The sequence below is a fragment of the Aquila chrysaetos genome, chromosome 15 (genome assembly GCF_900496995.4).
Source record: "Aquila chrysaetos chrysaetos chromosome 15, bAquChr1.4, whole genome shotgun sequence".
NCBI classification, from domain to species: Eukaryota; Metazoa; Chordata; class Aves; order Accipitriformes; family Accipitridae; genus Aquila; species Aquila chrysaetos.
This window is the reverse complement of record NC_044018.1, coordinates 13,653,890-13,942,247: the sequence shown is the minus strand read 5'-3', so window position 1 is coordinate 13,942,247 and position 288,358 is coordinate 13,653,890. Positions and strand designations below refer to the sequence as shown.

General features: G+C 37.4%; 2 protein-coding genes across 3 annotated transcripts; one reads left to right on the top strand and one right to left on the bottom strand.

Moving 5' to 3' along the window:
- Positions 1-68,018: 68,018 nt before the first annotated feature.
- On the bottom strand, positions 68,019-259,694 carry NBAS (NBAS subunit of NRZ tethering complex). 2 transcript variants are annotated; one of them, XM_030037298.2, is made up of 52 exons: positions 259,511-259,694; positions 254,976-255,030; positions 254,311-254,347; positions 252,483-252,560; positions 251,376-251,423; positions 250,210-250,253; positions 249,670-249,803; positions 248,812-248,945; positions 248,596-248,694; positions 240,673-240,811; positions 239,759-239,824; positions 236,073-236,201; positions 231,252-231,315; positions 229,614-229,807; positions 228,244-228,501; positions 227,338-227,463; positions 226,043-226,194; positions 225,060-225,194; positions 224,717-224,795; positions 223,832-223,936; positions 223,399-223,535; positions 210,172-210,255; positions 209,371-209,524; positions 207,183-207,368; positions 205,397-205,570; positions 204,259-204,392; positions 203,451-203,513; positions 202,767-202,889; positions 201,157-201,259; positions 198,592-198,815; positions 193,219-193,331; positions 189,683-189,796; positions 181,778-181,891; positions 180,726-180,883; positions 178,483-178,581; positions 171,201-171,368; positions 170,495-170,608; positions 170,125-170,248; positions 165,152-165,228; positions 164,474-164,611; positions 146,411-146,640; positions 139,919-140,029; positions 136,305-136,555; positions 134,167-134,501; positions 125,097-125,315; positions 124,643-124,845; positions 115,631-115,720; positions 113,152-113,347; positions 94,233-94,372; positions 85,719-85,863; positions 78,984-79,112; positions 68,019-68,797 (listed from the first exon to the last, which is right to left on the bottom strand). In XM_030037298.2, exons 1-52 carry the CDS (start codon positions 259,652-259,654, stop codon positions 68,522-68,524), a joined length of 7,146 nt encoding a protein of 2,381 aa, XP_029893158.1. In that variant the 5' UTR covers positions 259,655-259,694; the 3' UTR covers positions 68,019-68,521. The 2 variants fall into 2 exon arrangements, with proteins under 2 accessions (XP_029893158.1, XP_029893159.1); XM_030037299.2 differs by lacking the exon at positions 171,201-171,368.
- Positions 259,695-262,158: 2,464 nt separating this feature from the next.
- Positions 262,159-282,564, top strand: DDX1 (DEAD-box helicase 1). The gene is made up of 26 exons (XM_030037540.2): positions 262,159-262,280; positions 264,283-264,334; positions 265,317-265,380; positions 266,080-266,109; positions 266,382-266,478; positions 268,044-268,091; positions 268,239-268,322; positions 269,218-269,301; positions 269,738-269,814; positions 271,049-271,121; positions 271,237-271,313; positions 272,195-272,309; positions 272,826-272,964; positions 273,994-274,054; positions 275,220-275,318; positions 276,012-276,101; positions 276,679-276,867; positions 277,964-278,015; positions 278,430-278,576; positions 279,304-279,395; positions 279,963-280,035; positions 280,484-280,556; positions 280,675-280,717; positions 280,937-281,032; positions 281,802-281,922; positions 282,239-282,564. Exons 1-26 carry the CDS (start codon positions 262,265-262,267, stop codon positions 282,367-282,369), a joined length of 2,223 nt encoding a protein of 740 aa, XP_029893400.1. The 5' UTR covers positions 262,159-262,264; the 3' UTR covers positions 282,370-282,564.
- Positions 282,565-288,358: the final 5,794 nt, after the last annotated feature.

Sequence of the window (288,358 nt, the reverse complement as noted above, 5' to 3'; positions counted from 1 at the left end):
GCAAGTGTCTAGCCTGTGTAAAACATACTGTACACAGTAAACTTGGATGTGACGTGCACTTGTGTTAGAGCAGGGAGGCATTAGAATTGGTTGGTTGAGGTTTGGTGGAAAAATGAGTATGTAGGAGAGAAGAGAGAGACCTGAGGACACACTGGAGGGACTGTGGCGGAACAGGTAGACTTTGTGTGAATGGAAACAGAAAGGACTGTAGCTGCTAGAAATATTTCCCACTGAAATCTGCAAAGTAAATGAAGATATCTGGACAGTTTTATGCAGCTTAACATAAGCTTTTTCTGTCCATATGTTATGTCACAGTCTTTAATTTACTGTGCTCAAGCAATAGTGATAACAGCGTCTTTGGTGCCACGCATGAAGAAAATTGATCGTTTTGATTTCTACCCTGAACATAGGTGAATGCAGTCTATAAAAAACAAAGCACATCATAATCTGATCAGAGAGCACAATTCCTAAATGAATGTTGGTATTACTCTCTCATATACTATAAAATCAAGAAGTAATTCAGATATGCAACCAAATTTAAGAACATGCCCACATCTTTAAGTATCTTCATCACTAATGCAATGAAAATAAATGTTCAAATATTTAAGTAAAATAAAAACTTACTTTTAAAGGAAATGGGTACCTAACGGACATTTATAGTTTGTACAAACTCTCCCTGAACAGTTTATAGGCTGAATATGTTCTTCTGCCTACCTACTGTATCCAGTATAATGCAAGTAGCAGATGGACACATTTTTATTTGTATATGCTAAAATGGATGCCTTAGTATTACTGATTTTCATTCCTGGAAAAAATGGTTACAATATTTTACCTAACCATGAAGTTCAATTAATGGTATGTGTCATCTTGTTTTACATGGAAGGTAAATACAGCAGAAATACATAGTGCACTGAAGGGAGGGGTAAAATGGATTTTGGATGCCAGTATGATCTCCATTGAACTGCAGTAACTGACAGTCTCTAGCCTCTAGCCTACACCTATTCTGTTTTGAAAGTACAAAATATATCTGTTATCTGATATAAATTTTGGGTTTTGAAATGGGATCACTATCCACAGCCCCAGTACTTTGAACGTTAACTGACAACAATTATTGGAAAGTACTAATACATTTTCCTTTCAGCAGAAAATATTAAAAAACTACACAGAACAAAATCATTTTTAACATAAGTGCTAAGCAGAATTCACTTCTGAAATATTTCACTGCAAGCAAACCTAGTGGCAGAAAAAGTCAAGGTAAGATGAATAAATAAAGATGTTTTTCTCTTACCTTCTAATTTTCTCCCAGGCCAATTTGCTCTTATGGGATTTTTTGATGGTGCTGTTCTTAGCAAAATCTATCATACCTGAAGGACAAAAACATAGCCAGATGTTTGTCTGTAAACTTTGGAAATGCCTGCAACCAGTTTTTATCTTAAGCTTGTTCTACTAGTTCAACTGCGTAATTTAACTCAGTGCCTGGAATTGAATTTTTCCTCTTCATGTAACAGCCCCAAAACTGCTCTCTTTTCTCTGTTTAAAAGAGAGGAGATGTTGACTCCTCTCAGATAAAATATTAAAGCAGAATTCAGTTTATATTCGCTAAACACAGTGCTGTTACAACTGAATGGTATGCCCAATTGTACTTATAAAACAAAAAACATCAATTATAATAATTATAATAACTGCTGCTACTTTGAATTTAGAGATACACATTAGCTAATGTAAGACAGAAGCTGTTATGACTAGCTACTCAGACAGTCATTATTGTGCACACAGTAATTTTTCCACAGTATAATCTCTAGATTTTTAAATAATTTTTTTTTTCATGCAGCATCTAGAGACTTAGGAAAGTAAGTGAAGATATCTGAACTGAGAAGCTTCTACTTAAATGGGATCTATCTATCTGTCTATCTATATGTATAGATATATATACGCACACAAATATGAATAAAGCATTTCACAGATGTATTAGGATGTGGAATATTTTGGAAGCATTTCCTAGGAATCAGGCACTTTCACATGTCATACTAAGATATGAGCCAAAACAAGATTACAGCCATAAGCAGAGTGCCGCATGGTGAACTACCCTGTGCAATCAGATGAATGCCCATTGTGATACACATGAACACATGCACGAATGACAGAGATTTATACACGTGACACCTGTGCATGAAGTCTAAGTGTCAAAACAAAAAAATTAAGGCAGCGTTTGCAGTGAGTTTTCACACCAGCCTTTTTGTGAGCCATGAGGTAGTTCATCAGATACAGTTTGACCTTTTCTTTAAATATATTATAAGGCTTACTTATATTTAGAAAGTTCATCTGTAAGTGTCCTCATAAATTTTAAAATGGAAGGATTTTTAAGTGACCATGGTAAAATGAGCATTTGTGGTTAAAATTTAGGATATTGTCCAGCTTTATTGTACAGTCCCAATCTGTACCACGTGGTGCCCATGTGGCTGGCTGAGCCTGTGGAGGATGCTGTGGTGGGAAAGAAGAGGCTAACCTATGGAGTTTGTCTCATCTCCTGGAGGGTCTTTAGGGAAACCTCTCTGCAGACTCCTTGTGACACCCTCACATTCTCCCCACCTTTTCTCCTATCACTTCTGTAGCCATCAATAATACTTCTACCTTGATCACCTTTCTCAACAGTCCTTCCCACTCGTATTTACATAGTGTTGGAAATAGCATCCAGCCTAGTTATATCGTTTAGCTACTAAAATAATATAAAAACTATAATCTAAATAAATAAATAAAAAGAACTCATCCTCAAAAAAAAAAAAAAAAAAACCAGAATAAAAAAGCAGAAGAAAAATATAGAAAGTATACAGTTTCTACCACTGAAGTACCAAGTCCTGTGCCACAGTAGTTGCAATAAAAGTATCTGAAGGCTCAGTTCTTTTGTAAAACCATTTTTGTTGTTATTTGGATTTACCAAAATCGCTCCTCCACTGAAAAAATTTGTCAGCATTATCCAGACTTTTCATAAAGGTCTCCATGAAAGCATTATTTGAATTTCTACTTTTGGTTCACTCTCTCTTAATTTTTGCTCTTCCTTCTCCTCAAAACGTCATTTTGATCCATTTAATTATTATTTTAAAAAAAAAATCCTAAAGTGTTCCATAAAAAAGCACAGAGTACTCTCATTTAAATATAAACTATTTTTTCTAAAACTTCAAAGAAGCTTGTCTAACTGGAACTATTTAATTTATAAATTTGCTCACCTTTTGCTACTCTTTATCTTTTGTGGACTTCTTTTTCATGATGTATTGGCATGCTCAAATGTACTGTTTTCATTCTTGCATGTTTCCAATCTCAGACATGCTGATGGCACTTAACTACTAGCTAATAAGATTGACTCCCGAAGTAGCTGGTATTCAGCCCAACAGTGAAGCCAGGCCATCATTCTGTCCCATCAATAACAGACTTTTAATCAAACAGAAATAGTACAGAGTTGGGTCAATCGCTACCTCCTATAATCAGCACTTTTCTGTGCCAGAGCCCTTTTGTTTGACAGGAGTTGCAAAACACGTCGTACACCTGGTATTGACACAAGTTCTCTTAAGAAAGAGCTCTTGTTTTCGTATCGAGTCCGTCACTGGCTCTAGCGGATTGCCTTATTTGTGTATTTCAGAATCACTATTCATTTTGCTACCTGTCTTAAAGGCTCCACTGCGCTTACATCTTATAAGAAAAATACTTTAATGTTAACACTCATCATGCTGACTTGGCACTATACTATAATAAACCTACCCCAAAGCCAGTCCAGAGACTTAAATATGTCTCCAAGCCAATTGTATGAGTGTAGAATAGCGATTTCCTCTTGCTGCCATAGTATCCATTATATCCCCTAGGTACAGCTAGTTTGGGAACAAAGGAAGAGTCATTCTGTCCTATAGCTTTCTTTGATAAATAGGATCTAATGATAACAAGAACCCTAATGGAAAATACAGACCATTGGTCAAAAACAATAACAAAAAAAAGAATAAGCTAATGCACTATTAGTCAGTGACAATAGATGTGTTAGGGTGCTAGAATATTTATACAATACTTGTAAAAAACTGATTTGTAATAGCCATAATGTTTCCTGTTCAGCAGCCAACACACCCAGAGCATTTTATGTGCAATTATCATGAAATAATGCACCAAAATTGACCAACTGTTTGAAATATTCTTAGACACAGATTTACAACTGAAGTTAATTCATTAAAGATTTTTTTAATAAGTTGATTTCTAAACCATAGCTCTGTGATTAGTTTATAATTATTAATAGAGAATGTATTAGGAAAAAATGTGTTTCTTAATTAATTTTTTTAAATTTACATTTCCACTTTCTGGAAATATTTATGTCCAATTTCCACTTCTGGAACCAATCCTGCTGTGAAATTGCAGCCTTCTGAAGCATTTGGCAACTCAGAAACCTAGCTATGAAATTTTGCTCATCATTACATTTTTCTCTTTTCCAATTTTACACTTAATTATAGACCATTAAATCAGTCCCCAGTAAATGTATAAGATTGCCAGTCTTATGCAAGGTGGTTCTTTATTTACCATCATTGACAGAATGTTGGAACACTCAGAATGAATTCCTTTATACATTTATTTGTCATATCACTTACTGTAGAAAATGCAGAAATCCCTAAAATAGCTTTACAGTCACAATGTTTGGCAGTAATACTTAATCTAAATTTGCCAAGTCACCTGTATTTGATGCAGGTTTTCTTCAGTCCCATATAAAGCACTTTTCTTCCCCCATTCTTCAACCCTCTACTCCCCATCTTTTCAACATAAAAAGTGCTCTGGATTCACTTTAATAAGTTTCCTTTTTCTTTTTTTTTTTTCAGAAATCTCTCAGATGACTGAGCTTGGGAGCTATGGTTCATGGCTAGAACTACAACCCTTACTGTGCTTTCAGTCAAGATGAAAAAGAAATGGATGAGAAACAGAAACATAAGAACAAGATAGGAAAAAAAATCCCATTTGCTGTGCCTATTAAAATATAGGAGAGAGACTTTAAAATTGCTATTCTCTCTAATGTTCTAATAATTCTCAGGCAAACATTTTACACACATCCCTCTCTTCTAAACTTCATTGTAACCCAATGTTACGGATCCAAAGACAATGCAGAGAGCCTTAGCCTGGAAAGCATACTGGGAGCATACTAAATCACACAAACAGCACTAAATCCATCAAGAAGCACAGCACCTTGCCATTACTATTTAGAAACAATATAGAGAGGTACCTATTTTTGTGGTTAATCCATTCATCAGCATGAGGGAATTCAAATCTATGTCCCCTATTTCCCAGGGGAAAGTGGGTCTATACCAGTGAGCTAGAGAGTACTCTGAAGAGAAGTGCCTTTCCTCATCCTATTTAAGTGGTACCAGGATGCCAATAACACGTGAACTATCGCATCAGCGTAATCTTTTAAATTTAGTGATTAGGTAATTCAACAACAGACCAGGGCAAGATATTTGGACTGGAGTTCAAGCTACCACATCTTTTTATGCTTTTGAAATGAGACATTGATTGGGTAAAACGCAGAAATAATGGCTAAGGGACAGAAATCTAGTTCTGCAATAATGAACCGTGTCTTTTTTTTTTTTTTTTTTTCTTTGAGAGAGACAAGCTTATCCTATTTCAGTATCTCAGTCAAAATCCATTTATCTCTACAGGAATATATTAGCAAGATCAAAGATTTGAACCCAAGTTCAAGAATGTTTCTGAACACATGTTTAATTTTGAGCAGAGTAGTACCCCTAAAGATTATGGTGGTTAAAGTTAATACATACTAAAATGTGGCCAACACAACATATACCTTATTTACTTTGGGAGTCCGGTTCCCTGATTTTAAGAGAGAAAAGCAAATCTTTATCTGATCTTATTTCTATTAACCCGGCCACTGTAGTACCCAACAGGCGCAGTAAAGTGGACTTCCTTCCAACTTGACTATCATCAGTGAGACAGGCGCTGTGCCTGGACCACCACTGTAGACCCAGTATGTGCGACACCGCTTACAACACAGGAGGTAGACAGTGACGAAATACATGAAGATGATGGGATGGTATATGATTCACCAGAAGCATCACTGTAGTTACAGAGGTTTGTTATGTGCTAATAAGCAAAGACAAAAGACCAGCTTAAACTTCCAGCTCCAACTCCGAATCATATTAAACACATCAGGGCCAAGGGAAAAGGGAATTAATTCTTTTGATGAATTGAGCATAGCGGAGGCTGTTGAGAGAACGTACATCTAAACCTCACAGAAGACCTATTCCAAAGACTTTTACAGAACAGTGCTTCAGTTAATGATGCAGAATATACGAAGAAAAAAACGACACATTGTAATGGGACAGTTAATGGCCTTGCTGCGTAATACCCCTATGGTACAGGATAGGTAGAATCAGTCACCTGAATCACAGTCTCACCTCCACGGTGCTGAGAAAACACAATAACAGTAAGCTCCTCATGGCTGAGAAGCAGGACCGGTAGGGTAAATAGGGAAGAAAAAAAAAAGAAACAGGAAATACAGTGGCTGAGGTTTTTTGTATTTCACAGTTATCAGACCACTGAACTAGAAAGCCGATCCTACAACAGTGATGGTCACGCCTCAGTTTAGGAAATGGTGCTGCTTGTAGTAACTCAAAGCCAGAATTCCGACAAAGCACATCCCAACCGAGACTGCTAGTGTTTCAATAACTCAGAGAATGGCAGTACTGGATGGTACTGGACAGTGTCGGATCACCATTTTCACTAAGTGCTGGGTGGTGCTCCAAACAATTGTTAAGCCAGCATAGCTAGTTCCCTATGTTCTCTAGTGAGAACGGAGATGCTTTATATAATAGATGGTGCCAAAAGACAACTGGTTTTCATTGTCTTGTATTTCACACATCCATTCTTTTTTGTCCTTTTCTTCTTCTAAAGCTATTGTTTTGTCATAAAGGAAACAATTTGTCTCTATTTTAAATAACTTCTCAAGAGGACATTCGAGAGGAGATTGCTTAATTGGCGTTTCCTGCTGTTGTTTCTTTTCTTCTAGTTATGGCATTATCAAACTCCTGCTTCCCACAATTATAGGCTGTAGCCGAATTAACTGTTCAACATTTATGATTAGTTGCTCAAAAGAATACCTATATATCACTGTTCATTAAAATTCTCAGACAATTAGGCTGGTAAGTCTTCTTCAGTCTTCCGGGGTTTTTTTCAGATTACATTTTTATGAAAAATAATCTTATTTTACATGTTTTCAATTAGGACTAAAATCCTCATAAAATTAAAGAATGTTTTTTCCGTAACTACAAACTCTCTTAATGTTACACAATGGAACATAAATCAATAAACTTCAAGGTACAGTATTGCACATTCTAAGAAAGATACGAATCTGAAGATTTCATCCTGATAATTTCCTTTCTATTGTTTTGTTTATTTGTGAGAAAACGTGACACTCAATACTTTATTTTCCAGTGAGACGTTATGATAGTCTTATAATGATTATTAAAGTAACATACAGTGCAGCCTTGAAAGTGCAGGCATTGATAGTCTTGTAGGTAAGGAACCAGACTGAAAGATTCTGTTCTCAAATATCCATGAAGCGTTTCCTATGACACTGAGCAAGTTTTGTGCCTTTGTATTTCATTTGAAAGAAAGAAATTCCTATACTACTTTTTTTTTTTTTTTTCCCTCTCACATTCCACTTTGCCTACACAGCACTACCCAGTTTGTGTAATAAAAATAACAACTCCATTCACTTTTTGGTGAAGTTCCTCTCAGTGCTCAGAGAGGTAACCTGGCCAATAAGAAGAAGAAATATGTAACTCATTAAGCATTTTAATCATTTGACATTTCCACCAGAGCATATGCTGTGGATGCAAATTTATAAATATGTATATACACACACATACATATACATACATAAAATAAAACCAAATTTATTTTATTCCTACTATCACCATCATCAGTGCCGATTACAACACTAAACCTAATAACATTTTCTCAGAATACTTAGTTTTCATGAAAAAGAATTATCAAGCCTCAGATGGGAGACTTCCAGACCCAGGCAGGAATCCACTGTTGTAGCTTTTGTGTAAACTCAAAAGTGGTAACAAGCTAAAAAAACCTGTAATTTTCAAAATTTAGAGGCAGTAGAGATACAACTCCAAAAAGCACTTGTGAAGGTCATGATAGCTCATAGCTATCAAAACTAGAGCCAGTATCTTAACTTAAAGAGGACCAGTTTTAAAAGTGAGGGAACATAACTGATCTGTGAATTACATCTTACTGAGTATCAGGAGCATTGATTAAAATATCATTAAAAGTAGAAAGAGTTCTAAATGAGCATGGTGTAACAGGAACAACCTGCCCAGCCTCTAAAATGAAAAATCCTACTTCTTTGATAAATCACGAGTTTTATAGGTATCAAAAAAGATACAGGGGGAATTGCTTGAACTTTCATTTATTACTTCTTTGAACTTCCAATTAATCATTGGCAATATTCCTCATTGTTAAAGAAAATGAGTAGGTTAAGAATTCTTGTGTGTGACATTGTTTCCAGAACGGAAAGAAAGTACCAGGAAAAACTGGTCAAATATTAATGGTGAGAAGAAGTGGAAAACAAGGTTCTGTGTTAGCACCAATGCCATATTTAATACTTGCCTGAAAACTGTAACTTGTCCTCTGTCTTTCCTCTAAAATTTTAAGTACTGATAAAATGTTCATGTGCTGAATGATGGTGAGATTGGATGTTTGTCCTTTATTTGAGGAAGAGCTTTTGCTCATAAATTAATGGAATAATTTTAAGAAAAAACACAATTATTGAATCTTTACACAGTTAATATCTTAGATTGTCTATACTGGATTTCCTTTATCTTCTCTAAGATGACTGCAAGCAAATGCCACTTTTCTTCAGATTCAGAGGAAAGATTTACAGATAATGTCCAACCTTACTTTAGATACACTATTTGAAATAAATATAATTTTCTTTAGCATTTTTTATTTTTCCAGAAAAGACTATTGCTCTCCCTCATACTCCCCTGCTCCCCACCTCCCCCCAAAAGAAGATATTTAAAGTACTGAAGCACACTTCTAATGTAGGAACAGCTGATCAGCAAAGTATAGCATAAAACATCAGAGCATTTCCAAGAGAAATATACTGTTTGGTGTAAAGAAAGGGACAATTATTTCACAAAATAAAAAATCACAAGTATAACGCTCCTAGCTTTTTTTACCCCTAGCGATTATCTTTTTACAGAAGAACTGGATAGCTATTTATCAGCATATCACGCTATTTTAAAGTGCTTTAAAGTTAAGTGCCACATGCACTAGTTTTCTAACTGACCAAATACAACCTGTGCTATTAAATAATGTTCTTTCTACTTCTACTCAGTGGCTCCCAATGTTTTGTCTTCTCAGAATTCTCATGAGAAACCAAAGAGGTTTACAGATGTCTGTGTCCTGAACTGTAACGTTAAATGGTTCTTCCTATTTTTTCTAACACATCAGTCCCGCAGTACATCCCCAGGGAAGTTGCAGACTAACATTCACTCCCTGTAAGCAGTTGCTTGTGATGTGACTCCTAGCACCAAACCGATTTTATGTTATCTTTGGAAAACAAACCAAGAACAAAACCAAAACCTTACAGCCCCAAAAACACCAGGTTAAAGGAACCCAAAGCAAACAAACAAAACCCCAAAACTCTGGGGAGAAGGAACTAATGGATGAAAAACAAGACTAAAATTTGTTTATGCGGTTTTGAACCAGACTGATGCCACATGCAACTGTGAAGACTTGGTGTCTTCAGAAAAAAATCTTTCTTAGGAGAAAAATTCTCCAGTTTCTGGCTAGAGTGACATAATTCTATGTACCATTTTAGCTCAGATCAGAAGTGAGTTGTTTGAAACTAATCTCCAGATTGTCCCCACTTATTTTTCAGGCAAACTTCAGTCTTCTCAGATGAAACAAAACTGGAAGGTGCATTTCAGGAACTCTGACTCTGCTCCTGTCATTGAGGCATACAGTCTCTGGGTCAGATGAGAGCTCATCAAAACTGAAGTCCCCAAAGTGGGGACTGAGTACTTAGCACCTGATACTTCATTGTCCAGGTCCACTCCTTTACTCACCAGCCAGTCTTCTGCCCACCTTACAGTCCATACACCCGAACTATATCTCACAAATTTGGCTGTAAAGATGCCATGGGAAACCACATCAAAAGCACTTTGTCAGAAATCAATGACGTTAGTCAGGCGAATTTGCCCATGGTGAAGATATGCTGAACATTCTCAAACATCCTCTTGGGTCATCAGGGACCTCCTCTGATCAGTATAGCATTAAAGTAAAAATAAAAATAAAAATGAAACATATTAAAATGGTAAAATATATCAACTTGCTCCATTAGGGAGGTATAGAAACTGCAAATTACAGTGTCTGAGCAGGTATAAATACTATGTTCAGAATACCTTCGTAGAAACAGCTGGAAACGTCTGGAAGGAAACTGAAGAGGTACAAGAAATTAACTGTAAATGAGAATGGACTTATTCTAGCCAAAGAAAAACTTACCCACATTTTTCAATAGAGGAAACTTGTTAGCATTTTCCTAGAAAGCCTTTAATAGGAAAGTCACCAACAATAAAACTCCATAATTAATGAAGACAAGAGTGGTGCATAATGACCCTCTTTGTAATGCTGGCATTCTGGTGACAATGGATTCTACATAAATAATCTTAGCACTGTACTAAAGAGCACCAGAAACAGAATATGTGTGACTCTAATGAGATCTCTGGGACCGGGCTGCAGTTAAGAACCAGACAGAAAGAGACCAAATAGATAAACTAAGACTCTAGTCAAGGCTATCTACCCAGAGGATTTATGCATGGCCAAAGTATCTAAGCTCCCATTACAGTTGAAGAGTACCTAGTCAGTACAGTCAGTGGTGCCTAAGGAGCACTCGGTTGACCAGCAACTGGGTATGCGCTGGAGGACGAGCTGGGGGCTCTCAGCCAGGGGGTGAGCTGCCGTGAGGTGGCCCTGGTGCAGTACAGCTGTGTGGCGTTGGCTCAGCCTTACTGAGAAAAAAATGTTGCAAAGGTGCGAGAAAGTATGTGAACTGCAACTCTGCAAGACAGGATAAGTGAAAACACGGAGGGTAATTGCTGAGATGGTAAAAGCTGTTTTAGAATCCAAGTGGAAGAAAACGGATGTGAAGAGGGATAAATTCCTGCGGGATAAAAAAGGCAGAGAAGAGGAAAGCAACCCAGTGGCATCGACCAGCCTGTTCCAAGGAGCAAAGCAAACCCACCTCTCCCCACGGGGCTGATGACCGCCCGACCAGCAAAGACCTGCTGGGTGCTTTGGGTGGCGAGCACACTCCTGCTCAGTCTGGTAAACCACGAGTCCCAGCTACGTGTTGCTGGTGTTAGCAAATAAATAACTGCTTTGTATTCCTGTCTATGGTCTGCTTCCATAGTGATTTGGGGCATGGTAAAAGGCACCCAAACACCAGTAACACAGTGAGGGAAGGTTACCAGCTCAGTGACTATAAGAGGAACTTAAATAGTCTGTGCATGTCAGCCCCTGAGCAAGATTGAGTTGCCTCAGCATGGTCGGCTGTTTTCATTTTAAGACATGTATGTTACCCAGCCTGGCCTCAAGCCGCTAGTTCAGAGGGGCGAGTGCATTTGGTTTTCAGTGTGGTAGGACATACCTTTCTCTCCTGATGCCTTCAGTACAGCCTTTCAAACTAGCAGGTGTGGACCAGCCTGCTCTGGAAGTGGGCTGTTGTCATTTCACAAAGTAATAAAATGATAAAACTGTAAAAACTCTGGTTTGCATCTTCATAGCTTAGTTATCTTCTGCCTCTCCTTCTCCCTGGTTGCTCTTTCTCAAAATAAACTTTTTCTTAGCTGTGTCATAAGTTGGTTACCGTGTTGTCCTTTACCATTTTTCCAGTGGAAAGGGGAACATACAAAGTTGTGACCCTCTCTCTATGTGTTTGTAAACAAAAAGATCTACTCTTCCTTACTTTCCTCTCATGAAAGCTTATTTTCTCGTTCCCTATGCTTGTGCATCCTAATACAATATAGTAAAGGAGAGGACAATCCAGAAAGTTTTCTTCTCCTGTTTAAGAAACTATTTTGTGCCTTTACTAACACCATTCCTGGCCTCTGCCTGCCTACTATAGCCTACTAAAGCTGCAAAGGTAAAAGTTCATTTTGATAAGTATTTTTAGATTAAATACCCTTTTTCTGTAAGCATACATATATCAACCAACCTGATGTCACGGAAAGTGAAATTAGAAATAAACCCAGTTTCATTTCCCACTGTCTGCAATAACTTGCTTTTAGGAAATGTCTGCCAGAGGATCGAGTCGTGCCTCCTTCATGGGCTAAGCTTGCTGCATTTATCAGAGACATAGATTAGCAGTCCTTACCACTACCACCATCTTTCTTTTTTGTTCGGAGACCTGCTAGTCTTTCAGGGTATTACACTGTTGTTGCCAGTGAAATGTCTGGAAAATGCAATGACTTACTGTGATAGCACCATCTTCGCATTTAGATTTTTGTAAATTGTGAAAACCGAAGGTTTCCAAATGTTGAACTTACACACTTAAGTAATGCATGCATTTTCTTAAAAAACAAAACAACATGTTTTTCCCTTTTTTCTATCTGTTGCTCAAATTTAAGAGGTCTGTTTCAGACTGCTAAAATCAGAAACATTGTTAAGCGTGAGCAAATTTTTTGGACAAAATTATCAAAGACTCGTATATCTTCTGTAATTTCTGGCATTTTCTGGGTAGGGCAGACTGAGATCAGGAACTGGGAAAGCATTTCTTTGGCTGAGATCTAAGCCAAATAAGTATAGTATTTTCTTAGGTTTGATTAGGTTTCTACTGACAGCAGAAATATTCCTGACAGCCAAAAAAATGATAGTTTCCTTTAAACTGCCCAGCTCAAAAATAGACCAAATTATTACAATAAAAAGCAAATGAAAGGATTGATCCATTAAATAAGTTTGGCTCATGAGCAGAGTCTTGAGCTAAGTAATTCTGAATTGGCATTTATAGAAAAATATTAGCAAATTGATTTGCTTGAGAAGCGAGCAGGAAGATGGCTTGTGAGGGTAATAGTATAATTATATATAAAATAATTGCTGGCAGCACCTAATGCGAAGAAAGGGCAGAATTAGGAGCAATAAGGTTACCTTATCCATTGCCAGCATCTAAGTTCAAGATGACTGTGTTTCAGACAAAGTATAGGTCAATGAAAAAGCAATCAGAAAAGAAGAGTTTCTAATTTGAAACTGTTTGAAGCAACTTCACCTTAAAAAACAGATGTGAAGCAGCACACTGTTAAAGTCTGAATACTTGTATGAAGAGGAATTTGAATAGGTAGTTAACAATTATTATTGATTATATGGTTTGCAAAAATAAACCAGTCTAAAAAAATAAAATAAAAAAAAAATTTCTGTCCTTGAAAACTGGAAACCCAGCACATTGTGTAATGACAGATAAACTAATGTCTTAAACAGGTAAAGTTAGATGAAATACAGCAAGACCCTTGACAAAATCCTACGTCTATTCAGCTCATTTTTCTATATATGTCTACAAAAGCAATGAGCTGAATCACATTCTTCAAAAGTATCTTTAAACATTTGCTTAGCTTCACACACATCTACAGATTTCATCATATTGTGTGACTTAAGCATGTGTTTAAGAGTCTGAACAGGGATTACTTTAAGGATGTGCTGTCTTTGGACAGCTAAATTGGACTCTGTAAATATATCTGGTGCTTTCCTTGGTGGGAAACAGAGAACTTGGGAAGATTGTTAGTTAAGGTCTAAATTAAACTAGTCATCTACGAGGAGATGATTGCTCTCCAGAGGTGATTTTTTTTCCTCTCCACAGAACCTGTGGGTCCGGATTAGAAGTTTAGACCTATACGTAATGTTTAGATGGCTCCCATGAAGACAGCGCAGAGCCAAGCCTGCTTTAAATGGGCTACCTCAAGGTCCAGCAGGAGACTGGCAATACCCACATGGCCAATGTCCCTGCTTCTTCAGAAAGACCAGGAATGTCTTCCAGCTCCTTGCATACACTAAAATGCAAGTAGAACAATATCAACACCCCTTCCAAAAATACATATTCTTAATTGTTTTTTTAGCATAGACAGATTCTCTGAAATATTTTTTAAAGACAGGACATCAGGCAGCAGTTCATGACTGGAAAGAAGCTTGAAAGAAGCAATGACCAAGGCACCTGAATGCAAAAAGGAAGGAGATTTGGGATTCACCTTCATCCTCAGCAGGCTGTCTGCTCAGTCTGCCACTTTTCATGGAACCCAGTCTGAAACATAAATTTTCCTCCCATCTGTTGTTCAGTTGCCTTCTTCCTAAAATAAGGTGTTTTCATCCATACTATCTTTTACTAATGGTCCTCGACTTATATTAACTCAAAAAATGGCATTGTTTGGGCTAGAGCTAATCAGTAAAAATCAAAAATGTGCCAAAGAGTGCACTAATGATTAAACAGTACGAGCAATACCATGCCAGTGCTGGGACAATGTCCTGGCCTTGTTCAGCTTAATGGTATAGATGTAGCTTTTATATTAATAATAAAATAAAGGAATATATAAAATATAGCTTTAATTTCACTGTATTAATATTTAGCCTTAATTTCTTTAGCAACACCATTTTCAGCTTTAAAGCCTCTAATGTTACCCTGGGTTTGGTACGTAACCAGTATTTCCATTTATTATATGAGATTGTTGGCTTCCTACTCTGTCTTTGGTGTAAGAGGCCTCCAATACAATCAAGGAAAATTAGAAAAAAATATGTGTTTTTTGTCATTATAGTCATCAGATTTGCATCTCTAAATGCACATAGGGCAGAAATCTCTCAAGTTTTATGTTACTTTTATGGATTTTTTTTCATACATTAAATTTAAGGATTAAAAAGCTTTCTGTTGTGCTTTTGAGGCCCACTATTAAAAATTGAAAATACTATTAATAAAATTATAACTATTTTTGCTTGAATTCTATATACATTTATATCATCAAAGCCTGAATAATTTGGTTTATAGGGAGAGGTTTTGTATGTATTTCAATAAACACACCTGAAAAGCACATTTATGAGCATGACAAAATAAATTATGCATCACTGATTAAAGGGAAATACACATTCTAATTAGGTACAAGCAATATCAGAAATGCTGGGCAAAGAACAAAGACAGCAAGCTTTGTATAGTTTAAGGCAGAGATTTGCAATTCTCACGTTTGCCAAAGGAAATTGGCCAGCTCAACTTTATGTTGTAGTGTGCAAATGTATTATGATTCTTTGCATTCCTTCTGGCTGCACTGGTATGAAGTTTGAAGATCCATGTTCTTACTATATTAGTCATGGTTTTGACAAATCTAGTCTTTTGTTGCTCAAAGTCAAGTAATGGTAAAAGTTCTTCAAATACTCCGGTACATGGATAATTACAACTTCTTAAAATGTAATCTTATGTGTACAATTCTTGTTTTGTAATATGGACAATGTAGGATACAAAACTATAATTCAAAAATATTTTGATTACATTTTCAATTCAGAGAGTCTCTTAGAAAGACTGATGCATCATTCTTTGAAGTGCCTCTGTTTTTCTAGGAACTAATGCATGTGAGCCTTTTCTCAGATATAGCAAATTGTCCTTCAAGACAATAATCATGCTAATGGGAAAGGACACCTTCACTTCAGCTACAGAGTATAATTTTGTTGTTATTTCTTTTGTTGCATCCTGATTAATTTATTTAAATTGATGTTGAGCAAATGAGTTATGGCTTGGCTTTTGCATGAGCAGAAATTTGTATTTGAAACTACACAGGGTAGCTACAAATTGTTCTTTTTAACAACTACCTGTTACATTTTACAGGTTTTAGCCTTTAAACCAGGAAAGAATCTCAAATTACAATTAATAGATTTTACCCTGCAATTCCTGTTCAGCTCCAAGCCTCCATTTCCCCCTTCTTCCTCCACCTTCAGTTGTTTCGGTACGAATATTGACTTTTCAAGGAATATAAAATTTCATCCTGTTTGTACAGTCTACATGTCTTTGAAAATAAGGAGCCATAGTCCAAGATATAGATCACTGGAGTGGAAAGCTGGATTCTCATCCTCACCTTGTCTTGACAGTTTGTGAAATCTGTGTAGGATTCACTGCAGCTTATTTTCTGCAGGTATAAAAGGAAGAAAAATAACACCTATTATTTTCTCAAGTGCTTTTGGGATTTAGAAACGTGAAATGGAATGTTAGACTGTGACATCCACAAAAATATTCTTGATGTTTCTGTGATCTCTGTAGGTACACTTAATATGAAGTTACTTGTTACGAACAAGTATCAACAGACCAGAAACATCTTATATTATATCCATATAACTTAACAAAGCCAATAATATTTCATTCTGATAAATATTGAAGCCATTGAAAAATTGGAGTTACCTTTATATTGGGACTCTTCCACTAACCAGAAGGTTTGAAGTCGTTTAATCAATAGTTGAAATGAAAAAACATTTTCTTTCTATATTTTAGCTCACTGTGATGCTTTCATTCTGGCATAGACTTCCTGTTTACACACCAGACAACTGCAGGCTGGTAGACATCGTAAGTCACCTTGCTCATCCTAGTGTGTTCCTTACACAAATAATTACCTCAAATGTTCATGTCAAACTCCAGATCTCTTGTTTTTTGAAACATAGGAAAAGAAACGTTGTATGCCTGAAAGTCACTCCCCAATCTGGGCTCTGTGTAGCTCAAACAGTCCTTCTGATTCTCCTAAGCTCTGACAAGTAGCATTTAGATAGACCATCTCTCCATAAGAGTATTTCAAAGTTCTTGAAGTGGGAGGTGATTCTTTTCCAAATTGTGAGAAACCCCAAGAAAACTCCATCCAACGCTCATTTCTGCTCTCTTCTATGTCGTATCTCTCTCACTGGATCACTCCATTCGCTGGAAGTTCTCTACACTATGACTGCCACAGGAAGAGCCCAGTACTTACCCAGAGTCAACAGGCACCGGGGCAAGGATGCGAGTAGGGACAAAAGCAGCTCGGATTAATCACCAGCTCCTCCATCCACCCTCTGCCATGGTGAGATGACAAGACACCAGAAACATTACTTCTCCTTTTCTGGTGTAACCAGTCCAGGCTCACTGGTTAGGAGAAAACAGGTTTGGTGCAAGACTGCAAGAGGCTGGGGGAATTAGGGGAATTGCTGGTCAAGGCTGCAGAGGAGGTGTACGTAGGCAACGGTTGGAGCAAAGTGTCGGTCCTCTCCAAACCTGGACTGGACGCGTTGTGGAAGAATTTGGGGTAGGAGAGCAGAAAGTAACCTAATCTGTGGGAAAATACAAGGCAATATTGGAAGTTGGGCCATGATATTTGTAAGGAGAGTGTACTGCACCGAGGCCAGTGCCAGCTTTGCCAGAGCTCAGGGCCAGGCCAGTTCTGCAAGGGAACAGGGAGCAGTGGATGTCACTCCAGAGGAGGCTGGATGTCAGCACAGCAGCCGTGCTGGGGGCCCGGGGAGCAGCAGCGGCAGCTGGGAGGATGTGCCCAGGCAATAACATAAAAAAGGGGCCCAACAGTAACACTTGAGAACAACAGCTCCTGGAGATGTTAAGTTACAGTTGAAGCTACCCTGTCAGAAAGATTCATTAATATCCATTACAAATTATTCATTTAGCCCTGAATTTAATCAGCAATCCTTTACTTCACCACAATGTAGATATAATATTATTTCAATACTGTTATGAAGTCATATTCTGGTGTGGTCCTAACCAAAGTAGACTGGATATTTAGGAATATCACTGGCTAAATGTTCACAGATAAATGTTCACAGATATTTTAAGATGCACGTCTTTAACAGCTGACACTCATTAAAAAAATTATATTTCAATTTTGAAAGACATAAAAGCATCAAAGAAAGTATTGATTTCATATCCATTCAAATGGTTTGTGAATAGGTTTTCTTGTACTTCTTGTCCAAAGTTTGTTAGGTACTAAGATGGCATTTTCAAGACATAAAGCTTCCTCTCTGTCATATAATCAAATCTTTACGTCCTCCACTTTCTGGCTTATAATGGGAAGTCATAGCCTCCTGTTTATAAGATCATAAAGGCAGTTACATGACAAAAATTGCAGCCACTAGTAATGATACTGTTTGTTACGAAATTGTAAAACATTCAAGTATATGTGGAATTGACTTTAATTAAATCTTGCCAAAAGAATAAATTTTCAAAGCACAACACCCACAGCATGCAGGACAATGCAGTTGTGCTCTTCTAAACAAAGGCACTTCATGTCAAATTAATTTCCTCTTAAATAGATTAATAACTCTCCCTGCTGTACCTCATTATATTTTTCAAACTAAGCCTAGGAAAGAAGGGGGGGGGGGGGGGGGGGGAAGAGAGGGAACAAGGCTAACCAACTACTCTCATAAAAATTAATGATTATAAAAACTGAATGAAACTCCCATTGTGCCACAAGATGGATATAGTATCAGGAGATTAATGGGACATGAACCCTTTCTTTCTGAAATCTCTGTTTCAGAGCTGGACCATCTCAAAAACAACTAAAAATCTTTATTAAAAAGATCTGATTACTTACGTGAATAGAGTTGGAGCCTCAGTTCATTCCCTAATGGACTTGTAACTCATAATATGTAGAAAATGTGTGAAAAATCAGGTGGAATTCTCTCTCTTATCCAAAAAGCACATCTCATACCTTTCTAAACTTGTGCTTTTTAAACAGATCCTCTTCTTCCATCAGTAGTGTTTGATTATTTCACATAGTTATGGGTAAGACACGTTAAACCCAAAGCTAGATTGTTTATTAGACACATAAATATTTATCTTATGATTCACACAAAGTCCCCAATTGTTTCTTTATGCTGTTCTTTTCACTGTACATAAGACAGAAAAAAAATAAAGCCCCAGAGCCGTACAACCTAAAGGCAAAGAAATATAAGACATAAGTATGGTGAAGACTTTCTGTATCCCAGGTGCACTATGCACTTTTCTTTTCTGGGAATAGGGTAAATAAGCAAAGAAGCAGGAAAGAAAAATGTGTTTCACTTTGGGGAAAACCTACACAAGAAGTTGCAGAGAAGTCTACAACAGCTGTCAAAGATAACCCATATATCTCTTGTACATTAATACAACCCCTGTACAGACTTCTTACTGCACACAGGTACTTTTTTGCTTATGAGTATATGTTTGTTTACATACCTAAAATTAATGTTAATGAAAATCAATTGTTGGGTTCTCAAGTGAGTAAAAAGCAAATGTCAGATTTGTATTTGCCTGCACAACCTCAGTTCTTTCCCTTTGCATTTCTGTTCTTTTCATTGAGTAAGGCAGGCATTCTGTGGGGAAAAAAACCCTCGTAAGTGTATATTTAGAGTCAATAACACACCGTATATGCACAGAGCTTCTGACTTGAAACTGGGAAATGGCCAAGTAGATATGTTCATTTTCTAATTTTTGACTATTTGAAAACTTACAGGTCTTCAATCTGTGGCAAGGAGGTTATTAACCTAAAGAGAGGATGCGGTTCTGGTTCCAGGTTCAGGTTCTAGCAGAACTTGATCCAGTTTCAAGGAGTTTCTGCTACGATGAAGAACATCACTCCCATGCAACCTCCAGAAGAGAAGCTGGAGCTGGATATGAATTTCAGGAACAGATTCAAGAAGGCAGACTGGCCTGCCTGGTTTTCACTTTGTCCCCTCCATTCTCAGCCCGATGCCAGCTCTTCTGACAAGTCCCAGTGCAGTAATCTTTGTTACTACTGCTCTTGCAGTGGTATATTTCAGGCCTATAAAAGTTCTCTTTGCTTCACTATGGTTTCATTAGACTGCTAAAACTTTCCTAGGAAATGCAACTGAGGATGGAGACATCAATTTTTAAAGGTGCATAATTGAAAGAAAAGCAATTAAAATACGTATGACAAAAGGTAGAGAATAAAGCTTGAGAGCTTTCTCCAATAAAAATGTCAAAAGTTCAAATAATCACTTAAGAGATGAAAGGTTCTAGAGAATCACCAAAATATATATAGGAAATACAAGCAAAACCACACAGAAACCTAATGTAAATTGTTAAATAAAAAATAAAGAAGTACGTATTAAATTTTCTTGTTTCTGCTCTAAAGATTCAAATTAGATTAAACTTCAAAACACAGTTCAATTTCATTATGAAAATCAGGTTGTCTGCCTTACTCAATGACTTCACTGTATTGCCTGTGGTGAGGTGCTGAGCAGCTGCATCTTCCATAGCTAGCCAAAAAAAAAAAAAATTAAAAAAAAAAAATCTAATTACCATATACGAAAGCTTGATGGACATATAAAGGATATGTAAAGGCATAGAAGAGAACCAGGACTGAGAGTCTTCATTCACAAGTGGGTCAACATCTTTCTTCATAATGGACCCATAAAAAAAGAAAACATACTAAAAACATCGGAGTTCTTCTTAACAAAAAACTCTAACCATCCTGTCGTAACATATATTTAATTCAAATAGGGAGAAAAACAGTCTGTTATTCACAGTCTCAGTTACAACAGATAACAGCACTATCCTGTATTGGAACAAAGGTCTGTAGCCACGCTGAGGATCAGTACAAAGGGTTAATAAGGATATCTTTGTGAGCAAATGAACACATGCGAAATGTTCTACAAAACATGTTTTAACTCTTTTGACAGATAGATCCTTCTTATCCCATCAGATGTGTGCCATGTATAATTTATTTTATTAATTGTGAGCTGTATTTCTTCCATCCTGCATTCTTCATATTTCATTTTATTTACTCCCTGTGCTAGTGAAGCAATAAAAACTTTCTTAAGTCAAAAAAGTACTAAGTAACAGAAACATTTACTTTCTCTGAAGATAATTCTAAGCCATAGGTTATTTCCAGCCTACAAGGAGCTGATAAAAAATACTGTATTAGGGAAGATAGCAGGATATAAGCAATGACCCTGGAATTTAAAGTGAAGGAAGAGACTGGTAACAAGTCAACTACCTGCTACCCTGTATGCAACAAATGAGCATTTTCAAAACCCAGCTTGTTATTCAGCTAACGTAAGTCATTGGCTTGGACCAAGAAACATATTCCAATTAGGAACTATCACATGGGATTCTACAATGACTGCAATTTTTTTTTTCAGTATTACTTATCAAAACAATAGATAAAAAAAATATTAAACATTTTTGAAGAGCATACCTACAGCTATTACTATCTTTTCTTTTTTATGGGCAGATATGGAGAGAAAATTGGCCAGTGCTGAAAGTTATGTTCAGCCAGTAATGAAGCTGTGCAATTCACACATACTCAGCAAATATGCAAGTTATGCTTCCTACAGAAAACACAATTCACCAAATTCACAGACTTCAGTAATAATGGTGCAAAAATGGACCTCAAAAACTATTCTAAGCTGACAGCTCTCAGATGATACTCAGTGGCAGGGAACCTACAATATTCCCAGGAGATTTATTCCAGTACTACATTATGCTTACAGCTCAAATATTTTTCCAAATATGTAAACTGAATTTTTCTTGCTGCAAGTCAGACAGATTACTTCTTGTCTTATCTGCCCTGAACCTGTAGGAAAGGTCACCTCTTCTTCTCTACAATAAAACTGTGTTAACTTTGGGCAGTAATCGTGACCCTATTAAATATCTCTTAAGTTCAGTAAGGATTCACAGTCTCAATCTTTTTTTATATGTCATGCTGTCTCAACCACCTCCTGTTGGTCCATATCTTTCCTGAAGTTCATTCAGTGCCCAGAATAGTGCCCAGCATTCCTGTGAAACACTTTCCAGTACTAGACAACGCAGTCATATCACTTTACAGATCCATATCTGTAGTCGGTTGTTCCCGCTAAATTACAATACCTTGTGTTGTCTTGAAGAGCTTTGTATTATTTTCATATCATATCTCCAATCTGTTAAGACCTGCTGAATTCTAATCCTTCCTCCAAAATAATTTAATTATCTCCTGGTTCCAGGTAGTCTGAAACAGCAATAATTCAAGTGGTTAATAGAAGTTTTTAATAACACAAGATGCAGATGCCTTACATTTCCATTTTGAAAAAAATAAGTGAAAACTACTCTGTGTATTTGTACAACAACTTTTGCACCCATGCTATAGTACTTTTCTCAAGAACATGTCTCAATAGCTTGTTTATAAGTAAGATGGGTGAAACAGTGTCAAAAGCCTGTCTGAAGCTAAGATATATGGTATCTACAATTTATTTCTGTAGAGAGATCTCTCACGTTCCAGATTTATTGAGGAAATTGAAGATAAGTGTCTGTCTTATAATCCCCATCTCCTTTTCCCTTTCCTACCTCTTCAAAGATGCACACTGTATTAGCCTGTTTTTAGCCTTCTGGTATTTCATATACCTTTCAGAAATTATCAATAAGAACTTTTCTGAAATTGCCTCAGACAGTGCTTTACAAATCCTAAGATGAAAGAGTTCTCCAAGGTCCTAATTATTTTGTTATGGTCAATACGAGAAATTACACTTTAAGGAAAAAAAAAACCAGTATATGCCCCAGTTCTGTATCACTACATTCTAGGACAGATGGGCTTAATTTCTACTTTGTGACAGTTAGGTACTGATCATAACAGCATGTCAGGACCACAGTGGCTCATACAGAGCTCTCCACTTGCAATTTGGGGCCACACAGAAAATATGATGGAAAACAGGAAAAATTCAGGAAAAAAATTGTGTTAAATGAAATGTCGCATTCATAAAATTGTATCCAGTTCTATTCCAAACCTGATAGCAGGACTGAATAACCACATTTTAAACCATATTGTTTAATTTCCAACACTTCATTTTCTGTTCATCTGAATCACAGACTTTGCTCTATAAAACAAATAGTTCCATGATCACACAGGATTTGATGAAGACTGGTTTGTCTGGATTCATGCCTGTTGTTGACTCATGTTGTGATCATATCTTTTCTAAAATTTGGGAATACTTAAAAGGGCTGTCTCCCATGTGAATTCTCTACTGCCCACCATCAAAAAAGTCCACGCTGCAGCCTCTGCAGCAGACAAGATTCTTAGGCATTTTTTTCCTCCTCCTGTCCACAGTTTTCACATTATTTTCATGACTTCAGGAATTCTTTTCCTGCTAAAAGTCTAAATCAGGTCATCTTGCTCTCAATAACAAATAAGAGAACACAGAGAGAGTGAATCCTGCAATAAAATGTCTTAACTCAGGTGATATGATCCCACATTTAGAATATACTTATAATGGACCAGGATATTTTAATATTTTTCTGAACCATCCTTCATTTTTCTCCCTTAATCATCAAGTGTAGTTTAATAGGAAAAGTCTTCCTGACACAAAACTTGAAGACGGCTAAAAAGTAAAACTATCACATCCTAGCAGAGATTTTTTTTCTCACCCTAGCTTTCACCTTCAGTGTCAGGAAACACAGAGAGAGAAAGAAAAGACATGGACACCTGAGGACTTGTCAGCTCAAAATCTTCAAACTAAATTCGATCAGTTCCTTCTGTGAGTTAATAACACGGACTGTGGGAAATACCAGGAGTAAACTTGCAGACAGAGGTAACCCTGAGATAACACAGCAGTGAGTTAGCACAGCAAGACAGGGGATAACACAGCAGTGAGTTAGCACAGCAAGACAAGGCATTCAGCAGACTATGTTAGTGAGTACAAGATTCAGAAATGCAAAACAGTGTTAGAAAATCAGCCAGCAGCTCACAAATGTTTGCAGGATATAACGCGCAGAAAGAAAACTCAGATTTGTCTTCATGGGAAATAAGATCTCTGCTTGATTATCCCAGTAACAGAAATTCAGCAGAAAAGTATGTGCATAATCAAAATAGGGAACAGAGATGGAGTCTGCTTGTTGCTGAGTTAAAAAAAAAAAAAAAGAAAGAAAAAAGAAAAAAAAAGAAAATTCACAATTAAGTAGTGAAACAGAATTTGTGCTGCCTACAAGATGAATCTAAAGTGGTTATGGATTATCACTGCTGATTGAACCTTCTTATCAAAACATCCCAATTAAAAAGTAAATTATCTTATCCTTTTTAACTGGCTAAAAACCCCAGCCTTTTTACATTTAAGAAAACGATTCTTGGCTTTTACCCAGTAAGGGCTTGTCTTCACCTAACAGCTCTTTTGCAGCAATTCGGAATGTGATTTTTACAGCAGTCACTACACTGCACTACTTCCTCCTGCAAACACATCTGACACTTAGAAGTCTTTTTATAAAATACATTAGTTTACTTTAAAAGTGAACTCACATTTAGCATGGAGTAAAAAAGGACATGTACACAAGGAAATAAAAAAAATAAGCCTCCATTCTTATGCCCTGAGGATGGCAGGGTAGAGGTGAACTTGTTTGCACCCAAATGAGGAAGCCATGCACAGACTGTCAATGCAAATTGCCTCTCACCTCTGCAAACTGGTGAATCGTGACCACATGTTGTTTTGGGACACTTGTGATTGACACTGACCAAAAAACATACTAGGGACCATGATAACAGTTTACCAGTATGATCACACAGCAGTGCTCAAGGTTGTCCCCTGATCGTGCTTGGTTTACCGCTACAAAGCCAGGCAGAGCCTGATGGGGAGTTAATGCAGGCTAGCTGGATATTGTGATTGCATAGCCTACCTTACTGTACACTAATTTCTCTTTTAAACAAGCCTTAGCCAGGGAACAAGGACCAAAATCTGTTTTACAGGAGATAAGTAACACCAGTGAATTTTCTGACCGAGAATCGATGATAAAATTGACTAATGACACAGAACAAAACCTGAGGGTTACATTCAAAACTGACAAAGCTTGAAATCAAAACCTAGCTCTGACATGTCTTCACTCTGACTAGGTCTGAAGGCTTTAATAATTTAGTCATGTAAAATGGCTTTATTAATATTTAAGCTCAAAGATGGGTAGACATGTAGAAAATAACATTAAAACCATGGGGTATTTTTTCTTTATTTCCTCTTTATCCATGTTTTACAGCTGTAAATATCGATAGAGACATATTACATTTTATATGTATATGCTGCCTGGCATACTGGACAAAACCTAAATGACATCATCTACATGCTATGTCATATAAACAACTGCCTAGCTGGTTACTCTTAAAATGTGACTGCTCAAATCCATGTGCATACATACACACATGCACAGAAACAAGATTGGTATTTCCTTAGCACGCACATATTAACTTTCTCTATATGCAATATTGACATTCTACAATTCTACAAATTCTTTAACATCTGAAACGAGATGTGTTTATTCTTTAGCTTAATTATAATCTAGGGGAAGATTTTTTTTTTCTTAAGAGGTAATTTAAAAACAAAAGCATTCATAAGAGCTAATTAGTGTTTCTTTCACTGATTTCCATCTCTTTGTTCAGACACACATACAATTCCCAATCACAGGCACTCTCTTTGCATCAGCCTCTGCAGGACTGGTTTTCAATCACACAGACAGCTAGGCAACAGAGCTAGATTTTTTTTTTTTTTTTAAAGTCTAATTCAGAAACATACATAGCTGTCCTGTTCCCTGAGAATATGAGGAAGGCAGTCACACTGAACTTAAATGCACCTGTTAGCTGAAGTCACTCTGAAGTGGACTAATTGGCAGAGATAACTGTTAAACGATGTTAGAAATTTTTTATTTCTGCAGACTGGCTGGAAACAGGTCGTGGGGGGGGGGTTGGGGGGAAGGGTTGTGGAGTGGCTTTTTTTTTTTCCCCCGCATAAAATCAAGGGTGGAAGACAAATTATGCTGAAAAAAGAAAATTACTAAAACTTTTATGTATTTAATCCTTAAACTAAGACTGAATCAATATAATTTTTATTACATAACATCTTAAAACGAAAAGGAAATACTTGGGTGAGATGGGTGTGATCATCCAAGTTAGCCACATCTATTCCAGGAAATAAAAGGGTGAGGGCACGGGCCCAAGCACTGGCATGCAATTGTCCATACTGTTTGACATTTAGCGAGCTCCATGTTGCAACATTAGTGCAGGCTTCCCCCCAGTGCCTGGGTATAGTTTGGGGGTTAGCTGAGCCCCAACAGACACCTTTTATGCAGTCACCCTGTTTTGGGGGTGTAAGAGAATCCAGCTGGAGGGATACGATCTGTGTCATGCCAGTTGGCCTCAGGCCAGAGCGCAGCCCCCGTATAATTTTATTTATCAGTCTGGCTATAGCTGTTAGATAATAGAGGAAAACACATGAGAAAATGTGATCATAGTGGGATTCCTCCATGCTTCTTCCCTGGGACACCGAAAAGGCTTGATGTCCTTAACAGAGGTAAACAAACCTAGAACTAGACCTAAGAGAAGCCTCTTTGGGAAAGTCAGGACCATCGAGCCATGTGCTTTTTATGTTAGACCACAGCATACAACTAAAATTTTCCTTTTAGATTGTCATGTCCAGTGTGCATTATCTCAAGAGCACTTTGTCTTTCTGTTTACTTCACACTCAGGAAATAGCTATGAAACTGTATTTAATCTTAAATCGGTTGAGTGTTACCTTGGAAGTTTCTTTCCCGACATAGTCAGACAAATCCAAAGAAATTCAAATGTTCATACCACTGCAGAATGCACGGAGAGGATGAAATCTTGCTTCTGAGCCACTGAACTCGCAGAGGTACGAAGGCAATTTGCTGTATTCTATAAAGATGACATTACCAAGCAGTAATACTGTAAAACTACTAACACTTAGAAGAGCAAAAGAACAGCTCATCTACCCATGAATGAGGTATCACAACCACGTTCGTAACTGCAAAGTAAGACAGGGATTGGCATTTGAAGGAGAGTGCCACTGAATGCAAGAGCTCAGCACCACGTCTGGGCCGGCAGGATCAGCCCCCGGGCCCCGGCAGCCACCGGGCACACGGAGTTGTCCTGCTGCCACCTGCAGATGAGCAGACGGCATGACAAAGATTGCAGGCTACTGCGAGAGGAAAGAGCTCTGCAAAAACGGGTAGGAGCTGTATCCCCGGCACCAGGACTTACCGACATGTGAATGACCCCAGCATTTTCTCGGCAGAGCAAAAGCACAGGCGATAAAGAGCCGGAGTGTCAAGAACCAGTTGAATCTGGAGATTCATTTTCAGATACATAGGCTTTTATGTCCAAGTCACCAGCTCAAATCCAGCTAATAGCAGGTCATCAGTCTACAGAGGCTCTTGTAGGTACTCGTGAGAGGTGAGGCTTCCCCAGTTCCGTACGTGAAATACCTAATACTGATACTCGCAAAGTGAAACACACTTTGCCATCCTCTTAGACCCCTTGGGCTTTAAGGACGACTTCATGAAGCACATGTTTGTGTAGAAAACCATAGGAGACTTTTTTACACAGCTGACACCGGAGATCTTATATACTCAATTCGCCTTAGAAACAAAAAATAGGAAAGCTTAAGTAAAGCCCATCCTGGGCAACAGTAACGTGGAAGCTGAGCACAGACAGTTCAAATTGCGATAACAAAGCTTCGTGATGAAGTCCACAAGGCAATAGGAGATATGCAAACACGGTGGTGTGTGCACTGTTGCGGAAGATGAGAATTACACAGCCTTAAGCTGCATGTGAAATTTGTCCTGGGCTGCAGAAGGGCCTTTTTATTAACTTGCACAGTGAAATGTTTAATAATGTTTGCAATTTTCTTACAAACATTTGAGACTCCATATGCAAGGCTAGATCAAACCTTATGGGTGGATAAAGCGTATTGCAACTAATGAAATCAACGTATGATAAGCCAGAAGGATGCAGTAAATCACAGATGAAAACTGCCCCCAAATTTTCTTTAATCTTTAGACCAAAGACTGTGCTGGCGATTTTTTTTAGGTCTGATTTGTTTAATAATGTACACACCATAATAGAAGCTATAGCTCGCTGCTTAAGAAACATAACTGTATTTTTTGACAGCAAATTATTGTTTGGCTAAAAATGATAAATGCTTGGAAAAAATTGTTGGAATGGAAAAAGGGTATAATTTATTATTTTGTTTATATAACGTAATTTATTTATAATTTAAATGAAGATCTTTTATTGAATTTCTAGTGAAGAATACACATAAATTATTATTAGAGGGAAATTTTGCAAAATATGGCCAAGGCACCAATGCCACTAAAAAGCAGACCCAAAACCCAGAGCTCCAACAATTCAATTTTTTGTTAGTTCTAGTTAGCGTGGTTTTCATTATGCGTGAAATGTTACTTGACTATCCAAGTTTCATTCACTGCTGAATCATCTGGTGGCAAAACCAAAGCAAAGACATTCAAAAATACCACACAGAGGTGAAGCTGCTTCTCTATGTCAGGACCCGTGCTGGAGAGGCCAGGGAGGGGCGGTGGCGAGTTGGGAATTAATTGCCTGGGGCTGAACGAAGGGGCAACGACCGCCGGCGGCCGGCGGGAGGCTTTCTTCCCGGCAGGAGCGGCCCGAGCTCGGGCGGTGTGACAGACAGCAGGCGGCGGGGTCTGCCGCAGCAGGAGCGGGCGGGAAACTCCCTCAGCGAACCGCGCCACCCGCGGGAACCGCACCTCACCGAACCGGTACCGCGAGCCCGGCTCGGCCGGGGAGCGGCTCGGGGAGGAGAACGCGGAGAGCCCTCCCGCCGGGTCGGCAGGTTCGGAGCGGACCCCCCGGCTTCCCGGGCTCCTTCCCAGAGAGGAGCCCGGGGGCGGCCGGAGCCGCTCCCCGGCCCGGCCCGGCCCGGCCCGGCCCGGCTCGGCGGCGTCGCGTCCGAGGGGGCGAGGGGCGGGGGCGACAAGGAGCGAGAGAAGAACGGCGGGAAGCGAGCGAGGCCGTGCGCTCCCGGAGCCGCGGGGAAAGGGGTCGGCGGGCTCGGGGGTCGCTCGGGGAGCCCCTTCCCCCGCCCTGCGGGCCCGGCCCTCGTCCGACCCGCCGCCGTCCCCGGGGAGCGGCCCCGCTCGCCGGCTCCGAAGAGGGAACTGCGCAGGCGCCGGCCCGGCCCGCCCGCCGCTCCGCGCCCGGCGGCTGCTGCCCGCGGCCCGGCGGGGCCGAGCGGCGGCGGCGGCTCCTCGCCGGCGGGGACGGGGACGGGGACGGGGTTGGGGTTGGGGACGGGGACGGGCAGAACTCGCCCCGCCACAGCGCTGGAGACATTCCCTCCGCCAGTCCCGCACACTCTATCATATCCCTCAAAGTGATAAAAATTTTTAAAGGTCATTTCCTAACTAAGTATCCAGCTGCCACTTAACACGTTTTACTATAAATAACTGTGGGAATCTGCACCATCAATAAACATAGTGTGTTTCTATGTGCTACAGCCATTCTTATTTCAGATATGTCTCTTCATCATCTCTCCTCTTCAGGTACATTGCTCTGGACTGAAAAGAAAATAAAACCTAAAAACAAAGGAAAGCCTCATCTCTGAAACTTCTTACTTTCTACATAAGATTTTTGTCAGGATATAGTGAAATTAAAGGTCCAAAATGATAAAAAGATAATAAAAATACAATAACCCTCTTAAAAAGAACTGATGAGCACTTGGTGTTCTGTTTTATATGTTCATGTACCTGCTTTTACATTACACAAAAAAAGATGAATGAAGAGTTTCTCTAACATTTCAAACTGATAAAAACACTTCAATTTCTTTAAATCTTGTTTATAGTCAGTAAACATTTGGCTAAGAAGTCACTTAGCCTCCAATGATAAATTCACTAAGTTTCTGCTAGAATTAACAAGCATAATAGTTTAAAAACAAATTCACATTGAGAAATTTATAATTTCTCAACAGCTTAGGCAGTTATTTTAATATTGTCACTTCCTAACTTTTATGTGGCAAAACAATTAATGATCCATAATAAAGTTTAAAAAAATGTGGAGAATCAAGGTTATGGTATTTGATCCGGAAAATGATACCAATACTCTTTTCTTTTTCCTGTTGTTTCCTTTGAAATTGGAATTGACCTATTTTAAAGCCAAATCTATCTCTAGTTCTCTTTGTTTCACAATTTACTCGTATTCCATTTTCCATTGCTATAACTCAAAGATAAAACATGAAATTGAGTTTATGGAAAACACTGATTTTTTAAGTCAGAGTATGGAAAGTTTTTTCATCTGTATATTTTTACAGGATTATCATAAACCTCATTTTGTAACTCTATTTCCAATATTTTTCTCTATCTTGGCATCACTGGCTGACTGCTAAATCCAAATTATCATGAACAAATTCTGCCTTTTATTTCTCTTTCGAGCTGCACAGAGGTGCTTGGCTGTACAAACTTCCAAGTACATTCCTTACAGGAACTACAACATGTGATGCTACAGATCTAGTGAAAACCGTAACAGAGACTGGCCAGGAAGAAAGTCAAGTCGTATCATCTTGTGCCTTCAGTAGCACATTTACATAACACTGCAGCAGGAGGAGGGAGGCACATATCCCATTTTAATCAAAATATTTGGATTATAATATGCCATGCTGCATGAAGATTTATATTTCTCAGATTTGGCAGAATCACAACTTCAAAGTCACATATTTAAAGAATGTCAATGCTACATTCTTTGTATTTATATTTTAAAATTACCTGACTGTATTTTAAAGCACTTCTCATTTGTTATAGAACGTGCTACAAAAAGTGAAACCATCTGCTTATGAAATCAAGTATACATCTATTTTATGATTTTATGTGACAAGAACAATCCACTCATTTTTCTCCATTTAATCTTCTTTCTGGCACTGTTCCCCAGCTCACTTTCTCCTTCTCCTCACATTCTCCCACCTTCAGCTTTTAAAACTTTATTTTTCAAGTCCATGTACTCTCTGGTTAGTTAGCCATCCACTTCTTCACCTTTTACCTCCTCATTTGTTTATAAATCTGGGAACTGATCTCCCATATACCAAAACAACAGACAGCCTGAGCACTTTCTTTAGCAAGGTGTCTCTATCGCTTACCTCTCTGTTGTGCTCTTTCTTTGGAGGAGAAGGTACAGGACCAGGCAAGAAGACTTAATTCAGCAAAGGAGATGGCAAAAAAGGAGTCAGGAGACATCAGTGGACTGGAAATCAAGAAACAGCCTTTGACAAATGCAGTCGAAATGTGTGTTAGAACAGGCCACTGTCCAGTTTTGAGGTAAATTTGCAGTCCCTTTAAAAACCCTAATCCTAGGCTATAGTTCCTCCTAGTCTGGATTCTGAAATTCCTGAATAACTCTAAATCAGAGGTCTAAATATATCTTAAGCCACCTCTAATATACAGTTTAAATTTAAGGCAATGTTTCTCACAATAAGAGTGGCTGCGCACTGGGATACGATTCCCCTAAAGGCTGTGGAAGCAGTGTTTCTGAGATCAGCTGGAGAAGCCTCCAAACAAGCTGACCCAGTTTTGGGAATGGCTCTGCTATGAGCAGTGGGTTGCACTAGATGACCTCTGAAGGCATCCTCCAACCTAAAGTATGTTATAATTCTTTTATACCTGAGAGATGGTTAGAGAAGTGACCATAGGCATGTCTCTATTCTTACCTGCTTCTGCCTGGAGACAGGGCAAGGAAGATGGAATGAATATTGCAAGGTCGTGGATGCTAAGCATCCAGCTTCTAAAATGGATTAAGGACTACTTTTACTCCATCTGCCAAGAAGCAGGACAATATGTAACAGGAGATGTTGGAGCATGAAGTGTCTTAATTCCTGGAACAGCAGTAAACCCAAACCAGAAACCCAAAACTTGATTACTTTTATAATGGATGGCTTTAGCCCCTGAGTACTATACGGATGTGGCAGCCTTTCTGTCTGAGAGGGAACACACAAACTCTGAAAAGCCCAAATCCAGTTAAATGCAACACCTCTTACCAAAATATGCAGTTAATTTCATGAAGGCCTAGTTTCATAACAGATAAAGACCAAGTCAACAATGGTGTGAACAACTGAAGCTCTCTGAACTGCAGCTGTACTAGTTTGAGCACTTAGCTGTTGAAACCAACCTATGGAGCACGGTACAATCAATTGTTTTATTTGCCTACGTGAAAGTGCATAAAGGATGGTCAATTATAAAAGTATCTTCTTTTCCAAAGAGTTTTGGTCTTACTCTTGTAAAGTTTCATTTGTAGAAGCCTATTTTCAAACATTCCTTGAGAAAAAAGATAGTGAAACAAAGTATACTTACTCTGAAATGTCACCTTAAGAATTAGATTATCAGAGCCTGCTTATTGAGATATCTTTTGTGATTATGGTTTATGCTGACAGTTTCAAATTAGAGGGTGCAGTTGATTGAAATGAGCTAATTCAATTTATAAATCCAGACTGCAGAAAAGAAATAGCTTATTTTAGGTCCAAAATGCATTTTATTCTACGTGTCCTGGTTTCAGCTGGGATAGAGTTAATTGTCGTCCTAGTAGCTGGTACAGTGTTATGGTTTGGGTTCAGTATGAGAAGAATGTTGATAACACACTGATGTTTTCAGTTGTTGCTAAGTAGCATTTAGTCTAAAGTCAAGGATTTTTCAGCTTCTCATGCCCAGGCAGCAAGAAGGCTGGAGGGGCACAAGAAGTTGGGAGGGGACACAGCCAGGGCAGCTGACCCAAACTGGCCAGAGGGGTATTCCATACCATGTGACGTCATGTCCAGTATATAAACTGGGGGAGTGGGGCTGGGAGGAATCACCGCTCAGGGACTAATGGGGCATCAGTCAGTGGGTAGTGAGCAATTGCATTGTGCATCACTTGTATATTCCAATCCTTTTATTATTATTATTATTGTCATTTTATTACTGTTGTTATCATTATTAGTTTCTTCCTTTCTGTTCTATTAAACTGTTCTTATCTCAACCCATGAGTTTTACTTCTTTTCCTGGTTTTCTCCCCCATCCCACTGCAGGGTGCGGGGGGGAGTGAGTGAGCAGCTGCGCGGTGCTTAGTTGCTGGCTGGGGTTAAACCACAACATACCTTAATTAGGAGATTATGTAAAGCAAACGTGGGGAAAATAGCTTCCAATTTACCATAAAAATTAAAACCAGTAGTTTATAAGATCAGTCTTTAAAACAAGAAATGGACAATTTGAGAGTACTGTTCATTATTCAACACATATGTCTCTATATGTATCATGCAAATTCCCTGAAATTAAGACTCTGAAAGGTCTGTTCATTTTCAACTGCTTGAGCAGCAGAAAAAAAGGCTAAGTTAAGGGCCTGTACATGACACGGGCAGGAATTACTGCTTTACAGTTTAATATTGATCTTCCAGGCAAATATTAATCCTCATGGCAAAAACTAGCCTAGCGGATTATTTCTTACCAAGTAGCGAAAATCTTGCAGAGAAGAGAAATATTAGATCCTCTTAAATACTAGTAAATGACATTGTTTATGGGATGATTGCCTGCTTCACTGACACAAGAGTCTTTGAAAGGAGAGAACAGGAGCAGACTGAGCTAACGAATTGGGCTGTACGTACAGAATATACAACAGATTTATATCCTCTGTGATGGGAAGAAGAAGGACATATTTCATATATACTAACTTGCGAATTACACCCAGTCCTTGCCACGACTGTTGTAATAGATTCAACCTCCATCAACATATCTGTGACCAGAAGGAGATCTACGTACGCTAATAGAAATAAAGCAGATGCTGGCTAGAAACAGCAGATTATGTTCTAGAAGTAACATTAAGTTAGACTATATCATACATTCAATTTCTTTCAATTTCACTATAGCCCGTATAGAGGAATACTATTAAACTGGGCTTAATTCCTTAAAGTCTCGTGGGAGTAGGAATTACACTGTGCTTGAGCCAAATTCTTTGACTGTTGGAGGTTTTTTTAGTAGCAGACATTTTATTTTATTTCAGTTCAAACAACATCACAGATACAAAAAGGGAACTCAAAACAGATATCCTAGTTTCATGAAGAAAATTCTTCACTGAATTTGTAAAGAAAAAGAAAGCGATACTAAATGGAGTCTTGTTCCACTGCGGGGGTGCAGGGTTTGGGTTTGGAAACGATTCCTTTCCTTTTCTGTTGTCTGAATTTACTCCCGGATATTTTCAGCCAAGGGGGTTTTTTTGTTGTTTTTTTTTTCTTTTAGTCAGATTGGTTTGCCTTAATATTCTATAACAAAAGTGCCTTTAAAAGGTGCAAAACTAATGAAGCCTACTGTTGATTGCTAAACACAAAATTTAGCAGCATCTTCCATTTAAAGTTTTTAATTTCCATGTTTTTTTTCCAGAGTTTGCTGACAGACTCCATTTTTAATTAGCATCTCTGAAAGCTTCTGAAGAACAAGAAGGAAGAGGAACATAACCTATCAAATGAAAGATCCCTACATGCACAAGAGAGAAAACTATCTCAATGGCCTTGACAGAGTTCCTCTGTCCTTTACCCACAGAAGACAAACCTCTACAGTACAAGCATGAGAGGACAGAGTTATGATTTGAGTATGGGTGCAGAGATCTGCAAAGTAACCCTCTAAACCGCTTTTGAGGGAGCTCTTACCACCCTGATGCAGCAGCCATTGAGACCTCAGGCTGCATCAGAAGCTGGGTAAGGCTGTGCCTCCAGCCCAGGAAGGAGAGCGCTATTCCCTTTCATCAGCCTGGCGTAGGTGGTACATAGTATTAAATAGTAAAACAGACTTCCCAAAATAAAAAGATCTATGACGCAAAATTAAGTCTTTGAAGAGGATTAAGAAATGGCCGTGACCCTGAATTGCCATAGTCAGGCACCTCTATTTCAAACCGTGCTGCCCGGAAACTAGGAGCCCAGCACTTTCTCCAGTTTGCTGAGTCACCTTTACTGGTTTGGTTCACTTCGCCCTGATGTTGCTAGAAGTGAGGAGCAGCCAATCTGAGGTTCACGAGAAAAACCAAATAAACGTGAAAAGACATAGATTCTGGAAATATTCAACTCTTTCTACCAGAGTTCATACTGAAAACCATACTTTATGCTGGTATTACCAATGGCTTTGTGACCTCCTTTGAAGTAGTGTTTGTGATTTGGTTATGGCATTTTGGGACCAGAGGCAACTGGAAGTCTATGACCAAGGAAAGGATAAACCATAACTGTTCTATAGCATTTCTAAGTTGTCTTCAGCAGATATTTTTTTTTTCACTGAATATAATTTTTTGTTCAAAGCAATAGCAAGGATGAATATCCTGCATGTGTGTGCACACATCTCATTGACAAAGGAAATAGTTTGCTCCTGCAACCGAAAACTTTCCCAATCACACAGAAGCTAAGACAGTAAAATGATTTTTTTAAATACAATGACAACCTACTAAATAATTACTATAGACAGATGATAGCCATGAGAATAACGAAGCATTCCAATTATCCTAGCTTGTCATAGGAGAAATAACAATCTCAGAATTAATACAGAGTACGCTAGATTAAAAATTATGTTGCCTGCCTGCCATTATTATCAAGAAATGCAAGGTGTATAGCATTCCCCAACAGCCAGAGGTTATTAGAAGCCTGCTAAATTATAAATACCCTCTGGAATTCATACCTTCTCCCTCTGCCTTAAAGAAAACGCATATCACAACTTCCAGGGCAAGAGGTAAGGCTGCTCTTCTTCCCCCACGTACACTGGGAGGGAAGCTGAAGAGGTGCCAGAGTGAATAGAGCAGGAGAAAGTTAATTTTGCACATTCTGGGACTTCACAATGCCAATATACGCTCATATAAATATACATTTCAAAAATGCACCTGGGTCTGCTTTAAAACACAGTAAAAGCAGGATCAAAGCCAGCCAGCAGCAATGCCTGAACGAAGCAAGCATGTGACATACGGAGCCCTGAGAAGCAGGTATCCAGAGCTGAGACGTACTGCAGAAAGTTGCACTCTTGGCTTGGGAAAGATGAGGAAGGAGTGCAGCTTGCTGGAGCTCTGCAGCACCTCTCTGGGAGTATGGGGCTTGCTTGCACTGGTTTGTGCTCACAGTTTTCAAAATTTCGTGTTTTCACACACAATGCAGTCCATGGCTGTTACATGAGTGGATATATTTGTCATCATGTCTGCTGAGCACATTTAAACATGCTATTCTCCATTATGTTGTCATTTTTAGGTAGGTTCAGGTCAACTAATACAATCGCAATCCACAGTTTTGTGGGGGAAGACAAAAGCATACTCGGCAACTACCAAACCGCAAAAAAACCAAGAATAAGCAACTTTCATTTTCAAACACTTTTGGCAGCCATGAACCATTAGTTTTTCCCTACAATGACATTAAAAAAAAAAAAAAAAAAAAAATCACATGCTTGGGAAGGTGCATGAATTGGCAGTCATAGATGGTACCCAGCCCCAAGGTCATGGCTTCCCTGCTCCTCGTCCAGGGAAATGGTGATGTATTGACAGAAGCAGAACAGATTCAACCATCTGGGGAAGTTCAACAACATTGCTCTGGAGTACGCTTTTACAGCAGTTGCAGACTTCTGTAGTAATCATCTGTCCCATTTTATTTGTTTTATATCCTTCCATTTAAGATTACGGTCAGAAATAAACCTACCAAATTTACCTCTGAAACAGGTAAGCCTAGGGCATAGCTTCCATTGCCTATGGTTCATTAACATAGCCTCACATTATGAGTGAGTTTAGTTTTATTCTTTTATATTATTCATGCTACAACAATAACAACCAAAATAGAAATAAGCATTGCAATGGATACACGAGACAAGAAGATAGCCACTATTCTGCCATCACATTGATTCCTTCAGAATGAAATCTTTAATTATATGTGTGTATAAGCTATAATAAAGAAGTATTTTAATGCAAGATTACCTAGTACAACACAGGTTTCAATTTGTACAAGTCCTGCTGTCATAGAACGATGCCATTATTTGCAGTATAGATGTTTACTTCTGAAATGCTCAGCATGAAATATTTCAGATTTCTGGCTAGTTAACATTTTGGGAAAACACCTGCTATATTTCCTAGTTTTGCTGGCAATCTTCCCTTTTTTTAGTAATTTATGACAATATCAGAGGTTTAAGATTTCTACCTTTTCTTCTCCAGATGATTCAGCTATGAGGATCTAGCTCTGTTGCATTTCACAGATGAAGTAGAACCCATTTCATTCTAAACAAGTACAAAACCTCCCCAGGAGGTTCCAGTGGAACATGCTCTGAAGATAAAAACCCACAACAGTATTAAGATTGTGTGCTTAACAGATCAAAATTCAGTTTAGGCAACCAGGTAAAGGGAAACTGCAGTTATAACACTCTCTTTGAATACTGGCTCCAATTAAAAAGACAAACAAAGTATTGGCTTAATTTTCTATATACCTGCATCACTGGCATTGATTTGATATGCTAACCTACCTAATATCTGTAGCAAGGGCAAGTTTGTAGGAAGAGAACATTTGAGAAATCAACTTTGTTTCAAAAAAAAAGAGAAAATAAAATATCTACTAAGGATCAAAATACTTATGTCATATTAAGAATAAAAAAGCTCACCACTGCCTGCAGAATCCTTAAAAACAGTTTTTGTCAGAAATTTGCAGATTAAGAATTATTAGCAGAAATTATTGAATACTCATTTGCAAACAAATTGAAAATAATTGCAAAGTGGAATTAATTGGCTACAGTATTTAATAAGTATTTTTTCAAGTCTATCCTAAGCAAAAGTTTAAAGATGAAATGTAAATAATTACAATAAAAATACTTAGATCTTACAGTACTTCTTGTCCACAGTTCTTAAAGTATTTGAAGAGATGCTTTTAACAGCTTCAATTTACCAAGCAGCTTGCTAGAACCAAGACCTTGAATTTAGTTTGCTTGAGTCTAAATAATGCCTACACAGATAAGCTATCACACATTTGATATATACTATATTGTTTATTATTGATCCACAAAATTGAATATAGTAATTTTACCAGAGAGCCAATATTATTGTTATTAATTATATGGAACACAACAGCGCTAGACAAGCCAAGGGGAGGAGGGCACCAACTGCTTTTCCTTCCAAACTCTCATCTCCTCTGATACTGCATTTCAAACACCAGCTCCTCTGTCATATTTTCAAATACTGCCAAAAATAATTTCTTTAGCATGAAAAGACTTCACTTGAATCCAAATAAAATCATAATAGTCACACTAACTGGCTTTACCGAAGTGCTTTTCATACAGAAAAAGGACATTTTATTTTATTTTCAGGAGGCTCATACAGATTAGGTTAAGCACATATGCAATGGATAATACACTTTCCTTCCAGCCACAGAATAAGCTTCCAAAAGCAGAATCCTCATGTTTTAATTTCTTATTTTTCTTAAATGCTTCTAAGGTTTTTAAAAGCATAAAACTCGTTTTGAAGGTACTGTGAAGACGTTTCTCACCTCAGAAATGAACGAATTGGACACACCAGTAACAAAGATCCATCACACAACTAGTTACTATTAGAAGTTAAAACACAGACCAAGAAGATCAATTATCTATTCTGGTAGGTCTATATCCTTCCTCTGCCTGAACTCCGACCATTTCCTAGATCTGCTTTAGGTAGCAGGGCACAGCACCATGATCAGGTTAAAATGCCCTGCTAAGAGTCTGATACATTACCAAAGGAACTGCACCATGCAGAAAGAATCACAGTGCTTGCACACCCAATCTGCAAGGGCATCTGGCCAGCCTGGAGTATGAGCTGGCCAATTCAATGCCTATCTGCCCCTGGGTGATAACGCACGTGCCTGCAGATATGACTGTGATGGTATTGCCCTGGTAGCTATACAATAAATGAAAGGTGTCAGCAAGAGGACAGAAAATGATTGTACATACCTAGGTCTCATCACCGAATCACAGAATGGTTGAGGTTGGAAGGGACCCGTGGAGGTCGTCTTGCCCAAAGCCCCTGCTCCAGCAGGGCCACCTAAAGCCATTTGCCCAGGACTGTGTCCAGGTGGCTTTTGAATATCCCCAAGGAGGGAGACTCCACCACCTCCCTGGGCAACCTGTGCCAGTGCTCGGTCACCCTCACAGTGAAAAAGCGTTTCTTGATATTCAGATGGACCTTCTGTGTCTCAGTTTGTGCCCATTGCCTCTTGTTCTGTCACTGGCACCAGTGAAAAGAGCCTGGCTCCATCTTCTTTCTTACTTTGAGTATTTATACAGGTGGCAAAGATCCCGCTGAGCCTTCTCTTTGTCACCCTTTGTTGGACTCTCTCCATGGTAGGTATGTCCTTATCTCTCTTGTACTGGGGACCACTGGACACAGTGCTTCAGATGTGGCCTCACCGGCGCTGATCGGAGGGGAAGGATCACCTCCCTTCGCCTGCTGGCAGCACTCCTTCTAATGCAGCCCAGGATACCATTTGCCTTCTCTGCTGCAAGGGCGCATTGCTGGCTTATGTTCAACCTGGTGTCCACCAGGACCCGCAGGTCCTTTTCTGCAAAGTTGCTTTCCAGATGGTCAGCCTCCATGGCATACAGCGAGTGGCAACGATTCCCAGTTCTCATTTCTAGGAGTTCCTACTTAAAAATAAATAAACAGAAAAGGGGGGGGATCATCTGTGCATGCTGTCTTCTGAATTTTGCAAACAGGTATTTAAATACTTAGGAAAGGCAAAGGAGAGAAAATGACAACACAACACCACAGCAAACTGGAAATCCCAAATAATTCAAGAGGCAAAGATAGTTAATGACACAATACTGACCACTTCAGACCAAGTCCACCTCTTATTCCTGGTAATGTTTACTGACATAACAATATGGATTTCCCCAACTCAGTTTGTTACCCTAAACAGGATGTCCCTGTGAAATCTACCCCAGCCTAAATAATCATAATATTGATGCTTGGTAAGAGGGCCAAACCAGGAGAAGTGCTCGAGGCTTCAGACCCTGATGCAGACGATCTGCTGCTGTGCCCTGTCTGCCAGCTTGCTCTGCAGCCATCTTGGTTTCAGTCTGCTGTGCCTCCTCTCATGGAACTCCAGCAACAGTTCTAATTCTTTTAGAAAGCATGACATTACCTACAAGTTTCACACACTGAATGGCACAAAAAGCAGCTTTCTACATAGACTCCATCTCTTTCTTTTGAAACTATCTTTCTTGCTTGTGCACTTTCCCTCCAAGGCTCCTGTCTTGCTAGGGAGGCACAATTATGCAAACCAGCTGGGTTTTAAAAGCTTTTCCCAACATGTTTATAAGTATTACAGCTCTCTCACGTTTACAACACAGCTTCCTTTAACAGAAATACACGCGAATGTTATAAACCAGGCATGCAAATCAAACTGGTTGTACCTTCTCACTCCCATACAGATGCCAGTATAGTGCTTCTAACCCCCATGCCTCTGCCTCTGCAGAGGTCTTGGGAGCAGAAAAAAGGCAGCGCTGCTTCTTTGTCAGGTTTCAGAGCAGGTGAATCATTTAATCTCTCCTTGCAATTACATCTTTCTTCTCCTTTCTCTTGTCTACTTAACCTCTGGATCAATGATTGCCTTTTGTGACTTACAAGACACATGTTACACCATGTGTCTGGACCTCAAGTATATGAAAGGGAAGGAGCCAGGGCTTTCATTATTCTTCCCTGCTCACTTTCTCAGAGATGACTTATGATGCTTACAACTCTGCTCTCCCAGTACAGTCAGAGTTTTAACTCCAGAACAGTCTTACTGGGTGACTGCAGGGTCACAGTTGTGAAGAACAAAATAGAATTCATCCTCAAGGGACAGAAAAGCCTTTTCTAAACAGTCCTCCAATGTGGGGGGTCTTCATGGCCAGACATAATGGCATTAGTTTGATGCTACAGGATTGCTGCAGTAGCAAAGAAAAGGGCTACTTCTACTAAATATAAGCAAATGCATTTCTTGAAGTTATGGTGGTAATGGTCTTTTTCTGTGTCTTAGCTCACATCCCAAAGTAAATCTTATATTCTGGACCTCTCTAAGTTATAAAACTTCAATAACACAGCCTGATTTTAGTGAGCAGTGAAATCTCTAAATGGAAACAAGTATGTAAATAAATCGCATGAGTACAGGTAATATAACCTGAAAGCCTGATGGTTTTTATTTCAGCTGATAAAATCATAGCAGGCAGACAAAATAATTCAAAAAGTAGCTTTGAAAACTGTCCATATAAATTAAGATAGGAGAGATATTGTGCTCGAACAACAAACACCTTCTACCTTACTTTACACGTGAGTAACAGTACCTGCTAGTGTAGAATGACATCTACGTGCCTAGATCTAAACCTATGCACAGAAAGGCACTGAGTCTAAGATGACATTAAATTAGATTTAGGATCTAGAGGAAAGAATTTTGGAGATCAGCTCATCGACAAGATGTTACTAGTTACTCCTTGCATATATTGCAGAAACTTGTAACTGAGTTTTACTAAAGGTTTGTCATCTGAGAGAAAGAAGAGCAATAAAAATATTAAAAGGTTAAAGAAATCACCTTTTTCTAAATATTTGTTCAAGTGGTTAATTATATCTACTGTTAAAAATGAAATCTGTGTGACTAAGCCAAACCCTTTGAAGTACTGATATTTCTACACTTCTCTGCAAAAATAAAACCTCTTCAGCACTCCCAGTTCTCTACTTAGAAGAGTCTTATTCCCAACAACCAAATCACCTCATAGTCTTCTTTTACAGAGCCTTCAGCTGCTTAAGCCTCTCACCATAAGACTTTTTTTATAGTTATGAATCAGTTCTACGTTCTCACAAATTTTATTGTATTTGTGAAGACTTAAGTGACAAATCCATTGACTCAGCAATGCTAGACCAAAATTACCTTCTTATCCTACTATCCTTATCCAGCACCCAAGTTAGCCTTTTCTACCACAGTACATTGCACTGCAAGGTCCTACCAATATGCCAACGAACTGCTTTCTAAGAACATCATCTTTTACTATGACCTTATAGGTGGGATTTAGCTCCAGGTTATGACACCCAAACATTGCTCTCTATGTAGAGATTTATATATGCAAGCTAGAATCATGATTCAGTTCAAGATTAAGATATCTATGGTTAGATGCCAGCACACAGATGTGCCCAAAAGCACTAGAAAGTTGATTCAGCAAGTATCACGTTTACTGAGATACAGAAGTCAGATTCTCAAAAGACTTCTAAAATTTGAGACAATGTTTTCAAATACTTTTGTCTGGAAAGAGACATGCAACACTGGATTTACCTGAAAAATCCCTCAGAACAAATGACTGGAAGATGGAGGTTATCTGCATTTAAAACTTCTTTTAAAGATACTATTCAAAGTAGTCTGTGGTAAAACATTTGTCACAGCCTAGAAAGAGGAAGGTGTTGATTCCACCAGGTGACTCCACCAGCCAGAGTACTGTCACCACTTCACTGTTGGATGAAGGTCAGGGAGAAGCTCTGTTTTGTGAATCAAACCCTTCATTTCAATTGTTGCTCTTAGAAGTGCCTGAGGAATACTGGAAACACTTCATCTAGCGAAAAATTGGACATTTTATGTGCCAAAACATATCATTAGAAACTTGAAAAATCAAAGACTTCTAAATATATTTCAGGTTTGTTATATCCATAGCAAAATATATATTCTAACTATGTAGAAGAAAACACTCCTGCCTTGCTTGACTTTATTGCACATAATCAACTCCTTAGCCCTGGAAAAAGGAACTTCCAGCCAAATGAATCTTTGTTCAACTTATTCATGGAAGACTGAGTTTGTCTAACACTTACTTTGTCTCCTTTCATGCTGCTATTTTAAGACACCTGTGGCTGTCCCAGATAGTTGCTGGCTGACAGAATTAGTGCCTTCAAGGGAAGATGAACAATTCCAATTTTACAACCATTTTTGGCTGAAGCACCAGACCAGGGCACTGCTTTTTTTCAGAAACAAGACTTTTAGTTTTAAATTATTCACATAACCGCTGGCTTGGCTCCAGGATTTTCTTTCCTTCATCTTCTTTGGTTTGTAAGAAAGAATGGTTCACCAAGAGGATCCCCTGGATATTCCTTTTGCAAGATCCCTGAAGTCACGTAATTTGTTCCAACATAAGATTTTTTTTTCTTACTACAGATGGCAACTTGAGCTTACAAAGGTCCCTTGCACAATTCATTTGTAGTACACTTAAGACAAATGTGCAATACAACAGTAAATCAGATTCTTGCTGCATACTTTGCCACCAGGCTCTCTTTATAGGTAATAAACTTTCTCTTCTTGCTCTTCCAAGAGAATCTTCACTTAGATATGTCTGTGCCTAGTCCACCTTACAGAAATATCAGGGATGTTTTTAGGCAGACTCAACAGTAGTTTGAATGGTGTCAGAGGTTTGGGTTGTTGGGGTTTTTTTATTATTATTATGCATGTATTGTGCATTCAAAATATGAACAGTGCAAAATTTGTTATCTCATATACCATTTGTGTTAAAGTAATGCTGACCTTTTATCGAAGAGCAATGTACTTAGTGACAATTAAATCCACTTTAAGTCTTGAGGCCCAGATTAAGTCACTGGATCTTATAACACTTTAAATGGGCCCATTCCCACCGAGTGTATTGAGGATGTTGTCCCACCCTGTTCCTTCTGACTTCGTTCATCAGCCAAGCACACTGGGTGCTATCACTAGTGAATACAAATGAGTAAATGGTACATGTGCAGTGCACATCGCCAATTGCAATCTTTTTTCTCCTGCAAAAGAATCCTTGGGACTGACCTCCCTTTTCTGTCTATCCTGCCTACCTCGAATTATTTCCTTGTGGCATAGACACCAGCAGATGACTTATTTGTGCATAAAGCCAGTATAATGGACCTTCAGGCTCTGCTGAGACCTCCCATCACAGCCACAGTAAGGTACTTAGTAAGAAGTCCCTGCAAGCCTGTCTTACATGGTAGAACTAAAGGGGAGCTTTTGGACAGCACAGTCTCATTTACATGTAGCTTATACTTCATTTTAAAAGAAGAAATCTGATTCTCTTAAACCTTTCTGAACTGGTAAATTTAAACTGCTGACGGAAAAAGTAATTGCTATATGTAGATTAAACCCAACTGTTTGTAAAGTTCAGCTCCATTTCCCAGCTCCATTTTCCACAACGTAAGCATTCCTGCAGATCTACATTTTGTTGCACAGATGGTCTCTCCAAAACCCACAACAAGAATACTCATTGTTATATGTTTCTGGTGCCAAGACATACAGAAGGTTTATATACCACTATGGAAAGGTAAGACTGAAGTAAAGCTGTTTCTCAGGTAATAAAATCATCTTTTATTTCATCTTCCCTTTCACAAGGGTAGCTGTTACCCTGAATCTCACTAGGTGTTCAACGGACAATAAAAAGGAACTTTCTTTCCAGAAGCATCAGCACTTCTAACTAGTTTGCTAAACTAAACATGTTTCTCATGACCATTCTTGATTTCCCTAACAGCCTGTCCAACTTCATGTAAATCACAGCCACAGCAATCTGATGAGAGTCGTAGCTGCTAGCTCTGTATTCAGAAGAGCAGAGACAGGTTATTCCCCTGCATGGGACACAGCCCTGTGCTCGGGGACAGGCAGGCTCTAGTCTCAGATATCAAAAGCTCTGGTTTTAAAAGCAATCCTGTCAAGACAGCACATACTTTTATAAATCTAATCCTCATCCAAGTCTGAAATCAAGATAAGTGTCTCCTGCTTAATGCAGCACTCCTACCTATTGGGACAGACGAGTGGTCCCAGTAGGTCTGAAGAGGTTTCATGAATGTGAACGAACTTGTCTTATAACCAAGACTGGGGAGAGGTTTAAGAGCGTGCTTTCTGTGCTCCCATAGCTAAGTCATGGAAATCTCTTGTCTCTACCAGGACAGCCCCTGTGAGCGTGGAGGTTCACTACATCTATCCTCTTCATTAATGTTTGCACCCTGCTGGAAGTTTCTGAAGGTGGTTACCATCAAAGAGGTGCAAAGCCAAACTATCTGTTGTGCTGAGGTGCCAGGCAGACCAGAGAGAAGAGCTGGAGAGTGTCATTTCAAGGTGACGGATAGCTATGGCCAGCTGAAGTCCCTGCCTCCTTACCCCGAGCTGTGCACACATCGCTAGCAGCCTCTCAGCATGCTACTCAGCATTTCCTTCCTATTTCACCAAACCAATTAACTTGTAACTGCTTTTGTTCCTATCACATCATACATATGGTTCTACAACTATTCCACAATGCTCAGCGAGTCCCTGGGGTTTTCTTTTTTGTTTTTTTAGTTAGGTTTGCCAGTTCTGTCAGGGCCTGCCTGTGACGAGACCCATCAGCACGTTGGCCACGCGATGTCTCCATATTGCGTGAAAGCTTGCGCATTGCATACAGAGCATCATGCTCCCCTTGGAAGATAAGTCAGATTCTCTGTACGCTCAGCAGGTGGCACTTATGGCAGCATAACAAAAAAAAAAAAAAAAACAGCCACAGAAATCTTTGTATTACAGGTGAGTTCAGAGTGCAGGCACAGATGCAGTTGCATCAGATAGTCGCAAAGATCCCAGAAGTCGCCAGTGGCCTTTTTTAGCTGCTTTCATCTCTAACAGTGTCAGGACCAAAGTCCTTCTAGCCACATTTTTCTATGTTTCCACTCATACATATTAAAAAAAAAAAAAAAAAAAAATCTGTAGAGGTATGTTCATATGAAGCAGTAGCGTGACTATTTCAGAGCCTACTTTGTCAGCTTAAAACTATTATTTCTCTCATTTCCAGCAGAAGGCCTGAATTCCGTAAGCGCTGCTGTTAGGATCCCTTTTTACTTAATAATAAAAATTCACCAGTAAGAAGCCAAATGCTGAACTGTGACTTCTTTGCCACACAAATTCTAATTGCTCCTCCCTGGAAGAAGTAATTCATTCACCAACAACAGCAGGCTGACATTGCAGAGAGCAGCAGGGGAGAAGGTAGTGTTTGTGGATGGTTGATCCACACACGTCCTCTCTGTCTTCTGTGAGTCTTTCCAATCTGATGGCAGACAAAAAGAAAGAAAAAAAAATTTAAATGGCATGCCCCCCCTGCAGTATCTGCTAATCTAATGTTTATGGGTTTTGAGGATGCAAAAGGGGATATTCAATACATTTACCTTTTTCTTCTTGCAATTGCTTAACTTTTGAATCCTGTATTTACCACATTGTGTGGAGTCGCTCAGATGGATAAACCATTGTACTCCACATAGCAATATATATACAAATTGCTACTCTCCACAATCAGTGAGGAGTTCAATTTGGCCTCAAAATGTTCACTACCATTAACTAAATGGTTTTCAATACACTTCAGCTATACTGTTCCGTACTGGGGCAGAAATAGAAGCAATACACTAAAACTTGCAGAAGTTCTTGTCCAGGTCTTGTGTCCACTCTACTGGACAATCCTTTAAAGAAAAAAGAAGATGTTGAAGCAGAGAAAGTTCCAGTGGATGGAAGCTGACACTGTTTAGCCCTATTGCCAGAGGGGAAGCAAATCACATACTACATCTTTCTGAAAACAGAATTAATTTCAGTGAATAAATAATGACTCAAAAAGCAGCCAGATAGTTCCATCTAGTCAGAATAGCACACAGCTCTGACTTTCCACTGAAAATGGAGTTCACAGGAATAGCAAGGCAATCCTGGGAAACACAGATCCAGCAAGGTGTATCTGTACCTTAAAAATCACTCCTCCTTGGGCAATGGCCACCCATCGTTAGCAGCGGAGCTCCGTGCACCCTCTGAGCCACGCTGTGCTCACGTCCTCCGCCCTGGTTACAGCCGTCCAACCTGACCGACGTGTTCCGTCTTCAGGAAAAACTACACACTAAACCTACCGAGACACTCACCTTTGCAGTGGATGGCACCCACCCAAGATCACTGGCAGGCTTACAGAGGACACTGCAGTAGTCTCAGCACTCCAAGAAAACTGTGACTTGTGCTTATGGACCACCAGTTCTATCGTAAGTGTGTACATGTGTACATATCCAAAACACAGAATAAAGATTTCCAATCAATCAAATACCTCAGTTGCATACCCACGACCTAGAAAACTGCTATATTGGCCATATTTTGTAGATGGTTTTCTTTTTTAACCTCCTCTCCACAAAAAAAATCATAGGGTATCTTTAGTAAGACTTGTTCAGAACACTTTTTTTCTGTTGGGTTACACAGATATATCCAAGGATTCATTTGAAGAGGCTGTGACTACAAAACTCTGTGGGGTGGGAAAAACACACCCAAACCCATAAAAAAGACACAGTTATTCTGTGCTTGAGGTGCTGAATTTTTACAGGTCACCAGGCAACATGAGAGGAGAATCAAATTTGGCTTGCAAATCCCTGGTTGGTTTGTGGGTTAGAAGAGAGCAGTAACTTTTTTTCTATTTGCTTAGTGAAAACTTCTGAGTTGTTTTGTTGGAGAGACATTTGCCCTTGCACACCTTTATAGCAACTGTAAAAATTGAGTGATGCTGAAGCTGTTAACACCACCTACGTTTCAGCCAGTTCCAGCCTTTTGTTTCAATGTTTGTAGGAATACAGAAATATACATTACTATAAATACCAACTAATAACACACTGAATGTTCAGAAACATCAAAGCTTATCTCTGCAGAAGTCAATGGAGGCAAAGGCTTGGGTTTTTTTTTCAACTGAAAGCCCAAGGCATGGTGAATATAAAATGAAATGCATGGACAACATTAGAGAACAATTTTTAATGATTTTATCTGACCTAAAAAAAAAAATATCACTTTACTGTGTTAAAAGCCATTAAGAATCTCACTAGAAAGAGGAAGGGAAAAATCCTTAATTCAAAATTGTATCATCATTCCAACATGTGGAGAAAAGCAAATTGGAAAATACCAACAACTTTACTAAATCTTACCTTCACATTAAGAATGATGAAAATTGATCCTTCAGTCTCCCTCTCCCTCACTTTTTTTTTTTTTAGAGTACACAGAATATAATTTCTTCATGTAAAATACAAATTAAATCAGTCTATTTTACAGTTTATAAGAAAAAAATGACCACATCTACAAATTCATAAATATCTCCAAAACCAGGAGACTGGACTTCCTCCCTATCCCAAATAATTTTGTGGAGCTGAGCAGAAGACAAATTCTAAAGAAAACAAAACAAAAAACCCACAAAATTGTAGTAAAGCTGTTTGTATCATTGATGATACTACATTTGAATAATTCTTACAATTTAATGTTGATATAAAAGCAACCAAAATAATTCTTTTTGTAATTTTGAAATAAAGCTTACATTCATTTTTAAACTATTTTAAAAGATTATTTGAAAGAGTCCTCAAAACAACCCTTTTCAATGAAAAGTTTTTATTTCAATGAGTTAGTATTTCATGTTAAGGTAAAAATGTGGTTCAGCTAGCTAGCTTTACCTGGCATCTGTCTAGATTTCAAAAAAATTCTACTAGGCCATCTTAAAATTCCCATTTTCCTAGACAGTTCCTCTCTGTTGCTTTCTCGTACAACTTGAGTCTTCAAAGTCTGACACCAGGGGTTTTATGGTGTGAGGGTTTTTTTCCTTTTTGTTTGACTGACAAAAATATTCCTCTTTTAACTAAAACCTACCTTTCATGTTACTGGTACTTCAAATTGTGTGTGTATTTGTATCTTTGTTTGGTCAAATAATTTTATACATATCGCTTTAAGAGATTACAAAATTAGCTACAAATAAAACAGAATAGGGTTTTTGTATTTTTCATAGTGTCAGCATCTATTTTGTATTTTGTTTTGTGGGAATAATAAAACAAATATGAAGCCACTCCCCTTACAATAGCACAACTTTTATCAGCAATAATACAAGAAGTGTTAATCCACTAGAATGGTGGATTTTTTTACCAGTAGAAACTAGGTAGGACCCATGTAAAAGAAGATTGATTTTCTCCTTGAATCCTCACTGATCATTTCTCTTCATTAGACATTCAGATTCTACTGTGATGAGGGGCATAAAACTAAGACAGCTTTGCAGACAGAAAGATCCCTATATTATTTCAATACAATCTCTGCTCAAGACCCCATTTCAAAGTAATACGGACTTTACTTTCAGGGACATGATGGAGGTATTTTTTCAAGGTACTTAAGAGGTTTGTCGGTGCAGCTTCTACTTGTCTACAGTAAGTTGTTTAAACATTTTATTTAAAGGAATGCATTTATTTTTCAGGTTTCCTGAAAGACAGAGGAAGAAACAGAGAAATCTGAATGTGCTTAGATCATAAGAAATAATTGGATTGAGTATGAGCTATCAACTTAAGCATGTAATTGCAAAGATAACAAGAAAGCACAACTAATGAGATGAGATTAGTAAATAGTCATAGCTGACTTATGTTCTCATCCCAGGCAAAGGGACTGGACTTGAAACTAAACAAGCAGTTTCAAAGTAATTAAATGCTTGTGATATCAGCTGCAAGGTTGCCTCTCCAAACCCACAGCGTTTTCACTAGCATCCAGCAAACCGCTAATAAGAATCAGGAATGAAACAGATGGGGGCTGCAGAATCATGTTACCATGGAAACCACTGCAGGTGCGTGGTCCAAGGAATAATAAACCCCAGATTTTTAGAGTTTATAAAAAAAAAAAAAATAAGGAAGAAAGGAAAAGAAGACAGAGTGAAATAAATAACATAAACCAAGGGCATTGCAAACACTTTTGAAAGGAGGACAGAATAGTATTGTTAAATGTGAACTGTCAGAAAGAACATTGCAGGGGACAAAGGGAATGAGCTGAAAGATATCTCAGTGTATAAGTATGCCAGCAAAAAGGAAGAAGGAAAGAGAACTAAACAAAAGAAAACCACAAACACCAGAGGGCACTGAAACAGAAATAAAATCTATTACAGGTCACTGAGTTCAGAAGAAACAACAGAAGAAAAAGAACAGTTCAGAAATTGATGTGGGAATCAGGACCTCTTGGATTGCCTAGCATAGTTCTAGTTCTCTTGTGCCAAAAATCCTTTGAACATCAAGTCTCCCACTCGTGTAACACATGCACCAGCCTTTCCCAGAATAAGAGCTCGTTCATCTATGTACAGCACAAGGTAAATCTGATAGATCTGATTTTCAAAGGTATTTAGAGTCCTGAAACTGTAGCTGGTGGGATTTTCTCAGCTCCTGAACAGGCTGAGCACTTAATTCACATTCACTTCAGTGGAACTGAGGCACCTCATGCTCACCTTGCCTGGCTGAGGACTACTGCCACACTAAATTTCCTCTGTGGTCAAATGATGGGGATGTGCAGCTCTAAGATTGACTGAACCAACCAAGATTTGAATTGGTTTCTCTCTCTCAAGTGACTCTATAGGACACACTATCAATGACATTTTTATTAAGACTACATTTATTTATGCAGTTTCCTATTTGCAGAGGTTATGAGTAAAATGAAGAATGCTGTCCAGAGATGATGTAGACTGATCTCACTTCAGGCTCACAATACTCATGCAAAAGAGGAGAAGATGTCTCAGAAGATCGTGATGTTTGCAATCCCATACATGGCAATGGCTTCTCCACATGATGGCCACATACTGCCCTGCAATACATTTACCTTCACAGAGCAAGGAGAGGTAGGTTATAGAGGTGGAAGACTCAGTTATCAAGAACACCGATGACAAGGTCTGTGATACTAGAAAGCCTTCTGGTGACTTTTCTGACAGGGGAAAAAAAGGTGCTTTATAAAACTGCCCTTAAGAGGAAATCCAGGGACAAGACAACAGTTATGGTACACCGACATGCTCATGACCTAGAGAATGCTAAGAGAGAAGTTCTGGAGGCAAAATGCAAGTTACTACACGCAGCACTAAAGACCAGGAACTCCGTGACAATATCCCCTGATTTTACCCCTTGGTGGAAAAGTGGACAGAAGGCAAAACCATAATGCAAAGCTGAAAAATTAGATGAAGTCATAAAACCTGTATTGAAATAAAGAATAGAACAGAGGACTGCAAAACTCAAACAGGAAAATATTTTGGCCAGACTTGAATGAAGAGAGTACTCTTTAAACAACACCTGAAAATTTGGGAAACTCGATGAAGTATACACATACAACCTCACAGAGATTAGAAAACCTAAAAAACCCAACCCAAACCCAAAAAAACAAACCCAACCCCCAAACCAAACAATGTTCCCCCACAAACGCACAGCAATATTAGTCAGCATGCTTGGTTTTCATACATGCATTCACTTAATCAGCATATTAAAAAAATACAACCTCCTCTCCCCAAAAGCCATTATGAAGTGGTTCATCTCAAAAGGGACACCCCATAAAAATAAGAAATATTGTTATTTTCAGATTACACATGAAAGCCAAAAGATTAAATTTTTGCAGCTACAACAGAGATTATTTAAATACACCATCCTAAAGGCTGAAAAGATAACCAGCTGTTCCTCATACAGAAACTAAGACTAGATGGCTGACAGGGATGAAGCACAAGGTTAGGGAAGCTGATAGAAATAAGACAGTGTTTTGAGTCATGTCCAAATGAGGAAGCAGAAAAGAACAACCTCTGGAAAAAAAAATTAAGATAAGCAAAAAAAAAACGTTGAGGAAAATGTTGCTTAAGGCATAAAAACAAATAGTAACTACTCTTTCAAAGAAGAAGGAGAAAGCCAGTAGAAAGCCTAACAAGAGTGTCTCTAGGGCTACTAGACGATCAAGGTGTAAAAGAAGTACTCAGAAAAGACACGGCCATAGCAGAAAAGCTAAACAAGTTCCTTTTAACTGTGCTTATCATGAAAGAAATCAGGTAGGAGACAGAGGTTTCAAGGAACAACAGACCAGGAAGGCTAGTATCACACAAATTGCACAACTGAAACTGTTAAAAATAATGTAGTACACAGATGTACAGACAAATACCGACTATTGGGAAAGATTACAGTATCTGAACAAACGCCAGGGTTTTACTTATGTTGTTAAATTGAATTACACTCCAAGATTATTTATTTTGATCTGTGGAAGGACAGGATGATTTCTTCACACGTAGGTATCTATGTACTAGACGTCTAATGTTGGGTGCCATGAATATGCCATGAAGAGAGGTCATGCCTCACAAATCTGTTGAAGTTCTTTGCAAGAGTCAAAAAGTGTATGGACACAGGGATTTGGATGATGTAATCAATTCAGATTCCTGAAAAAAATAGGTTATAAGCAAGCAAATTGTCTCATCAATTAGCTAGCGAAAGGAAAAGGGGGGAAAAAAAAAAAGAAAAGAAAACAAAGGGCATGCGTAGGTGGTCAGTTATCTCAATATAGGGGTTGATCTTTACCATTTAGGAACTTATGCTAGGATGTTTATTGTACCCTGAATGATCTAGGCAAGATCATCATAACACAGCAGAATTTTCAGAGTACTAAAATCCTGAATGTGAAAAGCTATAGGAGAATCTTGTAATACTGGGCAACTGGTGATATAATGGCAAGTAAAACTGAGTTCTGAGAAATATGAATCAATGTATCCATTCATAGTGATGGACTGTGAATTAGATATTACTAATCAGGAAGAAGATTCCATTAGGGAACAAAAGAAATGGCAATTTGCTTCAACAAAGCTGACACCCCCCCCCCCCCTGCAAAAAAAAAAAAAAAAAAAAAAAAAAAAGAAAAAAAGAAAAAAAAGACAATCAGAGATAACCCACATGCAGAGCTGTAGATTTCTATGTGTGACAGAGGCAAAAAGAAGATTGGAGTGGTAGTGAAAGAGGGGAGCAAAGCATTCATTGACAAAGAAGAGTAAATAACAGATGATGAGAACTGAAATATTCAGTGCCTTTTTGTTCCCATTTTCCTAAGAAAAATTAACAAAATAAGCATTTGTAACTGGCAATAGTAAAAAAAGCCAAAACAATTAAAGACTTTGTTAAAGATAAGTGAGATACAGTCAAGGCAGCTAAGCCTCATGAAAATTTACACTATGTATTTAAGAAACAACCCAAAGCAACATCCAAATTATTAATGATTATCTTCAAGAGCTCAAGGAAGGCAAGAGATATTCCAGAGTAAAAAAGTAACTACCTTTAAACAAAAAGTAAAAATACATCAATCACTAAGGAACTGAAGATCAAACTCTGATATCTGAAAGTGGAAAAATTATGAAACAATTATTTTGTAAGCTAGTAGATGATAATAACATGACAAGAAATATAAAAATGGATTCTCTAAAATACATGGTGTCACACTAATCAAATTTACTTCCCTGACAGGGCTATCAGACTGGTGGGAAGAAGTTTAACATATGCGTCTTGCCTTTAGTAAAGCTTCTGGCATTTGACATTTACATCGGAAAATTAAGGATGTATCACTTAGATGAAGTTAATATTAAATGCCTGCACAACCAATTGAAAATAATAAGAAAACATGTTCTTAGGGTAGTTATTAACAGTTACTGTTAGCCTGGAAAGGTGGGAGATGAAATGGAATATCTGTCATAGGTTTTGAATTATATTCTGAATTTCCAGTCGTGATATGGTTGATAGAGCAGAAACAATTTGTGGATGCTGCAAATGCCTTAAAGATTCTCAAGGACATGGTTAAAGCCTCTTATCAAAGAAATGCCATGAAATGTAACCAAAAAGATGGTACACCTGAGAAAGAAGAATTAAAGGTGTAAATACAAAAAAAAGAGAATAACTGTTTACACAACACCACTGCAGAAACGTAGCTGGGGTTACAGTAAACCAAAATGAGTTGAGAACATGACTACACAGCAAAAGTAATTCTGGACTGAAGGTAGAGGAGCATGGCATGAAGGCCATGAGAAGTAGCTATTCCATTCTGCAAAGTATTGACAAGACCATAACTATGGTACAATATTTCAAATAAAATCTGACAAATCAAGGAGAAAACAAAGGAGGTGTTCTAAGAAGCAAGGCGGGGGTCGGGGGGAAGACAGAAAAAAAAAAGAAAGAATTACATTTGTTTAAACTAGAGAAGATTTTTTTTAAAAGCTTTTAAAAATACAGAAGGTCATGATAACGAAGGAGGCAACATTGAGGTATTCTCCAAGATGCTAACAGTTAATTTGAGAAAGGGATATTTTTCTATTCTTTTAGGAAAATTAAATGAAAGAAAGCTTTTCAACTTGATGACAGTTAAGTACTAGGACTAATTATCTGTGGAGAGTACCTAGCACAGCTTCTAATTTGGCCTCTGTTATTGTCAAATCACTGCTTGAAACAGCATGGCAGTGTAAATAACACAGTAATGCAGAGCCTAGTTTCTGTCTGTTGTCACCGGGTTGACTTTCTCAGTGTTGAAGATGTTTGACCTGGTTTCTCTTTGGGTAACGACTGGGGTGAAAAAGGATTGATTGCTGCAGGGAATTTATTTGTACTATATATTTGCAATTGCTTATTTACAAGGGGCTGTGAGAGATATTTTTAAAATAATGAACTTTAAGGGCAAGAATTGGCTATTTGTTAAATGCATCAGACTGAGTTCTTCCCACGTTAATTCTGAAAATAGCACAGCAGCAGAGTGGTAGCAGATACAGTGTGCCACTTTGTCCAGAGTTAAAAAGGGCATTGTTTTTCCAAGGTTTTGCATTCTAGATAGCAGATTTCATCACCCCAACTAAGCATTTTGCACCGTTATGTCAAATAAGACACCAGAATATCCATGAAAACTTGGATTTGAAGTCAGAGAAAATAATATCTCAAAGTCCAGGTGTAGCTATGAGGAAAGAGCTCAATTAGCAGAGATGGATGCACCTTAGAGTTTGTGATGCATAAGGATAAAGTGATACCTGACAAAACTTAGACTGAGCTAGAATTTTTAAAAGGTATTAAATAGGAAAAGGTTTTTCCCACATTTTGCAAAAACAAACAAGGCTTTGCACTGGAAATTGGGCTACAGAGTTTCTAGAAAGATCATGATGATGAATATGGGGTGAGAAGGTAGGATAGCTAACAGGATTACAGAAATGGAAGTGTACACATCTGAAGCAGGGCGAAACCCCAGGGAACTCCCTGCCCACAGAACAAGGGGCTTCACATTCTGCACTGCAGAAATGTGACAGGACTGCAGTGTGGACCTGTATGTTCAGTATCAAGTTTTTTTAAGAAATCCTTCCTAGATAGATTTATTCCCTGTTAGGGATAAACCTTTGTATTAGGTGCCTAGAAAAAGAGAATTGATTAAAAAAAAAAAAAAAAAAATCAGTCATGTCTATTTTGGCTTCTATAGTGTACAGGACTTTATAATATTTTATATTGGGGCACAAAATGACACTGGATGCCCTTTCTGCCTGCATTTTGGGAAACCAACCAGGTTGGAAGCTGTCTGATCATAATAGTGTGGGGCTAAGCTTGAAAGGATATTAACCAATAAGCCACATCAGGACCCCAAAAGAAAAATCTAAACCGAAGGCACAGGCTGATCCTCTGTCCAAGGACCCTGTTATGGTTTAATCCCAGGCGGCAACAAAGCACCATGAAGCTGCTCACTCACTCCTCCCCCCTGCCAGCCCGGCTGGGATGAGGAGGAGAAAATATAAAGAAACGCTTGTAGGTTGAGACAAGGACAGGGAGGGATCACTCACCACTTATGGTCACTGGCAAAAAAACAGACTCAACTTGGGGAAGAAACAAAATCAATTTAATTTCCTACCAATTAAATCAAAACAAGGATAATGGGAAGTAAAACCTAATCTCAGAACACCTTCCCCCCACCTCTCCCTCCTTCCCGGGCTCAACTCCACTCCCGGTTTTCTCTCCCTCCTCCCCCCAGCGGCGCAGGGGGACGGGGAATGGGGGTTGGGGTCAGTTCCTCACACGCTGTCTCTGCCGCTCCTTCCTCCTCAGCGGGAGGACTCCTCACTCCTCCCCTGCTCCGCCGTGGGGTCCCTCCCGCGGGAGACAGTCCTCCATGAACTTCTCTGGCATGAGTCCCTTCCACGGGCTGCAGTCCTTCAGGCACAGCCTGCTCCAGCGCGGGCTTCCCCATGGAGTCCCGGCCATCTTGGGGGGCATCCACCCCCCTGCTCCGGCATGGGCTCCTCTCTCCCCGGGCTGCAGGTGGGCATCTGCTGCCCCGCTCCCCTCCGTGGGCTGGGGGGGGACAGCCTGCCATCACCGCGGGCTGCGGGGGCATCAACCTCCTGCCCTCCTCCCTCACTGCCCTCGGGGTCTGCACAGGGGTTCCTCTCACACTCCAATCCCTACTCACCGCAGGTTCCCCTCTTAACTCTGTTCTCCCAGAGGCGCTACCGCCGTCGCTGACGGGCTCGGCCTGGGCCAGCGGCGGGTCCGGCTTGGAGCCGGGGAAGCTTCTGGCAGCTTCTCACAGGAGCCGGCCCTGCAGCCCCTCCCCCGCTACCAAAACCCCGCCACACAACCCCAAACAGACCCCCAACAGCGGCCCAGCTGGAAAATTTCAGGGGAGAAATCTCATGGCAGTCGACACATTCCTTTGAAACCCCCCTGGAGCCCCACTACAACTGCAGCTCCCGGCTTTCTCTCCTAACCCTACTCTTGACCACCAGCGTACCCAAGGGCCTGGCGGAGCCTCAGCCACGGTTCCTCACGTGGTCCAAATGAAAAAGTTCTCCAGGAATAACTGTCTGCTGCCTACCTCTTCCCCAGGCAGCCTCTCCCCAGCTCTCCTCCAGGCTCAAGGTGAGAGAGAGGGAAAAGGGCATTTCAGCGCTGCGCCACTGGGCTACACGCACTGGGACCGAGGGTCTCTGCCTCCGGCTGAGGCTCAGCTCGCTGCCTAGGACCATTCAGACCTGCGACTTCAGACGTAGAGAAATCACCAGATCTAGGTGGGAAAGGAGAAGTCAGGACAGTGTTTGTTAACCTCTACCTATCCGCAGGAACAGCAGACACCACGTCCACCCTTTTATGAGAAAGAGCTTTAACTCATCTTTTCATTGGCAGCCTACGTACAGACGGTTGGACAAGTCCTATCACTTTGAACAGGTTAAAAAGCATCATATATGGAGTTAGTTCCAGGCCAGACAGAAATTATTGCCAAATCAAAGCACAGAGCTAATGCATCTGTGTAACATCATCTAATTATTGGCAGATAGATTATTTCACAGTATTCTCCCAGGCCGAGTCATAAACGATTCATAAACACGCTTTAGGATACAAGCCATGAATTCATAGCACTGCGGTCTGAAGGTCTTTTCGTTTTATTCTAAACATCTGTAAAGGAGATTTTTGCTGCTGTGCACAGGGATATCTACGGAATTTACATACCACAGATTCTGATGCACTTCTATCACCGTCTTGTCTTCCTTTTGCAAAAAATTAAAAGAGCTTTAGCAAAGTAATCCAGGAGCGAAACAATAGCATGTATTGGGCTTTTAAATCCTCTTAGCCAAATGAATAGATTAATTAAAAATAATGGAAGTTCAGAAAAGTAACAAGTTTTGGTAAGCAGTCTGGAGAATAAAACTCGTGTAAAAATAGCCACTAGAATATTTGAAATAAGAAAAATCAGTAAAAATCTAAGCTTGTCTGCAAGTAACTCAAACAGGAAAACCAGGCTATGTTTGTTCATTTAATTTTGCATCGCAAATATCTGGAATAGCTCTAAAAACAGCAACCTTCTTCCATTCTTTCAGGCCCATAATATTTGAACCCCTCAGATGCTATGGTTAAATGGCAAAGGCACCCATAAATGAAGTAACCACATGCCCACTCAGAAATTAAAGGTCTTGTTTACACAAATAATTTACCTTTCTCTCTAATCCATCTTCTCTCCGCTTTGTGCTCTGACTTCTTAACAAGAGGTAAAAAGATGAGCCAAAGGGCCTGTTCTTTCTTCTGGCGCATCTCCGGAGGGAGCATCCATGATATGGCTGAGGGTACCTTTCCTAGTAGCTGCTCTAAAAAAGAGGAGCAGGCTGGCCAAGCAGCAAAGCCTCTGGACACCTCTGGACAACCACCTTCTTTTCACTCATAAACTCTACAAATAGGAAGCTAAATACACAAGTGCAGTCTTAGTAAAAATAGCATCGATAAGGCATCCTATAGAGTCACTGGAAAGAGAGGACATAATTCAAATCTTGGTTGGTTCACTCAATCTTAGAGCTACGTATCCTCTTCATTAGACTGTAGGATTAAGTCACTCCTAAGAGGATGTTTCAAAAAGTGACTACCAAAAATACGTTAATAAATTTACAGTTACAGTTTTGATACAAACACTTTGGCTCACTTCAGATTGCTTAATTTTTGGTAATGTCAGAAGCTGTGACTGTACATCGCTGTGGCTACAGGAGTAGTAACAACTGCTAAAATTCTCCAGGCCAATAAGGAAAAATCTTGGCATCCTGCAAGAGAACAAGCAACCACAAAGTCCTCCATCTGCCCCACAGTTCGCTTTTTATAGTTCACCATGCAAACCAGTAACTGCAAAGAACAGGTAAGGGAAATTTCATCCCGTAAGGTCAACATCTCAAAGTTACAAATGTATTAAGCAATGCAAACTGATCTGCAGCTCTTAGGAGCTGGAAAAGCTGTCAGCTCCAAGAACTGAAAGCTAACGCTCTTGACATCAAACACCTCTGAAACGTTATTTTCCACAGCAATGCTAAACACTAGTCTTTAATAGAGGGGAGAGCTCTCAGGCCTAGGGTTAAGCCAATCTCATCAGTAAAGTAGAGCTTTGAGATGTTGGCTGTCAACCACCACCTCCCACTCACGGTTGCACGATGCTTCTCGGTAATCTTCAGTGGCAGCTCTGTAAACACTGGAGGTTGTGTTATTCAAACTTATCCTAGGGATGCCAGGAATTACACCACGCTTTTCTCCTCAATTATGATGCTTCTTTATCTATGGATATTCCTCTGGTTAAGCCTTTGTAGATTTGAAATTTTGTGGAGCATAGAGGTGTTGTAGGATTACAAAATCCAGCTTGCTGATTTCTGTTCACCTGCAGATTTAATCCTTAATTATTGAACTGTGTTTAAAACCAGCAGCTGAAACTAGCAGCTGCAATTAAGTAAGATGGTAATGAAGGAGATCTTCCCAAATAAGTTAGTTGTTGGTACCAACTGGTTTTCTCTTGGGACAGATTACATCCATAGGACAATAGATCAGACTGGTGTTGCAAACCAGGAACAATATTTACTCCATGCTGTCAGAGGCCTCTCCTAACAGCATAGAACAGCATTAAATCCTTGCTAAAATCTCAAATGCCACAAAATGCCATGAAAAAAACAACAAGAAACATTGTAGTGTCCTCAGTCACAGCAATAGCAGCAAATTTAACATGGAGAGGTGATTCTTCTCCCCGTTTTGTTCCACTGTTGATAATCCTAAGGACCTTGAGCCTTTTCCAAGGTATTGGATACTTCAAGATCAGTGAGCATCTCAGCAAACAAGGAAACACTTTAGAAGGTGCTCCCTGCATTTCAGGTCTGAAGTTTAACTGAGCTGCAGATACTTGTACTTTGCTGTGTATATAAGTCTTTCAGTTTCCAGGGGCATTACTCTACAACTAAGCCATTGGTATAAGCATCACCTGCACTCTCTTTCCTTACTTCTCTGACTTTTCAGCTTACAGGATGGAAAAAACCCCAACTTTTTCAGTCAATAATACTTCACCACATTTAAAGCAGGATCTTGCAGTACAAAGAAGTTAGCAAAAATACCAAGTATTTTTAGAGGCCTCATGTGGGCAACTGAAAAGTATTTTATTGGCATTTCATAAAATTAGATGTAAATGTGTTAAAAAGCTCCTGCAGCTACTAAAGTGCTAAGTGCAAAAGTTATTTGTCCTTTACCCTTTCTTTTTTCAATACTGCCAATTTTATACATAATTATGATTATGGAATGATAAGAAAAAGAAGGAACTACTCTTTCTGGCTTCAGAGAGGACTCATAGCTTTACTATGACTTCTGCAAACCAATCTTATGAGTCAAAACCAAGTCTTTTCCTCTGCTTTCACGCCTAAAATATTACTTGACGTTTACTGAAATCTGAAGAAATACCCTATTTTCCACATCCTCTCCTGAAGGTCACTGAGAAAAAAGTTCCAGAATAACTTCCTGTTCATTTCTGAATAGAGATGCATTTAAAGCTGTCACTGATATTCCTTCATTTTCTTTGAATGAAAGAGAAAGTCAGATTGTCCAGATCCAGGGCATAAACAGAGCACTGACATTTAACCAGCAGCAGTGTGTCCTTCCCTAGCCTGTAGTATTTTTCCCTGCTAACTGGCACGTAAGACCAAACTTTTGTTTGAGCTAAGAATCATTAAATAAAGGTGGTGAAAGAAACAAACCCAATTTGGTGAACAAAATAAAAAAAGACATCTTCAACCTGGTAAGGTTCATGTCCGTAAGGCCAAGCAGATGTGGAGCAGAATCTGTGCAAAGATCATGTTATCATGATGTCTTCACTGCTTATTTTCTCTAAGCACATCATCTTTAACACATAATGTAAATATTCTGTTACATACAGGTGTAGTGCTTTCACAGTATGCGTCTTTACTGGGGCATCAAGGGACTACCACTATAATAAATAGTGCCCTCTAAAAGCAAAATGTTGGGAAGGAATCAACAGCTAATTAAAAAACCTAAAGCTCTAATTGCAAACAATGGCTTGTAGTCCCCTTCATTCATTTACCTTTGCTCATTACTCATCTCTATAAGAAAGATATACTACTTTCATTCCTCTCCAGACCAAGAGGAATGGTCTCCATCAAACTCCTGAATTGTATGAGTTAGTTAAAATATTTCAGAAAATCCCACAATTAGTCTCAGCTGTTTGGTGTGGCCATGCCAGTTGCTTTTCCATCATTATGAACAAGAAAAAAAAACCTAACCGCACCACTTAAATATTTACTTAGGAGTTTCCTTCCTCTGGAGATCTACCAAGTCATTGAAGAGATATAGATTATACCTGGATATGAAGCTAACAACCCCAAAATTTAAATCTTTAAATATCTTGAATCTTGAACCATCTCAAACTGGACCTTACTTCCTATGGGAAGCCATATCTCACAATCACTTTTAGTTTTTCATTCACTTATGTCCAGCAATTTTGAACAGTTTAAGAAAGTGCCAAAGACTGAAAAAAATCACGTCGTAGGAACATTTTTGTTACAGAACAGCTGTGGCATTTATAGCTTCAAAATCGCCTAGGCGAGTTTTTGCTCCACTTTTCTCTTTACCAGAAATAACATTTAAAGCAGCACGATGACAAACATTCATTAAGTGCTTAAATGAACGGAGGAGTTCACAAAAGAAACACTTCCAGGACTGGACCTTCAATTGCACTACCGTTCACTTTTTGAGATTATATAGGATACTGCCTGTATATATTTCACGTACATACTATTGAAAGTTGCATTCAGATACTGTTGTGTCTTTTTTCCTCTATAGCCAGAACCAGCGCAGATGGTACTACCAGATTAATTAAAATCACCCCCTGGTTTCATTCGCAGTTTGTGTTCTGTATTGTTCTCCCATTTAGACTAAACTCCTTCTGCTTATTTGTTTTCAAGCATTACTTTTTATTTTTAAACAGCATACATCTGCTTTGCTCATTAGAATAAATATTTTACACGCACATTATGTAGATAAAGATTCTTACAGAAAAAGGCCGTCATGCAGTTTTCTGTATGAGTTGCAAACGACATTGGACTGTAAATCAGAGCTCTGTGTGAAGCTGCTTTCCCTGTTACCGTGCCCTGCAAGCAAGGGAAGCCTGGGAGGGTAGACCAAGAGGACATTCAGTAACAGGGTGTCAGCACAGCTTGGCAGAAGATGCTGATTTCAGAGGGAGAGGAATACATGTTGAGTAGATAATTCAGTTTTAATAGTAATCTCATGTTTTATGTTAAGTTTATATACACTGACTTTTGCCATTAAGTCTTATTTCCATCAGAGATTACCACTAATTGTTTCCCTCTTTTTCCTTATAAATAGCGTACCAGGTCTAGTATTTTATTACCTTTGTGACTTGAGAAAAGAGGCTGACTTGCACCAACTGCTATCAGGAAACGTTTTAGGATTTCATATCTTCAGAAGAATGAATGTCAGGTTAATACTCAGCTTTGCCAGTTAGGCATGCTGACCAGTGACTAAATCAGGTATTTCAGCTTTTACAGCTATTTTCAATAACAACCACATATAAATCAAGTATACGCTGTATTGGGTTTGCATGGCAAGATTTTGGTAGTGGGGGAGATACAGGGTTGGATTCTGTGAGAAGCTACTAGAAGTTTCCCCCATGTCCGACAGAGCCAATGCCAGCCGGCTCCAAGATGGACCCGCCACTGGCCAAGGCCGAGCCCAGCAGTGATAGTGGCAGTGCCTCTGGGAGAACAGGTTTAAGAAGGGGAAAAAAAACCTGTGCAATTGCAGCCAGAGAGAGAAGTGAGAACATGAGAGAGCACCAGCCCTGCAGACCCCAGGTCAGTGCAGAAGGAGGGGAGGAGGTGCTCCAGGCGCCGGAGCAGAGATTCCCCTGCAGCCCGTGGGGAAGACCATGGTGAGGCAGGCTGTCCCCCTGCAGCCCAGGGAGGTCCACGGGGGAGCAGATCTCCACCTGCAGCCCGGGGAGGACCCCACGCCGGAGCAGGGGGATGCCCGAAGGAGGCTGTGACCCCGTGGGAAGCCCACGCTGGAGCAGGCTGTGACTGAAGGACTGCAGCCCATGGGAGGGAGCCCCACGGTGGAGCAGGGGAGGAGTGAGGAGTCCTCCCCCTGAGGAGGAAGGAGCGGCAGAGACAGCGTGTGAGGAACTGACCCCAACCCCCATTCCCCGTCCCCCTGCGCCGCCTGGGGGGAGGAGGGAGAGAAAACCGGGAGTGGAGTTGAGCCTGGGAAGAAGGGAGGGGTGGGGGAAGGTGTTTTAAGATTTTGTTTTTATTTCTCATTATCCTACTCTGTTTTGCCCATGACGGTAAGTGGTGAGTGATCTCTCCCTGTCCTTACCTTGACCCACAAACCCTTTGTTATATTTTCTCCCCCCTGTCCAGCTGAGGAGGGGAGTGGTAGAGCAGTTTTAGTGGGCACCTGCCATCCAGCTGGGGTCAACCAGCCACATACATAAAAAATTTCCACTAACTGTCACGTATCTGGTATTGATAAGCAATACAGGAACCTGGGGTTTGGAAATGACACAGCTGTGCAACAGAGAATTTGTTGGGGTCTCTACCATTCAGTCCCAGACAGCTTCAGGAAGCAGAGTCTCTATTTTTAGGTAGAAATGTTGACCAGGTTGTCAGATCTAGCTATGACTGAGCTGGCCATAACGTCAGACTTTATCTTCTGTTTGCACAGCTTAGCGTATCCTATGAAGGTTCAGTCAACATGATAAAATACCCCACTTTGTTCAAACAGCATAGTCATTAGCATGTGCACTAAGCCATCCCCTTTGTTAGCCAACCCCAAAGCAAGTAAAGAAAAATGACAGATGAAATTTATCACTATAAGAAGAAATCAAAGTAAGAAAGATTTTCGTGTTTCTGAATGTCATGGTAGTCAGAAAGGTTTAGAGAGGTGCCTTTTTTTTTTTTTTTTTTCCTATAAAGTATTAGCTGTTATAATTACCTACTGAAAATACTGGTTGTAGTTAAAACCCAGCTCTCCTAAGCACTAAGGAAAGATGAGGCTCTGTCCTGGTCTTGCTTAAGTCTTCCTGCTGTATGATGGGATGCTCATTCATTCTGGAAACTCAGTACTCCATCTCCACCTAGTGCAACAGAGCATCACTGAGGACAAACGTATGAGGGTTTAAGGCACTGAGCTCTTGTGGAAAACAGAATCATGTCAGCAGATGATTTAACCAAGCTAAAAGAGCGAGCCTGTTCCTTACCATCTGTAGGACCTTTATCTACTCTTCTTTTATATACGTGCCTCATCTTCAGCAAAATAAGCTAGCTGTTTTCAAGTGCAGGCAGTTGCTCAAGAGACTCAAGTTTACTATTTTCTGTATCTACAAAAGGGGACCACTAGTAAAGGTGTCAAAGAGTGCTGATGAAGACCAGTTTTTGAGTACAAACAAGGCTGGATGAAAAACTGTTGAAAGTCTTCATGAAATGTACTGTCTGGGTGATCAACTGGTAAATGGACTTCAATCTGTAACTAAAATGATGTACATGAGACAAATGATCTTAAAATAAACTGTAAAAAACATATAAAGTAATGTAATCTCAGATGACTGCTACCAATGTGGAAAGAGAGCTCAGGGTCAAAACAAATAATCCTACACAAACACTACCTCAAGTGCTCCATAACAGTTAAATAATCAAATTGAAAAACATTTTTATGCCACTAGATGAACTTCTGGTGTGTCCACAACATTTGATGCAAGGCATGGCTCTGCTCCTCCCTTCCATGTCTCAAAAAATATACTGAGAAAGATACAGAGATAAATAAAGAAGATGACCAAAGGTTACAGAGAAATAACTAAGCACACTAGGACTCAACAGGCTGGGAAAGACATAATTAAGACTGAGTTTATTAGAAGTCCATAAAAACAGAGAGGGTGGACAGTGATTTAGTTTTTAATTTTTTTCTGATATAAGTAGCAGGGACATCATTTGAAACAAATGAAAGATGAAACCACATAAATAATGGAGGTGGCTCTACTGATATACAAGTTTATGACAAGTTGGGCATACAGATCAAATCATACAACCTCAAAAGTGAGACAAGTCTCAGGGCTTTACTGAAAACGTGTACTCTTTTAAAAATACTAGAATTTAGAAACCTGGAAATTTTTAAGTACGAAATGTGGCAGGCATGGTGGTCAATGCTACAATAATAAATCCATTTTAAAGGTGGAACACTTCTAGTTTTGTGTTCATTCCATTCCTTCAGAATCTCTCAGTCTATCATCAATCAGTATGATGAACCAGCAAGGTGTTAGATGTTACTTGCTGTGTGTTGTGCAGTGAAATACAACCCTAGCAAAATCCTTGCCTTGGCCCCCTTTTTCGCTTTCTTCAATTGCTGTGGCTGTTTCGATGTTGCCCTGCCCTTGATTTGCTCTCCGGCTAGAGCATTCTTGTTCGGTACTCACCTGCTGACAGATGAACGCAGGTAAAATCTTCAGTTGCTGCGTGGTCTGCTGTCATTCTGTACTTCTGCATAAGCAACACGCTCTCTGGGAGAAGAGCTGGCTGGGCGGTAACCCACCATCGTTCTCGGGAGCAAAGGGCCCAAGGTTTCACTTCGCATCCTGTTTTGTGGGTAACAGAGGTACAATTACTGTCTGCGTACTGTTTTGTGAAATCTGACCTTGCACAGAGTACCTACCCAGTTTGCTGGCTTTTGAAGGGGAAGTAGAGGTAAACAAAACAAATTTGAAAAATTATTGTGTTTTTGCAAGTGTAGGAATTGTTACCCCTATGATGAAGGTATCCATTTCTATGGCCATCCTCTCAAAGCATCTTTTCACAGTGCAGAATGTCACAAACAACAAATCACAGAATCATTATACAAGGAAAATAGCCAAATCATATGTAGCGACTCCACTCACTGAATTGCACTGGTTTGTTTATAAATACAAAAGTGTCTATTTTGCATCTGTTGCAATGACGTACTGTCTCCACTGATGATTTCCAGCAGAGAAAGAAATCGTGAGTTATGATCTTTCTTCTCTAATCTCTGGTTCTCCTTATCCAAAAGAAAGGTGATATATTTTGCTGCATCTACCAGGCAGCAAAAAGCTTGTCAAAGATGCAAACGCTATCAGTGTTTTTTCAGGCAAAGGAGGATTAACAGCCCGAGGAAGCATTGCTCCTGGAGACACAAATGAACTTTTTATTCACCTGCTTTTGGGAGCACAACCATCTCGAGAGCATGAACTTGTCTTGGGTAAAAAAAAAACAAAAACAAAAACAAAAACAAAAAACCCAAAAACAAACAGTCAGCTCATGCTGTATTCTGAACAGATCCTAACTGCAAATTAAACAAACTGACAAAACTGAACTGTTCAGCATCTTATTAAGTACTATTAATAATACCAAGGTGAGTTTCTTAACCTTTAAAAACAAATCCAAAACCAACACAATAAATAGCATTTGCTAGCGTATCTTGGTCCCTCCTAGAACCTCAAATATTATTTTACCATATAGAAGATAATAAAAGGCTGGCACTGGGATACACATATCCTTGTTATCTTCTTTCACTTCCCCCCGCCCCTTAAATTTTATTTTACTTGGAACATACACTACTGTAGGCTGATCATTTTGCATGTATATACTAAAACCATTTCTTACAGATGAAAGTTTTGAATACAGAATAAATCAGTAGTCCTGGCTGCAAGGAAAACATTTATCATGGATTTGTAACGCCAGCAAAACAGAAAATGGACAAGAGATCAACACTACTCATTAGAGCTTTATCTACAGCTCAGCTCCAAAGTGACACTAAACACAAACTTTTCATGATCCTGAATGAGAACGATCAAAAAAATCTACCACTGAACTTACTAACCTGAGAACAAAACATGCAGGCAGACCAAAATGCTCCATTGTAAAGTACAGAAATATCTTCTACAGAATAATCCAAGGTTTTCTTGCTGGTGGTACGCCTTGTGGTTTGCCTGTGATTTCCAGATACATGACCTTTTTTAAAATTTTCCTTTCTTTTCTCTGCAATTCCAATATACTTTGTTTTACTAGTTTGGGGCTCTTGGGACTACTAACGTAAGAGACCAGAATTAAAGCAATATAGCTGAATGATACAAATTTGAATTTGGTATGTATGTCAGATACATGGATGAGATAGCCTTCTGTAAAACACTGAAGGACAGCTGGGACCAGCAAGTACACAAAACAAGTTAACAATCTGAATTAAAGCATTGTTAAAAATCTTGTTAAGAATCCTATGTACGCAGGGAGGTAAGGCTAACATCTGAACAATTTGCACAGTCAGTAAAAGCTGATAAAACAAAGCAGATTCCAAGTCAGAGACGATTCTAGTAAGAGTCAGTTTTGGTTCCACAAATGTCATCACCCATTTCTAGACCCTGAAGCCTAGGAAAGAACTCGGTAATACAATTTGTAATGAAATAGCTACTTCAAGCTTTTAATCCACTCTTCTTCCTTCCTTATGATTTAGGCTGACATTTAGGAAAAAGGAGATTTTAGAAATTACTGTCTCGGTAATAGTCAGTTTGTTACTATATTGCATAATGAAGGGGCTGGGTATCCCGAATAGCAGAAAGCTCAGGTAAGTGTTATTACTGAGGCACACAGCAACCGTACCTGAACTGGATCCCTCTGTTGCCAAATTTTGACTGAATATTACTGGTGTTAATGGAATCCACCACCAGTGTCTGTACTGTAGACATGGTACAACCAGTTAAATCACCTATGAACTGCAATTGCTGCACTAGAATAGTTTTTGTGCTCTTCTTCTGGGTTTTGTTTGTTTTGAGGAGGGAAGGCTATGGGGGACCCAATGCCTACAAGAAGGTTGTCAAGATGATGGAGCCAGGCTCTTCACCGCGTGCACGGTGGGAGGATGAGAGACAACTGGCAGAAGCTGAAAAGAGACAAGTTCAAACAAGAGGACAAACATAAAAACTTTTTCAACATGGGGAGAGTCAAGCAGTGGGACATCATCCTTTGAGGTTTTGAAGACCCGACGGAATACAGTCCTGAGCAACCAGCTCCAACAATAAAGGAACCCCACCTCGAGCAGGAGTTAGATTACGTCACCTCTAGAGATTGCTTCCAACCTGTATTATCCTATGGATCTTATCATGTGTAATGTTTCTGTACATTATTACATCAAAATTAGATCTGAAGACAAGATTAGGCAAAAGATTTACAGATTAATTTTAACAAAAAATTCCTATAAACACATGGAAACATCAAACCCTTCTGGTACTGCAGTGTAGTAGAGACACTCCCCTTGTTAAAAAACCTCTGAAAACAATCAGAAATACTTTGCCTTATTAAGAAAGAAAGATGTTTAGAAATAAATACAGCTATGTAATTTTTCAGAACTCAAGAAAAATACAAGTAAAATACTTTGAAAGTGCCTTCACAAAAACTATCAACAAATCTTTAGGGTTTGAGATGGGGCTTCCCAAATTGTGGGGAAAAATACCTCAAAGACCAGAACTGTCTGCAAGCACACAAAAGTTCAGCTTGTTCTTATGAATAAACACCACTAAGGAGAAACATGAATTTCAGAAAAAGGGGCTGAAGAAAAAATATTTATCTGTCTAAAAGGAGGAGAGAAGAGAGACTATGATAAATGCAAAATATTTTATTTCTTGCAAACAAAAGCTGTGGTAACAACATTGCACAATATCAAATTTTAAGGTTTTGAAATTCTCAGAAATTATTCTTCATTGTGATTTTTTTTGCTCCATATATCTTTATAATTGTATTTTTACATTAGTTTTACATTATGACAAGAGTAAATTACTTACAGAAATTAAGACAAATTGTATATAACCTGCCAGCTTACTAATGTTTCATTTATATGTCACAGAGTGTAATCATTTAACACTTTGATCTGAAAAGGATTATGAGATTCAATGCTTTCCTAGTCACATAACAGAATGATACAGTCCACACCAATATTTATTTAAAATTATTAGAAGTATATGGGAATTCACTGTAAGTGTGCTGTTCGTATTTTCTACAAAACATAGGTAATAACTAACTTTGTTACTTCACTAGAACAACAATTCCTCCCTTTTGTGTAAGATCTCCAGCAAAAAGGGAGACAAATCCACAAATTCAACATTTTTAGATCCAATGCTGAATAGCCTGGAGGGCAGTAGTAAAAGTCCTGAGTGCAGGATGAGTCCCTCGATGAGACATCAAGAGGGACCCAGCCTCTGCGTTGAACCCTGCTTCTTTAAGTTGTTTTGCTATTTCCTCCACATCCCAGCCTCCTTCTCCCTGGTTAGCCAGTAAGTGGTCAATAAGGCGAGGATAGAAGGCAGTAGATACGCACTTCACCACTAACTTGGCGTTGAGGAGCAAGGAAAGTATTTCAGCATCACAACTGGAATCATCAACCTATGAAGAAAGAAAAATCCAAAGTAATTAATTTTTAATTACCAGATACATCCATCAACCAGAACATGTCGTGACTGTTCTAACTGCACAGCGTGACCTTGAAAGTGAGATGAGTATTCTGCATGGATTAACAACAGGGATACACACTTTGCATATGTCAGAATATGTAAAGGTATGTCTTTAACAGTCTCTTTCACATTAATATAAATATTTGACCTGCACAAAGTTAAGGAATAAGGATGCTTAACAACCTGGCTAGGATTACATGAACAGCTTTATAGACTTTTCACAGGTTCTCAGTCTCAGAGCAGAACGGACCACACCATTTACCTCCATATCAAGAATGACACTCTGAGGAAGGTCAGAGCAGAGTATATTAAATTTTGGTCACTTTATATCAATATAATATATTACATTCCACATATTAATGATAGGCAACATTTGCACACTCAACCAGATTTTCCAGAGTTTCAGCACCCACAGCAAGGGTGAGATTTTCAGAAGAATACAACTTTTTAAAAGATTGGGAGCACAGAGCTGCTACCTCTGCGAGGCACCCTGTGTGCCTCAGAAAAATGTGGTTACTTGATACATGAGAGCATACTCTCCTGAAAATCTTGTCTATAGCTTTACAAATAACACTATAGAATACTTTATGTTCTATTTCATTTACTATTGAGATGTCTTTCCTGGGTTCCTTGAAATGCAGTGTTGTTTTAATCAGCTTAGGTGAACTACCACTTCAAAAAGTCCAATAAAACAAATACATATAACCAAAAAAGAGGGCCAAAGGAGGGGTAGACAATAGTCAGTTTTCAATGACTGAATCCTAAAAGTTACAAATAAACTAATCAAATTATGCTACGTTTACAAAACAACCTCTCAGTTTAAAAAACAAAACAAAACAAAACTGTCTGGTTAGCCTCCGTTTCATTTTCTGTACCAGCAAGTAATAAAGGCCCTGTGATCCAGTAATTTGGTACCCCTGAAGACCAGTTCAGCTGCTATGCAGAACATGACTACTGTATACCGAGAGATTTGGCACTGACACTTGACAACTGAAATTAAGCAATTTTTAATATAATTAGCATCACAAAATTTTAACCCTGATTCTTTTCAGGACAGCATTTAAAATTTCCTTGTATCCCTGTTTTAGTTCAAGCTAAAACAGTGCAGAGCTTTGCTTTCCCATGTTCATGTGCAATGGGCTGCATCCACTCCTTGCCCCACCGTTGTCACCATGAACACACTGCAACAGGCACTTCTGGCTTATAACCCAATTCTCTGTCCCACAAGTTTCCACACTCATTTCTTAGTAACATGTAACAGTGTGAATCTGCAGTTGTGGCGTGTTTATTTTTTAATCTGTTTTTTTTCCAGAAAGATTGAACAGAAGTATGATCTATTAGTCCAGAAAACCAAATGTACTGGTAAAAATTCTTACCTACTCAGACACATACACTGTGAGAGATCATCCACACCATTTAACATGGACCATCTACTGTGGGAGACCACTCTCTCCAGTTTCCCTATACAGGTAGTCAAACCAGAAACAGGATCCTCAAAGCATAAATTAGAACAAGTACATGATTTTCTCTTGAATGCATGGAATTCCAAGACTCCCAAGGTTTGGCATCTTATTTGGAGGAATCAATATTACATTTGCATGTAGAGGAACATGGAGAGTTCATGAGGAACTACCAGGCAGCTCCTTGCATGGAAGTGGATGAGAAATCTGCAACTAGCTTCACGAGAAAGAACTTCCTTTGAAGTAACAACAAATTCTTTAGAAGAAAGATCTTTATGGTATCTAAATAGTTTTAGAGTAATGAATATAAGTTCTGCTTCTGTGTAAGAGCTGAAAAGTTGGCATGATGACTGAAAGCATGTATGTGATAAGCAACAGCAATGGAATAACTTGTTGCTCTACTTTGGAGAAGTTGCACTCCACACAACATAAAATATAATTAAAAAAGGAACAAGACAAAACATGAAATATTGTAGCATGAAAAGCTATTATACCTCTTTTTATTACCTTCAATTTACCACTAATAACACAGGATCATTACTTTCAATTTACAATTTTCACTTCCTTTGGAACTTCAGAAGCTTTCCAGAAAAACAGAATGTCTTTATCATGTTAACCAGGAAAACAGTTTGCTGTTTCACCCTCATGCTACTTCTTCCATCACTTCATTAGGTATTTGTGGTTTTCTTTCCACTGAAATCTTAAAAATAAACTTGATTTCCTCTAAGTCTTCAACATTTTCACACTTATGCATTACAAAGCTAATGCAACTGTGCATAGCAGTTTTAGGTCCACCTTACAAAACAGTTCTAAGAACTGTAGGGATGTCCAGTCTTTAGGCTGTCCAATCTTTAAGTCTTTAATTAGTTAATAATTCCTTTAAATTGTCATATGTTAATTACTGACATGTTTTCCTGCTGAAGACAGGTTGATGATTAAATAAAATTCCTAGTGTTGGCATCTTGTAGCATACCATGCAGCATACTAAGCCATTATCCAAACAGCTCTCATCTTTTCTGAAATGGAAGGCCTCTGAGCTCTGTGTGCTCTATTCTTGACCTGTATGTAGGATGCAACTTTACACAGGGCTTCAGTGTTTGATTTTATGAACATAAAACTCAAACAGTAATTACTGTAATGAGATTAACAGAAGATAGGAGGTTTGGTTTAAATTAGTTTTTTAGGCTATTATTCAGTTAACGAAAGGTCCTATAGGTTAGTGTGATTTCATATGCCAAAAACCTACAAATTGGAGAGCGCCAAGTCTGAAAGTGAAAGGTCTTTTCTAGCATAAAACTATTGAGCTGTACACCTGAGCTATACTATGGGGATGAAGATGCCCGCATACAACACAGAAGCAGAGCAACCTGTCTGTACTCAGGCATAAATGAGATCATTGTGTCTTTACACATAACAAAAGAGCGCACAAAAGACTCTTGGTTGTGTCTGACAGCCCATCCTTAAGCTCAAATAGCCCAGTAGGTTTAAATTGATTAACATTTCCCATTTTCTGACTTCAAAGCTGTCTGAAGATCTGGTCAGAAAGAGGAAACCTTTGTAATGTAATTGTCTCCAGGCAACTGGATGGAGACACAAGATGGCAACCAGACCCTGTGAAGGCATTTCACGCAGCTAAGGCCACTGTCTGTTCTGCAACACTTTGGTCAACCGAAGTGGAGTCTGACAGGTGTGGGAAGAACAGAGATGCCAAGGTTTAATGAAAAATCTGTATAAAAATAGGCAGCTGAGAAAACTAGATTAACTATTTAGCAGTTTTGCAACTCCAGATCATGTCAACGTTTTGGGTATCAGTTGCATATGAAGAGACAGTCACAGTCATTAGTTTAAATAAAAACAAATGCACACACCGAAATTCCTTCCCAACAACTATTCAGATTGTCAATGAATTAATGTATATTTAAAAACCTTAATTAAGATAGCTGATACACTGAGCAGCGATGCTTAGATAAAACTATAAGATTTTTAAAAATTAAATCAATTTAAATGTACCTTAAGACTACGTATATTTAAAATTAATTTTAAATTAGAACATGCATTAAAGCAAAGAATTACTACAACGACATAAAAGGTAAACACACACAGCATATATTTAAAAGTAAAAATACACCACAGAGAGTATAATATGGTGTCTGTGCAAGGAATGACTCAGCAAAACTAGGACTCCCCAGTCTAGGATAGAGGCAGCTTAAAGAGTATAAAGCAGACAGCAACATCATTAGAGTACAAAGCAATTGATTAAACAAATTCTCTCATTAAAAAAAGAATTATGAAGCATCAAATGAACCTAGTAGGATCAAGTTCAGAGTAAATAAAAAAAATATAGTTGTTTTTTTACACTGTTGAACTCTTTGGCAAATGATACTGCAGAATGTAAAAGCTCATCCAAGTTTAAGGAGAAACTGGACAAAACTGAGAAAGAAAACCACTGGCAGTTACTTAGTTAGCAAATACATACAGCTGAAAAATAACTGGAAGTTGGAAGAGCAGTATCTCAAAAAGAGCTTATACATTTGCCCTATTCTTACTCTTCACTACACTTGTAATTCTCCCATCCGTTGGAGCCAGGATACTGTTTCAGATGGACTTTTGATCCTCAAAATTTTACCTTTTGAAAAGTATTAATTCAAAACAATCTTCAGGGTTATTTTTGTTTACCAATGATTTCAATCATATTTAAAATGTTTAAATTAGCACAGACTGCCTGCAAGTACATAATTCTGGCATACATACCAAATATTAGGCTACAGTAGACACAGACTCTCTAAATGAACTACGTTTTCTTTTTCAAAATCACTCTTTTGACAAGTTTAACCAAGAGAGTAAAACCCGATTAAGACAATTACTAAAAAGCAACCTTACCATCCCAGTGTTAAAAAGCTGCTGCTTCTCGGAAGACAGCAGAGGTAGGATCTTATTGGTGAGTCACTTCTGATCTGCCTGCACACGCAGAGCCCTTGCTATCCCAAGATCCTAACTGAGCCTTAGAACACTGGTTCCAGCAAAGTTTATCGCTGATCCCAGAAACACTGTTCCAGTGATACGGGATGCAGCTGACTGCAGTTTAAGCAAGTCTCAGAGGTGCAGGTATCTTCTGCAAATTAACACACAACCACTTTCCATATTGTGTGAACATGTGAATAAACTATAAGCCACAATAATGACACACTCAGAGTATATACGGTGGAGAAAAATCATTATGCCTATCTAGACTCCCATGCTAAGGGTGCTGAATTTTTCATCAGTGTAGTATCTGTTACTTCTGGAAGGCTTAAATAGGAGCAGCTTTACTTTTCCATATCCATCTCTCCTTCAGTATGATTTGACAGTACAGATTTAGTGTGGTGCTGACACACAATGCGCACGTGTACAAGAACTAATGGGGATAATTACGTTAAGGAGAGGAACTCCTGACTTTTTTTTCCTTGACTTACATACCTATTTAGGTATTGGCTGAAATCTGCTTTCAAGATGTAGGCATTTAAGTGGTATCTCTGATGACTAGCTCGCTCCTTTAGACTGTGATGATCAATATCTTTCCCTGCTAGAGACATACATATTCATCTAGAAAGTGAGACAGCATAGAAACAGAACTGCAACAGATGCACTCATTTCCACTGAAGCAGTGCTACAGCACTCTGCTTCAAACAGGGCTTGTGCATTTTATCAAATGTCTCTTAAATGCAGAATTTATAAATGGATCTGCATCTACAGATGGAAAGCCAGGTCTCAGCAAGGTTTCTGTCAACAGAAGTGAGGACCTGCTTGCACTCTGCCTCCATAAGTCCTAAACTCTTTCTGCACATCTTCAGCAAGATGAGGAGGAGCCTTATCCCAGACCACTAAGTGCTGCTCTTAGGGAGTGTGGGGGGGGTTCAAGCAGTTTCCCTGTACAACCTGTATTCACCCCTACGCTAACTGCTGTATTTCTGAATCAGAATGACAGTTTGCGTCTTACGCTGAACTCGGTGCTGTCAGTGCATAACTATTAAGCATGCCTGCCTGGGGCTTTGCCATCAGCACACAGACGTTCCAAACCGCAAATGGGCTCAGGCTTGAGGCACCCAGCTCTACCAAGGCAGCAGGTGCCCTGGGCATGCAGAGCCAGGCAGCCTGCAAAATTTTTAAGAAAGCTTGTGTGTGAAATAGGTGGGTGAAGATCAGCTTTGCCACAGGTGGCAGCTCTTCTCATGTACTCAGAGGAGGAATTTGAGACATCTAGAAGGCTTTACTGATAAACCACTGAGGCCTCCACAACTTCATGCGACCATGAATGCAAGAATTTTGTGGATCTGCTCCCCAAGACCAAGGGCACGTATCAGCATCCAGTATTTCCTCTGGTTGCTAATACAGCCTACGTGGACATTGTACCTATACTTGCTATGATGCAGTGTACCGGGGGGGGAAGGGGGGGATAAAAAAAAAACCCCTCTCTTCTGCACTGAGAATTTCAGAAAAGCAAGAGCAGGTCAGGCATTACCTTTTGCCTAAGGGGCAAGTCAGGGTCTGCGCAGTTCCTCATCAGCATTGTTTGTGCAGGTGTCTAGAGGTTCTGGTATTAGCAATAGGCAGTATTTCATCCACAACTTATGCATTATGAAACATGGATACTAATGGAAAGTTAAGAGCTGCTGATGGCGTAATAGCAGAAAAGAACTAAACCTGTTATTTCCCAGAGTATTAGCTCTTCACTACTACTGGAGGTAAAAATGCTTTTCATTTTACTCCTCATTGGAGTCTATAGCTATAGGACAAATAAATAAGGGGAGAAGAGATATATAGATATAGATATAGATATAGATATATATAAAACAACCTAGAAAAATAAACTAGAGAAAGATATTTTACCATAATCACCATTAGCTTATATACACATAATTTACCAAGATTTCTTTTAAAGGTAAGCCACATCAAGTGACTAGCCATAAATGGCATATGACACTGGAGAACACTGGAAATTCCACCATTTCACACATTCTTTGATTTTTCATATTACATTTTTCAATAAATCATGTTGCAAAGGTAGTCTCAGTAGTTCATCATCGAAAGTTTAGTATGCAAACGGAGCTAAGGTTTTATTTTAGATTAACTAAAACCATTTTCTAGTTCTAGTTTCTATTAAAGCCTTGATTGGAGAAGTATTTGCACTGCTTATATTAACTCCCATTTGTTAGCTGTTTTAACAGTTTAACTACCAACAAGTAACAGAATATTTAATTGTTCTGTCAGAAGTATAAAACCCAGTCTTAATCTTTGAAAGATATCCAAGTGAACATACAACACTGAAACCCTTCTCAAAAACAATCTGACTCTTAAGGGCAAAATCTGAGCCCTATTGTCAGTAATAGCCTTATTTAGGTAAACTGCTTTTAAAAATTATTCACACACTACACAACACAGAGGAAAAATAGTTATTTCTGTTATCCAAAAAAAGACAAGTGGCAGTTTATAAAAAGATACACAATAAAAAGAGAGGTCTGCAATTTCAAAAAAGCTTACACAAAATCTTGGTTGTTTTATTACAGGCAAAAGCTATACAATTCCTAGTATCAGCACTTCAGCATCATCCTTAACTGTAAACATCCATAAAGCTGTCAGCAACATACAACAAATGGCTAACTAATACATCGTATCAGCAAGCAAGTGCTGTATTTTTCTCACAAGCATGTTTGTGAGCTGTGTTAGCACTATGTCAGGGAATCAATAGCTATGATTTCCCTTTGCCAGATGTTATTTGTCCTTTTCCTATTTAATGTAAGCAGAAATGGGCTTCCTATGAAAAATTCATTAAGAATTCTACAAAAAGCATTAACAGTCCGAATACTGTTTTTAAAAAGTAAAAGGTATGCATACAAAATTATACTGAATAAACAACATTGACATAGCTAAGCAATATATGCACTTTTAGTACAGCACCAACTAATGTAGTCATGAGATGCATATAAAACAAAGAGTAAGAGATACTTTCCTGAACAATATAAGAACAACTTTTAAATTTAGCATTGCACTCTTCTGTACTAGTTGCTTTTCTAAACCGGCAGTGGAATGTCATATTCAAGGTACTGGCTAAGCTCTATGCCTGATGTAATGAAGTCAATAGTTAAATTTTCATTGACTTAAGACGAAACTTTGACCAAAGCTAAATGCTTTGAAAATTCTAGGTTATCCAGCACTCTTACAGAACTACATGCTCAAATTAATACCGAATTTCAAAGGAAAAACTAGAAACAACTTATCAAGCAGTGTCCTGCATAAGAAGGCCAAAAAGGGTTATTATTTTAGGCATGCACAAGTGTACAAAGTGCTTTATATTAGTAAGAAGATAACATGGTTCCTGGTCCTAAAACTCCAATATAACGTAATCAACCTAGAGTGTAGAAAATTGAAAGCCATAGCACACTAGAAAGAAAAGGCCAGTTAAAAAAGTAATACAATTAGTAACCATTCAGAAAATGCTACTGCACAGCATTATGCTTTAAAAATAGTTAAATAAAATGTACTCGGACACAAATTCCTGCTGGCAAGCTTCAGAGCTAGTCACTTACATAGCAGCTTTCATCTGTTAACAAAAAAGTCAATTTTAAAAGGTTAACAAGAACATATAGATGAGAAAGTGCATGCATATATCAGACGCCCGCTTGCTTTTCAATGAGATCATCTTGTTTAAAACCAGTTACAAAAAAGCTTTGCTTTGCAGACACAAAATTTAAAATTGCAGGTGGTAAAAGAAAACTATCAATATACTAAAGAGAATCTACTATTGTTTTGGTGGTTAATATTTATAAAATTAAGTTTTGTGGAAAATTCAGAAAATTTGTGGTTGATTTGTATAAAGAAAAGGGAATAGGAACACCTTCATAAAAACCCGTGGTTCTTTCTTAGAATGCCAAACTGAACTAGGAAATACTCCAAATTCATACTGGATGCTAACTATGACACTGGAATTTTGATACAAGCAGATGCGTATTACATGTAATACATCCCGCCACCTTCCATGCTACCATTTAAAATGTTCGTAGAGAACAGGTTAAAAAAACTGGTGCTTCTTCCATTTTGGTAACTATGTCCTTTCGAGGGAAAATTAGCAAGATCTGAGATGGAGCCTATGCTTCCAGATCTATTGCTTCTCTGACTGGTCTTCACTGCTGTGTTCTGGAAAGAAGATAAATCCTTTCTCAAGCTATCCAATGGATGCAAAAAGAGAAAGCCTCTGGAATACAATGTGCAGAATAAGAAGGAAAGACACAGCACAAGAGCAGGAATGAGCGAGGAGGGGAGACTTAAGGGAGAATCTTGGGAAGGGCAGGATGCAGAATATCTTTCACAGGGAACAGAGGATGGGGTGAAAGTAGGGGATAGGATTGCACCATTTGTTGCAACCAAGGAATCTCAAAAATTTGTGGCAATTAATATAACTAGAGAAGAGGGCCTGCCCCAGAAAGCTCCTGCAGAAACAGGGGAATGTTTGCCTACTTTGTGTGTCTCAGAAAAGAGTTACAATTTCAATCTGAATTCCTACAAATCACATTTTTAAAATATTTTGTGTTTTGGGGATGCTTATTTTAAAAAGATACACACAGTTCCATTTCTGTTTCCATATGGGCAGTTTCAATTTGAAGTATCGTATAGGAAATTTACCATCAATTATTATTTTATATTGTAATACACAACCAAGAGCTCCCTAAGATACGGTGCAGAATTTGAAAATATTAGAGATGAGGTTTTCCTACCTAAATACTGTAATTCTGGAAATGTTCAATGCAGTTCATTCAGCCAGACAGGAAAGCCATTCCCTTTCATATAAAGGTCTGAGACAATGCCTCCCTTCTCTTTTGTGGTAGGGTGCTAGATCATAGATGATAGCTAACATAAAATCCAAGAAAGCCAGGTTGTACATGCACAAGTTCAATTAAGAGCTCCAAGAAGTTTTAAAGCCAGCACAGTTTTCAGAAAAAAATGGTAAAAGATAATATAATGCTTTTGTCTAGGAGACTAGCTTTCATCTTTTTAGGAGTTCCTTCTTAACTGAAAAGCACATACACAGGAAAGAGAGAGTAATGTAACTTTATATAACAATTGAAAAATATACAGTAATGTCTTTCAGTTCTTGTCCAAAGAAAAAAAGACAGTATTTAGGGTTTTTTTTCCAGAAACTTCGCTGCAGTATTGAATAAAACCTGTTCAGAATTGCATGAAAGTCCCCAAACATACCATCTTGCATTTTAGCCTTTCTACAACAAAACCAGTGATGTAACAGTTCTCCATGTGTATATAAACAGACTGCCAAGTTTGTCAGAAACAAGCTAACTCATCTGATGTACTGTTATCACTTAAAAAAACCCCAAAGTGCTAGAGTATGAGCAGAGAAATAACAATCTACTTGATATAACCGAGTAGTTTCTGTTCCACCACACTGACTTAAAATAGCATACTAGATAATTTAAAGAAAGTGCTGAGTTTTAATCACCTCAAGTATATATAAAAGATCTTACTAGCTGTGTGTTACTGCTCACTGTGGACGCAATAGCTGTGGAAAATGTTAATAATAAGGGTCTCAATAGTCTCTGCTTAATATATGAAGATAAAAGAGCTAATTTATTACCTCAAACTCTGAAAGGTGGTTAATTCAACTGCTCATACCTTAGCAACAGCTGTTATCTGCTCCAGTGCCACAGCGTGAAGATCTTGATCTTTGCTTTCTACCAGCAGTTTCAGGGACGGCAGCAGGAGGGACTGGTTAAGCAGCAGGAAACATAATTCTTTTATACACTGAAAATAAAAGTAAACTCATTCGGTGAGATCTCTGGAGATACTAACATCATCATTCACACTAAAATTTATGAAAATTCTACGTCAAATGCAAAATGAAAACCCAAGTTCCACAACAAATGAACTCCCTGTTGGAAATAACTCTTCAGAAACTTGAAAGGACACATTTTAAAAAAAATGCAAAATACAGGGTTGTAAGTGCAACGTTTGTTATATTAAGACAAGACAGGTACTGAATCACCATTGCAACCTGGAGTTTTACTGAAAGAACAACAGAGCAATCACAGCTCTCTGTGGGACTAATATATTTGTGCTTACTGAAATAGTGCAAAGCATAGGAAGAAACTTAACAGGCACCTGTGACATTTCCATAACTCAATTATGCAATCATAAAAGTAGAACAAAATCAACATGAAATAACAGTACCAGAGTTGAACATCATAAAGTTCTGTTGCAAAATCTTTCCAAATTTTATATAATTTTTATACACTATTAAAGTTTAGCAAATTAACTTTCTCCCATTCATCTAATTTCTCATATTTTATAATATAGCACAAATTCAGCATCATAAATCTCTGCAAGAAAAAACTGGCGAGACAAGTATCTTTAAAAAAAGCCAAACAAACAAAAAACCAAAAAAAAAACCCCCCAACAAACCTACTGTGCATTTCCAAATCTTTACCTTGGCCTTTAGTTAAAACAAACAAACAAAACAACCTACATGTAACTTGTGGGTTTTTTTTCCCCCCTCAACATTGCAGTGATTTATTCATTTATACATCAAAAAGTATTTCAACAAACAAATGATGTTATAAACCAAATTATAACTTCCTTTTCCCTTTTTGTAACTTCCAAGAATTTGGGTCATTTGTCACAACCAATTCCCAGTGAGGCTCATCAGGGATATTCCAGGACAGCTCACACTAAGTGCTCTGTATATTGTATGATAGTCACCTTGAAAATGGTATCCAACTCTTAGAGGTGCTCTCTGTTTCACTCCAACATCTAGAGAGCAATTGTTGAAGGAGCTCATTAGCTAAATATTAAACTTAGAGAGAACAACTCATATTTTTTACATCTTTTGCAGTTTAATGACAGGTGTAACAATCTGACGACCAAGATGCAACCACACTTCTAGCAGCATGGTTTTAGTAGCTGTGACCCTAAAAGCCTAAAAATTATTTGAAGATGAAGAGATGTTAAATACTCCAACTGTAATGTTCTGCAGATACCTGGCCTTGCTTGGCACAGGGAGCTCTCTGGCTGCACGGTGCTCAGTCTTTTCTGAATTTATACGTTCAAGAAACACTGCCTAGAAGGTTATATTCCATCACACTGAGCTCTGAGGCACTGAGGCAAGGCTTGTTCTCTTACCCAGACTTGTTCCTTTAAACTTGTATCCTGTACTGCTACTGATTGTTGAAGTTTTCAGTGAAGGATTTGATATAGATCAAGGAATAAGAATATTAAATAAATACATTAACCTTTGTCTGATCAGTCATATGCTTATTCAACTTCTGATAATTTCATATTCCATTTTACTTCTTTTGAGCAGTATACCTAACCATTCCAGCAAACTTACTAAATGCGAAGTTAGAGATCCACTCTACACGTCTCCTTTTCTTGAAAACATGTATCCACAGCAATAAATACAACTTATGTTCAGAACAATAAATTCTGAGAGTCAGAAGATGCATAACCTGAACAAACCAGCAATTTTACCATGCTTGGTAACTGTTTCTGTCTGAAAGCCTCTCAAAACCAACCGGAGAAGCAGTGCCATAAGAAATAACCTATAACTATAAAAAAGCTCTCTAAAAGAATGGCAAATCACATTTTAGGGTTGTGGGAGGAAGAAAAGGAAACTAAGCAAATTGTAAAATGTAACTACATACTGTACATTCTTAAAGCAACAAGGCAGGGAGAGAAAAGCTGCAGATGTTACATCAGAGTTTGCTGTCTCAATGAGCTGCTTTAAAGAAAAATTAAATCTCTCGGCAAGTAAACACAATAATACAGATATTAACATTGCTGTTCAAAGCAATAACATTTAACTCAGATGATATGCCAGCATTTTGTTTTCTTCTTAGCTGCTTCACAATTATACTCTAGTACTGGTTACACATTCTAATGGGACACGTTCTAACACAGTCTGCCTTGTTCATCACAGAGGCATAAAGGCCTACACATAAGGAAACACATGCTTAGCTATCCAATTAACTTCTTTAACAGCTTAGCCGTCCAATTAACTTTATCTTACAGTAACAGATTCTGAAGCCAAAGGTCATTAGATTTCAGGTAGGTACCAGTCAGATGACTTGAGTAATTTTGTGCCGGATGATAACATGTCTAGCAGACATATCCAGTCTTACCAACAAAAATGTTTGAGTATAGAGAATCCGTCATCTCTCTTGAAGGAGAAATATACGTTCCAATAATTAATTTTACTTACTGTCAAAATATCATTCCTTATGCTAAAATTTGAAATGGTATAAATTAAACTCAATTGGTTCTTGTTATGCCTTTCTTTGTAAATCAAGAGAGATTTTTATTAGCTTTTGTTCCATCTAAAAATATCTGCAGAATACAATCAATCACCTCTCGATCTCTGATAAGATAATATACTCCTTCAGTCTTCCAAGTATTTTCATCAGTGCACTAATTTTTGTGGGTTCTCTCTTTTGCCCCTCATTTTTCAGTGTCCTCTTAAAATGCAGCTATACTAACAGGGTGTTTTATTTTAATGCCAGTCTCGCTAGCGGTTTATGCAGAAGGGTACTTCCTATCCACTCTTCTTCATATCTCTTATAAGGTATGACTGCACTGCCTCTGTTTTCCTTATGACACTACATTGTGATTAATGACATACCGATAGGAAAAACAGTAACAAAAAGCCAAGAAAAACAAAGTATTAAATACCCAATTCTTATTAAAAGATCGCAGGCAAATGAACAGCTAACAGTTGACAACAACAATGGGTGAGAGCTCAGCATTGAAAATTCACACTAGAATAAAAAAAGAAGTTTCTGGGGCTGAAGAATTCACCCCCAAACACCTAAAGAAATAATAAATCAGGTTAAGAGACATCGCCCTTGAGAGCATGACAGGTTACAAAAGACTGGAAAAGAGAAATACAGTCTTTCAGGCATGGAAGAAAGCAGGCACGCAAGGGGAAAATTGTAGACCTATCAGACTCTCCCAGTTCATGAAAACCACCAAAACATAAAATGAAAAACCAAACAAAAAAATTTGCATGGAAATATGTTCCCACAGGGCCCTGCAACAGGTTCTGTAGTTAGGAATAAGGCCATCACTATGGCATATTTTGACTTCAGCGAGACTTTGAAGATGTCACATGAAACAGTCACTGTCCTCTGCACCAGGGAAGTAAGGTGTAGGATAGTGTGGTCCGACTTGCAAACACTTGCAGTGGCCTCCATCCCTTTTTCCACAGGAAGGGACTTGACAACTTGCCAAGCACAGAAGCCTGTCCAAAGAGTACAAATACCTCCTCGTATCTCTGCCCAAAGTGACTGCACTGCTGCTCCGGACAGGAATTGGAAATCCAACCCTAAGCAGCAAGCCACCACCCACAGTGCTTCTCAGAGCAACACAAGGGGCTTGCTTTTCTGCAGTAAGCACTCGAAAGCGTTTGAGTGTCTGCCTGCCTGCAGTGAGAGGCTGTGCTTAGAGAACGTATGATGTTACCTGCGAGAGGGACAAGGGAAGTCCTAATTCAAAATCTGGATTACCATGATGTAGTTGAAACTTTTGTAAGATCACTTTTGTCTTCTATCTAGTTATGCAGCTACCGATGGTTCGCTGTGACACCAGTGAGGCATATAAACCACATTTCACAGGAGTCTGTTTTGGGTCCAGTATTATTCAGTATTTTCATGGATGGCTTGAAGGGCTGGATAATGAGTACAAACAGTATTGTGCCTGGAGAGGCTGAAAGCAGACCGAAGGGCAGCATTTAAATTCAAAATTATCTGAACAAAATGATCAGAGACAACTGTGAATGAAGAAAAACACACAACGTAAACTCATATATAAAAACCAGGGACAGCTAGCTACAAAAAAATAGAAAAAAGGAGACCAACTGGCTGCTATATTATTCTAGGAGATAAGCATCTTACGGCCACTAGGACCACAGGGTGATAACGGATAAGAGACTAGATGCATTCTCCCGTTTAGGTGTTTATGTTAACTGACACATGACCCATAGGTTGATAGAAAAACATGAGATATTCAGAGGAGTCACACTAACAATTACTGCGGGGAGAAGGATTTGCCCCTTTCTAAAGAGATTAATCAGGCAGTGCAGATGTCAGGCAATCCAAACATGTGCCTTCCAAGCAAATAAAACAATGCTTATTTCAACTAAGAGGAATGGAAAAATCTATCCACTGAATAATGTAAAAAATAAAAAAAACCAATAAACACACATACACAGATACAAAGATTAAAGCTATGCAACTCTCCACGTGACATTAAAAAAGAACTTGGCTGTAAAAAAACAGAAAGACCAGCAGGAGGTAGAATAAAGGAAGAGAGAAACCTTTCTCATTACATCTGAAGGAACAGTTTTTCTAACTTCCAGACCATCATGACTTGAAGTTAAATGTTTTTTCCATTACAATCTTTGGTCTTCAGAATGGCAAATGTTATTCATGGAGACAAATTGATCTCTCAGTTTTTAGAAGTCCATCATTCTAGATCTGTCTTCTTAATCAGTGTATTCATTGAAATGTAAAGTCATCTAAACAGGTTAATTGTCAGTAATCAGATTTTCATCTTATTCAGCCATGCGATCTCAACTCTCTAATTTGTGCACTTAAGCACTGTAGCTGTGCATACAAATAAGTTACTTAAATTTATCCACGTCATTCCCCCTCTTCCCAAGTAGAGACTTAAAGCAATACAGCCTGTGTTTGTAAGTAACTGTACAATTACACATTTTACTGCAACTCCTGTTGCTGTACAGCCTTCTAGTCATAAGAAAAAAAAAAAAAGGCATTTTACATCAGTAAAGCTATTTTATGCTTGAGGACCAGAATATCTTCATACTGTACCTGTACATTCATACCTACATGGAGGGCTCCTCCAACATCCTGTACCATTAAAAAAGGAAGGCACCTCCAACCAAAACTGCCAATCAATACCAAAACTGTTTGCAAATAAGGACTTGTTATGGAGTCTAAGAAAAAGTTTAGTCAATTAAAAGAAGTGAGCAAATCATGATCCATTCTTGAACAGAGCTCTTGGTGAACCAACTGCTGTATGACAGTGACCCTCAGTGGGATTTGTCTTTCTGGATCACCAAGGTGAGATAGAAAATTCTACTTTGACAAAGTTTGACTACTCCTATGCACGAATAAGATCATGAGTTTACAAGCTATGATGCACCATTCAACACCTTATAGAGGAAAGCTACATATAATTATGCCAGTCCCAGGGATACAGAGACCTACCTTCCACCAAAAATTTTTGGTGGGATGAATAAATTAATAAATGTATTTATTATTTCAGCTTACTGACACCTTCTGGAATCATATTTTACACAGATTTTGAACTTGACTCAAATCAGTCTGTTGGACTATTTAAAAAAACCATACACCCACCTGTCTGTATTTTAAACAGAATGTGTTGTTTCTATTCTGCTTCTAGTCTTAAGATCAGCTGTATTCCATAACAGACTGTGATTGCATGAAGATGATTGTAAGGGATTAATCAGCTTACTAAAAATATGCACATGATCACTCTGAAGTTGTGTGAAGTTTATTTAGCATTTCTCCAATCTGTCTTCATTAATATACAATGTTTATGTACAAAACACTTCAAAAATTTTACACTTAAGAGATGCTTGTATTGAAGTATGCATACATAGTTAAGGAAGACGGAACACCATGATTATTACAAAGCAATTACTTGTATATTAGGTTTTTTCAATCACCTACACATTTTGCAAGGATTCCTCACTAAATCTTTATGCATTTATTAGTGAGAAAATTACTGATTATTTAACGAACAGCTTTTGCCACACTGACTTCAATGACAATACACTATTAAAGCCCTTCTACAAATACATCAAAGAACAATTTATACCGGAACAGACCTCTAAAGGTCAGCTAATCCAACTAGCCTCCACTTGAAACAAGTCCAACAAGATCAAATTGCCCATGACGTGATCCAGTCAAGTTCTGAATACCTCCAAGGACAGAGACTCCATGTCTCTTCTAGGCATCCACCTGTTCTAATGTTTCACCACTTTAATGGTTTTCCTTGTATGTAATGAGATGTTTTGATGATGTAACTTGTCTCTATTGCCTCTTGTCCTATCACTGAGCATCTCTGAGAAGAGGCTGGCTCCATCTCCCCTACATCATTCCTCATCTGCATATTTAAAGACAGCAATATGATCAGCCACCTTTTCTTAAGACAGAATGCACACAGTTCTCTCAGCCTCTCTGCATTTATTGTGCTCCAGCCTCCTAATCACCTTGTTAGTTCTCCACTGGACCTGATCCAGTATGGCAACACCTTTCTTGTAGTTGGGACCCAAACCCAGGACTCATATCCATGATACCAAAAGTTAAAGCTTACCTCAACAGGGAGCACGTGCTTTGTCTCATACAAAGAACGGCAGATTTTCAAAATTTCATTTCCTGTGTTCTCCTTTTCCTCAGGTGGGCATCTCTGTAGCATAATGGTCCCCAGTCTCACCCAGGGATTATCATCTGTGCGTGATCTGCCCAGAAAAAAACAGAGATGTATATAGAATATAAATATAGATACACACCCCCACCATTTTCTGTAGGTGTTCTTTTTTCTTTTTTTTTTCTCATGTGTGAATTAAAGTACAATCTCATAAGAGAGAGGAAAAAGTTTTGAAATAAGTTACTATCCTGATGCCATCATTCTTTCAATGCAACAAAGAAGCTTAAAGTATTTTGAATTATGACATGCTGTTACAATCCCTGAGGAATCACACACCAGATAAAGACTGATCAAATTGGAAGAGCATAGGAACAGCTTCTCCTGGCTTTATACCAGCTGATTTCCCAAGCAGAATGGTATCGAGGGAGGGGTGACAGGAATCCAGCATTCCTAATTTTGTTTGCTTTGATCACACTCTAGCAGAACCTGTCTCTCAAGTACCTGTCCCTTGCTTCTGAGTGGAGAATATATTTCCAAGATTCATATTTTAATTTTCAGGTCCAACAAGTACAAAGAAAAATAAACATTTTGTATAGCCCATCCAAATAGGGTAGGAGAGTGAAAGTACACACATCTGTACTTGTCTGTTAGTACATATGGATGCAGATATATTTGCTTTACATTTTTAAAATGTTCTTTTCATTCCACACAGAACTGCATGCCATGTCACCATTACACAGTCAGACTTAAGCAGACGACAGACAGTATATACAAGTAAATTTTATCACTCATGATGGTAAAGGCAATGTTTACTATAAAGTTTTGTTGCTGAAACATTTCTTGGCCTACAGCCGCTATTTGCTAGATCATGGAGATGCTTGCCTACTGTTGTTAGGGATAGGTGTACTTGCTAGGACTGGAGGTACTGACAAAAATGGGTAGCAGACCGGAGTTTTTAAATAACAGCATGAAGTATGACATGAACACATCCACACTGCCATTTTCCTAATGTGAATTAAGTTAATGCATTTCAATTCCCATCTACAATTGGCTAAAATCATGCACAATCACATCTTAGATCATGATTATATTACGCCACAGTAACACAACCACTATGTTCATCTGTCCATAAACTTAGGAAGGCACAAAAGGTGGTTTAAAAATTACCCCATCAATACCTTTGGCCATTAATCAGCATTGCAAAGACATGGGAAACTTTTCATTTTAGCTTGAAGGAAAACAAGATAAAAAAGAATCACAGCAAGACCAAATCTGGCAGGTTAGTCTTACAATTTAGTGTAAATTAAGATACTCATCCAGCACATGAGGGAAGGAGCAGTAAAGTGCTGTCAAAGTCCTGCTTTTCAAATATATTATTTAGCAGCAATTGTTGAAAGCAACACATTAATATCACTATAAATGGAGTCTGTTAAGAGAGTCTGTTGGATTGACATATACCAAGGAATAGGTCTGACAACTCTGGAGAGGACAACCACCAGTATCTACTATTTCATATATAAAAGCTCTCTCCTGCTTATCTTCCCCTTTCAAAAGTACAACTGTAAAACCAATATGTAAACATGAAGCTGACATTATATCCTAACATTAAAACCAGACAGAGAGGCTAGGAGTGGGTAACTTTGAATGCTAACTAAATAGAAGTCATTATCTTTATTCCTTTTGACAACTTAATTGAGCCTTTCCATCAGTCACAGTCACTGAGCACAGAGCTGCCAGAAGTCTGGCTGGGAACAGCAGAGCTCCTCTGCTCCGCTCCTCTCCTCTCCTTCCAACCTGATGGGTCGAACCCAAAGATGCCAGATTATTCAACAAGCAGAATATGATGAACTTAATCTGTGAATCCCCAGTAAGGTTAGGAGAAGAAAAAAACCCTGCAACTCCGTCTTTGCCACTGGTTAAATTGATAGCTCCTGCTACGTGATCCATCTCTGACTTAGAGGCATGGAGAGTCATAATGAATTTCCATTTTTATAGCTGCTGCCTCTAGAGTACATTACAAAAACCTGTAAGAATTCCCCACTAGAAAGAAAACAGAAATCACACTGGAACATGGAAGTTAGAAATCACCAGAAACATGCAAGGCCACAAGGCTTGCCATGTGCAGGTTGGTTTATTTAAGTAAAGTATCAGATATATACTTTACATATGAAAGCTTTTCTCAACACAATTCCCTACAATTATTTCAAATAAATACCTGTGTGATCTATTAAGAAATATCTGTTATCTGCTAACTCTAAATAAAAACAGGATTCAGTTACCAAAAACCTGATACCTACAGGTAGAATTCAGTAGTCTTCTCTCCTGAATTTTACTTTAGTTCAACTATGGTTAAAAAAAAAAAAAAAAAAAAAAAAAAAAAAAGAAGTTATTTCTCAACATGAGAAAAGTAATTCTTTCAAAAACTCAGCATGAATGCATTATTTTTTTGCCCAGAACCAAAAGAAATTTTGGATGAAGTTAAAAAAAAGAAAGGTGAACTAAGCTACTGAGTCCCTAAAAGCTGTTTTTTTGAGTTCCAAAACACCTTATCAATATTTAAAATAAACATAAAAAATGCCTTTTGAATGTAGGCAGCAAGGTCCAAAGGACTGCAGAGCTTCAGGTACTGTCAATAAATTTTTTTAGAAACATCTTTATGAAATATTTCAAATGACTTCTGAATATGAGATGGAAAAGCACACATGCATAACAAGGTTGTAAAAATAAAATTTTAAAAAGCATATGGTTTTGAGTGCTGACTGAAACAACCAAGCTACCTCTCTGTTTCTTTACAGTTACCATGGCATATAATGATATGAAGAGAATCATATTTGCAGGTGAATAATGAGCATTACACTAGCTGGAGTGTTTTAAAATACAAGAACTCAAAAAACCCATTAAAAAGCACAGACTAATCATTAACAGAGAGGTCACAAAAATTCTTTAAAAAAAAAAAAAAAAAAAAAAGGTTATTAACTGCCCCCACCCCCAAACTGCAGTTCTTTTACTTCTCCTTCCTTCTGAGGCTTTTTAGAATGTAAATTGTATTTTCTAGCTTTATATTCAATCATAAGTATTAGATACTTACTGTTACATTGAAAAAACAAAATTCTAAGTATTCAGATGACTCAAGCTAAAATTCCCTATTTCCTGCACATATCGTTACACTGGCAGTAAACAATCAGTTCGCAATGACCCTTTTCTGAAGCAAAGGAGGAAAAAATAAGTAAAGATTAAACAAAAATCTTAATACATATAGCTAAACAATTGGCTTAACTGCTCACAGTTTTCCTCTTTGCTCAAGAATTTCTTAATACAACTTGCTTTAAAATGAGATTGTTGAAAACCTCACAACAGTTCCTGCTCCTTACTCTAACCCAGCCATCAAGGCGGGTTTTTCAGAAACACAATTTCAAGAACATATATATAAACAAACCCCTAGGCAGATAAGCATAACCGAATACTGTTAACATGGAAGTATGCAACAAAGGCAGAAGAGGAAAGAACGTGCAATGCAAGAAGAGGAGAAGACCCCTGAGCAGACCACCTTCCAAAGATGCAGAGATGGGTGTATGATAGTGACTGTCCATGACAAGGGGGAGACAGAGGAGAGAAGGTAATTAAGATAATTAAGCTGGAAAGTACCAAAGATTTTTTTGATTGATGTTGGGCCTCATACTTAAAGCACAATCTCTGCTTCCTAGCTGGCATGGACAATTCCAGGATTTACAAAGCAAAATAATTCAAATTAATAACATTCAAAATAATTAGAAAGAAATTTAAACTATTCCCAGCACACTATAACAAGAGGCAGCTGGAAAAAAAAAAAATCTAACTACCTACTGGACAGGAGTTTATGAAATTAAACCTGTCTTATACCAGGGAATACTAAAGAGAGCTGTACCTGACTTTTAAAACCAATCATACTTGAGGTGGTGGGATTGAGGGTGGAATGAGGACAGAACTTCATATTGGGAGCACTATTAGCTGTTAAGACAGATGTTTTGAGTTCTCTCAAATTCATTTTAATGATAGCACACTAATAATAAAAGCCAAAACTCAGTTTGAGAACAATTCTGCACCCCAAATATATTATTTCTCTAGAAAAAATAAGAAATACACATTTTTTAGTTTTATATAAAATGTGTAATTATGTGACCTAGATTTAAATTTAGGTTAAGTCCTTATAACAAGTACTTAAATGTTGTCTTTTAGACTTGTTAAAAACCAAAACAACAAAAAAAGCACCCACCCCCACTGCCCCCCCAAAACAGAACTCCAAAATACATTTGACTGAGCCAATACAACTAAGTAGAGGAAAAGATAATTTACAAAAAGGACTCATAACTATGATCATGCTGTCTACTATTAAAATATCACGTATGCTTTTTGAAAGTACTAGAAATGAGCTACAAAGGACTTTCAAGCCACAATGAGCACTGTTAGTAACAGAAACAAAAGCAATAATAAAGGGAAAGCAATGAGAATATAAACACAGAAAGACCCCAGGGATTGAAAAATGCCCCCCTTTGATATATTTTTCGGTCAGGACAACTCTTAGTAGGAAACAGAAAACTGAACCATCATTGACTTACTCATTAAATAAATAAACAAACAAACAAACAAATAAATAAATAAAAGCAGAAATGCAACATTCCTACGGCGGGGCGGGGAAGGAGGGAAGGGGGCAGAAGGAGAACTAAATCTCTGTCATTTCTTTCAAGATGCAGCCTCAGTTTTATTCTCCCCAAGCAAAACAATGCTCAGGCAGGGAAGACAACAGACTAGATGATTTTTACCACCCTTTAAGCTAGCAGAGAGAACTGAAGAATGAAACAATGGTGTTAACTATGGCCTGTGCCCACCACCCTTTAAAAAAAAAAAAAAAAAAAAGGCCAAAAAATACGCTTCCTATGCTACGAACACAATTGCTTGCTCCACTAATTACATTTATTTTCATTTTTTGTCTATCTAGAGTTTCAGCCAAACTCGAGAAAATCTGGAAAATCTGAACTACTTTTTATTTCCCTGGAGATAGTGACTATTAATTTAGCGCTGAACTTCGGAAAACTAGTTGGGAGTCTGCACGGTAGATCACATTTGGGGATCATAAGAGTCGGAGGTTCTCCATGCCACCAGTATAGGTGGCTGTTACTAGTGAAAGAGAAGGGGGCAATTTTCTCCTGAAGGCTTTCGAAAGCCTCCTGCCAAAGTCAAAGCAGTGAAGAGAGACACTGGATTTTAGTAATAACAGAAATTACTAAACAAATAAATAAATAAATAATCTAATCATACAATTAAAGCTGTGGTTTGTTCTTGGCACAAAGTCTCAAGACACAGGCTGGTCAGCCTCACCTCAGTTCCTGGGAAGATGAAGCAAATCCTCTTGGAAGCATTTCTAAGCAAATGAAGGACAAGAAATAGACTGAGAATAGTCAGCACGAACTTAAAGAGGGGAAATCATGACCTACCAACCTGATACCCTTCTACAATGAAATGACTGGCTTGGGTAAATGATGTCTGATATTACGTACCTTGAATTCACTCAGCAAGGTTTTTGACACTATCTCCCACAACATCCTCACTGGCAAACTGATGAAGCTAGGTAAGTGGACAGTCAGGCAGACCGAAAACTGGTTGAACTGCCAAGCTCAAATGGTTGTGATCAGTGTCACAAAGTCCAGTTGGAGACCAGTGACCACTGGTGGACCTCAGGGGTCTATACTGAGGCCAATACTCTAACCTCTTCATTGAGGACCAGGATGTCCTCAGACACAGTGCGCTCTCAGGAAGTTTGCAGATGATACAAAACTGGAAGAGAGTGGCGGATGCATCAGATGGTTGTCCTGCCATTCAGTGGCACCTCAAGAGGCCAGAGGAATGGACAGAGAACCACCACATGGAACTCAGCAAAGGGAAGTCCCAAGTGCCCCCCCTGCCTGGGAAGAAACAACCATCAGTACAGGCTGAGAGCCAACCAGCTAGAAAGGAGCCTGGACAACAAGGTGTCCATGAGTAAGCCATGTACCCTCGCAGCAAAGAAGGGCAACAGCATCCTGGGCTGCATCAGGAAGAGTGTTGCCAGCTGGTTGAGGGAGGTGATCCTTCCTCTCTACTCAGCACTGGTGAGACATCTGGAGTGCTGAGTCCAGTTCTGGGCTCCCCAGTACAAGAAGTGACAGGGACATACTGCAGCGAGTCCAGAGGAAAGTGCCACAAAGATGATGAAGGGATTGGAGTATCTGTCCCGTGAGCAGAGACTGAGAATGATGAGAGTGTTGGGAATGTTCAGCCTGGAAAAAGAAGGCTTGGGGGAATTTTATCAATTGTATAAATACCTGATGGGGAAAGTAAAGAAGAGGGAGTGCAACTCTTCTCAGTGATGGCCAATGACAGCACAAGAGGCAATGGGCACAAAGAGAAACACAGAACATTTAACTAAAATGTAAGAGAAACCTTTTTGTTGTAGTTGTGGAGTCTCCAATCTTGGACGTATTCAAAACTCAACAATGCAATGGCCTTGAGCAGCCTGCTCTAGCTGACCTTGCTTTGAGCAGGGGGTTTGCAGTAAACAACTCCAGAGATACCTTCTGAACTCAAGTATTGGTAAATACATGAAAATCACAGAATCACATATAAGGTTGTGAATTAATTTACCCTGTTCTCTTGCCCCTTATCTTACCCAATTTGCTTTCTTTATCTCAAAATTGTGACTATGTAAATGCCTAGTAGCTATACTAACTACTTTAGACCGTAGATGAGTTACGATACAGGTGATCTGAGTATCTTGCACAAATTTTCAGACTTCACAGAACTTGGAACCAAGAGGTATCCCCATCTCTGAAGTTTAATCCACTGTTAGTTGTGACTACAAATCACATTTAATCATTATTTTGTTTTCTCTTCTTCACTTTAGGAAGTCAGCCTGAAGGAACAGAACACCAAGTGGGAGATAAAATTAAATAATTTTTAATTTCCTCTGTTACAGAGCAGTAGACAAGAACTGTCTATATACAAGCAGCGTTCTCCTTTCACAAAAGCTTTAGTCTTTCTGTTCAACACAAGGAAAAAAAAATGTTGCTAATTGCAGCAATATTTCACTTGACCCTTTGTTCCATAAGTTTAACGCTTTTTTTTTTCTAATCTAAACACTACCTTAAACAAAGTTTGACAGTTCCCATGCACTGTGAGGCATCCAATTTTCAATTATGATTAAAACAAGACTACAAAGGAAAGTTGGAATATAAATTTGTGACAGATCGCACAGCAGTCCTTGTACTTCTTAATGCACTGAAGAGCATTTTTGGCTCATGTAACTGTCACAAAGACTTTAGGTTAATGCTCATCTAGAAATTGCAAACAAACTGCAGGCTTGAAGGTGAATAACCTTACAAATTGCCTTCTAATGGACCAGTTGTCTACAATTACACAAAAAAGAATTACTTTTTATAAAAAGATAAGCCTTAACTTTTCTGACAAATCAATGCACATAAATACTTCAGGGAGTGTAGTCCCTAAGTTCAAACAGGTTGGAATCAATACCCCACAGTAATCCAATGGAAGCTCATTTAATGTCTCTAACCTAACTACTGTCAGATAAAACATGGCACACTGTACTCACTAGCCAAAAATTTATTAATAATATTGCCTTCCTTGAAAGATACGTGACTTTTGGCTCATAAGATTATATGATTCCTTATGTCTTAGAAGTGATCATCAGTTATAGAATAGAACAGCCAAAATTTTTACCTTTAAATGTGTTCAGAAAGTCATAGACAAAAAGAAAGAATTAGTAAAAAATAAGGTAGTCAAGATGTTCCAAATTAACACTTTCAGTAAATAACCATTCTGATGGGTGCAATGCTAAAGTTTTAAATAATTATTTTCATTTTAAATTGTTGGGCTAGGATATGTCTGCTCTAGTGCGTCTAGTTCTTCACTTTTGGGTATTTTATTCAGAGACAGAAATAATAGGTAGTGGATCTAGAAAAGAGAAGCACCATTGCTTGTACCATTACCCTCACAGAGCTCCTGCAGACTGGCTGCCACAGCCACCTGAACACTAACTTTCAAAGGTTTTTCCTGCAAAGTATAACTTTGAATGGAAAAAACCAGAACTTTCTATTCCTTTTTATGGATTTTGTACATACTGCCTAAAATAAGACCAAAATACATACGTTAAATTTAAGTAGATAGAAAACCCTCCTGTGCAACAGTTCAGGCAATAAAACGGTTTTCTGACTCCTCCGTGATACATACTATATACGTATATGCCGTTTTTACAAGAAACTGATTGATTCAATTCTGCTTTAAATAAACCATTTCTTTTTCCCAGTATGACCTTTTCCAAAGCTCATGCTCCTCTTAGCCATGTTTTAATTCACTGACTGAAAACTACAAGATATTATCAAGCAAGACTTAGAACTCCTTTGTTACATGATTGTTTGAAGAAATGCTTACCTGTTGCTCATGTCCATTGGTGGCCAAGCTTGAAGGAGTAAAACCAAGTGCTGAAACTCAGACGGACTGCGACTAGACTCCAGAAGTCCCAGGAAGAGATCATACCTTTTTTCTTCATTTTCAATATCTGTTATCTCTACCTAAAAAAAACCCACCAGAATTTTTTTAAGAAATCAATGATTTGAAAGCAATCAACAAACTATCTGTGAAGGACATCACTGCTGTAAAACAATGCAGGAACACAGTGAAAATAATTTTCCCAAAAACCCATTTTCTTACCTCTCATTTTCAATTACATGCAAATAAAACAGGAGAGCACACAGCAATGGGGAATGACTTAGGTGTACGTTCCTAAAACAATGTAACCCCACACAAGTACATTCATTGATTAGTTCAGAGGATCTTATCTCTGTTCTTCAAACAAGCAAAAATTCCTTAAATTTCCTTTTCTTGATCTATAGACATACACACACACACACACACGTATTTTTAAAGAATGTGTATATCTAGTGCTTCCCTAATATATATTACACCCACTCACCTATGAAAATTCAATAGTTTTACCTGAATTTACAGCACCTAAGCTTTTCTCCCAGAGGAAAGAGCCCTGAAAGATGATTCTAAATTAATTTACCCAGTGAAGAACATTTGCTGACAAGTACTGCAATATTTCTCTGTATAGGTGTTTGAACCTAACAAAAACAAAACCCCACACACCATCAGCCAGCCACCAGACAGCTCTATCTCAAGAAAAGTGTCCATCTAAGTTTAAAACCTTCAGCTTCTGCCAAGACTTGAATTCACTTCAGTTGATGACAGGTTCTTTTAAAGGTAATTACTGCTTGCAGTTTGCATGGGAAAAAAGTACAAGGTAAAAAGTCTTGCCTGTTGAAGGAAGGTTGCTATAAATAAGACCCAACTTGCTACTAAAGGAGAAGCAGCTTTGTTTAAAACTTTGGCTATCACACTAGGAGGGCTTTCACAAACGGAATAGCTATTTGCTGTCTACCTGACATACAAAAGTTCTTGGAGTTTAAAAACAATTTGTTACAATAACAAGGTAGCTTCCTCTGTGTGATTAACACATTCTAACACTGAATTTCTCCTCCAAACTTCGAAAAGTTGCAGGATATCAAACACTTCAGTTTCATCTTATAATTCCACTGAAGATACACAGCATTAACTGTTAACTTTTCCGATTCAGCCCAAGTAGTTCTAAGACATCAAACATGGACAAAGTTTTCCTTAGTTCTACAGCTACTCTAAAAGATTAAAGATCGCATTCCACCTTTTCAAAGCGACTCTGATACATGAAGGGCAAATTTTTCAAAAGAGGTTGGAAAACAAAGATTACTGATGCATTTATTGAGTTGCCTACATAATTTGTGACTTTAAAATATTTAGTGCTGAAAAACTGTTCGTTTCTGTCTCCAGGGTACCTCTGAAAGCACCGTATACCAAAACATTTTAGATAGTGAATAAATGTTTCTGAAATGTGTGCATTTAAAATACTTCTCTGTACTGCAAATGTCACATAGCAGGCATCAGTTACCCACTTGTAATATCCTTAAATTCCATCTATACTTGTTAATATAAAATATTATAATCTTCAATATTTAAATCACAAGGCTGAAAAGAAAAGGGAGAAGAACAGGAAAGGGTGAAGTGGACCTAAGACATGCTAACCTCTAAGGATCAAAAATATTTAGCAAATTATATACTATCCAGACAACAGAAGCTCTCACATTGCTTCATCTGTCCCCAAACTCCTTTTCCAGACAACTAGCTCTTTAAACCAAGTAGCATTCTGGATGGTCCACTGAGTACATTTTAGGATATTTGCACAAACAGCATGTTACTTCAAAACACAGACTAAATGTTCAGATCTCTCTAATGATAACTGTAAAAATGGCGAGAAATGGCACAGACATAGATGAGGAAAAACTGTCACAGAAATTGGGCCATTAGTAGCAGAGAGTACATAAGAGTAGATCAGACCTCCTATTCAACATGAACTGAATTCCAATAATTCTGCCTAATAATGCACATTTACAGACTTGGATTTACATTTTTTTTTTATGAGATTGATCTAACATTATAATGTTGTGTTTTGGACAGCTGGATCCTTGCAACATGATTGCTCATGACAAAACACGTTAATACGATCAAAGTAAATAAATCAGAAGAATTAACTTTCTATTCTGAAACATGGTGCGCATTTCTGCAGTATTTCTTTCTACAGTGACCTTTTTTCAAGTCGCCTACATTTCCCACTAAGAGTAATAAAAATAAAGTGAACTTTCTACAGTGTTAGTTATTTATAGTTTTTAAGAAAACTATTGAAAATTCACTTTTTATATGGCATTTTAAATGCATGTCACTTCCATTTACTGTGAAAAAGGTGAGATTAGAAAGTAGCCACATAGTGTGTAAGTACGCATACCTTTAAGAGTGCATGTGGGGATCTAAAATTGCAGCACTAAGGATAGAGGAAATGGAAGCTTAATGAAAGAGCAACAAATGGAAAATATTTAAGTATTGAAGGGTAGATGACAAGTATGATTACTTTCAAAAAAAAAAAAAAAAGTAGACTAATCTTATCCTATCTTAAACTCCCCCACCCCTCCATCTTTTAAGCCCTAGCTTTTTTCCCTTCTTCAGTGTACCTTATGCTTCTGATGCATCTGTCAGTCATCCCTCTGCTTCACATACATCTGCATTTCAAGTATGTTTTAAGCATTATTTCACTCCTGCAACAACATGGTTGTTAAAATAACTTTTTTTTAAAAAGAAAAAGAAAAGCTGAGATTCAGCTGTAAACTCACGCTTTAACACCAAGAATGCCTGACTGTGTGTGACAATGGTCACATAGCCGACCGTATCAGGAATACTTTTCAGAAGTATTCCCAAGTTGAAAACCTCATCAAGTATAGGCTGAATCTGCAAAGATTATGTCCACACTTCCCATTACACATTGAAACCAGTGGAACTACTTATCAGCAAGAACAAATCCAACGTGACTGAAATCTATGCACAATTTGCCTATTAGCATCACTTGAAAAATCCTAACCGGCAGAAGATCAACACTATGTATCACAAACATAGACAACAGACAACAATAAAACATTTAAAAACTTCACTTTAAGGTATTGTTATTCCTATAAAACAGAAGTGTCCATTTTAAGTTAAATATCAGTAAAGATATTATCTGGTATGAAGTAATCAAGACACTTGCCTTTAATAGTTTCTGCACTGCTTTATAATTTGAATGACAAGATACCTTGCCCTGTCTCTAATTCTTTCCTTGTAATTCTCCAGAAACAGAAGTTAAATGACAAAAAGGTGATAGTTCTTTGCTACAAGAAAGCAATACCTTAAAGCAGCACATTGAAATGAGTTTAACTTGTATTTACTATATGTATATACATGTGTATACACACACACACACAGAGAGAGAACATGTTTTCCTCTGTATTGTCTTCTCTTTCCAAGGCTGAGGGAGAGCACAGTGAGGAAGCAGCCACCTCTCACAGCAGAAACAGAGCACTCTTTGGGTTAAAAGGTAAAAATTTCATCTTAACAGAGATGAAAGCTAGCTGAGATGAAGTTGCCAAGGTTAGTCGAGCCTGTTGTTTTGTTGTAATAACACAGCAAAAAGATTTAAAATTCCACTTTTATTTGAACACTCTCTTTGTAGCGACTCTGGATGATCTATTCAGATGACTCTCAATGTTGCAATGCAACAAAGGCACTGCATTTCTACCAGTACGATCATCTTTAAAACCATGGTAATGGGATAATATAACTCAGCTTCCCCTCCCTTCTGGTTTTTTTTTTTAAACAAAAACCAAAAATATCCCTCTAAACCATACAAAGGCTACGTAAATATAACCTGCCATGAACTGTTCAGAGCCCTGATAGCACAACTGCCTGTGAAGAAGAATCTGTCACTGAACAGAAAAATGAGGCCCATAGCCAGGCAGTAAGGAGTATGGTTGAACTCCAGATGATCCCAAAGGAACATGAAAAACGAACAAATTAAAAACCAAACCCAAAACAAGGAAGAGGAAAGCAAGGACTTTCATTTTTAAGAACAGATTTGCTCAATTCTGTCTTGATTTTCCCTAGTTTCATGCCTTCTCTTTGGCACTAGAACACAGCTGGCTTCATCTTTTTCATTAAAATAAAAGGCTGCACAAATATTTACCACAATGGGAAAGTCAATTAGGGGAATTAATTCTAGAAATGATACTCATGATAGATTATAAAATGAAATACAAATTAAGTAAAACCAAACCTTATGTTAAACTGTTAAAATACACAATTTCATTATCAAGGGACTACGTATGTTTAAAATCAAGAATATGCAAACACCTGCATATGCTAATGTTCCTTAAAAAACATATATAGGAAATTCACAAAGCAAAATACAGGCTACACAAACCACACTGAGTGTTGCTTAAAACTGCACTAGATACTACTACCTGTCTGAACCAGTGCAAACTCCTCTTAATTGTATGTTCTCCTCCTGAGCACTTTGCTTTTACGTCTTTTCCCAGTTTCTCCTGTTACTAGGTAGCAGTAGTTAGGATGGCCCATAAAGGAGTTCTGATTCAACCCATAATACCTCTGCTTAATAAAGGCAAATATCAGTCCACCTTTCTCAAATATTGACCAAGACAGAAAATTAACCACATTTCTGAATGGGAGCGCAGACTGCAGCTACAGCCTGTAGCAGCTATGGCATGCCAGAAGACAAAAGTCAGATTTTCTTTTTATATGAGAGATATTATTTTGTGTGTCTTTGAGCACAGCCACACAATACACTTCATTGAATTACATTATTTTAGCCATCCAAACAGCTATTTTTCCTCAAGTAGTTATGGTTTGCTTACCACTAGCGGAGACTTGACATAGCATATGTTCAGTCATCCATTCTCTTATGGGGCCAGCCTTGAACTGCTGTAACTTGCAAATCTTAGGAAAACTAAAACACTTGATGAAAAATTTATTGCTGGAGTCCGGTTATTTATGAAACCATTGGCCAAAATATCTCAGTTCTGACATCATTTTGCTAGTAGGAAGTTACATCAGACAAGATTCCCACAAGCTTTTTAAAACATTTGGTTTTATATACAAAAGATGTGAAGTATATGGCATGGGTGCTTTTACTGCTAAAGCATAAATAAAAAGAGGAATTTGGCAGTTGGTTGAGATACTTGTAATCTCTTCACCAGTACGTCATCTGAGCACAAACATACCCTTTACCTGACTTCAGCCATTCTGAGTAAACTTGGAAGGCATGTTCTTTATATCCAGTGCTGAAATAAAAACTTAATGCACTCACAATCCCTCCTCAAATAAAACTCCAAACTGTTCTGCCTGATGATAAAATCTTTCACAGATTTATACAGTTCTCCTCCCTCACAGATTAGACCCTATTAGATGCCCAAAACATTGAAACTGCTCAACATGGTTTATGCACTTTCAATGCACAATATTTTGACTCATCTTATTCCATAGATTTGTTACTGCTTTATAGGTACTCATCACGTGACACACATGGAATACAAATGCAAAAAGTTCCCTCAAAAGTTTGTTCTGTAGCTTTTAGAAACCTAGTATTTTATAAAAACTATAAGATGATACACTTGAAGAATGATAAGGTTAAATAAAACTGCAGACATCATATATGATAAAGAAAACCTTTGGCATGGCAGTCCACAGGATCAGTTGCTTAGTTCAGTACGATATCTCATTCTTGAAATTGAAGTTAGTTTAAAATCACTACTTACAGCAACAGTGGAATGTTGCTGTATCTAAATTGTGTCCCTGAGGCATAGATATCCACTATATAATGTTCTCCTGTTCCTAAAGGACAGAGACTTCTGATAGAGTTGTAAATGGTTTATTGCTAAAGCTATAAGATTTTTGAGAATCTGGTGCTGACCAACTTGGCTGATAACCTAGAGAAGGTTTTGCTTAAAAAATGGAAATGCCAATAAGAAGATCCAGCCAATCCAATCCTCTCCTTCCCCCAAGATAAAATATAAAGTGCTGCCTATTTACATACAAGAATGGTGAGCAGCAAAACTAACGCAGAGAGACCTCCACTTCCCGCTGCCCAATGAAATCTGTTCTGTAAATTACATATTTACTCCCTGTGAGTATGGCAGAGCCATGGTTTTCATAAACAGATTTTGTTCACTACTAATGTTCTAAGGAAATAATTGATAAGGGTGTTTGTAATCAAAGAATCAAAACGTAGAAATCAGAAAAATATTTTCCTTCATTGCAATTGCTTGTTTATTGACAAAAGCTACATCCGTGCTTAAAACCTACTCCCTATATTAAAGGCAGAGACATTTGTGGTTTCCAAAAGCTACAACCAAAACCCTACTGATTTACATGATTATAAAATTCATTTTATTACATCCACCAGATTGTAAATGTAAATATTTCAAAATATGTTCATGTTCATCACTGCAGCATAAATTTGAATTAATAAGGCATTGAAAATAAAAACACTAAGCAGGCATTTGAGTAGTCCCTTATTGCTATGAGACGTTTTCAATTTGTCACGACTCCTTGCAAAATGCACTATGTTTTTATTTACCCGCCCCCCAGCCAAGCTCTAGTGGTACAGAATTCATCTATGCTGCATTTTAAAATAATAGGCAAATCTGACATGAAAGATTTTTTTCAGATTCGAGATAGTGAATATTGATGCTAAAGCGTGCTTCCACTCATTAGACAGGGCTTAACGTGGTTTATAAACAATGACTGAAAGGACTGATAACAATTTGATAGAATCTCTGTAATTGCCATCATGGTATGCCGTGAACGGCACAAAAATACAACAATCCTGCCTTAAGGAGTTTACAATCTAATTAGGTAAATCAGCAAAGAAAAACTGCCCTTCCTACACAAACAGGCCAGTCAGGGTTGGTCACTGAAGAAATTAATCCTTCCATTTTGTGGGTCAACCTGTAGTCCCTCATTCCCTATTCTGCTCGTGTCTGTGCAGCTACTGAAAAGTCTGCACAAACGTAAAGTTACTGAAATCTACTTCCAGTACAAGGCTGCAAAGTAAACAGCTTGTTAAAAAGGACATATAAAATTACAAACTAAGTTAAACAGATATTTCTAAGTTCATTACTCACAATATAAACACAAATGTGAAAAATCACCAGTAAAAACAAACTACAAAAGTGTACAACTGTTCCTGAAATTGTATAGCTACTGACCCTGCAAAGGTAAGATAAGGAGTTTTTAAAGGCTGTTATTTATTTCATTCTCTTCAAACCGTTTCAAGATGCTAGACATCCTATCAACCTTGACGTTAGACACATTAAATACTTGTGAAACAAAGCAAAACCACAAGCACATATTGCAACACCTTCACATCCCAGAGCAACAGTAACCCCTTTTTGAAGGCAAAACCACAAATGCTGTACTCCCCAACACACTACAGCACCATGATTGAGAGGGAAATCCTCCAAGACACAACAGGGTCAGGCTGGGGAAAGAACTAACAGGCTTGGAGGAACGAACCACCGTGTCATTCAGCCACCCGTCTACCAGCGTACAGGCAAGAGCACACTCGAAGAAAAGAAGTCAAGAGTAATCATGGGAGCAAAGCTGCAAGCTTGGGCATGGACAGTGTGAGTTACCTGCTTAAAGGCAGGTTAGGAGGAGACCTCACATATAGCCAGACAGAAGAGGTGAAGAACCAGTGAACCATCCTGTTTTGTGAGACACGCTGGAAGTCAGGGATCCCAAGAAGGAGGAAAAGTGGGGAACTACCACTCTTTCTCCTTACTGTTTCTCCCTCACTGTATTTATAGTCTCATTCTCCAACGTTTAAGAGATTTTAGTGCTGGAGGAAGCCATTATTGCAATCTATTCTGATAATCTACATATCTCTGTGCATAATTTTATCCAATAATTTTTGCACTAAAATCGTAACTTCTGTTTGAGCTAGAATGCTTCCTAATAGACTTAGTCTTTTGACTTAAGTAAACAAGTTTAAGTTGTAAACAAGTTTAATATCTTTCTGGTACATTATTCCAACCTATCGATTAAAAGGTAAGTCTTCCTTATGGGATTTTATCAAGATTCCACTTACTTAATCTTGCCACAGTAACACCTCAATTTACAGCTTGTCTACATCGAGTTGTTTCCAGTTCTTATTCCTAATTAACCCACTCTGACTACCCACAGACAAGGGCAACATTGGAGTAAGTTTGATATATACTTTTCCTTTTCATACTCTTCCTTCCATGTCTGGTTTTTTGGCCGCTGCTGGAGACAGAATACCGGGCTGAATTGGACCTTGATGTGAACCAGCATTGATTGACATTTTTATGTACTCACACGCTAATTAAAAGTTACATTACGAAAACACACTGGGCCCACAATATTTTGTTATATGCAGTTTCCAAGTGGAATTGAGGGAACACAGGGACTCAAGCAAGCTTACCATTTTCCTTATGTGAAATGTGTACTCTCAGAAGGTAGCTGAACAGGAGTCAATGAGGTCAAGCAAAAGTTGCTTCTCAAAGACATATTTTACAGACTTTACCTCAAACTTAGTATCTCCTTAAAGTTCCTTCCCCAGCATTTATCAGAATTTTGAAGTTTAAACAATAATATGAAATAATACCTTTTACTCTATGTCCTAGCAACATATTGCCATGTACTGAGTTAAAGGCAATTCAATGAAGACATATAGTTTAAAGAACACATTTATACAGCACCAGGTTTTATATACTTTAAGTATTCACAATGTTTTAGAATTAAATTAAAAAGTTTTCCTAGAAAAAGGAATGCTGCCAAATGACTACTACGAGGCACTGACATAATCTGCTTCCTTACTGAGCATTCAGTCTTACTACTGCACTTACTTCCCATTTTTGGAAAGCTGATAAAAACTTTTACTTTTGAGAAAACCCATGGGAAGTTGTGGTTTAGATTATAGAAGTGTTAGTTTACTCACACCACTGTTGGATAAGAAAAGTGCAATTTAAAGAACACATACAACTAAATTGTAAACCTGGCAAGTTCAAAGATTTCCTGTGCACTAAGTTCCATAAAAAAATTTTTGTATGCCAATATGAGTGATTTGAGAAGTCCATCTTTCTTTTAGCACAGATGAGTTTTACCTTCTCAGAAACATATTTCAAATATATTCCCCTCATGGCAGAGGAACCTGTCAGCTTTAAATGAGACTTTTTCATCTTACTTTCTCCATCTGCCCAAGTTCACATGTGGATAATCCTACTTTCAATCCATTTTGGATCTTGGTAAATGGAAATGTATTACATGGTAGTAAGTCACAGCTGAGAAATGGTAAGTTTTTAAAAGCTGTTCTACTGGGCTCACAAATACCCCTGTATAATGATGGAATTTAGTTCTGTTTTATGAAGAAACACCGTAGGAAAAATATGATCTGGTTTGTAGCCTGGACCAGTGCACCAGATTAAATTCTCTTGCTTGAAAAAAAGCATCTTGAAGCTATGCGTATGGATTTATCCCAGTTAATAAAAAGCAACAGCTTTATTAAGGGATATCCACTTAAAAAACCAACAACAAACCAAACCCCAAAAATTTAAAAACCCACCACATCCAAAGTACCGTTGATTTCCGTTACTAGGGGGGATATAACCTGAGACAGTGATGCAAAGGCCTACCTCACATCTCCCCTCCACTTGAGTTTAAGACCAACAAGGAGACAGGAGTTCCTGGTGGAGCATATTCCAAGTCCTGAACCCACAAGGAGAACATGGGCTGCTACGACCTAGACTTTGGAAAAACAGCCACTGCCTGACAGACCACAAGGAAGTGCCTGCTATCAAAACAACAATCTTAGAGCAATCAACACAAAATTAAAACTGAAGTCAAGAGTTTTGCATGACAACTCAGTGTTCACAACCCATACCTTCTACCCCAAAGGAGGCTTTCTTGCACTTTCCCCAAAGCTGGACTTCATATATTAAAAATTATTATGAGTGCTGACCACATATGAAAGCCTGCTGCGCACAGATACTAAAGGGATGCATATAATGTCACAGGTCAAATCCTGCTCAAAGTGAAGTCAGTGAACAGGGTAAGCAAAGTTAAGGGATTCAAGTTTAAAAACAAATCAGTCAGAAGCCTACTGGTGATGAACTAAACAAAGGCTCAGCCACATGTTGAGTTGCCTGTCTTGTAGACATACCCAAGAACTTTTTTATTCTGAACTGATTTATATATTGTTGAATTCCTTATCTGCTTGATATGCAGCTCACTAACACTAAAAAACGCATACAGATTCAGTAAACACAAATGCATTGCCTAATGCATAAAGATGCATAACTCGTGCAGAAAATAAAATCCATTCATTTGTATTCTGCAGGAGACTATGTCCTAATCTGCAAATACATTTCAGCACAGAGAAAAGCTCTGAAGACTGTACATAGATATTGATAGAGAGATAAGGGCAAATAAAGAAAAAATTATGCATTTGAAAGATTTATATATCTAGCTAGCAAAAACTGAGAGGATTAACATACATGTAATTTAAAAGGTATATTGACTAGGTGTCTGTTAATAGGTAAAAATTTGAATCTATGTAAATCATGGCTAAAATTAACCTCTGTGCAACACAAGATACTTAAAAACATGTAAATCATTTCACTTGTATGTGCCAGTTACTAATCACTATTTCATATTTCATAATCTATATAGAAAGAAGAGAAAGGGTGTTGGAACATGCAGCCTGGAAATGATAAGATCTTAATCCTTAAATATTGCTTTTAACTTTAAACAGTTAAGTTAGCATCAGCCATTTCCCCCCATACATTGTGCAACTGGCTTTTCAATTTACCTTTTCTGATCATCACTACTACCATCAAGAAGGACCGCATGCACAAGCTCCCAGTATTCAACTGTATGTACAACTCCTGTCTTGATAACCAAAGTCTGCAATTCTTGCTAATAGAGGAAAAATTATTTTAAAAGCTGTTTTCATGTAAATGAAAACTTGTCAAAATTAATCCCTCCAAAATGTCATCCTGCAGATAGGCTAATCCGACAAAGTAAAAGATGTTTTTTTAAAAAGAACAACCCACAATAAACTAAGATACCTTCTTTTAGGAACAACAGGTTGTTATGTTGACTACAATGTTAAGTAATATTTGTCCTGGTTTCAGCTGGGTTAATTTTTGTCCTAGTAGCTAGTATAGTGTTATGTTTTGGGTTCAGTATGAGAAGAATGTTGATAACACACTGATGTTTTCAGTTGTTGCTAAGTAGTGTTTAGTCTAAAGTCCAGGAATTTTCAGCTCCTCATGCCCAGCCAGTGATAAAGCTGGAGGGGCACAAGAAGTTGGGAGGGGACACAGCCAGGGCAGCTGACCCAAACTGGCCAAAGGGGTATTCCATACCATGTGACGTCACGTCCAGTATATAAACTGGGGGGAGTGGGACTGGGGGGATTGCTGCTCGGGAACTAACTGGGCATCGGTTGGCAAGTTGTGAGCAATTGCATTGTGCATCACTTGTTTTGTATATTCCAATCCTTTTATTAGTATTGTCATTTTATTATTGTTATTATTACCATTATTATTTTCTTCCTTTCTGTTCTATTAAACTGTTCTTATCTCAACCCACGAGTTTTACCTTTTTCCTTCCAATTCTCTCCCCCATCCCACTGGCTAGGGGGGAAGTCAGTGAGCAACTGTGTAGTGTTTAGTTGCTGGCTGGGGTTAAACCATGACGTATTTCAGTACTACTATTGTCAGTAAAAAAACAATAAAAGAAAGACTTAAATTTTTAATGCAAAATTCCTCTATTGCTTTTCCATATTTATGACCTAGTCCAGCAGCACCTAAGGTACCAAGCGAATGGATATCACAAAATACTTTAAGCTATTAAAAATTGAAATAAATGAGTAGCTCTGTTATAGCCATGAAAATAATCAGAAGGTAGGGCAGCATCATGCAACTGTCATACTGAATGGCATTACATAAGCACTGCAGCTGGTGGTTTTCTTTTTGATTTGATGCAGTGAAAGTCCTAGCAGTCACAGTCATCATAGCTGAGTCCCTATGTAATAATAGCAACAATATGGAAAAAACCCCTCACTCTCTCAACCAACATGAACTATCAGAACTTACTATGAAGAACCTATTTTAAGAATACCTGAGAGGGGCTCCTCAGATGATAGAATTTACAGACCTCTAAATAGTAAGTGTCAGCTAGCAAGATGGTTGATGGAATAAGGCAAGACTGAAAAAATGCATGGCATCAACTGAACATCAGTTATTAATGCAAAACACTCACTTAAGATAATAACAAAATAATGCCTAAAGAAAAACAGTTTTACAATTTAGTTATATTTTCAAAAGGCTTTTAACACCATCCCTGACTAGAAACCACTGAAGAACTTGATCTGCTAACAAGAACAAAACCAAAAAACACAAACAAAAAACCAGTTTATGATCAAATGGTAAAGGTAAGAAGTAGAATTTCTCATGATTTTATGACTGCTTCTTTGCTTATAGACATTAAATGATGCTTTTGGAGGACTGCAAGCATTGAACAGATAATATTGCCTACAAACAAGCTAGCTTATGTTTGTCAAGGACGCTGTAGAAAGAAACCTCCAATTGACTTAAAAAGATCTAGGGTAAGTAAATGACCATATGATGGTAAATAAAACAACCATGGTAAAGCCATCACATTTTAAAACATGCTAAATTGGCCTCATTCAGCCTCACTGAATGAAATTCAGAGACCTCTGGTTAATGTACAGCTGAAGTCAGAGAGCAATCAAGGCATTGGGATGCATAAGCATGAGCTGTTAGTTTCCACAAGGACATCACATTCACTTCTCCAATTACCTCCTTTCAGGAGGCATACTGCGTATCACAGTGGGCTCTCAGATAGAGGGGAGAATAGTTACGGACATAGAAAACACTGTGCATGAGGTAACATGACTGGAATTGTTTATGTAGATTGAGTAAACAACAGAATAAGGAAAAAAGTGATGAAGTACAAAAAACAGAGCAGGAACTTGACTTTCTGGATTTTGCTATCCTATAAAAATAGAACCACCACACATACCAGGTCACGTAGAAAAAAAAATCCTTCACCAAAGTGTCAGCATGTTTTGCACTCAATGCTGTGTGGTGTACCAATACCAAGAATTTAGCAAGAGACACCCAAGGTTGAACCACAGTTCATCCACCAATTTCTTTGCAACATAATAATAGAACTCTGAATACATAACTAATGAGCTCTTAATATTTCTGAAATTGACATAAAAGGAGAATATACAATGTTTAAACTATTCTCCACTTACACCTTCTTTACAAAAGACCTATTACAGAAAATGAATTATCCCCATGAATCCACTCCACAGGACTCTTATCTTCCTCTGAAGCAATTGCTGCTAGCCACAGAATACTGTAGTACCCAGGGCTCACATTCAAAACCGTCATGTTCACTCAAGCTATACTGCTTTTCTCTCCACTTTGTCTTATCTGTTTTACTTGTGTAGTTAATGGAAAATATTTCATTTGCATCTTGAAGTTTTTAATTAATCATACACGCTACAATTTATGTTCCCAGAAAAAATACATTTCACATGTTCGCATATGGATAAATTGCATCTTCAAAGAACGGAAATTAGTGTTTTAAAATATTAATTAAAACTTAAATTAAATTTTTTAAACTTGATTTTTATGCATTACCAGCAGAGAAACAATGTCTCTAGAATTATAAACACCATCGTAACAAATTTACTCAAAGTTGATAGGACCATAAATCTTTCTTCTAATTAAGCAATTTTCACAAATAAATGGTGGCTGAGGATTAAACAGATACAGCTCCTTCACTTGTATTTTGCCAAATCAAGCTAAATACAGGGCATTGTTACCTGATAAATGACTTCAGTACAATGCCTGGGGAATTCTTAAATCTCACCGTGCTTTCCAAATCCTTATGTTTAAATCTCTGACACAAGTAGAGGCAATGGGAAAAAGTTGAAAATCACTGGACATTGACTTACTCCCTTTCAGACCTTTCTTTATGAAGTCATATGAAGAAACATCATGTAAACAGATACACACTTTTCATATACTGGAGAAAGAAGAAAAAAAAAGAGCAATGGAGGCTTCACAGCCATACCCAAGTTCTCAGAAAGTCATTATTTTAATGTAGACATTACTAAGGTTGCTGAGACACATAAAACTTGCATATGCCAAGCATAAATTGCCTATACGAAGGAAGGGCAAATGTGCGTGGGATGTACACAATACAAATACAAATTAATCTGGCAGTTTTTCAAAGCTAAACTTTAGGGAAAAAAGAAAACCAGATAAAATAAGAAAGGTACCTAAAATTACAATCTTAAATTCATATTAGATATGCCTTCCAATTTTCAAAAATGCTTAGCCCTCCACAGCTCTGTATATCCCAAGATCATGAAAAAACCATAATATAACAATATAAGGGGAAAGGCAAAATGAGATTACCTTCTCTAAATGACAAAGCTATCTGCATTTAAGTGGCATGCAAGTAGTAATTACATTTTGCATTTGTGCAATAATTAAAATCCTTTTAAGACAAGGTGTGTCTTATAGAAGCTTCACAATTATTAACTTCTTATCTTAAACTAACCCTTTGTTTACCTACAGAAGCTTTGTTAGTGCTGCTGTAGCCTCCTGGGCCAAAACCCTAGCTCTTATTACTGTAACTTATGCCTTGTAACTGGTCACTGAACTGAACAATTACGTACATACACATAACCTGTTAGCTGATACCTCACATATGTAAGACAGTGCAGTGTTAAAATAGTCTAAGTAGTGGATCACATTACAGACTGTATTTTTATATACTATGTGAAAACAAATGGATTTCCTATCTTAGATGGACAAAGTTAAATTTGATATGAACATTCGAAACCATGTTTTTCTCCCCCCCCCACCCCCTCATTTTTTTAATATATAAAAAAGTCAGTATTTTGACCCATATTTTTCATGCACCAGTTAACTAGAAAATTACAGAACCTGAAGAGCTCAGATAAAATTCATCAAGGGGATTAAAACAACGCATGCCTCCTCCCTCCGGTAGCGTGGGATGCTACTGGAATGTGAATTAAAGACTCTCAAAGCCTTTGAAAAATGAGGACCCCTGAATTTTTAATTTTGTTAACTAATCATTAGAGAACTGGAAATTGCTGTGTTTCTGACTGTTTGATAGGTAGCTGCTTCCATAAAGTACATTTTTAATTTTGTAAGAGCTGGCCTGTTTCCCAGCAGCACATTGATTTGTGGGACCACTACTTACAGCACCTAGAGCATAATTAAATATTAAGTCCCTCCTTGATGTATGCAAAGTCTGACTAAGAGGATTAGTAGACACACTGAGGGTGGCTTTCACACATTTTCTGGTAATTGAACACTGCAATATCATTAAACTTATCTTCACTCAATAGAAATCCACGTTCAACCTTTACAATATCTGCTGTCCCTTTTTGTACCAAGGAATGGTAAAGGGAAAGAGGGATCCCCTAAAAGTGTGTAAGAAATGTCAAGCAAGTAAACAATCTGGAAGTAAGATAATGAATACATTTTTTAAATATTTGCAATTTAAAGTTCATTAAAAAAACAAAACAAAACAACAACCTTTAAATGCATTCCTCTACAATCTAAAAATAGCATTCAATGCACCCCCCCCCCCCTTTTTTAAATGTGATTTTCTTTTTTTACTACTTTTCTGGATGAGAAAGGATGACCAAATTAATAAAGGTGTAGTGATGCTGGAGAAATTGACACCTACAGACAAGGCAGACAGACTGACATAGCAGTCTGTGCACATGTTTGAAAGATATAATTCCTCACGTCTACTTTTTGACCCTGCTTCACCCAGGACTACAGAGCAACCTGATCAAACTTTTGAACTGTGCTTCAACATCCCCTTCTGTAGAACAGGGTTGCTTTTGAAGGTCTTTGCACCCAAAGCACTAACTTGCACAAGAAACTTACTTAATTAATGCTTTGCCAAAAGCTCATGTACAAATCTCTCTCTTCGCTTTTCAGCAGTCATGTAACTACTGAATGCTGCAGTGTTCTTGTTTCACTAAAATACCATGAAGGATTGTGAAATGTACACAGTTTTCAATATGCTGTTTTATTATGCTATTTTCTCTGTTCGTTAATTCACAAAATAAGCAAACAATAATCAAATAAGGTCATCGCTTGATTTTTCTAATATCAACTTGTAGACTAGCATTTGACATCAGCTGACTAGAAGAGGAAAAAAAAGGAAAAAAAATAGTCTAAGTAGTGGATCACTCATTTGTTTTCTTGGACACTTGTGAAGAACTCTGAATTTCAATGACTGGGACCCAATGGACAAACCAATATGACTCTTCTGTCTAAATCACACATTAGTTACCTAGCACAAAATATTCAATGAAAACAAAGGGTTCTCTATCACATTTAGCTTGAACTGACATGAAAATCAGAATAATTTTTAAGTATGTTCCAACAGGACTCTTATAATTGCACTCTGTAGCAGGAATTGGGGTGAAAAAACAATGATTTTTATGTACATATAAGCACAGCTTTCACTATTGCTAAGCATGAAAACTATTTCTGAACTTAGCTAAATAATAAATACTATATACAGAGAATTTTAAATTACAGTATTATACATACATTTTTATACAATTATCTTGGAAAGGTTTGAGCTTATCTAGCACAGTACTTAAACTTTTTACTACATGGCTTCTTGCACTACTTGCTTACCCATCAGCAAAAGAGTAGAGCACTGAAGTGATCGGCAACTCTGTGTTACAAGCAAATGGGCTGCTGCTTATAATCAGTACAAACTTCTTCCCTCACAAAAACCCGGTACGTTTTCCTGCTTGAAACTAGGAGTATTCTAAAAATCCACCACTTCAGGAAACAGAATTTATTAACTGATTATATGGAGAGACCTAAACAGGCTGGAAGATTGGGCCAACAAGAGCCACACGAGGCTTCACAGCCATGCTGCACCTGGGAGAGCACAGCTGGGGCCAGCCAGCCTGGGGAGGGCCCTGGGGGACTTGGTGGGCAGCGAGCTACATGTGAGCCAGCAGCATATGCGATGCATTCAATTAATTCCTAAAACATCACGAGACAAAAGCAAATGGATGTGAGTTTCAGGTTGTAAAGCTATATACATTTTGACTTACCAGATTATGGGAGAAAACAAAAGTGATCTTATCTTACATATTTCTCAAACAAATGTAATGAGTCTCACAAGGTTTCTGTCAAATACAGGTTCTTCTTCTGTCTTCTACAGACATGGCTGAAAGCCATTATCTACCTGTGACTTTTTCCTTAAAACATACTCCAGTTGAATCTTTTAGACTTGAAATGCTTTTGGATTGGAAAGCTGTTCACAGGCAACACAAATATTGACAAAGGATTGAACTGAAGATGAAGAATCCAATCATAGACAGAGACCTGAAGAGCAGTTGAGGAGTTAAGTGCTGGTATTACTGCGAATGCAAGAGAAAAAGTAATTTCTAAAGAAAGCAAGAGATAAGCATTTTCTTCTTCTTTTAAGATTTTTATTAGGATTATACCCTCGGATGATCTTAGCACAGTGAGTCAAAACTGAGATATTGCTTTTGTTTTATATGAATATAAAATGGTTTTGTGCACAGATTTTTTGAGGAACTATTGGAAATATTCTGTTTTAGTTCCATAGGTCTTAGCATGGGGGGGAGGCATTTAGAAAATGGACAAAAAGTAGCTCTGCTTCTGAACAAGTCTACATGCAGCAAGTGATACTCATACAATTTCAAAATGGCACAAGCTTCAAAGACAAGACTACTTCTTCCTGTTAAGCCTTTCGTATATTTTCATTGTACTTGGAAATGCAGAAACACTAAAAATACGTATGTTGATGTTAAACACTTCACCAAAATGAGTCATGAAATAAAGCAGTTAAAATATTAATGAATAACCAGCAAGAGCCTTTTTGTATATCTGGAGTTAATATGCTACTTGATACACTCAAGTGTTTTCACTCCTGAGAACACTCAGTAGGTGATCCTTAGTAGTCTTAGATCAACTTCTACATACACTTAAGAAATTAAAGCTAGGCATTTTGTCACCCTTTAATTCAGAAGGAAAGTTAATCTGTTTTAGACTTGAAAACTTGAACTACAAGTGCTCTGTCTCTCTTAGTTGGAAACAAATAAATAGCTAAGAGTAACTTCTTTCACCAGTGATTCTACCTTATTTTTTTCCCTGACTTTACACTGAAAAAGACTTAAAACTATCACTTGGGCAGTTAAAGGCATGAACTGTTTTCAAGCAACTACTTTCAGTTGTTAGGTGCTACCTCTTAAGAGACAAGAGCAGACTAACTATGACTGAATGCATTTCCTTATCAACCAAGTCTTTCCATTTGAGAATGTCCTTGATGCTCCTACTACACGTTCATGGAATAATACTTAAAGACCCCAGAAAAGAAGAGACAGTGGCAAGTAATTCTCATTCTAATTCTGACTATAATGTCACACCAAGTAGAAGATAAAGAGGGAAGGTAAAATTGACAGAAAAAGTGGTCAGAAAAGAAAGAATATAGAGAAACTTCAAAGTCAGTGCTTGACATGGAGGAAAATCATTAGTGTTTAATCAAGTTCGGTATTATGTACTCCTGATTGCAAACAAAAGCTGAGTCTGTTAACTTTACCTAACACTGTTTTTCAAAGAATCATAATGTATTAGAAACCTGATTCAAAAGGAAGGTAGGATTAGTTCCCATACCAACAGCATGCATCGCAACCATGTATTGCAAACCAGCATTTCATCATATAATCCTTGCATAAAAACAGTCTTATGCTACCATTTATAGCAATCAATATTAATACCTTTGTTTCAGGCCAGCAAGCTCTAAGAACAGCTTGTGTCCTGAAGTACACAAGTAGCTTGCTGTCTTCGTCACTGAGATGGAAGGCTTGCTCCAGAATTTGCAATACTCTGATGCGAGGTTTCACTGCTAAAGAGTCATCACCACAGAAAGGTCTCAACCACTCCAGAAGGTCATCTGAAGAAACTACTTTCTCCCTGTAATTAAACAATACTGTGTTAAACAGTCTTTGGTAATTCTAATGAAAGTACTACATGTATTTTCAAAACTGTTAACAAGTACATTCAACACATAACAAATACCTAAGACTGGAAATGGAAGAGCTCACTTCTGTGAGACTGCAGGGAAACTAGATCTCATAAATCAAGTGCCTAAAGCTAAAGGGTGTAAGAACTTTTTTTGAGCTTCAGATAACCATGTAACATCATAGAAATCCATCTGTACAGTTACATATTCTCCTACATACTCCTTTGACTGCCAACTGTATCATAATGGTGCTGGATTTCAGCACCTGAAAATCCAAGCCTTTTTATGGTGCCTGGTCCTGACTGATGCCTGTACTTCCACACCATCTGACTTCATGGAAAACTAGCTTGACTGCTTGCATTTTAAGTATGACATTTTTGTATCTGATGCTTATTCATGTTGCTCTATATTCTCTTTCTTTCCTTGCAAGTCCCTTCTTTACACTCCACATACACAAATTAGTTTCTCCTGATTGTAGCTCTAGCCATTTCTTATTTTTTTCTGTACCATCTCTAGCCAGCTTGATTATTCTATGTTCTAGTATGATAATGATTGCAGAATGCTCATAATCCCTAGAAAGAAAAAAGAGATGTTAAAAAAAACTAATTTTGGGGGTTTTCCTGACTTGGGTAATTAGAAAAACTCTTAATTAAATAATTTGATTCAAAAAGTGTATTGTATTGAATACACTCTAACTGTGTGAAAGCATGTACAATACACAGATTACCATGAACTCACCAACCATCTAGCAGTTGCAGACAGAATAATCTATTATGTCCCCTAGAGGTTATAAACTAGCATGTAACAAATCAGTAAATGCTATTCTGCTATGCTTTAGTGCTATTTTAAACTAAAGCTAATTTTTTTCTTAAAAAAAAAAAAAAAAATCAGAAAGTGGTTCCAGGTGGAGTGTGATTTATAACTAATGTTCCCTTATTTGTCTTAATAAGACAGACGGGAAAGTAATATCAGACAGAAAACACCAATTTAACCTGTCTTGCAGCTCTGAAATAATAAACATTGACAGCTTAGGTTTCCATATTACAAGGATTTCAATTTTACTTAAGACTTTATATTGTCTGAATGATGCTGTTAGCTCAGAACTTCAACTAAATTAGACATGCCTCTGCTGAACAGGTGGCATTCAAACTGTAAATTAAAAGTTTGGGAATTAAGAGGACCTGCTGGAATATTTCAAGAGTTTTGTAGAGCTCGCACTTGATGTTTATATATGTTTTCCTGAGGGAAAGATTTATATTTTGTAAATTGAATAGCTGAGGTTTAAGGCGATAAATAAGAACAAGTATTTAAATGAATGTAAACAATCTCTTGTAATCACAATGACTTCCACTCCAGCTTATTGTTTCAGCAGTTAAATGTTGATGAAGTATACAAATAAAAGACTCTAGCAAGTGCATCTCAATAAAATAGTACCGACTCTCCCATTCTACCTTAGAATATTGCAAGTGAGATTTACTATAGATTTTGACATCAATTCAGTTTACTTCAGTATCCAATATTTAACTAATTTAATGTCAGTGGAGAAGCCTCCAGACAATAGTGTAATTGTTTTTGTGTGGCTACCACAGAGTATGGGGTTTTATTATTATTATCATACATAAGTTCTTAGTTTGTATGTCTGGAAACAAAACTGATTTTTTTCTTCTTCCTTGTCTTTACTGGAATTGCAGTGGAAAATGTCAGCGAGACATACAGACCATTATGTGACCTGAAATAAGGGCATCCCCAAAAGAGGAGGAAAAAATGTGGTGAAGCATCATACAGCATTTGTGAAACTGTTTCTGCACTATACCCTAAAATATTGACAAATTTAGATATCTGAATTCAGATATCTGAAAGCAAGTCGTCGTTATTTGCAATTTATCTACTAAACTGAAACAAAAGCAGTGAAGTACTCCTGGTAGATATACAATCTGCAGTAGTCACAACAGAAAAAACATTTTCTCAAATCACCATAATACACAGTTATCTAAATTTTAGGTTCAGTGACTTGCTTTCTTCCAAATGACTAAGTAAAGGCTTCTGTCAGGGCTTGGATTTTGAACCTGATAAATGATAGCCTGTTTGAGAATAAAGTCTTATAAAATTAAGTGCAAGCCCATTATATATATCCATGAAGAAAAATCATCCATATTCAGTGTTGTACCTTCAATGCTTTCATGAGAAGTATCTTTCAAAGTCTTAACCAAAGAATCCATACAGGAAGTTCTTACCCTTTCTCAACACTTGCATGCACTGCAGAAATGATGCCTTCTAGGATTCCAAGTGGATCTTTCACTGATGTAGATGAGCCACCATTTCCACTGTTAGGGGAAGACATAAAATTAACATTAAAATGGTCCTTAATATCGTATCTAATTCTATCCACCTGTAGGATTTACATTAATTGTTCAATAATTATAGCAATTTTCCACTTTCCCTGCTTAACTAGTACCTTTATTTTTATGTGAAAGTAATGCAAGGAGCAACAAGAAAAGAGTAATACTGAAATACCTATGTGAAACTTGAAAGAAAAAGAACAGTTAAAATTTAGCACTTCTAACACAGATTAGGTCAGCAAAATATACACATGTAATCTCATTACTTTAAAGATCTTACCAATATCAACTAAACAGATTAAAGGTTACACATAAATGTCACCATCTTTTCTTTTGAAATATCATCTTGCAGTATCACTATTGGTTTAAACCAACTTCACTGTAACCTGAGTCAATAGAATCCTATCTGCTGATTCCACAAATTTCTTCCCCCCTACCCTGCTGTGGTTAATTTTCAGTTGGATCAACTAGGTTCATGATTACCAGAACCAACAGAATTAAAAATAGGGAATATGTGGTCAAAAAGGCATGTGGGAAAGGGAAGGATCAAGCTACTATGCATGTGTAGGAATAGAAAAACGTGAATCACACTGCTCATCAGACATTCCAGTTACAATACAGTGTTCTTCTGCAGGTCAAAAGGTAGGAAATACTGGAAACAAAATCACTCTGGTAGGAAAAAAATCTTCACTCATAATGCAATGAAAGCGACATTTTCTGCTAACATTTTCAGCAAAACAAACCTAAGATGTGAATTAGTGCTGCAAGAGGGAGGGATTTTGCACTGGTACTCCAATAAAGCACACAGTTTCTCTTCATGGGCACCACTGCAGTGGCAATGATGCCCGCATGAACTAGAAAAACAACAGTTTTGCCTATCTTAGAGTTTGTCAATGCTGCATTAAAGAAAGAGAAAGGCAGGCAAGTACTTCCAAGGTTAGCTTACTAAAGATGACTCAAAAACCCAGAGATAAAGTGTATTTTCTCTACAGTTCATCAGCATATCAAAGCTCTTCTGCTATGAAAAATATCAGCCTCTTCCTATATGGTCTCTTAATAAGAATGAATACATGTCCAGACTACCCTGACTGTTCTGTGGAAAGCCAAAATACACTGTATGGCTGATAGTAATGTGTAAAAATAACTGCAATATTACACTTTTTTTTTTCAAGAGTTCTAAATTTTAATAAATTTAATAAATATAAATTTTGTCATTTATTACTTCAGTAAGATAAATATATTGCTTAAAAATGATTATACTATATGGCATAGAGACCTGAATTTTTATAACCTTTACTGCCTTCCTGCATTCAGATTTTTCAAGTTTTCTATTTTTATTTTTATCTTAACAGGTGACCAGCACTTCAGTGAACAACACGAGATTTAAAACCAACATGTGACTCCATTCAGAACAGATGCAAGATAATTTGTTGCATGATGAAACCTTAGTAGATTTATTTTATATTACTATACTGCACTCATAAGTTTAAAGTAGGAGTAGAAAGCTCGTAACATCAGCCTTTTTCTCAAAAAATACTATTACATATGACTATGATAAAAATGCTATTCTTAATACCAATACTATCATATGGCAGCTAAATAAACTTTAAAAAGAGTGAAGTTTAAATCTAGATATTTTCCTAAACATCTTCAGAGTATTTGGAAACAATCAAATTATAATTTATAGTACAGAAATATCCAGGATTTTAGACTCCTGAAGAGACATAATGTGTGTCCAAAAGATAAAAATCTATTTTCACCAAAAAATGCATGAAAAAATTTCAGTCTCAAAAAAAAAAAATTTAGATCACACCAGTACTGTAGAAATGTGGAAATGGTAAAAAGAACAGCAGTATTAAAGTAATCATTTTAAGCAAGCAGCTACATGCATTAGGAGACGGTTTCAAATTTGTTTTAAAATAAAAAAGCTAAGAAAATTTAAGATGTGTTCCCAGAGTGGAGACAGACACAAACCACTTCATTAATGTTCTGTTTACAGGCCAGATTTAAATTTTCCTATATTATTATGCTTTTCATGTTTTTTTCAATTAAGTTTGTAATAAAACGACATCAACAAAGGGCACTAACATGGCACATCTAAAGAAAACTAGAATACTTGTAAAGCTTGCAAACTAAGAAGAGAATCATGATTGAAATAGAAAAGAATAGGACATTTGCAGCCTTTCAATACTTAAAGGGGGCCTATATGAAAGATGGGGACAAACTTTTTAGCAGGCCTGTTGCAATAGGACAAGGGGCAATGGTTTTACACTAAAAGAGGGTAGATTTAGACTAGATGTAAGGAAGAAATTTTTTACAATGAGGGTGGCGAAACACTGGCACAGGTTGCCCAGAGAGGCGGTCGATGCCCCATCCCTGGAAACATTCAAGGTCAGGTTGGACGGGGCTCTGAGCAACCTGGTCTCGTTGAAGATGTCCCTGCTCACTGCAGGGGGGTTGGACTAGATGAACTTTAAAGGCCCCTTCCAACCCAAACTGTTCTATGAGTCTATGGACTACAGAAATGCAGATCTTACAGCTCTACTTACCCTAAATTATCTTCCATATCAAAGGAAGCTGACCAGCAAACCTTATATTTTGGGTACCCTCAATTTTGGAGATTGGTTCTGAACAGCCCTAGCATTTGCTCTTTAAAAACCCTTCATCTCTCTAATTAGAAGTGAAAGCCGTTAGCTCGTATCACAACCAGGCTCTAAGCACCTCAAAAAAACCTCGGGTCAAAAAACCCATATACGCAGAAGTTAATGGATATTTCTGAAAACAGAAAACCACGGTTTCAGACAATACATCAGTGAAGCCAGTTCTCAAGTACAACAGATGTATGAACATTTACAGAAAGCTTCAAGTTTGTCATACGCTGACAGGTACTATCCTACTAAGCAGGAAGAAAGGCGAAAAAAAGTGAATCTAAGCAATAAGTTAGAGTTATCAAGAATAAGAAAGCATTTTAAAAAGAAATCTAGAAAGATTGAAAACTAGCATTTTTTTAAGCTTAATATTGCCTTTACTGCCTAATGTTAGAGAAACTACAAAGAGACAATGAGACAAATAATCGTGTCAAGTTTCCACAGACTGTTGCCTTGTTCTTTTCTTAATGATTAATGATTAAAAATAAGCAGCTACTAACAGAAACAAATATAATTAATGATGGATTAGTCTTCCACACAGATTATATACTATTTTATGCATGTTTTAAATAACAGAATGGATTCAATGTTCACCTCAAAACTCCTAGGTATAAGCCTAGTATAATTACACTGATAAAGGCTTATTTTGATTTCAGTTCAGCTTCAGAAAAAGCGATGCATTTTTAATCAAGTTCCTCAAACACAATAAAGTACAAAGAATACTTGAAAGGAGAATAAATTAGCTTCATCTAAATCTTTTAACCTAATTACAACATTCATTGAAAATACTTGATATTGTCTTATTTCTCCAGCCTTATTTTCCTCTTTCTGTTTGTAGTTCCTCTAAATATCAGGAAAATAAGAAAATATATTGTTGGTGTGATAATTCAAAGCTGGTGAAAAAAGTCATAATGCCAAACTATTGTTTCCATCAGAAATAACATGAAATTATGATATCCAAGTTACAAAAGTACAAAATCAGAAAATTACTCTGTAGGACCCCTGCTCAAGTGAAATGAGATAGTAAAAAATCTTGGGGTTTTTTCCTTCTAAGTTAGCTACTCAGTCTAATAAAGCTGGTTTTACCTTCTTCATGAAACACTGGCCATTAAACAAGAACTCAGAGTTTCACCAAACCTTTCCTGCTTATTGCCTGCTGAATACTTCCAAAATTTCATAAAATGCTACATCCATCTTGACACGTAAGATAAGAAATTTAGGAGCTGCAAATGAAGGAGGCCATAAAGTCTTTAATAGGCAAACTGTCTTCCCTGGCTAACCAACCATGAACATGCCTCCAGTCATGCATCATGGAAAGTCTCCAGTGTATCATGTGAGTGATCTTAGGTAATGGATTAAATTGAATCCTGGATAAGTGTCATCAGACTACCATCATTACCAAAATCTTCCGGGTTTTTTTCAGAAGTTCATGATTTCTACTGACTAGGTGACTGACTTATTTATAGCAGCTGTTTCCACAGGCAAACAAGGAAGTGCCCAACACATATGTCGTATAAAGTATGCAGATATGCTCTGCTGGAGAGATTTTATACATACCAATGCAAGAGTTTCTACTTTGAATTTTGTGTGCCAGAACTAGAGAGTCAAGGGAGATAAAAGTAGTTAACAGAACTGGTTAACAGAACTGGACAATACTGCTCTTGAAATTACAATGTAAGTACCTAATATCAGGTAAATAACTATATGTTATATTTAACAAGAAGTCTGTTTCTGAGAAGGTGTCAGAGTTTTTAAGCCTGTGATACTGTATACTATTGAAAAATGAAGCCAAAAAGTAACTTAATTAATCTTTCATAAAGGCAATACTTTCTAGAAGGTTCTTCTGCGATAGTCAGTAAAATACTAATAACAAAAGATATTTTACTGTGTTTGAAGGGGGGGTGTAGTTACAAAACTGAAAGAAGGATGCGTGTTTTCAGTCACAGAAGTGGTGGATTGATGCTTAACTTTCAGGCAAATCACCGACACCACCCTAATTTTTCACATCCATACAGGCCTGTTTCACTTATGGTTACAATACTTCAATTACATTCCCTGTCACCGTAGCTACCGAAAAACCAAGTTCAGTGTTTATAACCTTACAACTGCTACTTTGAAGGTTAATTGTCAAAGACGGAATTTTCCAACATGATCTCTTTCAAAATTATTGTATAAAATAACCACATTGTATAACGTATCAAAGCTCCAATAAATAAACCCGAAGAGCTTTCCCTTGAAATGCTGCATTTATTGAATAGTAGTTTGTCATTCCAGGTACAGAGGCAAGACTACTTCTTTAATTGTAGTTTTTGCCCATTAACCCTGAAACGCAAGTATTGCACAAAATGTGGTTAATATATTTTAACTTGTGTTATGATCTAGCTTGAAAGCTAACATCTGAGCGTAGGATAGAGAGGCATCCAATTTTATTCACAGCAACAACATTAATACCAGCAGGCTTAAGAGATGCCAAGCAACAACCTTTTTTTTAACTGCTCCCTATATTTAGAGTGATGCTACTTTATAATATGATCCTCATACTGAATTTCATAATAGAGAGAATATTATTTTAAGTATTCTCTATTTTATTTTATGCTAGATTTTTACTTCATGCTCTTTATCATTGTAGTAGTCAAACTTTCCATAGGTCACTATCTGTTCATTCGTCATGAATGATATGAAATTATCTTCCCCCTCCCCGCAAAGGGGCGGGGTGGGGGGTGGAAAGATTTCTACTGATCACAGTAGGTCACATCACACACCAAAGGAGTTTATCATCTGAACCCTCCAACTAACTCTGCCATCCTTGCCACTACAGTCTCCTCTACCGGAAAGAGGCATTCCCTTCTTTACTGGAAAGGGCTGCTTAGGAGTTACTGGTCATGGTCTCCGCCCTGGAACTTTAAATCAACTTGCAGACATTCCAGCCTTGCAATGCATATAAAGAACAAATAATTCAGTTCAAAGAAAAATGCTGATAAGAAGGCACAGTAGAAAGGAGAATTTTGATAGGTTTCTCATACTCTGCATGTTAATGAGACTCATTATAGTTGAAATAACTGGACTTTGTGAGCTTTATATCCCAGCATCACACTGCTATATTCTAGTCAGAAACAGCAGGACAGTGATTATCTAAAGCCAAATTATTCTTCATCAAATGGACAAACCCAGACAAGAAATACAATATCTTATGTTGCTGCGCAAAAGCTCTACCATCATTGAGGATGCTATGAACACTCTTAAACTGAGTGACAGGAGAAATCAATTTGCTGCCAAAGAGGACTGCAGACACTTTGACAGGCTGCCTTCTTCTCATCTGTGGCACTTCAATCTGCTGTAATATACACCACATACATGCTGAAGAAAAGGTAGAGCCATAGATTATTTTCCATGCTAGACTTGTTTCTCTATTTCTGTTATGGGCATTCAGATCATCCTGCCCACATAATTTTTCTGCATGCAGAAGAATAAGATAAATTCTCACAGTTTTTTCTACCTAAACCGGTCTTAGAAATACTAGACAGTGTCTAGCAGCCATCTAACAATGGAATACTCTTTTGTACTTGTTGCATGTATCTCTTTGGAACAGAAATACTTTGGAAGAGTTTTGTATGAATAGGTAAATGAGAAGTATCTGGTGCCCCCCACCCCCCAAAAAAAAAAAAGAGGGAAGTATTTGTACTGAAACCACTAGGTTACAGATACAGTGGTCTTTCATTTGGTATATCAAAGACCCAGCCAGGAAGAGGCAACAAATAGCACTCAGCAACATTAAATCCAAGAGAGCTTCCTCAAATGAAACAAAAATCCCTGATGAATTAATTTCACCTGACTGCAGAAAAGAAGTGAATACTTTTATGCTGCTTTGAAAGAGAAAGAGCATCAACGGACAGAAGGATTCTTAAGAGCTCATTGATATTCTGTCAACAGTGATGGCAAAAAAAAAAAAAATAAATCTCAGGCTCTCTTCATCCTGGGAACACAAATACTGACAGAGATGTAGATGTAAAATCCCAGAACCTCATTCTTTGCTTGGTGTCTTGAGAATTTCACATCTCAGCTCTAGGCCAACAGCAATGGGGACTGAGTGTGCTCTTTGGTTAAGTTGTTCTGACAGAAAACATCAAGACAGTGCAGATTCCATCACACTAAGGCAGGGTCAGAACACTGCTAATTCCTTGGTAAGAAAGAGGACAGGTTGCTCTTATCTGGCTACAAAAATTTGTGGACTTCCAGATATCCTAAACCTTGTTAAAGAACAATGGCATCTTTACTGACTCATTCAGGCCTAACAAATCATTTTCAATGTACACTTGCCTCACGGATTATCACTGGAGCCCCCAAACCACATCCCCTATCAATTCACCACCCTAGTAAGTATCTTCAGTTTCGTTGCGGCAGGAAAAAGGTTGAACCTTAAAGGACATGCTGAAGTCTCACGTTACATGCCAAAGGAATTTTATAATCGCTACAGCTACAGAAGTGGTCAAATCCCTTACCAAATCTTAACAGAAGGTGTTATGCACAGCAAGCTGAGCTAGAACTGAGCATCAAACAAAATCAAGGAAAAGCACCTTACTTCGCTGAAAGGCTTTTCGAACAGTGTGCTTCGCTTTCCCTCACCTGTGTCCACATCCTCACCATGTCTGTAAACATGTCCATAAGCAGGTATTTTTAAGAGTTCTATATTCCCAGAGATGACTACGTTATCCCAAATGCCAGACAAACTAAAATAGTTTCAGTCTCGAACTTGTGAAGAAAAGCCACGTCCCTTTCTGGGCTATAAGACATGAACTACAGAGGCTGCAGCTGACCAAACAGGCAAGACTTCAATGCAGGACTCTTCTCTACTCCCTTGCTCAAGACATGACTAGTACTGAAAAAATGCACCATGACTACAGTAGTTTCAGACTGTTTCTCACAAGTGTTAGAACTGTAATTTGGAAGCAAGACAATACAGAATATATTAAACCAAAAGATCATTGTATTGAAGTTAATGCAAACTTTAAACTCGCTGTTAACAAGATTAAGATGGTCAGCATCAACTGTATTTCATGTTCCTTTGTATCACCCAGGTCTTGCCTAGATCTCAACAGAATTATTCAAGGAAGTCTAAGTATAAACTGTGTGGAAGCTAGTTATTTTGCATTTTCTATTCTCCTAGCCTATTTCTCCATAATTTTAAAATAAAAGAGGACCCAGTTTGATGGGGTTGCATGAAAAGGTTGGTTATTTGGGTTGTGTCACGCCATGGAAAAGACAGTTGCTGAAGTTTGGGGCTGTGAATCCCAGAAAAAGATGGAGATGAAGCCTTGCTTTGGTACAGTGTGTGGGATAGCTCATACTATGATGGCACTCTTAACAGCAAGAAAGTAACAATGACAACACTGAAGAAGTTGAGCAAAACAATCCCCTTCCTCACATTAGAAACCTGTTTCTCTCCAAGAAGTTATCAGGTCAGGGCTTTTTCAGGGTATCATTGTTGCTTTTAAGTGCTGTAGGAAGCATAAATCACTCACACTTGCTGTTTAATTTGGAGGTAGGGTATGACACAATGGAAGAAAACAGCAAAAACTCTAAGGAGCATTCTTTACGAGAACAAAGAAGAAAAACGTATAGCCTATATTTTAATGACAGATAAACACATTTTTCAAAACCGTGCAAATGAAAAACAAACAAACAAACCAACCCAAAAAACAGCTCCCAGAAATACCCCAGCAAGTTATTCTAAAGATGGAAATTGTACTTCTTCCTGTAGGACTAGCTGTTGTGGCAACAGCCATTGCCAGGACTCTACTGCCCAAACACCTGCATGAGGTACCCGCCGTTTCCAACAAACATGCCTTTTGACTGTTTAAGACGGAAGAATTATGTGCAATTGTAAATTTACCAAAATTCACAAGTGCACACACACATAACGGAACAATATTGTAAAGCCAATGTTTTTAACTGAAAAGCACTCTCCAGTCAATAGGATGAGTTCTGTGGCTTGCTCTGTTCAGATTGCCCAGGCTTCCCAAACTCAGAAAAATATAGCTATCTTATGTGAATGTGAAATTATAGGTATTCAGGAGCATAAATGATCTAAGAAGTCATTTCCTGTTATTGCCCAATTTTCTGCAAAATCCAGATATTCAAAGCAAACAAGAACTCACAACAAAAACAAACAAATCCAACCAACCGAAAAAAAAACCCCCAACCCCAAAACCAAAAAACCCAGAAGAGATATTTTTGGGCTTAATTGTGGCAGTGTACTTACCTTAACACACGTACAATTTTTTTAATAGCACATTGGACAATATCATTGGTAGAAAGACCTAGATCTCCAACAGCCACTTGTAACAATTGTTGTATCATGTCCAGGGGTTGACCATCTATACACATAGCTACTGCTTGGTCATGGATTTTTTCTTTCTCTGACCTTGACAAATCATATAAATAACCATACTTCTGCAGTGTATCCTGTGAACAGATAATTTTTAAACATGGATCAGTGTACTCTTTATTTACAGGGCTGTATCATTCATAGTCTTCCTTTCTACCAAGATTTAACATATACTATGACAAAGAAAAGATTGATGGACGTGAATTTTCAAAAACGAGGTCAACGAAAACAAAGGTACAAAACATTAATAAAATATGACATAAGATTGAAGTCCATCACTGCTAGTCATGGTAACACTCAAAACAAGCACCTGATCAGTAATCATTACCTGTTCACTGTTTTTCAGGTAAGTGATAAAACTATGAGTGAGTGTTTCCAGATGAGCAAGAGATTGCTGCAAGTGATTCAGAGTTTCTTCATAAGTAACAGATGGACTTTCAGCATCATCCATGTCATTCTCAGAAGGTTTTTTTCTTGATTTCTCAGAAATATGTTTGACTGCCTTAATAGCCTTCTTAGTCACTTCTATCCTGGCTTCAACTGGCAGCTGAAAAAGATTACTCAATATTTAATCATTCATCATCTGTACACTACTATATGTATTACAGCAGTGCCTAGAGGTCAGGTGGCTCCACTGCTCTACAGCACAGCATAAAACAAAATGAAGTATTTTATGGGAAACAACTTTATTTCTAATTAGTCATTTATTTAAAAACAGATCACTATTGCATTACTTTCTTCTGTTGTCCTTCCTTTTACTGATGTTGAATCTGGCACCTTTTAAACCATATGAAACTTCTTTTGCCTAATAATATTTATGATCTTTGTAGACTGCCACCTTATAATCTCTGTTTTTCAATTCTACATTGAGAGATGTCTGGGGATCATTTTACAAGATCAACTGAAAATTCCAAATGCTGAAAATTAACTTAAGGTTAGTTTTGTCAGGTTTAGATCACTGTTTAAAATATATCCCTAAGGCCATAATCGTAAGCAGAAACACACTAGGAGGTCTACAACTATTGTATCAACCTATTTAAAGCACAAGTTATACAAAACAGCAGGTTACTATTTTGAAAGACCCCTACAACTAGATGTATCTAGCCATTAAACTGAAACAAAGAAGTCTGCGGGTTTTTTCCCCCATTATACTTCTCAGAGTTTGAATTTTTAAGTGAAATCATACATACACTGAATGAAGTTTTCCCCTACCCCTCCATCTAGCATGAAAGGGTCATTCCAGTCTGTCAGAATGGAATTTAGGACTTCAGAATGGAGCCTAAACCAAGAGTATGTTGGAAAAGGATAAAGATGGAAATACTCTTTATGTAGACAGTACTTGCAGCAAACCGTTATGGTTTTAAGTCAGGAAAGACACAGCTACATCTCTAAGTCCAAAACAAAGTCTGAAATATTATTTTAAGAACTCATGTATCATTTGTTAGTTTATAACTTCAAGTACAGTTGTAAGGATGCTTGCAATATACTTTCTAATGGGTGGGGGTCTCTTCTGTCTAAACCCACAGCATTATATACTTTCAACATCAGGTATTTTAGTTACTGGAATACTGGACAAAGACATACAAACAATTTTAACTTTCAAGTTGAAATACACAAGAAATAGAAAACAAAGCTTGAATCTGTATGACACATTGAATAGAAAAGAGGCTGAATTACCACAGATAGAGGAAAAGTAAAGTGCTATAGCATTTTTCCTAAAAAAGTCAAATTAATGTTTACATCATGCAATAAAATATCTTGTTGTAAAGCCACAGAAAGCTTGATAAGAATTAGGTAGCAGAAAGTTTTACAGCTTACATACTTCCCCCCCCATGTTAAAAACACACAGTGAAAGATGTAGGGTTGACTCCTGTTTTTTCATGCCATTGCTGCAAACCACAGTAATGGTCTACTGGACATTTTTAATGAGAAAAGCAAAATGGGTGGACATTATTGTAAGAGCTAAGAAAATTTGCCAGTGTTAACAAGGTAGATACAAAGGGTGTTTTACCATTCAGTTCCAAACGCAACTCAGTTCCATTCCCACCAAATGTAATTAAGTATGATTTTGTTACCTTGAACAAGGTCTCGAATATCAGATTTTACTATAAGCAAGGAAAATGTGACACTTTTCACATCACATTAAAATTTAATGACCACAGATGGATTTATATATCCATTTTGTAAGCATGATAAAGATGGAAACAGCTACATATTTCATTTTTTCCCTTCTACTGTATATTCTGATGTTCAAAATGCAAGAGACGCAAAAGGCAAACAATTTAAGTATTCCATCTAACTGTTATATCCTAGAGAACAGTGTGAATATACTGCCAGTTTAGAAGTCACGATGCCATAAGCACATACAGAATAAAGCATTAAAAAAAAAAAAAAACCAAGCAAAAACCAAAATACAAAACAGGTTCTTCCCAAGACTATTTTCATTTTGCATTCATATTTGCATAGTGCCAAAATGCAGCACTACCAGCATATCATTTCTCTGGTTATTTTATTCCAAAACGCGAATGGCTATCCTCTGTACTTCTAGTTGGCTTCAGTAGTGAGATTTGGTATCGTACTCAGTGATAAAAAGTAGCAGCTTAGGGGCTAGTTCAATCTTTGTTTGCATGTGAAGTGTTCTTTTTAAAAAGCTTTTATGGTTTAAAAAGATTTTTAATTCTATAGGTTGTAATGTGCAATGAAAAATCCTAAAAATATGTTTTCTTTCATTTTCAAATCAAGGAACATCGCATACTATTTCAGCTCAACAGATTTCACTCCTCAGGGTAAAAAACTCATCTCAGAGGCCTATTTCCTTCAGAATATGTAAGTATTTCTTAATAAAATATTGTACAGGTAACGTTCACTTGCACATGAAGTTGTTGACCCTGCCTCTCTTATAGCCAGTGATTAGCATGCAACTTCGATATTATGGAAACAGCTCCCCTCCTTTTAATGCCACAGGAACCTGGGATCCCAGCAACCTTGAAACACAGAATGGTTGCAGTTGGAAGGGACCTCTGGAGGGCATCTGGTCCAGAGCCCTGCTCAGACAGGGCCACCGAGAGCCAGTTGCCTAGGACCATGTCCAGGTGGCTGTTGAATACCTCCAGTGTGGGAGACTCCACAACCTTTCTGCGCAACTTGTGCCAGTGATCGGTCACCCTCATAATGAAAGATGTTTCCTGATGTTCAGATGGAACGGTTTGGTCCAGTTCTTGTCTCTGCCACTAAATCCCAGGTTTACATATTCCACCAACCAAATGTCAGGTAGCCACAATACAACCAGATATACTGGATGGAAAGCAAATTACATTAGTGAATTCAGAAGTAGGTTAAGCAGTTATGGACTAACAAAAGCTGGTTCCCCATTCCTACAGGGGAAGAGAAAAAGAAGAGCAAAAGCAAGAAAACTTGTGGATCAAGATAAAGACAGTTTGATACATGAAGAAGAGAGGAAAAAAAATAATGAACAAACGAAAACTAAGTGATGCAAAGGCAATCACTCGACACCTCCCACAAGCAGACCAATGCTCAGCCAAACCTCCCAGCAACAACCATCTTGGAAGACACCCTCCAACCCTGTTTGTTACTGCTGAGCATGTCATTATATGGCATAGAACACACTTTTGGCCAGCCCAGGTCAGCTATCCTGGCTGTGACCCCTCCCCACTTTTTGCCTACCTGCAGCCTACTCAGGACTGGGGTGCTGAGAAAAAGAGAACGCCTTGACACTGTGCAAGGAGTGCTCAGCAATAGCCAAAACACTGGTGTGTTATTGGTACTGATTTGCTCACAAATCCAAAGCACAGCCCCACAGAGGCTGCTATGAAGAAAGTTAACTCCATCTCTGCCAGACCTAGCACAGTTCATCTGGACATCAGTGTGAAAGTTCCAATTCATGTAAGGAACCAGTGAAAGAAAAGACATTATTCGTGAAGTTTCCTATTACGCAGTCTTGAAGCAGAGTTAATTAAAATAACTACATTAATGGCAAGGCACAAGAAAGTATCTAAAAGTGTACTGATATTAGAAAAAGCGGTATTGTCAATACCCATGAAGAAAACAAGGTCAGACAAGACAAACTGACTGAACGGGAGCACAGTGATAAAAAGAAGCCAAGTAATTCAAAAGGTAACATCTGAATGCAGTCATGGTATGTAAGAACACAATTAACGCATTTCTTGTACATCTTCAGGTAATGTCATGCCCTGACTTTTTCCTTAGCACTTTATACAGCATTAAGAAGTCAATCAGCCAGACAAAAGATACTGAATGTTACTCTGAGCATTTATTTTTTTTAAAAAACTGAGCTTTTTATTCAATTATTTAAAAAGGGATTTAAAGTCATTAAAATTGAAAGAGAAAATTATGCAGGTTAATATTCAGTTGTAACAGGTTCTCATTCCACACCCATTTGGTGTGTGGTCAAAATGTGGGCATCATATTCCTGCTTAAGCAAGAAGAAAATGGTCAAAAAAGCATTACTGACAGAGAAAGTAAGAGTCAACCTTTCAATTAAAAACATTAACTTGCAAACAAAGTTCTTCCTTTGCATTCAAAAGTTGGAAAAGAAGTTATAAAGGATGGAATAGTAAACAAAAAAGGTCATCAGCCATAGTTTGAATGAATGTGGCCGACCCTACGGAAGACTGTGAGGAACAGCCTGTGTAAGGAAAATTTCAACTTCTCTTTCTCTATAGAAGACCTAACTTTTGATACCACTGCTTTTTACTCTACTTTTGCTGCTAAAGCTGTAGTCTTTTCTTCCTAACCAACATATTGTGCCCATCCCCATTTGTAGTTTGTGTTCAATAATGAAAACACAGCAATTTAAAAAGTAATTGTTTTCAGTTGTGGTTTTGTTTTTTGGTTTTGTTGTGCTGGGCTTTTTTTTTTTTCAGAGTACTGTTAATCAACAAACATCAGGGCAATGACCTATGAGCTCTGAAACAGATGGTTCTTTGAAGACATAACCGACTATCCAGCACAACGAACAAAATGCTGGCAACAAAGGAATAAAAAAATCCCCAAATTACCTAAAATGCTTCACACAGATCACAATAAGGGGAATAAATGGGAACTCATCAAGATAAAAACGTTGATATGATCATTACTATAATTAAGAATCTATGAAGTCAGCATTATTTAAAAGCAAACAGAGCTGCTAGAAGAAAAGATGACAGACTCAAAATGCATGCAAAAATATAACCAGTAGTTCTACTGAATATTTGGAATATCTCCCTTTTAGGGAGCAACCTGTTCCATACATCCAAATAGCCTATGCTTACCCACTACAGAGGTGGACTGAATTATTATTTAGTCAGAAAAACTTGAATAGTTATTCTGAATTAAAAGCATTCCTGAGTAGAAGCGCCATAAGCAGGAACCCTCTCACTGCTTGCAGCAGCGAGCCACTGTGGTCAAGGGATCAATGCTTCAGTCCTTCAGTGTGTGAGGAAGGTACTGATGAAGAGTAAAGGACTTCACCTGTTTCATTTACCACAAACACAACAGGAATAGTGCATCAATCTCTATCTTCTTCAACTGAAGATGAACGCTGATATACTGGATCCAAAGAAGAGTTGTGATAATAATAGAAGAGCTGGGAAAAAAAGAAAAAACAACTCCACACACACACACACACACTAAAAAGAGCAGAAAACTTCCCAAGGTCAGTCCATTCAGTTTATCAAAGTCAAGTTTAAGTGGCCTCTACTGAATGTCTGACTGTGGCAGCAAACTTTGATGACTAGCTCTTTAGTATAGCAGACAAAAGGTCTATAGGTGGAATTTCAAAAGTAGGTAAATTCAGTTGAGCAAAAAGGCATTTTGAAAAAATAAACAGTGAACAACTAGCCACTAGAGCAATCAAGGATTACTCTGGATTCACAAGTCACCTTTAACCCCTCAAAAATTACAAAACATGCCCTATAGGATATGCTGCAGATCAAAAGATATTAAATTTCAGGAAGCAGTCTGATCTGTCTCATACAGAATATCCAGTACATTAACTGTGTTACTTTGGGTCTATGATTTACTGAAGTCCCACTATGATGCATCTCTGCTCACACGGTTCCCACCACCCAATGTCACCACTTCTCTAAACCCTTAAGGTAGGGGAACTGAATCTCATCTTCCAGGTGGTAACTTATTTCTACTGATTGCAAGAAACACGGGAGAAAAGAATCTCTGAGCTCTTAGCACTAACAGCACCTAAAACCTCGTCACACCCTAAACTACAAGTGAGTGTAACAATGTTAGTTGCCCTTTCACAAGTGCAAACTCCCCATCCATTTCTGCAATTTAGACATTCTCTCAACTCCTTTGCCCAGTCAAGCACTGCTCATTCATCCACCTTTTCGTTCAGTCACCACTGGCCCAACCCATCAGAACATTAAAAAGAAGAGCTAGTGGAAGGGGACAGGTGAAGAGGAGGGCCCCTGTCAAAGCCCAGCATGCTCCTGTCTTTCTCAGTAAGAACAAGAAGTTGCAGAAGTCAGCACTCAATCCCCGTGTTTTCATTCCCCTTTGCACAGTCACACATTCTGCTCCCAGGTTCTCTGACATACCAAGGGACATGCAAGTAGAAGCAGCTTCCTATTGCTTTGCTGGCCGGTCACCTGCCTTTCCTTACTACTGTTGATACATTAAAACAGCGGGGGATATTCTAATGTCTGCTTCCTAAATTCCCACGTGGTGACAACAGCAATGGTACCCTTGAAGTTCAACTCACATAGCCTACACTGCTACGGAGCCTACCTCCCATTACCCCTCATCACTCGAGACTCTTCTTGTTTCTGACCAAGAGGGGCTTTTAGATGGAGGTGCTGTTCCACAAGGGTAACAATGGAGTGTATTTCATCACCTCCCTGGACTACTGTCTCTCCTTTCCCCCCACTCCCCTTTTGAAATTGTTGCCTTTTTTTTTTTTTTTTTTTTCTTCCCAAAGGGGGAAGGAGCCAATTCACCTCTCAGCACTGCTCAAAAACCTACTTACACTATCTCACTTCAAGCTTCCTCTCAAGGTCCACTTAGAAGAACTCCACAAATTTTCCGTACGTGAGAAAACTCAGCTGTCTCAGTGACAGCACAGATTATTTCATGATAATGACCGTGGGGTTTTGGCAGTCCTTTATGTATATTAAGTATCAGCACTTCCATGAAATGCAGAAATGTGCATCTGTTATGGGAATGGGAAAGTACTCGGCCATAGAACTGGGCTGAGAAGAAACTGCTTAATTAGAGATTAAAAGAGTGCTCACATGACCAGTGCAGCCTCAAAACAGGATAAAATTTTAAGTAAAAGGTGCAAGCCAAAAGGCAGCTTTTATGTATGAAGGATTTTCCAGATCAAAGTTAGAGGAAAGAGATCTCTGAGAAATAAGTTTTCAGGTTCTATAATGCTAATTTTTTATTGTACACTTCCACTTGAAAATTGGATGGGAACCCGAGGCAAAACTAGTTGCAAGCTGGTTAAACAGCTGTTTCATTCCCAAACCCAGTGCAGGGGACACACTAAATCAGCTGATTTGACCAACTGTTTCAAACACTTCTTGAGTATCTGTCGTGGTTTAACCCCAGCCAGCAACTAAGCACCACGCAGCCACTCACTCACTCACTCCCCCCGCCACCCAGTGGGATGGGGGAGAAAACCGGGAAAAGAAATAAAACTCGTGGGTTGAGATAAGAACAGTTTAATAGAATAGAAAAGAAGAAACTAATAATGATAATGATAACACTAATAAAATGACAATAGTAATAATAAAAGAATTGGAATATACAAATGATGCGCAGTGCAATTGCTCACCACCCGCCGATCGACGCCCGGTTAGTCCCTGAGCGGCGATTCCCTGCCCCCACTCCCCCCAGTTTATATACTGGACATGACATCTCATGGTATGGAATACCCTTTGGCCCAGTTTGGGTCAGCTGCCCTGGCTGTGTCCCCTCCCAACTTCTTGTGCCCCTCCAGCCTTCTTGCTGGCTGGGCACGAGAAGCTGAAAAATCCTTGACTTTAGACTAAACACTACTTAGCAACAACTGAAAACATCAGTGTTATCAACATTCTTCTCATACTGAACTCAAAACATAGCACCGTACCAGCTACTAGGAAGACAATTAACTCTATCCCAGCTGAAACCAGGACAGTATCTTTCATGGCCAAAAAACTAACAGATTTCTGCTACAAAGTTCTGCTTGACTACCAACCACAATAATCCTGCTATAAATATTTCCTTCCTGCTACTCATACTCATCTTAAGAAAGCAGAGAAACTGTATTAGAATACTGAACAGAAATAAACAAAGGAAAATAAACAAAGTGTTCAAAACAGATACACAGTGGAGGCTATCCATCCTCTCCCTGCACCATTCATCTGGAATAAGTGAGAAATAATCTTGAAATGCCCAAGATACATTAACAGCAAAAGTCTCAAGTAGTCACTAGCAGCGATCATACATGAGGACTGCATTTCCTTCTCATTAGACAACAGTCATGCCCTGGCTACCTCAGTCCAAGGTCAGGACTGGCAACTGAGATCTCAGGATGAGTGTCAGTCTTTCTAAAACAATATCCAAAGAGGGAATAAACTGCAATTCACCTCAGTGAGTGCAGTGAATAGGCAACTCTGGAAAATGAGCACAATCCAGAATAGAGAAGATAGACTCAAAAAACCCCACAAAATACCTCCTCTTTATCATCTTTTCATTTCAGATGAAGTTAGTGAAGACATCTCAAGATCTTTTAATAAGGAAATATCTAAGAAATCTCATCTCTCTTTTTGTGCTTGGCAGTAAAGATACGTAAGAAAGCATGGATAAAACTTTATGTTAGAAATGTCCTTATAAGTAGGTTTCACTGAGCAAAAAGAAACTGCAGACCTCGTAATATATGTTACGGACATGAAAGCACGTTCTTTCGATAACAGGCTTTCAGCCAGATGGAGATTATGACAGAGTTTATCATTTATATTATTACAGTGCCTAGAAACCATATGCACTGGCCCAGAACGCTTCTCTGTGGAGCGTCCTATTCAGAATGCAAAAGCCTGGTACTAAACACAAGCCTGCAGCACAATGAATTTTAGGATGAGCACAAGTAAAATAAACAAATACACAGGAAGAGTATCTTATTCTCTGCTGAAACAGAATACAGGGACTTTGGAGTTCCATCAAAAACTCTCTTATCCACAGAACTAACTCCTCTAACTGAATAAAAATCTTCTTTTATACTGGCAGTCATAAAAAGAAGAGGTAGGCAGAGGAAGGTAGCTTTATGAATTTATCTTTAAGAACTGTAAAATGAAAAATGTAAAATTTGCTGAGACTTTCTCCTTGATACTATATTCAACTGTGCCTCACCTGAGGCCTGAAATTCTTCAAGTATATCTGCTTACCTTTGTGACAGCTTTTGAAGAAAAGGTAATTTCATCAATAAAAGTGACAATATCATCTGGATCAAGTCTATCGAAGTACTTCGAACACATATCATATGCATGTAGCCACTCATCCATAGTTTCTGGGATTTTTTTAATGAGATGGTGATCACCATTCCAAAAAAGTTTTTGTAACCAGACAGCATAAATAGAGCTTGGTGACAGCATGCTGCCATCTTTTTTAGGAATCTTGGGACCCAGTTTGGAAATAGATAAGATATTTTGACTTGTAAGGACAGGCTCCAGTGTTTCCAGAGGGTTTTCATTTTCATCTGTTAGCTTTTTATAATTAAGACCTATTGACAGAGGAGAAAGAGGCAAACAAAATAAAAGTGATTCATAATTAAATCTACTCAAACTATACATCGATGTGTAAAACAATCAGTACTAAGCCAGTATCTGCAGAACTAGAAAGACTCTACTCCATCTCCTTTTACAGTCATACATACTGACAGACTGGGGAGGAAGACAGGTTTGTATACATGTAACACTGGGATTTTATGATGTCCTGATGCGTGTGAAATCTCTCAATCTCTGGAACATACTTTAACATTACATATCGACATAAACTTAAAAAGCAGATTCTCAAAGAAGCAAGAATATATATATATATAGTATATAGAATTATGCTACTATTTTTTTAATAGAAAGCCTAGAAAAACTCATGCACCTCAAGACATAAGTCTTCATTAATTAAAAAAGATGTATTCTGATCACGTAACAATTGGTACCTACTATCTATCTCAGCAAAAATGCAAGGCACTAACCACAAGTAAACTAAGTAAGGTCAACTCCAGACAGGACATATAGCTATTCATGTAAATGGATCTACATAATACAAGAGTACCGTTACTACTCTGGTTCCTACAGGAAGAAAACTCTTCCAAATTATTCTAGCGACAACAAAATATTTCTAGCAACAATACCATTTTATTCTGTATGCATATAATTCTTAAGACAACCGGCTTCTATCGCTATGGTTTTTCTTCATGTACTTAGGGCCTGTAACCTCTACAAACACTTTGTGGTTGTTCCTTAACTACTATCTATAAACTATGATGAACACTGAGAATTTTAATTAAGGGTGTAATACAATAGATTAAATTTTTTACCACACAAAGTGACTAATTTATATCTGATGTATGGTCCCTAGGACCTTTTTTTTTGAGCAACATTTAAAAATAGCTTTGAAGGCAGACAACAACTTCTTGACAGATATGCCTTTGACAAAACTGAGTGTTTAAACACATCAATAAGAACTGAAGGTAATCCCTCCTCCCCCCCCAAATTATTGCCTTTTCTTCCTGCAATACATGAATTCATATGCACAATCTCTCCAAATTCTGCAGGAAAGTTAGTGTCTGACACATGAGGTTCCAGTATTGAACAATTAATTCATCCCCACAGCAGGTAATCCCACACAGTGCGTATTTTTCATTCTGAAACTGGATTTGGAGTTACTCAACTGAAATTCGAGATACTGCTAATACTTGACTAACAAGCAAATTGAAACTAGTATTCAAAATTTCATAGTGCTTTCCAGCAGCTCGCTTTTATAGGCATTGTCTGATAATGTAGGAGGACAAACGATGTTGTAGTTCTGCAAAAGCAAAAGGTAACACCAAGGATAAAACGCAAACAAAATTACCCTCTTTAAAACAAACAAAATGCTTGAAGTTCCTAATATATTATGTAATTCAGACTTTTGAAAGGTAAAATGTCTTAAGTTCTTTGAGAATATTTACGTTAAACTTGCAGTGTTAGAAATAATGTTCTAGGAAGTCTGTATTTTTTTCTTTAAAAATTCACTATGAACCACTGCCAGTAATTTTAACTTGCATGACCAACAGAAATCTGTTTTTAAATATTTTTTGCTTGCTGTAATAAAATAAATTTCCAGTAATACAAAGAGAATGAACTTACTCCTCTAAGATATGATTAACCTACTAAATTACTTGCATTCATCTGATATGCTCATTGAAAAAAAAAAAAAAAAATATTACCTGGAGAGTATAAACTAGATAAGCATAATCATGTTAACACTCACACAACAGAACAATAAATACAGCTATGAAGAAAACAAACAGGAACTCTCCTACCTGGTGCAACTGCTTTGAATTTTTTCAGGAGTCGGATGTGAGTTTCAGGTTTAACAGTATGCTTCACCACTTCTGAGCAACCACAGTTTTCAAGGAGTGTAAAATAATAAAGCAACCGCTGGTGATCTCTGCCTTCAATACTTGGGTAAACATATTTAACCATGTGTTCATGCAGTGTTTCAGGACTGGTTTTCAGAGTCTCAAATAGACCAAGACTCTGTGCTCTTTCTTCTATTTCCAGTGTCGATAACCTACATTTAGAAATAATTTTGGCTTTAAAGGCCTGGACATGGCATGAAAGACTCTTCAGCTGCACACTTGGGAAACAGGACAATACTTTTCTTTGTTTAAGGTTCAACTTTGTAAGACATTTTGAAAGAGTAAATACTCATTCATAAATATTTAAATAGTTGTTATTGTCCACAAACAAAAGCTAAGGAGCTCTTGTATTTCCTGATCTTGTTACCTGTTCACTTGAACATGCAGATTAAGGGTCATGAATACCGAAGTGGGATTCAAAGCAGCACTTCACATCTCTAAGTATAGCTATACATAAAAGTAGACATATGTCCAGAGTATGTGTACAGGAAGCCTTTTTAAAAACAAACAAACAAACAAAAAAACCCAAAAAACACCACCAAACTTGTGGCTGAATGATGCTAGAAAATCCTTTTGCTCAATTAGAAGTTCTCCCAATCAATTGCATTCTATTTTCTGTAGTCAATGAGCACTTCTGCATGCTTTGAGAGAGATTATCACTGAAAATTGGCTCTTGCCCACTAGTTAATCTATTCGACACCATTATTCATGCTTAGCATATTTCATTTGACAGTTTTATCAAGTTACTTCTCAAATTGTCATCCATGAAAACTTAGGAAAATACCAGCAAGTCTTGGATTGACCTCAGCCAGTCTCACTGCTGCAGGAAATTTTTTTCCTGACCCTTTTGAAAAGAATACATTAGCTCTTTCACAGCATGAATTCAGACACCTCCAGCTGACTACATAAAAGATAGCTGAATGCAATCACTCCTTTTTTCCTCAGCTGGGAGAAAAATGGGTGCATATCAAGGAAGTCTCATCTTAAGTTTATACCTTTCTCAACTGAAAGTTTTACCTAAAATCTGAGCAAAGAAGTAACCTACAGATTACTACCACCTTGACTCTTCCCAGAGTCCAATCACATGCCACGTTAGGTAGTACATTTCATGTGGAAATCCGATGTCTTCTAATACCATTTGATTTTCTTCTACCTTTAAAATTAGAATTTCAACATCAGTTTTTCCTGAGTATAAATGCCACATGTAAGTTAGTGTTCCTCTTTGATATCCAGGTAAAATATGTCTCAGTTTCATTCCTAAAGATGATTTTCTTACAGCAAATACCACAAACACAACCTTCTCTCACTTTAAAAATTATTCTCTGATTTCTGAGGTAGAAGTTATTTTTTATTTATTTTTATATCTAGAACCTACCCCAGTTAGGTTGCTAACCTTGTAAGCATTATTTTAATTCTCTAAAGTCTTGTCATTTGTTAAGTGTTCTATCATATTAATGGAAATAAAGCATCATTAACTCTTAATATCAGAAAAAACAGACACTTGGACTTGATGTGTTTCAAAAGTGTGATCTGAATACATTTTTCTGTCCACACCCAAAGTTCAAACTAAAGGCTAGATGGACATTAAATTGTATCGACAGGATCTACAGAGATTTGTTGGGGCACGGGTGGTGGTGGATAGGAAGGGTTCATTATGCTGTTCAGAAAGATTCTGGAATAACAGATTCTGTGACAGGCAAACATAGAATTTCCTCTTGCTGAAATCATAAATTGCATTTTATAGATTATTGGTAATCAAATGTGATCAGATTCTTCAAAAGAAAATTAAATTTCCATTGAATTTTTTTAAAAATGTAAGTCTGAACAATTATCATCAGACTCATTCACAGCATAACAGAAAAACATGTGATGATTATTTGTCATCAAGTAATCAAAGAAATAGTTCATAGAAACTATGTAAGTTCTTCTTTCAAGCTTCTCCCTACATAAAGTGGCTTATAGAAATACTGCATATTTGGTTAAAGAGATTAAGTCTTAGAATAAACTTCTTTTCAGTTTAGACTGAATGCATAATGAAGCATGCATTATTAATGCCATAATCCCAAGACTAAAATATACTGTAATGGCCATATGCTGTCAATCAACTTTAAAATGAGATTATGATACAACAAAAACATGCTCAGCAGCATATTATGCTATTATACTTCAATTTTCAAGACTTTTCTGAATTTCATTAGGGAAAAGGTTGTTACTTTGTACTTCAATGATTTCAGAATTCTATGAATACTAACTCATGGAGGACAAGAACAAAGAATATGATAGAAAACTGTTGCAAAATACCTTAGGTAATATTCTAGTCCCAGAGAAGTCAGCTGGCTCTTTCACATTCAGCCCAGTGTTGCCATGTTTATATCCTGACTGTCTATTTTGTTTAAAGCACTAAATAATTTAGCAGCATCAAAATTTAGAGGGTATGACTTCTCTGTTTTCTGGAGGAAACAAAGAAAGTCTCAGAATGTTATTTCATCTTCTCAGATCTTGCACCAACATCTATCAGGCTTTGCTTTTTATGCCTCATGTTTTATAAAATGTTTTAATGCTTTTTAATTAATAGTTAATGTTAAGAGAGATACAAATATTGCTGCAAGGTAAAGCTGCTTTCACAATTTAAAATTAGAAACAAACAAGACTAAACTGATCATGTCTGTCAGAACAGTAGATGATCTGCTGTATTACACAGGGGGCTCTACATCACTGTCATCTGAATGCAGTACTCAGGCAAGTAGCTTAGTCTTTCATCGAATGGGTTTATTCATCTTTCAGTGGGCAAAAAGTACTTGTCTGACTGACAAGATGTCTAAGTTTAAAAAAAAAACAACCAAAAAAAACCAACCAAACAAAAAAAACAACCAAAAAGGCCCTGGAACCAATTCTGGAATAGAAATGAAAAACAAAAAGTATCCCTACCCTCATGCCCCCCACCAATGCCAGGTCTGGTCTGCCATAATCTTGTAGGCTAGAACAGTTCCAAAGAAATATTGTAAAAAAAGTGCTTCTATAAAAAACTGAAACTGAAATGAATAGATGAATAATGTGAATGGGAAACTCCAATATATTTACTTCCTTTGCTACTATGTAGAAGAGAGATCAATAAATAGCAAAACTTTTTTAAAAATAAATAAATATATAAAAAACTATCAAGGTTCAGGACATATTCCAAGGAACTGTAAAAATAACTACAAGGTAGTTTCCTGTGGGAAGAGAGCACTAAGCATTCAAAGCCGTGGAAACCTAAACACTGAAACAAAAGTCCCTGAATACTTAGAAGAACAATAAGATACATATGGGCTTTTATCCTTGCTTGTAACACCTGTTTTCATGGCTGGTTACAGAAGCATCACATGAAAAAGACAAAAATTGCCAAACTATCATAGCACAAGAAATATGAAAACAGAAACCAAACTCTACCCACAATATACTTCAACTTTCTCATAGGTTAGCACATATTTTTTTGTAACAGAATTGTATGTGTATTTGCAGGGGAGACAACTTACCCACTGTCAGTGAATAAAAATTCCAGATGGGTCATATAAACTTCCCAAAGTGGAACATTGTATCGCTGAGCCAAAGAAACAGCAATTTTGTAGACATTTTCTTCAAGTGTTCTTACAGAGAAAAAACATAAAAGAAAACACAGAGAAGTTACACTAAGACCCTAGAGACATGACATGAAAATAAATATTTACACTAAAAAAGTAATGATTTCTTTTTAAATTTATTTTTCATAAACCAAGAAACTAGAATCACTGTTAAATAAATAGACACAAAGTACATCCTCTTGCATTTGCTTATACTCAGTGCTCCACTTGGGAAAAAAAAAAATAGAAAAAAAAATCCCCAAACAAAAAATCAGACTACAGAGATATTCCAAAGACAGGCACCTACACCACATACGCTTTGGTCCTCAATGACAGTTTCTGCTTAAACTTTGTGCTAAAGCAAAAACCTCAGTTTTCATTTCATTTCAATTACAAAGTGATAAAGGATGCAACGTGTCACAGTGAGCATTTATTTGATTTAGTTGCAACACCTATAGCGTTTTAGCACAATTGGTATGTGGGTCCTCAAAGCTCTTCCTTAGAAGTTCACAGACAGAAACACTCTTAGTATTTGCAGACTAAAGAAGGTGTGAAGATGTCGAGCTTCACTGTGTAGATGTCCTAGAAATACCAAAAACTGTTTTTCTGTTATTGTATATCCGTGTAACAAAACAAAAGATGGAGAATCTGTTAAGTGATCAAAGACTGAAGTTAACTTCATATAAATTTTTATTAATCCACTGAAGTTAGTATGGCTCAAGTAGACACACGTGGTTCTTGGTTTTAGGCTGGTTTAGGAACAATACTACTAAGGCTGATGCTTGGGTTTGGGGGGTTTGGTTTTGTTTTGATTTTTTTTCTCCAGGATAATTCCAAGAAAAATACTATTTGATTGTAATTACATCCTAATAGACCTGTCACGAACAACTTTTTAAAAAATGCATTTAATGTGAATACCGCTGACCATATTGTTTTAGATTCTTTAATTAAAAAGTCACGTGGGACTAAGGAAAAAAGCCTTACACAACATGAATTATTACAAAATACAATTGCAGCTGTCAGCAAATTAGTTTACAAAATTGTATTAATATAAGACTCATGTTAACTCCATAAACTTGAGTGACCTTATCATATTATGTTTAATACCTTCCTTAAATTATTTACATTGTTTTCTACAATCCTGGGGGGCCAGGGGGCACTTTGTGGAGCAACAATAACTTTTAGTACATTTTCTATACCATCATCATGACCCATGTATGATATTAAAAGGAAAGCAGAAAAAGATTAAATCTACAGATTAAAGAGCATATCCTCCCAGTTCTTTTTTTGTCATTTACAAATGGAGATCTATACCATCTTGATCTACGCTAAACAAGGCTTACAGCTGGAGTCTGACTTTCTCACCACCCCAGGTGAACAGCTGACACATCCATTCACCTTAATTGTGATTTTTACACACTCAATCCAACATATCATTACATTCCACTGTGACAGTTGCTACAGATATTGGAGAATTAAAATAAGATACACAATGCAGAGTAGAAAAGCAAAATGTCAAGAAAGAACATAATGCTGAAAAAATCTTCGCAATCAGCTATCAGAATAGCCTTTGCATTGAACTATTGCTCCAATAGTTAAAAAACAAAAACAAACAAACAAACAAACAAAAAAAACCACCACACAAACAAAAGACCCCCAAAAAGCAAAAAAATCCACAAACCTCTTGTAATGACTCTTAGTTATGACAACCCCTGAAAAGTGTTAGGCACTTTACATGGAATAACATGTATGCAAAGTATAGGAGGCAGAACACAAGCATTAAAATTAAAAGAAATATATTTTAAGATAAATAAAAGTATTTATTGAAATATATTTAAGAAGAAAAGAGGAAAAAGAAAAAAAAATCCCCCACACTATCCTGTCTCTTCTGTTCCAATGGCCATGGCACCTTCCCTCTGATTTTCCAGCACAGCAAGGCTTCCTGTACCCAACCTCTTGCAACTAGACTCAATACTTCAATGCAAACAGAAAAATTTTTAACCCAGCAAGCAATAATGTATGTATAAGAGGATGATAATCTAAACTTTTCCAAAAATACTCAGTAAAAGTCATCTAATCTTTTAGAGGCAGATGCTCTATTCTATTTTTTGACATTAAGAAGTGCCATGACAACACTACATTGTAAATTCCAGATTAGAAGCCATAGTTTGTGCAGGTTGTCATTCAGTACATAAAAGCAGATCTTTTTTTAACCAGGGACACACGACAGCTGTTACCAAATCACAACACATGTAAACTTAACATTCCTTCACATTTTTCAGAAATCATTTGATATACTGTCCACAATGGGATTACTAGTTAAAGTGAAGGTGAAGATTGATGCAAGAACTGCACAGCGAGTATGCCACTGGGTAAGGGGTAGATAACAGGGTATTTGGGAAAAGGTACACTGCAGGTGATGAGGTTAATGGCAGTATTCTGCAGGCTAGTCCTCAACACTGATCTCAACACTTTCAATAATTAAAAAAAAAAAAAAAAAAGTACGCTATATTACTTTCTTTGTATCATCAATTCAGATACAGAATGTCTTGACAGAAGGAAAAGATGATCTTTAGGCATGACCTAATAACCCTCTGCTTAAAAAGTAAATACTACAACAGCTTCTGAAATGAACTGAGCAGTTCTAAAATGAACAATGGAGCTACTGGAAAGAGTCCAGTGAAGGGCCACGAAGATGATGAAGGGACTGGAGCAGCTCTTCTACGAGGAAAGGCTCAGAGAGCTGGGACTGTTCAGCCTGGAGAAGAGAAGGCTCAGGGGGATCTCATCAGTGTATGTAAATACCTGACGGGAGGGTGCAGGGAGTACCAGGCTCTTTTCAGCGGTGCCCAGTGACAGGACCAGAGGCAGTGGGCACAAACGGAAACACAGGAGGTGCTGTCTGAACATCACAAAACACTTTTGCACTGTGAGGGTGACGAAACACTGGAACAGGTTGCCCAGGGAGGTGGTGGAGTCTCCATCCTTGGAGTTATTCAGAAGCTGCCTGCACATGGACCCTGGCAACTGGCTCCCGGTGGCCCTGCTTGAGCAGGGGGGCTGGACCAGATGACCTCCCGAGGTCCCTTCCAACCTCAACCATTCTGTGACTCCGTGAGTCAGTGAAAGAAGAAGATGATATGAATGCTTTAGTTGCACAATAACTCAATCATACAAATCATGAGTGGCTCTTGGAGCTAGTGGGATCCATTCCCCCTAGCACTTTATAAACCTTACCAAAATCCTGTCTTTTTTGTCGTAAGAGTGGCATGCAGCGGCAGCATGAGGCAATGGAGGTTTAAGGAAATGATACGGTATAAATGAACAATGGTAACAAGCTATTCATTGTCAGGATAACAGTGACAGGACAAGAACAAGTCGTTGTTACACAATGAAAAGCTGAAAAAATGGCCATCACCTTGTAAAGGACCTTTTAACTTTCCTTTACATGCCCCTTTTCATGCGCAGCCCTGTCCCTGTGAGCCCAAGGACTGCCAGAGAAAGGCCCACTGAAGGCTCCAGTGCAGACACAGTTTGGATGTGTTCGTTGTGTGCTATTGCACCAAGACTGGTGCAAAAACAAAGTCAAGCAGTTCTTGTGGATGGTTCTTAGCCACCCTGCCTGTGTGCTAGCACGCATTTCCAAAGTATCAAAAAATATGCCTGTGCGGTAGCATTCAGCTGGGATTTTGCTGAGTATCTTCAAGCTCACAGAAATAAACATTTGGCAGCTCAGAACAATTTTGGGCTTTTTTTCCATCTTGCTCTCTCAAACCTCTGTTGTACCATACATGCGCATGTGTTTGCTTGCAATCGCCGTCCTTAACATTTTCGGTTGACATCAATCAGCTACAAAGCATTAGAACCACCACTGGATTCAATCATAATAAAGGGAAATGAGATCCACTTTTCCAGTTGCCCATCCTCAAAAAATGTTTTAAAAAAAAAATCCAACTTAGAGAAATGAAATGAAGATTAGCCTTTAGTTTCCTCTCATGTTTGAAACAGGAAAATGAGATGGAAGGCTACGGCTGTTTGTTAAGTGCTGCAGCAGCAATGTATCAGGGAGAAAGGGCTGTGTCTACACTGGCAATAGAGCAGAGCAGCACAGCAAAAGCACACACAATGGTTCAGAAACTAATGTCACTAGTAAGAACTGAAGTACATTTGAAGTGGTTTTATACAGGACTTTTTGGTTTAGTCTTCTGCAAAGGGACCTAGTTCATATGCACCAAAATTATTCTGAGAACCCAATAAGCACAAGCTAAGTTATGAAATTCAGATTGCTTGGTAACTGCACAATTTTTCTGAAAATCTAAAATAAGTATTTCAGATCGGTGACATCAGACAAGGAAGAAATTGGTGCTACATCATTAAAATCAACTGCTGATTTCAACATTTTAAGAGAAGTAGTGAAGGGCTGAAGACCTTAGAGTAGGTGAATGAAAAAAAAAAAAGAAAAAAAGAAAAAAAAAACCCAAAACACCCAAAAACAGCCACCCAAAAGCTGGCCTTAAGTAAAAGAATGATTTAGAAACCTTATACACCATAGTTGGCCTGAAGCTATATGGGACTACACTCAAGAATTCGCGTTCAGTCTTACTCTGGTTTCCCTAATTCCCTTCCAGGTACATTCTGGCTCTATTTTGCCCAAATAAATAGTTAACTGCTTGAGAACTGTCCTTGATTAAGTCTGTGAGGCACCCAGATCTTGAAATATTTGATAAATAATGCATAACAAGCTCTAATCACAATACACCAAATATGGAAGACAAAATTGACAATTCTTTGTTAAGTAGTTTTACAAATTCCTCATTCTCGTACCAAGCTGTTTTGTAAATAAGATACCATCTCTTCCAGGTGTTGTTCCTGCAAACAGCACTTCAAAAAGATTGAAAACAGGAGGCACTTAGTGATAATTCAAAAATAAGAAAAAATATGCTACAAAATTATATCAAATTTGCACATTATTTTCATTAGAAAATGCAAATTAGGAGTCAACTGAGAAGATTAAAGCAAGGAAGCTGCAAGCTGAACAAGTAACTAGTTGGATCTTTGCAACTGCCTAATATGGGACTACCACTCTCATCCACATGCTATGAAGCCTCATTTTTACTAACCCTTTCATACTGTGTTTCAATCCTCCTTATGGTAAGGAACTTTCTCTTCATTTTTGCTTTATTTTTACAAAAGACAGTATCTAAAGGACTCTTGGATGACAACGTGAACAAGCATGCTGCATCAAAAATAAGTATCTTTAATAACAGAAGGATTTTTGTATTGAAGTTACTGTAGAAAACCAAGATGTAACATTCACCTAGTGACACACTACTGATACGATATGTGCTCAATGAGCAATATATACAAAACATGTAACTCCAATGGAAACATTAAAAGATGCTTAAAAGCTATTTTCATGAATGCAGTGCCAAAATCAATGCAGGTATGGATTTACAGATGCAAAGCAGCAGCTCAGTGCTCAAAACCTGAGGTTATACTACTATTCTTATTCTGCATTTCATATCAATGTTTTTGGACTAACAAATTTCTATTGGAATTGTAGCTACGAGTAGCTACATACATGGAAGACTGTAAACATCTAAATATGTTCTTCAAAAGCTTTATGAACAGAGTAGTTGAAATTTAGGTTACAAATTATATTAAAAGCTTCTTATTGCACAGAACTTTGACAATCTAGAAGCTATTGAACTGTGATTGTCTTCAGAACATATAGAGTTCAAGTATATTCATGACTTGTTCACAGCTTAAAGTACCTGCATGCAGATGTTGATTAAAGGTACGTTTAAAATGAAAAGACAGTACTACCCTATATCTTCCTTTTTTTCTATTTTGGATAACTGAAAGGTGAGACAAAAGCATTCTAAGTATCAGAACATGTGCAGTGAAAGCTCCAGTACTTCCAAATGACTACAGGGGAAAAATATTGTAATATACAGCTGCTTTAACTAAATTATTAAAAATCAAGTACAGTTTATTAATCTTTCTTAGTTTGTTTTGTTTTAAACTATAGTTCATTACAAACTTTGATGCTTGGGCATACCCTAATAGATTGCTAGAGCAGGTTTACAGGACATGAAAGGAAAAGATCAGACCTCCACCTATGCTCTGATTTCATTTATCCCTGATTAACTTTAATACTAGCAGTTAATAAACAAAGAGTTACAGCTTCTATTAAAAGTTATCAATCCATTTATTTGAGCAACATTTCCTTTAAGTGGAGTAGTTGAACAGAAAAGGCTCCAATTGTAGCAGCATCACAGTGTAAATGTCTAAAGCATCTGGTAACTTATCCCTTCTAAAGGTCAGCACTCAATTTACTTTCCTGATTAAAGCTTAAAGTAATTCCATTTTAAAACAAAGAAAATAAACGTAATAGACATTACTTACTCTGTCAATCCTAGTATTGTTTCTCTCTTGTACTGTCCATCTGCTGTAAACCTCTGCACATCCACTCCTTTGCCAAGTCCTTGCAGAATCTGAGCTTGAGTGAAATCCAGTAGTCGCTCATTGTAGTAATGCAGCTGATTTATCAAAGTTGTGATTTCTTCAGGCCAGTCTGTATAGCCATACTGACTAACATGCTTTGTGACCATCTGAATCAACTCTTTTGGATCAGCCTGCGAAAAAAATTGACAACAAACTAAAAAAAGCCCTGTAAATTTCTGCAAAAAATTTACCATTTTATAATTGATCCCTGTGCTCAGAACTGACATATTTGTTTCCATTTCTGAGAATTTATAAGTACAACAGAATTCCAAATCTTCTGTAAGGGCTATTTGCTATGATGTTAAAATTTATCCTGTTGGAATGTTTTAGACTATTCCATATGCTACAAAAATTCAAACAAACTTACCTAGCCAAATTAATAGTAACAAGTACTTCACTATGACTGAATTTATTTGTAATTAATACCTTCATTTTTCTTAACATTAAACTAGGCAATTGACTGGTAAAACACTTCAACAAATCAAAGAAAACTTACCAAATCTCACCTCAATTACGAACACTACAAGTAAGTCTACTCTAAAACAGAGACTCTATCTCAAAAAATAAGAATGGAAGCAATATTACAAACTGGGTTTTTTTGTTACTGAATTGCTGATACACTTCTATTACACAGAACGGATAAAAGGAATAGCTTAGCATTTTAAGTGTCGAGCACTGATACTTTCAAAGAACGAGAAGTGTTGCAGGATCTGCAAATTACACGTGAGGCATTACCTACACCCTGAAATCTTCAAATAATTAAACATTGATCATCCAAGGATTGAGACAACCTTTGTTTTCAAAATACCTTCATCACAAATAAAACTTACTTTTCTGTGTTAAAAATTATGCATCAAGTGCATATTTAATCAACTATTAACTTCTGTAGTCAAAAACCCACACAGCAAAGCAACAAATCTGAAACATGAAACAAATCCAGTCTGAATGTCTGAATATCTGAAATGAAGAAGGAACACATGTACTGTAGAGAGTTCCCAATTGCCTCAAGACCTGGACAGTGCTATGTTTAGGTACCTCCACTTGAATACAGCTGTGTGCGATATGTAATCACTCAGCACACTCAATACCTTGTTTTCTCTCTTCCATGAAAAACAAGGCCACCAGCAGCACAATGCCATAAGGAAGCACCATGACTTCTGTGTAGCACCCACTGAGGAAGGAGTGCTGCCAAAAGAGCCACCAAAAAATACCTGGGGATGCCAACTGTAGTTGAAATATTATCTAAAAGAAACAGCTGATTTAATTGCTGTGGTTTCAAAAACATTAAGTGTACTGGACAAATATACTTTTATTACAGAATGATTCTGCTAAATTAGAAACTAAACTTATGAACATTAACTAGAGTGCACAGCAGGGTAAAACATGCACCAAATATTTGAACTTTGAGGCATGCTTGATTTTTTCCTATGACTTGCTGGTTGTTCTAAATTGATTTTTTTTTTTTTTTATTATTTTTTTCTTTTCAAGTCTTAGCTGACAGCCTGCTCACCAAGTCATATTAAATGCTACAGGGCATCCTTTTTCCTCTCCACATGATATTTTTCTGAAGCCCTCTAAACACTGCAAACTCATTGATTTTATAAACAACATCACTAGTTCTTTCAAGGTTGCTTAGGAGATTGGTAACAGAATAATAAAACCTCAGAAAAGAGATAGGCAAGCAGAGCAGTGCCTCTACAATAAATTGTATCAGCTGGAAACCAATCCACTGCTTATTATGTACCCTGGTATCTCATTTTAGGTGATAACACTAGAAAACAGAGCATGGAGACAGGGAAAGTCAGAGCAAGATGAGGAAACCTGTTTAACATAATTGCCTAAATCCTCTGTACAGTCCACTGAGAAAGGCAGGTCCCTCTCACAACTTAAGAGGGTAAATTTGCTCTTTTGCTAGGTTTCCCCTGTCTCCATTAAGGAAAGTAGAATCCAGCGTCAACACTCTTATTCCAGTGCACAGCCCACCAGATCGTTCATAAAGTACACAAAGAGAATCTTGAAAGTATTTTCAAACAAATACGCCAGAACTTTTCCTTGAGAAATTGCTTCTGAAGGTGAAAAGATAACATTTTTAATAAGTTTCCTGAATAGCACATAATTTTTCACCATAAGGCAGAACTAAACTTGCGTATTTACAACAATAACTTAAAATAATACTAATTACTAAGACATAGATTAAAGGTAGATTAAAACCACTTAATTTTTGGTCCACTGTTGTCTTCAATACATTGGGCAATTAACTATATTTAAATGTGGAACTCCTTCTAAAAAATAATAATCTGCCACTTTACTTCCAATCATAATATTCTGACCAAGCTGTCACCCTCTCAAATGACATCTATCACTAGTGCCAACCTTTATTCCCCATTTGTTACATTTCCCTAAAAGCATCTGTGTGCAATCTTCCATGCAGCCTGTTTATGCTTCAAAAGAACACCTTAACAGTATCTAATCAGCTTAATCATTTTCCTGCTAATACTTTTGCCAAATAATACCTACAAAGATGCTATAAATGTGCAGTTCCACCAGGACAGCTCTCTATCAAATTGGTCAGCACTGTTCCATTGTTTTTCTTATCTGTACCTCTTCTACTCTTGTTTCGCTACCAGGTTATAATAAAAATAAAATTAAAAAACCTGGATCAAGGACCACTATGTGATACAATAGCACCACAACAAATAATAACGATGACAAACTGTTTCAAGGAGGGAAAGAGAAGGAAGTGGAAGATAATCTGATGTACATGTTGTTTAAAGGATCAATGTGATCCTTGGACATACACAGGAGGAACAAGAAACAAAAAAAGTTACATAAACGTTTGTATCCATGATAACTAATTTCCACTACTAGGTTCCTTTCTGGGTTTTGAAGTTCTGAAATATGTTATAAAAGGGATGGCTCTGAAAAGTATCACAAAAATTAGTTAGAGGATTTAAGAAACGTATCTTATACTATATATAAAATATATATATATACACAAATATACAATAAATAATATACAAATAATGTCTTTAGAAATAATGTCGTAAGTGTCTATTGAGCTTATTAACTACAGAGTTAGAATAATAGAATCATACACTGTATAAATACCCATGTATGTATATCCATACATATGTAAGGCTGAAAAGTGCATCAAACTCGTCAATATACGAGATTAAAGTATGAGATCTGATAGCTGGTAAATTAACATATACACATTCAGATTAAAGAAAGCACAAGTTGGGTTTTTTTTATCACAAGCAGTTGCCAAGGATTGTGTTGAACTCTTCACCACCAAAAATCTTTCAATCAAGCGTTGTCCTTTTTTACCCCTTACAAAACCTTGCTCGAAGCTATCAGAGCACGTGAAACAAAAAAATTAGAGAAATATCACAACCTGCTTCATACAAGAACCTATATCAGTATCTGATGTGAGACTTTCTAGGGTTTTTTTAATCTATAAAAAACAATCTTTCCCAAATTACAGTTGTTTGCAAAACTCATTTACTGGAATGACACACAGTTTTGCTCCTCTCAGATTTGTCATCCTTCTACAGATTTAAAATGTTTTCTTAAATAACAGTGCTGCTTGCACAGTATTTATTAGGCATTGAACACAAGCTCAATGAAAAAAAAAAAAAGCTAAAGTGTTTGGTATCAAGCTATGAGGAACTTATATTTCATAATTTTAAGTATTCATTCTTCAACATTTTCACATTTTTAATAATACATGTTTTTTAAGAAAATAAGCGCAAATATTTCTACACCCATTAGATACCTAGTTCAATTAGACGTGATGCTTGTTCTAACAAACGCTAATACAGAAAGACCATTATAGCTGTATTGCCAGTATTCAAAAAAGTCTTAATAGTTTTTAATTGAAAAGAACATAATAACTAGCTAGTAATAGTAGCTGGCCATAAAGAAAATTAGCAATATGAGTAAAGGCTGACTCTTACTGCAGCATTCGTAAGGTTTACAAATTCTTTTACTTTCTTAAAATTGTAAAAGCACTTAAAAAAAAAAAAATCTCTACAGCAGTTCATGTAAATACAAACAAACTTTGACAGACAGGTAACTGATAAGAAATCATATTCAACTTGTGCTCTTTTTTATGTTATCTGTCAAAAAAACCACCAAAAAACCCCAAACCACTACTACACTATTATCTCTGTTGGCTTTTCAGAGTCTTTCAGAAACTCCCCGCTTTGCCAGATAAATCTCCTCCAGTACTTCTAGACAGACGTTATTTTACATCCAAACACAGCAGCAAACCTAGGGTAAGTTTCCAGAGAAGCCACAAGAGCTGACCCAAGTGTGTTACACCCTTAACTTGTGAGCCTCCCTAGCAGTGCCAAGGTAAATCCCTCATGAACTACCTGCCAATGTATTTTACTCATCTATTGGGCTAGTACTATGTGTTGTGCTATAACAATGTTGTCTTGGCAACAGTGAAACATTCTGGCATAGGCTTTGCTTGGGAAATTAGGGGGGGGAAAAAAAAAAAAAAAAAAAAAGGAGAGACAAGAAAAAAGCACCCATCACTTCAGCATAAAGTTAATTTCATTTCATGCTATTAGATGTGATTTACTCAGCACAGATCAGGACAAGTTACTGTCAATATTGCACCACCGGCCATTACCAGTAAACCTCAGCTGGGGATCAGGGTCCACCTGACTAGATGTTTTAAAGCAGTATTTCTCTTTGCCCATCCTCTGGGAGACACACCTGTGAAGCCCTTCAGAATCTCTAAGCCACTGCGATATTATAAAAGCAACACTGGTTTTAAAAAGAGATAAGAGATTTTGATCTTGGAATTTGTTCACCCCGATCTGTAGAATAATCTTCAATTTTATTTTTTTTCTTCCCCTGGCAAGCTGGTCTTTCTTTTTTCTTTCAAATCTCTTTAAAAGACTTAATTCAGCCGTACACATCAGGGGGAAAAAAAAAAAAAAAAAAGAATCTGAGTCAGTTTTTCTCCTGTTCCTCTCCTGCTCAGGAAGCGGCAATGATTTTACAGCTATGGGAAGAGAAATAATAATAAAAAGCTCTACTGTAAACACGTCATTGAGATAATATTAGTTCATTGTAAAGCTATTTAGCTTGTTTACTTCTTTTAAGACAAAGAATATTTCCAATTGTTCTAAAAAGGAGTATTATTCTTTTAGTTTTGTTTTTAATGTGAATGGTCTTCAGACTGTAACACAGAAATGACTAGGAACACTGATGAGAAAAGCTGCTTGGATCATTGAGGCTAATCCACTCATAATCACCCCGAATACATACGTGATGTTGTGGACTTTTGTGGACTGCAGTTGCAAAACACTTCTGTCACCTTTTGAACTGTAATCTTCTGGTAATGGTCAAAAGCTGTGACTGCAGTGAGCCACAGGAATTCGAACGGGAAGGCAGAGGACATGGTAAGTTGCGCCCAGATTCTTCTAACACCGGATTTGCTCTAAACCATTTTAAGTGATCCTATGAAAGAGATCATTCTACAGAGGAAGACACATAGAGCAAACAAAACCCTAAAGCTTAGCAAAACTAGCAGATGACAGCACACAAGCAAAGCAAGAGACACCAGGGATCAGGGTGTAAATTCCTGCTGCAGACACAGTTGCACTTTGATCACCTCTAGCTGTTGCCCAACTCCAGCACTTCTAAGGGAACCAAACTACACCTCGGGGAAGCACTTACATTTCAAGGAGGAGAGGAGAGCTCTCCCTAACCCTTGTAGCAACTGCCACAATCACTGTAGCAAGAGATTCAATGTGCTATAAATTTGATGGACGGAGAGGCAAGAAAAAAAAAAAAAAAAAGAAAAAAAAAAAAAAAAAAGAAGGACAAAAAAAAAAAAAAAAAAAGAAGAGAATCATGTATAGGTGACACTTTTCCTCACATACCGAAGCAAGAAAAAAGATTTACAGGAAAGAAACAGTTCACTCAAGAAGTAAAATCCTGAAGGTGTCTGTTCACTCAAGTAGTAAAATCCATCCCTCCACAGGACAGCTTTTCATTAATTAAATCAATGACACTTGTCCTCAACTGAGTGTGTTGTCATGCTGTGAGTCAAGAGTACATTAACTTACGACACAGCACCATATGAATTTGGGGTGGTCTACCTTTCAGATCACAGCTGTCTCACGTCTGATCTGCTCAAAGCAAAAGATAAAGTGTATGGCTGAGATGGAAGACTAGAACGTCTCAGAAATAAAACCTGTACTGTCACATCACTCAAGTGCAAGGATACTTCAACTTCCTTTGTCCTCCCACTGCTGCAGCTACGTATATTGTTGGGTGACAACACTGATTTGCTCAGGTTCAGCTTTCACAACCATTTTTTCAACGGATACAGGAAGCAGCAAATCCCATCACCCACCAGTGAAACCACACCAAGTCAACTAGAATACCTTTTATAAGCTACAAGATGTGTCAGAATAAAGTTGCACAAACTAACAGAAAAAAAAAAAAAAAAGAAGCAAAGATGAGCTGAGCAATACATCCTCAATTATCAAACCTATAGGTAGGTCTTACACGTTCAGACAATAGTAAAACAAATTCCAGATGAATGGCTGTATACAACAAATGCTCCTGGATCATAGTTTAAAACACAATACCATTAGCTCTCACTTAAAGTGGCCAAGTTTAAAACACTCCCAAACTTACAGGTTATACAGACACAACTTGTAACATGTTACACAAAATGCAGATTGCATAGGTGACTGAAGGCTTCACAGTCCTAGTCCGCGTATGAGTAAAGCTAGTACTAACTTTAAAGGTTTATTTGAATTTCCAGGGAAGTTAGTGAAAAGCAAATATGTACATTTGCAGTGAAATTAGAAAAAACTAATTCACGACAAAAAAGCCAGCCAAATCAAGTTGGTGAATTACAAGAGGAACATGAAAACACAGGTAAATGGTTTGTAAATAAGCACTCGCAATTTCAATGAAATTGGAACTAATTAATTTTATTTCCAAAGTCCTGCTTTCTTGCACTATCAGGCAATAAGGACCTACAATAACAATTTAAACTGCACATATATGATCATAAATGACATTTCATGCAAATGTGCTGTGCTGCTTTATGAACAGAAATATGTTGAGAATACAGTGTATTGGTTTTGCTGGCAAGGTTTTGGTAGCGGGGGGGGTTACAGGGGTGGCTTCTGTAAGAAGTTGCTGGAAGTTTCCCCCGTGTTCGAGAGAGCCAATACCAGCCGGCTCTAAGATGGACCTGCCGCCGGCCAAGGCCGAGCCAATCAGCGATAGCGGTAACACCTCTGTGATAACATTTTTAAGAAGGAAAAAAGTTGGGATAGGCAGATTCGGCAGCCCGAGAGAGGAGTGAGAACATGTAAGAGAAACAACCCTGCGGACACCAAGGTCAGTGAAGAAGGAGGGGGAGGAGATGCTCCAGGCACCAGAGCAGAGATTCCCCTGCAGCCCGTGGGGAAGACCATGGTGAGGCAGGCTGTCCCCCTGCAGCCCAGGGAGGTCCACGGGGGAGCAGATCTCCACCTGCAGCCCGGGGAGGACCCCACGCCGGAGCAGGTGGGTTCCCGAAGGAGGCTGTGACCCCGTGGGAACCCTGCGCTGGAGCAGGTTCCTGGCAGGACCTGCGGATCTGTGGAGAGAGGAGCCCACGGAGCAGGTTTTCTGGCAGGACTTGTGACCCCGTGGGGGACCCACGCTGGAGCAGTGTGCTCCTGAAGGACTGCACACCGTGGAAAGGACCCATGCTGGAGCAGTTTGTGAAGAACTGCAGCCCGTGGGAAGGACCCACGTTGGAGAAGTTCATGGAGGACTGTCTCCCGTGGGTGGGACCCCACGCTGGAGCAGGGAAGAGTGTGATGAGTCCTCCCCCTGAGGAGGATGAAGCGGCAGAAAACAACGTGTGATGAACTGACCGTAAACCCCATTCCCCGTCCCCCTGTGCTGCTGGGGGGGTTGGTAGAGAAGCCGGGAGTGAAGTTGTGCCCGGGAAGAAGGGAGGGGTGGAGGGAAGGTGTTCTGAGATTTGGTTTTATTTCTCATTACCCTACTCTGGTTGATTTGTAATAAAGTGAGTTAATTTTCCCCAAGTTGAGTCTGTTTTGCCCGTGATGGTAAGTGATGAGTGATATCTCTCCTGTCCTTATCTCGACCCACAAGCTCTTTGTTATATTTTCTCTCCCCTGTCCAGCTGAGGAGGGGGAGTGATAGAACGGCTTTGGTGGGCACCTGGCAACCAGCCAGGGTCAACCCATCACATACAGAATCTATAGAAGTCTGGAAAATTATAACATTTCAAAACTGGAGTCTAAAAGGACAAACCATCTCTTTGTGTTGGGGTTTTTTTGTTGGGTTTGTTGGTTTTTTTTAACAGAAGGAATTTTATATGTTTTGACTAAGCAAAGCTGAAACATAATGGTTGAAAACTGAAACACCTGGAATAAGAAGGCAGCATACACCACTGCAACTTCAAGATCATTAGGTTGGAAACTAACTGAATCTTGTAAGGACAAAAGGTTGCCCAAGATGCTGGTATGATTAAAGACATGACATAAGTAGAATCCCAGGAATATTTTCTGCCAACAAAGCCCCCAGAAGAGATTGAGTAAGAAAGGATTGAGAGTTAAGCTGCTAGATTTGAATTATGAATCAGGTGTTGCTAGCACACAACCTTAAGATAATATTACCTGCTGTTTTTACTTCTGTTTCAGAAATTACACTAACGATCGTATTAGAATTGGGCTAAGCAGTGTACACCACCTATTATACAAAACCATGTTCTGCAGGATTTTTTTAACGCTATTTGCGGAGTTACCATGATCACTGGCTAGAATTATCAGAATACTCAGAACCGGGAACAAAATGCAGTTAACAATTTTGATTTCACCTATACATTTTGTTTTAAGGTCAAACAGCCACACATCACAAAATTAAATCATATAGTTAGCCAGGATACCTGCAGTATTTATAGACTATTGAAAGTTAATATCTGCATGTTAGTCTAGAAATTCTCCTGAATTATTACTGAAGATATTTTAAGGTAAATTCCTAACAGATGAAACGTGGTTACAAAAGTAACATATGATCTTTTAATAGCCAGCAGCAGAAGAAACAATGACAACGAAGTGACTTTACGCTCAAACAATGAGTTAAATCAACATAGTTTCCAATATAGAAGACAGTGCTGCTGCAGGACAAAACAAACAAACAAACAAACAAACAAACAAAAAAAAACCAAAAACCAAAAAACCAAAAAACCACAAGAGATTGCTGTTAAGTAATAAAACATAAAAATAATTTGAAAAGTTGTCCAGGCAGTTGTTTCTACAGTTATGTTAAATGACTTGTGTCTGAAGAGTTGAACAAATTGTCCTAGTGCTCTCTTTTAAATGCTTTTTTGCTTTGTTTTCAATCAGCTATTCCAGCAAGAGTGAGGAATAATTTGTCCCAAGAGAAAATGTTTTCATAGTTTCTTTTCTACCTTGTGTCCTCTTACAGACTCTCTCGTATTGAGAAAGATATTGACAAGTCAGGTTTAGGTAGAAAAATCTCATCTCATCATTTCACCTGACAGCTGTTTTAGCAGAACTAACACATCATATATAAAAGGTTAAAATGTCAACTGAAAGAACACCTCTGAAAATAGAAAATTACTACATAGTTTGAGTGAAATGCCTACTAAGTTTATAGTACATAATTCATTTCCCATTTGCAGTCAGCATTACTCTCAGTAAATAATGTCACAGTTTAGGTAATTATCCTAACCTTCTACCTCCCTTTTCTCTAAAAAAATCATTGTGCTTTCTTTTTGACTAAATTATGTTACTGTATATTCTTTTAGAATATGTCTTTAATATTGATCTATATGGCAGCAGCTGTAGTCATATACAGACCTTGGGACAAGCATACACTCCTACTGCAAAACTTCATTCCAATATGATACAGTTTTAGTTTAAGTACAATATTGTATCCTTTTAATTTGTACAGTTACTTGGCTGGATACATGCAAATATTTCCAAATCTTACCAATTTAAAGCTTGAAAACTAAATATTCCATGAGCTACAAAACACATAATTTCCTCTTCCCTGGCATTTATTAAAATACCAGAAGTCAAATATTTTTTCACACTAATCCAGGAGCACTGCTAGCACTTCTGATTAGAAGCATGACTTTCTCAGTGACTACCTTCTCTTACCGTGATGCACATTTTCATGAATAGCTTCTTAGGCTAAATTTATAGAGGCCAACCTAGCATTTATCCTCAAGTCTCCAAGATGGAAAAAAAAACCCAAAACACCCAAACCCAAAACAAACAAACAAAAACCCCCACCACCAAACAGCCAAACCACAAAAAAACAAAGAGATGGAGGAGCCAACTCTCTCACTTGATTGGAATTCACCGTTGTCTGAAAAGTTACCTATATTGCTAACCCAGATGAATAAAATTTTGCTAAAATATTTTGTGTTCCATGATGAATAGAAAATTTCCATCAGGCTGCTTGCAAAATTCATGATACTCACTGACTGGAGAAAATAGTTTACAGAAGCACAAAAAAGGAAAGTAAAAGAGAAGATAAAGCCAATTGATTAGGGAAAGACTGCTTCAAAAAGCTGTTGGTCACCTTTATACTCTTTCCCAGAGAGGAACAAAACCCTTTGCAAGAAGGAAAGCATTAGTACTTATCCCAACTACCTCCCTTGCATGAAAAGCCACAAATATGTCTCCAGAGGAACACAGGCAAGCTAGACCTCAAACCTCTGCTGAAATGAAAGGCTGTTTTGAAGATCTTCTTTTCTAAAAGAGTATTTCTGCACAGCTGGCTCAAGAACAACACTTGCTCTGCTTTCAGAAGTAGGATTTAACAGAATAGCTTATATAACCCTTGAGAAACAAAAATAAGCAATACTGTAACCACCTCTTTTTCTTAAGCACAATTTATCTTGAAGCAATAAAACCGGGGGGGGGGGGGGAACCAAACAAACAACTACTTAACAGTAGCTCTTTTCCGAGTCCCCTAAATATCATTTGGTCCCAACTAAGAATGGTGATGCTTTGCAGTGTTGCGTGCTTAACAAAGAAATATGAGGATCTGTGAAACACTGGCTTATCTATATCAAAACACACCTCAACCAAAGGAACATAGTTGTCACAACCTGACTGCAATGTCACTAATTGCTGGATTACTCTTTCAGGGATCATACTGGAAGATGTTCAAAAACGTCCACAATGACTGCTAGTTCAGGAAAGCTTACTTGAGCTTTAAGCCTTTGAACACAGTGTTTAGTGAGCTCTCAATTTTTGTTAGCTTAGAAATTAATTTAAAAAATGTGTTTTTATTTGTTGAGATCACTGAGGAATAAGCACATCAACAAGGAAAACTCACAAAATGATAGGCCAAAGAGGAAATTAAAAGGGATAAAAAAAAGTACCTGGAAAGTGCCTGATAAAGAACAGTAAAGTTGATAGCAAGAAGTTCTGAAAAGTTGCTCAAAATCAGGAAGCCAGCTAGAAAAATGGTAGGATCACTTGGTGAAAAGGTGTGAAAGGGGCACTCATGGATAAGCCCATAGCAGAGGAAGTCAATGGGATCCTTGTGTCAGCCCTCACTGCTGGAGATATGAGAGAGAGAACTCAGAAGAGCTTGATGAGTTAGAAGAAAACATCTAGGAAGAGTCAGGCCAATTAGGTAAGTTATGTGCTTGCACAGCACCACGACCAGATGGTATTCATCCCTCAGTCCTCAAGGAACACAAACGTGAAATTATATTAAATGGCAGGCTAAGGTGCATCAACAAACGTTATAGAAAACACTGTGCCAGAGTGCAAGTCCCATCTAAAAAAATGAATCTCGAGGGGACCCTCATAGGGATCACAGACCAGTGAGTCATATTTCCATCCCTCGTAAGATAACAGACTATAACAAAAGAGTAAGACCACTGAGCATTTGCATTAACAGAGCTCGGTGGGAAAGAGTCAGCATGGCCTCTGTAAAGGGAAATCCACTTTGTTAGTTTGCTGGAGGGCTATGAGGGTGTCAAGGAGCACAGGGACAAAGGGAATCCTGTGGCAAAATATATACAGATCCTCCAAAATTCTTTGATAAGTTTCCCCACTGAAGTCCAGTAAGGAAGCTTAAGTTGCCAAGGGATTGGAAGAAAGGTCCTTCTATGAACTGAAACCTGGTGAAAGGAGACGTGAAAGCTTAGCGATCACTTTTCAGATAGGGGAGAGCCAGCAGCAAGTCCTCTAGGGACTTGGGGCAGGTTTTGGGACCACTTTTATTCAGAATCTCTTATCAATGACCTGGAGAAGGGATGAGCAATAAATATTTAAGTCTTCTGATGATATTAAGCTGTTTGAATTATTCGTATGTCAAGCTACATATGAAGACTACAGTGTTTGGCCTACTTTAGTATTTTTAAAAAAGAAAAAAAAACCAAAGAAAACTTCTCCCAAGATCAGTTCTTAGTCTGCCAGTTCATGTCTCATTCATGGTGCCTTCCCCCACTGTCCCCCCCCCCGGTTCTCTTCTCCATCACAGACTCCACACACATGCAGGAAGGTCAATGGGAGAGAGAACAGTACAGCGAAGATTCAAGGAGTTATACTCTCATCTCTCCCAGTTTTGCTTTTGGAACCATCAGATATGCACGGGACTTAGAAACATAATGAGATAGATTTCCACCCTTCCCCCCCCCCCCCAGTATTAATGAGTAATAGTATCTGCACATGTACAAGCAAGCAGCCCAGTACATAAAAGATAAGAAGTGCTAGGCATAAACAGCAGCACGAAAAGGAAGTGGAGCAACCTAAAGACAGGCAAAGAAACTTTAACTTGATGCAGAACATACAACAGAAAATTCAAACATTGAAGCAAAGGGGAGAAATTACACTGCCAAAGGAAATTTGCTGGTTTTCAGCATCACTAACAGAACAGAAAGAGGGACCAAAGAGGAGACAAGGGCTAGAATCAGGACTTAAAATAGCAGCAGAAGCAAAGAAGATCATGTTTTAAGCACATCATAAGCCAACAATAAAGAGCACTACCATTTTACTGTCTACAACAGACAGTGCTAGCTACTGCATTTATGGACAAAAAGTTGAATGTCAAGACAGAATAGAAGATGACTGTCTGAGACAGTTTGTCAGTTTTGCATGTCAGTGTTAATAGACTCCAGTAAAATTCATGTACACAAATCCAATTTGAGATTAAAATGTATATATTATTTCTAGTGAGTTAAGTTCATAATGTAGGAATGTGACAGGCTATTAAACACAAACCAACATGCTACCATTTAATGAGCATTTGATTTCCAGTGAGAGATTACCTCATGTGTATAGACTTAATTTCTAGCTGTACTACAGTGCCATGTAATAAGGTTAAAGCCATTAGACCTCATACAACATGGGTAATACATCTGGTAGCCCACAGAATCTGCCTCTCTCCCTCTTCCTGTATACAGCCTTCTTATACAATATTTATTTCCATTTCAAATGAAGCCTTTATTTTCAACACCCTACATTCAGAATATTACCTAAAGCTGTAGCATAAGGACCATGGCTGGGAGTTCTGCTTCTCTGGCTTAATATAACTGTATTTATAATTAAGGTCAACCTTATACAAATAAGCAACAGAACTGCCTTGTGAGCTAGGTCAAGCCTGCAGAATGAAATCCTGTAAGATCAACACAAATTTCTCCGTATTCAGTCCCAAGTTCAAAGCACTCTTCTTTTGACCTTGCTTTCATTAATGCAAGAAAAGATAAACACATATCAGCATGTAACAGTTTAAAAACTGTTCCACATGCTGGTCTTCCTGTATGGAAAAGGAGATGAGAGAGAATAAGACACACATGACATATTTGTCACAGTCACTTAATGCACTTAAAGCCTACAGATGCCATTGCAGTAAGGGCAGTATAGAGAGCCTAAATACGGTCCTGCAAAGGAAGATGTGAATAGACAAAAACAATGGTCTAACAATGACAAGAAGAGAAATGACAAAGAGAACAATCACAAAGAGAAACAGCATAGGAACTAAAATACTGAACAGTTGTGATACAAACAGAGAGAGAAAACAAAAACAAAACGAGAACAAAACCCCTAACTTTGCAGACAGTGAATTTGAGGTGAAAGCAGGCCTAATTCTGCCTTTTACAGAGAGACTGATAAAGGCTTCCCTAAGCAGCAAGCAACAGAAAAGGGAAGCAGGTTAAGTGCACAGAGCACAAGTTCACTGTACCCTTTCACGTAGTGACTCAAAACCCAGTTATATCAGGCTACTTAACTGTGTGGAACTGAACTCCCGGCGTCCTCACCAACTCTAGGCTGCATCAAAAGCATCACTAAGGTGAATCTCTGAGGTTACTGTTTCAACATATTGCCAGTTGCAAAGCACACAAGGACAGGAATCAAATTCATTTTCTTGAATGAAAATAACAGGTAAGGGAATAAAATAAAAACCTAAGAATTTTCTGTTAGCAGCAACTTTCCTCATCTGCTATTAATTGCAAAATTCCCATTCCCCTCTGCAATTTAGCAGCATTTGTTAGAACTGTTGCTTGATGCCCCAAGAAAAAGCTCACCCCTCAGCTAAGGTCAGTAAAATATTCCTCTCCAAAATCACAGAAACACCTCAACATTAGTTTATTACCATGAGGACAGGAATATAACATATTAATTAACCTTAGGGTAATTAAACTTTTTCACTCCTTGCTAAAGTAAACAAACCCCCAGATATATTTATTCTGGTCACTTATCAGATCACCAGGATAGGACAAATGAGGAGATAAGCTGTTAACAGCAAAAATTATCCAGCAAATTTCTTGCTCAGCTGTACGGCTTTTCTTCTCATTCATCAAGACTGGGAAGTAGTGGGCAGTGAATCAGAGTGGCAGTGGGGAGACAGCCTTGATGCTGTGCAAGCAAGGTTCAGCAGCAGCCAAAACACTGTTGTCAACACTTCTAGTCACAAACGCAAAGCACAGCACCGCAGGGGCTGCTATGAAGAAAATTAACCCCATCCCTGCTAGGCCCAGTACAGACCTAAACCAAAAAGAAATATAGCTTCTCAAAGGGTAATGAGTCTCCTCACACCAATACCTTCCACTGCCAGTCCATTTCTGGAAATTTTGTGCTCTTGTGTCTGGCATTATTCTTCTAGACCTTTATCTGTGGTTTTATTTGGTTGTAGAGCTCCTCTAACGTCTTCCTCAGGATAAGAAAATAATATAGCTCAGATATGCTAACTATAACTATTATGTTTATATTATTGTAACAACTAAAATTCAAAATTGTCTTGGGTATAAAAATAAAGCAGTACTTTACACCCAAAGCTCTTTGTTTCTCCTTAAAGCAAAGTAATAACTTCATCAGAAATAGAAATTATCAAGCTGATTTCCTTTTGGACATCAACAAAACAAAAAAAGTGAATGAGAACTTCTGGCAATTTATGATTCTGTTTTGATGTGCAGCTGTCAGTATTTCACATCACAGTGAAAAAAAAAAAAATCAAGCCTTTATGCAACAGACCCAATTATTCCTTCAAAATGTCCTTCTTGACTAACTAGCAACTCCTAAAAGTCTGTCTTAGCCAGTGGAAGAGGAACTCTTCCTCCCTACTCCTCATTATCCCTATAACAGATCTGTCATTTACATTCTGAGAACATTTCTCCCATTTTGCCGGAAGTACTCATGTACTGAGTACAGTTTGAAAAGATTTATACAAGGTTATTTTAAAGTAAACATAGGAAGTATAGACTTCTCCATGCTTCTATACAGCTTCTTGTAAATTCAGCTAGAGTTTTCAGACAGGATACTTGATTCAATGGACTAGAGAAACCACACCCACTGTGGCTCAGATGCTGTTGAACAGAAATATATGTTTTATGATCTTGAGGATCCACCTTCTAAGCATGTGGCTGAAGTGCCAGACTTAGACCTTGACTGAATATGTAAGGTTTAGAATGGGGAAGAAAAGGATTTGTTATACACCTTCACCCACAAAAACGCACTCAGTTATCTTCTAAGAATAATGCATAGCTTTGAATTATACAGTTACAGGACCCAGGAATGTACTTCTCTATCTTCTGACTGTTTCTTAAAAAAGGTGATGAAAGACACCAGTGGCATGACCTGAAAGACAATCTACTACAGAATGACTTCTACAAGTGAGTTTATCATCTTCATAGAAGTTTGTACCATAACAGTTTAAGATCTTTTTTTTTCTCCCTTCCATAGAGCTCTTAGGAAACACAAAAACCATGGCTAGATGTATTCCCAGGAATAGCAGCTGGTGTGGCACTGAGGAAAGCAACTTGCAAGTAGAGCCATTCTTTATTACCAGCATCTAAGATATACATTTAAACAAATGGCTGTTTTGCAGTAGAAGCTGAGCATTTAAATCTGGTTGGTTTTTTGGGGAGGGGGTGGGGTTTGGGGGGGGGGGGGCGGGCAGAGTAATTAGTAACAGTGAATGTATTCTCCTGTGTTGTTTTCTTTCTAGGCATTCAGGCCTCTTTTTTTTACCTTTCCTTTTTCTTGGTGTGCTCTTCACACAGGATCTTCTCATACGGTTGTTTTCAAAAGCTACTGTTTAAGAGTATTACTTAAACATAACACATATTTTTAGCAAACGACTTAGAATCCACCACTTATCACAGTCATGTACAGTATTTTACCAAGATGGAACAAAATATTTAGCCAAAGATCGTATCAGTAAGAGATAAACTACATGGTGCTGTTGGTAAGACTTCGCTTATTGAATGGCAATTGGAGTAGAAATAGTTCAATCTTTAACATCTCTGTCCTCATTCTTATGACTTACTCTTTCAAAAGGCATCATAGCTCTTTCTATAAAATAAGACTGTTTAAAAAAGCTAAACTAAAAAAAAAAACCCCTTTTTTTCATCAAAGGTGTCTTGCAGCAGGTGGACCTAGGCTCAAAGAAATCTGTTCAACAAACATGAAGGAATTCCTCACGACCAACATAATTTGCAAGCCCCACAAATTTCAGTTGTGGGCTGTTTTCCTTTAGCTTCTAAACAGAAGATAGTAGAATGCAAATCTCAGCAGGAACATGAAAGACTGTCTAACTGCAGAACTGGGTGAATACCTAAACAGGCTTTCCTCTGTAAATCAGAAGTCATTCTGAACACGGACAAAAACCTCCTTTCATGCCACATGGTGACTAGTGGTCTCTCTTTTCAGAAAACTTGTGACCGGAAGTGTTCTTTTATCTGTAAGGCCGAGCTAGGCTGAAAACCAAAGAGTGCAGAGAGCCTCTGTACAGGAAGAAAAAACTGGTGTAAATTCAGAACGGCTCTCTCGGAGTGGCAAAGAAGAGTTTATACTCAGGTATCTTAGTAGGAATGGCAATTCATGCCTTACTAAACTTTTCTAGTCACCTTTTTGATTTAGTTCTGAGTTTACCATGTAACTGCTTTAATCACAGGTGATGAATAAGAAGCAAAGCTCTGGCATTTCAAAGAGAGACTTACCAAAGGAAACCAACAAATTTATCAATGAGTGAGGATAAATTTTCAAAACACCATATGTAAACTGAAATACAAAACAACACACCGCAAGGAAGGCTACAGAAACTTTTTGAATAGCACCGTTCTTGTCGAAATGGACACTTGACACTTCCTAGGAAATACTATATTGTATCAGTATTGCAAGATAACAGCATAAGCTATACTCATTGTTGCTCAGTGTTTATAAGCTACTTTGAAGACTGATAGTGCTATTACCTATAAATGACACTTGATATTGTGCTTCAAAAACTCTTCCGCAAATTGTGAAGTATTTGTCTGTTTACAGCACTGTAGAAGAATAATTATGCATAACTTAACAGGCTGCTCACAGTGTAAGTCAGATCAGCTCCTTAACAGGCTTAACTCATGTACTGGCTTTTTAGAATAGCTTTAATGCTGTACATTAATGAATATGGTTTTAAAAAGCAGAGAGTACTAACCCTGTAGAGTGGGTGGCATTTGTCCTTGAAACATGGTGCCAAACGAGCATAGATCTGCAGGCTATAGTAATAACTTGCCAGCTGGAGAGATAACGCAGAACGTAATTGCTTTTCAAAGCATTTATTGGCATCTACCACCTAGGAGAACGAGAGCATTAATTTAGATGAAAGAATTAGCAAGCATACAACATTAAGTGCACAAACTTTCTAAAAAGCTACTTGCTGTGATTTAGAAATAGCTCTGACTATGTTTTTCTGGCACAGAAGTAAATCACACACATACACAAAGGTAATTCTACATTATGATGTGTCCCCCCCCCTCCTTGCACAAACACCTAACCAAAATGATTTTCCAACTACAGTTTTGCTGCTTATCTACCACAAAGTTGTTATTCATATTTCTGACCTGCATTAGAACTTTCAGTCAGGTGGCCCAACTGCTATTTTCAGTAAGAAAATACGTCTTTTTGCCAGTGCCATGCTCACAAGCCAGTCCACTGGCATTGTTCAGAGTTTCCTTTAAATGCACCAGACCAATCTATAAAAATGTGTACTTAAATGAATTCAAAGACTTAGCTTTTAAAACCCTAAGGAAACTACATTTTCTTATGGAATTTTGAAATGCTATAAATAGCCTTTCCTGGCAAAAACATACAAACAAAATCACTATCAACATACCTGTGGCAGTGCAAGTAGATAGGCAAGAGACAAGGCCATATCATTTGGTAATGCATCACTTGCCAGTTGTAGCAGAACTGCAACATATAGGGAGCAGAAATAAAGCTTTGATTACTGACCCACCTAGCCTTGACAGTTAGCAAATGAAATGTTTTCAGTGTAACTGTATTTTATTAGACACTAGCTTGAAGCACTCTATACACACTTAATTAAACACTTATCAGTGCAATCCAGAAACAGATAATATGTAATTAAACTGCAGCACAGCTTTACCTTGACTTCCAGGCAAAGCGTTTGATGCATTAACCTAACAAGAATGAGACTATGCAGTAACAGATGCTAAACAGACCCACTAAAATATCACCTGTACTGATTTACAAGTAGTAAATCTTTTGCTTCCAAAATCAAGGCAGTAATATAATGTTGTAAGTGTTCAAAGATACCAACCAGAGGAACTGTACAAAATCTCTTCTCTTCAAGCCTGAGCTCTAATTCACTTATCACTGAACATAACACATATTAAAAACTTCTGTCTTAATCAAAAAAATAAAAAAAAAGTGTTATATGATTTTTGAATAAGATCAGTGAAACACCAAAACCAGGTCCTGCCACATATTGCAAACAGAAATATCAGCACAACGACGACAATCAAAATTAATGCATGGAAGAATACTTATTCTGATTATAAAAAGATATACTTCTGGTAAAACTGACACAAAGATTACCTGCTTTTTCTACATTATAGATACCAAACTTGTTTTTTTGTTTAAAAAAGCCACTATATTTTACATTACGCAAATAGGAGAACCAATACACAGACACAATGCGAGCACCCAAGATTTGTTAATTAGTAACAGGATCTCTCCTTCATGCAGTTATCTCCTTCTGTACTAAAGTCAAGCATCACTGCAGTTGCTACGAAAGTTCCAACACACAATTACAGAATAATGATTCTCGTGATACACTTAATATTCAGTTTTGGGGGTAGAGAAAATAAATTATTAGTTCCAGGGACAACTTCAAAAATCTTATGAAACCTGGACCAGAAATTGCATAAGGAACTGTAAGTATACCAGGACAATAATATTATGGTTTCCTTTTTTAATATTTATTATTATTATTATAATAATAATTATTATTATTCCAATCAGTAGAAGCCATCTTCCAGCACCTTAGCTTTTTATTTTAAGGAAGTCTCAAGTACCTATATTCCCACATTACACAAACTACTCTTGAGGGCATGCTGGCAAGAAACCTTATTACTTTACTCACACAGGACCCCAGTGAATTCTCTGTGCCAAAGAACGATTTCTAAAAGGCTTAAATGACCAATTACAATTTTCAGATTATCATTAATTTGCCATCAGCCTGAAGTGGATTTACATGCTGGCCCTCAGCCAGATACAAAAATAAAATTTCTATGTGACAATTCACCACAGAGGCTGTCTACATGGCAATACAGTTACTGCAAATACAAGCCTGTCCAACAGCACCTATGCTCTATGCTTCAAATTGTTTCTACCAATAGTTTCTTGCTGCCGACAGCTTGTTTCTGCTACATTCAGAATAACTTGTATGCTGTCCAAGCAAAGATAACAGGAGTCTAGAAATATCTAGTATTAAAATCTTGATGAATTAGTCTGCAAAATTGGTATTTCCTACTCTGAGCACAAGCAAAGTTACTGTATATATTCTTACAACCACCTCTAATCGAACAGAAAAAACTGGGAGGAGGGAAAGAAGAATTTGGGCTCTGTCCTTTTCTCCCTTCCTCTGGAAAATTAATGATTGCAAAGCCTCAGGAATACATAATAAATTGTAGGTCCTCTTCCAACTGAACATCCCCAACATGATCACTGCCACACTAGCAAAAATTTATCTTCACCCTTCAGATAGCAATCATGACACAGAACATAGCACCAATACAAGGCCAGAAAACAATATGATTTTATTCATACTCTTGCATGAAGCTCAACACAAAGGCATCCCAGTTGCCAGAATGTACTTAAGACCTACCTCCATTTTCATCCCTTCTGAGAAAAAATATCCCCTGTACTGAATCAATAAATACAAATTTTCTGTGTGCTTGTGTACAGATACGTGTTCATGTATCGATATACTGACACCTACTTTACATATACACAAACACATGTATACACAAAGACTAATTTCCATACAGTTTCCTGTCTCCCAGAGAAGCCCTACGGGAATTCTCTGACATCTAACAGGGCTGAGTTCTAATTGCAAGCTACACACACTAGCAGGATGCTGTTCTATCCTCTCATACATCTTCACAAAATTTACAGGTACTTACTATCATTTCAGACCACTGCCAAATTTGAAATTTGCCAAAGGAATTAAATGTTACAGGGTTGGCAAACCAGGGAAGACAGGCAGTGACAAGCGAAGAGCCAATGCTGCTGTCCCACAAGCAATATTTCCTTAGGAAAACAAACAAAAAATTTGATTTTATGAATAATAATTTTTATTTCCTGTGCAGGTCTTTACTTTATACCACAAGCCTGTTTGGAAAGCAAAGCAGGAAAGAAAATGGTTTATTTGTGAAAACTGGAATTTATCAATACCTAAGAAGTTTCAACTCTTTTCCATGTTTTTTTCTCTGAAAAAAATGCAAAACTTGCTTCAAGTCTTCAGTTGTTCATTTAGCATGTGATAAAATCTCACTAAACTTAGAAGTATAAATTGCAGTTAACCAGCCATATCCACAAGCAATTACAAAATCATCGAAAACATTAAGCTAGTCTTTGTTCTAAAACTCCTGAGCATTAACAGGTGTGACCGACTTTCTCGGTTTTACTTTGAGTTTAGTATCTAATCTGGTTACAATGAAATGCAGCCATCAATTATAGTAACTTCCCATTCAGATCTCATCTGCAACCTCCCCATCAAATCCCTAAGGGCTACGGAGAAAGACGACTACAATTAAAAAGAGATGCACAACACTGCCTTAGTCACGCTAAATCTGGATGCACTATAACGGCACAACTGAGGAAAAAGTGTTTTACTGGACCCAAAGTGATGCGTGTTACCGCTCCACTCGAAAATGCTCAGTCTACCACCTACATCCAGACAGAAAGGACAAGAAAAGTCAAAGTCCAAGGCTTGTGAACCTAACAAATCCACAAAAGAAGCAGAAAACATTATCTTGAGTTTTATTATGCACGCTGCCTCCGGGGAAAGTGTTTAGCCATGCCCTCACACCTGGAGCATGACACTGCTATAGTAATAGGAACAGAGTCTGATGCATACTTCAACTTCTCCTCAGACAATGTGCTAAGTACAACTAGGGTTTCTTCACTAAAATGCATCTCCTTTCAGGTTCGTCGATTCTTCTAACGGAGCTGAAACCTGCTGCTGTAGCTGTCCTAGAAGACAGCTAAAAGGAAACAAATGGGATTCAAACTTGTCAGCAAAATCAAAAGAAATCTGCTGTGTTTGTTAGTTACTAGTACAGTAACTAATAACTCATATTAAACACCCAAGTTTCACATGGCAAAATCCTCCCAAAACCTCAGAGTATGCCTGAAAATATGGGAAAAACACAGAATAATAAGTGGGGTTCATATCTGCATGATATTTTTATTTTAAATCTTGGCAGTATGCTATTAATATGCACATTTTCAAGATCCACAATCCTGAAAGTGTTAACTCATCATAAGGACTTTCATGGGAATTGATAAAGCAAAGCATTGAGAAGGGGGAAGAAGTGGGATCCAATACTGTAAATCCAGGGCTAAATGCATTACAAGTAGTAAATTACCAATCCATTCATTTACAGAAAGCTACATTACACTTATGTGTAAGAATGCTGCCTACTGACTACCAAAAGGTGTCATACAGCAGGACTGCTGAGTATAGAATAAATATAACTCAGTTTTCCAGAGGAAAACACAGAACTCCGTTCCATAGCACACCTGGAAGGATTCGTAAGTGAAGTTCAGACTGACTACAGAATAAGAGTGGTGGAAGAGAACAGAAATATTAAAATGGTAAAAACAGTAGTCTGCACAGTTAAGAGGAGGAAGATAGAGACTCAAAAACTAAAACATATCTCAAACTACTGAATTGTATACTTGTAAGACAAACATGCTGGTTTTCACTACACAGATGAGATAAAACTATGTGGCTTATGAAGAAAGTCTCACCTGAAACTTCTCATATTACAAGTGATTTAATACACTCATTTTTCATGGCAGAACTTACTGTAGAGTAAAATACAATACAGATATCTTCCTTCAAAAGACACTAACAGCATGTAAATATTTAAACAGTTCATTTCTTAAAGCAGCAGGAGACAGCCAAAAGGAAAGACAATCATAGGTGGTTTTGTGTGGTTTGTTGGTTTTTTTTTTTTTTTTTTTTTTTAAAGTGAAACTTTCCATTAACAAATTATTAAGTATAAACTATAAAATATAGAAATTTCAGAAAATGACAAAAAGTTCTAACGATTCCAGAAGCTGCAGTTAAACATTAATTAGTAAATAAAATATTGCAATGACCCTGCAACACTGAAAGCTGTCTACACAAAGGCACAGAATCTCAACAAGTGAATACACAGGCATACATACAAGTAACATTAACACTGGGTTGCAAATTTCCATTTAAATATCTGTAAATGGCAGTATTCAGGAAACCTTCAACAATTTTTCACCCCACGAGGTTCATATCTTCGTCAGCTCCTAAATATCAGTTTCTGCTTATTTAAGGCCAGCTTTCAGATTTCTAGTCTTTACTGAGCAACTCCTTTTAAGAATACCACTGAAAACTCTGCAGCTACTTCTGTCAAGACTACTCACCAACATAAGATGTTGAACTGGATCACAATTCATACAAAATACCCAGACAATACTTCACATCATCATGTGCAATTCTCCATATTTAAACCCATCCACAGATTCTCATATATTTACTATATAAAGTAAATACAGGAGTGAATACACATGTACCCATACCTTCTGTAGTTGGAAGTAGGTCTTTTCCTTCGCTCTTTGTTTCTGTCAGTTTCTCTGTTCTCAGCAATACTTCTGCAAAGCTTTCCAAAGAATTGTTCTGGTATGTGCCGTAACTGTTTTCAGACTAGAAGTGAAATAAGGTAACTGACACATGCGCACTACACCCTGCAGTTATATTTAGCTCACTGGCATCAGATGCAATTATCTACCTCGGTTCCTGCATTTGCTTTCCCTTCTGTTTAATTCTGGACTTTTTCCTACTATTGCACAAAATTTCAGGTCACACAAATAATCCAAAATCTGTATTTTTACTTAATTATAAGATCTCAACAAAAAACTAACACTTCAGAACTCTGTAACAGGAACTTACTTCTGCAACATATGAATCAGCTATTAGAGACTCATAAAATGGATGACAGCCTTGTTTCTCCACAGTGGCATTTTCTCCAGGCCCACTTTTTAATACATCTCCAAATGCTTGGCCCTGCGAAAAATAAGTATAGTTGAACCCAGTTGTAAAAAATCCCATTAAAAAGTCTGTAACTGCTCCTCAGAAGGGAAACAACTGTAAATGAAAATATAATTGAATTCAGTGGGGAGCAAGATAGGAGTCATCAGACAGAAACCAATGCTGAATGAGGTCCAGTATTCTTAAAAAAAGGAAAGAGAATCACACTCAACAGTAGTCTCAGAAAAACTAGTATCATAAACATTATGGCAAATCCACTGAAATGGAGAAGGTAGAAAAGAGAAACTGAAAAGGAACAGCTTTGCATATAAAATAACAGTATTTAAAGAGTGAACTTCACTGTGCTTTCTTCCTCAAAGTTCTGAAGTTCTGCCAAATTTCAACTATGCTAAGAAAGCATGAGAAAATAGATTAGAAAACAAGACAAGGAAACAGCTTTAGACCCCTTCTTTCATTGGGATTTGCTTGCAAACAATCCCGTGATGTCTCTGGTTCATTTATTGATTTGAGGTCTTCAGTTATCAGATACCTAACAAAGGAGCCTAGCTTTTATACTAATGTATCAGTGAATGTGTAAATATCTGGAGACACATCAGCAATCCCTTACATGTAACGGTCGAAGGTAAGTTAATGATCTCTTCCACCACTGTCCATCACTGACAGCATGCAGCATGGCTTTTGTAGTCATAGTTGTGTTAGACAACACCTTCATGGTTTTTGATGTCGTCCAGTACAACAAATCAGCAGACTGGCTAGAGGAGATGTCGGTTTCATCCTGTGAGCATATCCAACACACAATGGCAAGTGTTAGAATCACGTTTTAATTAGGCTAATGACCTAAAGCCAAATGCATTAGAGTTCAGGCACACTATGTTAATAAAATATTTTAATTATCATTAATTTAAGCAGAAGCTGTCATAAAAACAAACAAAAGACAAGTTAAAAGGGATTTAGGAGTTTCAATCTGAAGCGAGTAGCATGATCAGCAGAACGTTTTGCCCCTTATTCACTTATAATCTCGTTTCCACAAACACCAGCTGATTTTAATTCCAAAGTTTATAACGGTAATGTTTTACATAATTGTTGAATGCTTCAGTTAAAATAATGATCTCTCTACAAATGAGGAGATTGAGCATGCTAGAATTAATCTTCAAGCATTCAAGAAAACCAATAGTAGAGACAATCTCGTAGTTATACAGAGGTAGCATTAATTAAGTTGAATTCAGTAGGGGAAATGGTGAAAAGATGTAAACATTCGTTTCTAGACCAAGTGAAAAAGTACCATCAAGATCTGAAATCCTGCAGTCAGCATTTACAAGATACCGAATATAGCAAACCTAAAAGACTGCAAAAAAGAATCAAGACCTCAGCCTATCCTCAATCCCAAACTGCTTCTGCAATACATGTACGTATACATCTACACGTTATCCTGCAAAACATCTTCACTCAGTAAACTCACATATAAGACATGTTCCACAAATGGAGCTTTCTGTACCAGCTCTTCCTCATGTAAAGCATTTAAATAATACCCAGAACATCCATGTTGGTTGATCTATGCTATCCCGGTCCCGAAAGGTTTGTGTTAATTGCATGCTTTACAAAGCTTACACATTAGACATAAATACATAATTAGCAAGCTAATATAAACACACCGTCTTCAGCAATAGAAAATGTATTTTCCTCCATACAGCAAACTTCAACAGCTTTATAACCAGTGTTTCTCCCTAACAACTCTATTACTCATTTCCCCATACATGGAAGGGTATTGAAATAGAAAAATTCTGCTTGTATAACTGAATGTGAGGTATTAGTTTACCACTTACTAACTCATGACAAAATTTCAGACATCAGAGCAAACGGTTGCCAAATTATGCTCAAATGAATTACATCCCAACGTAACCTCAGTGACAAAACATGTTAGCTTCAATAAGGTAGAATTTCACTGTAGACAAACTTATTTTTAGTACCTGTTACTGCAGTATGCAGTAAATCACTGCCTCAAGCTGACCACTGAAGTAGCAGAGAAGTCCCTTCCATTAAGGCTTCGGCATTTCTTTCAGTCTTCTCTGAAATTATATTCTGCATTTCACAGATGCACCGCTAATGAACTGATTGGCTAAACTGGAAATTTCAGCTCTTACTTCACGAAATGAGGAAAGAGCATGCCAAGTACAACATGCCAGAATTTCTACTCCTCTGAAAAGTTAAAAGCAACAGAAAGTCCTAGATCTGGTGGCTTGAGAGAGAATTTCTTGTTTGTGTGTTTTTTAAATAAACCGCTCTCGGTAGTTAATATGAAAGCTTTTTGTAATTTTTTTTAAATGTTATATACAGAATACTAATTTCTCTCTCTGCCTCCATTTCCAACTAGATGCTGCAGGACACCTAACTGATTCTTCATGGGGAAAAACAAAAACAAAACAAAACAGAACCAAGAAAAAAAAATCCCCCCCTCCCAAGTTCTCAACTGCATTTGAGCAAAACACTTTTTTTTTTTTTTTTTTTTTAAATAAATCTCCTTCAGTAGTGTGAAAACTGATGGGCTGACTTGTATGCTGGTGTGTATGTTTCTATAGCTCTACTGCTATCAGATAAACTCTATTGATTTTTTCTAAAAAGAATTTCAACTCTTATGAGTAATTACAGTCGTCTTTGCACAAATAAGAAATCTGTTTTCTGAAAAGCCATTCCTCGGTGTACCTGGAACACTTTCAGGCTATAACTTTTTGCTATCCTGAAGGAATCTCATAAAATAAGTGATTTCTTAAAGATTGTTGGAGATGCCATCTTAAGAAGACAACTTCAATTGTATTCTTTAATTGTATCTTCAGGAAGAAGTTATAGTTTGGGTGTTTTGAGGGGTGTTGGGGGAAATTATCTTCTCATATTATTTCTTCCTGATATCCTTCCTAAAAGTAAGCACTTCTGATTAAAAACAAAATAATAATAGCAACAATAACAACTACAACTTATTAATCCTAAATTAGCAGGCTAAAAAAAGTGTATGAATCTAAACTGGTGTAAAAAAAAGTCAGCCAACAAATTCTGAATTATCCAGGTACTCTAAAATAACAGCTAAAATATTTATATCTATACACACCTATGCTCATACATACACACACACATATATATATGTATATATAATTCCAAACAGTTTAATGCAAGGACAAATAGCAAAGCCAATTATTTTTTAAATAAGCCACAGAAGAGAGAGTAAGAAATTAGAACACCTGCAGCTTGGATTTTTTTTTTTTTTTTTTTGGTCTTAAATGACATTTAGTCAAAGTGCAAGGATTAAAACATGCAAAAACCATACGCTGGATACACCTCATGCATTAAGATTATAAAGGAAACGACGTGAGATGGAACCGACTCTGTTCATAAGACAGAACATTAAGTATTAGCTTTCCTTTTTCTTTTTCCTGTTTTGGTACTTCCATTGGAAAACAGGAATTTAAAATAGTCTCTTTTACGTAAGTATTCATGTTTATTCTACACTTATGCTTTGTGCCTTGGAGGGTTTTGTTTTGTTTTTCTTTTTGTAACATATGTTACATCTAATAACCAGTCTAACTAAAAACTCCAGTCCTGCAAAGATAAACCAGACCCTAGATGAGAGACTACAGAAAAGATTAAGCTCAATTAAAATTCAGGTGTCACTGGATGTCTAAGCTCTTATTAGGTTTATAACATCACTGAACTGAAAAAGTAATCCAGCCTTAAGCATACACAATGCATTTGATTCAGCTGCTTAAACATAGGTTTTGATGACTGTCTGAGATATATGGCAGTAATTAAGATATCTACTTAACACTTGTAGATCTGACAGAGGAGCTAGGCTTTTTCGGTCAGTAGCTAGAGGACAGGAGGATAACTTAGGCCATCTCAAATTGTTGATATCTGTGATTAAGTAAACTGAATCAAGCACCTAGTGGCTGATTAACTGCATTATTCTCTAAGCACCATTAACTGCATCTCCAGTGACTATAACAGGAGTTTAAATAGTGCACATATAGAGTTCCATGTTGAGTTTTTTCTCCTTCTCTGCACAAGAGTTCAGCAACACTGTAAATGAACACGATTCCCTCAGAAATTACAGCTACCTCTTCCTATGAGAAGAATTCTGATTTAGTTATTACACAATTAAAACCAGTACATTTACTAAACCACAAAACACAGCTCCAGTTAATCTCAAAATAAAAACATGAAATTTAAAAAAAAAAAAAAAAACCATCACAACTATTTGAAACAGCAGCTGGAGCCTTATTTTTGCTCTGAGGTTCCAAAGACTCCAAGTGGAAGAGTTCCCAGTGCACACCACATGAATACAACATTCCCTAATCATTTCTAACCGGCAGTGGTAAAAATGCATGACATACCAATTTAATGTACACAAATGTTTTAAAAGATCCTGTCTTTTCCCAGATCTAGTGCTTGGGAAAAATGCAAAAGCAAAGAAGATGCTAATGCTCTGTTAATGGGAAATTTTCTTTTCTTTAAGCAACATTTAAGAAAGTTATTCCTATAATTTGAAAATACTCTGCTCTAGAAATTTTGTCTGCTCTCCTATCAAAGAGTTCATTTTCAAGGAAACCTGAAACTAAATTTCTCTTGTGTTGATGTGCCACTTTATAGTAATTAAGTTTTCACATTCAGATATATAAAAGCCAATGATTTTATTTATAACAGATGTAATGTACATTTTAAGTATTATGCAGATTTAATGAAGTCAAAGCTCATTTACAAAGCAATTGATGGTTATTGCTTCAACTGTTTATACACAACACAGCATCTCAAGACTAAGCATTATATTTTAATCTAATAATGTTATCAATAATATTCTGAAATGCTTTTCATTAATCAAGACCTTACTTTTCTCACAGATATTTTGTTTGAGAAGCACAGTATTAGCTGTGGAGGCATTTGTAGCATACAGCAAAGAGAAAAAAGGGCGAGGATTAGGGAAACTTAACATTTTGCTTAAAAATAATCTGCTATGTTGGAATCATTGCAGCTTCCAAAGGATAATTTCTCCAGCAGATCCCACGAGTTCAATCAACAGTGACAAGCTGGCACCAAGGTAATGAAGTACATTCTTGTGCAAATGCATTAGCTCCTACAGAATAATTACGTGCATCTTTATCATAGCAATCAGGAATTTCCTTCGGAGTAGGACCACCGAAGATTGGGAGAAAACTTATACTGAAGTCAATATGACAGCAATGTTAAATGACACATTTCTATGCAATCTGTGGAGATACATAGCCAGCTGCTATCAAGATTTCTGCAAGTTTCATGGAGAAAAAAGTTTCAGAGAAAAAAAAAAAAACAAAACCAAAATTAGTTTAGACATTTCTAGAGAGGAGCTCATCAAGAGAAGAATGATTGACAAGTACGATCAGCTGGTGATGTAGGTTGGTATAATGAAAAAAAATGGTAGCAGCAACTAATGATTCAGTACTAGATGAAGGTAAGAAGAGGTCAAAAAAAGTCACTAAAGCTTTGAAAGGGAAAACTGATATACTTACAGATAGGTATATTTAATGCAACAGAGAAAGTGATGCCCAAATACACATATGCTAGAAGAAGCTTAGTCAAGTCAAGATAATTACATTTAGAGCACCAATTTGAAAAGGTATCAATAAGTGAGAAAGAAGGACATTTGTCAACTCCTTGACAAAAGGATGTTAGAAGTTAATCAGGACATAAGTGAAAAAGAAAGGAGTGAAAAGAAAGGGCAAAAGAAATCATCTTACAGTTGCTTTTTTCTTTGAGGAAACTGAAATTCTGTGCAAGACAATGAAGGTGAAGCATGAGGAATTAGCCTAAGTGGAACTACAGGGATTGCAGTTATGGGATTCAGTTAAGTCAGAGAAACTGAGTTATTGAATATATTGCTTTTCTAACATTTCAGATGTCTGTAACAAAGGAAGGGTTATACAGTGACTAAATTCTTGGCTATGTTTCCTCCTGTGTCATTGCAAGAAATGAAAGAAGCTATAAATCCCCATTAAGTCAACTGGGAGAGAACAAAAAGACAGAATTAGCAAATATACAGAACTCATTTCATAGTGTAACAGTCTGAAATATGACATGCCAAGAAGCTGTATTAAAACAGAAAGAAAAAAAACCTCAATGCAGCAACATACAAACTTGCCAGGTCAACTGCCTACTTCCAATTCTAAACCACCAACCACAACAAAGGGCGGGGGGGGGGGGGGGGTGTGTGAAGAAAGATATACTGGAGAAAATAAGAATGGATAATTTTCTGAATGCAAATTCCCCAGCATAATGAAAATTGCTTCAGATATCCAAACTGAATTGATAATTAAGTTAATTAGTGAGTTTACTCAACTCTGATAAACCCTTGAATAAGTTTCTGAATCATTTATATGCAAGTATAATTGCTCTGTCACAACATACAGTCAATAGTACTACAGCATATGAAAGGTGATGCATGACAAATTTGTTATATACATTAAAATATTGTAAACATATGCATCCACACCCACATGAGAAGGTTCCACAATTTCATTAACATCTACTTAATAATCTTCCTCTCAGAGAGATTCATTTACCAATTTCCAGAAAGTATAAAGGATTCTTGCCAGTGAAACAGACCTGGTCTTCATATCAATGACTCTAGCAGATACATAAAGCGTTTAGCATTCATCCTCTGAATACTGTTTCAGTGCTATTTTATTTTCCTGTCCATTTATTTTATACATATGCAAATATGTATACACATGTTTACCTATGCATATATGTATACAACATATGCATGTACACCTATACATATATAAAAACCCATACATATACAAAATATGGACACATACGTAGAAGTTATCTGTTCCCATTCCAGTAACAAAAGAGAGGTGTGGTTTTTTTAAGCCACATAGTGTTGCAAATATATCAAAGGCAAGGACTAGCGTGTTCCATCTACAGCTGTCATTGGTAAAATTTTGCCAAGGGTATAGTGACATTAAGGAGGCTGAAACTCTGATACTCTTCTCAAAAAGCCACACTATGCAACATGAAGCACCTTTCTTTTTTTTCCCCTCTGTATTCTTTCCTGTATTTCTTTAAGGTTGTGTGTCCCCCTGCTCCCCTGAGATCTGTTTATCATCTACAGAAAAACTTTAACAAACAGAAAACAGAGAAAATAAATTAAACTTAGAATTTTCCACTTTGAAGAGGATGAAAAAGACATTCTTTTCTTTCATAAACAAATAATTACATCTTCTTTATAGAAAGAAATGTACTTGCAATTGTACATGTACAAACTTAAATTTGATAAAATAATAAACACGAGAAGTAGAAGGAATAGTAGATTTTTTTCTTGCTGCCTTACCTGTATTTGCCACAAAACACTCAATGTTCTTTCTGATCTTACACATAAAAATAATTTCACATGCAATACATGAAAGTTATAAAATGGCAAAGAAGCAATAAACTTCATGATGCACAGAACAAAGGAGAAAAATAAGTTTAATTAAAGACATTTTTTAATTCAATATGTAGGTCAGGTTTATTTTTAAATGTTTTGCTTTGCAACTGGGACAGATCCAAAAATGAAACCAGCATTAATGTATATTATTTATTGTGCTGAATTTTGTTCACTTTCTTCTTTTCCTGCCTTTGGGTTCATTTCTTTCTGTGGTACTAAGACTGTGTAGCAAGAAGCAATGAAAAATCAGAACAGACTAAGTATAAATACGTAAGCAAGAGGTTGAACTTAAAAACAATCTAAGAACAGAAATTCGAGATGTCTTTAGTGCTATACATTTTTTCTGGTAAACAGGTAAATGTTGCTAAAAACTCAAATTCAGCTCTTCAGCATAATGCAGAACAAAGTCATTATTACTTTAAAAACTTTCTTTCAAGCTTACCTCTGTATCCTTACTGATCAACGAAGAAGGTCCTGAGATATTTATATTCTCACCTCCTTCTGAAGGAAGCAACTGGTAATTCACAGCCTGATAAAGAATCTATAAACACAAAATAAATACAATCTTTTACCAGTAAAATAATCAAATATAAGAATTATGACTGATGTCATAAGAAACCCAAGAAATTCTGATGTAAAAGCTTTCGTGATAGAAAAACAAGGCTGCAGGGGAAGACAGTGAGAAGACCACACGTATCTTTGACATTCTCTCACTGTTGTGGTCCCTAGACAAAATGACCTTTCCTTCTCTGTGATTTTTGTGCAATATTTTTCACAAAATGTAAGACTATTTTTATTTTTTTTAATTATATGCACCCTGCTGCACTATGTAAGCTAAAGAACTTCCATGAAAAACATCCATTATCTGGACTGTGCCTTTGAGGCGTTGGGCAACTCTACAGAGGCAAGTGTTACACAATAGTTTTGTGAACAGAATTTCTGCAGGCCATAGAACTGATGAAGGTCTGCAAAAGACACTTATAGCTGTTTAATATCATCTGGTCAGCATGACCTTCTCAAAGATTTTCTGCATATATCTATTTATCTACATATAAATACACAGCACTTGGACAGAATATGTAGGGCCATTAATGAGCAAAGCTGAAAAGCTTATGCTTAGTTTATGGAGAAAGTAATAGCAGAAGAAACTGATTAAATGTGCTTTGATGGAAATCATGACTTGCGTTTGGCTTCCTGGGGCAAATACCAAATTAATCATCACTGCTACAAATGATATTGCACTAACAAAGAAACCTGAGCCACAAATTAACCTCAAGTTTTGCGAATGGAGAAGACAGAGAATCTCTTCCCTTCGAGAAGTGGGATGCAAGAGAGTAATAACCAGTGGCTGAGCAGCTGCACTGCATTACAAATAACAGGACATGAGACCTTCAGAAAGAAGGAGACAGCTATATAGAAGCAGTGAGTGAATTGACAAAAAAGTCTAACAAATTTTGGTTTGTACAGTGCCAAAAGTTCGTCTGACTTCAAATTATAATTCTAGGTATAGGCACATAAGGGGGGAAACAACGTTTTATTTCTGTATTGTACAGGCACCAATTCTGCAAAGATTCCACTTGTGTTTAAGCTCATAATTGTACCTACCTCTCTCAAATTTGAGTGCTTTCATGATGAAAAAAATAGTAAATAGCTCGCAGGAGCTAGACCTGTATTAAGTCCTTTGTAGCATCTTATTCTGAAGTTATCCTGTTACTGAAGCAGCACAGACTGCCTTTATACGCTGCCTGTATTTTTCATACACATTGCTATACAAGCAATTTTGTAAAAAAATGGCTACGCACTTGCAGCTGCCTTAATTAGGCTGCATACGTACTGTAGCTATTGCTCCCTTCTTCCCCATTCTTCAGACACAGAATGAAGCCCTTGAAGATGTTTTTATTACACAAAGATAAATCTATGAACATTGTGAACTCTTAGACAACTAAGACAATTATGAACTCTTAAGTAATAGTATGTAGGCCGAGCCACAATTACACTGAACAGAAATTTAACGTTTTGACAACCTAAATTACTGCACTATAGTTTCAAATAAAACTTTTCAAAAGGTTTGCTGTGTCGTCTTGCCATAACTTGTATTTAAATGCCACAATTATGTGTTCTCACATATATAGTATGATCAGCTGAACACCCAAGACATGATTCTATTAAGAAGTCAGTCATTGCAGAGTTAATAAACATGGCTCAGACACAAAGCCTACTGTAGTTGTTCAAACTGTTACATGGTTGGAATCAGTGAGAAAAGAAATTCATTGTATACTGGCTAGAGAACATAAAAATGTAAGAATAAATATTTAATAGACATTTATGTGGGCATTTAATGAAGTGGCATTACAAGATGTAAATACCTGGAAAACACTGAAAAAAATATTTAACTGCATTTGCAAATAAAATGTTTAAATCAGGCAGTAAATAAAGAAATTAGAAGTACTAGTGATAAGAGAATATAATTGCATTTCTACCTGAGAAGCCAACTCATCATATAAAAATGCTTATAAAGAGACCTCCTTTGTTGAAATATAACAGTGAAAGCAGAAAAACAGAGCAGAACAAATATAAACTCATTGGGGGGATGGAACTTAAGGGAACAAACTTAAAAATGAGCACAAGTCTTCTTTACTTTGGTAAGCATTGAACTTGCATGAAAGAAGTTTCAGAAACACCTACCTGGGTTTGCAACGAACTGCTCACTCCCAGCAATGTCTCTATGGCACTTGGGGGACAGTGTGTCAGAGCAAAAGCCATGAGTTCCTGACGCATACTCAAATCATGGTAGCCTTCCGACTGACCAAGCTGACTGCATACTTCCCAGCTTTTAGAATAACCTACAAGGGAACACAAAATGTACTTCTGAGGTTGGTAAGCTTCACAAGTGACAGGGGAATCCTGCATAATTCTTATTGGATGAGAAAAAGGAGGGTATGTGGCATTCTTGCCAACACTTAACGTCTCCTGAGAAAGGAACCATAAAGGCTCCATAAAAGAGAGATATAACTCAACTTTAGACTGATCAAATACATAAAAGATTCACTATTTATCATATTGTAGATATCAGTACAATAGGCATCTGTAAGCCTACAAACTATATTTTTACATATTGCAATAAGAAAATCATAATTTACTTCAGAGCATGATATTGAACACCTTACTGGAGTGGCTGTAAAAAAAAAAGTAAAATATATCACTTGATATATTAGAACCTCAATTCATCTCAGATTTTTCCCCCTCAATCTTAAGGCAGAAAAAAAAAAAGCAAAAGAAACAAATCCTATTGTCCTTGTATCTTGACACGTCATTTTCCTCCACTCATACCCTCACATATACAAATTACATAAATAGCACAAATATTTTAAGAGTTTTGACAGAAAGGTAGACATCTAGAAGACCTGCACATTCCTACTAGCTGCAGTCACATATTTTCACCTGTTTGAGAGGGGTACAGTATAGGAAGAATGAAAAATCGTGGTTCCCAGAGACATACAGAAAAGCTCCATAAGGTTATGTGTCTAATAGTTCTGTAATTATCTTATTACATACAGTACTTGCTGTATACATCTCCATTCCATGGAGATGTCAGTTGACTTCCACAAACAAAATGTAACTGATTTTTGAATGAAATGGACCAATCTGAAGTACCATACTTCAGTATAGTAAGCTGAGAGTCAGAAATCAGATTTCCACCACCACCACGCCACGCAACCCCCATTTAATCACTTCACCTGTGGCCATGAGCTCCTGGCAATGCATACTAGCTGCTTTGTAGTCCTGGAAACTGAGAGCTTGTTCCACTAAAAGGATCAAAACTTGACCTTTTCTCTCCATCTGATCATCTCCTGTAAGAACAATTCAACTTTTTAATTAGTTAATTGGAATTAATAGTCAACCTAAGCTTGCTACTTTATTTCTTAAGAAGACTATATGCCACAACACAAAAAGCCCATCTTGAAATTGAAGCAGAAATAAAATTACCTGCTTTTTCCTGAAGGAAACACTAAAAACAGTTATATATTTCAAAAAACACTGGCAACATACCTGGCTAAAAATAACTACACAGCATGTTATGTCTAAGTTAAAAAAAAAAAACCAAAAAAACCAACATTTTGAAGACTGTATTTATGTGATGGCCAAGACATAGACTGATAATTAAGTAAGTGACATATAAATCAAAATCCTGACTTTGGAAAAAAAAACTTCTGTGAACTGTAACAGAATAAGAATTTTGAACTTTTTAATTGTTTTCTTACAGTATGCAAAGCCCCAGTTTAAACTCCCACTTTACAGAGCCAAATAATTCATGAGATGTGGAAGATATAGGTATTTAAAAAAGCTCTACCTTCATAAATCGACCAAGTAGAACTGAAACTGTTTTTTCACACCATACAAGCATCTTGGTCACTAGACCTTCTGGACAATGCCTCTTCCCCCACTTATGACTCAAAAGTAACACTTCAGATACTATTGATCTTTTCTGACTGAAGTTTCATCAAGAATTTTTGTAGAAAAATGTCCTGACCTTAATTTTAATACATCAGCATTCACAGATGAAAATCTAATCAGACAACTTATTTCCCTTTCAAAGACAGTTATAGTCACTACACATAACACTTCTACCTATCACCCTTTACAAGTCACCTATTTCTATTTATTTTAAAACTTTTTCCAATTTAGAGTGAACACAAGAGAATGAAAATTATTTACTTCACTGACACCAGTTGGTCCAGTCTTGTGCTCAAAATTGCATGTATGTCCATGCACTGAGGTGACTAAACATACACAGGAAAAATAATCTCACACTATTCATTTTAATATAGAAAAGAAGGGTGGCAATAAGCTAATAAAAATGAGTAGGTTTTTTCAATGAAAGCTTCTTGCCCATGGTTCTCCCCTATTATTAAAAGTGATTTTACACAGTCACTGCTGTTAAAGTCATTTGAAAAGGGCACTGGTTTATGAAACTGTATTACTACAACTTATGAAATGCAAATATTTCAGAAGGTTAAACGGATCCAGTTCCAAAAACCATATAAAGAGTACATGTTTTTAAATTGTATAGCTGTTATTTTTAACTCTAATTTGCGGGTCCATCACCACAGGCAAAGCAAATTTCTTTTTAAAGCTTTCTCAAAAGAAAAGATGTAGCAGTTGTGCTAGAATGACATTCAGGGAAGTGAAGTTACCCTAATTACTGAACTCAATCAAGATTCCCCTAATCCCGGCACGTCATGACTAACTCAGCTGGGAGAACAGGTTGGCTTCCCATCATTTTATCTTTTGGCCTCTTGCTCTATATACTGGCAACACACGATGTTGCAAATTAATCACATCCAAGGCTCTTCTGCTGCAAAATTTTGCCCTCTGGAAGTTGGGAACTTCTCATCCAGGCAAAAGCAATTACAGATGACAAAGAGGTGCTTCTATCTACACAAGCTAAATGTGAACTGTCATTTCTATAAGCAAGAGATCCGTACTTGCCACTCACCTTCTGATGCCCACTTCACCCTGACAGCTTTACTACTTACAGAGAGATTTGACTAAGTAGCAGACACAAATAAAAGGCAAGAGAAATAATTGAACTATTGTCCCTCAGATTTCAGCTAGACAAAATAATCACCGCTATTTATTACTACTTAAAAATCAGTGGGATTGGAGGGAAGAGGGGAACAACGCTTGGAGCAAAGAATGGTTTTCTTCTTAACTGTGCTTGAGCAGTCATACGCTGACAAGTCCCCCATCCCCAATGTTTTAGCTAATTAGTTTTGATGCAGTGGGATACACCTTCACATGTTTTACAAAAGCACAAGCATAAAATATAAGGATCGTTTTCCTTCCAGTCCATGCCTATACTTGCTCATCTTATCTCCATTGTTCACTCATTTAAACTTCCATTATCTTGACACACGCTGTTATGCCACAGAACAACCAGCAGCTCCAATACAACTAGTGAATCCCCTGCAACACACAGCTCAAGCCCTTTTTCATGCAGCTTTCATTGCCTCAACAGTGCAGTCACTTAAAATACTACCTGCTGCAGTTTAGAGGCATGGTCTTGCTCTTCTATTCAAACATGAAAAAATTCACTGCTTCAGCTTTGTGACACCTCATTGAAGGTATTTTTAATAATAAAGTCTTATAAAAGTGAAAGTTTTGAATTCTAAATTGTTCCCCTTGCCATTCTGACAGACATCCAAGATTTAAAACCAAGAAAAGTTCAATGAGGAAAAACTATTAAAATGGTGACCTTATCATACTACACAGTAACCTGCATCAAGCCTTTATGTTAACGTCTGACATCCAGACTCAAACAAATCAAGCTCAGCAACTGGAAAGGATATCTTAGGTTTTGTTTCCCTTTTATGATCTGTAAAAGTTTGTGTGTGTTACACTCCTTCACACTACTGCCTCCTTACATCATAAGGAAAATGTATTTATATTCTAAGGGTTAGTCCACCCAGTAAGATTTAAGTCTCCAAAGTTCTTTCCATATCTTTTTGTTATGATGTTTAGCATTCAGATAGAAATTGATACAGCATATGGCATCATAACTGAAAGGAGGTTGTAGTGAGGTGGGTGTTGGTCTCTTCTCCCAACTAACAAGCGACAGAACAAGAAGAAACAGCCTCAAGTTGACCCAGGGGAGGTTTAGATTGGATATCAGGAAAAATTTCTTCACCGAAAGTGCTGTCAAGCATTGGAACAGGCTGCCCAGGGAAGTGCTGAGTCACCATCCCTGGAGATATTTGGAAGATGTGTAGAGGTGGCACTTAGGGACATGGTTTAGTGGTGGGCTTGGTAGCATTAGGTTAATGGTTGGACTCCATGACCTTAAAGGTCTTCTCCAACCTAAATGATTCTATGATTCTATTACAAATGATGAGAGGAAAAATACGGAAGCTCAGAAATAGAAAAACATTTTTTCTTGAGAAATAAAGGATGCTCAAATACTTTTTAAAAGTTTGGATCCAATTTGGGTCATATAAAGAAAGAAAAAAAAAAAAGCAGCTTATTGAAACACTTTGAGTAAGATGAATGCTATTTGAGAGTGGATGAAAAACATTATCTTGAGTGAAACCATGTCATGAAAACTTAAAAGTCAAATAGTAGCAAAATTGTATGTATACTCCAGAAATTCCATGTCATCTACATTTAGGAGATCAGAAACCATCTGTATGGTTACTTCCACATGGGTTAAGCAAGAAGTTGAGGAAGCAGTGTTGAGGAAGGTGGATTTCAAAAATAAGCTTTGACTTCAGAATGTGAGCAAAGCTTAAAGTTATTAGAATTAGCTCATGGATATTAAAATTAAATTACCATAGAAAGTTGCAACAAAAGAGAATAATGAACAGAAAATATTTCTAGAGAGCCTGACTCAAGAAAAAGAGCAATGCTCATTAGATTTTTTTTTTTTTTACAGTAGAGAAGATGGTCTTAATTTCTGATACTTAAGCATTTTTTTTTTTTACTCTTTTTTGCTCTTCTATTTTGTAACCAAGTAATTCCATAAAGTGAATTCTTTCACACCCTTTCTTAACCAAGAGTGTGGATTAAGTGAGGATCATGAGACAAAACAGCTCCAGCTCCCTGAGCAGGTGCAGATTTTCTGGCTGTCATGCTGAGCACATTCTCCCTCACTCACTTTGCCCATCTGTGAAATTAAGATAACACTTGTGTGCTTACTTTACAGAGGTAGCGACATGAGGCTTAAGTAGAGTTTACTGTCATTAATCAAATACTTTAAAGCAATTAAGCTGCTAGCTGATATAACATTACCTAAGCAATATTTCAGCTTTGACAAGTATGAACATAAATTCTAGTCTTCACTTTTAGTGCTGCTCTCTAAACAAACTGTATTCAGAGAACACAGCTCCCAAAGCTCCTTGAGGATGACCATGTGCACTCTACCCTTGTATGCACAGCAAATACATTCTTTTAGAACTGAAATTAAAATATATATGCTCAGAGTGTTTTATAGGTTATATATTTATATATAGTATAACAGTACATACTATATACTCTATATGTACACGTATGTTTAAAATTTATTTAAGTATGGATGGATAGATGTAGCGAGCAGACTTTCACAATTAGTAACGTTATGAGGTGGGGTAGCAAGGGGAGCAAAGAGGGGGAAATGCTGAAACAAATTCCTCCAGTGAGCAGATAAAGCACAAGAAAGCACTCTACTGGTAGATACACACAGTGGATCGGGAATGGAAGGGACTGCAAATTTGAGCATGCGTAACCAATACCGGTAAGCGTGTTCCACAAGACAAAATTAGAACTTCTTTCACAGCAAAGATGGCTCATAAATCAGGATAATTGTATAAGTAGTGAAAACCAATTAGGGACAAAAACCAATTCTTTCTTCCAGCAGCGTTTTATCTAATTCTTCATTAGGCAAGTCCATAAAGTTCAATCCCTAGATTCTTTTTCAATATCCAGACTCATCCCAATATATCTCCATAAAACCATTCCCTTCATCATAAGCTGTTAGAAATCAAGTTACCCTTTCCCAGTAGTTTTAAACCTGCTAACAAAGACTATCTGTGCTAAAACTGCAAGGAAGGTTTTCCTTTTCTAATATTCAGTTTAAAATAAAATATACTCATTCACGAATATTAAAATCTGTATGCATGAGCTGCCCTTTTGGCTAAAAACCAATTTGTGGAATAATATTAGCGTTTGTTATCATTCTTATGGTTACCAAGTCCTAAAATAACTCTTCATCATATTAATAATTAATTGTAACTCAGTAACTTAAATTACGAGTCGACAGATACACCATTTCTATATGACTTACTTCAATAGGTGTGGGGTTTTTTTTTTGGTTTTTTTTTACACCTACTATTAAATTTTACAAGACTCTTCATTTACAGACTATGATTAAGGCTATGCAAGCATTCCACTTAAAATCTGTTTTTAAAGGTATTATTAACCTAACTATTAATCATATGCAACTTCAAATTCATTGTAAGGTTACCTTTTCCACACTCACTGGAAGTACATACAGCAGTAATTGAGGACTGAAGAGTAAAGCTCTACAGACTTTCTTTAATCTGCTGAAAAAATATTGCATTTGCATGCATGACTTAAAATAGTGACAACAATCATGTTTCCTTTGTGTGCTTTTGGATACTATTCTGGATACTCATCAGTGGAATGGAACGTCAGGCACAAAAAAATCTGCAGTAATAGTGGTATGCTGTTTATAGCTTTCAAGTCCAGAAAAACTAAAAAAAGATTAAAGAAACTCTGAGTTTCTTAATATGGAAGAAACCTGTTTTCCATAGCCAATCTCCTACAACAAGTAAGTGTAGATAAAATTCACAACTATGGCATTCTCATACTGAATCCATTATCTTGCTTATAAATGAACATCCTGTACAGAAAACAGTATTTCTATATAAGTAATACGACTAGTCATCCCTCAGTGACAGTGAAATGGTTTTTAATCACAAAAGCTTAAAACTACTTATTTAAAAACACACAAACAAACAAACCAACCAACACAAAAAAATCCCACCACATCCCACCACCACAGAAAGTCACTACTGGAAACATTTTCTTGCTATTTTTTCCTTTCAAATAAATGTTACTCTATAACCAAAAGATAACTTTGAAAGCGACAGAGTTATTTATTTAACATAAGAGACAAGAACAGCAAGTGTCAAACTAGTGTATTCCTTAGCAAGATTTACTCTCGAAGTATATACTTTTACTACTAAAGTTCCACACTTACCACAGGAACAACCATTAGCATTATTCCCGAGGTTAACCATTAAAATCAGAGAGCACAACGCTCTTAAAATAAATATGTAATTTGTAGCATAAGCAGTAGTTTTTAAATCATTCACCTGCTTAAAAATTAACCACCTCGCACATTCATCTTCAGTTTTTCGCCACGCTGGTAACCACAAGCCAGAGAAAATCAGGAGGCCATTTCGTCATCTGGCTTTAAATACCTCTTTTAAATCTCTCTTTTCAGCGGTGTCTCAGTAAGTGCCACTGTGATTATAACACTAACACACAGACATTACCATATCAATGAACTCTATATGAATTCCCTGAAGTTCTCTACCTAAGATACATTGCCTCTCATCTTTTGATTTCTAGAGATGGGAGCCATGAGTTTGTTCCCTGTTTAAAGGTACATACCAGGGCACCGTACACGCTGATCTACAACGTTACTGGACAAAATACTTCGTGTTTTTAAGCTTCATAGAATCACTGTGGATTTTGCTTTTCCTTCTCTCATACAAAGAAAATAATTTAGATTCAAAGAGAAGGTAAAACAAAAATCAGCAGCATTAGCCTAAAGGACCCAGAATATTAAGAAGAAAAATTGACAGATTTTAACTTTATGTGGGAGGAAGCAGAGGAGAGAAGGAAAGAGCTGTACAGCAATCTTATCTTATAAACCAATATGGAGATTTTTTTTTTCCAAAAGTCTTGCAAGCAAAGAAAAAAAAAGAGAAGTTATGACTGCCATTCCAGTTTTTCTACAGAACAGGAAATTACATGTGAAATTAACAAATACATAGATTAATTAGATCCAGCTACCTAACGTAGTACCAATCCCCTCCCCTCTGCCATTTTTCATGTAGCAGCGCTGCGTAACAGGAGCACTGAGCTTACCAGAGTCATGACAACATTTCCAGTGATTCCTTTTCTTAGGACCTAGGCACCTCAGGAGGTCAACAACCTAACTTCTGTACCTCTGTTCATAACTTCACCCAATCTCCTTTAATATCTCCTCCCTATATAATACTATGCAAAAATTGCCAATACTAAGCTTCCTGAATACGTAAGAAAAAATTCTTAATTGATTTAACAAATAGAGAGAGAAAGGAATTAGCCAGGCATGCACCAGTGACAAAGCCAGAATGCATCGATTTTATATACCGTGCTGCATAAAATATGAATTTACATTTCATATTTCTATATTCTATTTCTACATCATAAAAATATAGCACTATTGTATTTGCAGTTGCATTGACGAAGTATTTTTCAAAATCAAAGGTCTGCCAGATATTTTAAGTAGGCTATCTTAAAAGGAAAAAAAAAATTCTAGTATCTTTAGGATTCAATCCTTGAAGATGCTCAGCTCCTCAAATGAATACTCAACCTAACGCTAACGCATTATTTTTAGTGCAAAAGAAGATATACAAAGCATACACAAAAGTCCAAGAGCTAAAGTTTATGCATTACAGATGACTTTTTTTCACCTCTAGCTTAAATGGGACTTCTATTAAATCAAACTACCTTATTTGACAGGGACAATATGATTTGCTGGAGTTTTAGTACTACCGATTAACTGTAAGACAAAAATATTCTCAGCCACAACTCGTCCAATCTGAAATGAGCTTTTACTCAAAATCCAGATTAGACAAGGCTGTTGTTATTTTAGGTATTACTGGAACATCAGAGCAGCTGACAATATCAGCTGCTTTATTACAAATAAAATATTTCATTCATGTAAAATATTTTATTCCTCCCCAATGACTGCTTTTTGAGATGACTTTTTAGTGATATCCTTGAACACACATTCTAATATCAACTCAAATGTCCTAAAGCATAACACAAGTGCATGCTGCATTGTGATTCAGTGTCTTATTAACACAGCTTACCTGCAACCCTTAGCAAATTTGCAAGTCCCAGGAGCTTAGCAGACTGCCTATAGTTTGTTGACAACTGAGCAAGACAGTCCTTGATGAGACTAAGTCGATCCGAACATAAACGCACTGTTGAAAGAAGAACTGGTGTTAGAGACTGTACAAATGAACCCTACTGCTGTATTTCTCATTAACAATGTAGACGCAGAAAGAGTGCTAGGGAGTATAAGAAAGCAAACACAATCTGAAAACCAGCCCAAAGTTACTTGCATTCGGATCTTCAATTATACCAATAAAGAGAAAGTTAAAATAACACTATCCAGCCCCAATCTCTAGCAAGTCAGGCTGGGAAGGGAGGAAGAAGGGGGAGACTGACCAGAAAGAAAACTTTTTTTTTTTTTCCAGGTTTTCAGACTCAATGTTTTTAAATTTATATGACTAACCATATGCCTTTATACAAATTTATTTTTAAATACAATTTTTGCAACATTCTCAGAAAGACTGTTAAAACAGACATTAACTTTCATTGAGAATATTGTAAGTAACTAATATTTCATGCTACATTGTATCTTAGGGTGGACAGGATACATCACTGTAAAACTGAAAGAACTGTCATAAACAAAATCTTGAGGGTGTTTTAATTTCCATAAATATTTTCTGAGCAAGTAGAGGGATAGCCTGCAAATCACAAGGTTGTGTCAACCATAACCTGAGAAGCTTGTAATTAGTATTGTGTTTCAAAAAAGATTTTATCAATAATTAAACAATTACCTTAATTGTATAATTTAATATCATGAATCAATTTCAGTGCTCTTTTTAACTAGTTAGTAGGGGGCTAACTTCAGGCTGCTGCTTTAAAAAACTAACGTTTTCATACCATGCAAGTTCTCAGAACACAGAGGAACAGCATGCAGATCTTAACCCTTTAACACTCAGTAAGACATTAATGTCTGCATTGGGGGTAAGCCCAATATGCTAATACAGACTTTAAAAAGAGTAAAGAAGCCCTTGCATAATGAAAACTCTATTAATAAAGTTCTGGAAATCAAATTAGACTAAAACAAGTTAAGAATGCAGGAGCAGGAAAAGGCTACACTTTTAGTTTCATTTTTAATATTCTATCACACACATGTATTAGTATACAGGAGTAAAATGTTTTCATTCACTGACTGTACAAGCAAGATATTTTGAAATATCTAACATAACTGAAAGTAATCTGAAATAATACCATGGGTCAAACACTTTCATCACAGATGGACTTCTCTTCACTTTTTATGTCAATAAGGAGTCTCCAAACCAGATTTTATTTAAATACATCATAAAGTAGTTCACAACCTTAACTGCTGAGTTTGCTAAAAATACAAGTGGGGGAGAAGCTCTACAGAAAACTAAACACAGAAATACAAATAAAAGTCTGCTGCTAATTCTTTCTGTGGGAATAACTGATCCTTTATGTTATTTTAATGACATCCTATCAAAGTAACTGACCATTTACAGGCTTTCATTAAAACTTTAAAACATGATTTTAATCTTATTAGTTTAATTTGATTTACATGAAAAATACTGAAAAAGGATAAGACAGGATCATTAATGAAATTACAGGCATGATTTCACATATTCTAATTAATCTAGATCAGTTGTATTACACATACTATTAAATGCAATATTATGTTGCAACTTTTTTTAAATGATACCTTCATGTCCACACCGAAAAAGATGAAGAAAATATACGTGTACTTTTCTACAGGCTGAACAAACTGATTAAAAAAATAATACTGCTCTAGAAGTCAACAGTGGAATACTGCAAGATCTAGAAACCAGACTTATTCTCAGTCCAGAAATGGTAAGATTTCTGAACATAACATACGGAGCATCAGCTCAGTTTGAAGGAATACTTGGGAGAAGAAAGACAACAAAAAGAGAACACCAAAGTAACAACAGCCACTAAGAAGATCCACTTCGTTTTACACAGACCCACAAGAGCTTTCCATAAATCCCAGTATTTCTCTGCACAATGCCAGAAATAAAACACTACCATCAGCATGTTTCACTGGTACTCAGTGCTCTTGAAAACACTCTACAAGAATTGGCTTAGAATACCAGTGTTCATGCAGTTTCACATAGTTGCCCACATAACACACATTCAAGCTTCACTGAAAGCCAGGCAGATAAGCTTTCTTGTATTCCTCTCACTTAGAAAAGTGGGGGTTTTGTTAATAAAGCATATTGGGTTTGTGTGGCCAGGTTTTGGCAGCAGGGAGGCTACAGGGGTGACTTCTGGGGGAAGCTTCTAGCAGCTTCCCCCATGTCCGATAGAGCCAATGCCAGCCGGCTCCAAGACGGACCCGCCGCTGGCCAAGGCTGTGACCCCGTGGGAAGCCCGCGCTGGAGCAGGCTCCTGGCAGGACCTGTGGCCCCGTGGAGAGAGGAGCCCACGCTGGAGCAGGTTTGCTGGCAGGACTTGTGACCCCGCGGGGGACCCGCGCTGGAGCAGTCTGTGCCTGAACTACTGCAGCCCGGGGAAAGGACCCACGCTGGAGAAGTTCGTGGAGGACTGTCTCCCGTGGGAGGGACCCCACGGTGGAGCAGGGGAGGAGTGAGGAGTCCTCCCCCTGAGGAGGAAGGAGCGGCAGAGACAGCGTGTGAGGAACTGACCCGGACCCCCATTCCCCGTCCCCCTGCGCCGCTGGGGGGAGGAGGGAGAGAAAACCGGGAGTGGAGCTGAGCCTGGGAAGGAGGAAGAGGTGGGGGGGGAAGATGTTTTAAGATTTAGTTTTTATTTTCTCATTATCCTACTCTGATTTGATTGGTAATAAATTAAACTAATTTCCCCAAGTCGAGTCTGTTTTGCCCATGATAGTAATTACTGAGTGATCTCTCCCTGTCCTTACCTCGACCCATGAGCCCTTTGTTATATTTTCTCTCCCCTGTCCAGCTGAGGGGGGGAGTGATACAGCAGCTTTGGTGGGCACCTGGTGTCCAGCCAGGGTCAACCCGCCACATAAAGCAATGAACTTTGTTAGTCTGGCACAATCTATAAGCAATAAGACGTAATGCAATATATTCAATTTTTCCCTTTATCTCACTGTCCATAATCATCCTTTCTTTCCAACTTCTGCCCAACAACTTTCCATACCATTGGACTCGGAGCTCCAAAACAGATTTCAAATTTTAAACAAGTCATCACAAGAAATACCTTGTAAAAGTTCACTTCCATTGTCATTGGGTTTTATGTACTTCAACATGAAACAGCCCGGTGGAGACATGAAAACTGCCTACCCATGAAGTACCTCTCTCCCACCCATTATTTGAAAGCTTATCAGCACATGAGCAAGTGAACATTATTAAAAAGTCCTGCTAAAAATAAGTCTCAAAACACAGATTCCATATGCAGATATCTTTCTTATCTCACATCAACTGAAAAATGTCTTTTCAACTGAAATAATTTTTCAGTATGTGCCTGTAAGCTGTTTGGAGGCAGGGATGCATTTGTCATGCATATTTATGCCTGTGATTCAAATAATCATATAAAGAATAGAAATATGCAGTACCTTGTAATGGTAATATTTTCACGCCAAATTCTTCAAGGTAGCCCAGAGCACGAATGAGATCTAGCTCCTCCTGAATAGCACTTGGACAGTCTACAATAAGTTGTAGACAGCACCTAAATAGGAAGGAAACAAATTTTTCTAAAAATTGTTGAATAAATTCAAAGTTAAATTTGTGGAAGAAGTTCACCTGTGAAAGAAAAAAAAAAAAAAAAAAAAAAAGTAATTTGCTGTGCTTATGAAACATCAAAATACTCACTAGTCCTGTAACACACATTGTGTTTGGCACTATATCTCTGTTATGGCTGGCTAAACATTTTAAAAAAATTCTGTTCTTGGATTGCCACAATCTTCTTCGCCTAGTTGTGACAGGAACATCACCTAGACCCTCTTGTATTTAGACCTGCAATGAATTTAACAAAAGATGTTGAAGACATATGTACTTAAATATATCACTATTCAAGGAAATATTTCTCATATCACCACTGCTTTTTGGTGTTGCCATATACTACAAGATAAAAGCAAAATTCTGTAAAAAGTTTACTGGAAGTGAAACGTTAGAGCCATTGTCACAAATTCAGTTTCCTCAACTAGGTTCAGCAATTGAAAACAAAGCTGATTAAAAGGAAAAAAACACCACCGCAAAATTGCTCTGAAGATGAATTAATGCATACAAATATTAGTAACAAGTTTATTTAAAATAAACATTTTCAAAAATTCATTGTTTTATGAATATAATATTGACATAATCAGCTTTTAGATAATTTTTTTATTAAAACTTGAATTCTGGTAGTGTTCATATGTTGTTTTATTAATACATGTTTAACAAAAAATCCACACACAAAATAGTCTAAATGATTTAAAATGGCTTAATTCACCATGCACATTAAATCAGGAAAGTCTATTATTTGTGCAATTTGTCATACAGCTTTTATCTTTACATGTTAATTAAGAAATAGACATGTTCACATCAAAAATAAAATTGTATGTTAGCTACATTCCCATCTGAACCCATCACATTTTTCAGGAGCACTGACAAACATTTCAGGGTGAAATGGAGATTAGAACAGGAGTGGAAGGAGAGAGAACTAGATAAACACATTCCATCTAAACCAACTCAAACAGGAAGGTTACTAGGAGACCTATACACTGGGATAATCATTCACGGAAATAAATTAAGTTACCATGAAACAACTAACTGGAGAAAAGTCAGAGAAGGACCAAAACATCTTACTAAACAGAATAAACACATGGTCACACATTCATAGCAAGTATTCAAGCTATAAAATTAATATTTTGAAATACCACTGTAAAACCATAAGATAAAAGTTGATCATGGACCCTTAGGAGATACTAAGAACAATGATACTTTGTATTTCCAGAGGCTTCTAATGGAAAAGACACTCTATAGCAGATTGGGGAAAAAAAAAAAATTGGTAAATAAACCCTAATTTTATGACGACATTAAATCAGTTTTTCATAGTGATTAACAGAATCACAGAACAGTTTGGGTTGGAAGGGACCTTTAAAGTTCATCTAGTCCAGCCCCCCTGCAGTGAGCAGGGACATCTTCAACGAGACCAGGTTGCTCAGAGCCCCGTCCAACCTGACCTTGAATGTTTCCAGGGATGGGGCATCGACCGCCTCTCTGGGCAACCTGTGCCAGTGTTTCGCCACCCTCATTGTAAAAAATTTCTTCCTTATACCTAGTCTAAATCTACCCTCTTTTAGTTTGAAACCATTACCCCTTGTCCTATTGCAGCAGGCCCTGCTAAAAGTTTGTCTCCATCTTTCTTATAAGCCCCCTTTAAGTACTGGAAGGCTGCAGTAAGGTCTCCCCAGAGCCTTCTTTTCTCCAGGCTGAACAACCCCAACTCTCTCATGCTTTCCTCATAGGAGAGGCGTTCCATCCCTCTGATCGTTTTTGTGGCCCTCCTCTGGACCCACTCCAACAGGTCCCTGTCCTTCCTGTGCTGAGGACCCCAGAGCTGAACGCAGGACTGCAGGTGGGGTCTCACCCGAGCGGAGCAGAGGGGCAGAATCCCCTCCCTCGACCTGCTGGCCACGCTGCTTTTAATGCAGCCCAGGATACGGTTGGCTTTCTGGGCTGTGAGCACACATTGCCGGCTCATGTCCAGCCGGGCTCATCCACCAGTATGCCCAAGTCCTTCTCTGCAGGGCTGCTCTCAATCCCTTCATCCCCCAGCCTGTATTGATACTGGGGGTTGCCCTGACCCAGGTGCAGGACCTTGCACCTGGCTTTTTTGAACCTCATGAGGTTCACATGGGCCCAGTTCTGGGCTTGTCCAGCTCCCTCTGGTTGGCATCCCAACCCTCAGGTGTGTCAACCGCACCACTCAGCTTGGTGTCATCTGCAAACTTGCTGAGGGTGCGCTCGATCCCACTGTCCATGTCATTGATGAAGATATTAAACAGTACTGGCTCCAATACAGACCCCTACGGGACACTACTTGTCACCGATCTCCATTGGGACATTGAGCCATTGACCACCACCCTCTGGATGCAACTATCCAACCAATTCTTCATCCACCGAACAGTCCATCCATCAAATCCATCTCTGTCCAATTTAGAGAGAAGGATGTTGTAGGGAACTCTGTCAAAGGCGTTACAGAAGTCCAGATAGAAGTCCAGACATCTCTGGCTCTTCCCTTGTCCACTGATGTAGTCACTCCATCATAGAAGGCCACTAGGTTGGTCAGGCAGGACTTGTCCTTGGTGAAACCATGCTGGCGGTCTCAAATCATCTCCCTGTCCCCCATGTGCCTCAGCATAGCTGCTAGGAGGATCTGTTCCCTGGCCTTCCCAGACACAGAGGTGAGGCTACATTATATTACAGTGCCACATGCAACAGCAAAGGACTAGACTGCTGACCCAAAAGGTCTGTTCCAAACAACTGTGCATTTTGTTCCTGCTGCTCCAAAATTAAGCTACTCACCTGCAAAAACCAACCAACCTCTCTGCCTCCTAGGTTAGCCCAGAGGAGGACTTCTCTCCTATGCATAGAGGAAATCCCACCACTACAGTATCCTCTCCCCAACAAGTAAGCAGCTAACAGATAGATTTTAACTGTGACAATTATATGCATACAGATAAAATTCAGTTCTAATTCGGATATTACAACAGTGTATGCACCTGCTTCATTGTGATCACAACTTTTGTACAGTGTATCTAGTAGCCCTGGTGTCAAGAATGTAAAAAGGCTCAGGTGATTTAATACTAATAAGTTATATTCATATAAATATTCATATATTTTTAAAAAAAGATAAATTTTAAAAAGCCAGTGACTCTTGGGCCTTTTAGGCTTCCAAAGCAAGTATTTACCTTGAGTGCTTATAAACAGTAATGACAGTTAATAAACTGTGTTTTCAATAAAAAGCTAGAAATAGAGCTAGCATTATATAATTAACACTGTAAAAGTGACTGTCTTCCAATTTTGACCTAAGGCAATAATGCCTTTACTAAAATAGCCAACAACAAAAGCCCATGAAAATGAAGGAAAAACCCCCTCATCCTCATCATATATATTTATGTGTGCACGCATTTGGGATCGGAGAGAGGAAGAAGCCATGAGTGATTAAGGAGAAAAAAGAAAACAATGCTTTTTCAGTCAGTTTCTAGTTAAGTTATGGAGAATGTAACAATCACTCAAGGCAAACTGCAAAAATATTCTTCCTTTAATCCCTAAGGGAAAATATATCATTTGTCAATCCATAAAACTTTATAGTAAAAATATTTTATCGAGGAAAATTTCTGAATTTGAAAAAGGATAATTAATTACAAACAGTTTGACTGTATTACTATAGTCAGTACTCAAAAAAAACCTGGTAACATGTATGTACATACCATTATGGGTTAAGATGAATTTGTACCCTGAGGGGAAGAAAAATATTTTCATCTTTTTCTTGTAATTAGTAGGTAAGTGTACTCATGTCTAAGTGAAAGTAGTACGTTATAAAGACAAGTCTTCCTTTGAGGTTGAGACATAAGTATTTTTGTTCTGTTACGGGATTTTGTTTTGGTTTTTGTTGTTTGGTTTGTGGACACAGAAGGCAAAGGCAGGGACTGGGAGAATGAAGAACCACCCAGTGTAGGAGATCAGGTTTGAGACCATCTACGGAACCTGAAAGGGCACAAGTCCATGGGACCTAATGAGATGCATCCGCAGGTCCTGAGGGAACTGGCAGGTGAAGTGGCTAAGCCACTCATCCGTCATATTTAAGAAATCATGGCAGTCTGGCAAAGTCCCACTAACTGGAAAAAAGGGGCAACATAACCCCCATTTTTAAAAAGGGAAAAAAGGAAGACCCAAGGAACCACAGGCCAGTCAGTCTCACCATCTGCTGAGGATGGAGCAGATCGTCCTCGAAACTATGCTAAGGTACATGGAAAATAAGGAGGTGATGGGGCTTTCACCTGGTCTAGTGGAAGAAGTCCCTGCCCATGGCAGGGGGGTTGGAACTAGATGATCTTTAAGGTCCCTTCCAACCCAAATCATTCTATGATTCTATAACAACAATACTAATGAAACAGCAAATTCTTAGAATAAAAGGGAAAGGCTGGAAATATTAAGACATGCCTCTATTTTCAATATTTAGGGTAAGCCAAGGCATCAATATTCTACATAGGTAATACCCAATTATTTTACCTATCTGCATCTAAACTGTAAAAGAAAATACTTCCATATCTAAATCTATACAAGATGAACATCCACATTGCAACATCCAAGGCTGCTCTATGTCTGAGTTCCTTTCTGAAGAATTACTTGGCTTATTTCTTCACGTAACAAAGGGAGACAGAGAGCCTCAAATGAACTCTTAGAATCAGGAAAGACCAAAGTAAGAAAAGAAATTAAACAATCAGCAAAATGCTATTTTCTATTGTGATAGTAACTGGGGGCCACAATTGTGGTTCAATGCCGTAATGTGGAAAAGGTTCAAGTGACACACACAAAAAGCTTCTTATCCACAGAGAAAGTCTTGCATGTTTCTTCTTCCTCTTCAACCTGAATTCTGTACCAGATCATTCCAACAACCAGGGACAGCAATGGTGTACACATACACAAAGCAAGGCAGGGAAAATAAAGAGGAAAAAAAAGACACAAAAAAGAAAAAAAAAAAAAAAAACCCAAACAAACACCCCCCCCCCGAAAACCACAAATAACTGTCCCCCCTGAAAAAAACCTCTTCCAACAACAACAACAACAAAATCTTACAGAAGCCAAAGATATTGTTTCCATTTACCACGTAATTTTACATGAAGAGATTATATGTAAGATTCACTCCCTCTTACACAGAAAATTCAAGTTTCAATTAAAAGAGCAATATGTATTTACATATATGATAATTGTAAATATACCTGGCCAAATCCATACAGCTATCGGTCAAACTCGTTGAGGAATTGAAATATTCTCTGCCAGCAGCCAAAACTAGTTCAATACTTTTCACGTAGCTAACTCGGTACTGTGGCTTCCCTTTTGATGAACTTGGTAGATCCACTGACCAAATGCTGCAATGCATCATTTGCCCAGCTAAGTGGATATTGTCTATACTGCTTGAGCATAAAAGACTTTCTGTGAATATCTAAAAGAAAGAACAATAATTTAATTATCTGCAGCAGCAGCTTCAGGTAAGCGTATCTGCATTGTATGGAACCAACCCCTTTGAATAAAAGGATCTTTGAAGTCAAAAGAATATATTCAGTCCAAGCAGAACATGTAACTTCTACCAAGGAGAGTATTTCCACAATTTATTTAAGGAAAACTAAAATTAACTAGTAGTTAGTTATTTCTACTTCCTGCAGAAAAAAGCTTATTAACTGCCTTTTTAAAGTATGACTTAGAGATCAGGAATTATTTATACCTACATTCTCAGGTGTTAATAGGAAGTAAAAATCTGAAAAGGCAGTTCAGTATTAAGACCTTAAAACTAACAACATATGAGAAGAAATTTTGTATCCCTGAAGAAACTAAAACTATTTAGAACTGAGCATATAAGATGTTTTTTTAAGTTTCAATCACGACTATCTTCAAAGAATGTATAGTAATTCAATGCTGCATCTGCCACAAAACACCTAACATAGTGGGCAAAACTTTGACCTGAAAATAAGACAGTCCAAATAATCTCAATTCCTTACAAAAATAAATATTTTTTTTAAATATGGTCAGTATTATCCTAATGAAGAGCAACATATACGTTTAATCATTTCAGAAAATATCACAGCTGCAACAATATGGCCTTTGTCAAAGGTTTTAAATTTCCTAAGAAATTAAATAGAATCAATGAATCATAGAAGAACCCAGGTTGGAAGGGACCTCAAAAGATCATCTGGTCCAACCTTTTGTGGGAAAGGGGGCATAGATGAGATTAGCTAGCACTCTGTCCAATCACATCTTGAAATTAAAGTAGTTCTTCACTAGGAAGAACCTCTCCCAACCACCTCATGCTCTGGAAAGGAACACAGTTCAGCACTTCTTAAAAAAAAAGATCATACAATTGGATCATCTTCCATTTCACAATATATTAATCCTCAAGCAACAGTGAAAGATGCAAAGTATGATAGCTGACCCTTCTTTCTTAAAGGTGACATACAATTTACCTCTCTCAAAATTTATGGACATGAAGTCCTTCTTCAAGAGGACAGGATTCATTTTGTATGCAAGCAGAATAGACTAAGCATCATGCTAAAGAAGATCCCAATACAGACCTCACATGTGATTACAAATCCTTACTCTCTCATCAATTTCTCAATTTTGAAGTTATCGAAGTATAATTACATACAACAGCACTACATTTCAAAGCACTGTCAGCATTCCTAGATCATTTTTCCAAAACCCTTTGTTGTTTTTTAAACCCTTTTTAATCATACGGTACAGAGATTAAAAAAAACCCTTAATATTAATAAAAAAACCTATATTAAGATCAGAGCAAAGCAAATGCTACTATTTTCAGAGTGCTCCAGTAATATAATTTTTTTTTAAATGCACTTAAAAAAATTCTAAGTACGCTATGCCTTTGTCTATCACAAAACCATGAACATTAAATACATTGCAGATCTCTTTGAGCAACGTCAAATTGTACAACTACAGAGAAAAAGTGACTTTTTAATGTATGGGTTGAATAGCATTGCTTTTTCCCTTCAATTTTTTTTTCTACTTTGCTTTCAAAACTTCTCCTAAGAGCTTATCTGATTGGTAGCCATAAGCAATTAAATCTGCAAACTGTAATAAAACACTCTTAAACTTTTAAATGATGTGACTATTTAAACACCAATTATAGTGGACACGGCACTGTTTCTGTAGTAAACTACAGTATATTGAAGTGAAAATGTAGATAAACAATACATGTCACAGCAAATTCTACCTCAGTCTAATAGCTGCCCTTTGCAAATATTATTGACACAGGTTTGGGGTTTAAGCACATGCCCGGGGGCTGGGGCGGGGGGGATGGGACTGTCCTTCAACAAAATTAGATTTCTTATCTCATGTTATTTTACTTCAACTACAAGCAGTAAAAAGTCCATAATCCTATAATGATCTTGGATAATATTATCAAACCAGAACTTCATGTTTAAGAAATGCTTGGCTGAAGATAACATTTAGCTAAAAGATTGTTTATTTTCATTAGTTTTAAGCATTTATTACTAAACACATTTGTACCTAGAATTACGAAGTCTCAAGAAGTTGACTCAATTTAAGAAAAGTTGAATTCTAGTAAAAGATATACAGGATATTCATTACAGGTGCTTTTGATGAAATGAATTAACATAGGACATTTCTGATCTGAATGAAAATACCGTAAAAGAACCAGTAGACAACTAAGTAACATAACACATGAAAAGGTATTTACATTTGTGAGCAACAATATGAAATGAGAATTTGTAGCTTACTTGGGATATAAATCAATAAGAAAACATAAAACTCACCTCATAGCAAGTGTCTGAATGTAAGCATGTATATACTTTCTGCTGCATGTCTAACATATCCTGGAGCAATTCCTTCCAGTGTGTCTCACTGACTGATGGTTGCCTACAAACATTATTAAAATTAAATACTCTCTTCCTCAATAAATTTAAAGAAGAGCAGTAGATAACACTACAGTTCTATCACCAAAAATACGATTTCTCAAACACTATTTCAATCTTTAATTGGACTTTTAACCAAAAGCGATTTAAAGACAGAATGCTTTTAGTATTAACATTAAAACAGTGTCTGTGGGATAAAAATTGTTTGATGACAACAATGCAGTACCCAAAGTGTTTTTACTGTTTGTTTTCTGTGGGATAAGACAAGGATTTAAGCAATCTTTACCAAGATCCCCCAAGTAGGTTTTGATAACTTCCAACAGTATATAAGAAAGTTGGAAGTGCTCTCTTCCTGCTGATCCAAGAACAGCTGGGTAAAAACAAGTTTGTAACAGCAACTGAGGATCATTAAAGTGCTGTTCACTGTAGGCAATCTCAAAGGACAAGTCAATTGCATGTAGTCACAGGTGATAGACCTGCAAGTTTATTTTGTTCCTTAAACTGGAATGGTATTCAGATTCTTCACCCTCTGGATCCATGGATCTCTGTTTACCCACAAAGCTTCATATACAACTTCACGTGCTCAATCAAAACTTTTACTCGTAAAAACATTATGAAGGTTTTTTTGACATTATCTTGAGCCTTTCAGATTAGAAAACACTTTAAGCTACACAAGCTAGTCGAGCTAATAGTTATTTTCTCAAGTGGTATTAGCTTGCATTCTGGCAAAGTACAGGGTCTCTAAAAAAAAGTGAAAAATCAACATTTTTCCTACAGAGACATTGACTTGATCTTTTTAAAGAAAGGTTTTTAGAAGTCTTAAAAAGCTTTCTGCACGTCCAAGCTAAATACTACTCTACCATCACCGATAAACTGTTGTACATGTTTACTTTAAAGAAGAAAAAATACAACAAAAAAACCCCTGCAGTGATGGCTGCTTTTCCAAGGGTTCAATCTTTTTATCCGCTTATGCCAAGAGCCATGTAATAATTCATCTACAGTTGGAAGACGAGTTAAATGAAGTAGTTCTTAAACAGAAAAATTGAAAAGTTATACTGGAAATATAAGAGGTAGAATCAATACGTAAAAATCAATAAATTGCCCTATTAGAAGAGCTCTTAAGAAAACACGCCAAAAAGCCAGAAAGCGTTATTTTACAAATCTTACACTCTCAAAAAAATTAACTAGGTCTTAAAGGACCTCATTTACAACATGTTAACTTTCACTGTTCATCATTTTGCAGTATTTTGCAGCCAGTACACCTTTTAGGCTTGTTTACCTGAACACAAACATACTGAAATAGGTTTGAAGCAAGACTGAGTTTTTTGAATGTGAAGAATGCAGTCAAAACACTAATCGTATTAATCATCAGTTTAACAAATGTGTTTTATGTACACCGTGACACTACGGTTCCCTACTGCAACAAAAGAGGCAGGTACACTCTTTGATGGTAAGTACTGTTAGTTTACTGCCCTTTCCCCCTTATCTCCCATTCCCCTTTGAATACTAACTTGCGACCTGTGTGCCTTGTCAGCCTAATCATCAGCTTCCGTGCCTCCTCCTCATTGTTCTTTGTGTCTTTTACAAAGGAAACAGGTTTCTGAAGTCCATGTTTCTCTAACAGCTCTGACACGCTGTAAAGAAATAGTCAACATTTTTGAATCCTACACAGTTGTACAACTACTCTGCTGCAGCAGTCTTAAAGCTGTCTCAGACAGTGTACTGCAAATGCAAACAGTCTCCATAAATATAAGAGTATGGATTAGCCAGAGTAACATTATTTACTAAAAAATAAATTTAATACTGTAGGGTAAATGCCTATCACTAATAACGTGATGACATATCTTCATAGCTTTTAGGTTTTCATCATGCAAAGCATTACAGAGTATCAAGATCAAAGCAAATTCCCTGGGTGACCTCCTCCTCCCTCAAAAAAAAAAAAAAAAAAAAAAAAAAAGAAAAGAGAGAGATACTTCTATTCCAAGGAAAATATCTATTTATTTTTATAATAGTCAAATAGCTAAAACCATTCAAAATTTCTAAGTTCTGAATACAAAAACATTTACATATTATCTTGTTGACAGCACTAAAAACAAGATAAATATTCTTGCTGCTTTCTTGTCATAAAAGAAGTTCTTGGCTATGCCTAGTGATTTCTGTAAGGATACATTATTTATTTTAGCAAAATTAAATACCTAAGAATTTGTTCCAGTTCATCTACTTCATCATGAAGAGTGTTCGTTTTATCTGTTTCAGGCCTGTAAAGATATTGAATATTAATTGTATAATACATATCTCTCTCTCCATACTTCTTGTAATTTCTTCATGTAATTCATATTACATAGATATAAAGATAAGCAGTTTGAAACATTCCTTGATGAAAACCAAATATATGTTTGCTTGAAAAGATTAAAACTGTTGGCTTTTTGCTGGAAGGATAGCTAAAATTGAGAGGTCCCTCAGTCTCCCAAGAACAGATCTTCTCCTTCTGCCTAAGACTTTTCTCAGCCTCTCTCCTTCCTACATGTAAAAGATAGGGAGAATAGTTTACATCTCCTCCTCATGCTTTCACTTTCTTGAGAATTACTTGTCCTTCATATAGGTCTTCCATATAGACACCTCTCTCACAGGGCCTTATTGCTGCTTGTAAGCTAAGTGCAAGACGCTACTAACTGTAACGAGACTAACAAGACCAGTAAGATAGCACTAACTCTTGGTCTCAATTCACCATATATATAAAAGTCTAAGAAACTAATACAGAAGCCTTGGTCTAGGCTGCTACTGTAAATCATGTTTTGTTGCCTTATTTGGCAGAGCACATATACAGCACAAGCATACGTACACAGCACAAGCATACATACACACATGACCACAGCAGCTCAGACAGGAACAGAATATTCCAGTAACATCATCTACCCTTTAGTGACTTAACTATTTAGAAGCATTAATTCACAACTTTAACATACCTAAAATATTTACAAATAACTAGCTGAAAGTGTTTACCCGTATCCTCTTTGTGGAAGGCATTCCAAAATATCATAACAGAGCGCGAGCTGGTCATCTCGTTCACAACTATAAATACATTCCAATGCCGTAATCATAAGCTGGTCTTGATCAGGAATAATTTTTTGCTGACACTAACAAGAAAAGAAAGCATGTTATCTTTAGTTTTCTGTTTCTAATTCAACAGTTAAGTTTCTTCTGAATATAAAAAGATGTGTACTCCAAGCAAATAAATTGTCTTTAGTTGTAAGTAGAATGTCTCTTGCTAACAACTTAATGAAATACCTGTTGAAGTTACAGCCTGAAACACAACTCTGCTAGTTTCCTACACTGCAGACACTTGAAAGAACAGTGGTATGCCATTATACCCTTTCTGAACTGGAAAGGTGGAGAGGGTGCAGGGCAGAGGAAGGCAACGGCTGCAAACATTTGTCAGATTTATTTATTATGTACAACAGTATCAATATACATAAAATAGGTGTGGTTTTCCTTCAATGGTTGATTTCTGTCTGTACACTTAGAACATTCAATAGTATGCAAAAATGTGCTTATGTGCCCTGGAATAATTATTTAAACTGTAGAAGCAAGGGGAAATATTCACACGGAAGGCAACTTCAACCCTTACTCATTAAACTCTTGACTCCATCCTAATGGCCCCCATTTTATTCTTTAAATTTGTTGTGGAAAGGTAGGGGGAGAAGGGGGCAGGAGGAGGCTACGTGTGTGGAATAAGTTGACATCTACTGCTAGTAAAATTCCGCAGGAAAAAAATATTAGTGAGATCCTGAAACTCTCATATCCATTTTTTAAAAAGCAAATATGCTAGAAATTTACTCTAAACATGTCACCAGATAATTACTTCAAAGAATAACCTTTACAATAATTTTTGTTCTACTAGGTCAGGATCATAATTACATTAGTTTGACAACCTCATCAAGGACAGTTTAGTTGCATCATAACTTATGCTATAATACTTTCTAATTAACATTTTCTAAAGCATAACAAATCCTGGGTCCAAGAAAAAGGGAAAGATCATAGAGATGACCTGATTTAGAAGATGAACTCTATTTATAAATTCACGTCTTCAGGACAAGGATTTCCAAAGAAACCAGTAGAATCATCAGGGCTCTATACTTACAGCAGGTTTTGAATTCTGAAATATCTTCAGAGGTACAGTCAGGTCTTCCTTTGCTAATGTTACTAAATATTCTTTAAAAAGTGAATTTGCCAGACCAGGGGACTGATTTTCACAGCGGTGGAGAAAAGGGATCATCCACTGATAAACATTCTTCACATATTTTTCATCAGAGGACTGGAAAGTGCAATGAGTTACGGAGAGGGAAAAAAAGAACAAGTTCAGCTTCATTGTCCAAAACAAACAAGAAAACCAAAAACCAAACAGAACATATCTTTAATAATATAACTGAAACAGTATCTTCACCTATCACAAACAACAGCTGAAGCCTGACATTCACCACTGCTGCACAGATCACTACATCACGAAGCACTGAAACAATCCATCATCTTTCTGCTACCCAATAGCTTAGGGAAACCAAGCAGTACAGGAGTAAAGCCCATTACATGAGAAAAGCCTAGCCATCTTCCTCCTGGAATTTCAGACTGAGTGAAAGATTGGCTTACATTCATGTCAGAGTAGCATTACTTTCAGTATGCAAGAATGCAAGACAGAAAAATAAATGATGAGTGGTTACATAAATCCTAGCAAAATTTTGAAAATTCTGAGGAGCTTCAAGTGCATGAGTATCCTCCTCTGGTGCTTATGTATTCTTCGACTGAATTTCAGAGCCCTGTTCAATCTCCAGGTATTTTTCAACCTGTCCAAGAGGCCTTTTTCTATTCTGAAATGCCATGCACAGGATAAACAGAGAAGATGAAAAACACACATATGCTGCAGAGGCAAGTATTAAGACTTTTTGACAATATTTAAAGACAGCAAAAAGCATCCAAGGAAAACATTAAATGTTTTATCTGCAGCATCATCAACAGCCACACTAAAGATCCTTGAGAAAGGACCAATGAAAAATTAATTCACAGCTTTCAAAAGACTGGATTTATTAATGTTTAGTCCTGTGCCTAGGATAAAGAAACAGGTCTTGGAGAAAACCGAGCCATTTTTAGATTTTGTTAAAAACAAATAAACAATAAAAAAAAAAACACCACAACAAAAAAGTAACGATAAGAGTATTGAAATCTTGCTGAATTAAAGACGGAGGTTCATCAGAAAAATGTCATCCTGTCGTGGTTTAACCCCAGCCAGCAGCTAAGCACCACGCAGCCGCTCACTCACTCCCCCCCACCCAGTGGGATGGGGGAGAAAATCGGGAAAAAGAAGCAAAACCCACGGGTTGAGATAAGAACAGTTTAATAGAACAGAAAAGAAGAAACGAATAATGATAATGATAACACTAATAAAATGACAACAGCAATAATAAAAGGATTGGAATATACAAATGATGCGCAGTGCAATTGCTCACCACCCGCCGACCGGCACCCAGCTAGTCCCCAAGCAGCGATTCCCCACCCCCACTCCCCAGTTCCTATACTAGATGGGACGTCCCATGGTATGGAATACCCTGTTGGCCAGTTTGGGTCAGGTGCCCTGGCTGTGTCCTGTGCCAACTTCTTGTGCCCCTCCAGCTTTCTCGCTGGCTGGGCATGAGAAGCTGAAAAATCCTTGACATTAGTCTAAACACTACTAGCAGCAACTGAAAACATCAGTGTGTTATCAACATTCTTCTCATACTGAACTCAAAACATAGCACCAGCTACTAGGAAGACAGTTAACTCTATTCCAGCTGAAACTAGGACACATCCACTAATAGTATCTTTATATACACAGGATCTAGGGTAACCTGAATTACTAGAAATCAAGTTATACTTACTAATTTATTCGTCATACTTACATTCTTCATCAACAGTCTCAGCTTTTCAATGTCTTTCATCTCTACAAGTTCCTTCAAAGTTAAGGTTCGATCACCATCAGTCTCATAAACTATTGTCTCAAGAGTTATCAGATTGTCACAAAGCACCTGCAGACCAGGAATATTCCTCTCCATGCCAAGACGAACAAGGGACAGAGCACAGTCCACCTGAAAAATAATAAAAACCCGTGCTGTACAAGTGTTTGCCAAAAATCAACTTCAAGTCCAATCTATGACCTGTTTGTGTGTCTGTTTTCTTTCCCTGATCCTTCTGCTTAATAGGCAATTCTAAGTTCCTAGAAGTTTTTGTGGCCTGTATATTCTTAAATGGATGGCTCTTCTCAGCTTTATAAAAACCACATAAAATGCTTAATCTTAGTGGATGATGTCGTTATAGGTCTTTTGACCCAGATGCATCCTACTGATGCATGTAAATTAGGAGAATACTATCTTTTATTCCTTCTCGAGATCACACACAGAGATACGGCACCTCATCTCACTGCACGGAATATAAAGGACTGCTTTTAACTAAGATAATCAGTTAACTGACTGAAGTTATGCATGCCTCTACATGTAACATGACTTTTATAGCTGACCATGAATTAATAATTTTAATTGTTGCATTTTATTTCACGACAGCCTTTTTCCCTGGTGACTGAAAATATCTTTATATGAAAGGTTCTATTTTGATTTCAAAGAATGCAATATTGGCTGTACATATTCAGTGAGGCAGACATAAGCCTGAAAGAGTAGAATGCAAATTCATTTATATGTTAGTAACTTAACTGATCCTTGGAAGTTCCTTTTATTTCCATACCTACTGATAGACTGTTAAGATAACAGGCAACTACGATTAAAGAGCCTTCGATGACTGCAAACTTGAAGAATAAAAGAACTCGACCATCAGAACTAACTCATAGCGATACTTCCAGTGTCGTGGTTTAACCCCAGCCAGCAACTAAGCACCACGCAGCCGCTCACTCACTTCCCCCCCACCCAGTGGGATGGGGGAGAAAATCAGAAGGAAAAAGGTAAAACTCGTGGGTTGAGATAAGAACAATTTAATAGAACAGAAAGAAAGAAAATAATAATGATAACAATAAAAAAATGCCAATAGTAATAATAAAAGGATTGGAATATACAAGTGATGCACAATGCAATTGCTCACCACCCACCGACCAACACCCAGTTAGTCCCCAAGCGGCGATCCTCTCCCGCCCCCACTCCCCCCAGTTTATATACTGGCCATGACATCACATGGTATGGAATACCCCTCTGGCCAATTTGGGTCAGCTGCCCTGGCTGTGTCCCCTCCCAACTTCTTGTGCCCCTCCAGTCTTCTTGCTGGCTGGGCATGAGAAGCTGAAAAACCCTTGACTTTACACTAACTAAACACTACTTAGCAACAACTGAAAACATCAGTGTTATCAACATTCTTCTCATACCTAACTCAAAACATAGCACTGTACCAGCTACTAGGAAGACAAGTAACTCTATCCCAGCTGAAACCAGGACATCCAGTCAGCCTCTTTCATGCAGCTAAATTGGCTTGAGTAGCAATAAAATACCAAAGCATGTCAGTGATGAGCTCTACTCTTACTTGCAATGCTTATCTCTAGCACACAGAGCTTCAAAGATTTGAAATATGAAGAGAAAAAAGCAAAAATAAGCTACATGGTAGTCCTACAGACACACAATAAACCTGCCAGGAAGAAATCATGGCAGTACTACATATTGGCATGAGTGACACATGTGACTGCCACATATCAATATATATGGTACAGTATCATGTGACAGATAATAAAACATGTTTCTTGATAACCCTGTGCACAACATTCCCTCCCTTAGTTACAAACATAAAATGTAATGGTAAGCATTTTTCATGGACTATGAAAGTGCTATTGTCTGCTATGGTAAACTAAGAGAAAGGGAATCTGCTGGCTTCCTATTCATTCCTATGGATCAATTAGTTGGCTGAGGAAACTTTAGAGCAAGCATAAGTACACTGCAAAAGAAAAAACAAATACTTCAAAAGCCATAATGAAAATTGAGACACAGTGTCTATTACTGAGGGAAAAGCATCCCATCAATATGCATTAAGACAGGGTTCTGTCGAAGAAGGGTGGTCAGCCTGAATCAGTCATCATCATTTCCTCACTGCTATTCTCACCTGCATCGCGTATTTTTCAATTTCCTGTGCTCTGCTCAAATACCAGTCAGTAACAAGATCTACTGAAAGGTCAGTAGTCCTGTACTTCAGTAACTCAGGTTGCATTTCATACAGAAATTCACCTTCATCTTGTAAAGTTGGTTCAACAATCATCCTTTAAAAAAAAAGAAAGGAAGGAAGTATATGTTTAAGTTATTTGCTTGCATTTTTTTGACATCAGTCTTTTTCCTAAAACTTCTGGTTGTTCTGAAAGAAGATGATACAATTAACCTACCGTTACACCAATAATTTGATGAGATGTAAATGCCAATCACATAAGTGTTAATTTTTGTCAGCGAAGTAACTAGTATGAGATTCCAAACATGAGATAGATCATGAAAGAAAGAATCCTCTCTACAAAGACACAGGTATGCCTAACCTCTGCTTGCCATATGTTCCTCATACAGTGAAAGGCAGTTTTATGATCCATCAATGCTGTTATGATAATGTTATGGTTGACAAGTAACAGGGTGGAAGGAAAAAAGAATAAATAAATAAATCAGGATTTCCAACAGTAACCTCACCCCTGCTCACCTGCATTTGTGAAAGTTACTCATCACAATCACACTGAACATAATGCTGTAACGTGAAAGAGTGTTTGCTCAGTCTCACTAAGAAAGCTGAAAACACAAGTTAGTGTGCACAAAAATAAGGAGTGAGTCTTACTGAGCATTTCCCACATTTTAAGAATTAATAAGTAAATTCTTCATCTGAAAAGGACATAAATATAGGAAAAACTTTTCACTTTTTCTATATACTTACCTGCATTCTGCTTTTTCACACCAGTCTTCTTCACGATGTTTCTGCTCATTCCAGGGAAGAATTCTCAGTGTCCCCTGCTTGTAACTGGTATAACAGGAAAGGGAAACTTTACACAATTATTACTAAAATTGTGATGGCATTCAATTAATGGAATACAAAACATATCCAAGTATTTCAGTGAATTCATATTAAACATGTAATTCAATCACAGTATCAATGTTTTAAGATTTATCACTTCTTAATGCAGCTATGCAAGTGTGATTTTTGCCTGTATGACAGCATCTGTACACACGCATATTCTACCTATACCATTAAAGATCCACTTCAAAGAAAAAAAAATTCTTACTGACCATACCTTAAAAAAAACCAAAAAAAGTAAGCATTCTGACTCTATATGCTGTCACGGAAGACTGAAATGAGCAAAAACCAATGATCTTCATAACTTAAAAAAAACCAAACCTCTTCAAATTTTACCACAAATAGTTGTATTGAACTGAAACAAGATATGCCCTGCTCTACTGATCTTTCTCACTACAAACTTCCACAGTGAAACATTCTCTAAATATGGAGGTTGAAGAAAAAAAAAAAAACAACCAAAAAGTTTAAAATGCAGATTAAGACCACGGATTATTACCAGAATGATTAGTTATGGCTCGCTGTTGAAGGCTAGTTGTTTTAAGCAGCATAAAACCCAAGAAAATCATGTCAAACTATGCAGAACACAAACTAATGGGGAAGTGAAGAGCCATATAGGTTCTGCCATTTGTAGAAATAAAAAACAAGCCATGTATAAAAGTAAAGACATGAAAGTTTCAGCATACTGGAACAATAAGCTATTTTGAATCTCATTTATTTTCTCCTAACCCTGATAATAAACAGCAATAGCAATACTACATGGACAATCTGTGTCTATAAATTAACAACTGACACAATCTTCTCACCCCTTGAAGAACAGCCCTGTAACTCAGTACTTAAAAAGAAGCACAAATCCAACAAACAAATCAATTTCACGATATAGTAAGAGTCACAACAACAAACTAAAAATCAGTAACTCCATCTCATTTAACAACACCCATTAAGTACAGTCAACAAAGCAAGGCATGTCCATACTAACTGCCCTGCACACATACACATTTCTCCCACAAGGTCAGCCACCTCTCCTTTCCCTCCTCTATGCACTAACGGTAACACCTCATGTTTTACCCACAGTAATTCCAACCCTTCAAATGGAACATGCAGTAGAAATCCAGCAATAAATTGGGAGAGACAGATTTGCAAGCTATAAAAAGTCAAAAGAAAGAAGGGAGGAGATGGAAAACTTCTAATTCCTGTGTCTCAGCTGTAGCAACATCCGCATTCAATTCCAGTTCAGTTGGACAAAGAGCTCCACAATTATCTTTATAATTAGGCACCATGTAGTATCATCACTGAAAAATTATTAATTAAGAAAACTTCAAATTAACATTTATGGTATAAGCACCAGAAATAAAGTCACCTTCTGATTTTGGAAAGATTCATCAGCAGCCCACGTTATTTTGGGGATTGGGCGGGAGCTGTTGTTTGTTTAAGTCTTAGATAACATAATCTATCAATTAATTTTAAATATTAATATTTAAAACTGAGTTCATAAACTAAATTAATAAGGTCATATTTCAAACATCACACATGAGAATGATATTAGGGAAGGCCAGCTTGTAGTAAAAAAATTCTTATTATTAGTTGAAATGTCAAATAACAGAAAAGCCAAAGTGTGATTAATGCTTCCTTCCAAAATATAAAATCAAGACAGTATAAGCAGGTCTTTACAAACAAAAATGCTCTCCTTTTCTATGTTCTACTAACCATAAACCAAATTTAGACATAAATCTATTGCCCAAGACAACTTGTTTTCATAGTAAAGCTTTTCTGTCCACTTCCAAGTAGGCTTAAGACGACATTTCAGGGGGGATTGTTTTGTTAGTTTGTTTGGGTTTGGTTTTATTTGTTTGAGGGGGGTCTTTTTTGGTTTTGGTCACTTGCAGACTGTTCCTGGCTCTCCCAAGTAAGAGCATCCTATCTGAATAAATCTTCCTATATAATCTCACAGCCCCAGGAGAAAATTTTGGGAAAGTTGCTTTGGTTTGGCTGTTCTTTCACTGGTTGTTTTTGTTGTTATTGAGAGAAAGAAGTCATGCAAAATACTAAGGAAAGAGGTGCATACATTTGATAGATATTTAAGCTTCAAATTTTTCCTCTTTTATGTAACAAATTATTAAAAGAGAAAAATCACTCGAAATAAGCAAAGGCAGCAGAAGTTTAGAACACAAATTTAAAGCCACCCATGCATGAATATGGGATCTGAATGACAAAGAACCAAGACATTCCAAAACTCACACACCCTCTCCTAATGCTACTATCCCTCAGTATGAGACCTGAAGAAAACAAACAAACAAGAAACCCAAACAAAAGCAAAACAAAAACAACCCCAAACAAAACAAAACAAAACAAAACAAAACAAAACAAAACAAACCCTCTACTGATCTAAGCCTATACTGCCAAATACTACATCGAACATGTTCTTCTTAATTAAGCTGCAACATCCTGCATACTTGCCATAGACGTGGCAAAGTTACATTCTGGAATTACAGCTCCAGTTAAGAAATAGTTTCTTAACAGATTCAGTAGCACAAAAGGTTTATAATTAAAGTTGGAAAAACTTGCAGGTTTTCTTAACTGACCTGAATATCAGGATGAATTATATGCTTCTTCCCTCCAATTATTCTTAACATAGTTGAGTCATTTTCCTGACCCTGATAAACAATATGAGAAACTATAGAGTTTAATTTTTTTATGCAAGCAAAAGTTATCCACCCAGCCTAAAATCAAAAGTTACTAGAAAACAATTCTTTTCCCAGACTGAGGCAATCACCTGTCCAGCCCCTTTCCCCAACTCATTTAAGAAAATAATCTGTATTTCCCTCTCCCCATCTAAAAGTAGGTGTTTTCTTCCTTATTCCTGTAACACAACACACACATGGGTTTCCCTTGAAATTCCAACTGCTCCACGTATTTTTTAAAGATACATTTTAAAATAGAATCCTTTCCAATTAACAGAAGTCATGGATTAAGTACAGACTCCATTCAAAATAACTTCTCGAACACTCCACTGTGACTTACAGTTTCAACTAAAGTTGAAAGTTTATTGCTTAAAATAATGCTCCCTGAGAAAGATCTTGCTCAATTCAAGTTCCCAGGCTTTGCTCTCTTTGTTTGACAGTTGCTTTGCTTCCCCCTTTCCCCTTACCTCCAAAATCCATCAAGTGAGGAAGCAATGTGGAACTCTGCCTCCCTCTGCCTACCTTACTCAACAGATTACAATAGAAAAAGGTTGAAAAGTACGAAGACAAGCAACGTGAATGACCAAAGTTAAGAAATGTGTGATCAACCCTCCGGAGAAAGCCAGAGCAGACTGAAGAATCCTAGAAGAAAGGAAACAACTAATATGCCAAGATTGATATAAAGTTGTTCATTTTTTCATTTCACTTAAATAGGAAGGGACATTTCACTGTTTTTACTTCCTACAACACTGTAAGCACTGATGAGATTAGCAGGGCCTCATTTAAAATAAACAACAGCAGATACTGTTTTACACCATATGCAGCTAAGCTGTTAACTACTCACTGCATGACACAGAAGATAAAACACTGTGTATTTGGGTTCAAAAATAGAAAGAATTCTTGGAATAAAGTGTCATGAAAGTCTACTATATCTAGAAAATATCTAGTTCGGGAATATTTGAGCCACATAGTACAGACACTTGAGAAACTTCAGGTAAATGTTGCAATGTGCTTGCCTGTACCTATTTTTTTCTCTTGGCAACTGCCATTGGCCATTTGCCTTCTGGCCAAATCTACCAAGACCAAGCTCATGTTTCAGCACAAGATTTTGCAGGAATGAAACCTACAGTTGTCCAGACACATCAATTCAAGAAGTACTATAAGCATACTTCAAAAATTTTTCATAAAAGCTCATTAACAGATCTCATCACGAAATACTAGAGAGGAGAAGACTTCAGTTCATGGGAAAGAATCATCATGCAGTGCAATCTTGACTGGAAAACGTCTACTCCATCTTTTTTCCCTTCTCACAGCAGAAAAAGTTACAGTTAAATACTTGAAGCCAGGTGTATGGATAAGCCACAGAAAATACTTTTTAAATTATTTTCTGCTCTGGCTCGACTTGCCATTTTAAAAGCATTCAGGTTCACCATAGGAATAAGTCGAGAGGAATTTTAGATTTTTAAAGCTCTCACCAAGAGTCAAGCAGCACTCAGTAACTCTCTCTAAATGCTTAAAGAAAACACCACCAAAAAAAAATTGCAAAATATCTCGTCCTAGCAGAAATCAGCAATTATGGAAAGTCAGTCTTAACAGATATGTTTCTTGCTGAGCTAAGTTCACAAAAAACCCCCAGCAAAAACCACACCACTCAGAGCTGACTGCTAACTCCATTCACCTTCTCAACAATGCTAAAAAAAAAAAAAAAAAAAAAAAAAACACCTGCTCCTGCCCCCTCTATGACTGTATCCAACTGTCCTTACTTTCTCTCCTCATTCTGAAGAGTTTAGAAGGACTCTGTATTTGAATTCAAATAAAAGGACTGGAACAAACCAGTCTCAACACTAGCAAAACATGGGTGATCCCTGTACCTGAGTCCTTTATGAAGGGAATGAAATTATTAAAACATTGTATTTATCTCAACATTTATCACAAGGTTTTTTCTGAACTGATTGTTATGTTTTAGCGCTGATTTTTTCTTTTCCCTTCAGATTTCCACTATCAATAACTCCAAAGACTCATGCAGAAACACAGAGCAACAAAACTTTGGAAAAGTAGCTGTTAAAACGGAAGCAAGTGAGTTGAGAAAGATTTCAGGCATCAAAACATCACTGCAGTCTGCAACCTCAAAAACATAAATGCAGATGAGATGGAGAAGAAAAAGAGATACAGACACAAACACATATATGCAAAGAGGTAGGGCTTCCCTTTTTCTACCATGCTTTTGTTTACAACACATGTGCAGCAAATCCAGCTGAACTGGGGCTCATCAGAACCACCGCATACACCCTGCACACAATATGTATGTCTAACTGGGCCAGAACTGGTGAATTTAGCATGCACATGTAGCTTGCCATATGTGCAACATACACTCTATGCTACTGCATCCAAAATTCATTAGTCTCATCAGACTAAGATCATTAGTCTTAAGCTACACAACTTTGCAATTTTGGTCTAGAAACTGAAATCCCACAGAGATCAGAGACGTGCAGGTTAAGTCTGCATTAATGTGCAGCGGGCACTCACCTGAAATTCCAGATATGGGGACAGATCACTGTAGTCACTAAGGCAGGTGGCCTTCTTTTTCAATTAAAAGAAACCATCAGCTGTGCCATACCATAACTCTACACAAATATTAGCATGGGGCTTTTATTTTTTTCCCTGAGCCACTGCTTCTCCCCCACCCTTTACCCTTCTCTCTTTTCAACAGTAGAATAAATATGATTGGAGCCCAGTAAACTGACAGATTACAGAGGTATTGAACTCTATTTCTTTAAAAAGAGCTGACTTTTCCTGTATTGCTCTTTTCACTCTATTGTTTATGTTGGCTTGGCAATTCTTCCCATTCTTTTCTTTGACAAAAGAGGTCCATGCTATTGTAGTTTCTGTATCCTACCAACTGCATTTATTCAAACCTGCAGATTATTTTTCTCTCCAAGGACAGGCTTTCAAAAGAGGAAGGTCTAATTTAGTTTTAAGGTCAGAGTCCAATTCTTTCTATTACCAATGGCAACTGTGTGGGCTTTTTTTTCCTTCAAGCATTTCATACAGCAGGCCTGTCTCCAAGACTCATCTAGTTGAGGATTAGAAACAAGATTTTTTAAAATCTTTTCCCTTGTAAACCTGTGCACATTGAATCTAGACTCCAAGGCAAAAGGCACTTCATCCCAACACATTTATGAAACAGCATCTTTTTGCTGAAAGACATACATACTTTTAAAAGTAGGTTTGGGTTTTTTTTCTAGAAGTATTTTGGGAGTAGATGAATCTTTGCTTTTTCTTTTATTTTTTTATTTTTAAATCATGTCTCTGTCTGAAAAAAATAATTATATAAACACTAATTCTGCATTTGAAAGCTTGTGTGTTATATACTAGAATAGTTCTGAACATAACACATTTAAGTAAGAAACCAATTATTGATCTGTCAGAGGTGAGAAAGCTATATATGAAAGATACTGAACTATAAAAATAAGGTAGTGTTTCTATCAAATGGTTTTGTTAAACACTCAAAAGGTTTTTGAAGAGTGTTCTTGATTCTAGTTTTATTACATTTATTTTTAAAATTATGTCAAATTTTTGTTTTGTGATAAAAGGAATGTAAAATCCTGAACTTTCAAATACTCTTTTCCCCTGCTGACTCTTGTACACTTAACAGAATTTATGATTTCCATATTTTACTGTAAGTACACTGTAAATTATTTTAGACTTCACATTCAAATTAGCACTTCCATAATCCCACTACATACAGATATATATAGCCTACTTTTAATTCCTCCATAATATATAGTTGTATATATGCAGGATCTGCAAGGGAAGTTTTATAAAATGTTCTTTTTTAATTTAATCCAGAAACTCATTTGTCCAAAGTCTGTATCTTCTCAGACAACAAGGGGGAAATCAGTGCCAGTTTCTGTTGTTCTGCAATTCTTATGGCTCTGAAACAGTTTTATTATGCCACAATTATTCTATAACTAAGGATAAAACATAATAAGAAATGCATCCCAAATATATACTCTTAAACAGCTATGAGACGTACTGCATTTTTCATATTGCATGAAAACATTCTTTTCTACCATTACAGTAGTTCAGTTGTACATTAGTAAATTCAACCATGTAACTGATTACATATATTTTTAGGTTTCCAATTACTCCATATCCTATGTGATACAGAAGTGCTGGGCAGAGAGAAAAGCTCTTCATTTTCCAGGAATATCCATAGGACGTGTGACAAAGTCATCAAGACTGAAGTACAACTGCTGCCTAAAGCAGAGTGCCAAAAACACCTCACATTTTGGGAAAACTGATCTGCATAATCTAGTGGAAAAGGTATCACAGCTGCTTTTGGCTGCCACAGTTAACTACCGTTCAGAATTCCTGCTGTGCATACTGCGATGACAGGTCTTTTGAAGCAACTCTGCCACCAGAGGAGAAAAGTTAAATCTGATTTTGCATAAACAAATCAAGCTATGTTTTAATGATGTGGTTAACCTTTAACAGAATTTGGGGAGAGGGGAACTTTTTTTTTCCCCTCCTAAAACAACCTAGACTGAATAATCTAAATATCAGAAATCTCTACCAACACCACAGTTTAGAAGCTCTCTGTGTTTTTTTTCTTCATGTATACAATTAAAACTGTGAGGCAATAGCTTTCACGAAATCAAAATGGGCTATTCTAAAGACTCAGATGAACTCAGAGCAAGATCAAAGCTGTCTGCCACCATATAGTGAAAATCCCTCTTCAGAACTGTACATTTATAAAGCATAATCAATGTTCATGGAAGAAATTTTGTTCTGAACCCTGTAAAAAGGTGAAAAATAAGACAATAGTAGGAATAGACTTTCACGAGAAGACTGGGGAAGGCAAGCCAAGGTAGAGTTCAGGACTATGCAGGCAAAAGACACACATTAGATGAAGACAGGACAGGTCAAGCATGAACAAGCCAGAAATATAAAAAAGATCCTGTTAATGATCTGTGGATAAACAGCACAGGCATACTTCAGCTCACGTGCTATAGGAAGGTATGCAAAGGCTGCTACCAGCCTACCTGAAACCTTCTCCGTGCTGAACACATGCAGCTCTCTCAGCCTTCAAGTGCTCATGGACCACAAGAACCTTCCCCACTCCTACCAGAAGTCAATCCAGACAGGAACACGAGTGCCATCATGACAAGGTAATCTTACTCTCAAAAGTTTTTTTTTCTACTTCATAGTGGAAGGTAAGAGCTGAGATTTTTTTTCTCCAAACACATCCTTGAAATAATATTAACTACATTGATCCCTCTACCTCTAAACTGTTTTTCTTCTTTCACTTTGTGCAAAGGAGAAGCACATACAAAAACTTACGCCCTTATTTATTTCACTGTAGCACTATTCAAATGAATTCAAACAAACAAAAAGAACTGACCATGGGATTAATTCTTTTAACATGAACACTTCTGAACTACACTGAAAAGAAAAGAAAAAAAAAAAAAAACAAAACCAAAAAAAAAAATTCAGCTTCAAAAGAGAAGGAGAAAAACTAATACAAAAAAATGAGAACTATACATTAGACAGTTCTGCAGACATTCAAGTCATCAAACCTATTTATATACACATACTAAGAAGAGAAGAGACGAAGCCGTAAGAGCTGTATCGAAACTGCAGTGCCACAGGCAATAACTAAAAACCTAGCTCAGAAGAAGATATCATTATGGAAAGGCAAAGTTAACTGCTTATGAACCTCTTAGTTTAATTGTGTAGTATTTATCTATTCATAGATGAGAGTCAACCACATGGAAATTTTCAGGTTTTAAAAGCTTCACTACATTTTTAGAAGAGGTATTTCCACTCCTACCTCAGTTCATCAGGCAAATGGAGTTCATCCACAACTCTCCAGCAAAAATTCACTTTAAGCCACGACTGAAAACCAGTATTGAGAAAGTTAAGGAGAAAAAGAAGAAACATATAAAAAGTTGCTGTCTTAGAGGGAGGATTTTTACTAGTAATGTAATGTGCAATATAGCAGACTTATGGCTGTTGAGGGAACAATACATTTGGATTTCCCAACTTCTGCAAGTTTAAAATGTGAGCGGTAATGTTGCAATATGTAGTAAAAAGGATAAGAAAATTAAAAGAAAAGGAAAAAGACTCTGGTTGTGTATTTATAATGGTGGTAAAGCATTATTTTCCTCTGAGATCACCTTTAAAAACCTGAGGGCAACAGTCTTAACTATAGACTAAGAACGCTAGCTGTAGCTATTAAAACAGAGATTAGAAAGAGCTATCATCTCCTTTGAATAGCTAAACTTTTACCACCTTCACTGTAGTTGTCTTAACAGATGAAGTCTGTGCATCTGATGGGTCTTTGAGAAGGAGCATGAATCCCAATGACTAAGAGACAGCAGAGATTCAGGAGCCATCATTATAAAAGAAGCTGAGAAATAATACGAAAAGTAGGAAAACATTACAATCACAATTCTGCAAAAACACATTACTGAGTAATGTCAGTCTATCACAATACCAGTTTGAAGCCGATAGGCATGTAGAGTCACCGACGCATCTTAGCATTTCACATTCCTTCTCAACTCTGGGAGCTGTTGAGCTTATATAACTTGCAGCCTTCGAGAGTCTCATGAATACATAAATCCTCTGCTCAGACATTACAAACCTCATCCTGAACAGTTCTGAGAGCGACCCCTAAAGATGCTAAGCTACTAAACATGTGCCAAAACAAGAAACAAAAGTATATCTACCACTTGAGAACTTTTACAAGCAGATACAGAAAAAAAAGTGTGTATTTCCTAGCAACCTTGCCCAGAAGACAGGGGAAAAAAAAAAAAAATTCTTCTACCTTTTTTTCCCCATTTGTTATGCCAACTCTTCCTTGACTGATAAGGCCTTAAAATTTTTGTGACACTGGCCTCTAAATGCCATCCTAATGTAAATGACATGTGCCAGTAACAAGAAAAACAACTGCTTTATGCCTACAGAACACACTAGCAAAACAAGTCTTTCTTTCACTAGGTACTTAGAATTTATTATCTGCAGCTCAACTGGGAGCTCCAGACAAAAGGAAATGGCAGTTATAATGCAACCTTTACAAAAGCATTTCTCATAGGCAATGAAATTCTTCAGATATAGCACTTCTGTGTGCATTCATGGTGGTGGTGGTGTACAGCAAGCAACTGTGTTTCAATGCTTTTGCCTTGGCAATAGCTAGAGGTGCCTGTTTGTCCCACCTCACCTCTTCCATGCACAAACAAGGCAGCACCTGCTATACAATCTCAAGTTTTTCCTTAGCCAGATTCCCCTATCAATGGAGGAACTAAGAGAACACAGAGCAATGTGGTGAATTTCCGTAAGGATAGGTGTCACCTCAGAGAGCTCCAGTTGCAAATCAAGCCTCCGTTCATTTGAAGTGCTCCATATACACAGACACAGTATGGTCAATTCCCAGCAGTACTTCTTCCTACACACACACAGGTCCATGTATGAAGACCTGGAAGACAAACTATAGTATTTTTTTTTCCTCCACCAAAATTTTTTCTGCCTCCAGAGCTGCACATTGCTCAGCAAGAGGTCTGAGCTGCAGGCGACCAAGCAGTGAAGGAATCAACAAGGCATTCCTTAAGCAAGGCCATCGGGGCAGGGTGCACTCTTAACACTGGCACCATCATGCAGTTGGTCCATGTTAGTGGTCTCATCACATGCACCACAGCAACCGATTACCCTACTGGAATCTCTTGGTACAGAGAATTATGGCCTTGAATTTTCAGGAAAACAATGAGCTAAAAGAAATCACAAGAGAGATCTGTCTTTTTTGCAGCTGAAAGTAGAAAATCCTTCTAATATCCAGCATACATCCTATTTCATAACTGCAACAGTGTGAAATTTAAAAAGGAAAACCAGACTAAGTCATTTCCTGACTCAGAATCCTTTACAAGATTTGTCTAGAGTCAAAGTTCATGAGGACAGATTGAATCATTCTCACCCCTTATTCCAAGACCACTGTAACTACAAGCTGCATAAACTGAAGAGACACTAAGTTGTAATGCTGCAGACATTTTGTCTACCAATTAGAACATTGGGGTTTATATTTTTACAATGTTTTCCCTCTGTTCAGAAGTTCATTAATTAGTACTTGCAACTTTTTAATATTACATGGGAACAAAATAGTTTAATAAGTTGCATCATAACCTTGTTCAGTCAGTTAATTTAAGGCAAATTATGTCTACATACTGTGTTCTATAGAGAAGTAAACTAGATAGCACACATTTAAACTGTATTTCATAACAACAACTATGTATCTACAGAATTCCAGTAATTCTATTCATACTAATAACCCATTTAAAAAATAAATGCTAGAACTAAAAGGCCCAATAAACTCACTTAAAATGACCAAGAACTTCAATTCTCTCTGATTCACATGAAACAACAACTGCCAGAAGCTGAAACTATTTGGACTGGGCGGCAGACTCATCCCATTTCTAAAAACAACTTTTTAAATTAATAAGAACATGTTATTTAGACTTAAGTTGTACAATTTCATTAGTATACTATTCTCATTAGTAGATATTTTCATCAATACATATTTAATTCTATTACTTTAATAAAATAGAGTTTTAGGGACTGTACTTAGCAATGTGACAGCTTACTATGTGACTAATCAGTTTTGTAACAGGGAAACAGCTTTAGAAAAAGTTAGATCAAATATACAGTATATTTTTATAAGTATATGGGATTTGTGTGTATAGGATTTGCTCTCATCCCCATTTCTGTAGTTGTCCAAAGACAAACATTTTAAAGACATACAGTATTATCTGTTCTACAATCGGGGGGGGGGGGGGGGGGGGGGGGGGGGGGGGGGGTGTGAACCTTCACATACCTGATCCTAATCCTAGCACTGGAAAGTTCTGTCTGCCATGGGAATAAAGATTCAAACCACATAATTCCATTTTTCAACAGCAGACAAAACTAAGTTCTTAACCCATAACTTCACATCTTTACTACTAGATCACTGGTGAAATGTTTTATTTTAACTGTCATTTTGCCTCTTGGCACATAAGTCAGTTTCTTGAACAAACCAACCAACCACGACAACAAAATAAAAAGCCAAAACCAAGAACAAACAACACTTCAGAAAGAAGAGGAACATGTTTATGAACACCAATGAAGTATCATAACCACATTTAAGACAACCCTCCTCCCCTCCCTCTCACATTATAAATCTTATCAAAACGAAAGAGAAAATTGGAATATATTTTACCAATTTTATAAACACTGCAATCATTTCTCTTCATGGTCCTAACTGTTACCTTAAAGAAAAGGATAAAACAAGTGTTTTCACACCATAACTAACTAACTGTGTTCCTAATACTACCAACACAAGAAAAAGGGCACAGGTAAGTATTAGATATCATGAAATCATCACTTTGGTCCTTTCTGAGCAGAAGTTATAAGTATTATAAGCTAGGAAAAATGTCAGGGGAATAACCTGATGAATTAAAAAACCCTCTTCTACATGGAGACTTATCCAAATGGGACTGTTAAAACTTTGAAGTGAAAAACTTAACTACAATGTTGGAAGACTACAAAAAAAAAAAAAAAAAAAAAAAGAAAAAAAATCTATTAGCTACTCCAAAAAATACCCCTCTGAAGTAAGTCTTCAAAGTCTATTGTAAAATATGAAATAATGAAATCTGCCCAATTCTTTATGGGCACCGAACAATACGCTTCAAAACTAATTTCATAATTGAAGTGTTTGAAAGAAACACTGTAGAAGCAAAAAATTCTTTTAATTAATACACAGAACATTATTATGATGTTCAAGGAAGACTCTCTTATGAAAATTTATACGAAATTGACAGTAAACTAACACTTTATGCTGAAACGAAAGAATAGCAAAGTCTGGATTTAAAGCTTTTCATAATTCTACCTTAGCAAGCTGCATAAGAATCATTATCAAGAAGATTGATGATTTTGAAGTTACTGACTGCTTAAGCATTAAATTATGTTTCAAAACAAATCCAGAAAAATGTAATTGCTTCCAGGGAGCTAAACACTTGTATTATTAATTTCCCAACACTGGCTGTTACTACAAACCAGTTAGACTTGTACTTACACCTGTGAAAATCTGGGCAGTTTCAGATCAGAAAAGGCCATGCTTCCTCTTATGTGTAATGGAGACAAGAACATTTAAAGTCCCTACTTTCCTGATAATAACCAAAAGAGACCAAAAGGTTTCCATGAATGGCACAAAGTAAAGCAGAAAATGAATACTGGTCAAATACATAAAAAACAAAGCTGCTCTATTGATTACAGGTAATAATCAACAGCAGATTGCCATATATGGAAACTAATTTAAGTATTAACCTAAAAATCATGGTGTGTTTTTTTTTTTTTTTTTAGTTAATATCCATTGACGCATCCTTACCAAGCTTCAGGCAACAAGAAAGCATATTCATGTGGTGAAGTAGTCTCTGGAAAATTGGAGAGAATTGCCTGTCTGTGTGGAAGTAAAGCTGATCCATGGAAAGTGAACAAAATTTCCAGGGCTCTGACATTGCTTTCCTAAAGAGCAAAACATTATGTTGCAGAACTAGCTTAAGACTGATTTAGACTGAAAAGGAGCAAGAAACGTAAGCTTAGGTCATGCAACAAACATTTAATTTGAAAATTTTCTTTAGCAATAAAGAAAATTAGCTCAGGGTCACTGCATTTATTTATTCACAATCAAATAAATACACCCCACACCTCTTAAATTCCCACTGAGGTTCAACCAAGTTCGAAGGGGGGGAAAAAATGCACTTAAGTGCAAACAGCAATACCAAAACAAAATTATATTCTAGCAAAATAAATATTAATACCCGAGCATAAGTTCTTGCTGAAAGTACAATATTCTGATTTCTGAACTTCTTGAAGAATTCACCATCATAATTCTGTTCAGCTGCATGAGGCCCTCCAAGGATTTCCTAAAAAAAAAAAAAAAAAAAAAAAAACCCAAAAAACAAACCACAAAACCTTATAAGGGATATTTTTATGCAAGATTTAGAAAAGCATCAAAAAGTCTACATGTTTCTTTATCTTAGGATGAATAAGTATGAGATACATGCGGGAAAGCATGCTGTTTATTTGTTTCACTATGAAAAAAACAGATGCATTTTTCACTGATAAACTAAGACAATTCTCTGCCTTAATTAGTGTTTAGACATCATTAGTTAAAGAGATGTGGTAAAAGTTATTCTGTAACTAGCACCAACTGCAAAATTAAAATAAAAAACTAAGCAAAATACAGCTTGACATTCCAAAAACTTTCACTTTGGTAAGCTCATGGAAGAAAAAGATGTGTTATAGAATGTGAATAGAATTTGCTAATTAGACTGACAGAGGGAAAGTATAGTAATCCTGCACCATACTCCACATCCCATGTTGTTGCATAACTTAATTCCTTGCAGACACAGCATGTTCAAAGCAGGCTTCTGCCCAACTATACCTCTCAACACTAGAAGCCAGCCATTTGCAACAACAGTAAAACAGGAGAAACAGGATAGCTTGAACAGAAAACAGCTTACTTTTTCTCAAGACTGCAGGATTTCAAGAAGACTATAAACATTAATACTACAATATATAATATATATATTATTTTTTTTATATATATAAAAAAATGATATGATGATGCGACGAAAAAGTTACAGGAACACCTATGGAATGAGAACTCAAAAGAACTGTAGCCAGTTAACAAGTTTGCTCACCTCATAGGTTTCAAGGCGATCAAGGTAAGTTAACAGCTTCAGCCTGCTACGGCAGAGTTCTTTTTGTTCCAGTGTCAGCCTGTGTTCAAAACAGGAATTTTCACGCTTGCAATTGATCTTGTACATCATGTGCATATGAAGACAATGGTTACAGATTTTAGTGACTGTGCACTGGAATATATCAAGAAATTAAGTAAACCGAGAACTTTGACACAATATAATGCCAATTAAAATTTAAACCACTTTCCTATTAGGAATAAGATACATGAGAGTAATTACATTCTTGCAACTGTGTAGTTAAACCTATAACTCTGAATAAAACATGGCCTAACATTTCATTTACTTTGAGAAGTTTACTGATAAGAGCAGCTCTTGACGCTTCTTGGCCTCTTTTTCTCTTCTAGTATCCATTTCTTCATCTGGTGATAAAAGGTCTTCATAGGGAATTTCAATGTCTACCTCCCCCGGTAAGATAAATCTGGAAGGCAAAACCAATAATGTTGATTAAAAGAAAAAGATATAACAAACTAGGTTTTGAATGAGCATACTAACAGAGCTTTCCATTTATGTCTTGACTAAAAATCTAAGCTTTTATAGAAAAAGATAATACTGAGTTTTGCTGTCGTAAAGCAGCAGACACTCATCACAAGCCAACAAGCAGCAGCATCTCATTTCCACTCCCTCCCTAAAACAAAACAAAAAAAACAAAGCACAAACCACACAGCTATGATGGTTGATAAAAGTTTCTAAATACCACAAGTAGCCCTGGGATTGGCAACAGCTCCACAGTGTACAATGGTAATAGATGACTGCACAAAGAAAGAACGGCCTCTTCTGTTTCTACCACCAGGAACTGAATAGTGAGAAGAATTGTCTCTGCATGTATTTCCTGACTGACCCACTGTGTTTTTCGTTGTTCCCCTCCGCACTTGAACAACAGAGGATTATTACAACAATTAAGACATACAACAAAATGCGTTTATAGGGGTACCTGCAGATTCCAGAACTGGAACAGAAACAGATTCTCATAGAAAAAAAGTGACATCAGAAATTCTCTATGCTGAAGAAAACAAAGGGCATCCAGAGAAGAAGGAAAATGCAGTATAAAATAAACAGTGATTTTACCTTTTACAAAGGCAAAGTGAGAAGAGGTACCTTGTGGACATCTTTAGAATAGTTTGATTCAAAGAATTACCTTTCTTTATGTCGTGCAAAAGCATCTTAACATTGTCATTAGTGGTTGATAAAATTTTACCAAATTATTAGAAAAGAATTCATACGCCATTCTTTAAAAAGAAAACAAACAAAAAAATACTCTTCTCACACCTGCCGCCATCTTCTCCTTTTCCTATGGCCACGAGAGCCTCCAAGTCTGTGCCTTTCAAGCCATACTGAAGCAGCTTCTTAGCAGCATCCACATTCTCTGGAACTCTTTCCAAGCATTCATGAAGAACCCATGCACGCTTCTTAATTTTACTCTGTCCAAGAACAAGAGCATACACAACGTTATATACTTCAATCCAAAGCAATGAAACCAGAGATGTTAAAATCTTCTAATGTGTCTCTTCCACTTCAGAAAACGTCAAGTTAATCTGATGATTGACAATGTGAACCAACAAAAGAGGTGAGAATGCAAAAAACCATAAATCCCTCAGAGTGTATGTGGCAGAAAAGGACACAGAAATGCCAAATTATTTAGCAGAACTTTCACAATAACTGGAGCAGAAGTTATTATTTGTATCCCCTAACTAGTAACAATCCTCCTTACACTACATAAAATGGGATGGTTTGGGGCTAAAATGCAGTTTTTATTAACCAAGTGTATTCCACAATAGCACTAGAGTCATTTTCAGTATCAATCTCTTCACATGCCAATAGGATTCTGTGACAGAAGAGACACACAAGGGTCACAAAATATTATTGGCCTTATCTGCTGATCTTCAGTTGAGATTACATAGCACATGAAGAATGGCTACTTGTAAAAATCTTATTTTGACATTCAATTAATATCTGACTTGAAAAAAAACCCCAAATTAGATTATATTTCTCTTGACCTCTTGGAAGACTTTACCCTATAGCACCATTAGGTTGTGCAGCTTTGACAATGCTTGTCTGCTGAGTTTGAAGTCTTTCTTCCAAGCCAAAAAAAAACATGTTGGATTCTACTGAAAAGCTCCACTTAACAGGTAGCAGAGTTCACTATAACTTTTGTTATTCAAACTTTGCTATATAGCTACCGATACCAACCTCACCTTCCCATTTAATTTTCTAAAATACTTCGACACTAGTTAAATGCTTTGTATTTCCAATTATTATTAATTTGCCAGGCAACAATCTACTGCTGCATGTGGAGAGAGATTACATCAGAGCAAGCTGCTATTAACAGAAATTACAAGATACTTGAAATATTTACATTAACTTCCAAGGTCTCCAGATCAGGCCTTCAGTTAAATTAACAAGATCACTCTCTTCCACATGACATGAAATGGAATTTGCAGGACAGCTCTCCAAATTGCCACCAATTTATGTTGCATAGATTAGAACACAATTAAGAACTCAATTTCTGTAAAGGTAATGCAGCCATTCTGATAAGCCTAAAAGTCACAAAAAACCAAACCCACCAAGTAGTCTTGAATTGAAGCAACATTAACAGCCGACTTCCTCCACTGTCTTTGATATACAAGATCAGAGTCAAGGCCGTATGCTTGAGCCAAAGACAAAGCTTCCCCATATTCTTCATTATCAATCTAAAAAGCAAACACATGAAAATGAAAGTCATCTGATTTCCATATTAAATGATCAATTATTAATTCTGTGTGTTGAAACAGGTAGAGGCATAATTACTGTGGGTATGCTTAAGCAGGTAGGAAAGAGAATGGCTCAAGATACAGATGAGTAAGACTCAGATCTTATGGACACCTCTAGAAAATGAGAGATTTTTCCTCAAGAAAAAGGAAGAAGTTATTTAGGTAACCAGTATGACATCAGCACTCCATGGAAACTCTAACAGCTATAGGCTGGTTTACCATCAGAACAACTGAAATGGCTAGACAAAGTACTGCATAAAGTAGTCTTAAAAATGAAGAAATATCTGTTCAGTAAGAGTGAGTCACAGGCCTAATTTGTATTTATGCCTGAAAAAACACTCAAGTAAACTACATTCACATCAAAGTATAAGTTAACCCATTCCCTGGCCAATAACAAGCCAAACTAATTTCATTCAATATATTTGCCAGGTCCTTCATTATTTGTAAACACTCATGAGTACACTTCCAAGTCTGGCCAAGCTAATGATGCGCAGTATCTCCTCAGTAACCTTCAAACACCATCTCATCTGAATTTATAATAATGCTAGTTTTAAACAGTGATCCCTTTGATTAGGTAACACAGTACACTCTCAGCTAAGAGACCCTTAGAAATACGTGTCTAAATCCTTCTGTTAATATAGCAAGAATTAACAGAAAAATAAAAAGTTCTTTCTAAATAAAGCTGATTAAGAGAGATATGACCTTTCCTTCTATACTTACTTTTCTCTGGTACAGTTCCTCCGGAGTCGTGGATCTCAAACTGACAAGGCGGAAATTCTTTGTAATAGTACGTGGACGTTTCCGTGGAGGAGCAAATCGTTCCATTTCTGTCACAAAGTACAGGCCTTGCTTTAGGTAGCTAAAGTATCTGTCCTTAGCAGAAGTTTCATCATCTGAGTCAGAGTCATCTTCTCCCTCATCTTCATCACCAGGCCTGCTCTCCAAGCGTGATCTTTTTGGAACAAGTTTTATCTCACACTGCACAGAAAATATGAATATGAAGCATCCACCTAGTACACCTCAACTAGTTTGGTAAGAATTGAGTACATCTCCACTTCCAGTACTTCAAATTTCAGAATCAACATCCTTCTTCCCCTTCTCCTTTAAACCTTTTATTTCTCAGCTTGCTTAACATGCCCCACAAACCCTGACTGCATTTGTCTCCTAGATCTGAGGCTTCATCCCTTAAATACTGAATCAAGAGTGAAGGCTTCTTAATAGTAACCTGCTATTACACTAAACATGCTACACCACCCCAGGCAGGACAGAACTATGGAGACATCTTTACACTGCTATACAGCTTACTGCAGCGTACAGCAATGTTTTCAACTCTTAAGCTTTGCAAAGCAAGGTTTTCTGTTCAATGCAAATGTAATCTCAGACTACATCCTTAGGCTGTTAATATGCCAGTCACTGGCTGTATCTTATTTCCAGAATAACAAAACTTGCCAAAAACATACATACAAGCTTTGGTACGTATTGAGATATTCTGATAAATATTATTTTAAACTGTTGTTTAAGATGTTTAAGACCTATTTCAGTGTAAGCCTTAGGAAAGAGTAATTTTCTTAGTTTCAGAGAAAATTCCTGGTTAACTTCATTATGTTATACTCCTTCCTGGAATCCTACTAATGATGAACAAAAAAATAGATCGCTTACATGGCTTTGTCTTAACTTAAATGTGTTCCTCATTTCTTTTAAATACACTCCCTCTGTAAGAGGCATCTGTTTCAAAATGGGAGAGGGATGCTTGCAGTATTCTTCAAATACACTAACATACAAAGCAGTGAAAACTGTCGACATGAACTGTTTCCTGCAGCAAGATTTCCTCTCATTCAGACTGAGCCTTCCAGGAGTTCTGCTACTACTCTCCACAAGTTTTGACAAGTTTCTATTAAGACAGTTAAGTTGCAGCAAGTTCAGATTTTCCCTGCAATACGTACCTAGAGGTAAGGAAACAGAATCACTTTTTCTATTAGTAATGATAATAATATATTTATTTTTTAACCACACCACACATACCACCCTTAGGATTACATATACAAAAGCAAAGCTTTCCAAAAAGGTATCTGCTTGTGCACCTTCCTCACCTCCAGACTTAGAAATCCTCCATCGTGAGCTGAAGTGACCTGAGGAGAACTCTCAAACCATTCACATGACTTTCCCAGCAAGTTTCTTAACGTCTTGACTGATGACACAGTCAATGCACCAGAGCAGCGAGCCAAGATGACAGAATTATCTGCCCACCAATTTACATCTATCAATGGGTAATAGGATTCTTTATCTAAAATAAATAAATAAGAATGCACCATACAATGAAAAATAAACACCAGATAAGAACAGAAGTAGCTTCAATTACTGAAAGATTTCATTTGAGGGCCTAATTTAACAAACTTTTATTATTGTATATGCATCCTTGGTTCACTAAGTTTGTAGTTTAGATAAATTGCATTTTACTAAATCAGTTCTGCATTAAATAAAGCTGCTGAGGAGAAAAAAAAAATCACTTAATTGCAAATGCAATTATTTTTTAATATTATTTGGAAAAAGAATTCACAGTAAACTGATTTACTTGCACAAAATATGACAAATTTTAGATATTTGATAAAGATCTGCTTCAATACTTCCCAGGCCATCCTTGACCAAGTCTCCCTGGCAACAAACATACTACTGATGAAAATCAAGGTTACACTGCTTTTGAGGACAAGTGACAACTATGAACAAGGCTCCTGAAACAGCCTACAAGATGAGGTTGTTAAGAAGATTAACCAACAACACAAACAAACAAAAGTTACCATAACTGAGGATGGAAGCTATGTCATTTCTAAGACTGCTTTGATTATGGTAACTGGATGTTGGGACAAAATGTTCAGCAGAGACTTAGCTCACTTGTTCACTACAGTGTCATTTCCCACCTCTCCGATGAAAATGATCTTTCCCCAAACAGCACTAAGAAAACAGATCAGCTTACCACTTTTCTACCACTTCAGTGCTTAGTCAGCAGCCTACCCACAAAGGTCAAATGAGTTAACCCAAAGACAGAATCACCAAGAAAAACAGTACAAGAACAGAGATCTTTTAATAATATAGATGTATACAAGCAGTAGTGAATGGATCATGGAATAGCTATTGATCTCTGCACTCTTAGAAGAGCCATGCAATAACTAGGTGATAAATGGCTGCACATGGTAGCCTGGATTTTGGGAAAAGAATAAAGAGACTGACATGAGGCAAATCCAGTTGGAGGAAACAAAGCCCTTTTGGTTTAGAATTTTAAACTAATATCTTTAAATTACATTAGCTTTCAAGACTAATTTATTAGACATTCGTAGAAACAAAAGGTAGAGGTAAGTTTAGGTTTTAAACTGTCAACTAATAATGTGTCACCTACAATATTATGATGTAGTGGCTTCTGATACAAGCTGAGACATCTGCTGAATGTTCAGCATTCTACAGTCATAATCACATGACTAATAATAAATTAAGTCCTGTGCTGAAATATCATCTTATTTATGGTTATGGCTACAAAAGTATTCCTAAGAGGATTTTAAAGAAAAATTATTGTGACACTCATTTAGCTATGCCATGCCACAAATTCAAATCATACATATAATTTTGGCAACTGTTCTAATTGAGATTTAATTAAACCATTTCAGATCTTTGTATATTCATATAAATATTTTTAACTACACAATGGTATAAAATAATGATTTAACTGTACCACACACCTTTTATTTTCTTTCTTTTTTCACTAGAGAGTCTCCAGTCTGGGTTGATCTCATCATAACCAGGCTAAAAACAAAAAAGTGCGAGACAAAAAGAGGATTATATGTAAGTAAATCTTTGTAACACAGATGATCTGGTTTTTTTATTCTATTGCTGATCCACTCACTTTTCAATGAAAATGCTCTCCATAAATTCAAACTTTTCCTGAACATAAAACATACAGCTGCTGTAGTAACATTGTACTTTCCTCCAGACAGCTAAATTATAAAAAAACCAAACAAACAAACATAGCAAAATAGACTTCTGGATTCCTAAAACACCCTATTAGAAGAGTACCATCAGACCTGGCCTAGTCAGCATTAAACAGTAATCATACCCTAAAGATTTCTGAAATAAAGGCTCTCCAGCAATCAGAAGCCCACCAAGTGTTTGCTTTTGATGTCTATACATAGGACTGCAAGCATATAAAAGAAAAATCTCCAAAATAGTCCTCCTGTTTGCTCTGTGTAGTGTTCCTGTGTAATAACCTAGTACAGTGCTGTTAAGTATTTACTCTGGTTATTTTCATAATTATAAAGGCCCTTCCAAGACTAGTGCAGCAAGAGAAGCAGCAGTATTTAATGATGCAATACAACGTTTAGCATTAGTAAGCTGTTGCTGCATTGGTTTTTTTTAAACTTTATTTAGTAATATCAGAATACATAGGAACTAGACAAATATAGATGACAATAATCCTGCCCCTAACTGCAATGCAGCAGAAGTACAGGTAGATTATACAGCTCAGACAAACGAAGCAGGTTTGGGTCAAGCAGAAAATGATTTTCAGACTTAATTTTTTAGTAGAAAGAGAATGGTGTACTAATTAAAAGTAAACATGAGGCCACTTAAAGTTAATTTAACAAATATGTTTGGGTAACAATTAAGTAGGAATCACACACATTATGAAAATATCCATTATTTTTGGACACTAGATTCAGCTGTAAAAATCATTCTGAAAACAGCCAAAAACCAAATATTCCTTGTCATGGTTTAACCCCAGCCAGCAACTAAGCACCACACAGCTGCTCACTCACTTCCCCCCCATCCAGTGGGATGGGGGAAAGAATCGGGAAAGAAAGGAGGAAAAAAAAAAAAAAAAAAAAGTAAAACTCATGGGTTGAGATAACAGTTTAATAGAACAGAAAGGAAGAAACTAATAGTGACAATAATAACAAATAAAAATTACAATAATAATAATAATAAAAGGATTGGACTATACAAAGCAAGTGATGCACAATGCAATTGCTCACCACTTGCCAACCGATGCCCAGTTAGTTCCCGAGCAGCAACCCCTCCCAGCCCCACTCCCCCTAGTTTATGTACTGGGCATGACGCCACATGGCATGGAATACCCCTTTGGCCAGTTGTGGTCAGCTGCCCTGGCTGTGTCCCCTCCCAACTTCTTGTGCCCCTCCAGCCTTCTTGCTGGCTGGGCATGAGGAGCTGAAAATTCCTGGACTTCAGACTAAACACTACTTGGCAACAACCGAAAACGAGTGTGTTATCAACATTCTTCTCATACTGAACCCAAAACATAACACTATACCAGCTAGTAGAAAGAAAATTAACTCTACCCCAGCCAAAACCAGGACACTCCTTTACATCACCTTCACCAAATGATAAAGTCCTGAAAACTGCTTCAGAACACATATTCATTATAGTTAAAAACAAAGAAAAAAATACAACAATTCACTGTAAGGATCCTTGAGCAAAATCTGTATTCTCACAAAAATCTGAGGTGTACCTTAAAAATAGATATAGATAGATAGATATGCATACATACACACACACAATGCTTTTGCCAACACTGGAGCAGAATTTTTGTTTGTTTTTTAAAAGTACTTTCCTAAGTAAGCTTGGAACTACATTTCTGGGGTGGGGTAGGTTGACACCAGCTAGCAGCTAAGCACCACACAGCCACCTGCTCACTCCCCTCTCCAGTGGGACAGTGTAGGGAGAGCAAAAGCAAGAACAGTCATGGGTCAAGACAAAGACAGTTTAATAAGCAAAGGAAAGCCAGAAAAAAAAAAATAAAATAAAAACAAGTGATGCAAAGGCAGTCATTCATCATCTCCCACAACTACACTGATGCCCACCCAGTCTCTGAGCCATGGTTAACTACTGACAACCTCCCCCTGCTCTGTTTTTATTGCTGATCATGACCTTATATGATCTGGAATATCCCTTCTGTCAGTCCAGGCTGTGTCCCCTCCCAGGTTGTTGAACACCCCCAAACAACTCATTGGGAGACAACAATGAGAAACAGAGAAGGCCTTGAAGCTGTGTAAGCACTACTGAAAAACAGCTAAAATACTGGTGTGTTAACAACACTGTTTTGGTCACAAATCCAAAACCTAGCACCATACAGGCTGCTGTGAAGAAAACAAACTCCATCCCAGCCAGACCCAGAATAGTTTCACAGTCAATACAGCCTAACCAGATCTGACTGCTTACCTATAAGAACCAAAACTTAAGCTACACAACACCACAGCCATGTTTCCAAGTCAGTAGTCTTGCTCTTGCAGTCAGAGCAAAAAGGTAACAGCGCATCAGTGGTGTTCAGGATGGCAAGATACCATTATGTCTACAAGTATTCACTAACTTAAGTCTTCCCTATAGTCAAAGGTTTTGTCCTATCTTTTTTTGTCACTTTGCTTGAAAGTGTTCATTTAACCTTATAGTCATCATGATATCCAAAGGCAGACATCTTCATTTTGTCCTCTTCCTTGTTATAGAAGCCTGTGCCTATATGTAATGTCAAGCAAGTGTTTTGTTGTAGACCTTACAGTACCTACTGTGCAATGCATAGACTGTAGAGAAATTCAACATAGTGTGGGGAAAAGCTGTCTGTGTTTCATATGAATGCATAAAACTTGAAGAATTTAAAATAGTCTACAAAAAAATGGAGGAAATATTTTCGTACTGGAATGTCTAAAGGAGTCAATACACTGTGCAAAGATTTACTCTGCAAAAGGAAATTAGAGAATAATCAGAAACTGCAAATATTTAATAAGATAATGTGGATTTATTAATCAGCATATGCACTAAAACACAACTGTTTACTATTAAGTAGCAAATGTTCCATTCTACAGTAATTTTCTAGTAAGAAACACACTTATGTACAATAAAACCATCCAAGATGAATACTGTGTAGGAAATATTGGTGGTAATTTGTGCCATGTATGTCTAGTGATCAAAGATCCTGTTTGACTGGTTACCCTATTTGGACTTGATGTCGCTTCATGCCTTGTAGGTTTAGAACATAAGAGACAGTACTTCAAGTGATAAGCATTTACATATCTATTAGTCAAGAAATTAATGCAAGTGAAACCAGAATAGTTCACATACTACTGCGTATCATTTCAGGCTTGTCACTTCTTAAAATGCAGATACATTTTCTTCATTAAAATAAAGTGTTATCTCTACCCAGAAAGTGGATTAGTTTTCTTTGAAAACTAATTAGTTTTCAACTCCCAGTGTTTAAATTCACACTGGTCACATAAAAGTTTGCCAGTGTCTGGGCAATTCCTAACTTAAGTTCCCCTACTTAGTTTTGCAAACAATTCCTGTAGAAAGCATGTGACTTACTAATACCAATCTGATGAACAAACTATTCTGGAGCATTACCTACCAGAAAGTAAGTTAAGTTTTGAGGGACAAATAGATGAACACAGATATCCAGCAGAATTTGGTTTCAACCATGCAAAGTTACCTGCATCGAATTCCACATGAAGTTCAACAGGGCCGAGTGCAAGGTCCTGCACCTGGGTCAGGGCAATCCCAAGCACAAATACAGGCTGGGCAGAGAATGGATTGAGAGCAGCCCTGCAGAGAAGGACTTGGGGTGTTGGTTGATGAGAAGCTCAGCATGACTCGACAACATGCGCTCAGAGCCCAGAAAGCCAACCGAATCCCGGGCTGCATCAAAAGAAGCCTGACCAGCAGGTCGAGGGAGGGGATTCTGCCCCTCTGCTCCGCTCGGGTGAGACCCCCCCTGCAGTCCTGCGTTCAGCTCTGGGGTCCTCAGCACAGGAAGGACAGGGACCTGTTGGAGTGAGTCCAGAGGAGGGCCACAAAAATGATCAGAGGGATGGAACACCTCTCCTGTGAGGACAGGCTGAGAGAGTTGGGGTTGTTCAGCCTGGAGAAGAGAAGGCTCCAGGGACACCTTATAGCAGCCTGCCAGTACTTAAAGGGGGCCTACAGAACAGATGGGGAGGGACTCTTTAACGGAGCGTAGTGATAGGATGAGGGGCAATGGCTTTAAACTGAAAGAGCATAGATTTAGATTAGATGTAAGGAAGATGTTCTTCACTGTGAGGGTGGTGAGGCACTGGAACAGGTTGCCCAGGGAGGTTGTGGATGCCCCATCCCTGGAAGTGTTTAAGGCCAGGTTGGATGAAGCTTTGAGCAACCTGGTCTAGTGGAAGGTGTCCCTGCCCATGGCAGGGGGGTTGGAACTAGATGACCTTTAAGGTCCCTTCCAACCCAAACCATTCTATGATTCCGTATTTTAAAATAGCCTTTCAGTCTACCTGTACCAGTGTTACCCACTCGGCACAAAAATGCCTCATGAAAAATTCACTGCAACAAAACTGTTTGTTTTTTTTCTTAAAGATTATTGTAAAAGTAAACATAGGGCTCTTGAAAAAGATGGAGTTGACTGAAAAGATAGTATGTAGCTAAAGCACAGTTATCTGAACTACTCTCATCTCTTAGGAAAACACATCTCCAGAGGATTAAGATATATACTGCAAGTTTCTAAACTTCTACATCCTTCTTACCTGATCAATTTGGTCCCATTCTCCTTGTTGTCTGAGAGATGGAATAGACCAGATCGTCAGTTTTCCTGAGAAATGAACAGCTGCCAGAAGAGCTCCATCAGGAGAAAGATTCATCTTGAAAACTCCATCCTGCCAAACATTGTCAGCAAAGTGAAAAAAAAACCCAAACAAGCAAACAGCAACAACAACAAAAACACATACCCATCAAGGAATACCCGAAAAAATCTCACCCCAAACTATTTTTTCTATTTTAGGAAAAAAAAAAATTGTACAATCTTCCATCCTGAAAATTTAACATGCTTTAAATTAAAAAAAAATAAAATAAAAAAAATCACTTATGTCATGGAAGAGTAAAAACAACCTGTATAAAGGAAGAACACTACCATAACACTAAGAAATCTTTAGGAATGTGAACTTCTCTATCACATTGCTATACAGCAAATAAAATCTGACAGTGTGGCATTCTTAGGGGAGCGCCCCAGACAGCAATGCAGAGCTACTTGGAGGAAAAACTGCAGGTTGTTCTCTGTTCAGAGAAAACATTCAGCAGCCTCAGTTTTCTACTGTCCTGCCTCTCAGGTCCACCCAAGGAAGACTGTTACCAAAACACAGCTCAGTACAGCTCTTTTTCCCTGGGAGCAAACTTTTGGGTGGGTGTTACTACAGTTAATTAAAAAAAAAAAAAAAAGCGGGGGGGGGGGGGGGGGTGGGATACAAGAGATACACAGATGAAGAGATGTTGGAGGAGCACATTGTTCATTTCAGGACACTGAATCAGAATTTAAGAATCTCTTGGGTAACAATAGACTAAGCAGCAATATACCTAACATCAGATTAAGTCCATACAGGTAAAATAATTTAACATCTGTAAGTAAACTTCATCAAGGCTACAAAAATTCTCCTGGATTAAGTTTTCCTTCAGATCTGGATATCTTAAGAAGCAAAACATACTTCTAACAAAATATTTCCTTAAGGTTTCATGAAGTCCTACACAATTACAACTGGATCTATACGCTATTTCCCCAAGACAAGAGCTTGTAAATATATACTCAATTTTTAAGGTCAAACTTAGTGCCACTGGCAATGCATAACAATTTCTGAAAATACAATTTATATTTATTCCCGCCACCCCCAACACAACTTCTATGTTTTCAGAAAGATCATTAGGTTCTCAGAGTCTAGTCTTCACTGAAAGACAGCAGGATGTACATTCCCCAGAATTATATTGTTTATAAAATCCCATTGTGTTAGTACAGTTTGTTTTTAAAAACTTCCTAATAAATTAGAACTGTCTAAGTCTGCAGCTAATCAATTTTTAAGCCAGTGCCTCCCCTCTTGGAAAATACCCCAACATAAATAAAGTACAGAAACATTACTAGACATCCATACAATTGACAAGTTTTAATGGCATTTCTACAGCACATTAGTGGTAGGTATCATTTGAAGATAACAATATTCTTTTAGGGTGTGTTTGTTTAGGTTTGGGGGTTTTTTTATTATTTTTATTTTATTTCTTAGGCTGTTTAAAGTTCTAGCTATGCCGCAGAAGCAATGATGATCAAGTCATCTGCTCACTGCTGTACAGTGGTTTGCAGCTATTGAGAGCACTGCTTAAATCCAAGCCTGAAATGTGTTTTTTAATTGAAAAAGAGAGCATTATTAAGTTTTTTTAAAACCAATTAAGAATTATTTATATTAGAAAAATTTCATAAGTATTCTCTGATTATTTTCTTAAGCAGATAGAGTACTCCAGTCGCTACTGTAGTTTGCCAAGGAATTGTACGCCTACTAATAGCAATTCTCTCTTTACAAATCAATTTGCATGCACAGAGGACAAAGAACAAAAGACTGTTAAAGGACTTAGAATGCATAGCTAAAATATATAACCCACTCAGATAACTATCAGTGGTATACATCACAAATCTTAAAAAGAGTTAAACATTTACTCAGTAGTCAGTAATAATTCTCTTGCTGTTAAATTGGGATGTTGGGTGGCCATTAACACATTCAAATTTACCACCTGAGCATTGTTATCTATAGAGATTAATCAGTGCTTTGGCAATGCAGACAATGCTGCCTCAGTAAACAGCTTGTCAACTTCAGGGAACTGCAGAACAAGATACTGAAAACCTCAGCAGGTCAGCACTTCACATTTTGTAAGTGTCATTTAAGTTAGCAACACTAAGAATGAAATCCCTATATAGCTAGTTCTAGTATACAAGTCCTCTAGCTGCTGTGCCTGTCATACCTTAACGCTGTTGCTTATTTCCCACTAAGAAAATAAACTATACCTCACATATTTAAACCATAATCTCTGAAATCAGATTTAAACATTCAAGGATGAATAACAATCTCTGCTTTTCTTTGTAAATTTAGTACTGTCAAGTGCAATGAAGTTGAAGTTTAATACAGCTACACTCAGTACTAGCCTTCCAGTAAAAAAAGTTTACTTCAGCCTTCTCTCTTATATTTTCAGTGAAGGAAATAAAATCTCTCCCCATTCCACCCTTGAGAGAGATTCAGGAAGATTTGTTTTCCCCTTCCAATCAAGCATGCAATTTCTTCTTTTAACCAGTCACCTAAACATCCCAAAAATCTATTAAGGTCATTTCCAAAGTCCATATAACTTCAGACCAGCCATTTTTCCTCTCAGGAGGACACAGTGAGGGTGGTAGACAGATTCCTTACTGTTCTTTCCTTATAAAGCAAAAGAGAAGAAAACAAATTTTTTTTTACGAGGAGGGAAAGGGCATGAAAAAAGGAATCAAACAAAGGCTACACACAGCTAGTAGACAAGACATAGGAGAAGGGGGTGCAGTACTGCATGGGTAGCTCCTAAGTCATGTAGAAGCAAGCCACAAGCACTGTGTGTAAAAGCCTTAGAAATACAGAAAGCACACACCTCAGCATGACACTCAAGATTTAACACTCATTCAGGGGAGAGTACAAGTTTGTAAAGAACAAGTTGATTCTGATCAGCAGTTTTATTAAGTTCGCATGTGTCCTGGTAGTAGAAGTTTGACCCGTAATAAACCTTTGAAGCTACTTAGCAAAATGTTTCCATAGTATCTTGTAACAGACTGTAAAAATCAAGTCTTTGTGTCCACCCTATTTAAGCCATGAAAGACTAGTTTGAATCCACTCATTTTTAATTCCCCACATTGTATGAAAATTCTGAGCTGTAAGATGAGGGGGTTTTTGTTTGTTTTCTAGTGGGAGTGGGGTAGTGCAGAAGGCTGGGTTTTGTTTTCTTATTGCGCTCTCAGGCATATATTTGAGAAACCTTGTCACAATCTACTCTCTTCTTGTAGAATATATAACACACCTAACATGCTATGATCATTACACTCATTAAAAAAATAACTAAGTGGCTTTTTACACCTTCCTTTTTGAGTAAGAGTTTACATTTAATATTGAACTCTACATCGCTAGACCTGTTCCTGTCAGTATGCTGAAAAACCAAGATTCAAGCTTCAGCAGATGAACTAATTGTTTTTTTAAAAAAGCCAAGTAAATGGCAAGCTACTCCATTTGATCCTAAATGCTTATTATTTTTGACAAGTTTTACAGAAGTGTTAATTCTTAAGTTGCATAAATTAAAAAACTACTTTCAATCAGTCTCTCAGGCAGTCATTAATGAACAATTGTTAGTAAAATAAATTTGAGGTAGACCTAGACTTTAATACCTGTTCTGTTCCCCGCCTGCTATAAAATCTTAAATTCATAATCCTTAATAATCCTCTTCTCTGTGCCTGTAAGAAGAGAAACACATCATACAATGAAAGACAAACTCATACATTGTTTTATGCACCAAAACCTAAGTCATATCTAACGTACTACAACAACTTTGCAGGACTCTTTAAACTTCCATAAGACTGCCTACTTTAAAATAACGCAAGGATAAGAAAATGCAGTTTGTATAACTTTGCCCATTTTGTTAGGTATGTATCATGCCACAGAAAAACACCACCTGTTTGCAATGAAAGTAACAGCTCACTTTTAATACTAAGAAATACCCACGTAAGAGCAAATACTGGAATTTATCCTAATATACTGTAAATTGATTTCAGTGTATCCACACTGTAGTTGTTACCAACTTAAACATTTACTTCTACTAGAAGCAAAAGAAATCAAGAATCAGACTTAAACTGAAACATTTATTTCAGGTGTACTGCCTTTTCTTACGAAGTAATAAAAAGACAAAATAACTGGAATTTTTTCCAACAAAGACAGGTAACATATCCCAGTAAACAACTAAGGAGTTAGTGTATTTCCACGCTACAATTTTTTCTTGTTGTTGTTTCTTGTTGATTTGGGTTGTTTTGGTTTTTTGTTGTTGTTGTTGGTTTTTTTTTTTTTTAAAAAAAAACCACAAGTGATAATGAAGAACTTAAAAGTTCAAATCATACTACAGAAAAAGCAAAAATAGACAGATGCTGGGGGGGAAAGAGATAACTTATTAGAAGTTCACACCATAGCTTACAAAATAGCAAAACACTGCATTAAATTCTTCTTTCAAAAAGAGACTCATATTGAACTTCCAGTTAGATAATTCTACCAGTGACAATATTCATCCAGTAAAATGAGGAAACATACTTACTGTTCTAACGTCATCTTCGTAACTAGTGACCTGTTTATAATGGGGAGAGCCCGACAGAATTCTCCAAGCAGATATCCCACAACCAGTTGCTTTAGATACTCCATCTTCATCTGTTTCACAGCCTCCCACAAGGAGAAGTCTGTAAAATATATAAAGGCATATTACGATTTCATATACTGCCACAATTTTTTTTTAACTATCTTAAGTCAGAACTATAGCAGTTTGCTTGCAGTACAAAAAGACTAAGTATACTAAGATACCCAACAGCCCCGATAAGCTTGATCAGCGAATAAACACCCTGAAGTTTAAACAGACTTAAATATTCCTTGAGTAATACTTGTTATTTGTGGCATTTAGCCCTATCCATTCTCATCTCTAGCTTTCCAAATAAGGCATAATTCCCAACATTTAAAATAAAATGTTTGGCTACAAATCTGAGTTTCACCCCTACCCTCAAAGAATGATAACAATTACAGCTTAGGCTTACGAAAAGTTCTGGTCATTCTGTTTAAGCATTAAGTTTCCATTTATTTAGATGTGGTACAAAAGCTACTTCTCTTTTATTGAGGAACCAAATGTGTCAAGGTTTTTCAGTTTTGGTTTCTAAAGCCACTCCGCCAATTATAAGTTTGCATGCAATAATTTTGTTACACATAGGAGATGATATTTTAAAAACTTTGAGGGAACTCCTACAATTACTGCTGATTACCACTAAAATGTATCAAAACATTTTCCCTTGAAGCCCTTTCACCTTACTAACAAGCAGTTTTATCTTGAACTGATGATTACTTTTATGAAAACTTTGAGAACAGATGTTAAACTTTGTTTGGAAGCATCATTTTAGTGAACAACTCATCAAAAAGTAAAGCATCTGCAAAAAAGGCACAGATTGGAAAAGCCAGAAGTTCAGCCCTGAGAACACTCCTTTATCAATTTTCAGAGTCTGCATTACTATTGAAATGCTCTACCACCTAGCGGCTGACACTCATATAGCTCTCAGCTGTGATTCGAGTGAACTTCACAAGATTTCCTGCAAAAGTCAACTGAAAGAAAAAAAGAAGAAAAACGAAGAAAAAATATTTCTTTCCACGTTTAATCCTCTTTAAGAAGTCAGTAAAACATAAACATTCCTAGGTATCATGCTATTCACAAACATACAGCAAGATGACTTATACCATGGATGCTTACAGTCGGTTAAGGTTCTTAAGAGTTTTAGTTTTGTGGTGTAAAAAGTTGCCTAAGACAGCAAAACAGAACTCACTTTCACCGTTTTCCTCAAAAACAGCAACAGGAGAGTCTCAGTCTACCATCATCATAATTAACAGGAAAATGGGTAATTTTGCATTGTTCTTACAATCAGAAAGTAAAGCATAGCACAGCTAAGTGTAATTACTTCTCCCTTAAGGAGGTGCTGTTTAACTTTAGAATATGTAAAGTTTCTGGCTAAGCATCCATGATGCAGTAGTTTCTTGCTGTAGTATACAAAGAAGAAATCATGTCATCATTTATGGAACAGATGGATTCCTGTCAGAGCCAAGGAAATCTACCATGAGTAGCCCAGATTGTATTTCAGACTCCTTAAAACTGGTAACATGAATAGTATGTGGAAGCAAACATGCTTCTTGAGTAATTAGCATACATTTTTTGGTAGCAGCAACATAGGAAAATAAGCAGACATAAAATTCACCTATCATAGCTTTCTGTAGATACTTAGCAAAGCAACTGGCTTATGAAGATGACAACAATTCGCAAAGCATGGTATTAGACAACCATTGAGAGAACTCCAACACAAACACAGCAGCAAAGGAGGACTGTACTTCAGCATTATATGGATTGCAGAAGAAACTTCACCATAAATACTACTTGTTAAAGAATACCACTGTTGCTCAGTAGGCACAGCAATCCCGGTGTTTAAATATCAAAGAACCCCTACGGTGCATACCTCTTTTCTGAACAAGCTAATAATACAAGACTGCATTAAGCCTTTTATGCGACAAACTTTACATCTTAAACGAACCCAAGTTGCTTTACATTTTAACAGTTTCCAATCAACACCAACTGTTTGGTTTTGATAGCGGTTGTTCATTTTGATCAATTTGTCAGACAATTTTCAAGTAAATATTTGGATAGGAACTCAGAGGAACTTACCAAGACACCACTTTAACCCAAAATACTAGTAAGAGTACTTTGTTCTGGAAGTCATACTAAGCATGAGCTCAATCTGAGGATGTCTCTGGTACCAGGACTCTTTAAGACTACAGGGGTTGGTTAAAAATAACAATAATGGAAAGGCAGACATTGAAAACCAGAATGTTTAAGCAATTCCATACTCAAGCAACTGAGGAAATCAGAAGCAATAAGCAGGACAACATAGCAAGTTTAATTTCATTCAACTTTGGGGCATCAACAAGTACTAGAAACTACTTGAACAGTTTGTTATTCTTTCATGAAGAAAGTGACTTTAACTCAGGAAGGCTTAGAAGGAAGAACATCGATCCTTCAGGAACATGGAAAACAATAACACATGAGGTACAGCCACCAATAAAAAGTTCTCAGAACTACACAAAATATTTTGGTATCAAATTTTCTGCTGATACTGGGGAAAAGTGCACTTGGGAAGAGAAAAATTTCACAGATTAAATGTCATATACTTAATAATCCATTTGTTTGTTTCCCCTCTGCATATTTTTTATTCTCCTTCTCCCTAACACTTCCATTCTGCAACTTTCCTCTGCCTACGATTGTTCTATTGGAGAAGCTTGACACGCTGTCACTGATGAAAGAACCTAAGAGCTGACCCCAACTCGTACAAAAGCCATCTTTTAGACACGCTACATAGTTCTTCTGAGGAGCTTCACTTAAAAACAAGGAAGTAACAAGTTTAAGTATCTTGCAGCACACACCTCTACCAAACAAATGAACCTTCAGCAGAGACATAGCACACCACATGAATTTCCCTGTAATGACTCAAATAAGTATTTTGCTGTAAAACCTATCTACCCTGTTGTACATGATGCAGTTTATGTCCATTTTAGCTAGCGAAGAATAAACATGTCGAGGTACTCACATCTGAGCACACAGTCTACTATCAGTGAACATGAAATCACATCTTAAACCTCTGAAAGGTGTTGGCAAGGTCAATCATTACACTTAAGTGATGAATTTCCTAACTTGTTTTTAGAACAGAAAGCAAGTTTCACATGTGTCTCTTTCACAGCCTGACCACGAGGAAAGCTTTAAAAAAAATAAAATTAAAAATCAGTAAACAAGAACTTCACAAAACTGCTAAAACACAGCTGTCAATTCCTAATAGCCAAGAGACAGCAGGCATAATCTTCTGGAAAATTAATTTATCTATAGTCTTGTGCATCCATAGGCACCTAAATTATTCCATAAGCTCCAGCTTCCATTGAAATTTTTAATTCAGTGGCATGTTGCAACAGCAGCAATGACTAGAACTCAATTACAATTGACCACACGGCGCCAGAGGTGACTAAGAAACAAATAGTAGCACAAAGACCAAGAGAAGAATTGTCAATAATAGTGACAGCAGTAGCTCCAAAACTGCCTGAACAAGCTCTGAAAAACTCCGTCAAGATATATCTTTTCAAAGAAATTTTGGAAAAACTGTCACATACAGTGCAACATATTTATAATTCAGAAGCATTTTTTAGGGTAAATGAAACTCAATGACAGCTGGAATGAAGATGTCATATCAGTTTAGACACACACAAAACACACAACCTCAAGACAAAAAGCCTTTTCCCAGGACTGCAGAGAAATTCATCATGGCAGCACGTACTTAAAATTTTAAAAAGCTTTTCAGAGAGCAAAATGCAACAGCAGGGACAGAAACTATTAAGATGAATAACACAAATGGCATCAAAAGAAAATGAAAGGTACTCCTGAGAGCCTCAGCAAAGATCTGGCCTTGTTTACCAATTATTTTTTCAGGACTAGACAGGAGATGACTCCAAAATAACAAGTTGACAGGTAGTCTTGAAGCAGCAACAGGACAGTTTTTTTTCCTGGATTTTTTTGTGTTTTTTTTTAATTTAGTCTCAGTCTGAAGAAGATGATACCATGCCAACAACTTTTTCTGTCCCAGTAACGTGAAAAACTACTTTGCCTGGCCAAATACTTCGGTTCTTAAATCACACCATACCAGCTGTAGTTTTTGCCACTCTGGATGGATCACAAAGAAACATTAACTTCATGTATGACACTTAACAGTAACTCCCTAGAAGGGAAACTTTTGTGTACCACGCTGTTATAGACATCAAGATCAATGCAACATCCTTTAGTGCTCAAAATCTTAAATAATTTTTATTCATACGTATGTTTTTCTACACAAAGCACAGCTAGCATGCAGCAGTTTGTGCAGCAGTTTCTGGGCTCTGTTTGTAGACCCTCTTAATCTTCTAAGTACTTCTGGGATCATAGGAGGGCTCCTGGGAACTCTTTGAGGAACTTCAAAATGCCTGCCATTGCCAGGAAGAGCGAGCTAGCTAGCAAGCTCTTAGAAGCTTTTAACAAGGTCTGCCAGCTGTTCCTGATCAAAGGGTGCTTTGAGCTTTTGTTCCAGCTGACTCCTGATTAGTAAGGGTCAGGAACCCTTTCAACAAGTCCTAGAAAAAGACCTATGTGAGTGCCAGGCCTACAGAACAGCCAACAGGTGCAGCATTTTGTGCAGTAGTTTGCAGAAAATGATGGCCTGAAACTATCTCTGTACACGTTCTCAGCAACTGTGGTGATGTGCTGCCAGGCTCCGTCTCCAGCACCCCCTGGAGCAGCTACAGCAGCACGTCAGAGGCTTTCACAAAGACCACGCTCCTCAGGGAGGATACAGATGTGCAGGTCTTGGACTGCAGGGACATGGCTCCAAGCAACCTGCTCTAGTTGACCCTGCTGTGAAGGGGAATGGATTAGATGATTTCTAGAGGTTCCTCCAGTCTCAAAAAATGTCTGCCCTTGCAGGACCTCAACTGTACTCTACTTCAAAGGCTTCTACAAAGTTGGGCTGAAGATAACTAGTACAATAATGGTCTCAAGAACAGCAAGTTCAACTGAGGCATCCCAGAAAAACTTGAAACTTCTGTGCAACTCCTCACTCATCAATTTTGGTACAACAAGCAAATTCCAGCTGAATCAACTATAGTCATCACAAATTTTAGGCTCCAATATCAAACATTTTCTGTAGCAATTGCAGATTACCCTGAAGTAAGACATTCTGCTCCAGATTAAGATACTCAAAATAAGCAGGTGTTGAACCTTCCATTAGAGCCTACATAGAGCTCACACTGGAGCAGACACTTACGTTTTGTCAACTAAAGCGCACCATGAATTCCATCATAAATGAAGGCTAGATCACATGAGAATACCAACATTAGGCATCTAAATTAAGGTATATAACACTTTTCAACAGCAGTGAAACTCATTATTAGACTTTTTCCCAAAGCTATTTTTTCAAGTTTTCCTACAGATTCAGATACACTCCCTTTTTGCAATTATCATACATCTAGTTGAAAAAATTAAGCATATTAAATTCTTAAGTGCTATTTCATTGCACTGTAATAGGTAATGAGCAAATATGTAGTAATATAGAGTGCCGTAAGTCAAGGCTTACAAGCAGTTGAAGATAGACCAGTATAACTTCACCATCTGAAACAAAGTGAAATGCAAGAAAGCACAAAGTAACAAAGTTGAACTTATGTGAAGTGATCAAAGTTCACATTATTGAAAATGAAAACTTTGAAATGTTCATATGTTATCTACAATTTTCTTTAATGCACAATTTAAGAAAACTGCCTCCCTTCAACTCCTTCTGGGGTTTTTTTGAATAAAAAGACAATTTCAGCAAAAGACTCTGCTCATGAATTTAAGAGTTCCCTAATGTCAAATTTAGAAGTTTTCCAGCACAGAGTACATTCAAAACAGAAAAGACTTGTGTACATGAAGGGCAAAACATCAGTTCTTTCTGCTTTGCATCCATTCCATCCAATTGTGCATTCTTTCAAGTGTCAATTTTTCAACTTTACTAAGTCAACTGGCTGTACATAGCAGCAGATAGTATGATCACAGGGGACTCCACCCGACTATTTTTATTTTCATGAAATGAGTCACAATATTTCCTGGTAAAAACAAGCAATTCCTGAATGTGTATGCCACACACATTAAACAAACTTATTACTTCAGCAGCAGATATAACCACATCTTTTTGTGTAAGTAAAGGGCATTTCTCCCCCTAGAAAATATGGAATATAGAAAACAAAATATCAAAAAATAGTCAACCATAAGCTTCCATAAAAAGGTAACTTTAATTACTAGTATTCTGAATAAACTGTTCTAAACACAAAACCAGCATTGCCTCCTGCTCTTTTACTTCACACTAATATCAAGTTTTAAAAAATAGGTTAACCTAAGATCTTATAAAAATAGTAGGAAAAACAAAGCTATTACTTCTCTTGGAGGTGGCAGGAAAGAAGAAAAACAAAACTTCAAATTTTTGCCTTTTTTTTCCCCCTCTCCTCTTTTAAACCTCTATGGCAAGAAGTTGCCATTAGCGCACACAAAGCAATGTCCATACTAGTTGGTTGACAACTACACCAGCTGATTTTCTACGTATTGTCTTGTTAACGGGTTCATCCATTATAAGAGTTTAACAGTTCTGACATCATTTACTCAGAAACACATCAAATATAAAAAGTACATCCATCTGTTATAATTGTCAGAATAATTATTTGACCATACTCTGAATACTAACCAATATTCTTTGCAATACTCATTGTTATAATAAATCTACTTCTTAATATTAGGAGCAGAAAAGATAACTTTGAAACAAGTGTCAAGAATAATTAACACTGGTCTGATCAAAGGAAAGAATGAGTAGGTTCTGTTGTCTGGTCAGATAGTGCTACCAAACCTCCATAATCCACACCTATTACCTCAAAACTCTAGATTTAGTATACTGAGTATTAATTATGTGGAATTACTAGGTATGAACTAGGTAAAAAGAAGAAACCATACTCAAAATTAATCTCAAAGTAATAATCTAGAAGAAAATTACTTCTCATTAATAACCATTTTTTTTCCTAAGATAGCTAGGACAGCTTGCTTAACATTGAAGAATGAGAATAAGTTTTTAAACAGTGAGTTTCTTCTGGTATTCTACAGCCAAGCCTAATTTCCATTTGAAACAATACAGTGATATAACATATTGCACTGAGAAATTCAATCCTAGTCAATCTAATAGAAGAAAAGTTTCTATAAGGAAGTTTAGTTCCTACAACTGAAGAGAAATAGAAAAGTAAGTTGCTGAGTTCATCTTGCTATAAAACAAGTAGATATTAAAAAGGTAGACACATTTTTAACACAAAGTATTTGGCTAACCAGGACTTATTCCAACTACATCTGGTTCAAGAGCAGGCAGTCAATTAGCCCATCTTTCAAGCCTAGTATCTGTACCCAACACATTACTAATAGAGAAAACACATCACAAGACAACTCCACATACCAAAGCCTGGCAGTTCCAGTCAGAACACTAGGGAAAATGGGCTGGCCAACGAGTCCAGAAATCAAATCCAGACAGAAAAAAAAAACAACCAAACTTATACATCAGCCTTTACCCCCACCAAATTCAGAAACACCTTTTGAAGCTATTCCTGACATTCTAAAAGATGCTGCTTACGCAAGATACTCAAACAATAAAGGACATAATCTGATTTTCATTGTTCCATCAGTAAAGTGAGATGACCAACTAGAGCCTCTTTCATAGGTAAAATGATACATGACTTGTTATTACTTAGTCACTAAATACCAATATTAAAACAGATTTTTTTTCCTCTCTCTTTATCCACCATGTTTATTTTGTCACTTTTGTTCATAAGTTTTATATTATTGGCAGGTAGCAACCAGAACACTTACTTGTGACCAGGATGATAAATGACAGTAGTTATTCCATGAGCATAATGGCTGCTAAAGCTGAAACTATGACTTTCTTGAAAGCTTTGATTTGTTCCAACACTAAGTATGAGGAAAAAGAATACATACGTTATTTCAGATTTAGTTTCTTTAAAGAGTAGAAAGAATTCCTTTGAAGTTCACTGTGCCTTCTCAAAGCAAGTCAAAATTTATGCTTACCTTACAAGATAACTTCTCAGTTCTCCACGATAATTAATGACAAGCAGTTCGGCTGACCATTGGGCACTTGCTTTGTATTCTAGAAAGATCAATCCAGCAATAGCATAACTCAGATCTCCTGGAAAACTTGCTGTCTTTACCCAAAAATGCAGGTAGACATTGAGAGAGAAACAGGATTTAAAAAAAAAAAAAAAAAAAAAAAAAAAAAAAACAAAAAAAAAACAGAAAGAAAGAAAGAGAGAAGTGTCTACGTTACTGAAAGAACTAGGAAGTTAAATTTACTATATTGTATAAAAATGTATTAAAAAATAAAAGTTTCATAGTTTGTATCCATAACAAAATACACTTCCTTTCATCTTGATTTTGAAAAAATCTTATTACTATAAAGTCTGCAAAGGCAATATATTAAGGAAATACACTTGAGCCACCTTCCCAAATATTGCTCTATCAGCAGTATTTCTTGATTTATAAGTGACTCTGCATATAAACTGCAGATTTGTAATCTGCTACTACAAATTGTAATTATTTCCACACCTACTAATTAGGTGATTCTATACTTTTCACGATCTGATGTACCTGCAGATCTACCACAATTCTAAGAAAAAGAAAAGAAAGATGAAGATTCTGAGTAGATACAACAGCACAAAGGATATGCTTTGCAAGTGCTACACATGACTTAAGTTTAACTGTAATATACCCATCATATGATAAACACTTCACGGTACATTTGTGCATGGTATTCATACTGCAAGCCTTTACACCAAAGTAAGCCACGATTAAAATAGTCCAAAGAGCAGAAATTACCCTTTATCCTTACAAGTTCTACCACATTCATATTTAATCTAAGAGAGCACTTACCGGTAAAATGACCAAAAGCTCACTACCCATTAGGTCAAATACTCTCACTGTTCCAGTGCTTTCAGCATAAGCAAGCAACGTACAATCATGACTCCATGCCACTCGCCTCCACTGAGGGTTAGGATCCTTTGGCACTATGAAAAAGGAAGTAAGTTATTAAAAAGTGGCATATAAATGTAATCCCTTAAACAGAACAAAGAGTCAAAAAGTGCAGGGTACCTACCATGATTACAGGCTTATCTCAGAGAAGGGAAAAAAAAAAAAAAAACCACACACCACCTCCAACACCTGCTCCCAAACTCACTAATTTTAACTACCATTTCATTTCAGATTCAGGTTTTCTAAGTTAATCATCATGAAAAGAAGAGGGGAAGGGAGGGTAACAGAGCTAGTCACAAAGCAAAATTATTGATTCTTCCCAACGCTTTTAAGAAGTTACAACATTATCTTTAAAGTATACCAACACCACCACTTAGCAATGCATGAATAATAAACAATGATGACACTAAGTAATGATGTAGAGGTTGCCATATTGTATACCTTGACATTTTCCAACTATGGATCCAAAGTCATCTTTTGCAGACCTGCAGAAAAAGACTCATAAGGATTTAAATTGGAAAAAAAACGCTATTCAATTTTCCAGAATAAACAGAACGCTATAAAAATACTCTAAGTGCACAATTCAAAGGCCTGCATGTATTTAACTACCTGTTCAAAAAGGCAGAGAGTAGCCTTCACCCTTAGGCAGCTGCAGTAACTAACAATAGTATTTTAGAAACCCTCCTCCCAATGGATAAATACTAATATCCCTCATTTAGTAGTAATGCTGTTCAAAATAGGATATCAGCACTCCAGAACTTCAGCATGTAACTTTAGAAAAAAAACCCACCTAGTCAGTATTCTCTAGGTTACAATTTTAGAAACAATGCAAGAATATAGTTACATTAATACAGCTGAAACACAAGATTTATTTTATAGTCCATAAGCTGACATTTATGGTGTTCACACCACTTCCGACTGAACAATTTTCATACACTTGCTTCTTTTACATATAAATAGAAGGTCTGACCTTCTAGCAAATGGATTTTTGTGATGCAAGTAAACATACTCAATCAAGAGCCATTCTACAGCTAAATGTGTTCTTGAACTGGCAAAGGAGAGCTTGTTGTTAGAGAGCAGAAGAAAAAGGGAAAGTATCAGTCTTTACAGCCATCCACATTACTTGTAAAATAAGGTGAAGTATTATACATGCCAGCTACTCTACAGAGAGGCAGAATACTAGCTCCTTGTCCCATTTATTAGTAGAGCATTTCTAGGGGGAACAGAAAGGCAAAGGTTAGAATGACCATGATTTGGGTTTAGTATTTTGAAGCATCTTGATTGTTTTTCTTTCACATCTTGAAAAAAGAGAGATACAGATAGATACTTATATAAATTTATCTATAATATTTATAATTGGGGGGTTGTTGAGGGGGGTGTTTTGTTTTTTTTTGAATGGGGAATAGCCAAGAACTAAGAAGAAATAGATGGCTTCTGCTTTTTAAGTGATAATACGTTTTAAGATTATTCCATAGATTACTTTCACAATATATAACATTCCAAAAAAACCCAGAAAAATCTTTAAAAATATGGTTAGTAAATGACTAGAAACACTTTCTCAGAACTCCACAACTGTGGTCATGAAGTAATAGATAATACTAAGTTACCTGATTTCTACACATTGGTCTTGAACAACTGCCAACAATTTACCATTGCTGAAAGAGAAAAATACAGGTGTGAAAGTTCATTTAAAGTCCAGTCCTTACAGAATGTGAAGCAGAGCTCTAGGTGCTTTTCTGCAAGGTTAGATATAAATTTCTTCTTTCATAATCAAAACAAATTGGGAAATATCAATTTTTATACCAAAAAACCCCAATGCTATAATAAGATTCCCTTCATGTCACTGAAATGTATCCGTCACTCTTTTCCAGTAGCACTAAGAAAACAGAAACAATGTCTAAAATCTTGCTGCAGGGCAGATCAGAATCAGATGCTGCTTATGGATAATTTTATAACAGCAGAATCTAAAGTAAGTTACTTTGTCTCCTTAGGAGCAGGTCTCCTGTTTTTGTACTTAACATACACCATTGCAACTGGCATGTTGTGCATCAAAAGCAATCTTTACTTCCCTCAAAGAATCGCCATCTCTCTCAGCAGTAGAGCTCTTGCTGAACCACTGATCGTATTCAGCAATAAAACAAAATAAACTAAACCATTCCATGCTACGTCCATGTCATTGAATCATTTTTCTGTACATATGTATGCTTATTTTTAAAAGCCAGTGATCTCACTGATGCTGCTAAAATTACTGCAGAACAGTTTGTTCTAGCCTTGGAACTCTCACTTCTCCTCTATACACACAACAGCAGACAAGTCTTGAGGGTATGCATTCACTTTCCACAATTTTTAAAATAAGCAGTTTATATTACATATTCTGCTAAGTTATAGGACTTTAACTGATCAAATTCAGGACTTGAGTTTGAGAACAATTGCACTGCAAGCCACTTTGCCTCAAAAGCTAGAAGGACATGCAGACCTGAGTGAGAGATGCATTAAATGAAGGGAAGAGGTGTGGAAGCCCCTAGGTAGCAGACTGACCTTTCTTTCCCAAGGCTACCTGTGAAAGCCTCCAGAATTTCTCTTGACCAAAAAGAATAACATGACTTTAGCACAATATTAACTCAGCATTGTTACCAATGGGGATGGCAAGGGGAGGAGAGGAAGCATTAATACATTTGCTACTGTCAAAAATGGAAAACATGTAAGCTGGTTACCTTGCAAGTACTAGGTGCCAGTTTATCTGCTTATTAACTAGACGGACCAGTCCAGTAGGCAGACAAAATTTTGCAGGGCTGAAACAACAAAAACATTAGGCTAAATCAGAACATATATCTAACAAAAGCAGTACCCGAGATACACATGCCAGGCAACTTAGCTTTAAGGCAACCAGCAACCACCTGGGAGTTTTTAGGAACTGAACATGAATCAACACTGCACCCTGCCAACAACGAAGGCTAACAACATCCTTGTTTGTACTAACAGAACAAAACCACATATTAAGGGAACTGATTATTTTTACTCATCACTCTTTATACTCAGGTAGCAGCCAGCTTTGGGCCCCCCATTACAAGAACACCACCAATAAACTGGAGGGTCACCAAGAGGGTCAGGGGACTGGAACACTTGCCCGACAAGGAGATGCTGAGGGAATTGTACTTGTTTAGCCTGGAGAAGGGAAGGTTTCAGGGGACCAAACAGCAGTGCTCTGATACCTAGCAGGTTACCAAGACGATGGGAGCCACTGAGGTGCATGGCAAAAGCACAAAAAGCCATGATCAATCCTTTGGTGGACTTGGCAGTGTTAGGTTAACGTTTGGACTCAATGATCTTAAAGGTCCTTTCCAACCTAAATGATTCTATGATTCTAAAACAGAGGAGGTTCCAAGCTGACATAAGGAAGAGAATTCTTCACCATGAAGACAGTCAGGCACTGGAACAGGCTGCCGAGAGAGTCTTTGGGCTCTCCATCCTTTAAGCTTTTCAAGACCTAGCCGGACAGAGCCCTAAAGAACCTAGACTGAATTCAATGTTCTCCCTGCTTTTAGTAGGGCTTTAAACTAGAGGCCTCCCAAGCTCCCTCCCAAATGCTTTTATTAAATACATAAAAATAGCAACTAGAATAAATTATAAAAGTTAGAAATCAGACTTTAAATCTGATTACGGAGGGGATAGGAAGAAAAATAAGTTAATTCTGTCTGCAACTGAATCCTTACAACTAGACTTATATGATGGTATGGAGCCCATAAACACCACCAACCCCCACCCCCCAAAAAGGGGGGAGGGGGCGCAAAATGAAGTATAACACCAGCAATAGGGAAAACAGCATTGCCTGCTGAATTCAAGTACAGTATTGTTTCACATGGAGCCACATTAACGTTTGTTTCCGTATATCTCAAAACCAACAGAATACCCCTGAAAAGGGAGAACTGATAACTTCAAACCTGCCAAGTACATCAACAGAGTAGTATAACCACAGAGCTGAAATTCTCTGGGAACAGTGTATGTTTATGCAATCACTTAAGTGCCTTTTGAATCAGAAGTTAAATTTATAAGTGGCATGAGTGTTGCTCAACTAGTTATCAAGCTTTTTGTGTGACAGTTTGAATTGTCAAGAAAAAAAAAAATCTGAATTATTACTCCAAAGGAAGCAAGTCCTGCCATGCCATCATAACTGTCATTGAGGCTTAAGAAAAAAAAAAAAACACAAAACCAAACAGCTTCACTTGCAATATGTCAGTTGGGAGTGGGGAGGACAAATATGTGTTTTGAGAAAGATGATGTTCCAATTGCAAGTTTACTTCGGCTTCTGATAAAAGCAAAAAGTCAAACTAGCATACACCAGTTCTTTTCTAGATAGGCTTCAGCTGCAACTCCAGTGGTTACAACTTAAACTTATGAAAAGAGAATATTCTAAGCATTGCTTGGACAATATTCTAAACAAGTGTTCAATTTTACTCTCATTAAAAATAACGTTCCATCAAATCAAAAAGCTATAAAAATATTACCAAATAAAAAGATTAAGTATTATTTCATCAAACCTACCTGTACCAGATGTACCGAAGCAAAAATAACGCAGGACCTACAATGGAAAGAGGCAAAAATTACATCTCTAGCAATTTCTACTCTCCAGCTTACTGCACACAGAATCTCAGAAATTCTCACAAAAGGTATTAAGGGAAAAACCCTCTATCCTCGGCCACTGAATTCTTATGTTAGAGTAAATACAAATGGCAGATCAAAAAAAAAAAAAAAAAAAAAATCACTACACGTTTCTGGAAATTCCAAGAGAAATTCCTACTGGATGAAAATACAATTCAGTTTACTGTATAAACCAAGTGTTGAATGGCAATGTAATATAATCAGAATGTAAACCTTCCTTATAGAACCGTCTAAGTAGCAAACAGCGCGATGCAAAAACTGGTAGAGAAAAAAACCTCAACAACATATTGCAAAACTCAGAGCTTCTAAACTTCTTAGATTTATGGTTTATTAGTTTGTCCCAATAAGCTAATAGAGACAAGAAAGGTCACAAAAATGACACAAAAATTACATAGCGATATTGATAATCAGAAAACATCTTCCTGAAAACACAGCCTGCACTCTATTTCCATTATACTAGCTGCCCTAAAGTTCAGAAATTGTAAATTTTACAAGCAATCCACACATCATTCTTATGAGTCATGAACATAAGAACAAGTCATATTTACCTGTAATTGCTCTAGTGATGATAAATGATGCACCATGTTTTCTGTTGCCTCTTGGCTGCAAATACAACAATAATGGTCAAACACTATGTTATACATTTTAACTTAAATACAACATTCATATATACGTTCACTGATTAAATTTAAGTTGCCTGCTAGCCCACAAGTTCCTTATGTATTTTCTATTACTCACAACTTCATACAGCGAGTAATTTAAGTGCATAAGCTAAAACAGGCTATAAAGCCAAATATTTTAACTGCCAAGATGTAATAAACAAAACGTACTACGGATTGTCTATTGATTCAGCTTTGCCTTGATCTTTGGGTAGTAACAGAAGACATTGACTTCTGATTATGTACTCCTGTAAAGTATTATAAATCATCCTTTCTATGCCAAATGAATGCCAGATTGATCTGTAATGCCCAGAGGAAGTCAAAGCAATAGGTGTTCAACATATTACGTTAATATATAACTGCTAAACTACATAAAGACTGGTCATGAAAGTTTCAGAAATATTAAGAAAAACAAAGAACTTCTTAAGAAAAACTCTTTTTATGTCAATTTGTACTAGGTAACACAGCCACTCAGATCACCACCTCTACTCCATACAGTCTCACATAGCCTTTCCAGCAGCCCTGCTCTACTTAAGGCGGAGGGGAACTACACTCACTATATAAATGAAAGCACTCTCCAAACACAGAAAAAGAAAATACAAAACATAGGATGTATATTCTTATCTATAAGAAGAGATAAAATTATTTGCCAATAAGAAAGTAGGAAAAAGGGATTAAACTGAGAAGACAAGAAAGATAATCAATAGGGAAGGCATCACACACAATCTTCAAAATAAGCAGTCATGCTTATACTTTTCTAGTGAAAATATTAGAGCACCACAAACCGAGCACTGGAGTAGGTAATGAATTAATTTCCTTTTCCCTTCAGTATAGAATACATAAAGCAGATCATTACTTGTTAACTGAAATATTTAGATCTCTCACTCCAAGTTATGGAGCAGCAAACACTGAAAGACACACAGATTTATCAAAATTCCGGAGTAAGTCGATGTTTAAGAAAAAATATTTGGGCTCCCAAATTTAAGTTATTGAAGTAAAGATTATCAGTTTTCTATGCAAATTTTGCAGTTCAGAAATAGTCTGTCAAATAATCAGGCTGTCATCTCACACCATGTAAGAAGCCAGCACAGCTGTACTAATAGATAATGTTCCAAATTCAGGTGGATCAACCAAGAAATAAGAAGGCATTACAGTAAAATACGTGAGAGCATAAATTATTTCTTACAGCTATAATAGTACCTCAGGGAGAGCTGCAATTTCCTAGGAAGGTTAAAAGCAGAGCTTGTTAAATTTTTTGGATTAAGAAAAGTTCCTAGTAAAAACATTTCAAAAAATTGCTTATACCTCCTCAGAATTTTTTTGAATATTCTTAGTGTCCACTCCTGAGCCTAAACTACAGGTTCTTACTCCGTGCATCTTAAAACCCTTCACAAAGCTGATATACTATTATAGTCTGAAGACCTGAATCTTACTTTTTGTAATATATTCCTATCACCTCAGCAACACCAATGGCTACCAGATCTGCTATACTTCTTTTTTAACTCATTCCCATTTGGGAAAACAACTTCAAGTTCTCCTTCGCTAGAGCATTCCAGAAATAAAACCTAAGTAACTTCCTTGCTGACAGGACACCCGCTTTGTTTTGGATTTTGTTGCACACCCAGCAAGCCTGCAGGGGGTGGGGAGAAATTGTTGGGGAAATCTCAGAACACTAGATAGCAAAGAAAAAAAACCCACAGAATCAAGTGATACATTCAAGAGATTTCAGAAGATAGACAGTACTTGTCTACGTAGAAAAGGAAAAGTTCAGTCTGCCTGTATTTCCACAAATGATTCCATGAGTCCTCCCCTGCAACCTCCTCCATAACCACTGTCTCATTCACTATTTTCACTCATCAGCTACTCAGTAATTCCTTTTATTCTCATTATATATTTCGGGGTTCCCAAACAGTGCATTATATACCATCACATCAATACACTGAATACAGACTGCTTGATTTCCACACCACGCTCTTCTCCAGCATTGTCAGTTCCTTGAATGTGTCCTTTACAAATATCTGTTATTTCCCTTCCCCCAAAAAATTCTTCTTGGGAAATTCAATACAGGTGAATGCAAATTCTAATAAGAACTAAAATTAAAGCTAATTTGGTGTCCAACTTCATAAATCTATGCCAGTTTTATCAGTGTCTTGAATTTAACATGATTTTACACGCTCATCACAGGATTCATCTTCCAACAGTCATAATTACACTTCTAAGTGCTCAGCACTCTGCAATTAAACATGAATCATCCCAAATGAGTTAACAAAAAATAAAAGTCAATAGAGACCTGTGAAGAGTTTGTTTTAAGGCCTTGCTTTGTATCCTAGAAGACAGCATAGGAAGACATTTAATTTCATTTCCCAGTGCAGCATTCAACTTCCTTGCCCTTTCTCCTGTCCCTCACCTTACTCATTCCAAACCATTCAATTCTACAAGAAGTAAGGCAGCGAGTGTTTTGTGACTTTTTCTGAAAAGTGTGAATAAGCCAGGTTTAAAAGAGACAGATGTTCCAAAGGGAAAGTCACAATCACCTAAATAATATCACTGTTGGGCACCTTAAGGCAAAAAACTGAATCATGCTGACAATCATGCCTATGAATGTCAGTGTAAAATCAATTTCCCACTAAAACTGTAAAAAGAATATCAGGAGTGTCCTTGGCTATTGACAGTCTTCAAGAAGGATGTAAATCCAAACTACGTAGCGTAATATTTTCAAGCCTTCTTACTTCTGCCATGCAAAACAGGAATGATCTTTAAAATAAAGTAAATGGGCAAGAAAAAACAAGTTTAAAATAGCTTGTATCATTTACTGAAGTTAACAAGCAGAATTCTATGATGCTTAGAATTCTGACTGCCAGGGCAGATGAGGACCCTCAGATTGAGCTTCCACTATCACTTTAAATTGGCATACCTGCACGCTGCCACTAAACTGAGGTCTCACACTTTGCTCAGCTTTGATTGACTTATTATTCACTCCCCTCGCTACCGACGTGAGTACTAGGGTGACTACTCAACAAAAGGAAACGAAACAACGCAATTGTTTCTCAGACTAATCAGTTCTTTAATCAACATACCATACAACTTCAAGAATACTAATGGCAGCGGAAAAGAAGGGACACCTGTCAGAAACATGCCCCCTTAACACCATTGTAGGGTCACAGTCTCATGCCACCACACCTAAGTCCTCCTCATGGTTTGCTGATATATAAATCACATTCATGCGTTACTAGAAACAAACACTATTTACCATCTCTCAAAACAAAGTTAAATAAAACCAGGTGCAACTGTCTACTCACCTATATGAACAATCTATGAAGTTAGTAATTGGTAACACTGCAATCATGTTTTCCAAACACCTACCCCTGTTGCTGCAACTGAGGATTTACGGATCAAGAAAAACAAAAGAAAAAAAGTCTGATAAACAAAAACTATTTTTATGACAATGGCTTTAGTAATTATGAGTGGGTACATTCTTCCACCCATGATGTTTTTGCATCTTCTCTGTCCAGACGTTCTCATTAAGCACAAAACTTTGGTAAAACACTTCCATAAACTACTTCTAGCAGGAAACGCGTTAACACCTACAGTGGACTTGAAAGCCACTACAAGAAAAAAATAAAACCACATTGCTTGCATCCTTTATGTCCAAATCAGACAAGAATAGACATAGAAGCAGCTAGCTCAGCACACTGCAGGCGAAAAGATTTAAAAGCAAAGATGAAAGAGCTTCTCAGCTTTTCCAGTGACCCATGAAGAAGAATGGACAGAAGCAAGCAAAAACTTGTAATACAAGAACAATGCTTTCTGATCTTTCAAGCTTTAGCATTCATTTGTGTGCCTTGCAGACACGAAGTGATACACTTCTCCCTTTTAACCCACCCCTGAAAATACAGATGCAGCCATTCTGATATACAAATCTAGGGAGGGAGCTTGTTTTCCTCATGCAAGGTAAGCTCGATAAAGACCTTGTTTTCACCAGGACAGCTTCCAGCGCTCTCGGTACAGCCGTTTCTGCAGACGAGACCCGGACTCCTTCACAGCCTCCCTCGTATCAGCTCAACAGTAAAACCTGGCATACACCGTGCACAGGTAATGACCGAGAACGACCTCAAGGCATCCCAGCCGGCACAAACAAGGGTGCCAACGTAGAAATTCGGTGACACGAGACCATGACGCGGCAGGACGACCGCAGGGACGCCTTTTGTGCTAGACCCCGCTGCCCTCCCCGCTCTTGCGCCCACCAGGAACGGAGCGGGCGGGCCGGCGAGCCTCCCTGGAAGCAGCAGCCCATCCCCACGGCCCTCAGGGCCGGCGGCCTCCCCCCCCGCCCCGGGCCGCCCGGCCCCCGGGCCGCATCCCCGCCCGCGCCTACGTGGCCGGTCCGCTCCCCCGCACCCCGGCCACGCCGCGGCGACACGCACCTGCACCTCCGTCTCCGGAGGCCACTCGGTGTTAACCAGCAGGTCGTACAGGATGTTCTCCTCCCCGTCCTCCTCCTCGCCGGCACCGGCCATCCCCTCCTCCCTCGACGCCGCTTCGCCGCGCTCCCCGCCGGCGGCGGCCATGCCGGCCTGGTCCCCACCCACCGACCCAGCCAGCGCCGCAGCGACGACGACGGCGCCCGGCGGAGGCCAAAGCAGTAACGCCCGGCAGCTCCGCGGAGCCGCCGGCCTTTAACTCCTTCAGCGCCGCCGCCCGCCCCGCTCCTGGCCTCGCCGCGGGGCGACAGGCCGTCGCCTTCCCTGCCCGAGAGGCTTTGGAGCTCTGAAAGGGCTTCTGCTCGGGGAAGCTCGACGCTGAGGGCAGGGGAGCGAGGCCGAGGAGCCCTCGCCGCCTCAGCGGAGGCCGAGGAGCCCTCGCCGCCTCAGCGGCTCCTCTGAAGGGCGGCAGCTGCAGCTTCAGAGACCTCAACCTTCCCTCTGAGCCGTGAGGGGTGGGACGCGCTTTCGGGGCGAGGAACGGGGAGACGGCTACCGAATATAACATACGATGTACACCTATAGAGAGCGTATACGCGTGAGCCTATAGATCCGCAGCTCGTCTGCTGCCTCTGGGCTCCTGGAGGCCTTTTACCCAGCGCCCGCCGCCCCGCTAGCGTGGCCTTCCCAACAGGACTGCCTAGGGAAGCCTGGCGTTGGCTCTCCAGAAAGCTGGTACTAGGAAAATTTAGGGCAAGGAACACCTAATGTAGGCAAGGCCAGAGTGTATCAACTAAACCCTTACCGAATAGGGGAAAAAAAAAAAAAAAAAGGGAAAAAGGCAAAAGTTACCCGCTTCTCGCAAATTATTCTTCTACCTTTAATGATGCTGCGTAGAACCAAATATTTCAGTCCTACTAATGTTTGCGCTCATGGAGCTCAGCTCTCTCAAACTGATAAAAATGAGCCTGTTTATAAATGATTATGAAAGAACTAAGGTTTCAGTCTCTTTCCTGCGACTTTTTATAAAGTGTTTGTAAAATCGAGAGAAAATTACCTCACACCCTGCCACTTCTGCACTCTAATTTTAGTTTGTATTTAGTAGCCTCTTAGTCTTGTAGGCAACAGTGCAGCCTAGAATTACATTAAACTAAAACTTAAATTCTGAAACTAGGGATTCAGAGCAATAGGAAAGCTGTGTTGGATACTTGGGAAACACTTTAGGAAGAAACAACTACTGAGGAAAAAAATGCTTTCTGGCTGTCTCTTTACTTAATAACAGTTCTTTAGCTGTGTTTGACAATGTAGCTTGTAAAACAATGACAAATAGTATAACATCGTGTTCATAAGTTTCAAAGAACTGTGGGAGATTTACAGTAAATTACACTTGCCAACAAGCAGCACTACGTACTGATACTGAGGTCTGCCTACAAACATATTTTCTCAGAATCACGGTTGAATCTGTAGATTATTCATATCTATGTCTTTAAAAATTATTAGATTTGTCATTTATCCAAAAGCAAGCAAAATAATGATTGACAGATATAGCAAATAATAGCGAAAGAAAGGAAGTGCATCAAATGAAGATACTCCCAAAGGAATTACTAATATATGAGAAGCCATCGTGATGCAAACAGCCTGGTACTAAAGATACAAAATACCTGCTGTATTTTTCTCTGCACGACACCTGGTTTCTACAGTGTAAGTCAGCAGTCAGTAGGGCTCAGCGAGTGTTTTAAAAATTGTCTTGAAATAAACCTCCAGGACAAAACCAGTACTCAAATTGTCACACAGTAGTCAAGAGAACTACACTGTCAGAGATGCTGTGGCTTATCTGGCCCTTGAACCCAGATGTGTCTGTAGCCGAGGTCGGCCTTAGAAAAGATTAAAGTTGTGTTTCATGATGGAAAACAGTAGGTAATATTTTATGCTGTGCCTTCCACTTAGGAGACAAACGCACCATTGATTTGTGGTGTAACTGTAGAAGCTGCATTTTTTCATTTACAATCTAATTTCATTTTTATAATGACACCCCAGAGATTCTTGCCTTTAACTTTGCTTTGCTAGAAGTTATCCTAGAAAAACGTTGTGTGGAATTTGGGGAAACTTCTGTAAAAACTGGAGAAGCATGTATGCCCATTAACGTATGTGTAAAAAAATAACTTGGTGTGTTACCTGTGTGTGAAGGTACTTTTGTTCATATAAAACCCTGAATACTTTCTGCCAAGCACGTTTATTGTAGAAAACTATGCAAACGTGAATTACACCAACGAAAAGATGACAGTGCTGTATGCAATGTAAAGCAGATTCCCGTTGTAAACACGCATCTCGCGTTTAAAAGAGAAGTCGCCCCGGGTGTCAACGAGACTATCTGCTCCCGGGACTTTGCTGTCTGCATGAACCCGCAGCTACGAGGCCCGGCACCACAGCCACACTCCAGCTTGGATCTGCAGGGGAAAAAAAACCACGCCGGGCTTTCAGAAAAGTGGTAAAATCGTGAGCAGGTGGCCTGAGCGTACGCTAAAAATCCACCAACAGAAGAAAAGTATTTCCTCCTCCGATTCTGCCCTTGGTGTATTAGCTGTAGGGCCGCGCCTGAGCCCGCCGCCCGAGGCTGCCCACCGGGGCCGCGGCCGGGGCCGGGCCCGCCGCGGAACGCGCGGCGCGGCGCCTCCTGCCTCCCACCCGGCGCCATAAAGCCGCGGACGGGGCTGGCGCTTGCGCCCTGCGGTGCTTGGCGGCGGCGGCGGCGCGAAGATGGCGGCGTTTTCGGGTATGCGGTGCCGGGGCAGGTGGGGGTGTCGGCTGTGCCGCCGGCAGCGAAGGACCGGGAGAGCCTGGCGCCTCTGGACCTGCCGGCGCTTTGTGGGGGGGCCGGCTCCCGGTCTCCCGGCGGCGGGCGGGCCCTGTCAGCGGCATCCGCGGCTCCTCGGGCCTGCCCTCGGTGCGGGCCCTCTGCAGTATGCGGCTTACCACGTAGCAGGGCTAAGGCCGAGAGGCCTGTGGGGATGTAGGTGCTCTTCCCGGCCCCTCGGGGTTTTGCAGGCCTTCGGAAGCGGTTGTCGAATTGGTTTTGCTGGTTTCAGTGCACGCGTGGTATGCATGCACCCGGCAAATGGGGTGCTTAAGACTCTGACTCGTTCCTCAGGCTGACTGGTTTCTGTAACGGGAGGCTCGTCATAACTGCTCTGTGTATTGCAGTGCATAATAACTGGTTTTTATAAGAGTAGCTCTGTTCTGTGGTATGGTCTGAAATATGAGTGTAAACTGCAAAAAAATTCCTGTGGAAGGAGGAAACACCGTTGTCCCTCCCGTGCACATACATGCACACATATAGATGACCAATCAACGTTAGGGTACTGTAAAGTTTTAATGTATATGAGCTGCTTTTAATTTGTTTCTTTTAACTGAATTCTTTATATCTAATCATGAGGGAAAATGCTAAAGCTTATTGCATAAGTCTAAAGATGAGTTTAGATGCTAGACAGCAGGATTAGTTTGGTTGTAGTTGAGAAAAATGATATAGTGCCTTGTTTGATTAAACCCTTGTGCTGTATATCAAATTAAACTATATGAACTGGAAGTATATTAAACATGAAAAAAATAATGTAGGGACTTGCATATAGTTTGCAATCAAGAGCTGTTTTTATTGCTATGGAAAAAGCTTTTTGTTTATGTACATTGTCTAATTTTGTAGGAGTACAGGCTAACACTTGAAAATATTACAGCTTGCTGAAATCATGTTAGAAATAAAACATGTTTCTTATAGCATTTATATTATAGAAAATGGAAGAATAATTTCTGGTTGTATACATCCATATACGTCAGTCCAGCTCTCTATATGTGTACATGTGTGTGGAATATGTGAAACCCAGCATGTGACAGGGTAAAGGCTAGCATGTAAAAGGTCCCTTTAGAAAGATACATATTTATACTTAAAGAAATTGATATAGTGTGATCCTATGCACCTGAAAAGGTAACCAGCAGCTAAACTGTTACTTGGATGGTCTAATACCATCGTTTGGGTTGGTTAAGATCTGCTTTCCTCTTGCCCTTATTGAATAGCTGAAGATTTCTTTTTTTTATTCTTCTTTAAATAGAATTTGTTTATCAACATACAGACATTATTATGTGGCTTCATATTTAACTTGTGTCTGAGGTGCAACCAGCAGACCTCGATATGAGTTTGCCAGAAGGGGTATCTAAGTAAAAAACCTTTCAAAGCTGGATGTGATTAGTAACTGTATGAAAATCAAAACATTGTCTAGTTAATATATGTGCTTTAAGTGTGTAAGGCAAGATTTGGTGAAAAGAAACTTAAGCATCTCAAATTTGAGTCCTTATAATTTTTTTCTTTTTTTGAAAACTGTTTGCATCTCAAGTGTAGAGAGAGTTAGGATATTTGTGATTTACAAAGTCTTCCCTGTTGTTTGCATAGGCAGTTTCCTTAAATGTGCAAAGATAAGTACCTTGTCCTTGAAATGATACTCAGTTCCCAGTCTGTTTGTTTTGCTGCTATGTCAGCAACTGCCCCTGTGCCTAGTATATGCCTGACTTGCTCTGCTGTAAGTGGGGACAACTGTCAAAACTGTATGTGGGGAAGGGAGAATGTTTTTTATCTATCACTTGAGTTCTATAGAGAAGGCTGCATGTGCTGTTGCCAAAAAGAATGCTTTTTTTATTTTTGTCTGTAGCTGGAAGTGTTGACACTTGGAAATCTTTTGGGCTGTGTTGAGAGAAATAACACTGCTTGTTCCTTTTTTCTTGCCTTACAGAAATGGGTGTTATGCCTGAGATAGCTCAAGCAGTGGAGGAGATGGACTGGCTGTAAGTAGGAATGAGTTTGGGCCTTGCAAAACCTTTTTTGCCTTTCAGCAATATATGACATGCTGCTTAAAACACCTCTGCTGTCACATTAAAACAAAGCAGATACGTTTTGTTACTGTTAACTGTTACTGCATCTCACGGACTTCTTTTTACTGTGAATGACTAAAGAACACAAATTGTGACTGCAGTGCTAACATTTAAACTTGAACAAGCAAAGCATGACTGCTTATACTTCAGTGTTGTTTGTTTGATAAAAGCCTTTGTGCTTCTGATTTGTTTATTATATATTGTGTGATTATTGGATGAAATACCGTGGCATAATTGATGCTAGTTTAGTAAATGTTTTCTGGACTGCGGTCTGAATTTGTGTTCTTTTGAGTTGATGCTTGCGTAAGTCTTCCACAAAAGTTATTCTTCCTGGGTTTTGTTACTTGTTTGGCTAAAATATTCGACTTCAGAGCTTGTTTTGATTTGTTATTCAGAATGTTATCAGTATGGACAATCTTAGTGTATGTAGTTTTCTCATGTGCATGGTATTAATTAGCTGTGATTGTCCGAAAATGCTCGTTATGTTTAGTTATCTTTACTTTCTCTTCCAGTTTTGAATAGGAATCTTGTAAATGAGGGCTGTGTAAGTGGCTTTAAAAGAAACTCACTTGAAGAATGGAAAACAGGGAATATATAATTAATCTGTTTCTTTTGTGGTTTAGCATAGTGATGTGCGATGTAGCCTTCTTGTCAGGGTACAGCTGAATCTACTGCATCCACCAGTCTTTTACTTTCAAGGTATATCTCCTGTTCCAAGCTCTCCTTGTAAATGGAATCCTTTTCACTTCCTTAGCTGCCAGTCAGGAAGAATAACATTTACCTGCTATTTCCCATCTTGCAGATGACCATGGTTTCTGTGCTTTCCTATATAAGAAAAAAAAATCCTTTTTTCTACTGATAACATTGATTTGTGTTAATGTGTTCTTTCCTGTAGTCTTCCTACAGATATCCAAGCAGAATCCATCCCACTGATCCTGGGAGGTGGTGATGTGCTTATGGTATGTATACAGGATAGCCCTATTCGTAGAAAGCCTATTCTTTTAACTGTTGTTTGTGCAGTCAATTCCCTTCTTTCCAGAATGGTCCATAGTTAGACTAGGTCTCCTGTCCTTCTTCAATAGAAAGTATATTCTTCAGCTAAAAACCTCTTTTTACTTTCCAGTGTGTTTGAACTGTTCTTGTAGATGGGATTCATTCTTTTTAGGCTTTAATTTTTTGACCACTTGACAGGTACTGCCATAAGAGCTATCTGATTTCATCTACTCTCCTTTTTGTGGTAAATATCTGACAAAGATCTGCATGGAACATGATACTGCCTAAATAAATGCTTCAGTATCGATAACCTTGAAGATACAAGATTAGTATGCCTTGTTCATCATGTCTTTTGTGGATCTCTATGTTCTTGATTCTGTAACCAAAGTAACGCTTCCTATAATCTTCTGTAGCACCTCCAGAAATTGGACATACATAGATAGTTTTTCTGGTGCACTCGGAGCTTTTTTTTTTAAGTCTATTTTAAAGGTTTTCCGTGTTTGTATTCACATGTAGTTTATGTAAAGCAATGGCATTACTCTCTAAGATTTTCTGTATTATGCAGAAGTGAAAGTAAACTTAGTTTATTAAAATAGAACTGTTGAACAGTCCTTACAGTATAAGTTGCAACTCTGGTTAAACTCTTAAATTTTTTTTTCCTTTAGGCTGCTGAAACGGGGAGTGGAAAAACTGGTGTAAGTAGTCAAATTGGCAGAAAGTAAAAGTCTTTAAGTGGTGAGAGGTGGTGTGTGTGCTTGTGTGTATGCATATGTACAGAGAATGTGTAAATGTTTGTATATGTATTTAAGCATATTTATAATGTTTATTATTAATGATCTTTACAAACATATGTGTAAGCATTTCTTAAAGTGTTTCTGGCCCTGGGTATTGCACCTGAAAACTAGGCTGACTGTATATCTGGAAATATGTGTATAAATTGTGGAATGAAAGTAACTTCCCATTTTAGGCTTTTAGCATTCCAGTTATCCAGATTGTTTATGAAACGCTGAAGGACCAGATGGAAGGCAAGAAAGGGAAAGCAACTATTAAAACTGGTGGGGCAGGTAAGTTGTTACATGTCACACTCCAAGTTTGGAATACTGTTAATTCATGTCGATTCCAGCACCTCCCAAAGTAAGGTTAACCTAACTTGCCATTAGATAAATATTTTTCCTTAGTTTGAGATAATGTAAGTAGAATATCATCATCCCAGATTTTATAAAACAGTGAATATAAGTTTACTACTGGGGTCATGGGAAGAACTGGGGTGTGTTTGACTGCAGTCTTAGGAACACTCGTTGTCTTCCGCTTAAGGCTGCCTGATCCATACCGTGCTCTTCTGTGTATTTTTGAAAGCCATACAAGTTTAGTGCCTTGCAAGATCTGAAGTGGTAGTAATGTCCAGCTTAAAAGAAGTTTAAAAAAAATCTTCCAATTGCAGGGATAGATGAGACACTAGCAGTGATCCCACACAGTTGGTTGCTGCCTCTTAAGTGAGCTTGAGCAGAAAGCTCTTCTAGGCTCAAACTTATTTTTGTGTGGCTGGGGTAGCACTGTAGTGTGTCTTTCAGTTCTGCTGTGCTGAATAGAGCTGTTGCACTCCTTCTGGCACCTAGCTAGATTTGGAAGTTGAATAACAACATCTTGAGTTGCTGCAGATCTGAACTAGTAAACATTGAACTGAGTAGGAAATGCACAGGGCCAGAACCTACTGATATGGAATGAACTGTAACCATGATAATACTCTCACAGTATTTGAGGGTCTATTACCCATCTGCTTAAATAAGCTTGCAGCTTGAAAGCTAGTAACCATGTCCAGTCTGTGGTGTTTATAGATTGAGATTTATGTAAGTGACAGTAGCTGCACAAAAACCAGTCTGAGATGTTACAGAAGTTCTCATCTTTCAGCTGTGTTATAACTAACTATTGCTACAGTGGTGACAGTACAGTCAACTTAAAAAAAAAAAAAAAACCAAAAAAAACAAAAACAAAAAAAAAACCCCAAAAAACAAAACCTCCTTGAAATAATGTAATGTAAATACATTCAGTAATGCTAATTAAAATTGCGTCTAGCTTTACAGAAATATCCTTATATTGTGGAACTTCTGGACTTTATTGCAACATGTTGTTGGGCATATGAAAAATGAAGTCAGACATTTTATGTGCTATAGGTGCATGTATTTTAGGTCTTCAGTAATGACATTTTAACTAATACCCTGAAAAATATCTTAATGTAAACTTGGAACAGAAATAGCAAATACATTTCAAACTTATTGCTCTTAATGTAGTTTTGGATATTTTCTAGCTGAATTTGATTGTGATTATGTAGAACTCTGGCTTGCTTTATAAATGTCTTCATTGTTTTCAGTTGTATTTTTAAGTAACTTAATCTGTGCTCTCCTTAATGGAATAATCTAAACTTTCATAGAATACCTTTGCGTTATGCATCCGTGCCCCTCCTTCAAGGTGTAGGCCTTCACTTTGACCTCATATGAATTGCATTGGAACAAAGCTGTCTCTCCAGAAAATTAAGCCAAACACTGTAGAGCCAATGTGAACTTCTAATTTGAGTTTTTCAGCCTTTCCTTGTTGTTTTAATGCTTCTTCTGTTGTTGTCTTTCAAATTTAGTGCTCAATAAATGGCAAATGAACCCATATGATAGAGGATCAGCTTTTGGTGAGTTGTCCTAATGCTGCTTTAAATGTTCACTTGAAAATGTTCATTTGGTGAAAAAAAGAATAAACTACAAGAAAGTATGCATGAAGAATTCTTTTAAAAGCAGTTAGGCAATTTCTTTAACTAAAACTGTCTTGTAATTTTCAGCAATTGGATCAGACGGTTTGTGTTGTCAAAGCAGAGAGGTAAAAGAATGGCATGGATGCAGAGCAACTAGAGGCGTGACTAAAGGTAGACACAAAATTATGTATTTTGGAGAGTCTTCTAGAAGTTTCAACTGAAATGCCTGCTTGTCACTCATTGTTAATATAGATGGTTGTATTTAAAACTTATCCATCTGAGCAAATGTGCCATTACTCAATTTACTACTCACTGAAGACTTTGGAATGACAAATACCTCTGTTTTGCTCTCCTTGTGTTGTAAATTAGCCTTTTCCCTGATAGGGGATTGAGTCAGAGGAGACAGAATCATAACCAATACTCATTAGAACATATTTTGTTAAGGTGTTATTAATAGGAAGTAGCTACTCACACTTCCAGTTGTTTCCTCACACACTTCACACAGACCCATGCACAAATTTCATGGTAATGTGGTTGGAGCAACAGTTGAGAGGCCAACCCCAACTCTTTACTCAGAAGTAGAGTCATACTGATACTCCAGTGATTCTAGGTGGGTGTTCAGAAAGATCCTCTAGCAGTCTTGTTTCATCAGGTGTGCAGATAATCCTGTAGTCGGTCTGTACATAGCAGCCAGTTGGATGTGGTTCAAGTTACACAACCAGTTGTTGATGCTAGTGCATGCTGCTGGTCTTGTACTGATTTGGCAGATCTCTGGTGTTCTGAGTTTATCATTTCTTGTGGATTCAATAGAACCACTAGTCTCTCTAGCTTATTGCTCCTTTCGAGCCTGTCACACACTACCTCTCAGCATGTACTTCTGTTTTGCCTGCTGTTCTCAGATAATCTATTTCTTCATTACATACATAGGTACCCACAGAACCTTTTCACACTAACACAGTAGGGGATTTTTGACACTTTCAGCAGGGGTGGAAATGTTAGACTTGCATGGTCTTGGAAGTAGCCAAACTGAACCACCTTGATGAAATTGATCCTTTCTCTTTTAAAGGGAAATACTACTATGAAGTTTCCTGTCATGACCAAGGCTTGTGCAGAGTTGGTTGGTCAACTATGCAGGCTTCACTAGATTTGGGTGAGTTTCCTTCAAAAGAAGAATCCCATAGGCAGTTTTCATATTCACATGGAATGGCTGGAGTCCTGTTCTAGTCTTGCAGAGAATGGGCTCCTTGGGAAGGATATCAATATCAGGGAGTTTAAAACTTTTTATACAAACGTTGTTCTTCCTGTAAGAGGAAATCTGTTTAGTTGGTGGCAATGTTTCTTGTCTCTTGTGACTTTTTCCCTTTTTATTTCAATTTTTTTAAAGATGATGACTGGACACTAGTAAAATCAATAAATGTACTGGTACAAAAATACTAGTTTAGCATATGGTCAAAGCTAGAAGTCTTTAGTTAGCACTGTGTATTTTTTTACATGGTAGTGTTAGATGTTTCATTTACCGATACAAAGAGGAAAAAACATAACCTGTGAACCAAAAGATAAAAAGCTGTACTTTGTCTTGTCTTCAGGGACTGATAAATTTGGCTTTGGCTTTGGTGGCACTGGTAAGAAATCTCACAACAAGCAATTTGACAGCTATGGTGAGGTAAGCTTGAATTGCTTACTGGTAGAAACATTATTAAAAGTTTTTCATGTTGGTTCTGTGCTGTAACAATCAACTGTCTTTCATAATAGTGCTAACTTTTAAGGGAAGGTCACTGGTCAGAAGTACCATGGAACATTGAAGCATTTTTGGATAGGAGCATATTAAAAGGTTTAACAAAAGCAGTTACCAGCTTGAGGCTTATGATTGTGGCTAGACTGCAAATAAATGGTTAGAGTTTAACTGATCTCTTGAAGTTATTTCTTGACTTACTTCATTCTTAGCTTGAACACCACCAATCATCTGTGTACCTTGGTGAATGTCTAAGTGAGGGCATTGTATCCTGTTTATTGGTAGTTACAGTAAAAGTAATCACACAACTCTCTAATATGTCAAAACACATGCTTAAATGCTAATAAGATGTAGTTAGTCACGCTCTATTTCTGGCTATTGAGTTGGGTTTGTCATTAGAACTGTTATCTTAATGTACACTTCTGAAAATTACCAGGAATACCTGTGGTGGTTTTTATGTAGTGTGCCAGTTAAGAGTTCGGATGTTTAAGCATAATTTATATAAACATGAATAATACAGCAGAAACTCAAGTCTTTTTGTGGTATTGATGAACTCTCAATGCCATAAAACTTGGAACTTTTATTACTATTGTAGCTTTTTTTATAGTAGTGACTTCTGAGCTGTTGAATTAGAAGCACTTTATAATACACAGATTCTATTGAATACCTTTACAATGAACAGATTTCAGGGTATTTAAATGAACTACTTGAGTATACATAACATGCATATAGTACCGCGCGCAAGAGTTAGTCTTTTTATATAGTCAAAAGTAGGTTTCTGTTACCATGTTTGGTGCTCTAAGCTTAGATTTACATTGGCTAATAAATGCATGATTAATGCACTTTTCCATAATGCTGAATACTTCCAGGTAAATTACTTGAATTTATCATTGTTGAAGTGTTTGGTTTTAAAGTCAATTTAAAGCAGCAATTAATGTTTACATATCTAAGATAAATTGGGCAGTTTACTGAAGATTTGTAATCAAATAAAAATATGCATGCTATTTAGAGCAGTATTATTGGAATAAATTGAACTTGTTTCTCTCAAAAACTAGCATTTAGTAGGGAGAAGTGGGAAAACTAAAAGTTGACAGAATGTAAGCACTAGGTTTTCTTAATACACTGAACACAATCTCTTAGCTTCACAAACTTCTTTTTGTTATAGGAATTCACTATGCATGATACAATTGGGTGTTATCTAGATATAGATAAAGGACAAATAAAATTTTCCAAAAATGGTAAGTTTTACTCACTTTCTTCTTTGGCATTTTATTGGGATGCTTGTACTGGGGGAGAGGCAGGGAGAGGAATGCACACACATGCAGAGTCTGACTGAACTAACTCTGCTTTCAGGGAAGGACCTTGGCCTTGCGTTTGAAATCCCACCACACATAAGGAACCAAGCACTTTTTGCAGCTTGTGTACTGAAGGTAACTTAGGAGTATCACAGATGTACAAGATCATTAAAACTGTTCTAGTTTTGGTAACTAACTACTTATATGTAAAACTTGCATAGCCATCTACAATTACTGTAGTTGTGCTTGTATACTCTGTTTCCTTTAGTCTACTAGTATTTCAGTACTGGAGTGGTCACCATGGTGTGTTAGCTTTGACGAGTACTGTTCAAGTTAAATATCAAATGTTTAAATTCAAATTTAAATACTGAAACTTGAATATAAGGGTAGAAGAGCATGGATAACTAATTCCTAATACTAGTGCTATCTTGCCTGTATTAAACTTTGATATAATGTGATTCAACAGATGTAAGCAAATAACTTGAAAGTGCCAAAATTCCTGTTTTTGTTTATTCTCAACTATCATTACCGTAGTGTAGTAGTATGTCTTTCTGGAGTTAGTCTCTCTGGGGTGATCTCTTACTGAGTAAAGGTTTTAGCAAAATGTTTTGGTGGTCAGAGAAATGTACAAGTCTTAAAAAAAAAAAAAACAAAACAAACAAACAAAAAAAACAAACAAAAAAAACCACCAAAAAAACCACCGCGTTTTTTTTTAATTGTGGTTTGTCATTGAAAATGAATGGAACATAAAAGTTCAAAAACGGTTTCCTATGTATCTGTAAACATGGGAGTATTTTGATGTAGAAGAAAAGAGCTTTAAGAGCTAGAACCACACACAAAATGTCCGGCAGGCTTTAGACAGCTTGGGAAGGGGAATGTGTAAGATGGGAGAAAACACCACCTTCTGCTCTTCCTCATCTAGCTGGTTTCTCATGAGAAAATTAATTATGGAATTTTTTGTTAGTTTATGTGGTCTCTTGAATCTGTCTGTATGACACAACTTTGTTGAAATCTAGAATGCTGAATTGAAATTCAATTTTGGTGAAGAAGATTTCAAGTTTCCACCAAAAGATGGCTATATTGGTCTTTGCAAGGCTCCCGATGGTAATGTTGTAAAATCACAACACTCAGGTAGGTTAGATTTTTAAACTTCTCTCAGTAATATATTCAGATATTGTTATAGTACATCTTTTGATCACATAATTGCTTCATTACTGCTGTATTCAATGGATATCGTACAATGATCTTACTGGTAGCAATAGTAGTACTTTTTTAAAGTATTCCAAATTTTCTTCATCTTAAACCACAAATACTCTAACATTTTGAATTTAGAAATGCATGAGATAGAGAAGTTCAGCTAAGTTACTCAACAGCGTCATCTTAAAAATAAGTATGTGTGTAAGCTCTGCGATAAAATTAATTACGCTGCATGGCCAGTATACCCACTGTCATGGCAAGATTCACTTGTAATCTCTGAATATTAATCTGAAGCTATTCATAATTGAGTGAGCAATAACATCACCTGTTAATGGAGCACTTAGAATCATGAAGGTTTAGATTATTAGTAGAAAATCCAAGTTTGTTTCCAGTAAAAAATATCTGGGATAGGAATGTAGTTTGTCTTAATAGCATATGTTTTTCACTTAGGAAATGCACAAGTGGTTCAAACACAGAACCTTCCAAATGCTCCGAAAGCATTGATTGTAGAGCCATCAAGAGAGCTGGCAGAACAAACTTTGAACAATGTGAAGCAGTTCAAAAAATATGTTGATAATCCCAAATTAAGGTAACAGTGCATCTGTTATAATTGTACTTATGGTATTGTCCACAGACATGACTTGCAGGGGGGTAGAGGGTGTTCCACTTTGTAGCTAAGTGGACCTTAGTCTGCAGTGCTACTGGTAATAGCCTCTGTAATATCTGCTACCAACCAACCTTCTGACTTTTCAGCTACAGTCAGACTAGTTAGGGTTTTTTTGATGTGTTTTATCTATGGACTACATTGTCATGGTATGACAAATCTGTTTGGATTTTTTCTTCAGATGATTAAAAACATTAAGTATCATACACCTTTGATAAAGAAAAGCACATCTGCTTACTGCCCTTCTTTTCTGAGCATCTTCCTGTGCCCCCCACCTCCCTTGCCCTCATTTTGTTTGTTTTTTGTCTCCAACAGATAGTTATATACAAGGTCTGCTCTGTTTACATTAGGGTACTTGTAGGACAAATGTTGCAGTGATTAGCATGGGCATGCAGTTCTGCAAAGTGAATAGTCTACAAGTTACTTTAGATCAAAGTTGTTTCTCTTTTGACTGTGCTTATAAAACTTAAACAAGTGTCTCCATATTCTAAACAGTCAGTTTACAAGAGTGCTTTTACTAGAATTGAAGGGGAGTAGCAATGGGGAGAGGCAAGCTACGATGTAAGATTCATTTAGTTTACTGTTATTTGCATTTCTAGTTTTCAAGAACACAGGAAACTTAAACTAATATATGTTTGAGATTTTTAAGGAACAGATTCTTTTTTAAGGTGAAATTGTTTAAGACGTTAATGTGTGTAATACAACAGCAATAAAGTAATCAAATTCAAATACAATTCAGTAACAAAATTTTTGCTTCTTGAACTAAAATACAATACCCTATGTGTGAAGGTATTAATTTTAATTCTTTTTCCTATTCTTTTTTTCTTAAAAGTTACTGTTCAGAGCTGTTAATAGTAAACTACTGGTAAAAGAATCAATCTTCAGCCAGATGTTTAATTTATCTTCTGAATATAATAAATTAGCAAATTTCAAAATATGGTTATGTAATTTTAGGGAACTGTTGATTATTGGTGGGGTTGCTGCAAGAGATCAACTCTCTGTACTGGAACAAGGAGTAAGTTGTATTTTTGTTCATATGATTTAATAGTTTGTGTTCTGAATAACTCATGATGTTGCTAGAGAATAGTAATGGTGCTTCTTGTAACTCCTGTAAACCTGATAAAAAGAAATGGTGCACTTGATAGCAAGCTTGTGTTGCACTGGTCTAGCATTTGTTGCTTTATTTCCATGGCAATTGTCAATACAGATGCTTATAGTAGTTGGTCAAATTCTGTTGAAGCCTAAGTACTTCTGAAAATTTTAAAATAAAAGTGTAATTTTTGCCATTTGTCCTTAACTAACAAGACAGTTTTCCTATTAACTTCTGCTTCACGTTTATGTGAATAAAACTGGTCTGCAATTACCAGGGTCAACCTACACCATAAACCAGTCCTGCATAGAAAGAACCGCTCTAGCTTCAGCAGCATGGGATGTACAATCACTTCAGTCATGCTGTAGGGATAGCATAGTCATTTTTTTATTTGGAACCTCACTTTTGGAAGGAAGGCCACATCACTATTGATAATTTTTTCAGTTATTCTAGCTGCCAAAATACAGATTTTTCTCCTAAGCAGGCTTGAACTGGAAGATTGCTAGACTTTCATGTGAATGGTAAATTCATGGCGGCGAACACTTCCATCTGGCAAAATCTTAAGTTATTTCTGTAGCTGATAGGCTTGATATGTATATTTCCACAGTGAGAAAAATTGAATTTATTTTATCCCCATTTATAAACATATCTGTTTGTTGGCTTCAGATAACAAAGTTATACAGCTTGGGGGGTGGGGGAGGGGAGAAGAGAGCAGGGGCACACCACTTCCCAAAGTAAGAGAAGGCTTCCTGCCTAAGGCAGACTGCTAATGAAATGGCAGCAGAACCAAAATGCAGATTGCCCAGAGAGGCTGTGGGACCTCTTTCCTTAAAGATACTGAAAATTTTATTGGACAACTACTTAAAGCAACTTGGAAATTTTCCTTGATTTGCGTGTGATGGTGGAAGTGTAGACCATATGACCTCAAGAAGAGATCCCTCCAACCCAAATTACTCTAGGATTCTATGAAGTTATAATTAATAGAAAATAAGGCCTCATACTGATAATTGTCTCAATCTTAAATATAGACAAAGCTGGTAATGCCTCTAGTTAGTTACAGGACCAATTCATACTCCTGTATATTTCATAGGTGGATATTGTTGTTGGAACTCCTGGAAGACTGGATGACCTGGTCTCAACAGGAAAGCTTAATTTATCTCAAGTTAGATTCCTGGTTCTGGATGAAGCTGTAAGTAGAGAACTAAGTAAAACTTAAGTTCTGTTCTTTAATGCAATGTGACATTTCCTAAAAGAGTCAGTGAAACATCATTGTTCTATACCATTTGGTACTCAGTGGAACAACAATTAGCTACCTATAGACATTCCAGTTTAATCTTCTTGTTTGTAACCATAGTAACTTACGTATATTTTTCCCTTTGTGGCCTCTGGTAAAGCTGTTTGAATTTTTTATGATAGAGAAATGTATTTCAGGCTGTATTCACAAGGTAGTGAAGTCTGTCCTGGTCACTGTACAGGGAACTTGAAAGGACAGAGATGAGAGAAGCCTTTTTGGTTACCCAGCAGGCCTTGAAGCCAATGAATGCTGTAGTCAACATGCTGTGAAATGAGTGCCCCTCTCTCTGATCTGTTATAGTACAACAGAATATTCATGAAGATGGAATGCCTTGGGGGATTAGCTAGGAGAAGCTACTGAGACAGATGTTAAATTTCTTGTGAAGCACAGCAGCTGTGCTTGTAAATACTCCAAATTTTTACTTTTTTTCCTTCCTTAGTAATAACATCCCAGCCAGGCATTAACGTGTCCACCTAATTGAAAGAGAGAACTTCTGAGACCACAAGTGTATTGCTTATTTAACTGAAGTGTATAGATTGAGAAATGAGAAATAAGAATTGCAGCTTTATTTCTTTTATTCCCATGTAGGATGGCCTTCTCCTCCAAGGTTATTCAGATTTCATAAACAGGATCCACAGTCAAATTCCTCAGATAACTTCAGATGGAAAGAGACTTCAGGTATAAAATTTGTTTCTGTTTTGCAGGTTTTTTTTGTGGTGGTTTTGGTTTTTGTTTGGAGGTTTTTTGTGGTGTGTACTGCTTTCGAGTGTTGACTATTACATGGCATGGAACATGCTTCTTTGAAATAGAGTTTGTTATACCTCTTGTCCCAATCTAACACTTGTTCATTGGGTTCAGTAATTGCCTGTGAATATGTATTTTTAGGATACTAGATCTTGAAGCCTAGTGTTTAGCAGTATTTGAGTTATTTAGAATAAACCCATCTGAAAAAAGAGTGACTACATACATTATGATTTCTAATGCTCTAATAATTTTAATTCATCAGCTCTCAGTAATTCTGCTTTCTTCCTCTTACATGATTGGGTTTTTGTAAGAGAGTAGTTAAGTAAGTTATTTTTTTTTTGACTCTCATCAGCTGGGTGGTTCCTGTGGTGAGGAAGGCCAGTCAGGGACTTGTTTCTGTTGTGCTACATTATGCTATTCAACTACATAACATTCTTCCAGTTCTACTCTGACATTTTTTTGCTGGGAGAATCTATCTTCAGTGGTATCCATACAGCCTTCTTCTCCTCAGGTGATTGTGTGCTCTGCAACACTACATTCTTTTGATGTGAAGAAACTATCTGAGAAGATCATGCATTTTCCCACCTGGGTTGATTTGAAAGGAGAAGATTCTGTCCCTGAAACTGTACACCATGTAGTTGTCCTTGTAAATCCAAAAGCTGACAAACTCTGGGAAAGGCTTGGCAAGAATCATATCAGAGTAAGTGGTCTATAAGTGAAAACTAAGTTTATTTGCCCATGTTTACTTATTTAACCTTCAGAATCGGGGCCTAATGTTGTAGGATCTTTGCAAGCTATTGAAACAACTTAGTGTATCTGAAATGGTTTGTTCCAGGGTAGTCAGCGTCATGATATTGGTGATGTCGTAACACTGTTTCTGACCAGCTCAGTCTTACAAACATGATTGAGGAAGATCTTGACAGAGTAACATTCTGATTTGTACTAGAGAACAATGGCACTGCACTGCTTTTTCACTCATTTCACAGCTAATGGTCTGTGGCCTAACTGTAGTTAGTACCTGTCTTTTCTGATTGAACAGGAGGAATCAAACTTTTCAACATAGATCATTCTGTAAAGTAGTTTTGTCTCTAACCTATGTGAGATGAGCAATTTTTAGAGGAATGGATTTCATCTCAGACTACACTTGAGACTCCACTTTAAATTCTGCATTAACCTGACCCCTATTCATGTGAGGAGGTGGTGGTTATTGAATTCTTTAGTTTTTGAGTTTTGAATAACCTGGGACTGTATATCATTCTCACCAACTCTTATGCAGTTACAATTGATAGGTTTTCTTAACCCCTCGTTGTCTGTGGAACCTCCCTTTGTTAGGTCTGTTAGAGCCTTTTCATTAAGTCTTAGCAGGAATTTATTTCTCTTGGGTTTTAGGTTTATATCTGTTTCAGCTTAGCATAGGGAAGAAGATAAGGAGCAACTGTGTTTGTATGATTTAGCCATGATTATAGTACATTGTTTTCAGATTTGGTGGGGGTTTTGTTTATTTGTTTTTTGTTTTTTGTTTTTTTTTTAATTCATCACTTTGTTCAAAGGTGGCTTCTATCCAGTGTCTACATGCATAATTTTATTGTCCTTTTTTATTGAACAAGTTTTGTGTGCTTACACTCAAGACTTCTTTAGCTAAAGGTAGATTAGCTTGCCTGGTGGGAAAACAGAATGCTAAGATTACTTTTAAATTTTGTTTTATTTCTTGCTAATTATAAGTTAATGGAGTTAAGTATTTTCTGTAAAGTGTGGACTAATGGCTTGCGGTGGGGTTGGTTTATTTTTTTTCCTAGACTGATGAAGTACATGCAAAAGACAATACACGACCTGGCGCTAACACTCCAGGTAATCAGCAACATTAGTTAAGTAATAGCTTGTGAAATAATCCTTTGTAAATGTTATGAAGTAAAGCTAAATTATAGTAGATATTGGCCTTGAGTCATGTTCCTCCAAATTTTTGTTTCTACACTTTGTGAAGAGATGTGTTTCTGTAATTAGGGGGGAGAGAAAAAGTCTTGAATATATATTTTGCAGGTATGTAAAAAAAAAGTGTTTGTTGGTATGCATAAGTAAACTGAAACTCCTTGGAGCAGGGGAGCATGGGGGGCAGAAGAAAAAACTGAAGGTCTAGCTCACTTGTTCTGCTAATAAAAGTTTAACTGTACCGAAAGGCTAGAGAGAACTTTAAGTGTGTGCTGTTCAAAGGCTATTCATATTTTTAAACAATTTGAGTGAAATAACTTCTTTACTTTTACATAGAAATGTGGTCTGAAGCTATTAAAATTCTGAAAGGAGAATACACCGTTCGGGCAATCAAAGAACACAAGATGGATCAAGCAATTATTTTCTGTAGGACTAAAATAGATTGTGATAATATGGAGCAGTACTTCATCCAACAGGGTGGAGGTAATGTTTTTCACAAAAACCTTACTCTGCTCACTTGTTTATTTCAAAGCCAAAATTGTATGATGGAGGTCACTGATACTTGGACACCACACAGATAAAATTGTGCTTAAGTTTTTTGACATACTCACTGGGCATTAAAAATCAGGGTTTGGTAGCAGGGAGCTGCAGGGGTGCTCTTTGTGGGAGGAAGCAATGAACTGCCCTGTACCTCTTCCAGACAGCTCTGAAATGGCTGGAAACAACCTATTGTGTACCAAAATTTGAACCAATGAAAAGACTATATGGTGCCTCTGCTGAAACATGTATAAGTGAGTTGCTGGGGCTGGAGACAGGAAGAAATGTGTTTGTACAAAAGTGCACGCTTAAGGAGATGTGGAAGGAGATGTGAGAGAAAGCACAGGGGGACACTGACAGGGGGCAGTGGGGAGAAGGGTGAAGGCACATTTGGGGAAACAAGGAGAGCTTAGACTAGGCAGGAGTGAGATGTGCCTGCACAGACCTCCTGGGGCGGGGGGGGGGGGGGGGGGGGGGCGGAAAGGTGCTTGTTTAACTGTTTGTCTTGTTTTTCCTCAATGCCTGTATCAGTAATTAGAAGTTTGTTAATTGGTAATAAGTGAAATTGCCCTGAGGCAAGACTTTTGCCCACATAATGTACTTTTTACCAGTTCTCTATGGTGTTGTGTCATAACTTACATATGATGTTATTAATGCCTAGCAACTCTTTCAGGCCCTGACAGGAAAGGACATCAGTTCTCATGTGTCTGTCTGCATGGTGACAGAAAACCTCAAGAAAGAAAACAAAACCTGGAAAGATTTAAGGTGATGCAGCAGATTCTTGAAGGCTTTTCCCTCACTTCCCAATATCTGAAATCATATGTTAATTTGTGTTGCTACTTCTCCATTTAAATTAAATTGTGTTCAAATGCTCTATGACCCACTTCCTAAAATTCTGAGGCACAGTTTCTTTAGGTGAAAATCTATACTGTCAGTCAATATGACCTTTGTGAGTTTTCATTGTGAGGACAAGTGGGCTTACTTTTAAATAAAACCTAAATTTGAGCTCTGTAACAGATTACATTTTTTTTAAAAGTCTTTGGTTCTTAAATATTAAAAGAAAAAAGTTATTAGACAGTTTGGGGTTTGATTAAGTCATTCATCGATTTATACTTGCCTAATGCTGTTGGGGAAAGAAATAAGGATGTAAATTGACCAAGCTATTCATGTTCAAAAACTTCCACTGTTGCACTGTGGAAGAGCTTTATTTGAAGTGTTCCTAAATGTAGAGAGGCACTTCAAGGTGAAGTAAATGCGAAGGACTAATGTTTCATTGCCTGGGACTTTCTTTGGTTTACTTAGCACAACACTTCTTTAACTATGTTTTCATAGAGAGGAGATGTCCGTTTCTTGATCTGCACAGATGTTGCTGCTAGAGGAATTGATATTCATGGTGTTCCGTATGGTAAGATATAACTTTTAAACTAAGCTATTGAATTGCATACAGCTTCAATATATTTGCAATCTTGTCAACTAGTGCAAACAGGTATATGACTTACAGGTTAATTTTAAAAAGTTGTAGATGTTAAAGGCTTGAACTAGGCAACTTTTAATTTGATTGTTCACCATACCTTCTCAAATACCTGATGATATTCTGCATTGTTAGGGATTCTTCATTTGGTTTTTCCACTCTTGTCAAAAAGTAATAATGGAAAAAAGGCAGTTTTATAGTGGAAGCCTTAAGTGTAGGTATTGCAGCTAATGACACCTGTAACTGCTGTAATACAAAGTAAGGTATATGGGCTAAAGAGAGGGATTGCAGCAATCAAAATCATTATTTTAGGTGTCTGATCTGTGATCTTATCTTGTGTATGTTAAAAAAACCCCTTGTATTCTCTGTGTGGATTTTACAGTTATCAATGTCACACTGCCTGATGAAAAGCAGAACTATGTTCATCGAATTGGGAGAGTAGGCAGAGCTGAGAGGTATGTATGTATTCAGAGTAGTTGCCATGTTTTCTTGATATTTTTTGTTGTTGTTTTCTAAGTTGGCAATAGTTATTGGCATCCATTTTTCTCTCTCCCTTTTCCCCTAATATTACAGGATGGGTTTGGCAATCTCCCTCGTGGCAAAAGAGAAAGAAAAGGTAATTATACTCCAAAGCAAAATTGAACAGACGTTATTTACTGAAGTTCCATCCACAGCTGATGTCTGACTTTAATATACTGTATTGGAAAACTGCTTATTTGTTCTTGCTTAATTGAAAGGGAATTTAAATAGGTATCTGAGTTCTTTTTCATGCTATAATTAAAGTGGATGTACTAAACTTTCACAAAGTTTAGAAGTTGTTTTCCTGTATTTCTAGGTTTGGTATCATGTATGCAGTAGTCGTGGAAAAGGGTGTTACAATACTAGACTGAAGGAAGAAGGAGGTTGTACCATATGGTACAATGAGATGCAGGTAAACGTTTTCCTTAACCAGAATGTTCTAATTCCTCTAAAAGACTGTGAAATATAGTTCTTGTTTTAGCTGGGTAGTTGAAGTACAAAGCTAGTTTTACGGTGTTTATAACCTTTGATTCCATTTGAAGAAATTAGAAGACTTTGCAAGTTATACTTTCTAGAAGTTATTTCTTTAATTATAAAAGCTTCTTTTAATATTCCCAGCCAATTCTGTTGGAGTCTTATTTTCAGCTTTTCTGTAGTCTTCCTAATCAAATGCTGTTAAGAGTTACACGATGTTAGTTAAATATTCTTGTTTAGATGGTTTGTTGCAAAACTGTAAGTAACTTAAAACTGTTGTTCCTCTAACCTGGAATTAGTGTGTTACTTACGTACATTTTCCTTGGGATTTGTATACCAAGTATGAATGCTTGTTAAATTCACAGTGCTTCCCTTCTTTCTACATTAAAGAAGGGTGTATGATATATCATCTGTGGTAAAGTAAGCTTGCACTGTGAGCTCTTTATTATAAAGTAGCCCCACTCATAAGTAGGGTAGTATGTAAAATAAAGGTTTCTAGGTAGGATAAAGAAATACTGAGATTGGAAATGAACTTGTGTAGTCCATTTGAGCAGAAAATGTGTTAGTCTTTGGTATCTGTGCCCAAATTGTTTTTTCTGTTCAGTTCCTGTTGAAACTACTTGAATGTGACTGTTCAGAACGCTAGTCCGACTGAAGTCTTGGACCATAAGAGTACTTTAAGACTTTTTTTTTCTTTTTTTTTTAAGTTGCTGGGGGAGATTGAAGAACACTTAAACTGCACTATTGCCCAAGTTGAACCAGACATAAAAGTACCAGTAGATGATTTTGATGGGAAAGTTACATATGGGCAGAAAAGAGCTCTGGGTGGTAAGCAATGAACTCCTCTTGAGTTACCTTGCTATGCAATGCTCAGTTTCTTGGTTGTCTGCTGTATAACTACAGAATGATAGATTAAAAAAACCCTGCTAGTTCTTTGCTGTCTTCTGCATTTGTTACATGCAATCTATGGTTTGCAAGTGACAAAAGTGTTGTATGCCTGTGTTTTTTGTTTGTGCCTTTTTTTTTTTTTTCTTAAGAAGCTAACAAAGTTACTTTAACTTTCTGAATGACTGTGGTTGAGCATTATTAGTTCTGCTGAAGAATGGCTTTGAACACATCATTTAGATTGGGTCTCTTTTGGCAGGTGGACTGTATAAAGGCCATGTGGATATTCTGGCACCTACAGTACAAGAGTTGGCTGCCCTTGAAAAGGAGGCTCAGACATCTTTCTTGCATCTTGGCTATCTTCCGAACCAGCTGTTCAGAACATTCTGATTGTGCCACACTTGAGACAAGGCTTGAGTTAATAAATGCTCTACCCTGCAAATACAAAAATTCCATACTGTCTCTGAATAGCAGTAGTTAGAAAAGGATTAAAATTAAATATACTTATTGCATGATGAACAGTGTGTTCAGCATTAAGTCTGTGTTAGCTGTTTTCTTGATAAATAAAATAAGTTGAAGATGAAATGGTTTCTTTTGCTCTTCTTTTGCTTTGCCTGGAGGATTAATTTGAAGAATCATTCTTTGCATAGCTTTTTGATTTATTGAAAATACAAGTATATTTAAGCAAATCTGGAAGAAGGAGAGTTTAATCCTTTTCTTTGCAGAATATATGTTAAAATTACTTAACTAGCTGTGTATTTAGATTTTTTAATGCTGGGCTTTTTAAAGATGCTTCCATATTCAGACAGCTCTTTATATTTAAGATATTGAAGAAAAAAAAAAAAACTTCCTAAAGTCTGTATTTGAGGCTCTTGGTTATCCTAAAACCCTAAATCTGGGCTGATAACTGTTTTGATTCTGTAATACTAGACTTCTCAAAGTTAATGTGTCTTAAATTTCTGAAATTAAAGTTGTACAGAGAATTCTACAATACTCTGAGGTCATGGGAAGGTAACACTGTAGTATCAAAACAGTTCATAAATCTTCAGGAAAAGCTTTTTCATGCAGCAGTATAGGTTGAAGTACTTAATGCCTCTTGTGCTGCTTTCAGGCAGGTTGAATTTGTTCAGGTGAAGTTACTGTAGCCTGATCTGGATTTTTTTTAGCTTCCTTTTTTCTCTAGTGACTCCTCTAATGATACTTAGAAATTTCAGTGACTTTGCCTGCTAATTGTCACCTGAAATATCAAAGGTCATTGGGCATGCCAGACAACCCAGAATGAAGGTAACTGTTTGCCTTCCTCATGAAGAGTTCTAGTCATGAAACATTCAGTCCCCTTGGAGAAAACAGTGAAAACCAGATTAAACTCAGGTTGAGCAAAGAAACAAATTTTTTGTGTATTGTTACCTGGAGAGGGCAGACTGAGAGTCCTAGCTATTATAATAAAATACATAGATTTCTTAAGTTCAGTAAATTTAATACTTAAATTTGTTTTAATTGTGGTGTTACCTGATCGTACACTGGTCATTGTGGAATCCTTCTCTTAATACCTTTTATATACTTTAAAACTGGGGGGGGGATGGGAGGACACACTGGATGCTTATCATTAGAACTTGGGAAGAAAAGTTGTACCATTTGTTGTATTGGTCTTCTCTTGTCAGGCAAGAGTAATGAAATCTATTGACTGTAAGTCAGTCAAAATTAATTGATTGCACTGCCTAAAATTATTCTAGATACAAAAGAAAACAGGTCATGCATGTTTCCAAACTGAAGCTGAGAGTAAAAAACAGTTTCATCTAGTTTAAAGTGGACATACTGCATATTTAATTGGGGGGAAAATGGTGGGTAGATGGAATCAAAATCTTCCCAGCATTGATCTTTTTGTTAGTGTAACATTTATTCTACATCTGCTATATGTTCAAAGTCCTGGTGTCTTTCAAGATTAGCTATTGGGTATCCAAACTTCAGTGAATGATTACAAATTATGACTATTCAGCGTGGCTTTTTTTAGTCCTAAAAATGAAAGTGGCTTTAGGCATATAACCTTACACATGCCAATACTTATTTAAAATATGTATTTCCTTGGTGTAGGAGCTAAAATTACTAAAATGGCCTAATGTATACTTGTTTTCAGGAGAGTTCTGCAGATGTGCCTTCAAACACTGCAGCATGAGGGAGGTACAGGTGGAAACAGTTTCTGGTTGAGAAACTTTAAAGGTTGACTGAGATGTCAAGAGCTTAACTGTGTCTTGTGCTAGACAACAGAAAATCCTCAGTGCCCTGATGAGTAATCTCAGGGAATAGTATTTAGATGAGATGGCACGTAAACTACTTGCAATTGTTTTGAGGGACCTGGTCTGGGTTTTTTATATTACTTTCAGTTACTGCTGACTTAAACACTAAACAGATGAACTTTCTGGAGAACATCACATTTCTTCAGAAAGCAAGTAAGGGTTTTTAAAAAAAAAAAGCTTAAAAAATAAAATAGAAAGCTAAATGGAATTATACCGAATTGAGTTCAGACACTTGTCCCTGGCATGAAGTCTGTAGATGTTCACTGTCTTCTGTTATTTTTATTTCAGAATGCACATGCCTTTACACCTAGTAACAGTAAGTGATAAGCCATATGTACCTGGATGGGCATTGATTCCACTTAAAAGCTGTAACTACCTTTTTTTCAAGCAAGCACTGACTTGCTTTCGCATCCGCAGTCAAGATAAGAAAATGTTTTCCCATTGCAAGTTAAAGTCAACCAATGTGTAAGTACAGAATTTCTTAGGATCAGGTGATGTTGTACATCTTGTCATTGGGAGTATTCCAAGTGATACACAAAAAAAAAGTCTCGTTGAAATTAAGTACCTAATTGTGTGTCTTTATGCATACCTGTGTATATACATGTAGGCTGTTCTGTCTATGTATACTATGTGTATATGACTGGGGGGTGAATGTTCCGAATGTGCTTTTTGTTAGATGACTAACCATTCATTGACTGCCTCGTGGTGGTGCTGATGTTTCACCTATGTTTAGAGAAGCTGCTAGTATACCAGCCTACTGCTTCCAACTGGGTCACTTACATTCTCCCTGTTCTTTTTTTTTCTCCTTAGAAGCAAACAAACTCCTAAACAAAAAAGAACTTAAAGCTGTTAGAACTGTTTGTGTGGAGTACAAACTCACAATGAAGGGCCCTTGCTTCACTGGCTGACTTTTTGTTGCAGCTTGAATAAACATGCTGTTTAAGCTGTTAGGATAGTTAATCCACTAACTTCTGTTTTAAATGGCTTGTTCCTTGTCTGGATACAAAGCTAATTCTTGCTACTGTACATGTCAAAACTGTGTTTATTTATCTTCTCGGTGTTGATTTCTAGGGCTGGCTAACTGAAAACAGCACAAAAAAATAGGCTTTCATATGTGCCCCAGGCAGTATTTGTCACAGTTTACTGGCTTTAGAACTCTAAGCAAATCCCATGTAGGCATGCTTGCTGTGCTTCAGCTTTTCTGACCAAAAGGGGAAAATACGGGAAATTCTAAATTAGCTTAAGCAAAATGAACAAGTAAAAATTCTAGTTTTAAGCTGGTTTTTTCCTAGTTATATTTTAATATTGTTGTTATTTATTATTAAATTGTTGTAAAGTAGGGTAGGGAGAGATTTTTGTTTGGCTTTTTGAGTTTATCACTTGCTTATTGGAGTGTCCTTGTTCAATAGCTTTGTATTTTTGACTAATTTGCTGTAGTACAATGTCTTGAGAGAATTCACATCCTTATTGGATGATTAACTATTCATTTGAGTATTTATAACTACTGGTAGTAGTCTTTCTTTGTTTTCCTTTACGCTCCTATAAAGGTTCCTTTTATGGAAGGGAAAAGGATACAGATGGTGTTTGCCACTCAGCGCCCAAACTGCTGAGCTGGGGCCCCCTTTCAGTGTACTCCAAAGGCAGGAGTTCACTGGTCTCTTACGCTTTAAGTATGGTTCTGTTTTGCTACTGTGAAAGCAGACAAAATTGCTGCTGGCAACACAAACTTATACTCCAGTCTTCTCATGTTTATGGAATCACACATACAAGTAAACGTGCCTGGTCTATTTGAAGAGGTAATTGGCCTGTGGTCACTACCATATGTGAATATCCATATAATGCAATAAGCTGGGCTCCTACTTAAGCCAGTTAGCAAAACAACTGCATCTCAAGTAGATTAGATAAATGTAAGAAAGGGGAAAAATGGGGTGGTGAGTTCAAAGCGTGAACTTCACCAAGGAGTGTGTACCCTTCTGCCTTGCACCTCTGTTTGTAGATAGGGAAAAGCGTAAAAGCTAGGGACACTTAAAGAAACCCTTTATAACTGCAGTTACACCAACAATTGCCAATAGACAAAATGATCAGGTATGCAAGGGGTGAGGGTGAGGAAAACCTAGGGCTTGTGTAAGGAATCCTCTTAACAATACTTCTTTGATAAGTTGCTTGAAAGCAAAGTTGCTACTCTACGGAGTTGCTACTAGTTGCAGGTACTAACCCATTCTGTGGATGATGAGTGATGAGTGAGCTCTTAATCACTTCTTACTAAGATATTTTCAAAGACCACTTTGCATCTTGTACTGCCTTTTGTCTATAGTGCCTGGTTTCTTACAAATGTGGCTGGATCCACAGGCAGAAACTGAGGTAAAGGGATGCAGTAATCTGCTGAATGTCAGCCAAGACTGGCAAGAACTTTCATAATTTCTTTGTAGCAATGATATATTAAAGGCTGTTTCATGATACTCAGCATGTGAAAAAAATAGTATTTCATAATGGTTGTTATTATTGGTATATTAGCATTACATATGGCTATCTGTTATTTAGGTTTTAAGCAACGTGTTCTATTGTAATTACTGTGAAATTTTTGGTTATGATATTTAGTTTCTTTGAACAATAATGGTATTTTTAAATTAAGTTCTTCAAAATAGGAAGTAGAGAATTTGTTAGCATGCAGTAGTATACAATTATGCTTGAAGCAGCTCTGTACTAAATGCAATAATAGGCTTGGGGTTTTTTTATTGAGTTTTAACCTTTTTTGAAAAAATACTTAAATTGCTCTTCACTGCCCTTTAGTGAGAGTTTAAGCAGCGTTTGGCTGAAATGGTTAAAAAGTAGTAAGTTTTACAAAAAGAAAGCCTATTCACCTGGAAGCGCTGATCTTTGGTGGTATTTCTAATGTCCTATAACAACAAGAACAGAATTTAAATTCAGTAAAAAAATTTGTAAATTGGTCTGAAGTCATGCAAAGTTTTCTGTCAGCAGCCCAAACTCTGGTTAGGAGTTTTGCCAACAGCCATTGTTGCTATGTGGTGCTTTTACACCAGGGACTTCATTTAGTCCAAGTTTCTAAAACAGTAATTCTTAGTGTATGTAAATACAACTAATTTTTCTGTATTTTGTTACTGAGCTTTAACTTTTCTGGTATGTATGTACAAACAACTTTTCCTGATGGCTTAAAAATAGTCTTTATAGCTAAAGAAGGAAAAAGTTTGTTGTTAATCTTTCCCTGTTAAACTTGTCTTTTTTTCAGTATAACGCTCATGCTATCAGAGGCTTCCTCCATGTGTTTTACTTACCTCATTTAATCGCGTAGGTAACTTATGTAAACGCTATTCTCCAGGATGCGGTCTCCTTAATAAAGCAGGAAATCCCTGGGAAACTGGCCAAATAAACACTGCACAGGCTACCGAAACAATCAGAAATACGGGTTTGTATATGAAATGTTTTCATTAAGCCTATATAATACCCCTTTAAAAGTAGTCTCTTTTTTTCTGAGAAGACATCCACTAAAGTGACCTTTCTGCTTGTCAGACCATGTGTGCATCCAGTTGCCTCTCCTGTTACCCTACTGATGAAAATGAGTTAACTTTCACTCCTATATCAACAGAATTGTTTGCATGGTGGCTTTCAGTTTACAGCTCTTGAAAATTAGCCAGGGGCTGGGGAGAAAATGTTTTGGGGTAAGATGGGGAAGAAATGTAAGCTCCCTAAAATTAAAGGAGGAATGAAAATCAAATTCTGACTAAGACCCAAATTGCCAGTTTGAAAATAATCTTCTAAATAAGTGTTTCCATAAGTGACATGATTTGGGGTAATTAAGTTTCTGATGCCCAAATAAGCTATGGTTTTAAGGTTTTCAGCTTCAGAGATCAGTGTCTTACAATCTTAAATATATGGGATAATCTTGACTATGCAAATCGATATGCGACAAATGCAAATTCTCTTTACTGTCTTGCATATTGCTATTGTCTACAGCAAATTAAAATAATGTGGTTTGATATGCCATGATGAAAAATTCTCTCACTGAAGCATCTGTATCTCGGCAAGATGTCAGTCTCTGCAGCTCATTCACAAATCCCAACCTCAGC

Coding starts and splice junctions, on each gene's coding strand:
- NBAS (XM_030037298.2), bottom strand. CDS start 259,654: ATGGCCGCCGCCGGCGGGGAGCGCGGCGAAGCGGCGTCGAGGGAGGAG. Junction 227,464..228,243: donor AGGAACTGTACCAGAGAAAA/GTAAGTATAGAA, acceptor TTTGCTTTTTAG/ATTGATAATGAAGAATATGG. Junction 198,816..201,156: donor ATTCAGACACTTGCTATGAG/GTGAGTTTTATG, acceptor TCTTTCTTTTAG/ATATTCACAGAAAGTCTTTT.
- DDX1 (XM_030037540.2), top strand. Junction 269,302..269,737: donor GCAGGCTTCACTAGATTTGG/GTGAGTTTCCTT, acceptor TCTTGTCTTCAG/GGACTGATAAATTTGGCTTT. Junction 281,033..281,801: donor TATGGTACAATGAGATGCAG/GTAAACGTTTTC, acceptor TTTTTTTTTAAG/TTGCTGGGGGAGATTGAAGA.